Raw genomic sequence first — 285,107 nt, 5'->3', positions numbered from 1 at the left:
AATCACTTCCAGCGGGGGAAGTGGCCAGTCCCCCGTGTTCCGTCCAGATGGGCCAGCACACAAGCCAGCCCCGGGAAGTGGGCTGCATGGGTTTTGGTCTGGAACTGGCACAGAAGACTGCCCGCGCACGTGTCACTTGGTTTGATCCTCACATGGACCCCAGGAGGGTGGCAGAGCCGGAGGGAATGATGGTCCTTGCTCTCCAGGTGAGAACACTGAGATTCAAGGTGATGAAAGCACGTGCGGAGTGCCCAGAAGGTAAAAGGTGCAGGGCGGAACCAGAACAACTTCTGCCGAATCAAGGCCACTCTTGCCTCCCACCACAGAACATGGCTGGGGCAAGGGGACTGACCCCCAAGCTTGGGCGCTCTCTCCTAGCCCTGCACCCATCTTGCTAAGTGACTTTAGACACACTCCTTTCCTTCTCCGCAACTCAGCCTCCTCTCTGTTAAAAGGGGGGGGGGGTGGGGGAGGAATCCTTGGCAGGTAATCTGCATCACCCACGGCCAACCCTGCCTCCTGTTCCCAGACCAAGCTCCCTCCACCCCTGCGGCCTCAATCTCCGCCCCGTCAGCCAGGCTTACCCAACCCAGTCCCATCTTTGACTTTTCTCTCCTATTTTCCTTTTGGACAGTTTCTCTCCCCTCCCTCCTGCCCCCACATTGGGAACTTCCGGAAGCATAAGCACTGGGAAGCCGACCTGTGCTCCGCTGGGTCTTCTCTCCCGAACCCTCCTGTCCTCAGCAGGTCTCTTGGTCTAGAACGTTCAAGGCTCTGGCCTTCAGTCTGGCTTTGGCCCGAGATGGAAACAAGATGGCTGTTCTCACTTCCACCCTCCCCTGGTGCCAGCCTCAGTCCTCTGTCTGGTACCACGGGGGAGAAGATTCTTGAATCTGGGGCCTCCCCCACTCCCTGCACCTCTGCCTCCGCCAGGCGCCACCCTGCCCCTGGGTCCTTACAGCCATCTCCTGGCCACACTGCAGCTCCAGGCTGATAGAGCTCTGATGTCTTCCCACCTGGGCCAAGTTATCTTCCTAGAACAGGGCTGAGGGTGACACGCCCTGCTCCCCACTGCCTAGCGGGGCCCACCCCTCAGACTAGCACAAAAACCCTTGCTTTCTACCAATAACCAAACCTGTCCCCTCCTCACCCACAGACCCCTCCCCGCAGGGCCTGGCCTCCTCCTAGAGTCCCAGGCACCTCCGATAAGCTTCCTCTCCCAGGAATTCCCATTCCTGCCGCTCCTGCCTGGCAATCTCCAGGGCCTCCTGTCTTGTCCCATCTGCATGTCCCCGTGCTTTGGGAAAACTTCCCAGGATCCTCTGGGAAGGACCACGTTTCCCCCACTGGTCCCAGGCCGGCACAGAGCAGGAGCTCAGCAGGCCGGATTGGTTATACAAACAAACCTGAGAAGACCGTGTAACTAATTTTTAATATGTTGAAGCACATTAACTGGGAAAGCTGGCTATTTAAAGAATTCCACCAGGAATCATTTTCTAAAAACGAGAACCTCTCCTTAATGGGTATAATCACTCCCGAATCCACACGGTGCCCGTGTCTGAACCTTCATGACGATACTGTGCGTCTCAATAAAAAGAACATCTTACAAGGACATTCTTTGTTGCCAGGAATTATATTCCCGGGGCAGCAGGAATGCCAATGAATGGTGAGGCCAGAAAATACAGTGAAATATTCACTAAAATTATGTCAACTGTCCGAGAAACTGTGAAGTCCATTCCCAGGCTGCCTTGTTGGAGGTAAGGGGTTAAGGCTGGGCCACGACTGACCAACCAGCGGCATAACTTGCAGGGCTCAATGCAAAGTGAAAAAGCAGGGCTCCCTGTTCCCAGACAATTACGAATTTCAAGGCAGTGACCCCAGAACATTACACCGAGCCCAGGGCCCTTCTGAGCACTGGACCCTGTGTGACTGCCCAGGTCACACACTTGTGAAGCTGGCCCTGGCCTGGGTGTTACAAGCCTTCCTCCAGGGCCCGCAGAGAGGAGTCCTGGCCTGGCTGTAAGTCCAGACTAGATTGTGGATAATGGTGGATGTCATTGGCCCTGAGAGGACAGAGGGGTCTGAGTGGACCAAGTACTTGCAGGAAGACTTTGTGATGAATTCTAAACGAGCCTCCAAAACCCAGCTTCACTGTCACCTCCCCTGGTATGAAGACGGCCACCCCTCCACAGTTCACCTTCAGAACCTCGCACACCTGTCTGACCACACTCACTCCCTCCCCTGTACCTGGTGGTCTGCCTACCTGTCTTGCTCACCATCCAGAGGGCTTCTGCAGAGGGCAGGGATGTGGGCCCAGTTCCGTTCTGGGGCCCTGGCCCTGGGCTTGGCACACCCGAGGGGCCCAGCAAGTGGTCCTCGAGTTCGCGGATGAATGAATAAATGAAGGAACGAACAGAGTGTGAGCTCAGGAGGCAGGATCGGAGCCGGGCAAGGAGGAGGCGGCGGCCATCTGTCTGGGCAGAGGAAGGCGGAAGGGCGTGTTTGGGGTGTGGGGTTCGTTCTCCTGCCAGTCTGACGCTGGTGAAGGGGGCCCACGAAGGCAGGGGAGAGTGGGCCTTTGCACAGTCTTCTCCCTGCCCCCTGCCCCTGCCCCCCTAACTGCTGCTGCTTCTATTTAATTTCTGGCTGAAGAGTGATTTAGGTGCAGAGAACAGAGCTCTGGAAAACCCAGCAGGTGCAGGAGCTGAGTCTACAACCGATTCCTCCTGTTAGAAGAGCTGTAAAGTCCTAACATCCCGGCAAGTGAGAGCAGCAAGTGGCCGGAAGGGGTGTCTTGTGGTGACAGAAGCTGTTGGAATGATACCCAGGCCAGCCTGCTCTTTCAGCCTGATAGCAATCTGTTCCCCTTCCAGGCACGTTCCTCTTCCTTGCTGCCCCCTGTGCGTGGGTCTCAGGCCTGCCTAGGTCTGGCCATCACCACCCCCCTCCCTGCCCCCATCCACCAAGCGCAGGCGTCCCCATCCCCTCACACAGCCTGCACACATGGGAAGAAAATGAGCCCCTCCCCCAACTTCTAAGAATCCTGAAGCTGTCCTCATCTCCCCGCAGAGGTGGGTATCTTCACCTGCAAAGCCAGTGGGGTGGGGACGAGACTGAGGTCCCTCTTACCTTCAGTATCCTTGAATGACACCTCACGGGGGGATGAAGGAAGCGTGAGCAGGCAGGCCTGGTTCACATCTTAGGTCAACTCTGACCAGCTGTGTGACCTTAAGTAATTTAACCTCCTGAGATATCCATCTTTAATCCCTCTATGGGGATAATAACTCCCGGCTCGCAGAGGTTTCTCGGGGAAGTTGAGAGAAATGATGTGAAGTGTCTAGTACCTCCCTGGTACTAACTAAACAGCAGCTGTAATTACAGTCATTATAAGAATTGTGAGTTATCTCAACTCCACAGTTAAAGGGAGGTATTTTTAAAGTTCAAAGCCATTTAAGGTAAATCAGGTACGAGTCCCACTGCCACTGTTTTCCACAGTGAATTACTTGCCCTGAAAGGGGTGATCAATAGAAATTATTAACTTGCAGAGGGAAAAAGTTTCAAAGAACAGCAAAAGCACATCTAGTCTTAATTAGGTGCCATTTTTCTCTGTTCACCTAGAAAGATCTATTTCCTGCATTGGCAGGGGCCAGGGTCAATTGATAGGGGCGGGGGGCTAGCTTAGAGGAGTCCTGCGATTTGGGACAAAGGAGAGACTACAAATGAGGAAAGACGTCATGAGAAAATACTGCTCTCCTCCATGGGCCGAGGATTCTGGCTGTGCCAGCATCTTCCTCCCAAGTCACCTTTGTTCAGAGTCTCCGCCGTAGGACAGCAGCGTTTTCAGACCAATCAAAGGCTCCGTCTGTCAGTTCACAGCTTATAAGCCCTGTGTCACCCCCGGAGGAGACCGGCACTGTGCCTTAGCGTAGGCTGCAAAGTGAGGGCCCGAAGGGCAGTTGGTTTGCTCTGAGCACCAGCGGATGGAAACCACGTGTTCATCAATGACAGCCTTTCGTAGGGAGGGGGACGTGTCCCTTTCAGGGTCCCTGCTCTTCAGCTGTCATACAGGAACTCGGTGGGGGAGTGTCCTGGGAAAACGGATCTGGACTCAGGGACCCTTTTCTCTGTGTTCGAATCCTGCCTCCACCAGCCCCTGCTAGTATGTGACTTTGGGAAAGTCTCTCGACTTCTCTGCGACTCAGTTTCTTCATTTGTAAAATGGGCATGACAAACATTCTCGTATTTGTACCATCCACCTTCAGGAGGCTGTCAGGTAGGATAATAGATAACAGAAGTGCTGTATGCAGATATAATTAACCAGTATTGCTGTTTTCTACTTATGTCCCCCAAAAATGTACTGTGGAAAAGTTCCTGTGACGTCACGGAACGCAATTGAAGAGGATGTTTCAGCGTCACCGTGTCCTCTGTCACCCTTCCTCCTCTTCTGGCTCTCGGGTCCCCGCCTCCCTGCCCTCCTGCGTGGGCTCTGTTGCTGCCCCCATCCACGCCTGAGTGTTTCCTCTCTGTGGGGCTGGCCGGCCTACGACCACCTTGGCTTTAACACTCTCCGCCCTGAACTGTGCCTGAGCTCTGTGTGCAGCCATCAACACCTCCATTCCACATCTCCTCCTCTGGACGCCCCAGTGGGCATCTCAGGTTCACCTCACAGTCCAGCTCCCCTTTCCCCAAACTGCGCCTGCATGGTGCCCCTGTTTGTTTGGATGAGACCTGTTGGTTTGGGGCAAAGCCCTGACTCCTCTTCCATCCCCACATGCAGTTCCTCCCCTTTCTAGCAGGACCGCCTCCAGATCTCTGGGGGCCAGGCTCATTCCTCAAGCCTCCTCCAGGAGGACGCCCCAGCACCCAGGGCAAGCCAGCCTGTCTCCGCTCCCCAACATGCCTCACCCGCCGTCACTCCAGAGACACAGTGCCCGAGGTTGGCGGTTTATGTTTTGTTCACACCCTCGGAATGGAAGCTCGCCTGGGCTGGGACCCTGCAAGGACCCAGCGCTTAGCACAGGGCCTGGAGTGCCGTAGCCTGGGGATAACTGTCTGTTGAATGAATGACTGGTGTGGAATCCCGTGTCCCTAAGACCTGCCCAGCTGTCATCTGTCCCCCTCCCAGGAGCGGCCCCCAAATCGAGATTGCTTGCTTCCTTGCCTACATCCATCCCACACTTTCTATCTCTAATACTCTTCATCTTTCTTTCCTGTGTAGTCAACTCAGGGCCATTCTTTGGGCACCAACGCCCACGTCCGTCTCCTCGGCCGCCTTCATGACCTCCCAGGGAGGGGCTCCCCCGTCCTTCTGGGCACTGGGGCATACTTCGTGCCCCTCTCGAGGGGCTTCTCTCACTGTCCTGTCACTGCGTGCTTGTAGGTCGGTCAGATGAACCAGACTGTGGGCCCCTGGAGCCCAGGGACGGTGCTCCTTGTCCTGTGTCTGCAGCCCCCTGGCCTGGAGACTCAGTATTATCCACAGACGGGCGGTCTCCCCAGGGGGTGGCGTTTACATTGAGATTTGAAATATGAGACGACAGGGAGAGAAGTTCTGAGCAAAAGGTCTGAAAAGGCCCCGAAGTGAAATTGAGATGGGAGATCAGCAACCAAAGGCAGTCGGGATGGTGGAAGCACGGGGTGGGGGAGAAAGGGACAGCCTGGGCCCCCCCGGCGGGTGGTGGACACCCACTGCAGGTGACAGACGCCCGCGTGTTTGGGGAGACGCGTGGGGAGCATCAGAGGACACTGGGAATGACAAATCTAGTTCCAGGTCTTGTAAGCACATAAGGTCCCGCTCAGGGGCTGGCTGTCAATCAGGCAAGTGACAGGACCGTCTCTGCCTTTCTAGCCCAGGCGTCCAGATTCTACAAGTTCCGATCACTACACACCTGGCGATGACCCACACTCCGTAGTAAGTGTTAGAAGAGCCTCTAGAGGCATTTCCTGGGTTGAAGGGGTGGGGGCTTCCGGAGCAAATCCCAGGAAACTGCAGAGCCTGTACCCCCACCTTTCTGCTCTGGTCCGGGGGGGCCTTGCCCACAGGGTTCGGAGAGCAAGCGACATCACACAAGTTTCCCTAGCCTGAAACTAAACCTCAGCACCCCTTGGGCTCCCCCTGCCACCCGAGATGTCTCCCTGTGATCGCAGTGGTCCAAAGAGCATTTCCTCTTTCCTTTCTCTCCCTGCCACCCTCTGCCACGTCAAACCGCAGACGCCGGAGTCCTTGAATTGACACCAGTGACTTTGCCATGTTTAAAAGAAAATGAAATTGGTTTTTAAATAACACAGTTATGGGTTTTATGAAACACACTGAAGTACAGAGCCCACATTAGTTCTCTCAGCTTCCAGGAAAATAAAAACACCCTAGGGGCCTCTGCCTCGCCAGGTCCCTGAGAGAGAGGGGCAAAGAGAGAGCAGAGGACAGGCGACGCACACTCAGCATAAAATGCAAGGAGGAGGCAGCTGCCTCCAACGTCTGGATGCCTCGGGGCAGGTGGGTGTGAGTGGCCTCTGGAACTCACACCTCGCTGGGGTCCATTTGAGCTGCTCAGGGGCTCAGGTTGAAAGGTTCTACAGGCCCCACGGGAGATGTTAGATGCCGCCCTACGCTGACCCCACCTGTGTGGGGCCCTGAGTCTGGCTTTCTGCTCCTCTCCAGGCCCCCGGCCCCCTAATTTGCTTCCCTGACTTTCCCCAGCTCCCCCTCCTCCCTAATTTGCCAGGTCTCTGCACCTTCTCACCAACATCCCACGGTGCTCATACCTCCTCCCTCCTCCCGCTTAGCAACCCATACCTGACACCTGTCCTTTAAGGACCAGGGCACCCCCACTTTCCTGTATCCACCCAGGCCCCGGGGAGCGAAGGAACGGTGGTAACCAGTCACTGCGCCCTGTTAATCCTCGTAGACCCGGAGAGAAGGGAGGTGACCTGGGCTGAGTGGTCACCGGGGCCAGGGAGGCAGGTGACAGAGCTGTCGGGCCCTGGGGGCCACCCGTGGCCAGGAGGGGCTCCCTGTGAACCGGGCACTCTGCCCAGTCTCCAAATGTGCAAAGCCATCACCCAGCCGAGAGCCTGCCTGGGTCAGTACATGTATTGACTTGCTCCCAGTAGCTGTGTGTGAAGGCACACACGGATTTCTGCACGTGAGCACCTGGGAGGGTTTGTGGGTGCACTCACACGCTGTGCAGGCAAACATTTCTCATCCAGCCCTGAGGTGTCCAACTGTACGTCCCCTGACCTTCACCCTGGCGGTCACCCGAAGCTTGTAACAATTTGAACACCTGGGTCTTCTTTGGCAGCTCCCAGCCTTTTGCGGATGCAGAGATGTCCATAAGGAGAGAAGGATTCCAGGCTCTTGGGGTCGCCTAGGATTCCACCTCAGGGCTGGCGGGTGCCTGGCCATAACTACCTGCTTGCTGCCACGGACAAGGTCTCACAGGGACTCATGGGACACACCAGCCATCCAGTGAGGAGGCCGGCCCAGCCTCTCGTCTCTGAGTGCCAAGTGCTGGTTAAGGATTATTCAAAACAACTGTGACAGCACCCGCCTTCTATAAAGATTCCCTCTGTCCCAGCAACACTATACAGATGTGACAATAATACCGATGACGATGAGGAAGCCAGGGGCCAGAAAGCTGCAGAACTACCCAAGGACACAGGGCCAAGGAGAGCAGCAACACCAGGGGTCAAATTTCCGTGTCTCATGTCTCGTGTCTCGGGGACGCTCCACCCCTCTGCTCTGCTGCCCTTCTCATCATTATTCAAGACATTCACTGGGAAGGGGAGGAGAGGAAAGAGAGAGAGAAGAGCAACAGAACTACATTGCTAGTTAAAACCACATGGGGGCGGGGGCGCCACGGAAGAAGAAGACAGCTCAGTTAGGAGACTTGTAAAACTGGAACTATCCCACAGACACATCTGGGCACGGACATAAAGCTAACAGAAACATAGCGGTCTCCTTATCTCCCAAAGAAATCATTCAGCAGGTGTTCTCCTGGGAAATTCAGACAAAGAAGTCAAAGAAAAAAATTAGGGAAGACAGAAGGTACTGAATTTATCATTGCATCATCCTGGGAGCCGAGGGAAATGCTATCTTTATGTGCCTGATTTATAAACTGTGGCTGTTAGTAACCAAAAGAAAAAGACACTGCGATCAGAAATGGTACCTATGAAACAATGCTTGCATACGGACCTCCAAAAATAATATAGGGAAATACTGAAACTCAAAGAACCTGACGAAATCAAACTCCGACTTAAAACATAAGGTCAGAAAAGTAAAGTCCTTTTTAAAGACCAAGATGTTTTTAATCAAGGTGCTTTTTCCACTGGAATTTTTAACAAAGGAGGTTCAGAAATGAATGAAGGAGACTGTAGCTGATGCTGAGGCAACAGACGGAAATTATAAAGGTCACGGCAAGGAAGTCCCCAGAATATAAAGGCGCCTTCTCACCCAGCCTGACTGCTGACAGCTGCAGGCTGTGAAGTTTGGGGTCTGTACAGCCCTGATAGGGGGTCCCAGGCAGCCACGACCTTGCAGCTGAGCCTGCACCCACCTCCTCAGCATCTGGGAGTGGCTTCTGCTCTTCCCGCGTCCAACACCGGCTCCTTGCGTCTTTGCTGTCCAGTGAGATGTGGCCGCCTCAGACCCAGCAGAGCAGGGCGCAGGCTGGGAGCCCGGGGGCTGGCCCCAACCCCGGCTCTGCCGGCATTCTGGGAGCCTTGGTGTCCCTGTCTGTCCTCTGCAGGCAATGACAGCCCTGGCCTCACAGGAGTGTGGCGAGGGTTAAAGGAGTTATTTCATATCCGGCACCTAAAATAGTGCCTCCATGACTCTTAGCTGCCGCAACCACCATCCGTTTACTGGCTTTTGGAATAGGTTTTGACACTGACCTTTTTCGAAAGCAGCAGAATAAACAGAGGCAGAGAATACAGTCTCCCCCCGCCCCGCCCCCGACACTGCCCAGTGTCCCCTCCTCCCACACAATAGGTAGGCCAGTTTCCTGGGTGTCCTCCCAGGATTAAAGGCACATCTGAGTACCAATTCTCCCTCGCATAAAATAATAACTGTTCTTGTATTAGTTTTCTATAGTTCTGTAACGAATCACCACAAAGTTTGCAGACATAACACACATTTGTTTATTATCTCCCGGCTCCTGTGGGTCAGGAGGTGCTGGCTCAGCTGGTCTTGTGCTCAAGTACAAGGGGCTGCTATCAAGGTGTCAGCAGGGCTGGGGTCTCACGATGGCCGGCGTCCTCTTCCAGGTTGTAGGACTGGGGTCCAGGTCTCCCGGCTGACTCAGCGGGGGCTGCTCCCCGCTCGCTCGTAGAGGCTTGCGATGCTTACCACATGTCCCCTACGGGCCCTCTCCCAGCTTGGAGCTTCCTCCTCAAAGCCAGTAAGGGTGGGTCTCTCGCTGTCGTCTGCTAAGATGGTCTTATATGAGGGGACGGAACCAAAGGAGTGACACCTGTCACCTTTGCCATAACCTGCTGGTGAGCAGCGAGGCACAGGTCTCACCTCACCCAAGCGGAGGGGACGACACAGGGTGAGACCCGCTGGGATCCCCTCGGGGGTGTCCATCTGGTGTCACACTATGTGCTCTGTTTTAGACCTTGATTTTTTTTCATCTACATTCTTTTGGCTGTTCCCCTCCAAAGAAAAAGGCGGTGCTTGCTGCAAAGATCGTTTGTACACGCTGAGTCTCTTTCACGGTCCCTTGAGCAAGAGTGGAGGCTGGTGTGTGTGTTTGTACGCGTGTGTGTGGTGTGTGTACGTGTGTGGCATGTGGTGTGTGTGCAAGTGTGGGGTGTGTGCATGTGTGTGCATGTGCCCATGCGTGTGTGTGGTGGGGGGAATCTCAGTGGCCCCCAAACTCCCAACTCGGAAATTCCCGGACTCCGAGTTGCTGGTTTGTGGTCTCTCCCCATTCGCAGAATTGTTTTTCACGCCAGGCTTTGTGTGCTAAAGATACTGGCGTATGTAAGTAAAAGGGTGCCTCACCGCACAGAAGACATCAGCATCCTCTGAATAGTGTGAGCTGCTGACAGGGCGAGGCCTGCACGGGCGTCTCGCCCTCTACCTGTCTCCCCATGACAATGTTAGTCCCTCGGCCACCTGGGCCTGCTGCCCCTCAAGGACTTGGGTGGGGGCCTGGATGCGTGGTGACTGCAAAGGAAGAGCCGGCCGGGCCCAACACCTTGGGCCCACATCTGAGGGGTCCCCTGCAACCACCAGCCTGTCTTGTGAAGTCAGCAGGGGGTTCCCTGTCAGGGGACACATTTATGGGGGAAATCCCTGGTGCTTTTCTTCTTTATCTTTTCAATACCGGTATCAGCATACAGTGAAATGCATCTCTTAAGAGTACAGTTATGACAGATCGACAGATGTACATAGCCTTGTAAGCCACACCTCAATCAAGATCCAGAACATTCCATCACCCCCGAAAGTTCCCTCATGCCTCTTCAATCACCCCATCCCACCGCCCCACAGAGACAACCACTGTTCTGATTGCTGAACCCACAATTAGTTTTGCCTGTTCTGAGACCTTCACATCAAGGGAATAATACAGCGCCTACTCTTTTGTGTCTGGTTTCTTTCACTTGACATAATTTCTGGGAGATTCGTCCACGTTGATGTGAATATATTTAAGTCTTTTGTTAATTGTGTTAAGACTTTATGATGCATTGTGTATAAAGTTCTATAATCTCATGCTTCTATGGCACCACCAGACGTGTATGGATCTAAGATTTGAAAGTACCTCGACACCACCAACCGTCAACAGAAAGTCTCAAACTGGAAAGCTCCACAGCCTTCAAAATCCAGTCCAGACTTAACTTACCCTCACCCAAAAATCCTGCCTCCAAGAATGGCGCTGCCACCGCCCCCCTGATTGTCCTGCCAGAGACCATGCAGGTAACCGGATTCCCTCTCCCTCGTCCACGTGCCCACCAAGCCCCTGGGGAGTAAGCATCCTAGTACCACTTTATAGATCTCATGTTGTCCCTCGGATCCATGCCTGTTTCCAGCCTCACCGGCCCTCCCCTGAGGTTGTCAGTGGCACCAGGCGGGGTGGCCCCTCCAGTCTGTCAGTCAGAAGCAAGATGAGATGGGGCTGGGTGTGGTGACACCGCCCACCTCGTCTGTAACATGGGAACAATGCTAAGTTCCCAATGACCTTGACAAAGAAAATGACGGTGAGGGGACATTTAATGGCACGAAAGGGCTTTTGCATGGCATCTGAAGGCATTGTTCACTGAACAAATGTCTGCTCAGCATTTGTAGGGGGCCAGGTCCTGTGCTAGACTCCCAAGGGTGTCGCGAAGACAGACCCTGATGGGGAGCTGGGACAGAGACAGAAATAAGGGGTGACCGTGGCCCAGAGGCGAGGCTGGGGACCCTTGCCTGGAGGGGAGGGTGGGGTAACCAGGGAGTTCTCCCGGCTTGGAGAGAGGTGGATGGGCAGAAGCAGATTCACAGGATGGCGGGTGTTGGTGGGCAAACAGGGAGGGGAATAAGGAGAGAGAGGAGCATGGAATGTGACACGGGGCTTTCCATTGGGGACTGTCGGGTCTAGTGGCATGAGGGATCAGAGGGACAGTCTTGGGCAGGGGAGTCGCTTGTTTGTGTGGGGCTGCAGCACTTTTCTGTCAATTGCATTGTGGAGACTACAGTTTTAGAAGGGAAAATTCTGGAAATCAAAACATAACGTCAGGCTCTCTCTCTTTTTCTCTCTCTCGTGCACGTACACACACACTCTGATCAGACTCAGCACCTTACTAGCAGAATTATCTTGGGCAATTTATTTCACGTCTCTGAGCTTCAGTGTTCGTATCAACAGAATGGAGACAAGAGCAGATCCGGAGACGACAGGGTTGCGTTAGACTAAATTAAGGGAACCCATGAAAGCACTGAGGGCCTGCCTGGCACACGCTGAGAGCTAAGCAAATACCAGCAGTCATCTGTGCTGATGCCCCATTCTAACTAGACACCGTCCTCCGTGTCGTGAGCCCACTCTGAGCCCACGCACGTCCACCACCAGCCGGCGCATTCCCTCCACTCCTCTCTGTCTGGTTAAGAGATGCGCTGTCTTCTTACCAGGCAGGGTCTGCCTCCTGTTGGACTATGCTGGCTACTCTAGGACTGGTTCTAAGGATTTATTATTGGCCATCAGGACCTCGGAAGGACCCTGGTAACTAAAAGTGAAAAACTGGGTTGGATAGAGCAGTGTTTGGGGCCCAGGCCCCACCTGCGGGGTTTTCTCCAGGAGGGAGGCTGAGCAGCAGGGTGTGGCTGGGGGGGTCCCAGCGGGTCCCAGGGCCCCCTCTGTATGTGGGGGTAACGAGCTCTGTCTGCCGTGCCAGGAGGAGCAGGCACCCGCTGACTCTACTTCCAACTCTGAGGTTGCTGGACTCTCTGAGTCATTTCATTACTTATCAATACCTTATTTTTTATAAAAATATAATCATATATTTTATTTAATCAAATATGCTCAAAATATTATTTTGACATGTGATCAATATTAAAATTACTAATGAGATATTTTATATCCTTTTTTTGCACTAATTCTTCAAAATCCAGTGTGCATTTTCCCCGTCACTCATCCCCCACTTTCCGTTCATCACGTAAGACAGAAGAGCCCGTGACCGGCGGGTGCTGTCAGGTTGACTGGTGGAAAGTCACGGACACCACTTTCCTCTTCATAGAATTTCACACCCACCCTGGACGGCAGCCTGGGCAGGAGCTCTCTCCTCTTTATAAAGGACAGACCGAGGCTGATGGATGTCAGTGGCACGGTGTACGTGTACAGTGGATGTGCCACGTCACCACTACCACGGTGGGAGGGAGGGGCCGTGCCCAGCAGAAGTGACTGGGCTTTGAGCCACAGAGACCCATCAGGGGTCTGTTTGTCTGCGGACAACGAACAAAAATCACGAGCAACATTCATTTCCAGGGAAGCCGAGCCTCTGGCTGCAGATCAGCTGTTGCTTCTTCATTCCACTCACAGACTGAGTTACGCTGGGCCAATGTTTTGTTTTTTCCTTGGAAAGTTTGGGAGGTGGGTGGTGACATTTTCAGCTGCTATTTTCATGCATCATTCTTAGTCACTGTGGGCAGCTTGGAAGCCAGCAAGAGCCTTCCCACTGCCTGGTGCTTATTCCGACCCGAGAGCTAGGACTCCATACCTGCTGGGGACAGTGGCCAGCATGTGTCCCCGCCTCCAGGGCCCCAGGAGGACAGGGGCAGGAACAGCTCCTCCAATTTAAAGACAGACAAACCCAGGCGCATGACGAGGCCAACGCCACAGGGAGATCCATTATCAGTCCCCTCCCTATCCGGAACATTCTCTAGAACTGGAAAAAGCAAACACAGCTTCCTGAACATTCAAAATAGATGTCCAGAACCCAAACCCTGAGGTCCGTGCATATAATATGAGAGAGCCCCTGGGGCTCTTACTCTAAGCATTTATTTTGGACCTAATTTAACACGTACGGCAGATTCAAAGAACAAATTCCGAATGTGCTGCCACGATCGCCTGCTGCGGAAGAGGTTAAATCACGGAGTGGGCAGTTATATTAGATGCATCTTGAGGTTCCTTCCAACCCCAGCGTTCTGCATTTCCATAATCCTCAGCGTAGCTCATTACGAAAGAAATGGACATAATGGACACTGTTTTGCAATTCATTTCTCAACACCAAGCAAACCAAACATTCCCACAAATGTTATCAAGGGTGACAAGCTTTCTTCTAAATGCCCACTCTACCCCGACCCCTGACTCTACTCTGTCACCATTGCCACATTAATGAACGGTTCCTGGTGGAGGTGCTAAGCAGAGTGACCCACTGCCACGCGGGGTGCCTGGGGGGCAGGGCAGGCTGACAAGCAGGGGGTGCCGGGTAGGTTCCACTATGCACAGGGCCAGGACATGGGGTCCCTGTCCCACGCCCTACCCCTGGCCTCAGTCCTGTGCCCAGGCTGGGGTCCCCCTGTACCTGAACTTCTAGGAGGGAACCCTGGCCACTAAACAGAGGGAGGAGGGAGCCAGCAGAGGGGCAGGACCCCAAAGGCCTCAGGGTCCCGTGACTGCCCCCCACTCACCACCCCTCTTGGAAGCTTCCCTTCCGGCAGGTCACAAACCACCCCTCCCTCCCTGTCTGCCCATCTCCCTGGCTGTGCCCTCGAGTCCCCCTCCTCTCTGCAGCTTCTCAAGCCAGGGCCCGCTAAACCCCCCTGGTGGCCCCCCTCTGCTTCAGCCCCGCCCCCTCCCCTCCTCAGGCTTTGCGAACATCTCCCCTCCACACCCCTGGGTGCAAAATTAAGGCTGTGGTGGCTCTCAGGTGCCCCCCCAGTCCCAAACCTGGCCCATGGCACACTTTCCCTCGCCCACTCCCTCATCCAGGGCTCTCCCCACAGGCCCTGGCCCCCACTGCCCACACTCTCTGCTCATCGGTCCATCTTGCCAAAAGCCAAAGCGACCATGTCCCCACCACGTCCCTTACAACCTGTCAGTGTCTTTCCATGACGTGTTGGGAGGGGCCCCGCCCTTACCTGCCTGGTTTCCCCCCTGCCCCCACCAGGGCCTCCTCTCCTCCCTGCAGAATCCGTCCTTGTCCTTGGATCTCTGGCCCTGTCATCTGGTCCACGTCCTCTCTGCAGGTCTTTTATCTTCTCTGCAGTGAATCTCCAGTCCTGCCGGCCCCCAGCTAGGCTGCGCTCCCTGCTGAGGGCTCTCCTAGTCTGTGCCCTCCTCTGTTTGTAGTTTTGCATCACTGTTTCATTCTGGTCTCTCTCTTCCCCAGACTGTCAGCTCCTTGGGGACAGGGCCCATCCTGGCGTCGCTGCCACTGGGTCCCTGGTACCTGGCTTTGCGCCTGCCACGTTAGCGCTCACTAGATGTTCACAGAGCAGGCCTGTGAGGCAGCAAGCGGTGGCCGTGGTGATGTAGAGATGGGAGAAGGGAAAGACAGGGAGGGGAGGACCTGGGGAGGAAGAGACAGCAGAAGGGAGTAGAAAAGAAAGAAAGGGTGGAAGCAAAGGGGAGGAGGAGAGAGAGTGAGAGGGGACAGAGGGGAACAGGCACAAACCTTCCCAAAGACTCCCCACCATGGCTCCAGAAGCCGCCCCTCCTGCCGGCTGGGGATGAGCACAGCTGGGGCCGGGGACCTCGCACCTTGCTCTCCAGCCCCTGAGGCTGCCCGGCCCTCCACCCTCGCCCTGGGGAAGGCCCCCTTTGGTGGGATTTGTGGGGACAGGTGGCAGTGGCAGCTGTGAGAGGTTTTTCTTGGCTGCATCTCACAGCTTGGGCTCTTCAGTGCCCTTGACGTGGCCGAAAGGAGAGAGAAAACTGAAAACCGCCCCTGGGTCAGGGGGTTGTGGGTTCTGTGGGGACTGGGGTGGGCTTCATGGTTGCAAAGTGCCAGCTGTACAACCTGTGATGTGCCCCAGGGAAGGAAGCCTCTGCTGTAGGAGTTCAGTCTTTCTGGAGCATTCCACAACCCCAGGGGATCGGTGCCCTCAACAAACAGGAGACTGTCCCAAACACGCAGCTCTCCCTCCCTCCCTCCCTCCCTCCCTTCCTCCAAGGGTTCACACCCTGTTTCTTCTTCTGGTCACATGGACGCAAAGTCTTACGTGGGTGCTCCTCTTCTTAACGCATGTCAGCCTTTTTTGAACAAGGGGTGGGGTCCTGCCTCCACTCCCCCCTGCCCCATACGTACTTTGTCGGGGCTGAGGACAAGTAGCCGAAGCCATGAAACCTGGCAACTGGAGCTTCTGCCTCCCATTGTCTTTTCATTCTTTTCCGAGTGCCTTGGCTCCTGCCCTAACCCACCTCTCACCTCTCGATGTTTGCCCCATCAGTGCTGCTTCACTTTGGCTCTTCTCACCTCCCTAAATGAAGTGCCACCCCCCCCCCCAGTTCCTCACCTCAGAATCAGCCATGACAAATCGCCTCCCTCCCCTCCAACTCCCCCAGTCCCTCCAGCTTCTCCTAAATGAGTCTGGAGTCTGCCTGCTTTCCGCCATCCCCAGGGCCACCGCTCCCCACGGTACACGACTTCATTTTGCCTCTATTTTGCCATGTCCAGATCCATCTAGCCCTGTCCACTGAAGCCAGAATAATCTTGTGACAGCCCCAGGAGCTCCTCATGGCCTGAGGCTAGGAGAGGGGATATTGGTGAACGCACGCCTTGCCGGGGTGGGAGGTGATTTGGCATCTAGAAAAAAGTCAGATGAGATATATTCATAGATGGATGTAAAGAAACATCCGGGTTGGTGAGAAAGAGAATGAGATACATAACCCACGGGCACATAAATTTAAAATGCCAGCTCACAAACAGCAATACCCATTTCAAAGACAGACACTCGAGCATGGCTGCCTGATGGTGGGGAAGGCACTAGAAGTGGGGGAGGAAGGAAATGAGTGAACGAGCAAATGAATAAATGACTGAAAGAGAAAAGCTGACACCCACTGTGGACGTGAGCTCACTGTCAAAGGTTTGATGTGACACATGAGGGGCTTCTGGAAGGGGGAGTGGGGGGTGTACCCCCCTGACCTTGGCTGGGGCCTGGGGAGGACTTGTAGGGCTGTCAGGGCCTGGGCACCAGAGGGCACCAGGAAGCAGAGGCTCCGGAAGGGTTGGACTGAGAGGATGGATCCAGCAGTTCTAGTCTCAGGGAACAAGGTTGGCAAAGACACAAAGAAAGGAAGCACAGATGTGCCCGGACTGAGGCCGACATTTCCGGGGCACTTCTGACGGCCGGAGCCCCTGGCAGGAGCATAAGCCCTGATGCGGATGGTCCTTCCCTCCTCACATGACCCTGCAAGGGAGGGTCCCCAATTTCCCCTTCACCCCAGAGACAAGGGAGAGAAGGGAGGCTTGGGAGCTGGGTAACCTGCCGAGCGGCAGCGTCCAAGCAGGCCTGACCCGTTCTAGAACCCACACCAGGCTGGCTGCTCCTGTATCAGCTCAACTGTCAAGCCGGATGACAGGAAACGAAGGACACTTGGGACCTGAGAACGGCTCATGGGGACTTTGAAGGCTGTTTCTCCACGTACACCAACCAGCAGATGTGGAATTGTCCCTGCGGGCCCGGTAATGCAAGAAAATGAGTCTGAGCTGGTGAGCCTGTGATCCGGGACCCCACTATGCTGGGAACCCCCAGGCTCACAGCTGAAATGACATCTGTGCCCAGCATAGCAAATCCCCCAAAAAGGGAGTTCATGTCCCGACATGGACCTTCGTAACTTGACTTCCTGCCTGATGTGTTTTACCTCTGCCCACCACAGAGCATGGGACAGGGAGATGGACTGTGGGACACTGGGGGAGGAAAATGTGGATCAAGTGACATTCTGTGGCCCAGACGAGGGACGCTAGCACACTGAGGGGGACAGGAGAATGGGCCACGGACCCTGCCAATAAAGAATGAGCTTGCAGCAGGGAGCAGGCTTCAGCAGGCCATGTAAGTGTCATCTCCTCACTTTGCTTTCCTGTGAGGTGGCACAAAGTCACGTGGGCTTGGAGCCCAGGACCTGGGATGGACAGACGGGGGTGCTGGAGCTCGGAGCCTGGAGCGCTTCTCCGTCAAGTCGCCGAGTCCAGCAGACCTCGCGGACAAGCTTCCGGGCCCTGGCCTCATGCCTGTCCCAGCACAGGACGCTCAGAACGGCCCCAGGTGAGCTTCCGGTCTGCTCCCCACACAGCCATCTGGAATCCGGCTCAGCTCCCACATGCACGAGAGCCCGACGGCGGCATCTGTTTCCCCTCACACGAGTGGGTATTAACCATCCTGTAAGTTCCTGCTGAGGAAAGAGTGTGATGAAGCTGCCAGGAGAAGCTGTGTCGCGGGCATCGAGGGGAGCTGAGAGGGGGCCCTCGTTCAGGGGAGCCCCCCTCCCCCTCCTCTACCCCTAAACTACAGTCCCCTGATCCTTAATTAGCTCCTGGGAGCCCCTCTCCAGCCTCCTGGATCTTGCCCATGTCAATTCGAGGCCGAAAGCATCAGCTGTGCACGGGGGACTTGGAGACGCAACAGCCCACCCCTGACCTCGAGGCCCACCCGCCTCTCCTGAGGGAGCAAAGAATGCAGAACTCACTGCATCCACCCGGGCAGGAGATAAAGGACAGGCTCCGAGAGGGTGGGCAGAGGGAAGTGTTCGGGCTTAGAGGCTCCAGCCCCTGCTCTGCCGGGGTTCAGCGTGGTAAATGTGGGCAAGTGAAGCGGTGCCTCCAAGCCTCAGTTTCCTCTTGTGTAAAACAGGAGCACCAGTCCAAAATGAGGCCGGGGATGGGGGCAGGACTGGAGACAGAAGGTACAGACAGAAGCCGGGCAGCGTGGAGACCGGGGGAAGACTGAGACAGAGGTGGCTGAAGCCCTGGCCAGAGAATGGCCCACAGAGGGCCACCCAGCAGGCGGCACCCTCATCACACCCCTGAATCTGGGGACCCCAGTCCCCGCCTCCTAGTTCTCCTTGGGCACAAAGGTGGGGATGGGTGCGGCTGGCAAGTGGGCTTAACAGGAGGCCTAGCCCAGGGACTGTGCTTCATGACCCCCTGGGTGCTGCGTCAACCGCTTACTCTAGGTAGGGCCCTTCCCAGAGCCACAGAGACAGAATCTCCCCAGGGTGACACTGGGTATCGGTCAGGTCGGGGCAGTGGGGCCTCAAGTATCATGTGAACAGTCCCCAACGAGGCTTCCAGCAAAGCGATTGTCCCCACACCACTGTCTCCCATTCAGACCACCACTGCCCCTCTCCACTTCTAAATGGTCTGCAGCACATATGTCCCCAAATCAGCTCCCAGGACCTCCGTTGTCACCCTGGAACTCTCACACACTGCCGGTGCAAGTGTAGGGTGGTTCAGCCACTTTGGAGAACCATTGGAAGTGGCACTGAAGCCAAGCACATGCCCACCTTGTACCCACCAAGGCACAATTCCACTCGTAGGCTTATACCCAAGAGAAGAGGGCGCATGTCCACAAAACACGACGCAGGTATGTTCAGAGCATAACAACTGAACTCACATGAGCTGAAATAGGAAACAACCTAAACGCTCATCAGCAGGCTGATGGATAACCAAGGCGTCGTGACTTTGCACAATGGGACACTGCACGGAAATGCAAAAGCATGAGCCACTGTTCCACGCACGTATCGGTGAATTTCAGACATGCTGAGTGAAAGAAACCAATGCACCAGAGCGCAGATGCCGACCGCATGATTTGCAGAAAGTACAAAATGGGTAAAACTCATCGACATGCCTGGTCTGACTGGTGCTCCTTTGGTGGTGGTGGTGGTGGGGTGGGGTGTGACTGGGAAGGGCCCTGAGCGATCTCTCTGGGCGCTGGAAACGGTCTCTGTCTAGAGCTGATGATTAGAAGGGTGTAATGTGTAAACATTCATCAAGCTGGAGAGATCGGTGCACTTTCGGGAATCCCAGGAGGTATGTTAGACCTCCACGTAGAAAACTGACACGCTCCCTTTGCCAACAGGGTCCAAACCCTGCACCTGGCCCTCCCAGCCCTGGCCCGGCTCTCCAATCTCACCTTCCACGCCCGTCCCTCCCGGCTCACGTCATGCCCCGGCCACACTGGCTCCACTGCACCTCTGCCCTGTCACACCCACCCACCTTTGCTCGTGCTGCTCCAGGCTTGGAATCCTTCCCCCATGCCCACCTGGAAACAATCTCCTCCCTCCTGCCCACCTCTCTGTCTCTCTCTCTCATCCACACGCACACAGACACAAACCAGGCGCTGTACTAGGCATCTCCCTAATCCTTACCTGACGTCACTCCCACAGCCACTCTGGCTTAGGCTTGTGCTTCTGGATGGATGATGGTGGTGCCATTGACCGTGACGGGAAAAGCGGGGACGAGGAAGGACCGGGAGGGAGCAGTGGGGAGGTAGGGGGGGAGCAGAGAGCGTGGCTGCTCTGCAGTCTTCCACTGGAAAACCTGTCCTCAGTGGACTTGCTGCCTCAAGGTCATTACTCAGGCCTCCGCTCACACGTCCTCCTCCCAGAGGCCTTCCCAGGCCGCTACCACCCCGGGGGCTCTAAGACCTGCCTTCCTTCCTTACAGCAGAGACCAGCATCTGCATTGAGCTTGTTCATCCAAGTGCTTGTCTTCTTCCCGCCCCCCTCCACCCCCCCACTCTCCCCTCCACCTCCACCACCCCCCCCTCCCCCGTCGGCCCCACAGGGACACGCCCTGCACTGAGAGCCCCTTGTCTCCGGGGCCTAAATCGGACGGGTCATGTGGCAGGTGCCCAGTCCTACCCGCTGACTCACTGACTTGATCTATTCTCAGCAAACAGATGCATCCTTTCAGCTGCCAGCGTGAGACAAAGTGCATTCAGTTGGGGAGTCGCATGGTCACAGGACCTGGCCTCGGGGTCAGACATGAGTTCCACTCCTGGCTCACCCCCTTCACCTGTGTGACTCTGGACACGTCCACAGCCTCTCTGAGCCTCAGAGTGAATAATAACGCCCATCTCACAGGGCTGCATAGGAGTAAATGACATCATGACATAAATGGACCCCCTGCCTGGCACAGTTAGAGCTCATAAAATGAGCTAAGAAAGTAGAGCTACCCAGAGCAATGCTGCAAAAGTTTTGAAATGATCTCTTTCTTGCTCGTTATTCCCTATGATTGTCACATCAAGACGTGAGAAAGTACCAGGCATGTTGGCATCAATTTCCGTTCCCAGCATCACTGGAGCACCCAGCGTGTGGGTGTGACAGGGCCGTGCGTGGTTTCCGGTTAAGAGGCAGAAGCCACGCTGTCTCCTGCCCCCCAGTGAAGGCACCTGTCACTTCTTCCCAGAAAGGATGCTCGTCTTTTATTCTGAGTTGACTCACGGGCCCCCTGGTATTTGCCTCTATAATTCTGCAAAGAAACAGACAGGGAGAAAGTGGCGGACCCCTCTTAGTTCCCTCTGTGGGGTGTCTGGCAGAAATGTCCCATTTCTGCACCCCTTCTGGCACCCACACCTTCTGCAATGGGACGCTGCTGCTCCCCCTTCGAGAGGTGCAATCCTTGGCCAGCCCCTCCATGGAATGTGGGCGGGACATGGGACGGCTCTGGCCAATAGAATGCATGCCTGTTCCAAGCCTGGGGGAGGCCCTGCCACCCCAGGGAAGAAGTCAGGGCTGCTGGCCTGCAGGGGAGCAAGGGCCCAGGCAGCAATCAGCCCCGTTGTCCAGTCTAGGCTCCGAGGGGGGAGAGAGACCAGCTAAGGTCGGCAAAGTGCGTGCTCAGCTGGGAGCTGCCCACCGACGCATGAAGGGTCCCCTCCAAGAACGAAAGAACCACGCAGTGGAGCCGTAGACTCGTGAGGAAAATGAAGGGCTGTTTTGAGCCACTGAGTTTGGGGTCATCTGTTAGCAATAGCTGACAGAGACACTCAGCTCCCCTAAGAACAGCCCAGGGCCCTGGTCCCCCCTCCCTGAGTTCAGGCAGGTATGGCCATGGGCAGGACAGGTAGAGGGGCCATCCTGGCGGGCTGCCTGGGCCCTGCACATGACAGTGGAGTTGTTGTTTTCCTGTAGATAAGGAGAATTTGCAGTCAAGAAAGTTCCTTCTAGAACATGGATTGATGGAGGGGTGGTGTAGTCAGGAGACCAGCCAGGAGCTGGTGAACTAGTCTAGGCAAGACTTGATGGGGACCTTACAGATGACAGGGTCCTTACAAATAATGGGGTCCTTACAGATGACAGGGTCCTTACAGATGAGGGACCTTACAGATGGTGGGGTCCTTACACTAAGGCACTGACAGTGGGAGGGACGGATGGGAGGTGAAGGATACAAGTTGTCACAGAGCTGGGGACAGACTAGCCATGGAGCAGGTCAGGGAGGGGTGTCGGGGGCCTTCAGGCCGGCACACCTGGGTGGCTGGTGGAGCAGCTCACCAAGATGAGAGACCTGGGAAGGGCCTGCCTTTGGGGAGGATGACGAGGGAGGACAACAAGCTGACACCAGCCGTCTGGTGCAGGATTCTGCCGTGGCTCTCCGGGCACTGGGGTCTGTTTGGTTCACTGGTGGGGTGTGTGGCCCCTCCCCACACACCTTAAAGACAGAGTCTGTCTTTAAGGAGATGCTGTTCATTTGACTGCAATGTATTAATTGGTACTAAAAAGCACTCACTATGTGCCAGGCATGTTCTAGCACTTTATTTATGTATATTTAGTCATTTTAAACCTCAAATGGGCCTCGTGAGGATGGTACTCTCATTATGCCCATCTTACAGATGAAGAGACTGAGGCCCAGAGAGGTTGTATAAAGGGCCCATCATTCTGAATCAGTGAGGGGCAGATAGTCGGCCCTCAGAGCAGGCGGTGTCCCCTCGGCACCACTGACATCTGAGGCCAGGTCACTCTCCGTGGTGGGACTGTCCTGTGCACTGTGGGACACTGAGCAGCATCCCGGGCCACACCCACTATGTGCCAGTACCCACCGCCCAATCGTGACAACCAGAAACGTCTCCAGACATCACTGATGTCCTCTGGGAGGCAGAACTGTCCCATTGAAAACCCTTGCTCCAGAGTCTCATCTGTTTTTCTTTCTTTCTTTAACCCCTTTCCTTGGTGATGGTGAAATGCTTCAGCCGTGACGAGGATTTGCAATTGAGAAAGTTCGTTCTAGAAGATGGATTGGAAGAGGGGCCCAAGAAACCAGCCCAAAATTCACACGATTCTAAAAACAAAGGTTTCTGAGACTGGAACTTCTTGAGTAAGATAATAAACTGGAATCAGGCTTTTTAGAGTTTGAAGGTGACGTGCCCAGGACCTAGCAACGACCTCTGAAGACGACTTTCCTGGAAATATCTGCAAGGACAGTTTATGATGCAGGAGATTATCTGCTTGGCTGCAGCTGCAAAAGGGCCCCGTTCTCCTTGTCAGGCTGAGGTTTCTTTCTGCAGCAGTTAGGAGTTCTTTTCAAAACGAAGTGCTGGAATTCTCTTAGCACCAGCATAGGAGGGCGGCACAAGGCTGAGAGGCTCCGAGCTTAGAATAAGGAAGGGAGATGAGTGGAGAGGACGGCTGATAAACGGAACGTCACACACGTAATGTTTTGCATGGACAGTGCCCGGTAAACATTAGCTGAGTGAACAAGACAGGAATTCAGGACCATGGGTTCACAGAGGTCCGAGTGGGGCCTGTAGCAGTCACTGCCCGTTCACCCAGCCACGCCGCCCAGCCACCCTCAAGGTCCACTCTGTTCAGTCTGGGGACGAGGGTGCCAGAGTCTGAGCTGGGGAGGGACTAAGTGACAGGGAGTGCCTTAGACACGAAGGCTGGGAGGTTAATTTCTAAAAGGACTTTCAGTGGAGGTACCTCAGAAAAACTGAAAACGGAACTACTGTTGTGCAGGGGATCCTGCCGACTACGCCAAGTGTCGTGCGGGGTGTCTGGCGGGGTCTCTGGTCCCACTCCCCACATAAGAACACAGGATATGGTGAGGCCAAAAAGGAACACCCACGGAGCCATAAGTAGGGGAGTCATACCACTATACTCTCACTGGCGGCTGGGTTGGAGAAACAGGAACCAGGAGCCACACAATTCTCAACCCTCACTGTGCCGCTTGCAGGCTCAGCCACCATCTCCTTGCTAGCCCCCATTTTTCTGCTAGCCTAGCCACGGCAGTTATATTCATGGCCAATGGCTCACCGGTTACAGCTGACGGCCAACTAGCCACAGCTGCTGGCCATTTGATCACAGTCGATGGCCATTTACTCCCTGAGCCAGCACCTTTCTATGTGAGGCCGAGAGCCTGGAAACTGTTTTTTGGGGCTCTGTCCCCACACTACCTTATGACCCAGCAATTCCACTCCTGGGTATCTACCCAAAGGAATCCAAAACACTAATTTGAAAAAAATATATGCACCCCTATGTTTATTGCAACACTATTCACAATAGCCAAGACATGGAAACAACCGAAATGCCCATCGGTATACAACTGGGTAAAGAAACTGTGGTACATTTATACAATGGAGTTTTACTCGGCCATAAAGAAGAATGAACTCTTACCATTTACAATGACATGGATGGACCTAGAGAATATTATCCTAAGTGAAATACGTCAGACGGAGAAACACAAATATCATGTGATCTCACTTACATGTGGAATCTAAAGAACAGAATAATCGAACAAATAAAACAGAAATAGACTCAGAGATATAGGGGGAAAAAACTGAGGGTTGCTAGGTGGGCGGGGTGTGGGGGTGGGGGAGAAGGTAAAGGGATAAAAAAAAAAAAAAAGACTTTCACTTCTGTCTTCCCTCTTCCAGCCAGTAACAGCTTATTCCTACATGTCTTTGTCACTTTCTGTCACTGCCATATTGCAGGACTTAGTAAGTATCACACAAAAAAGTAAACAAATCTCATTAATAATTTCCACGTGGATTACATGTTGAATGGGTAATATTTTGGATGTATTGGGTTAAATAAGATAAAGATTATAAATAAGATAAAGATAAGATAAAGACCCAATACATCCAAAATATTACCCATTCAACATGTAATCCACGTGGAAATTATTAATGAGATTTGTTTACTTTTTTGTGTGTGATAAAGATTCAAATTAATTTCACCTGATTTTTCTCCCCTTTTTTGATGTGGCTACTAGACAATTTAGATGCTTTACCAGGCCCATAGTACTCGTTTGAGGGGCCACGCAGGTATAGAGGATTGATCCCAGCCATACACAGCTTTCTTATCTGCTTTTGACTGAAATTTATTTACAGAAGACAAAAACCTTTCCCCCCACAATTAAGGCTAAAGGCCAAACCTGGCAGCAGACTGGGCTAATTGGCAAGTCTGATCATCAGAATTTTGTTTATATATCTTGTGTCAACTCAGATAATTTGTTTGCACTCTCCTCTCCTGGGTTCCTAAGACGCAGGGCTGCTGTGGTGCCGCTGTTTGCATTTCTGAACCTGAGAAGTTCTACCCCGGCTCTCAGGGACTTCTCTCTGTGGGTGTTTTCATAGGCTTGCCCTTGCAAACGAGGCAATCGTCTGCTAAATTAACACAAGCTTATCACTCACAATAAAAGTGGAAACAAAAGAAAACAACGATAACAAAAGTGGAAAGAGCCCTCCAGTGTGACTTTCCCACTGCTTCTCTCTACTTACTGATACAGTCGTCTCCTGAGTTCTAGTAGTCAGGCGCCTGCGTGCACACACACACACACCACCCCTCCCTAGAAGAAATGTGTGCAACTCATGCTTTGGATAATAATCTATAGCGGATTTTTTTCAGTTTGCATCAAAATGCATTGCCCTGCAAAACTTGGATCCCCATCAATAAAACTAAGTGTCCAGTTCCAAAGAAATCTATGGCTGCTGATGAAAATAACCTTATTTAAAACAAAACGTAAAGGGTTTATCTTTTGATTCTGCCAGTCATTGCTGATTCATTATTTCCTTTTAATTTACTCTAAAACTGTACCTTTCTGGTCACCAATGTCTTTGAGGAATGCTTTGAGTTATCTGGTTTCCTCACGCATGTGTGCACACGTATGCACACGAGCACCCTCACACGCAGAGGGTGGGCCCCCAGAGCTCAGGCAGGGAGATCTCAGGGGATTTGCTCCTGAGCACACCATGTGACACTTTCCCATGGGACATGCACAATGGGTGTGGAAGACACCATGTAGAGTTTGGGCCGGGCACAAGGTTTGAGTTAGCAAAAGCAAGTCTGAGGCGAGAAACGCCACACAGACAGACGGACGGGGAGACCGTGCTGTGTAGACAGGGCAGGGCCAGGCTCGGTCCTGCCTCCGCCTTAGTCTCTAACTCACTGGTCACCTTGACGGGTCCCTGACTGCGGATCTGCTTCCTTTTCCACTCAGCAGGAGAGCTGGTCTAGAGCATCCACTGGACCTTGCAAGCGCAGATGATGCATTCTTGCTTCCTCCTCATTCAGTCACCGAATGCCTGCCCACTGGGTACCAGGCACTGCCAGACACTGACGGCACGATGACATGTGGCTAACAGAACAGTAGCCGGGACAGGCCTATAACAGGGATTAAGATTTTATGAAGCTGAATAATGAGTACGGGAGCAAGAGACGGACTTGAAAACCCATCTGCTCTCCCTGCTAAATGCCAGAAATCAGAGCAAAGCCGATAGCCCAAGGTCCAGGGGCCCCACAGGCAACAGCGCTGACACCCCCCGCCTCACCCAAACAGCATCCTAGAGACAATCCGTGCTGTCTCCTTGGCTTGCCTCACAATCCTGTCCAGCCACATACAGAAAAGAACGTGTAGTAGCAGTCTTTAACTCCCGGCTTTGTGCAATGGCAAAAAGATTTTATTCACAGCAAACCACGAATAGTAGTTTTGCTAAAGACCCATCAAGAATCCTTCATTATTTGATCCAAAGAAAATGTCCATCTATTCTGTCCCAAGTCAATGCCCACAGTCAACGCCTCAGCTGTGATTTCTCTCTCCTCGTCCTTTCCTCTCCCTCTCCGGCCTCCAGTCCTTTTCGAGTTGGATCAGTGTTTACCGAGCCTGCTGAGTGCCAGACCCGGCACTGAGATGGACAATTCTAGTCGCAGGGAGGGCTTCCAGCATGAATGGTGGCCCCTCGGGTTCTGTTTGAGGCGCGTGAATCCATCAGCCCAGCTGAAGCGCGGCCAACCAGGCACAGGAGGTGAGGCCCAGGGGTGACCATGCAACGAGGCCACTATTGGGATGAGGCTGGCCGGGGCTCCACGCGGCACAACTCAAGACTCTGCCCATGAGAATCCAGTTCAGTGTTCATGAGTGTCAGCCTGTTAAAATGCGCTTCGTTCTCCCAAAGGACTGCCTGCCAGTGTCAGAGCAGCTCTCTTCCAGGGAGGGCTGGACTCAGAGTTGGGGGGCAGATACGTCAGGCCCTGTGAAGCCCAGGTGCGTGGCAGCACGTAGGCCAGCCCTCTGGTCACTCGCCTCCAGCAGCTACCAGGCTGGACCATACCTCAGCTGTCCCCTGGTAACAGAAAGAGCTGGAGACAGCGCTGGATGGGGAGCTGGATGGAGAGTCAGACAGAACCCAGTGCAGCCCTCCGAGAGACCCTGGACAGGTTGCTTCGTTCCTTGGTGCTCAGCGTCTGCATTTGTAACAATGAACCTGGAAGCATCTGTCCTGCGCGCCCCACTCTGAGAAGGTACCAAAGGGTTAAACATCACAGGTATTCCTGCCCCGGGCAAAATAAAGGATGCCCAGTTCGATTTTAATTTAGATAGACAACCATGTTTTTAAGTATAGGTATGTCCCAAATATCAGCTGGGATATACTTACTCTACAAAGTATTTGCTGTTTATTTGAAATTCGAAGTTAACCATCCTGTATTTTTATTGGCTAAATCTGGCAACCCCACCTCCTCCCCACACCTGCTAAAGCCCCTCCTGCTGTACATTGAACACCAACGCCATTCGTGAGCACCTAGTACATGGCTGACTGGGTGAATGAATGAATGAATGAATGAACGCCACCGCGAAGGCCTACAAGCGCCAGTTAACCAGCAAATGGGCCACTAGGACATTCGACAACATTTCCTTGTTCATTTAGGTCCTGAGTAAAATTGGACAGAAAGCGGGATCAAGTAGCCAGCAGGGTCCTTGCCGACAGAGCTGCCAGCTAGGGCGGGGATGGCAGGGAGGTGCCCACAGATTAGAATTACACAGGAAGACTGTAAAGTACTCGGACAGCTCACTTCCAAAAAGGTGACATTTCTGACGGCCTCAGGCGGCTATAATCTGAGAACGTGGAGGAAATCTACCCGGTTGTCTGTATGGCCGTGGTGAAGACAACTGGACTTCGCTGTAAACGGCCCCTGAACGCTCCCTCAGAGCCACCGACCCTCACAGCTCTTGTCAACTACCTGTATTGTCAGAGCCCAACCCTCAGAAGCACCAACGGAAAAGAATTTCATGGAGAAACTTCATGTAAAGATGTGGGCGGGGCTAAGAAGAACCAACAAGGGCTAGTGACACACTGGAGCTGGCTACAGTGGGAAGCCACTGCCACCAGCCTGACGTGAGTGGAGGGGGCAGGCATTTCCTCCACCAGGTTCACCATCCCTAAATCCACAGGGACGGACTCACAGGGTTGCCAGTTTCCGCAAATAAAAACACAAAATTTGAATTTCGGATGAATGAATCATTTTTTTATACAAGTATGTCCCAAATATTGCATGGGAGCTACTTATACTAAAATTAGTCATTGTTTGTCTAAAATTCAACATTAACTGGCACCCTGTGTCTTATCTGGCAACCTAGCAGGGAAGGAGCAGCCTTCTCTCTCCTCCCAGCGCCTCCCACTGGCCCAACCAAAGTGTTGCCAGAGAAGAAAGGGGCCCTGGTTTGATGCCACCTGCAGAGATCAGTGCCCAAAGGCACAGGGAAGGGGACGGGGCCGTGGGGCTGCAGGAGGGACACTCGCCCACACAACATACTATAAGGACAGAGGCTGCTCAAAGCCAGCTTGGGACAGTGACCCAAGTGGGCAGGGAGCGTGGTGAAGACACCCTGTGTCACGTGGGATGCCAGTCCCACAGCAACGCACCGTGTGAGCCTGGCAGGCCACTTAGCCGCTCTGACCTCAGTTCCCTTACCTATAGAAGGGGTAGTGCATTAGACAACTTTATTTCTAAGGTTCCAACTAATTTTAATATTCTTTTTTTTGGTTTTAATTTTAATGTACTTTGATTTGTAAATGACAACGAAAGACACAGGTACCCCGTGGTTGAAAAATCATTGTTAAAAAATCCTTGGGACTCATAACACACAGCAGCCCAGATCCTGATGCAGAAACTCCAACAAGCCTCACCCCCAGGAAGACTGGTGACCACGACTCCAGGGCAGTGACCAGAATTATCCAGCGGTGGGATACCACCCAGATCTCTGTTTAAGAAAGTGTGGGATGGGCCGGCCCGGTGGCACAGGCGGTTGGAGCTCCGTGCTCCTAACTCCGAAGGCTGCCGGTTCAATTCCCACATGGGCCAGTGGGCTCTCAACCACAAGGTTGCCAGTTCGACTCCCGCAAGGGAGGGTGGGCTGTGCCCCCTGCAACTAGCAACGGCAACTGGACCTGGAGCTGAGCTGCGCCCTCCACAACTAAGACTGAAAGGACAAAAACTTGAAGCTGAATGGCACCCTCCACAACTAAGATTGAAAGGACAACAATTGACTTGGAAGAAAAAGTCCTGGAAGTACACACTGTTCCCCAATAAAGTCCTGTTCCCGTTCCCCAATACAATCTTAAAAAAAAAAGAAAAAGAAATTGTGGGGATGTAAAATGGTGTAGCCACTACAACAACAGTATGGCAGCTCCTCAAGAAATTAACCACAGAATTACCAGCTGACCCAGCGGCAGCACTTCTGGGTGTACATGTAAAAGAAGTGAAAGAGGGACTTGAACAGACACCTGCACACCCACCTTCACAGCAGCACCGTTCACAAGAGCCGGGAGGCGAAAATCACGCAAATGTTCATCAAGAGATGAACGGATAAACCCAGTGTGGCCTATGCACACGATGGAGTGTGATTCGCCTTAAAAAGGAAGGACCTTCTGATATGAGACACAACATGGGTGAACCTTGAGAATATTATACTAGGGAAACAAGCCAGTCACAAAAAGACAAATGCTGTGTGATTCTACTTACGTGAGGTCCCTGGAGTAGACAGAGTCATAGAGACAGGAAGTAGGGTGATGGGTGCCCGGGATTGGCGGGGGTGGGGGTGGGGTGGGGTGGGGAATGAGGAGTTAGCGACTGGGGCAGAGTTTCAGGTGAGGAAGATGAAACAGTTCTAGAGCTGAACGGTCGTCATGGTTTTACAACAGTGTCAATGCACTGAACTGTACACTTAAAAATGGTTAAAACGGTACGTTTGGTGTTATGTGTATTTACCATAATATTTTTAAAAGAATGAAAGAAAGCATATCTTCTGCTTTAGAACAGTTTCCATCTTAAAAGTTAAAAATGGAAAAAGGGGTTTAGCCCGCAAGGGAGTATTCTTCAGTTATCTGAAAATTCATTTGTGGCAAAACCTGCTTTTCTCTCACGGTGTTGGATAGCAGTGTTACTATAACTAGATTAGTTTCATTAAAGATGTTTTGAAAAATTAATCATACAGATCAATTTGTATCCAGGGCACTACAGTGTCATCATCACAGGACTCTCCTGTGTTAATATAATCAATGCTTATTAGATTTTGCGACACTAAGAAGAACAAATAGCCCATATTTCCTTTCAAATCTTTACACATCTCTTGTCTTCTGGACACCTTATTCTCTTCCGAGGTCTTTCCTGGAAAGTGACGGTTTCACAGTGACTTTCGCTGATTCATGTTCTCACCTCAGTAAAAGAAAAGTATCTTCCTAATGTGTCTACTCAAAGCGGGGTCCATTCTCCGTGGAATGGACAAGATTTCTCAGAGGCTTAAAACTATGTCACTGAATTCCTACCAGGCTCCTGTGCTGGGCAGAACAGGACAAACACAGGTGAGAAAGAACCTGTTCCTACCTCTGAGAAATTTCTAATTGGGTGATGGAGAAGCCTCGTGTGTAAATAACAATTAAAGATCGATTTGTCCGTACCCGTTGTGGGGCTTTACGAAACAGAACAACTTCACGAGAGAACATACATGAATAAACACATGAAAAGATGCTAACATCACGTAGTCATCAAGGAAATGCACATTACAACCACAATGAGATACCTCTCCACACGCATCAGATTCATTTAAAAATAAAACCCAATACCAAGAGTTGGAGAGAATGTACCAGAACTGAATCACTCACAGACTGCTGGTGGGAGTGTAAGATGGTACGTCCACAGAGGAAAACTGACAGTTTCTCAGGAAGTTAAACATACACCTGCCCAGGAATTTCACATCTAGACACTAACCACAGAGAAATAAAAGCATTTGTCTATACACTGACTTGCTCATGGATATTTGTAGGAGCTTTATTCATAATAACCGCAGACAGAAAACAACCCAAATGTCCATCAATTGGCAAACGGATAACAAAATGATGGGACACCCATACACTGGAATAACACTCAGAATTAAAAGAAACTAATTACTGATACACATGTCGACTGAACAATAATATCGACTAGGAATTCTGACACCAAAAAGTATTTATTTGGGAGTTAAACAAGGAAAAAGGGCTGAAACCCAGCACGTGCAGCCCTGGTGAGGCCACGTGCTAAGATGGAGGGTGTTTAAGGCAAGGAGACGGGAAGTGAGGACCACAGAGTTACCCCAGGTGTTCTCCTGAAGATCCAGGAGCCCAGCTCCTCCCACAGACCTCCTGGCCTGGTCAGTTTCCTTACAGTCCCAGTTCATCGGTATCACACACGAGAACATGAAGCTCAAAATCACCGTGCTGAGAGAAGCCAGACGCAGAAGAGTTTATGCCATATTGAGTCCGCCTGGATGCAACTCCAGAAAATGCCAGTGAATGTCTGTGACAGAAGAAGTCTACAGAAGCAGGGGGCAGAGAGGAGAGGGAGGGAGGGACCAGACATTGGGGCGACGACTTCATTGCAGGAGCAGTTTCACAAGCACGCACATCTCTCAAAACCCCTCAGAGTGTTCCATTGAAACAGTGAGCTTATTGTACTTAAATTAAACCTCAATAGGTAATGGTAAAGCATTTATAAAGCCACAGAGCAAAAGGAGAAGCAGAAAAGCAAACGAAAGATGTCAACAGTTTTTTAAACAGCTTTGTTGAGGTATGATTAATATACCAAAAACTGTACATATTTACTATATATAATCTGATGAGCCAGGTATCAACACAATTTTAATAGATGGAGAAGGAGAAGGAGAAGGAGGGAGGGAAGGAGAAAGAGAGAGAGAGAGAGAGAGAGAGAGAGAGAGAGAGAGAGAGAGAGAGAGAGAAAGGAAGGAAAAGAAAGAGGGAGGTAGGGAGTTCATAGAGTGTGGGTGTCTGGCCTGACAAGTGGGCAGGCAGAGTGGGGAAGAGGCCATTCTAGCAGAGGAGGGGGCAGGAGAGTCTGTGGGGTGCCACAAGTGGGGGTGGTTCCATTAGGCAGGAAGATGGGAGGCAGGGAGCCCCAAGCCTAGAGAAGTGGGCAGGGGTGTAGAATGGGGGGGCCTTACCCCTGCCATGTGTGGCAGTATTCTGAAATGTTTGTGATCCCCCAAATTCCTATGTTGAAGCCCTAACTCCCAATATGACTGTATTTGGAGGTGGGACCTCTAAGGATGTAATTCAGGTTAGATGAGGTCACAACGCTGGGGCCCTGATCTGATAGGATCAGTGTCCTTATATAATAAGAGGCAGCGGCAGAGCGTTCCCTCTCTCTCTCATCCCCAACCCCACTGCCATGTGAGGACACAGAAAGAAGGCGGCTGTCGGCAACCCAGGAAGAGGGCCCTCGCCAGAACCGGCCCGCGCTGGTACCCTGATGCCCCACTGCCGGCCTCCAGAACCGTGAGAAACCAGGTCTTATTTACACCCCGCCCCCTTTGGCTGCGGTCCCTTGTCATGGTGGCCGAGCTTTGACCTTCACTCCCCTCTCCATGCTGCTCTCCTCTTCACCACTGTCCCCCATGAGATCCCTACAGATCTCTTTCCTCATCCCCCCCTTCTTCCTGCTTCTCACCCTCATGGCTCGTCCATGGGGAATATGTGCTTCTGGTGAGGCCACCTCACCCCCACGCGCCCCAGCTTTAGACCCTCTGAGGGTTTTTCAGCACATGCACGACGAAGCTCAGACTTCTCAGTTCTGCCCAACGGAGGCAGGGCCCCCTCCTGCAGCTTCCCCACCCGGGAACGTGTCCACCTGGCTTCCTGTCCTGTAGGGCCTGCCGTAAGGGCTCTGTAAGTGGAGGGAATGACCCGTCCAGCGGCCCTCCCTGCAGCTGCAGGCCCCCACCAGCCCCCACCAGCCCCCACCAGCACACACTTCCCACTGCCTGCGGAGAAAGTTCTTCACCCTTCCTTGTCATGCTAATTCCTGGCTGGCATTCAAGACTCAGCTCTGGGCTCACTTCTAGAAGAGTTCCTTAATTAAATGAGCTGCTTAATCAAACATTTGTTGCGCATCTAGCGAAGGCAGTACTGGGAGCTGTTTCAAAGGACTTGGAGCTGGACCTACCCAGTCTCACTAATTTGAATTAGTCCTGCTCAGGATATGGATCCCTGGGCAGCAGGTGTCTTTTGAGAAACTCCCTTCGAAGGACCCCTGCCACCTCTTGTTTGTGACTGGCTGGTGGAGACTAAGGACAGCTGATATGAAGCACTGGCGCCATGCCCAGGCGCTGGGCGGGGCGCCCCACTCATGGTGTCTCCCCCAGTGTCCTCCTCCTGTGCAATAATGGGCACTATTACTACTCCCACTTTATAAGATGGAAAAAACTGGGGCTTAAAAGGGTTCCCTGTCCAGGTCCCCCAGCTGCTAAGGGACAGAGCCTCTGACACCAAAAAGGATCTCAGGGACCGCCTAACCCAGGGGTCCTCCATCACACTGCATGAGAATCACCTGGGAGCTTTCAGAAGCACTGGAGGGATTGTGATTCAGGGAGCGGGGTCCTCCTGCACTGCCAGAATTCAGAACCACTCACTCATCCAACCCTTTGATTTTGCAGGTGGGGAAACTGAGGTCGGGGGAGCCCAGATGAAGTGTTTCAGGTCGCACGGAGTTCTTGGTGGAACGCGGATTAAAATGTTACGATTTTTCCGACCCGGATGGCTCTCATGTTCTTCCAACCATGCCAATGTTTTCCCAACACTGACTCCTTTAAGGAGAACTGTGTGGGTTTCTCCAACTAAAGACATGAGGAACCCCCAAACGTTGCCATGTTCAAGGCAATGTGACCACTGGTAGGGGACACTGGCAAGCATGCCGCCCTCCCCAGCCTGGCGTGAGGACTCGCTACCCAGACGAGAAAACAAAAGAGGGCTTTCTCCGGGAGAAAACCCGAACTACTCTCCAGCGCCATCTAGTGACGCGAGGAGGTGCGTTCCTGAGCTTTTCGAAGTCGAGAAGGATGAAACTCACTCAACTGAAGCCAGAAAGCCTCAGACAGGAGGCTCTGGGACGGAGATCGCCACAGAACAGTCACCAAGAGGTGCGACGTGAGGACAGCTAGGACTTTACATTAAAACAAAGCCTTTTACTGAGAAAGGAAAAACAAAAGTTAGATTCCTCAACACACTAAACCTGGGACAGCCAGTTAGCTCCATTGGTGAGAGCGCGGTGCTCTTAACAACAAGGTCGCTGGTTCGATCCCCACCTGGGCCACTGTGAGCTGCGCCCTCCACAACTAGGTGGAAACAAATACTTGACTTGGAGCTGATGGGTCCTGGAAAAACACATTTAAAATAAATAAAAGTTTGGGGAAAAAATTAAATCTAGGATTACCATATGACCCAGCAATCCCTCTTCTGGGTCCAAAAGCAGTGAAAGCAGGGACTCAAACAGATATTTGCACACCGACGTTCCCAGCAGCATTACTCACAAGAGCTGAAAGGTAGACACAACCCAAATGTCCATGACAAATGAATGGAAAGCAAAATGTGGTCTATACAGCTGTTGTCTGGCCAAAATAATTCTCCGGATAACCCACCAAAATAAAACGGTTCATTTTGGAAAAGAAAAAAAAAATGGACCCTCCAAGGACTGGAAACACACTCCCACCCAGAGGGCAGTCCTCCGTGGCAAGCAGGAAAAGACAAGGGGCGGACCCGACACCCCCCACCGCCCAGGTTACCATAGAGTTCAACAGGAAGGCAAGACTAGAGAGTCAGCAAGGGGCCCCGCTCCACCCAGAGTCCTCCCTTCTCTATGGTTAAGTGTCTTAAGATGTCAGTCTACTTTCAACACATGCAACGGGATATGATTCAGCCTAGAAAAGGAAGGAAATCCTGTAACATGTGACAACATGGATGAAGCTTGAGGACGTTATGCTCAGGGCGATAATCCAGTCACAAAAGGACAAATGCTGTAGGAGTCCACTTATAGAAAGTCCCTGGCATAGTTAAATTCATAGAGACAGAAAGTAGGAGAGGGGTCGCCAGGGCCTGGGGGGAGAGGGAATAACGGGGAGTTAGTGTTAAATGGACGGAGTTTCCATTTGGGAAGACGCGGAAGCTCTGTGGATGGCCGGTGGTGACGGTGGCACAGTGTGAATGTGCTGAACGTCCCTGAACTGGACATTAGAGAAAGGTGAAAATCAGAGTTTCATGTTATGTATATTTTACCACAATAAAAGAGAGAGAGTCAGGATGGACTGAGTCGCACGCCTGACATGGACAACAGCCAATGGACCTCAAGTGTACAGGCCCTGGAGGGGACCCTGTGCTGATGTGTGTGTGGGGTGTGGTGGGGGGGTGGGGAGCGGGGCAGAGGCGGCTGATTCGGGTCACACAGGCCTTGGTCGCCATTTCAAGGACTGTGGCTTTACCCACGAGTGAGATGGAGCCATGGGGACGGGGGAGCTCAGGAAGGGGAGGGTCTTAGCGTATATCAAGGTCACTGGGGCTAGTGGGAGAGAACAGACCAGAGGGGGACTCAGGTGGAGCGGAAAGACCAGTGGGCGGCTCCTGTAAAACTCCAGGCAGGAGATGATGAAGCTTGACGAGGCAGGCCTGCTCAACCAGTAACAGGAAAGACTGATAGAATATCACCATTTTTGCAGCTGCTAATGTAACTGGTGGACCTCAGTTAAAAAAAAAAAAAAAGGCAATGAGTCCTGCCAAAGGGAGGCAACCCAGGCTCCTGCCGCCAACGTGCAGCAAACAGAGCAGACAGAGGAGGCAATTAGAAAAATCCAGAAAGTGGGAAACTCTACAGGTCAAATAGCCCCAGTCTCAGCAGAGAAAACGTAAAGGAAAAACATTTTATTTAAAGCATGGAGGGGAAACATAGAATAAAAGAGCTGAAAAAAACATTAAAATTTGTAACCAGGCAGAAGTAAAGTGTAGTGTCCAGGAACACACGCTTGAGTGATACAATGATCAAGAAATGTGAGGCAGGGCTGGCCCGGTGGCTCAGGAGGTTGGAGCTCCATGCTCCTAACTCCGAAGGCTGCCATTCTATTCCCACATGGGCCAGTGGGCTCTCAACCACACGGTTGCCGGTTCAACTCCTTGAGTCCCGCAAGGGATGGTGGGCTGTGCCCCCTGCAACTAGCAACGGCAACTGGACCTGGAGCTGAGCTGCACCCTCCACAACTAAGACTGAAAGGACAACAACTTGACTTGGAAAAAAGGCCTGGAAGTACACACTGTTCCCCAATAAAGTCCTGTCCCCCTTCCCCAATAAAATCTTTTTTAAAAAAAAAGAAAGAAAGAAATGTGAGGCAATGATTACTGTAATAGTCACCGGCTAACGCCAACTCTAACCCTTGAGGGGGAAGGAGGAAACTGGGCTTTGCCAGGCACATGGTGGGGCTTCTGGAATAGCTGGCAGAGTTTTAGTTTTTGACCTAGGTGGGGGTTGAAAAGATATTATTGGTTTTTAATCGTTTATTAAGGTACACATTGTTTTGTGTTTCTTCCTGTATATCGCCCCCTAGGGGGCATTTTGGAAACATGAAAAAGTTCTTGAGATGAATGGTGGTCATGGTTGCAAAACGAGACTGCAGAGTACAAACTGTTAAAATGGCAAATTTCATGCTAAATCATAATAAAATTTCATAAATCATAATAAAAAAAGAAGGGGTGGTTACCCAGATAATTATCCAGACCTTCTTGGACTGAAGCTGTTGTTTTGCTCTGACTTCACCAGAACATTTTATTCTCTACTTTCATTTTTTTCTTTTCTGATTATAATAGACACAGTCTCCATTTTCTGCCTCAGAATCACCAACAGAGTTTAAAATGCAGATTCCCAGGCCCCGCCCAATGTTCACAATCACTCAGCAATAAGAAAGAATGAAATCTTGTCATTTGCGACAACGTGGATAAACTCAGAGGGTAATGTCTAAGTGAAATAAGGCAGACAGAGAAAGACAAGTGCCATATGGTTTCACTTATATGTGGAATCTAAAATAAACGGACAACCACAACAAAACAGAAACAGACTCATAGAAACAGATAAAACTGACGGTTGCCAGTGGGGAGAGGGCGGGGGAGGGATGAACAATGGGAAGGAGAATAGTCAGTGATATTGTGATAAAGTGACAGATAACCACTAGACTTAGGGTGGTGATCACACGGTAAGGTATAAAAATGTCGAATCACTATGCTATACACCTGAAACTAGTATAATATTATATGTCAACAATACTTAAAAAATAAAATTTTAAAAGAAGAAAACCAACAATTTTACATTGATCAATCTAATACTTCAAACAAAACAAAAACTCCTTGCCTAAAAAACTATACATAGAAAAGGATCCAGTGCTATTTACGAGCCCATTAAGTACAGATGTAGTTAAGGATTAAAGTTCCCGTAAAAGTGCACACCCGTTTTTATCATGCCGTCTTTCTGGAAGGAATGACTCCCCTTCTCACTTCCACCCACTCCTTCCCCCTCCCCCACTTCCCCCCTCCACGAGCTCTCAATGGACTATTTAGGCCTTAATAACTCCAGAGAGCTATGATGATCTATCAGGTGAAAAAATCATTTGCTTTACAAAGTGGTGTGTGTGATTTTCACCACTGACTGTAATAGCAACAGAGAATCATCTCAGTTGGCTGAGTGCATAATCTGTGTGTGCTAAACTTCTCTAAGCGTGGATTTACACAATGGAGGAAAATAGCCCCCTGGGACCCACTCCGCACCATGGAGTAAATAGTGTGTGTTTCGTAATGGGTTGAGTATGAGCCAGAACCATTACTCAGGGACTCACTGTGGTCGGTCTGGAAGACCATCGAACACTCACAAAGTGTCTTCACAAATCCTTCCATGGTAAGGCAGGGGGACCCCAGGGATCATGTACCCACCAGCAAGGACACGCCATATCCTGCTCATCTGCCACCAGCCAGCGACAGGGAACAAGCAGAGGAGCCAGCCCCAGGATGGAAGTGCCCCGTGCTTCTCCCCCCTCCGTCACAGGAATGAACTATGCCCGAAAGTCAAGAGCCATGGAGTCAGGCAGAACGTCACCTGGGCCCCGCTGCTTGTGGACGTGTGTATAGGACTGTGTCTGAAGAAGTGCTGGGGTTGGGATGTCTGAGTGTTTCGGGTCCTGCCTGGCTCCCGGCCCCGCCTCTCCCTCCCCCTGAGAGTGTCCCCTGGGTCCTCCAAGGTCGGCGCCACCCTGCCCCAGGGCTGGTCATCTGTCCTGAGGTCGGACACTCCAAAGAGCCCCAGGTCAGGGGCTCCATTCAGGATCATCAGAGACTTGAGGAACTTATGATTTTTAGGGGAAAAGGGCAGGTACCAAATTACGCATACGGCATAAGCTCACCCGGGCAAAAAGAAAGAAATCTGCCAATCTGGCAGCCGCAGCTACCTTTCAAAGTGAGTGTTTTCCTAGTTTTTTGCATTTTCTGAAATTTGCTATACTGAGCATGCAAGAAATAATCATTAATAATAATAATAAAGCAAGACTAAAAATCTCCAGTTCCCACTCTGATCTTGTGTCCAAGTTTTTGTAACAAAACTCATATCCAGGGAGCACCATGACCAGCTCACATCAGGCCGGGACAGCACAGCAGCGCTTTTCAAAGGGCAGAGAAAAGAACACGGGCTTAAGGACAGGGACTTAGCAAGTCTTGTCCTACCGGTGGGAGCTAAAAGAAATCACTTATTGACCTGGTATCTTGATATTCACATGTCTTACCTGCAGGCAAAAGCTGGCCTCCCCTCCTGCAGGGGACACCTGTTCTTTATTCCTGCTCAGAGTCCTTCTCTTGATTCACTCTGATATTCTGCTTGGATGTCCCAGCTTCTCCCAGATCCAGGTGGGCTCATGAGCCAGCTTGGCCAGACCGTAGCAATGGTACCTGATGGGGGAGGCAAAGGGCATGTCCGCTGGGCAGAGCTGCATCCTTGGAGAAAGAGAATTTCTGTCCTTTGGCAGCCTCGAGCCTGGAGTTGCTGATTTTATGGCTGCAGAGAGAAAGGCTGTTTTAGAAGGAAGCCAACGAATGATAGAACAGTGCTGAGAGACAGAGTGACCGCGTCCTGGGAATGTCACTTGAGCCCTGAGTTGAGCATGAGCAAATCCAGCCCCAGCACCTTGCAAGTTCTTTTTAACAAACCAATAACTTGCCTTCTGGAGATTTCCTGAGCAAATGAGGGTGGAATGCATACCCCCGTGCAATGGAAAGACTCCCGATGCCAGTACCTTACAGAGCTGTGGTGCCGTGACACTGCTTGGAAACACAGGTTCACCAACCAGGGGTAACCAATGCTGGCCTGCGTGCTAAAGGGCCCACCTGGTATAAAAAATGTGAGCCAATACTTTAAAATCTGGATTTCATCTACAACTCTAGATGTTCTGTTTCTCTGGGGGAAAAAAAGGCAGAAAAAAACAGAAAAATCTGGCGACACTGGGCTCACGTGCTACATAGCGACAATTAGCCGGGGCTGCCCCTCTAGTTGGGGTGTTCGTCCTCTAGTAGACCCCACGCTCATTTTCTTTCCAACATGGAGGCTGAATGTCAGTTGCCATTTGTAATTGGACCTGCATTACTTTGTTTTACTTTTTCTTGTAGAACAGAAACAGTTCTCTCTATCTACGTCTCTGTCACAAATAGTGTGGTGGACTCCAATACTGATATAGTCCCCAGTGAATCCCAGCTGGTGGGCTCCTGGCCCCTGTAGGGCCCCACCCAAGCTGACTTGGCCAGGTCATGTGATTTGCTTTAGCCAATGAGGCTTGAGCGTGTAACAAAAGCAGAGGCTTGATAAGCACTTGGCTTTGGAATCTGCCCTCTTTGAGGATGGGATGAGAAACCACAAGAGGAGAAAGGGGCCAGAGAGGGAGGAAGTGCTCATAGGATGTTAGGGACATGTCTAAAAGCATGGAGTCTGCCTTTGAAAAAACTACTGGCCAAATCCAGGATGATTTGCGCATAAAAATACACAATGGTACTAGCAATTAAAAGCCACTGCATATGACAGGAAATCATGAATCCATACAGATATAAATAAATGAATGACTATATAGAGACTTTGGTGATGAATGTAGATTCTTGCAGTTTCAAAGAATCTCCCCACAAAATAGCAGCAAACAGCAAAAAAGATTTACTCTATAAGGGAGGGGCCTGGCGGACACCACCTTCATGAAGTCGTCAAAATCAGCATCAGGAAGGTGATGAATTGAAATCTTGTGCCACTCGACGGGGTGCAGTGAGCAAAACAAGCAGCATTTCTGTGACAGTTTTGCCAAATCTTCTAGCTGCTTGACTAGGAGGAAGGGCAAAAACAAAGGGAATTATAAGGGGAGAAAAGGAAAATCACTTGTTAAAAATCAAAAACAAATGGAGACCAGCCTTGAAAACTCGAGCAGACGAAACCAGTTTTAATCACACAAGCAAAGCTTCAGTTAGCCTATCTGGTAAGACTAACTTCACCTGGGTCACTTCTTGCTGCCTCTGGAACTCATAAGCAAAGTGAACTGTTTCCCAAGGTTGATCTGAGGGAAGCACCGACATTTCCAATCCCTCCGTGGAGCGGGGTCACTGCCTTCTCATTACACACGCTGCTCATAACGACAGTCCCCGGGCCCCTTTCCATGTTTTGGTTTGTGTGCTCTCGTTTGGCAAACTGTCTTTTGGGTGCGTGCACAGTACACTTGAACCAATTACTACTTCGGTGATACATTGGTCTTACGTCTGTTATTTCTGAACCTTCGGCACTCTTACCAATTCAAAAGTATTAGCCTACCAGGGGAACCGAAAACGTGTCCACAGAAAAACCTGTGCACGAATGTTCATAACTGCATTATTGCTCATTAACGACCCCGAAGTGGAAACGACCCAAATGTGCAAATGCAGTATTTCCATACACTGGAAAGTTATCTGTCAATGAAAAGCTGTGAAGCATTGACACGCTATAACATGGGTGAACCTCCAAAACCCTGTGCTAAGGGGAAGGAGCCAGCCACAAGAGGCCACATGTGATATTATTCCAATGACATGAAATGTCCAGAAGAGGCACATCCATAGAGACAGAAAGTGGATCAGTGGTTTCCAGGTGGTGGGGGAGGGGAGAAGCGGGGAGTGACTGCCAATGGGGATGGCGTTTCTTCTGGGGGAGATGAAACCATTCTCAAGTTACAGTGGTGATGATTGTCCAACTCTGTAAATATGCTAAAATCCACTGAATTGTCTGCTTGAAAGGGTAAATTTTATGGTATGTGAGTTATATCACAATAAAGTTGTTATTTAAAATAATAAACTAAAACTAACTATACGAGGTATGACAAATTCACGAACTTGTTGCAATGATGTTGCTCACCTTTTTTGATATCAGAGGGATTATTCATTATGAATGTATACAAACTGGACAAACAGTTAATGAAGTTTACTATTTGGAAGTGCTGAAAAGGCTGCATGAAACAGTTAGACAACCTGAACATTTCATCAACAATCCATGGCTCTTGCATCACAACAATGCACCAGCTCACGTAGCACTGTCTGTGAGGGAGTTTTTAGCCAGTGAACAAATCACTGTATTGGAACACCCTCCCTACTCACCTGATCTGGCCCCCGATGACTTCTTTCTTTACCCGAAGATAAAGGAAATATTGAAAGGAAGACATTTTGATGACATTCAGGACATCAAGGGTAATATGACAACAGCTCTGATGGCCATTCCAGAAAAAGAGTTCCAAAATTGCTTTGAAGGGTGGATTAGGCACTGGCGTCAGTGCATAGCTTCCCAAGGGGGGGTACTTTGAGGGTGACTGTAGTGATATTCAGCAATGAGGTATGTAGCACTTTTTCTAGGATGAGTTCAAGAACTTAATTATCCAACCTCGTAGGTAGATTAAATAATTGAACACACACAAAATTGAACCAATAAAGTACCAGAAGGAAGACAAACAAACAAAAACTGTATCCTATTAGACTAAGCAGTTTGGACTTAGGGAATTGACATGTTCAGGTTTCTGTTTTGTACATTTATTTCAGGAGCAGTAGAGAGGGTGAGGAGAGCAAAAGGACCGGGAGGCAGGGAGGTAGGCCCACTGCAGTCACCCAGACAAGAAACGATGAATTTGAAGCAAGGCCATGGCAGTGGACATGGCGGAGGGGGAAATATGAGAGAGACTCAGGAGCTAGGACTGAGGCCCCGGTGTTCAGTGAACAGATGTGGGTGAAGGGAAAAGGACCCCCTCCTGCCCGTTTTCACGTCAGAGTGTGGATGTCACTTCCTCAGGAAGCCTTCCCTGACCCTCCAGCTGGATGACGTGCCCCCTGAAACCCCTGCGTGTTTCCCTATCTATACTTATCCTAGCACTAATCACGGTGATGTGCCACTTTCTATATCTCCCTCTAGGCACCTTGAGAGCAGAGACTGGGTCTTCTTGTTCACCATTTTTTTCTCGGCACCATCAGTATTCAGCACATTATAAATGTTCAACTAAGGTTTGTTGAGCGAATGAATGAATGAGTGAGTCTATGATATCTCACCAGTCTGGCTCCTCCCGTTTCCAACTTCTTCCCCTCTCTCCCTGGCTCACCAGGTTGCAGCCTCACTGACCTCCTTTCTTGTCATCAAACGTGCCAAGCGCTTTTCTACCTCGGGGCCTTGGCACTTGCTGTTCCACTGAGTTGCCAGCCCTGCCCATCGGCCCCACACAAACCAGCATATCGATCGTAGCACCACATTTAGTCCCTTTATAGCAACTAGTTGTCTGCAGTCACATCTACTCATGTACGTACTGCGTCTCTCCCAACCTGCATCAAATCGCCATGAGTTCAGGACCTGTTCTGTCTGTTCCCATTTCACCAGGGCCCAGGGTAGTGCCCGGCACACAGTCTGAGCTCAATCAGTATTTGTCCAGTGAATGAAAGAACCGAGAGCCGGTCATGTCTCACTACCTTTACAGCACTTACTGTCTGACATAAGCTTGTTCGTTTATTTATTTTCTTCTGGACTGTGGCTCTCCGGACTAGATTGTAAACCCTGAAGGATGGACCTCTCCATCTTGGCCCCTCCTGTACTCACAGCCCCCAGCGCAGTGCCAAGCACAGCACAGACCATTAATGAATGGTTGCTGGAGGACTGTTGATAAAATTTTATCAAATTCTTGAAAAAATATATATGTATGCATATATATATATATATATATATATTCTTTAAATAGGATACTGTTCAAAAATTGTCTCAACATTTAGTTCCACATCTCACACACACACACTTTCTCACTCACTCACTCACTCACTGCTCTCATTAACCTGCACTATGGATTTTGACAAATTATTTAGTCCTTCTGGGTCAAAGGCGTCATCTATATAATAAGATGATTACACTACCCAACTTCTAAGACTTCTAAGACTTCCTGCAGCTCAAATCTCCTAATACTCCACATATTCTGCTTAATGGTACAAAGCATCTAAGTCATACTCCGTCCCCAATATCCTGACTTCAGTTCCTGGGCATTCACTACCCTTGGTGGATGTGGGCATTCCCTGGGGTGACTGGGGGTACCCCTTGGTGCCAGGACCCACAGACATAGTCCCACCACGATATTGCTGAGAGCGCCACGGCTTCTCTCTGGAGACAGACTCAGCAGGTCACTGAGTGAGGACGATGGACGCCACCCTCAGCTCTGCTGCTACGGAAATCAATTGCCAGACCAATACCTGCTTAGTACCTTCACGGGTACAGGTGATGTCTTCCGGGTGACATACCTGCTGTGCCTGGGGTCTGGCGGGTTCCTCCTGCAGCCCATCGCCATGGAAGTCAGCAGATCAACTGTGCAGCAAACCCACCCGACCGTTGCACACGTTCAAAGTGCCAGAGGCTGGTAACCTTCAGTCTTTTTGTCTCAACCTGAGATCGAAAAGGCCCAACCCAACCCCTAAGTATCAATTAAGCACCAACAGCGTGATTGATGCCCAAAGCCTGGCCTTTGCTCTCCTGAACTCAATATCCACGCGGGGAACAAAACATGCAGGAAAAGCTGCATTAAAGTGCAACAGATTGTTTTAACTCAAGAGGGGAAAAAATAACAACACAGTGGCAAATAAGCAAAGAATTTGAATAAGCAGTCCGAAAGAAGAAACTCAAACAGGCGGGAACATAGAAAAGAGATGCTCAAAGGCACCGATAACCAAGGAGTTTGCAAAGATTTGACACCAATCAGAGTAAAAATCGGTAGGTCTGAATACACCAGAGAACGTGAGGAAACACAGTGCAGGCGCGTGCACGGGGCCGGGGCACTGCGGGGTCCCCAGCACAGCTGGGGGTCTGTGCACCCTGCCATCCGGCAGAGAGAAATGCACTCGTGTTCCCAAGGAGACATGAAAAGGACGTTCACCGCAGCACTGTTTCCACGTGTCCGTGAAGAAAGAGCTGACTCTGAGGTGTGGCCCTCTGTGCAGTGACTACAACATGGCAGTTTAAACGAATGAACCCCATCTGTACACATCAACCCCTAAGTCCTCCAAACAAACTGAGTGGGAGAGCGAGTGACAGGATGACGGATACAGCATAATACCGTTTCTGCACAATCAATGGCATGTATGGTTTATGGATACCTTCATGTGTAATAAAGATACCAAAACATGCCTGGACACGTATGGAGGGCAGAGAGGAAAGGGGCGAGGGTAGAACGTGAGCTGTATCAATAACATCCTGTGTCCTTAAAAGGCAGAGATTGGAACCAGGGCAAGGGCCCCACGCTGGGTGGTGAGTATTTGGGTGTATCTTCTGTTATTGTTGATGCTTTTCTATATATTTAACAAATTTTCATAAACACTTTTAAGATAAAAAGGTGAATAATTCCCTGAAAAATGTCAGAAAGATATTGCTCAATACAACAGTGAACCAATTAAATGAGACAGTGAGAATCTTTATTAAAGGTTCCTTATCAAATTCATCATATGATGGGTTAAATTGTGTGTCCCCCCAGTTGGACACTGTAAAGCCCAGTGCCCTTTGCAGATGTAACCAAGTTAAAATGAGGTCAGTCTGAATTAGGGTGGGCCTTAATCCAACATGACAGGTGTCCTTATAAGAGGAGAAGACACGCAGGGAGGAGGACGCTGCATGAGGATGGAGGCGGAGAAAGGAGACATGTATCTGTAAGCCTGACGGCTCATTCCTTTCAGCATTTAATAATATTCCATTGTCTGGATGGCCTACCGTTTATCCATTCATTGAAGAATATTCTGATTGCTTTCAAGTTTGGGTGACTATGAATAAAGCTGCTATAAACATTCATGTGCTGGTTTTTGTGTGAATGGAAGTTTCCAACTCATTTGGTTGAACACTGAGGAGCACGATTGCTGGATCGTCTGAGAAGAGTGTTAACTTTTGTAAGAAACCGCCAAACTGTCTGCCCAAGAGCCTGCACCATTTTGCATTCCCACCAACAACAGGCAAGGATGCCTATTGCTCCACGTCCTCACCAGCATTTGGTATTGTCGTCCCTCTTGTTATATCTCAAAAGAGCTCCAGGACGGGTTTCCTCCTTGCAGGGGACGCACAGCAGGTTTCTGCAGCTCAGGGCAAAGGAAACCCCAGCAAATCCCCTTCCTTCTTTGAGCTCTTGCTTAGTGCCAAGAGCCATGGAAGGAATCCTGGAAACTGTCCTTATAAATTCTGCAGAGCAAAACCCAGCTTTGGAATTTCACCTCAGTTGGATCTTGGTGTTGCCCTTGGAATTTCCATTTTAACGAACTGTCCCATGTAAATGAATCGCAGTTACTATCTTGCAGTGACATGACAGAAAAACCTGGGGCCCCGACGCCATGTTCTCCAGTCTCACCTCTGCAAAAGAGATGACGGCACTGACAGCCCAACTGAACAGCAGCCAAGAAATTCAAATGGGAGAGAATCACAGTGATAGGTTTCTGGCCCCTCGGGACAAAAAAGACACCATTCAACACACGAGTCCCCAGCTTTGTCTTCTTTATGCCACACACACTTCTCCTATAAACAACGTATGTGCTTTTTCTAGCATTTGTTCCCCTCATGGCAAAAGAATTCTGGTTCTTTTAGTCTGTTCATGAGAAGTGCCTCTTTCTATTCGAGGGCAGGACCCGTTCACGGAGACACTCAATAGTCAATACTCAATAGTCCACTCTGTCTTGTGTATCTTGTCTTAGTTTAGCATCCCTGAGCAGCACACCGTACAACAACGTTTGGAGTGTTCAGTTTTAGGGGAGCTATATTCGTGTCTTAGGGTTTCCATAACAAGTGACCACAAACTGGGTGTCTTACAACAGACATTTATTCTCTCACAGTTCTGGAGGCTAGATCAAGTTGCGGGGCCACGCTCTCTCTGAGTGCTCTGGAAAGAATGTCTTCCATGCCTTTCTCTCAGCTCCTAGCGGTTGCTAGCATTCCTCGGCTTACATCTGCCTCTGCCTCCATCCTCACACAGCATCCTCCTCTCTGCGTCTCTTCTCCTCTTCCTATAAGGACACCTGTCATTGCATTAGGGCCCGTCCTAATTCAGTCTGACCTCATTTTAACTTGGTTACCTGTGCAAAGACCCTATTTCCTAATATGGTCATATGCACGGGCACTGCGCTTTACAACGTCTAATTGGGGGGGGGGACACACAATTCAACCCATCGTAGGAGAGGGTCCCAGGGAACACCTGGCAGTTGGGAGTGGGCGGGGGATGTGAAGCAGGGAAGGGAATAACCAACAGTGTTACCCGTGGGCACCCAGAGCTCCACCCACTGGGGAGGCCAGAGGCAGCACAACACCCCCCACTCCCAGAGTTAATCCACTGGGGGGGCACAGGAGCTAGGCTTTTCCACCTGCCCTCCTCTCACACAAACGGAGAGCTGCTCCTGGGCATGGACTCTCCTGGCTTCCAGCTTGGCTTGCCCCATGCCCAGGCCCCGTGGGGTCTGAGAGCCAGAAAACAAAGGCCTCAAGACAAGCATTTCAGGTCGCCTGTGGTAAGCAGCTTTCAGTGTGCAGAGATGAGGGCAGGGGAGGGCTGGATGCCAATTGCGTCAGCCAGGCACCTCAACAAACAGCCTCATTCTCTTTCGTGAGAATTGGAACAAAAATATGAGAAATCTCAGTCACTTAGGTTCCACCCAAGGTCTTAATCCTTAACTATCAACTTGTAACATTAAATGAGGCCACGTGTGTGGAATGAGGTACAAAGATGCTGACGCTAGGGGGTCCTGGCACAGAAGCTGGCGGACCCTGTACCAAAGATGGAGCCTTCCCAGTGTTTGTTTGGCACACAGGCTGATTCTACCACCTCGCCCTCTTCCTTTGAGTCAGGAGTGGGGAAGTACGTACCCATCCTGCCACCTGCCCTGCTGTGCCCACGTGCCAGTGTGCAGTTAGCATCTCCCTTCCTGACATACGAGGAAGGAAATGGGCCAGACCTTGGCGTATGTCATTTCCAAGACTGCCAACTACCCTGCTACCAGAATCCAATCCTACTCTTAGCTCTTCCCCGGGTGCTAGAATTACAATGTAACTTGCTTTCTTCAAAAGTGATTAGAGCAAACTTACTCACTAGGGGAAGGCAACCAAGGAGGAGAAAAATAGTCTAAATATCTTGGGCACTCCCCTGGAGACATGATTAGTGTATCTTGGCAATCACTCATTTTCAGCTCTGTTGTAATTTTCAGCAGCAGGTTAAGCTGCTGAGTATGAAATCACAGCTATTAATTAGTACGTAGCTTCATCAAGTAACGATGAAAAATAGAAAGAAATTGGTTTGGGGGATGGAAAGTAAAACTCATTCCGTCCATCCGTTCCCAGCATGATGGTACCCATCTGGCTGTGGAGCTTACTGGAGCTCAGCCCGCTGTGCTCTCTGACCGATGGCCTGGGCGGCCGTGAGAGCCCGGCCTGCTGGTGACAGGAAAATAGGAAGCCGTCTCCTGGGTGAAGCCTTCCCAAACCGGCTCAGCAGAGTCACGTCCCCAGTCTCTGAATTCTGAGGCCTGTCATTTATAACTTCATCACATCCTGTCCTGTGACACAGCTCGTGCTGTGCCTTCTATCACTGGTAGACTCGTGCTGCCACTTAACTTCTACCGGCATCTAAAAAATCTTCCCAATGAGAACATAAATTTGAAGGTATTCCCCACGTGTCCAGCGCTGAACCCTGATTTCAATAAAGTTACTTAGGAAATTGTTACTACTTTGAGAGATGTAATACCTTACTGCAAAAAGCAAGCAAGCAAGCAAGCAAGCAAGCAAGCTTTATCAGCCCTTCGAGTGGGAACTTGTGTATCATGAGTCTTCATAGCTGAGGCGATGGAACAACCACATCCCCAGTAAGAGATGGAGGCGAGAAGGAGGTGGGACCCTAGAAACAATCTCAGGGTCACTGAGACGCTGGGACTCACTGAGAGTGACAGTTGTGGTGGACACGGGGCTAGCTGTTCCTTGTTTGAATTCAATGTTTTCTTTCAAATGTTCATACAACCTCACTAGTCTCAGTTGGATTCTACTGAAGTAACTGCTTTGTCTTCATGTTTTGTCTTCATGTCTTCCTTTTTGATACAATTGAAGTTCAATGGAGAAGTCCTGATGGATCCTCATTGGGGCCATGGAGACAAGCTTGGGTGTGTGTACATGGGTCTCTTCCATCAGGCAGTGTCTCAGGGAGAGGACCGTTCATTCATTCCTCCATCAACTACCGTGTTTCCCTAAAAATAAGACCGGGTCTTATATTTTTGCTCCAAAAGATGCATTAGGGCTTATGTTCAGGGGAAGTCATCCTGCAAAATCATGCTAGGGCTTGTTTTCCGGTTAGGTCTTATTTTTGGGGAAACACAGTATGTACCTTACCTTACAACAAACAGTCAGGGTATGTGTGGGGACAGAGCCCCAAAAAGCAGTTTCCAGGCTCTCAGCCTCACATAGAAAGGTGCTGGCTCAGGTAGTAAATGGCCATCGACTGTGATCAAATGGCCATCAGCTGTGGCTAGTTGGCTGTCAGCTGTAACCAGTGAGCCATTGGGCACTAATATAACTGCCGTGGCTACGCTAGCAGCAAATGGGGGCTAGCAAGAAGATGGTGGCTGAGCCTGCAAGCGGCACAGTGAGGGTCTAGAATTGTATGGCTCCTGGTTCCTGTGTCTCCAACCCAGCTGCCAGTGACAGTATAGTAGTATAACTCCCCTACCTATGGCTCCGTGGGTGTTCCTTTTTGGCCTCACCATGTCCTGCGTTCTTGTGTGGGGAGTGGGACCAGAGACCCCGCCGGACACCCCACATGACACTTGGCGTAGTCCGCAGGATCCCCTGCACGACAGTATGGCGACAACAAACAGTCAGGGTATGGCGACAACAAACACTCAGGGTATGGCGACAACAAACAGTCAGGGTATGGCAACAACAAACAGTCAGGGTATGGCGACAGCCACTGTCTGGGGAAGGGTGGGGACTAGTGGGTGGAAAGGAGGATGGACAGACAGATGAATCAAAGATCAAGCCTGCCTTCAGATCCTTAGAGGATGGGGTGGGAGGAGGTGAAACTCGCACATAAATAACTGCAATTCAACAGGGAGTGATGAGGGGCTTGAGACATTCAGGGAAAGTTTTGGAAGCACCAACAAAGTACCAGAGTAACTAAAATACAAATACATTGTGTCAACTCCCTCTCAGAATTTCTGCCAGGAAAGTGTAGAAACTAGAGAATCCTCTGGAACCAGTAAGTGTCCACTTAGGGTCCCTTGGTCATTGTATTCGATTTAAATACATTGTTGCCTATGTACTTGGATACATTGTATTTATTTACATTTGGATACATCCCGTTTGATTCAAATACATCGCTTTTTATTGATTTAAGGGTCATGGGGAGTAGATGCTGTGGACTGATCACGTAAAAATTGCTGTACCGGTGACAAAGACAATTACTTTAAGTGGTTGCAAATGTGCCGATGCTTACATGGCCAGGTGAGGGAGACTGACATGTAAGGACTGGCTCAGGCATCCACTAAAGAAAGATGGAGTGTAGGGTGGGGACGGGCCGGAGAACTTACTGTGGCCAGAGGGCAGGCTCTGGAGGCTGCTGCGGCTCAGACACGGCCTCGGCTCCTCACCAGCTTTGTGACCCGGAAGACCTGCTCAGCCCCTTGTGTCGTGATGTCCTTATACTTTCAGGGTGTTGCGAAGGATGAAACAGCTAACACGGGTACAGGCAGAGAAGGCTACACGGGTGTTAGCTAGCTAGTATTGTTGTCACGACCACCATCATCATCAGGACGAGGGGACAGATGCTATCCTGCCACCTCCTAGCAGGAAGAATTGCAGGCAGGTAAAGAGGGAAAAGTCCAGAAGCAGCCAATCTGACTTGCTGTTGAGTCCAAGTGGATTTTAGAATGAGGATGGATTGGGATGTAATTTCCTAAAATCCCGAACAAGAGGTATGTGAAACGGTTCTTACCTTTATCTGGAAGAGAGCAAAGTCAGGAGACGGCTGTCTTCAAGCTTCAGATGGAGGGGTGGGGTGGGGAGAAGGAAGCTCAGGGACAGACGAGGCAGGGCCCTTCCTGAGGGATTCTGGGAGCCTGCAGTGAAGGACTTCCGTTCCCAGGCCTCTCGCCCTCCTGCAGCCGGTAGCTCATCCAGCACCACTGCATAGCTGACTGGGTCTGGCTTCAAAGGACTAAGGGTTAATTGGATTGTTCTAGCAGAAAGTGTGAGCTCTGTTTGGCTTTAGATTAGAAAGCAGTACCATGTTTCCCCGAAAACAAGACCGGGTCTTATATTAAGTTGTGCTCCAAAAGGCGCATTAGAGGATGTTCAGAGGATGTCATCCTGAAATATCTCCTAGGGTTTATTTTCCGGGTGGGTCTTATTTTCGGGGAAATACGATAGAGAAAGAAAAAAGGGGTGAATCTGGTGGTGGTGTAAATGGGAAAAACATTTCAAAATAAAATCTAAACCCTTGTTGTGGTCACAAAGAAAAGAAAAACAGCTAATAAAAGGAATATACATTTATTTTCATATTGAAGATGTTGCCATGTCTTTAATTTGCAATGATTGTTAAAGAAACAAAATATTCAATGACACTTGTTAAAGATGGTAAGGCAGACTTTACTGGGGCCACAGGACAAGTATAGGGGCCACTGCGAAGGGTCCCTGGAAAAGAGGGCCTGGGCTCAACTCAGAATACAGGAATACCGCAAGTGGGGATTTACAGCCAAGGAACAGGGTTGGGGTCAGTGGATGGAAAAATTACCAAGAGGAAACATCAGGGTTGTGGGGGAGGGGGATTCTGGCTAAACAGGCCTAACAAGATTCTTTGCTGAAAGCGGGTGAGCATGATCAGACATCGCCTGGGGGGTGGTGGGGGGTGAGGAACCTGAGGAGATTTCCACGTGATCAGACATCCAGGGTGGGGGTTCTGGTTAAACCAACTTAGCAGGATGCTTTCCAAAACTGGATTTTACAAGGAAGTGCACAGAGAGGCCTAGGAGAAGATTCAGGAGACTGACTAAAGTTTGGTCAAGCAGAGACTTTCTGTCATAATCAAATGTCTTTTTAAAAAATGTAATATTAAGAGACCCTATGAGACAAACTACATTTTATAACTAAGTAACCCACAAAAAAGACTAACTAGATAAAAAAAATATATAAACTATAAAGAAAAGTTAAACTAGGGGTAGCTCCGTTGGTTAGAGCATGGTGCTGATAACACCAAGGTTGCTGATTCGGTTCCCACACGGGCAGCTGTGAGCTGCGCCCTCCTTAAAAAAAAAAGATAAACTGGTTTCAAAAACATCAATGTAAATTTGTCCAATATTAAACTGTGTGTTCGTTAAATAATTTTTATAAATTTTAACTTTCAAATGAAACTCTTCAAGGATGAAAAAATATTAAAGAATGCAGAGACATAAACCAGACACAAAAGGACAAATACTGTATGATTCCACTTATACAGGTACCTATAAGGGACAAATTCATAGAGACAGAAAGTTTAATAGTGGCCCCCCGGGGGCCAGGAGAAGGGGATGGGGGGTGAGTGTTTAATGAGTGGAGTTTCTGTCCGGGCTGATAAAAACGTTCTGGAAATGGGAAATGGTGATGGTTGCACACTATTGTGAATGTACTTTATTCCACTGCATTATGCACTTAAAAAAGGTTAAATGATCCATTTTCTGTGGTATATATTGTCACAATAAAAACATCAATTAAAAAAATGCACGTGTGCAATTGCAGCTACAAGGTTGTTGAATCCTACTGCACAGGCTTGGACTTATAAGAGTTTCAATAAAATAACACAGTTGAATGATCTTTGGAGAAGCTCAGAGTCCTGCACAGGTAGGTATTATTTTAAAAGAAAGTATATGATAGTTTAGCTCTGCAGCTCCTTTTCTAAAGCCTGTTTCTTTGGAGGGTCTGACGTAGAAGGAGGCTGTAAATACAAGAAGCTAAAAGCTCGCACCAGCTGATTTCATGAGGTTCTTCCGCGCTCATGGTTCTTTATTTTCCTCCACTCTCTCTGCTGCCATCAAATCGCCCCCCGTAAATATTGAATAAATATTCAAGCTGTCTTGGGTGTGGCCTTCATGACTTACCGGGGAGCATGGACAGACAGACTCTGCCTCCAAAGGGAGATTTTTTGGACCAACCACAACCACCAGTGGTTACTGAGATAATTACTTGGGGAACATCCTATTTACATGGCAATCCGAACTATACTTTGGGCTACACTCTGAGGCAAAAAAAAGACAACCAACAAACTTACTTGCTCAGGACACAGTACGGGGCTTAACAGGGAAAATCTCAGGTTACAAGAACTAGACTTTTGGTGTATATTAATGAGAAAGTATTCTGAGATGCCAGTGTATAAATAAATACAGTAAAATCATGAATTCTTCTCGACAGTTGTCACTCCGTGACCACAGACTTCCCGTCCTCTGGGTGGCTGATACGACTTAGTTTGGACGTAATAAACCCAGGGGTCTGTTTCTGAAAATATCTATCTCCTGGGATTCAAGGGCCCTGAAAACGTTGACTACTTGGGAGACAGATGTGGAAAGAAATGTGTCAAATGGTTTGCAATACAGTGGTCTTCTGGGAGCCCTCGGGAGTCTCAGGAACTGTGTGAGAATGTTTCCAGGGGCAGGAAGGGATTGCTGTCAAATGAGGAACGGTCCAGGGGGCACCAGCGTGTGCCCCACAAGCATCTGTCACTCTCATTCAGGCTTCCGTCACCTTCCAGCTAGATGGAACACCGGCTTCTTACCTTGTCTGTCGTCCTTCTAACCTTGCTGTTCAGAGATGGCCTTTTCGCTGGTACATGGGGCAAAAGTGAAATGTTCTCCCCAGGAACCCGGAGATCAGAGAAATGAGGTTGCTCTATAACTCTTGCAAAATGAGAACATGAGTGATTTGTAGGAGTGACCGGGGAAGTTCTGTAAATGTGAGGTCCAAGTGTTTGAAATAGCCTGCAAGCTCCAATGGTGAAAGGAGCCTGGGCAGGGGTGTGCTGGTAAATGTTTAACAGCAGCTCTCTAGGGAAGAAGTTCTGCTCTGTAGTGTCTGCCGCTTTCCATGGTGTAAGTATTCCCACCACGGCCCATTCAAGCTCCCAACCTGACATCACGGGATGCAGAGCCGGGAAGCGTCGTGCAGTCAGTTCTCAGCCAGGACGAGCCAGCTCCCACACACCTGTCTTACAGAAAAAAACTGGAACGTGTGTGTAATTAGTAAGCAGGAACCAAATTAATCATATTTTACTCTGTGCAAACTAAAGGAATGGTGAGCACAGAAAAGCAAGAAAAGGGAAGACCAAAAAGCCAAGCTAACACTGCCGTCTGGGCACTGTCCAGGGCACGTGCCCTGCTCCATCCAGGGTGCCAGCCACCCCCTCACAAAGGGGGGCCCTCATGCCAGGCTGGCTGCCTCGGACTGGAGACATGCACCTCTACCTTCACCATCTGAGTCCATGCTCATCGAGAACTGTCTGATCGGAACTTAATTTCCCACAAAGGGTACTGTCTGTCCAGAGAGGAGAATGTCTGTTCAGTATTTGACGGTGCTGGCCACTTTTATTTCTCATCCACTGTTCATTACATGATGTGCTGGAATTCTCAAGCATGTACTCAGTCATCGTGTCCTGCTCCTTCGGGAGGAGGAGTGAGCCAGTGTTCGTCTGCTTGGCACCTGGAGACTGCCACTGGCTACGGGCAGCACCTCGGCTCTGCCTCTGGGCTCCACGCCACCCATTAGCAATGTCCGGATGGGACAGGCAGGGGCCACACCCTGGCTGCTGGCCAGTGCCTTCCAGCGGGTATTCTGGCCATCTCATTTAGCTCTCTCTGCTTGCCACCGGCCAGCAGTGGAACCCCCTTTTCCATATTTGAGGAGCTTTACTTCTATTTCAAGATCTAGTTCAAATGAAACCACCTCTTTTTTCAACCCAGGAAGAACAGCTTCCTCAGAAGCTGCCTACAATATCCACTCCCTTCCATTGTCCAAGGAAGTGAAGGAAAGCTGCGGGGCGTGCTAAGACTTCTTCCCGCGGTGGGACTTTTCTCTCAGCCTCTGTGGGAGAAGAAGAGAGGATGAGGAACTTAGCAACGAGACCTGCCTTCAAAGTCAAGGTCCAAAAACGGGGTGGCCTCTGCTCTGCTGACATTTAGCTGCTCGAAATGCCAAGGGACACTGCGCTTCCTGACAGACGTGGGCACGGTAATTAGGACAGCAAGTGCCACACATTGAAAAGGCAGCTCCAGGGTGCTTTGAACATGCAGACACTCGGAGGGAGCGAAAGACACGACAACGATGGACAAGAGGCAGCTAAGGAGCAGCTTTACTCCTTTTGATGTTGTTGGTGACCTATTTTTTAAACTTTTTAAATCATTAGTTTCAGGTGTACAAAACAACATGATGATTAGACATTTATACCCCCACAAAGTGAGCACCCCAACAAGTCCACTACCCATCGGACACCGTGCAGTTATTACAGTACCGCTGACTGCATTCCCTATGCTGTACTTTACATCGCGTGACTATACATAGATATGTATATATTTTTTATTACCGTTGACATTCAGTGTGGTATTAGTTTCAGGTGTACAGCGCAGTGGTCGGGCATTTATATAACCTGTGAAGTGACCCCCCCAGGGGCAGCACTTCCTAAAGGAGCGGCTTATGGAAGATCCCCAGTTGGACAGCGGGAATGTAACCTACCCACTGCCTGACCTCTGGTCCCTCGGATGCCAGTTCCTGTGAGGACTGCTGTGCTTGCCAGAAGGTCTACGTGGCCCTAGATTTTCAGAAATAACACAAAGATGAGTCAACATCGTAACTGCTTGGCATTTTTTTAAAACTCAAAACACAGGACCCATTTTTTTTCAATCTTAACATGGCTGACAACTGGGCACCCCTTTTGTAGGATCCTGGGTCCTGACAAAGCCAATGAGGAAGTGTGAAGGGTTCCAGACGACGGGGTTCACTTCACCCACTCTGGGCACGGTCTGTACGATTCTACACGTCCTCACTCTGTGGCTCTTCCACTGTCCTTTGGAGGTTTGTGAGGATGGTTTGCAAAGCCCTGGAGACATTTCCCTCATCTCCAGTTCTAATTCCCTAAATAGCTCTGTGGCCTGTTGCTCAGGGGAGCCCCTGGGTTCCCCCATCGTCTTCGGGGTGTTCCATGCACAGCACAAGGAAGGCAGGCATGAGAGAAACACTCCTTTGAGCATCCATGACATGAGCATCCATGCTTTGGGTGGAAGGAATGAACTTTCCAGAAGGATGATGCACAAAAGCGCCCAAGGCCGCAGGGCTTCTATTCCGGGAACATGCACTTATCACTTAAAGAAACGGGGAGGTAACTAACTACTCCTGGAAATAACCAGGAGTGATGAGTAGCTGTTCTCCGAGGATAACGGAACCTGTCACCACTCCGTCGTCCTCCGGCTGCACTGGACTTGACCACAATCACTTTCCTGCCTGGCGGGTCGCCTGACAGGGTTCCCAGCCCATTCTGGCTGACAGGCAGCAGGCTAACGGTACCATGTCAGAGGCCGAGAAACATGGCTTTATCTACCCCTTTGGGGGGCGAGTGTTGCATGGCGGTTAAATATACAAATTATGAGAAGGCCATTGTTGTGACCAGCAGGATAATGTCCGAGTTTCCCCTGAATTACCTTGTGCTGGTTGAATCCACATACAGCTGTGCAATTCCAAAAGTATCCCACTTTAAGAAAATTTCCTTATCATATGTGAAACTGTCGTCAACCAAAGCCTGTCCTTCCATATACAAAGAGAGTCCATAAAGGGTGTCTTTAAATAGCCAGCTCAGCTCCCCAATCCCTCGAGAGCACAGTAAACACCCGTTCATCATACAGCTCTGTGGGAACAAGCGACAGTCTGTGACAAAGCACAGTTGTTACTAAACAAAGCATCCTAAGCAAGGTCCCACTCCGGAAGTGCCGATATTCTAAGTGGCAAAGGGAGAACCAAACAGCTTTCTTTCCCTCCGCTTCCTCAGTACGTAAATTGTGTGGAAGGGAATAGTGTTGGTAGGAGCAAGGGGTGTGGTTATAAAAGATAGTTGATTATGAAGAAAGAGAATAATTTCTTCATAATTATTATGTGTCCCCTTGCGGCAAAGAGAACAGAGGGGCCTTACGAGGGGTTTCTGGTCCAGCAAAACAGTGGTCAGTTGGTCCTGACACTCCCCCACTAACAATGCGTAAGAGTCTAAATTAAATAGAAAAAGTATACTCTTAAATGTATGACTGGGCTTGTGAGAAAGAAAAGAAATTCTCAAAAGTCAGAAACAAAGCGGGAGCAGTAATGACGGCAGGAAAGCCAGCCGAGGCCTGGGACCAGCAGCCATTAGTCACCTTCACTAGTTAATTTGGGAAGTTACACAACAGGAAAATAGAACAATTCTAAATTTGTGTACATCTAATAACAGCTTCTAAGTAGATGAGGTCCAACAATTAAGTTCACAAACTTATTGCAACGATGTTTTTGATAACAGAGGGATTATTCATTATGAATTTATACCAACTGGACAAACGGAAAACCAAGTTTACTATTTGGAAGTGCTGAAAAGGTTATGTGAAAAAGTTAGATGACCGAACTTTTTGTCAATAATTCATGGCTCTTGCATCACAACACTGCACGGCACTGTCTGTGAGGGAGTTTTCAGCCAGTAAACAAATAACTGTATTGGAACAGCCTCTCTACTCACTTGATCTGGCCCCCAATGACTTCTTTCTTTACCCAAAGACAAAGGAAATATTGAAAAGAAGACATTTTGATGACATTCTGGACATCAAGGGTAATATGACAGCTCTAATGACAATTCCAGAAAGAGTTCCAAAATTGCTTTGAAGGGTGGACCAGGCCGATGGCATCAGTGCACAGCTTCCCAAGGGGAGTACTTTGAAGGTGACTGTAGTGATATTCAGCAATGAGGTACGTAGCACTTTTTCTAGGATGACTTCCTGGACTTAATTGTCTGACCTCGTATAGAGCAAACTCAAAAGAATTACAAGAATAAATTCACAAATTGACCATCACTTTTGGGAGATTCTAACATACCTTTTCCCATGATTGAATAAGGAAAGGAAAACTCCAGTAAACAGATTATACAGTGAAAAACAAATGAACCAACCTGAGGTACAAGACATACTCAGAACCTTATACTCCAGAATGTGCTTTCACGTACACAAGCATGAAACTGCTTCTGGGAAGAGTTGATGTTACAGTTGATGTTGAAGTCCGAAGGCGGGTTGCAGATAGAATCCCTCTTCCTTGGGACGAAGTCAGTCTTTTCTCTTAAAGCCTTTAACTGATTTTGCGAGGCCCACCCATACCATGAAGTATAATCTGCTTTCCTCAAAGTCTGCTGATTTAAATGTTAATCTCATCTCATCTAAAAGTATGTTCATAGAAACATCTAGAGTAGTGTTTGACCAAATATCTGGGTTCCACTAACCAAAGTGACATAAAATTAACATCACCTGGTCAGATTGTGGACATGCATAATTTGGACAGCCAATGGGATGCATCGGCCCATTATATGTGGGGTCTGAGGGAAGGAGAGGATTTGTCCCAAGCACCTGGAGTATGGAGGTATCATTCACTGAGATGGGACACCACAGGGGCAGCAGACAAGGGAGGCAGAGTCAAAGGTGGTGATCAGGCTTTGGGGTTCAGGCTTTGAAATGTGAGACATTGGTTAGACATACAAATATAGACATTGTGTAGACAACTGGGTTCAGGGGACAGACTCAGGCTGGAAATTTAAATCTCATATCATCTTCCCCGTGAGCCTTTTGTAAGATTTCCCACACAGACTTCCTCAATTCAAACAAATCCTTTGTGGCCCAGTTTGGGTTACAGAAAATAACTATAATGAAAAACCAAGAAGGACTAAAATGCAGGAAGACCAGCTCTGCAGTGGAGGCAGAGGGCTAACAGGCTGGATTGGAAGGCTTGAGCCGGAGCGTGCCAGCTAAAGGGAGGCCGGAAGGAAAGTTAATGAACTGCCTGCGGTGAAAGAAGGAGAATGACACTAACTCAGCACTGCCCTGGAAATTGGGGACGCGCGGCAATTGGACCAGTCGTTTTTCTGAGACATGGCGTATGTGATGTTTTCACGAAGAGCACAGCCTGCAGAAGGATTTTTCTGGGTTCTCATTCCAATGCCACATTTTCGTTGAACCTAGGACAAGTAACTCAATTTCTCCGCAACTCTGTCCCTTCATCTGTTAAAATAGAAGCACACGGCTGCCCAATTCCGGGGCCTGTAGTGAGAACCAATAGCTATAGTGCCGGGCGCAGTTCACCTTCCACCAGAGCTGGCTCTGATCGCGGTTGTCAGCTGTCTCCCAATGGATGCCAACCCCACGACAGCCTCAGATCCATCCTCACTCCTCTCACCAGCTCACAGCATAGCGTCGGGCAGTCGGGAATCAGCAATTGTCTTTTGAGTTGGATTGAACAGAAAAGTGGCACCTCCCATGGCATTAAGGAAGCGAGTGTTAGTACTCAGACTCGCCCGCACTGCAAGCAGCCTTTCCTCCTTCCCTCCTGCTCTCCTGGGTGAAGCCTCTCCCTTGGGCCCTGGGTCCCAGCCCCTCCCTCCTTCTCAAGAACTCTATTTTATTATCCCTCTCTCTCCTGTATCTTCTTCCTCTCCTTTGATCCTTCCCCTCCGCATTTTAACATGCTAAGGGCTCTCCTACTTTTAAAAACAACAAAATAAGCCCCTTACACCCCACCGCCCCCCTCCAGCTATTTCCCAAGCTCTGAACTTCTGTTCCCAGCCCAACCTCTGTCAAGTTCTCTGCTCATTTCTCAATCCATTGCAAAGGGCTGCTACTCAACCCTCCCTCTTCCAAGGTCACCGACGACCAACTGTTTCGCTAGATCCAGGAGATATTGTATAACCTTCATGTTAACCTCTCAGCACATTCAAGGCCCCCGACCAATCCCTCTTTCTTGAAACACTAGATGTCTTCTCCTAGTGTTCTTCCTACATCTCGAGCTCTCTGTCCTGGGTCTCGGGCTGCTTTTAATGCCAATGGGATTCCTCAAGAACACGGAATCTCGCCGCGAGGCAATTTCATCCACGCCCACGGCTTCCTCTGCACCTTGAACACCTCTAACTTCCAGCTCAAACCTCCCCTTTGCACTTCAGATGCACATGGTGCATCAAAGCAGCGCAGACCAATATATTCAAAGCTGAACTCGCTGTCTCTGTCCTTTCCCAGACCTACACCCCCTCCACTATTCCCCCTCTCATAAGCAGAAAACCGGGGTTCATCCTTGACTTTCCTGTCCTGTGGCCCCAATAATTCAATAATCTTCGAATGTTGTCCAGTCTACCTCCTCAAATCAGATTGGGTATCTATGAAATGTTCCCCCTTCTGTCCATCGTCATTATTGGGGGAATGAAGCACTGTCCCCACTGTCCCTGGAGAGCTCCACACCTGGTCTCTCCTGGCTGGACTCTGCCTCTGTGCCTATGACCTTTGCTGATTTTAAATTGTATCTTTTCATGATAATAAACTGTAACCATGACTGTAACAGCTTTTCTGAGTTCTGTGAATCCTAGAAATTTTGCACCTGAGAGTGGTCTTGGGGACCTCCAGCATAACAACGAATAATCAAATGCTAAGAATCATGATTACAGTCTTGGATGTGACAGACGTGGGAGAAATCTTTCCAGTTTCTTGTAAGACCAGATGCATATCCCAAACCCTTGACTAAGCTGACAGCTGTCTGGGCTGGGGCAGGGCAGGGATGCAAGGAGTAATTGGTGATTAGAAGCTATTGGAAAGTGATATTCGCACGTCGAATATGTGAGTTTTAGAGCTAAAAGTCACCTTGGAGAGAGCATCTAGTTCAAGGTTCCTCACTTGTCAGAGAAAGTGATGGAACAAAGCCCAGGGATGTAAAATGAGTTGATCCAGGTAACAAGGCTGGGTCAAATAAATTGAACGGTCATGGAATATCAGGCCAGATGCTGGGGAAATTCATTCCCGGGGTTCAAATAATGTAACAAAAGAGGCTTGGGTGGGGCAAGGTGTGGAGGACGCTGAAGTCAGTGGCCACTGCAGCAGGAGCTGAGTGAGTGAAAGCCACCCTCACACAGCGGTTCTCAAACCTTTGCTGTCGCCAGCCTGCCACGTCCAGGAACCATGCAAAGCAGGAGAGGAAGCAGCCCCCCTCTCCCATGGGCCCTGAGATGGCAGGGGGACAGTGAGGGGAGGCAGGGAAGGGACTTCAGGAGACAGACATCTACAGTGCGTCGGGGAGCTGCCTCTGGGGCCAGGCCTCCCTTCCCAGACCCTAAATCCAAATAAGGTCCCACTCTGAGTTACTGGGGGTTAGGAGTTCAACATACGAACTTTGAGGAGACATTCACCCTCTAAGTTCCCTGTTAGAGAGGGCTTGATATCTCCCATGCACCCACTCAGACCTCCTCCTCCCAGGCCCCGAGGGGTGACTTCTGCTCTATCCCCCAGGAGCAAGGCACTGAACACTGCCCACCCCCAACCCTACGACTCACTGTTCCCTCCTCTAATTGGCGGGACCAGCAGGAGCCAGAGGACACGGCCTCCCTCGTTTACCTGCTCCCGCAGACCACTGTGCTCCCTGTGAGCCAATCAGGCCAGCCTGCTGGGGCGCTGCCTCCCTGCCTGTGATGGGGAAGCGAGTGAGTTCGAATTATGGCGGGAGGTGGGTCCCTGCGCTTCCAGTCCAGCAGCACACGGTAACCCTGCTCTCTGGAGGTTACTGGGCACTTGTGTGGCCCATAAAATACCTGCTACGGTCCTCACTGCTCCTTGTGAATTGAACCTGACACACTCAATGCGTACTGATGAATGAATGAATTGAACCTTGCTTTGACTACAAATGCATGTCTACATGTGTGAGAGAGCGAGCAGGGGAAAGGGACACAGGGAGGAAGGCGGAGAAGGAGAGAGGGAAACACAAAGTATCTCCCCCACCTGGAGTCCCCAGCAACCTGCTGGGCCCGAGAAATCACCTGCCTTATCGCTTGAGACACAGACTTGAAAATGTGATTGTAACACCCACATCTTGGCCGACCTCCCGGGGCCTGCGAGTTTCTGCGTCTCACTCAACATCCACTGTGGCTTTTCCAAGCCAGCTTTCATGGCCGGCCTTGAGAGGGGCCTAGTGCCTTCCCGTTTCTCCCCTCCCCCCATGTCAGTGAGCTTCCATAGCCAGTGGACCGCTGCTTTTCAGCGTCTCCTCTTTCATGATGGATTCAATCCACACACACACACACTCCCCCCTCAGAATTAGAAAATAATGTGCCCTGAAGGAATGTGAAAGCACTTTGTAACTTTATAAATCACATATCTTTTAGAGGGAGCCTCACATACTTTTTGAGAAGGTGGGCTATAAAATAATTCAAGCAGAACGGCTTTCCCCCAACTTTTCTGAGCAAAGAACAAAGTTAGTGTTGGTGAAGAGCGTATGAAATGCCCAGGAATATGCTAGGACCTTGTGTCTCAATGAAATGTGATTTCCCCAGCAACCCTTGGAGGCACACAGTGGTGTCCTCATTTAATAGACGAAAAAAATAATAATAAGGGAGGGACTCAGGAAGATTAAGTAATTGCACTGCTAAGTAATAACGTTGGAATTTGAGCTTTGCTCTGACTTTTTCAAGTGCATTGGGCTTTTTCTACTCTAGGAAAATTTCCTGGACTTCAACTTCCAGGTAGACAGACTCTGGTTAATAAATGCTGTCACAAAAGCAAGGATTTCATTATATCAGCTCCACCTTCTCCGCCCACGGCTTCACGAAGCAGATGGTTTGATATGAGCTGAATGTTTTTGTCTAGACTTACTCTACACAAATGCAGGAAAAGCAAGGAGAGTCCTTCACGTACCTGGTCTAATACAGTCCTCCATTTCTCCTGCCCCCTCCAGCCTACCATTCTCACTGAGGGAGGAACAAGGCCAATGACTCTTGTCCACCATGAGTTTAGCGTCAGAGGTAGAGGAGGAATTAGATGAGGCTCATGCTCCCACCGCACTTATAACAACAGGACCAAGCCCAGGCTGCTGAAACAGAGACGCTACAATACGGTGGCTTAAAGGAAAGTTTCTCCATCACGAACAGTCCCCAGATCCAGGATGTGACCAAGTCCCTTTCCGTGTTGTTGCTGTGCTGGCCCCTCAAGCGCTGCCTTCCTCCCAGGGCCAAAGCTGGATGGCGGGCACGTCCAGCTTCCATCTCGCAAGCCAGATGCAGCGCCATTCCGTGGCTCGGGCTCACCGTGTCGGGGATGAGCCACGCGGCCGTTGCACCATTGTCTCTGCACACATCCTTGCACTTGGCCACACCAGCTACAAAGGAAATGGGAAGTGTCACCTCTCGCCGAGCCCAATGGCACGTCTATGCCTGTGTTAGACGGGGAGAGATTGTGGTGGCCAACTAGCAAGTTCTGCCCCAGTAACAATCATAGCTTGCAGCTGTACTTTGCTTTGCAGTTAACAAATGCTTTCATAGCCACCACGTCATTTAATCTAGCACAAATCTTTGAGTAGGTAACATCGCTCTCATTTATGCACAAGAAAATGGGGTCGAAGGAGTTTAGGGACTGGGGTAAGGCATAATCAGAGTTTTAAATGCGGTGAGGAGGAAGCCTATGGTGCTAATACTGGTAGAGTCAGAAAGAAAAGCCTGTTCAATTTGTTCCCGCCACATCAAGCAGTTAGTAAGAACAGAGGGACCACAGGGCGGGTCCTTCCCCTCAAAGGCTTCATGGCAGTTGGGAGAGTGCAGCAGTGGGGGCGGCGTGCGAGCAGAAGGGCTGCAGGATAGAAAGATGGGTGCAGGGACAGCATTGGACACGGAAGGCTCATTAGGACAGAGGAGACACTGGTGAGTGCTGGAGAGTAACACAAACGAAGTGATTTTTCCTACCGCGAGTGGAAAACAAACAGTAGCTCTCAAATTCTCTAGTAGGAAATGAAGTAGAGCGCTCACTGAGGAAAAACTCAAGTACTTAGGAGGAACTAGGCGTCTCGTATGCCGTCTAATGCTCTCTCATCCCACCTTTCACTCCAGCCGGTGTGTGGCGACCCCATCCTGCGGTATACCCGGAGGCACCTGGCACTGCAGCTGGGACACCTGGAGGACCGTGCCCGGCATTCACGCAGCCACACCTGGGCAGTGACCTAACATCCCATAGGACAGTCCTGGCCTGGGGACATGGCACCAGTGGACACCGGCTTCCTCTGTCTCGGGCGGCACCATCTCAGGCACGTTCTACACACGCTAGGAGGTCCCGGGGGATTGAGTCTGAGGGTTAATTTCATGTGTCAACTTGGAGGGTGTTTGGGGATGAGACTAACATGAAAACGGTGAACTCTGGTAAAGCAGAGCGCCCTCCATCGATGGCTGGCCTCGTCCAATCAGTAGGAGACCGGAAGAGAACAAGGGCTGATCTCCCCGAGCAAGTTCTCCACCAGACGGCCTTCAGACTGCCCGGGAAGCACGGCTCCCCCGGGTCGCGAGCCTGCTGGCCCACGCTGCACACGTGGACTTCTCAGGCCCGGTAATGCAGGGGCCGATCCCTTTTAATAAACCTCTCGGTTCTGCTTCTACAGAGAACCGAGTACACAGAGCCCAGTGACCAACGTGAGAATGCACCTCATATTGGCTTTCCTCCCTTCCGGTAACCCTCTCCCAGTCTCGGGAATCACTGGCTTCTGGAAATAAACTAGGTGCAGGCACACCCTTCTCTCAGACTTGCTTCTCGGGGGCTCCCCAGCCAGGATAGGGGTTTGCATCTGTACTACTGAGGGCAATCAATATATGAGCACCTTCGTGGCTCAGGGAGAGCCTTCCATGTTTTCTATGTGCAGAGACCTAGAACACAGGCCAGGATGCTGCCGTGTAACGGATACGTGCTGCCGCTACAGCCCACCTCCCTGACAGGACTGTGCACGTCTCCATCAAAGAACAAGATCCTTTTGTGTCCCCCGTGTAGCTCAGAATATGGGAACTTGGCAAAACGACGCCTGCTGAGCTGGCCTGAATCCTGCCTGTGAGGATGTGCTTGTGTGTTGTCATGATGCAGACACACTGTGGACTTGGCTGGTGTCCAAATGGTAGGTTACTTGGTGAGTCCAAACACAAGGGTCTGCTAACAGCAGCTCTAGTGCCACGTGGACCTACACTCGAGCCTCAGCTCCTCCGCTAACGGGCCGTGGTGCCGTAATCTCTCTACAAAGGGGTGTGGTTCGATTTTTCTGCTGAGAGAAAATAAACTGTCCACCTAGAATTTCCTTCCCAGCTAAATGTCAATATAACAGTGAGGGAGAGGGTTTTTTCCTTAAGAGACTGAATATTTTCACAAAGATTTTTCACTGAAAGAAATACTACAGGGCTTATTTCAGAAAGAAAACATTTTTGGAAGAGAGAAATATATATATTCCCTCACCTCACTATTAAGTTCTCTAAATTCTCAGTACATGGCTTTACGTATCATACTTAGATTTTAGCTTCTTAACTGCTCATTTCTCCAGTACTCTTTTTACCGTAGTTTTTTTTTTTTTTTTTTACCCTCAAAGGTGAAATGCTAAATCAGAATTTCATTAGTCTCCATAATGTGGAACTATACCCAGTAGCTTAGCCACCTTTAGTCTCTGTGTTTATAACATCCGGAAATTTTTTTTCATGTGAAGTTTATCTAATTGTAAATATTAAAATTTATTTTGCATTTGGCAGTCTATGCCAAATGTGTTTTGCTGGCAAAAAAAAATGAGACTAAACTGCAAAACAATTACGGAAATAACTGAGCTAAATCCTAGATTGGGGGGCTTACTGCTATTATGGATATCTGAAATGCAACATGTTCTCCGGGAGAAGATTCCAATTACAGTGAATACGGCATGCTTGCCTAATGCAGCTCAGTGCAAATCTGCTGCCCATGTAATTATGCAGATACAGAATCCCAGTTCATGGCTGTCAATATTCTACACCTTTTTATTGAAAATATTCTCTTTATTCAAATGGAATTATTTGTCTCCAGTTCCTGTCTAGAAAGAGACTGGCGTTCCTATCAACCCTCTAGGACTTTTTCTCCCAAGTCGACTGAAGGCCTGATGGACCACATGCTACGGACCGAACTGGGCCCCAGCCCCAGCCCCAGCTCCGCACATTGAAGCCCTAACGTGCAGTGACTGAATATGGAAATAGGGCCGATAAGGAAGTCATTCCGGTTAGGAATTAAGGTTTAATGAGATCCAAAGGGTGGGGCCCTGATCTGATAGGATTAGTGTCCTATCAGAAGAGACCCCAGAGAGACGTCTTTTCCTGTTTCTCCTGCTCTCTCTCTCAGGGCACATCGCACACCAAGGAGGGGATTTAGCGAGATGGTGGCCGAGATCCATCTACTTGGATGGAGGCCTGGAAGGGACCTGTCACCAGGAGCCGACCCGGCTACAGCTTGGTCTTGGGCTCCCAGCCCGTGGGACTGAGCCAGGCAGTGTCCGTTGTTGAAGCCGCCCACCAGCCCCCGGTGCTGGCAGCCCGAGCAGGCTACTGCCCCACGCTCGACTTTAGAGGAACAGGAATCAGACAGAGCCCTGCGCTTCGCAGCACTCGGTCTGGGAAGACGAGCCGTCTCCTGAACACAATGTGGTGAGTGCTTCTAACTCCGCCTGGGGGCTCGGAAACGCTCCACTGAGCACACATCTGAACAGGTTTCCAGAGGCCCAACAGAAGAGATGGCAATCCAGGAGAGACGACCCTGCCTGCAAGGACCGAGCGACCTACAACGGCAGATGTATGTGGTGAGCACTGAGAGGCTAGAGCATGGAGGACATGGCAGGGAGCTCTAAAGGGGAGGCTGCGAAGGCGGACGGGGGGCAATGGGAGGGTCCCCGACTGCCAACACCAAGGGACCTACATTTCAGTGTGAGAAATCCTGATTCAACAATGTACTGTTACGAGGGCTGCCACAACATACCGCACACTGGATAGCTTAAACAACACAAATCTATTTTCTCACACTTCTGCATGATAGAAATCGGAAATCAAGGTGTCGGCAGGGTTGCTTTCTCCTGAGGCCTCTCTTTGGCTTGTAGACGGCTGTCTTCACACAACTTCCCCTGTGCATGTGCACCTGTGTCCAGATTGCCTCTTATAAAGGTATCGTTCATACAGGACTGGGGCCCCCTCGATGAACTCCTCTGAATTTAATTATGTCTTTACAGGCCCTATTTCCAAATGTGACCACTTGCTTGCTGAGTTGTGGGGTTAGGACTTCAACATACGCGAACTTTGGGAGCTCAGACCACAACAAACAACTAGCACATGTACAGAGAAGCTTAAGACACTGCCCACTAGGGAAGTGGGTCCTTTTTTGCTATTTAGGCACTTTCCCCAATGGACTCCCAGGTTGTAAAAGATTTCATCTGCCAAACTACACTTATAAATTCATAAATTCCTCATTGTTAAAAATCAAAGACAATATGTAAGTCAAACCTGACCAGCATGCAACAGAGAATTAATACACTAAGTTGATAAAATCTCAACCAAGAGAAAAATATACCTTTTAATTAAACTCTGAGGACTCGTCAGGTGTGTGACTATGGATACATCTTGTGAAGTACGACATTTGCTGGAGCGTGCGCTCCTCCACACACACCCTGAGCATGTCTACTGGCACCTAGCACACGTGACTGCATCCCCGTCTGGAGTCTGAATCCTCTAAATAGGAAGCATGTCTTGTTCATTCTGCATCCTTTGTAATGTCCCTAATTGTGTTAAACTGTACTAAACCTATTATCACATTTTTAAGACCCCCAGAAAGCAGAGAACCCTAACACTGAAACCCCCCCGGCCCCCCGCACCCGGGAACTCCAGGCGGTCCTGGAATCGAACCGGCAGCGTTGGGAGTTAGGAGCACGGAGCTCTAACCCGCTAAGCCACCGGGTCAGCCCCCGGGTAGCCTTTAAAAATAACCACGTGGAGCTGAGCCATTGGAAAGTTAGTGACCTCCGCCCAACCACCTTCTACGTACTAAGCACCTGCGACCCTGCTCTCTATCTCCTGCTCGCTAGTGAGCTGAGAGGGCGGGCTGCCCTTCCCCGGGCTCACTGCACCCCCACCCCCATGTATGGCATCTAGAGTAATAAATCTGTGACTCTACTTGTCCTGTGTGGCTGTACTGAAACTATGCCTTCAATCAGAAGCAGCCCAGGTTTTTCACTTCCGCAAAGCGGGAGCTCAGATGCTAAGGGAGCTTGTGCCCCTCATTCTAATCTGCATATGAGCGTAATACACCAGCTGCAGGCCCCCCAACTCAACAGAGAAGTACCATCTTGCTCCAGGTCACAAAGCTAGGAAGTGAAATGCAGGCAGCTTGCCTCCAGAGCCCTGTATTCCCAATTTCTCTCTCTGTGCTGCCTCTCCTCGTGCCTACTCCAAGTGTGGTCTCAACTGGTCACAGCAGGAAGAGACCGCCTCCCTGGCTCTAAATATTATTAATACAACCTAAGATCAGATGGCAGTCACATCACATCATCACGGGCATCTGCACTTTGCTAAATGTGTACCCACCTCCTACTTCCCTCCTTTTCCTTGCCAAAAGGGTCCATTAAAGCTACGACCCTGGAGACAAAAGTATGTGGCAGGAGGTCCTGAGGTGGCCGGAAAGGAGTGGACAGGCAGAGAGAAGGCTAAGAATAAGAGCGGGCCAGACACAGAAGGAAGCCAACGAAGGGCCAGAGGGTAAAGCAGCAAGCAGGTCACCATGGAGAAGTGATGCCAGAGGCCGGCGCAGGAAGACTGTGGGCTGGTTTAGGGCCAATCTCACAAATACCAAGTTCCCATCGCATTAATCCCGAGCCCTTAAAGGAACACCAGTCACTATACTCAACAGTATCTAAAAAGCACGGGCACTCCGCAGCCCTCGGAAACTGCGACACACTTGTAGGTAGGAGCAACCAAGGAGACAAGCGCCACGCTCCAAAGGCTTTAGACATTGAGGGGAGCGGCAGGATGAACAAGCTGGATCTCTTCACGGACGTGGTAAACCTGCTTTCTTTCATGTGGTCTCTACACCTTCTTCTCCAAGACCCAGACACCTTAATTACTTCCTACCTCTATGTCCTCTGTTCACACGTCCCATCGCTCCCTCCCACCCTTCCTCTCCATTTACACAAAAGCCATTCATCCTTGGCGGTCTTTTAGCCCCAATGCTGTGAATACTTACTTCTTGATCACCTCTGTTTGTGGTTAAGTTCTTCCTCCTTGGAACTGACAGTATTTGCCCATGATGTCTCGACAGTTTTATCTATTATTTCATTCTTACCAGTTAATTTTGTTCCCAGAAAAAAGATATAATGTGCTACTTTATATAATTTATAGTATCTTGAACAGTTTTTTAAAAACATATTACGTATTACCTTTTTAGTGGCTGTAAACCCTGGAAGGAAAATAAATGAACAGCTCTAGAAAATGTATCCATTAGTTTTAATCCTTTTGCACTGAAGCCTGACATACGAAAACTATTATACAAGTTGTGAAATATTCTGAGTGACCAACAGATTGGAGTCTCTAGGACAAAATCAGTCATTGTTCAAAGTCTCGAGAGAATACAGCTGAATTCCAGTTTAATAATTAATTTTTTGTTATGAAGCCAAATGCGATGCGATTGAGAAAGATCTAATCTAGAATCTATGATGAAGAACAGGGGAGTCCCTGGCCTCTGGCGACATTTTAAAAAGCCGACTGGAAATCACAACTGTAACTCATGATAAAACTGCTCCAGCTATAACATCACGGATTCTTGCTCCTGGCGAGACTTGTAAGAACTCAATACAATTACTGGAGCTGGTTATAGAGTAAAAACCTCTGAATGTCAGTTACGTTTTTAATTAGTAAAGGGCAACTGAACTATAATTTCATAAATAAAGCTTTTAAAACAAATAAAATCTTTAAAAGAATCCTGTTAGGGAAAAACTAATTAAAAATTTTTCGTAGTGTTGGGGGGGTTGGAGCTCCAAGGAACTTGAAAACAGCGATTGTCTTAATCACGTGGGCATTTACTGTGTGCTTTACATCCATGTTCTCACTTAATCCTCAGCTTACAGATGAGGAAACTGAGCTCAAAGAGTTGAACAGCTTGTCCAAGGCCCATCTGGTAAGCGGCCAATCAAGAACCAAACGCAGGGCAATGAACTCGAAAGCTCACGGTCCTAATCACTGCATTACCCTAGCTTATTCCGCTCCCTTCCCTCACGCAGTTTGGATAAGCTTTGGCTCCCCAACAACCAGAGGAGGAAGATTTTCTTCTAGGTTCGAGCTTAGGCAAGAAGAATCCTGGGAGGAAACAAGGCTCTCGGTGGGCGCCTGTGGTACGTGCATCATTGCGGGACTTCCATCTCTCAGACCAGGTCTGGGGAAATGTGAATCTTCCAAGAACTCTTGAATTTCTGTGGCACAACTCTCGAAGAAATCCATGGAATTCTGGTAATAATGATCCCAAATTCTTCATTCCATTGCCTTAGTATGTAACTTCTCTTGACTGTGGAGGTCATTTGATCAGTATTCAAAGCCAAATTCATGGAGAACTGAAGACTGGGAAGAGAAAAGTGGTAACACATGACATTCTTTTCAGCACTGCATGCTATCTGCCCATTTGTCCTGACCTTTTTTCCTTTTTTTTAGGTAAAAGATACTCTAGGATAGGGCACAGATATTGGTCAATAAATCATTTCCGATTCAAAGAGGTCACTCCAGACACAAAAGAGGTGCCAAGCTCTATTAGCTGGGAACGTCAGCAGTGCCACTCCAGGCCTGCAGCCCCTGCGCTGGGCTGATGACAGAACACTTCCTGTTTCAATTCCTTAAATTAGGAGCATAGTGTGGTCCTGTAGGTTTCCTATTGTTGGATGTTTTCTGCTAAGTCCAAGTAGAGAATGATTCCAATCTCAAGATTCAAGCTTCAGCCAGAACTCAGCTAGAATCCAACAATTTTTATCTTGCAATTTTCTTTACTAGGGTAAACCAGGCTTGAATTATCTGAGACATTTATGACTTGATCACAGTGGCAAAGATGACACTGGTTTCTGCCATAGAACTCCAGTGGCAGAAAGGAATGCAAGGTTACATGGCCACGAACTTGTCTTGAACTAGATAAAGTAGGTAAACCAGTATGTCTGGATATCTATTCACTGAACATAAAGATGAAACTGACCCAGGCTGGCAAACATAAAAATCCTCGGGGGTTAAGCAAATTGAAAGGGAGTTCTGGAGGTAGATTTCAGAAAAAAACGGCTATTATCTTTGGGGAACTATTTCATATAATCTGGGACAAAGGGCCTCACCAAATGGCAGTAGTCAAATTCAATGGAGGTCGAGGTCTGCATGCAAACTGCCTTCATTCATCTGAGTTAGAGCCTGTTTAAAAGCTGTCACTTTAGGAAGCACTGAAATCCACCAGGTCACGTGCAAGGCAGCTAAAGTGGTACTATGTGCATAAATCTTTTTTATTTGCATCAGAAAGGCATCAATTACCTCATGCTACAATATGTAATTAAGAAGTAAATGTGTTGTTTTGCTTAGCTTTACAAGATATTGTTACTGCAAGAATAAAAGTTGTGATTTTAACTGGCCACATTTCTACATAAGAAACGTGAATAGAACAAAGTCTATCACTACCTAAGCTGTGTCCCTTATATGGAAACATCCTACATATTGTCGAGGAAACGTCCAAACCTGTAGAGAATTTTTGTGAGTTTATTTGAGCCAAACTGAGGACAATTGCTGGGAAGCAGAATCTCAACGGATTGGAAAAATGCTCCATTGGAGAATGGCAGTTCTGCAGCTTATTTTATTAATTAGAATAAAAGGAGACTCAAAGGTTACATGAAATCCATTGATGGTAGATTAAGGGGGCGGGAGAAAGCAAAGGGAGGGGTGGGATTTCTGGGATTGGATAAAAAGCCAAAATAGAAAACCCAGACTTCTTTTACACTGGCGGGTGCAGGATAGTTAATAATTAACATTACAGCACATAGACGTGGTATTTGGAGAATGGAGAACAAGAAAACAGTTTGGGATGAACGAGCTTCACACAGACAGAACCAAATACAAAGATTCACAAACTATTAGTCAGAGGAGAACTCAGAAACGTCTGGGATAATGTTTCTCTCTCTTGAAGAAAAGAAGGGTTCGTTCATTTGGTAGTTGAGTACCTATTATGTACTAAGGATGGTGATGCTGGGGGTTGGGAGGCCGAATGGGGTTGAAAGATGGCTAGAAAGGTTTAAGTGGTAAGGATGTAGAGTAGTCACTGGTGGAGTATGGAAAGGCTGACCCAACACAGCTGGAAGGGACAAAGGGCCACTTGCAGCTCAGCACCAAAAATCTGTGGAGTCCCCAGCTGTGGGCATTCAATGTTGAAAGGGTAAATGGAAAGAGGTGCTGGGCTGGATTGAGACCCGGCCTCAGCTCTGCCACTAACCAGTGGGATAGCTCTGGCCAGCTACGTAGCATTCCGAAGGGTCTGTGTTCTAAGTTCTCTTTTTGCTGATGAAAACAAAAACACTGACAAGCATGCCACTAAAGACCTCTGTTTTTGCAATACACCATTAGTCAATATTCTCTGACTAGTTACACGAACGGTTCACAATATTCCATCCAATCACCAACGGTGTGAAAGACACACAGCACCCAATACAGTTCCCTGGCGGGGTATTTCTTTTCACATCCGTCTCAGAAAAAGAAACACCTGGCAACATCTATATTTTGGATTTCTTGTCTTAGGGGAATTAAACATATGGCAGGGAATAAATCTGACTTTATCTTAAATGTCCAGAGCGGGGGGCCACCCTTTTCTAAACCCTTACACATTCAATCTAGTCTGTAGATAGGGAATCCTTAGCACGGGGGTCCCTGGATAGCATTTTAGGGGGGGTTCATAAACACCCTGAAATTATATGCAAACTGGTTTCCTATAGGCATGTATGCGCAAACTTTCTTTGCGTTTTCAAGTACATCCATAAACACCCTTCTGCCAAATGTTAAGAAGCAGTGCTCTACGAATTAAGAATGTTCCTTTTCTTTAGCAACTTTTCTATTGGTTAATAAATGGGTCTCATTCCCATAGTGTCTACTGGTTAATATTCTCAACCGTTAGGCAAGAAGACTCGGACAAAACGGAGTTGCTGGATACAGCGTAACCTACTGTGCGAAATGCTCCATTGTAAGATACAAAACAAAAGCACAAGAACACAAATCCTGACGCTGGACACACGTAGTAGTTCCACAGTTTAAAAACGTGTCTGCAGACTTCGCCTTCGCCGACCCTACACAGTGGCGCCATTTCGGGCAAGTTATTTCGCCTCTAAGGTGTCACCGCGGAGAACAGACGCGAGCTGGAAGGCGGATGGGTCCGTTTGTTCTCCTCCTCCCCCGAGGCCATCCCTCCGGGCTCCGCAGTCCCGGGCCTTCCGACCGCTCCGCAGCCAGGTATGCGGCGGGCGCTCGGGGCAGGGCTGCCGAGGACACGATGGCGGCACCGCGCTCCCGACGTGACGCTGTCCCCGTGTCACTCACGTTTTCCGGGCCGCGGCCTGTCCCTGCTCGGCCCTGCAGCACCCCCACGGAACACCGCGAGCCTCGGCCAAGCTCGCTGACTGACCTCACCCTCCTGAGCGCCCCGCAAAGCCCCGCGCGTCCGCCCCGCAGCGGCCAACCGCGCGCGAGCGCCTCAAACGCGCACGGCAGCCGGCACGTGACCAACGCGCGTAAACTGCGGCCGGCGCGCGCAGGCGTGAGACGGGGCCGCTCCTCCCAGCGACGGTTTCCCAGTAGCGAGGCGCATGCGCCGCGCGGCGCCCCTCCCCCCCGCCTGAGGAAGATGGTGCGCGGCCTGAGGCCCCGGCGCGCCTGCGCAGTAGGCGGACGCGGGCGTTTCTTTCCTCCCTTTTTTTCGAATTGGGTTTGAGGGTTAGGTTAGAGTTACAAAATGGCGGCCTGGAGTGTGTGCGGCGCTGTTCCCCCGGCAGGCTCCGGCTGAGCGGACAAGTCTCCTCCTCGCTGCCGAACACAGAGACCAGGCCCCCAGGGGACATGCTGTTTGGGACTCTGCGCTTACTGATCCCCGAGTCCTTCGAGAATCTCGGCGCTCCGGAAGCGGCCAGGCGCGCTCAGCCGGCGACCCGCAGCCGCTTGAGACTCGAGCGACGCGGCCTCGTCCTCGCACCTGCTCATCGCCGCGCACCCACGCTTCGCCGCGCCCACCACCCAGCGAGTACTGCGGCGGCCGCCCCGGAGGTGAGACGCGGATGGGCAACATGGGAGGGGATGGGGCCGAGCGCCCGAGCCCGGGTGTCGGGACGACCGGGCGGCAGCCGGGTGTAGGGCCCGGGCCTGGGGGGGAGGAACCGGGGTCCGGGTCCGGGACCCGGCCTGGAAAGGGGGTCATGGGAAGGGGGAGCTGGGGCGTGGGGCTCGGGCCTGGGGAGGGGGCGCCGGGGTCTGGGTACGGGACTCGGGCCTGGAATGGGGACCCTGTGAAAGAGGACCTGGGGTGCGGAGTCCCGGCCAGGGGAGGAGGAGGCCGATCAGGGTACGGGACCCGGGCCTGGAAAGAGGAGTCTGGGAAGGAAGAGCCAGAATGAAGAGCCCGGGCCTGGGGAGCGGGCGCCGGGCGGGGTACGCGGGACGGTTGGGGGATCCCGGGAGGGTGGGGCGGGATGACAGCCGCCACGCAGTCGGGGCTGTTTATGAAGCCCGGCTCGGGGCTGACCTGTCTGGGCTGCGGACTGGCTCACGCTCGCCGGGGTGCCGGGCCTCTGCGGCCCGGGTGGAGGCGGGAGGCCGGAGCGAATACCCGAGGCCATCTGGTTTACTTCCTAGCGGTTCCTCTCGGTACTTCCTTCCCCTTGGCCGTCTCACCGCTCTTCTCCTCCCCCCCCACTGCTTTGGCCTGGCTTCACTTTCTTACCGCAATCCCAGGCCATCGATCACCCCATTACTCTGTTCCTTTAAGAAGCGATTTCTTTTCCCCTGGCGTTTCAGTCTCGGGGTCCGCCCCCTTGTTCTCTTTTTCCCCGGGACACTACACTATCAAGTACGGTCAAATCTGTTTTCATCTTAGGATAAACTAATGTCTACTGAAGTTCAACCCCTGGAGCTGGGCAGCACCAAGTGGTAGAGACCACAAAACTACTTGGGGTGCCAGAAAAATGTATCCAATTGGGCACTTTGGTCAGCGTTGCTCAAGCAGTAGTTTTCCGTAATCAGAAGTGTCTGGACACTGATGGTAACCACTTTGAGCACCTACTGTCATTGCAGAAGTCAAACGTGACTTGTATTCAGTTTTTGTTATTAGTATATATCAAGTATTACAATTTTAATACAGTTTTCCTTTCTTAAAATGTGTGTACATTTTTTTGGCACCCTCTGTGTAATAGGCACAAATAATAAAAGTTTTTCCAATTACCAGAAGTTTCAATTTGCTGTCACAAGGAATCATTTAATAACTCGGTACCTTTTAAACCACAAGCCCAAACTTTTTAAGTACCTTATAATAATAGCTGTCACATAAGACTGTCTAGGTGCCAGGGCTTATTCCAAGTACTTACAGCGATTTTTTTCCCTCTTCTTTCATAAAAAGAAAATTTATTGTCTGAAGTGTCATGCTTTGAAGTAAAATACGGAGTTGTTAAAATATTTTAAAGCCCGACTCATAATTTAAGTAAATTCTCTTTTTCCACACTATAACTTTTATGTTTTGGAGAAAATAGAGTATTTTATAGCCTCTCCTTCTAACAACAATTGTTTCTTTAATATTTATTAAGCCCTTTTTCTGTTTCAGGCACTATTCTAAACTAAGTTTTTTGTTTATCTCATTTAACTTTCACACCTCCCCGTTCTACAGATGAAGAAACTGAGGCACAAAAATTAACTTGCCCAAGGTTTCCAGCAATAAAATGGGAAAACTGGGATGCCAAACGGTATTTTCTTAAATATGTAGTGTCCCAGATCACTGAGTGGACAACAGCTAGAACTTGCCCGGAGAAGGGCAGGTTTGGGCATTTGGAGTCCGCATCAGTAAACAAAACAGATCACTGCCCTCTGGTTAGTTACTGATGAATATGGTCGAATCTGGGAGCAAGCTACATTAATGTAGGATGTTTTGCTATGCCAATTATCTCTTCAGTTGTGGGTATGAGCTAGAGGTTAAAGTTTTACTTTATTACAGGTTTTGCCCTTTTAGCTCCACCCCTTTTTGCCAGTTAATAACTTAAGTTATTAAGTTACCAGTTAATAGTTAACCTTAATAGCAAAAATGACTGTTTCAACTTCTCTCCTCTTCTGCCCTCTGGTGGAAGTGTTAGTTACTGAACAGGAAAATGGCCAAAAGAAAGCATCTGGCCTCTGAACAGTAAAAGTTCAGTAAGGAATAATGTCTAAAAGTACATTGTTTTTGTTTGGATTACAAAGAGTAATAGCAAAGCTTGACCCGATGTTTGGGGAGAGACATTATAAAAGAGGATTCAAAGATTATTAGGATATCATTAAAAGCTGAAAAACTCCTATGTAATTACAGGGGGTTAGATTTTGGAGGGCTTTGGAAGTCAGCATTTGAATTTTGTAGATACTAAAAAGTAGTAGGTGAAATATAAGTTTGTATCTTAATGACTGTGAAGTTTCAGAAACTTTTCTGGTGGGTTGTGGTGTAGAAGGAAAGGGGGACAGAGCAAGTATCAGAAAGGCGTCTAGGCAGGTTTCAGGAGCCCTGAACTAAGGGGTAAATTCCTGGGCAAGGTGGGTGGCAGAGGAATTAGAGGGTTTTTGTCCATGTAACTGGTCAGTTAGGGAGGAAGTCGGCCCAGCACTCACAGTGGCGCACGCTCGCCATTGATTGTTTTTATGTTTTTTATAGCAAAAGGCTATGATGTTAGGATAAGAAAGCAAACTACAAATTTTAAGGGACAGATGCAAGCACCCTCTTTGGATAGGTACTTATATTACTGCAGAGATAATACTGTCAGCCCGCCCCCCGCCCCCCTTTCCCTGTAACGTAGTGGTGTTCGAGGAGTTGAGCTCATGGGTTATTTTTGAAGGGTTATAGATTCTCGGAATGTTAACATATCAATATTAATTACATTTGAATTTTTAAATTATGTCCTACCTTAGCAATATACAATTTGGGGTAATTAACTGTTCAGTCTTCGGAAATGTATTTCTATCAACTGTCTGTAGCCTAAAGAAGGGTGTTCACGCTATGAAAGTATTACCAATGCCTTATTAAAATTCTTTCCTAAGAATGAACTTCTTTGTTGGATCATCTTTAAGATAATTTTAATTACTAAAAATGTTTTGTCTGTAGCAAGATTGTAAGTGTCATTTGCATAGAATAAGTTAAGCACGTGATCCTGTAAGCAGTACTGACGATTTCAGATTTTAAACAAATCGATTGAGGTGTCCTTAATTTTGTCCAAATAAAGTTGGTTTAGTGTTGTTCGGAAAGTGCCAGTGTTCCCTAGAAGACCTCGCTGCCTCCTTTGTTGGATTCGAAACACAGGGAGCCTAACTACACAGTTCCCGTTCAAGCCCTTCCCACTGGTGTCAGGAATGTTGTTGTTTCGTTTCATGTTCGAGTGAGTGTAAGAGTGATGTCTTGGGCTAGAAAAGCAAACTTTTTACGTCTAACCTTTTTACTTTTAGGTTCGAAAAAATGGCCAAAAGAATTGCCGAGAAGGAATTGACAGATAGGAACTGGGATCAGGAAGACGAAGCAGAAGAGGTAAAAAGGGGGTTCCCTGGGAGTGATTTCCTAGTGCCTCTAAATTTAAGTTCGCTTTGGGGTTCCTCATGAAGACTTTGTGGTAAAATTCAAAGGTCTTTTTCTTTAAGACCATCCTGGATGGGAAATGCTGTGGTGTCTTAGGACCTGTACTCACTATAGGAACGTGTTGAGTCCGTTTGGATGTGCCTTTCCGCCAGCGCCCGTTCCCTGAATGTTCTCCTTCCTCCTGAATTTCGTGTATTTGCAGCATTCTAAATCCATGGTTTCAGTCCAGACTGAGGAGTGAGTGAGTGATCGTGAAGTTAGCACAGGGCCACTCAGACTTGAAAAGTGGTACGCTGTCTTGGGCTGCCGTAGCCATGACAAAATTTCAGATTGAGGTCACCGCCCTTACCCTCCTGCTTCATAGGCCAGCTTTATTGTATATTCTCAGAGCTCTGGGACTCCCCTTCTGCCCCCCCTAGTAACGGCATTAACAGGAATGGAATTTAGATTGGCCCAGTTGCTTTCGTAACAAAGTAAAAATGGTCTTCCCTGAGGAAATCTTTACATTTTTCTCTTACAAAGAGTCGAATCCAGCTGCATTTCTATTGCCTCATAAACAGTTGGGTACTCCCAGGCTAGTGCACCAAGGAAATCTAGAATCAAGTTAGCCTTTCAAGTTATTAGAATAGTGTCAAATAAAAAAATAATCTGCGAAAGTGTTTCCAGGCTTATCTGAGCTTTCTGAGCTGTTTCCTAGGACTGATATTTTTTCCTTCGCACATATATGGACTAAAATGTTTAGGGAAATCAAAATCAGAAGCATGTTAGTGTTTTGACAGGGCTTGTAATGTAACATTTCTGACTGACTTTGTGCTTTGTAACCCAGTCTTTAGTAACTGTTTTCTGGGTCTTAACACACATTCTGGCCTAGTAAGACTTAGACACAAGGATTTGCTTTGACTTTAAAGTATCTCAGGCATGAAAGAACTCCCATTTGGAGAGATTCTAATGCATGAGTATGGAGGGACATTAAATCTCATTTGGGCAAGTGTGACTATAGATGTAGAGATCTCTTGAAGGTTTTCTGAAATAACTATAGGTGAGAACTTTCTGCAGAACATATTTTATGCCAGTCCCACAGGGTAAAAGAAGGGTTGGAGGCAAGCCAAAGGGCGTTCGCAAATTCCCGATTGTGGACATGGTGGTTGAAGATGCTGAGCGGGGCAGCAGCTCTCCAGCAGCCCCTGGAGTCCCGAGCGCCTCAGGGGCTTGTGGGTGATGGGCAAATGGGCGGGGCTCGCCTTAAAAATTGTGTGTGCGCGCACGCGCGTGTGTGTGGTTTATACATTTTATTTTTCAAAACGACAGTAGTAAGATACTAGATTTGGGCATCTGGGTTCCAGAACTGGCTCCACTCCCAAGTATCCATGATCTTTAAGGCGCCTTCCGGCTTTGGGAGAATAGATTTTGCTGCTTAAAGAAAACTGAATTTTTATTCTGTTTTATTAATATCTCTGAATATATTTGAAGACTTTGTGCTGAGTAGTTTTGCACCAAAGTTTTGATGGTCTTAGTCTTGTCCAAACACTCGTGCACGCGCGCTGGGTTACGATTCAGATCTGGGGTATGTAGGTTCTAGAAGATTCGTGATTCATCTTAGCAGCATTGGATTTCTCAAGATAGGTAATGGACATAAACTTTATTTTAATGTGCCCTCTCTGTAATTGCATTCCGACTATTAATAGTACTTTAAAACCAGCAGGTTTTTAGATAAGTTTACCTGGTCTAGCTTTTGCGTTCAGCATTTTATCTCCGTTTTGGCCTTATCTTACTGCTGTTTAATTTGTATACCCCTGCAGGTGGGAACATTCTCAGTGGCCAGTGAGGAAGTCTTGAAGAATAGAGCCATAAAGAAAGCAAAGCGTAGAAATGTTGGATTTGAAGTGAGTGTTTTCATACAGCTTCTGGTATAAACACTAATTTGATTTCTGAGTTGCAGAGCTTTTCTACCCCTGGGAGCAGTCAAATCAATAAATGCTTATTGAAGTGCTTTCTCCACTTGTGAAAATCCTTGGTGTAGACCATGGGAGATAGAAAAAACTAATAAATATGAGATCTCTGTCTTACCCAGGGAGCTTACCCAGGTGCAGAAATGAGACAGAGACAAAGGGAGTGGGGTGACAGTGTGAAGAGGAGAAACGAGGATAGCAATACAAAGGGCAGGAGAAGTGCGTGGCAGATAGGAGTACGAGAGGAAGATGGAAGGAATTCCCAGTCTGGTCTCGTCGCTGGGATCGGGGTGTGGGTGGGGGAAGGCCTTTAACTAGAATAGAAGCATTTCTCACATAGATAGTTAATACGTTCAAATGCTTCGTTCCTGGGTTTGGGAGGATGAGAGGTGAGGTGTAACTCGTGAAGGCATGTGGTCAGAATTCAGCGATCGCTCCGCACTTCACAACTCTTTCCCAGTCCATCCTCAGCCCTCAAGGACCTTCCAGGCACCAGTGCTGTCCTGGTGACCTGGACTCTTGTCAGGCAGGAGAAGCCGGTTTCTCCTGGTGGCAGCCTGGGAACAATCCCACCGCACACTGCGGGGGCTCTGCTCAGTGTTTTTTTTATTGTTCCAGTTCTTCTCTGGTCTAATTTCATTCTTAAGACTGGTGGTTAGTTGGACATAGGTGTTGAGTCAGGCGTTGTTTGATGGCTCTTGTGTGGAGAAGGTGGCGGGGGAGAGGGGACAACTTAATCAGGGAGGAAATGATCGCTTTGGGTTTGGAAATGAATGTACTAAGGGCCTGTGGTGTGGAGTTCTGTCCAGAACGCTAAGTAGTCAGGTTGGCTGCTCAGAACAGGAGCTGGGGTGAGAGGTGGGGGCAGCTCTGCGAGTTCTGGCACAGGACCCCAGTCATACAGGAGGTTGAAGTCATGGGTGGGGGAGCAGAGGCACGAGTGGGAGCTCGTGATGAGAATACGAAGTCGGGGGGTATGTCAAGGAGGGATGGTCCAGCTGTTGGGTGAATGGAGGTGAAGAAGCAGAGACGGTGGAGACCCCAATCCAAACTTGGCCCAAAGGAAGGGGGCAGGCGAGGCCTTGGGCTACTGAAAGAAATGAAATGTGCATGGATATTTGAAATCCACATGTAATTTTAGCTATAACTTTCAGCATCAGGTTTCTGTCAGAACTTGTGTGTTAGAGAAATGTATCATCCACTTAAATGATGAAATGTAGCTTTTCCTGTAGTTTGTTGTGTCGAGGATGTGTTTTTAGTAGATTTGTTTGTTCATTTATTCAACAGATCTGCTAGGCACTGGGGACTCATGGTGGGTAAAAAAGGCCAGACTATCCCTGCCTCATGGAACTTCCATCCTTGTGACGGAAGAGTCACACATGTGTAGTATTTACTTTTCTCGTGAGTGCCATGGAAAAAAATAAATGAGGGACATTGGAGGATGGACGTGGGGACGTTTCCGTTTCTGTGGAGCCCAAATGGATAGCTTCTCATTCGACTTGTAACTTAGTTTTCTGAATGTCTCATTCCTTTTTTTTTTTTAATTTTTAAACCAGTGCTTCTTGAATTTTTGTCATGATGATGGTTCTAGAACTGATTTACTCTCAGTAATTTCCAAAATAGCAATAAGTACCATGTGGCTTTTAAATCTCGTGCAAAATAAAAGGCTCTGAAGAGCCACATTCAGTTTTGCTGTTTGTCCACGAATCATATTATATATAAAAACTATTAGTTTGGTGTGTTTTGGATTTTGAATCTTCAGAAATCCAACTTAGAGCATCAGAACCTAAGCTATATTTATTCCATGTATTAAAACTCATGCAAGTTAAGATTTTGCATTTGCCTAATTTTGTTGCTGTCAGTTTATCTATGGTCAGTAACCATCTGAAATTCTGTAGACGTGATTGAAACTTTTGTGTTTCTTGAAAACTGTGTAGTAATAGGCTAATTGGCCCATGTAGAAAATGAAGCACTTCCAGCTTAAGTAGTTTTTGTGTGAGATCATGATTCTTACTCATTTATGTGGAGACTTAAGGTTTGTGCACTCTCTTGGCTGTTCTGAAGATTGTTCTCTGTTATGTATTTTCGAGAATATTTCCTAGAGCTTGCCTCGGATCTTTGGTCTGAAAAGCAGATACACCTGTGGTGTAATCACTACTTTGAATGAAAAAAAGATCTTAGAGAAATTGTCGTGACTTGAGCAAAGCACTGTAAACTCCACAAGTTCCCAGGGACAGAGGACAGCTTTAGAATTTCCTAAGGAATGGCAAATATTTCCAAAGCATCTCGGGTTAGAGATGAGAAAGACAGCAACTGCAGGGAACGGTCTGCTAGAGAGACCTTGCTAAAGAAAGCAGCGAGAAGAGAGAATAAAATGTTGCCTCTGGGTTTCTCAACTAATGGAAAATCTCGATTTGAGACTCAAGTCAGCTTCCAAAGTTGTATAGGCTGAAAGCAGGTTGAAAGCTACAGAATTTTTTAGGAAATTATAGGTAACTGGGTAAAATACTTTCATTTTAACCTAACTTGATGTTTCTACGACCTCCTTACGCAAATTGACTTTGAGTAGTACCTGAAAAATATATTATTTGGGGTTTAGTTGTGTTGAGAATGTTTTTAGTTATTATCCTGAGGTGGGGTGGTAGGTACGTGAATTTATTGCCTTAGTCTTTTTTCCTTTTTCTGTCTTTTTAAAAATATTTATCCAATGTATTTTTTAAAATATACTTCACTGTAAGTTGGGACCATCCTTCTCGGCTGTTTCAGGAAGGCAGCTATGGTTTGCAAAGCTGTCATGAATAAAACCTGCCTCGTTTCCCGTTTCTGCTTGTGCTGGCCGTTTTCCATTAATGCTGCTGGCATAAGGAGTCTCCGTGCTAGTTGGCCAGATAATAAATACTGTCACTCACTGGCTTACCTGGTGCTGCCAGGTAGTTACTTAATGTGCGCTCTTCCTTTATGTTTCAGTCTGACAATACTGGAGGGGCTTTTAAGGGCTTTAAAGGTTTGGTGGCACCTTCTGGAGGGTTTTCTGGATTTGGTGCTGGTGCTGGAGTGAGGCCTTTGGAAGGACTGCCGAATGGAAACAGCATCACGAGTGCCCCTGCCTTTTCCAGTGCAGGGATCGCAACCGAGACCAAGGCCACCTTTGGTAAGTAGGTCCCCTTCCTCCACTCACGTCTGTGTAAAGATAATCTATGAAAAATAACTTTGCAAAGATGTTTCTGTTGTGCTTACCCTGGGACCCGGGACTATAGGAGCAAAAGCAGTAATAATGAAAGCGATGGCAGTTAGGGAGACGTTGGCTGTTTACAGAGTAAGTGAGGAGAGGATAAGCTTCTGAGCCAAAATAGACCCAGGTTCTGTTCTCAGCTCTGCCCGTTTCCAGCTCTGTGACCTTGGTATAGTCCCTTCACCTCTGAGCCTCCAAATCTTTAACTAGGAAATGAGACTGGGCCTGCGGGTCAAAGGACGAGGGGAAGCTTCTGACGGGCCCTCTGGACAGGCGGGCTTCCCCATCCTCGTTCCTTCATGTGTGTACCCAGGACTTACGGGGTGACGACACCTTCCGGAAAGCGGGGCGTCCACCCATCTAGACTTACTGTGCCCGGGATGTGTTGATTACCTGATCTTGTTTTGAGGGAATTAGTCAGGAACTGTGGGGATTGGCGACAGAGAATGGGGTCAGAGGTTAAAACCTTGGGTGCTGGGAAGTGATCCTGACCAGTCCAGTTGTACTTAGCTTGTTATTCTGAAAGTGTACACCATTTCATTTTAATGAGGCAGAATGCTTATGTGATGAAAACCAGTCCTTTCTGTTAACATTTTAACCACATTAATGCATATTCATTCCTACAACTTTGGAGATTAACTTTTATACTAACAATATTTTGACAGTTCTGGGTAAAGTGGGCATCCTTTTGAAGGAAAAGGTTATTTTAAAATTCTTAGTGCAAGCATGGACTAGATACGGTCCTTGTATAAAGTTTGATTGGATTTGTGTGATAACCAGTTCCTAAATATTAGATATGCATACATTTCTTGAACTGTCACAAAAATGGGATACAGTAAGAGCAGAAAATACGAAGAGTGGTATAAAAATCCAGACGGTTTAGCCAAATCCACTTCTAAATAGATCTTCAAACTTGAATTTCCTGTAGCATCCATTGCTGCCAATGGCCCTACTTCCTTGGTCGATAAAAAGAATGCAAATCCCCAAACTAACGGGGACAGCCAGCCGCCCTCGTCCTCTGGCCTGACCTCCAGGGCACCCCCCCGCCGGAACGCCTACCACAAGCAGCTGGCGGCCTTGAACTGCTCTGTCCGGGACTGGATAGTGAAGCACGTGAATGCCAACCCGCTCTGTGACCTGACACCTGTCTTTAAAGACTACGAGAAGTACTTGGCAGGTATTGAGGAGGAAGGCGGCACTGGTGCCAGCGGCCCTGAGAGCGAGCCCAGCAAAGCGCCAGCTGCAGCTCAGCCTCCCTCCCTGTTCGGTTCAGTGAAGTTACAGCAAGAGTCAACATTTTTGTTTCACGGTAACAAACCCGAGGGGACCTCTGAAAAGATGGAGGCTGGACCTGACAAGAAAGTGGACGCCTCCCCAGGAACAGCAAGTGCCTCGTTCAATTTCGGCAAGAAAATTGATAGTTCTGTTTTGGCTGCCTTGAACTCGGGCCCCGTGACTGGGTTTTCATTTCCTTCAGGCAACTCCAGTTTATTTGGCAAAGATGGTCCTCAGAGTAAACCGGTTTCTTCACCGTTTTCCACTAAAACATTGGAGAGCCAAGCAGGTGGCGGCAGTAATGACTGCAAAGGTAAATATACAGGTCATCCTCGCGCGTCTGTTTCAGGTTGGTGTGAGCTTTGGGTTTGGTGGGAAAAGCTTAGGCTTGTGCTTCAGGCGGGTCTGGAGGCGCATCGGGACGCCGTCATCTCCGAGACGTGTGATCCTGGACAAAGGTGATGAGTCTTGGAGTCTCACTGTCCTTCTTCGTAAAATGGAGTAAGGCCTATTTTGTCGGGTTATTATAAGGATTGGGAGTATAGAAATAAAACTTACAAATATGAAATCATCTGGCACAGTGACTTTGAAACACATGGCCTTGCATATAAAAAACTTAAGTGAATTAACGTAGTTTGCACAATTGTTTTATTGAAAAAGTTTATCATGAATATCCACTGAATTATTTATATTTAAGAGATTTTGGTTATAAATAAAGTCACATGGCAAAGCAGTCCTATAAATAAAAAAAGGTAGACTTTTCACAGCCATGAGGAACAAGCAGTGTCTTCACAAGACATGTCTGGATGGCAGCCCCCTTTCCAGAAATGTCCGCCGTGCAGTGTCAGTGCCCTAAGGCAGGCAGAGCGCCTGGGCCTCAGTCCCAGCCCCTCCACTCCCTCGTTGTTACGTCATAACCCCTCTTCATCACGTGGTTATGAACAAAGGACGTCTGCGAAGATCCCTGTCAGACTTAGGCGGTTTTAACATGTCGATCCTTGAGAAAGAAAACAGCAGTTGCCAGGTTGCCGCTGAATGTGTTTTGCTACCTGGAGCCAAACTTCCATTGCTATTCTATCTTGCCCTACCTTCCACTATATCCTCAGGCAAGGGCCCTCCAGGGCAAAGCATGGATGAAGGTGCCCCTCTTCTTGTGGGACAGTCTGTCTGGTCCTGGGGAAGTCACATGGGAACAAGGAGGCTGCATCTGTGCAGTTGGGATTGTCTGTCTACGTCCCTCAATAAAGCACCTACTACTTTCCTTGTGCTTGTCACACTGTGTGCATCAGAGAGAAAGATGGGAGAGCTTGTGAAAATCAGCCTTAAATTTAAATGCCTGGGCCCACCCTGGAGAACCTAACTCAGGAGTCCCGAGATCTTTATTAAAAAAATACGCAAAACATTCCTGAGATTCCGCGGCACCCCAGTTTGAAAACCACAGAGTACCTTCTGCAAATGTAAAGCCTGTGACTTGAATTGGACACCAGAATTGTTTTCCGTAGAGTTGCTTTTTAATTTAGGAGTTTTGTGCGCCTCCTTTCTCTTTAAGAGGATGGGTATTTGCGTCTGCTGCAGTGTCTTAGCTCTGCCCTGGGGTTGGGGAGCCAGCTCCATCCGGCACCAGAGCTGGGAGGGTGGCATTCAGACAGCTGAAAGGAGTCCTGCTTGGCTGCGGAGTGATGTCGCCAAGACTTGCCCTGTAACACATTCTGCTTATTTTCCCCATCGGATTGATAGTGAGTGTCCTTGGTGTGGCGCAGGCATGGTCATTTGGGGATGAAGGCTTTAGAAGCCCAGCTGAGATTTTCATCTTCCAGTGGTAGTCTGAGTACACACGAGTGTCACCGGGCCGAAGTCCGCGTGGCCAAAACTCAAAACGTCAGAGTTTGGAGTAGGAAAAGGTGGATTGATCGAGAAGGCATCAACCAAGATGGGAGACCTAATCCTCAAATCCAGCTTAAGAATAGAGTCCAGGCCTCTTTTACGTGGAGGAGAAGGGGATGGGAGGACGACAGGTGACTGACGCCTGCAGACTCGTGGGCGCCGGCAGGGGCCCGGGAGGTGCCCTTAGTCTGGTGACCTGAGTTGACGTGAGTCTGGCCATGAGGTTCTCGCTAACCTTTGGGAAACGATACATCCTTCCCTTATCTCCTGGGAGAGGCGCTTTGTGGTAAGGGGCTGTTTCTGGAAAACGTAAGCCCCAAGCAGAATTCCTGTCATGATAAGTGTGTCTACACAACACCAAGCACAGCTACTAGCCTGAAGGCCCCGGGAACAGAGCAGGCTGGGCCAGGATGGAGTCAGAGGACGAGCATTTCCCTCTGTTGCATGCTGACTGATTTTCTTCCTGTGAAACTGAGCTCGTACACTGAATCTTAAGCCAAGGACATTTTTCTTTCTAAGGCTTTCTACAAATTAACATGTGTTTTAGAAGAGAAGTATGTTCCCATTAAAAATTGTTCTTATTCTTCACAAAGGAACTAAAGTTCAGTGGGTGCCCCCCCCCCCCACACACACACACTTCAGTGTGTGCTTGCCGTTTCTAAATCCGCTTACGTGGAGTTTTTAGGTTGAGGTAGGGGGTACATAACAAACTTCTTTTATCACATTTTCAAGCTCTTGATTGGAATCTTACTGAGTTAGTGTTGCTTTTATAAAAGGTGGAGATGAAGAAGAAAATGAGGAGCCGCCCAAAGTGGTAGTTACTGAGGTCAAAGAAGAAGATGCTTTCTACTCCAAAAAGTAAGTAAGTGGCCCGGGAATGCACTTGGTGAAGGTGTTTTCAGAGATGGGGGAGGAGGCCTCTGGCTGGAGAGTGGGGGGGCGACATTGTCCCGCAGAATTTACTGAGCATCCCGTCCTGGGGCCGGGCCGTGCCTGCTCTGTGAACTACAACGAGGAAGAATTCTTGGCCTGTTTATTAAAAAAAAAAAAAAAAAATTCTAGAAAGTGCTTTAGAGAGGGACTTTTCTTTGATCTTCCTGCCCCATCTCATCCCTTCCCTCCCTTTTTCGCCTTCCTTCTCCCCCTTAGTCACCTCGTCACTGATTTCAGGTTTGGTTTTTACTTGTGCTCTGAATCGGGGTGTGTCTTCCTGGAGACCTGGTTGGCCTTCATGGATTTTCTCACAGCCACATGACTGCATGGCCACCATCCCTTTCCATGAAGGGTGTGTAAACACTTTATCTCACCCCGGTAATGAGAGCTCTTTTGTTTTTGTTTTTAAATGAGAACTGCTTTTAGAAGAAAGCAGAAGAGAAATTTTGAATTAATCTCATTTTAACACAATGAAATTGGTACTTCCTAACAGTTATTTACTGAAAAACATTTTGGTCATTTTAGAAGCTTCCCTAAATGTGTTTTCCTAATAGAAAAATTTCAGACTAATGAGTCAACAGGTTTCATAACACAAACCCCCACATCCTGTGGCAGCTCCAAATATTAGTTACTGCTGAGAACTTTTAAAAGAGGCCAGCAGTTCCTTTGCCTGCTTCTAAAATTGAATTACACAGGCGACATAAAGGAATGGCCCTGACTTAATCTTTTTTTCTAATCAAAATAAATCAAAGGAGCAGGCAGTGGTTTTGATTTATTAAAAACCTAAGGAGATATGTGACACGGGAGGCTGGGAAAGGCACCTGGTGTTGTTTTAAGTTAGGCAGGGCCCATGTCCAATAATTTGAAACAATGTGGGGGTAGAGGTTCTAGAATATCTAACCAGAGTTATTCTGGTTTGTGCCCAGACCCAATCTGGGTCAATAAAAGATTTATCCGAAAGCTTCCTCTGCTCTCATTTCGTACAGACTTTTCCACACAAGTATGAACAGTGGTTGTTAGGAGACTGTGATTTGATTTGTCATCAAGTGTTCGGCTGTACTTATTATTTTTCTCCATAGGTGTAAACTGTTTTACAAGAAAGACAACGAATTTAAAGAGAAGGGTGTAGGCACTCTGCATTTAAAACCCACGGTGAATCAGAAGACACAGCTCTTAGTGCGGGCAGACACCAGTTTAGGTGGGTACGAGACAATCATGATCACATGACCTACGAGGCCTACACCCCTCCCTTGCTGACTTCAGCCTTTGAGATTTCCAAGGACATTGATGTGGTTTTTGGAACAGAAGAGATTGTTGAGGTCAAATTCATCCTATACTTACCGATTATTTATAGGTGTAGTTGAGTCCTAGGGTGGTAGCGTGTAAGCAAACGTGGATTGTTCAAAGCTATAGCCAAGAAGTAACCAGAATAGTTTTCATGTTCCTTTGTGTTAGAAATGTGACTGAGAAGTTGTAGGTAAATTGGATGGTTTAATAATAAACACACAAGGGGAATTAACCATTTAAAGGAGTCGTTTTTGTATAGCAAGTAATCATTAACACCTGCACACCCCCGCAGCGTTACCCTTAAAAGAGTGCACTGAAAGGAGGGGGCGTTCCTGGAGGCGGGTGGGCAGGTCTGAGAGGGAAGTGGTGGGCGCCACACCAGGCTGGGTTGCAGAAGGAAACTTCTGTGAGGCTTCCTCCTCCTGACTAATTTATGGTCATCTCTTGGTAACACCACTGTGACCCAGGGAGCCATGCCGGCCTCGGGGGCAGGTGTGTCTTTGCTGACGGCGCTTCCTTTGTTGGAGTGACTTAGTGAAGACTCCAGCTCGTGCCATCGTGCTCTTCCTTTAGTGCAGGAATGGACAGTGGTCAGCAGGGCTGACCATCGTGAAGGAGGCCGCTACCCACTGGGGTGCTGGGGCGGCGGCAGGGAGGGCAGAGGCCGCTCCCCCACGGGAAGGGTGAGAGGCCTCGCGGTCCCCTCAGGGACATCGTGCTGGCATCTGTGTCGGCAAGCCATTGCCCATTCCTGTGACATGGCTGTGCCTCCTGGTTTTGCCCCATAAGTGTCTGTTGCTTCAGTATTGAGTTTAGCACATGCCAGCTGTACCCTGAGGAAGCCGTAGTTTGGGTGACTTTGATGTATTTTTCGTTTAAATGCAGGCAACATACTGCTGAATGTGCTGATCACACCCAACATGCCGTGTAGCCGCACAGGGAAAAACAACGTGCTCGTTGTGTGCGTTCCAAACCCGCCCGTGGACGAGAAGAACGCCACCGTCCCGGTCACCATGCTCATTCGGGTGAAAACCAGCGAGGACGCAGACGAGTTGCACAGAGTGTTGCTGGAGAAGAAGGACGCCTGAACGCGCCTCCACACGCGCCGTTGCTGCTTCCCCACCTTGAACTTAGTTCTCTTCTGACTTGGACATTCTAAGAACTTTTAGGGAACTGAAAACTTTTGCAAGGAAGATGAATATGGCCAATAAAACCTTTCATGTTTAAGTGTCAAGAAACCCTCTTCTCCCCCTTCCTGAGAAGTGTCTAATGTGTAAAATACATTTGAAAGAAATTTTTAGAAAGATTTTTAATGTCCGTTTATTAAACTGACCACAAGTGATTTCTTAATGGACTGAAATCAGGGTATCGATTAGATTTCCCAAAGGCTCCTCCCACCCTGGGGTTTGGCGAGGCCCCGCTGGCACCGGCCGGCCCACGGAAACGTGCCAGTGGCGTCTGTCCGGTGACCTGAGGACCGCTCTTTCCGAGTGTGCCACGTGGCCGCCGCCGTGCCAGATGCTTCCTTGCTCGCTTGTATCTGGTGTCACCTACAGCTGCGCAGTGAGTACGGACTGCACCTTCGGCGCGCGAGCCCTCACATGCGGACGGGGGCCTGGCGCCCGGGAGCTGCTGTACTGGAATTCGGGGATGCTTTTCATTTTAAAAGGAAACAAGTAGCTGGTTCTTTGGTTTCGTAGTTTTATTCATGAGGTGCTGTCACTTCTGTGTCCCCCTCATGACATGGGACCGGGGTGGGGATTGCCGGAAATGAGGTTTAAAAGCACAAATTCGGTAGCTTAGTTTGTAAACTGTGGACAGTAAACCCCATGAACCAGAAAGTTAAGTCAGAGTTAAACTAGCACAGAAGGAGCGAATGTGCTTTGCGCCGTGGTGAGCCTGCGGATCTAAAAACTACTTACTGCTTAAGTAAGTAACTGGTGTTTCTCACCCCTGAGCCATGTGCGTGAGCCAGGAAACATGCGCTCAGGTAGCAGAAGAGAAAAGGGGTTGCACGTGTTGTCCTTAACGTAGGCAGCAGAAAATTCTGTTGCGATCTGCAATTTCCATTTGCTTTTTTAAGAGATTGTTCAGTATGTCCATTTGGAAGGGAGCCATGGCTTGCCCAGGACTACCCGTGTCACTTCTCCACAGCTGGTAGCTAACACCAGCATTCGAAGACTGGGCACGTGCACAGATGGCGATTTTCATGTTTAAACATCCGTTTTTCATCCTTCATGAATCACCGTGCTGGTACTGGATGACCTTGTTTAAAGGTTCACGGTCGGTGCCTGGGGGCTCATGCTTGCATCTTCTGTCTTCTGACTTAGGAGAGGCTTTGAAATAATTGTAGGTAGTGTAGTTGATATTTAAAAAAAAAACGACAATTTTTAGATGTAAAGCAGGTGGGGAGACTATTACGATCAAGTATGTTAATTACTTGAGGCCAGTGTTTATCATGAGACTCTTGTATTGCTCTGTTTTGATACCAGTGGAAGAATTTGGCCTAGTGTGTGATTTCAGATAAGCACAGGCAAAGAGAGGTGTGCTTGCACTGCTAAGGGACATGGTCAAATGCAGCTTGTCGTGAGACTTAGGGAGAGATGGCAGTTACTTTTGCATTTTTTTAAAATTGAGATTATTCATGAACTTCTGTTATAGATGGTTTATAATAAGCAAGTGATTGATTTGGTTAGAGTAATACAGCCCTGCCTTGTCCATGTTAGGTTTATCCAGCTGTAAGAAGGATGAGGAAATACAGGGGAACAAATTGCAATGTGACAGCCTAGCCACGTGCTCCCATGGTCCCAGCGGAATAGAAATCTCACAGGCATCTCGGGACACTGTCAGTGGCTTCTTCATTTTTCATTGGCTTTTGCATGTGCAGTGGGACATTCAGGGAAAGTGGCACGCAAAGATCATGATTTAATTACCTTTAACACCCCTGTAAAAATAAGTTTACATCTTTTTAAATTAGTGGGTATGTGTGGCTCTCTGTTTTCCTAACATTCCCAGCAAATCCTTGCTGCTAAAACTGTCACGTTAAAGTGAAAATTACAGGGAAAAATGTGATGTGTATATACCATAACTCAAAATGTGATTATTTTCGTAAAATCATTCTTACTTTTAGGAACTTGTTGTCTCCAATTATGTATTAGTATAAAAGAGCCTAAGTATACGTGGGTTTTACTGTAAACTCTCAATCCTTGGATGTTACTTGGGGGCAGGGGCCCCCTTGGCTCCTGGAGGGCTTACCTTCTCTTCCCCAGTATAGCAATAGCTAAACCCTACTACCCCATGGGTTTAGTTTATTTTTATCAAATTAGTAGAAATTAGGGTTTAAAATGTGTCATGTGGACTTAAATTTTCATTTTTAGTTTATGAATCTATAAAGTGTATCACACGTGGCCTGTCATGAGGTGTGTACAGCTTTCATTCTCTATCAGGTAGTGGTGCATCTGGACAAACACTGAGTGTCCCTGTGGCCTTTTTTCAAACCGGCGGGTCGTGCCATCCTTTTGAGCGTTCCCAGTGGGCAAAAAAAAAAGCCTGTAGCGCCGTCTTCATTATTAGAATTACAGACTGGAAATGTGTCCAGTTTTTAAAGAAGTTTAGTTTGTGTTTCCCATGGAAGGCCAAGGCTGCTTATGGACTGATTTTCTTTAAATTGTTTGACCATTTCGATTCTAACTCATATTTTTGATATGCCGCATGCCAAAAATACCTACCTAATGCTCGAGTTCAGAAAAGCTTTCACTGAGAACGCCATTTTGGTTTCGTTTGAAAGGTAAATGAGGTGTTTTATTTTTGAGCATTTGTCAGTTGCTCCAGTTCAGAAGAGTCCCGTGTAAGTAAGTACACTGCACTTGGAGGCTTTGTCAGCCAAAGGGTGTGTCCCACCCCCAAGGACCCATCCTCATTCCGGAAGTGAGACCGCAGGAGAGGCGGTAGGTGACGGGCGCCCCGAAACTGGCCGTCTGTCCAGCACTTGGTTGTGTGAACTTGGCCAGTGGCGGTCATGGGAAAGACTGAGGACTCCTTTGGATGCAGCAGAGATGTAAAACTTCTTAGCAATCAAGTGGATACATTGTTTGCTTTCTATTTTAAATAGGAAATTGCTTTTAAAACTTAAATACTTGAATTGTCAGACAATGTAATCTCAGTTTGTATTCGTTTTTGAATGATCCCATTGAGGAAATGTAACAATCCACGAAATGTGAATAAATGGAAAGTAAACAAAATCAGTGCCTGCCGCTTTCTTGTTCCTCTGTGATGTACCTGGGCGTTAACAAGTCAAGCAGACCTGAGGGAGAAGAATCCCGCCCACAGCAGCAGTGCCCAGAACCCGGCCCTGCCTGGAGGGGAGGGGAGACCCGTTTACCATCAGACCCCGTGTGCACAGGGTGAGGCCACCTCCAAACCAGTTGTTCAGGAGTTTCTGTTGGATTCGTGGATTTACGAGTGGGAGTACTGGGTCCCTCCCTGACTGCTGTGCGAAGCGTGCTAGGCACTTCCCGTGGGTCGTCTGGTTTCATCCTCACAGCAGATCCCACCCCCAGCCCCACGGGCGCCGCAGTGGGTTTTCCAAAGAAGCGAGATTAGGTAGATTAAGTTTCTTATGGATAAGTGGACTCGGGATCTCAGTCAAAAATCTGAGTCCTCGTAAGGACATTTTAAAACTAAGGATCAAAATAATCAAGGAAAAACTACATTGAGTTTATGTAACTGAATTTTCGGTGATTTAGAAAAATCACTATGAAGGCATTAATAGATTGAATTGTAAAATAATTCCAGTACTTGGAGTCAGGTCCACATTTTCAAGTTTCCCGAGTTACTCAGCACTTCGCTGGTTTGTAAAAGGTTTCATCTGGTAAAGAAAACATTGCAAAGACTAACTTATCCATCAGAGTATTTTTCCTGAACTGATCTCGTCTACTGGAAACTCAGTGACACTAAGAGGGTACTAGCTAAAGAGGAAGCTTGTACCCCGAATGCATCAGTCCTATTTGAGGTACTCAAACTGAGCAGCCGGGCTAGAACAGCGGTTCTCAGGTGTGGGCCTGGGGACGCGGCCGCAGCAGCACCAAGGGACTTGTCAGAAAGGCACATGCCCCACCCCCTAGGCCCCCCAGACCTGCTGAGTCACCACCTACCGTGGGTTGGGGCCCTGCATGTTGTGTTTTTTATTGAGAGATAATTCACATACTATAAAACTCACCCTTTTAAAGTGAACAATTCGGTCGTTTTTGGTACATTCAGAGTTGCACAACCATTACTAATTCCAGAATATTTTCTGGGTTTTAACAAGTGACTGATACACACTCAAACTTGAGAACCGTTGGGCTACGTCTGCCCCCCCCCTTAGGACCTTTGTTTAAAGATAACCTATGAAATACCTTTCCGCACATTTCGGGGTGGGGGGCAGCAGTCGCCAGGAACTAGGCTTGGTGCTGTACACGTTTCACGTCAACCTCACGCACCTGGGAAGGCACCGTAGGTAGTGATTCTACTTTATGTTTGAGAAGGCCCAGCGTGGGTTTAGATAACAACTGACAGGTGTACACGCAGCCTGTGGAGGGGGCCAGGTGCACGCGAGCCGCTTGAAGGTGCCCGTTAAAGGACTCGGCGTCAGTGGTGTCTGGAATTGGCTCAAGTCTTTTGAACAAAAACTGTTTATTCAAAATATAATCATTAAAGTTCACTAACAACCATGGTTATTTCAAACTGAGCGATCTAATTGTTTTATTAAATCAGATTCCAAGATGAAAGACCCTTAATCCACATAATTGGGAAGAAATGTCTTGTTAAACCTGTTGGCTTGTGGAGAGGCCACGTCAGGAGGGAATTCAATATGAAGCTGTAAGCAAAAGAAAAGACATCTTCTATCATCCCCCCAAATGTTTTCCCTTCCTCATACAGATTTTGCAGCTGTTCTGTCATTTTCACAATCAAGCACAAAGCACAGCATGTTTACACATTCAACATGTATATATACAGTGAACTGTGTGAACGTATGGATTAAGCCATTTTACATTTCCCCCTCTCCCATATAAAATTCCCGAAGGTTTTCCCTTCCGGTCATTTTCTTCTAAGCTGAGGCATGACAGCAGTTCCTAAGAGTTCACATAGGTCAGAGTTAAAGGAGCTGAAACAAATAGAAGCCTTCGAGAGTAGGCGAGAGAGAGGAACGGGGTTATAGGTCGCTTCCAGGGAGAGCTTTCTCCCCGATACCAGGTATTTTTCAAGTGACTATGTTAAAAGGGCTTCCTAATTATTTAACCAGGAGGGAGATTGATCTGGATGGCAAGGGAGTCGTCCTTTTAACCTACTGAACTGCCTCCTTCATAACCACCGTCTCCTGCAGTCTGCCCTTGGTGTTGCCAGTTCAGAAAATTCTGGCTCAGATGTTTAAAGCAATGTTTTCAAGAGGTGTCATTTGATTGACGTCCCTGACTTCCTAGATTTGTGTATGTGTTCCTCTTAGACCCCCTGTCATGCAGGGTGTCATGCGGGGTCTCAGCTCCCGCTCCCCGCACGAGAACGCAGGACATGGTGAGACCAAAAAGGAACATCCACGGAGCCGTAAGTAGGGGAGTCACACCACTATGTTCTCGCTGGCGGCTGGGTTGGAGACACAGGCAGCAGGAGCCACAGGATCCGCAACCTGCCGTCCGCTTCTCTGCCAACCAACCCTCACTTGCTAACTGCAGTCCGCGCTTGCTAGCGTAGCCGTGGCAGTTATATTAGTGGCTAATGGCTAACTGGTTACAGCTGATGGCCAACTAGTCACAGCTGATGGCCATCTACTACCCGAGCCAGCACCTTTCCACGTGAGGTCGACACTCTGGAAACCGCTCTCTGGGACTCTGTCCCCACAACCCCCTTTTCTCTATCACTCATTTCTATTCTGTAGCTTTCTACAGTGTCTTAGGCCTTACTTCTACCCCTCACTTTGTAATGTAGACTTCATTTGACCATGAAAAGGAAAAAGCCCATAGTGTGAGGTGTGACCGCGTCTGCTTCCATCCATGAGGAAGCTGATAGGCTTAGAGTCAGCCCGAAAATGTGGAAAAGTGCTCACCGTCAACTTGAACTCTAGAGCTGCCAGGTTAGAGCCCAAGGTCCAGAACCCATTTTCCAGAAGACCAGGTAGCTTGTTGGGAGCCCGCCAACCTGTTTGTTATTCTAGTCGTCTTTCTACTTCTGAGGGCTCTTTAAGAGCTTCCCCAGGAAAAGCTTGGGAAGGTTTACAGCAGAACTGAAAGGCTATGGACTAATTAATGGGGGCTGAGAGCTAAAGCTGAAACGCATCTCATGATTTTGCAAACGTACCATCTGACCAAACCACAGTCACGGCCCACCGACCCCCTCGCTGACCCAGGACTGCCAGGGCCCGGGGCGCTTTCTGTTGCTCTCCAACCACAGTTCAAAAAAGTACTTGTGTGAGAGCTCCAAACAAGTTTTAAGAAATCTTTGGGGGCAAAATAAGTTTCAATCACTAAGTTATCACATTGCTGTAATATCTGTATTTAATCTGAAATACCCTATTAGAAAAAAACAACCCCGAGTACAGTCAGGAAAACACGGAGGACACAGAAATGTAATTGTCAACATGCAAATCAGCTTTCCATAGAAATGCAAAATCATGAAGCACAGCTGACAGCCAACCACGAATACCGCTTAGAAATGGTTTCTACTGGATATGGGAGGTGGTTACTGCAGAAGCTGCCGTAAAGGGTCAGGGAAATCCTAACACAGTCAACGTCTGCCATCGTGCTGCTGCTGCCAAAACAGATTTTGGAGAAGTCACTTTAGGTATGTCTCAAAGGAGTGAAAAATCTCAACAGGTTTTCTTGGCAGCTGTAGGTATTCTCACACAGAATTTGCTTGGAAACCATAAAAGATTACACCTAAATCGCCTGACCTGTGAAGTGGGGACCCAAAGGACAACAACGCTGAGAAAGACTGGGTGCCTCCAGGTGCTGCCTTTGATCTGAGCCCAGGGACTGGAACCGCAACCAGGAAAACGCCTGCTTGCTTTGGGAGGAATAGAAAACGTAAACACAAACTCTTCGGGCGTCCGTCTTCCTCCACCTCTGAGGTTCCAGCTGCTCTGGAACGCTGAACCCAGCCCCTAGGCCACGCGGTGTTCAAGTGATTTGGCTTCTGTGTGTGGTGACCCGGGAGCTCCGGGGCTCAGAGAGGGCGGGAGGACTTTCGTCCAGTGAAGATCTTGCACCAAGTCAGGCGGTGAAAAGGGAAAAAGCAGCCCCAGTGATCACCCATCACCTTGACTCCCACGGGGCGCCTCCCGAGAGGGTCGGGGAACTCTGGCCCATAGAGCAGCGCTTCCTGGAAGTCCAGCTGCTGACACCTCGAAAGGCTGCTTCGTTCAAGCTCAAGGGCCAGATATCAGCCAGCACTTGCATTTTCATATCTCAGAGTCTGTCCTACTAGGGCGGTTTTTAAAAGAGACGTAATTCTGTTTTCTGGTACAAAGATGAGAGGAAGCCTGAAGAGGAAGAATCAACGTAATGCCAACAAATACTTGCTTTCTGAAACCGAATATAAAACTAAATTCCAACTAAACTGGAAAACTGAACGGAATAAATGTATGAGTGAAACCTACTAAGGCTCCTTGAAAAGTTGGCAGATTTGTAAGATACAAGCTTTAAAGAAGTTTGGCCAGTGATTCAAAACCATCATATTATGACAACATCACATATAATTTTCAAACGCTAGTCATCAGACTGTACCAACTGCATAGGGATTGCCTCCTGGAATGTCGTTTAATGGGAAAACAAAACTTTATTTCATTCTTCGAAGATCTACTAACTGTGCCTTAAAAAGCAAACACAGATCCTGGTTGCTAGCCGGATTCTTTGGGGGAAAAATCACATTAAGAACATGCCTTTATATCCTTCCTCTCTTTACTCCCCATAGAAACCGGATTTCTGAGGATCCGGTCAGTTCTGAAAAGTCCGAATGTCAGCGTCGATTTGACCCATCAGAAAACCCACCCTGTCTCCAAGTGGACTGGGCTAGACGATATTTTTGCCTCATTTTCTTCTCTTTGACTACTTCTCTGATACTTATGTTTTAAATAATATTCTGCTTTTGAAATAAGGAGCCGTGGCTGCTCATACGGGCAACTGGAAGCTGCAGCATGACACCGGAGCGCAGACTAAATGCGCCTTCACTTTCAGGGGCTGGAGGAAGATGTAGACAGAGGCGCGACGTTACCTACCAGACTCCAGGACTATGGCATTTCTTTAAAAGGAACAACAACAAAAAAGATCATTTTCTTATTAATGTCTTAAAAAGTGACACCTGGGATTCTTCACAGGCAAACTGGAACTCCAATTCCGATTTCAGAAATGTATGGAGCTTTGCTCATACAAGAGACAGGCATGACCCCCAAATTAAAGATGTCCTTACAAAAAGTCAAAGTATATTATCAGCAGAACCCACCAGGACGTTGGGGCGCTGGGTCTGGTCCTGTCACTTTCTACTCTATTACTTTGTTACTGATGTCATTTGTCACTTAGGGAAAAAAAACCTCAGAGTACCAGCTTACTGCCCAGTTACCAAGCATCTCTGAGCATGTTTTAAATTCAGTACCAGAAGTGCCCTTTGGAGGATCAAAAGACAGACAGGCCAGGCGGCACTGTCAAGGCTCAGTGTCCACTGGGGCCGGACGCCTGGGTGGGCCTCCTGCCTCGCTGCTTGCTGTGCAGTCTCAAGCAGTTCACTAACCTCTCTGGCTGTTTCCTCATCTATAAGATGGGGATGACGGCACCTAAATGTTTAGCGGGCACCTGCTTATGCTGGTGGGTGCTACCTAAGTGTTGGATACAGAGCAGTCAAACCACGGTGTGCACCTGTCCACATGCTTCACCAATGAGGTGTCAGCTTGAAAATTCCATGTGCGATGCATTTTCACATGTTACTGCAACTGGCCCACAGACACCCCACAAGGCAGACAGAGCGCAGGCTTGCAGTTTACAGAGGAGCCTGACTTGCCCAGGGCCCCCCCAGGAGTCAGGGCCGAGCCTCGGAGCCAGGCCGGTTTCTGGCTCCAGTAGGAACCTTCTCGAGCTCTTCACCACTACACCTCTTTCTACGAGTGAACTACCTCACCCTTTCATGAAAGCCACATCAGGACAGTATTTCTTCCAAGAACCGAGTTCAGAGTCTTCAGCCCAGGGAAGAAAACATTCCTGAAAAAATGGCTGTCTGTTAGCCACCTTGGACACAAACTCAGGGGCTGAGCTCAGCTCCCCTGGAAAACACTCCAGTGGCCTCCTGGAACACTGGGCCACACTCACTGCTCCCTGAGGCCCGACTCCTGCACTCAGGGGCGAGGCCTCACTCTGCTGCCTTAGGACGCTGCTTTGGAACTGCCAAGCACGAGCTGGGCGCTGTCAGAGAATTCGAGAATGTTCACACGTCTTCTTGGACTGGATGGTTAGAAGGGCAGGGGAGGGGGAGGTGGTGATACCTGACAGGAGCGATGCAGAATAGCGGCGCCCTGACCCAGCCGTGTACTGGAACCCTGGAGACTTCAGTGAGGTAGGTGGTATCAGCCCCATTTTACAGGTGGGCAAACTGAGGCAGAATGAAATGCAATAGCTCGCTTTTAATAACAGCATACAAAATCTAGAGAAAGCCCCAAGTAGTCCATCCTGTTCCGGAGCCCAGCGCAAACCCTTGGAGCACAGAATTAAAACAGAGAGCAAGCCCCTCTGACTCCTTGTCTCCCCCCAGAGGATTTCTAAGCGCACAGCAGGAACCCCTCAAATATTCCTGGGGACTTCAAACAGAGCATCATAGCAACAGAGACCCAGCAGACAGTTAATTCCCAGTGGGAGAGGAAAAACGTTTCTGCTCTTCACAAGGCTCGTGGTTCTGAGAACACGTGTCATCACAGGTGGCAATCCTTCAGGCTGGAACGAGGCCACAGGCAAGCCCGGGGCTGGACGGCCACTCACACACAGCCCAGACCAGCCAAGTGGAAGCCAATCCCTCTTTGCCCCAGTGAACTGGTCTGAGAAATGGGACCAGCACTCAGGCAAAGGAAGGAAGCTCTAGGAAAGTGGAGACGAAACAGCCTGTCTCCCGCCTTGGCCCCCCGAGGACGGCGATCCCACTCTTCTGTCTGACTCCCAAGCCCTCCCACCTGCCCTCAGTCCACAGGTCACGCCAGCCGAGGCACAGAGCGGGCTGCCCCCACATTGGAGGTGTGTGTGTTGGTGGTGCTCTTTGGCTGGAAGCAAAGGCCATTCCGGCGGGATCAGGGCCTGTCTGCTCAGCTCCAGGCCTTTCCAGAACTGGGTGTGGGGTGAGGTGTTCGCAGCCCAGGGCGAAACCATCAAACAGCTGTGTTCCCCACCTCCCCCTGTAACCCATTTCGAACCAAGTGTAAGCTGTGGAGGACGCGCGTGTCGGGACAGACCGGGCGCTGAAGCTCACCAGCACAGCACGACAAAATCTGAACCCGTTTTCCTCGAGGAGGATGGACAGGACAGCATGACACGCTGAGGGCCCCAGCAGGGTGGGCTCCGCCTGCTGTCGGGACGTGCGCGTTGGATCGCTGGGTCTGGACACTGGGTGCCAGCTGCTCCTCTTGTCTCATGGCCTCTGGGCGCCTCGGGTCCTCTCCGGGTGCAGCGGGCTCTCCGGAGATGGGCCGATGGGGTGGTGGGCGCAGGGCCGGAGCAGAGCCAGTCGGAGAGGAGGAAGAGGCACTTCAGTTTGGGCTGGTGTTCCTGGAGTCGGCCCTGGCCCTGGGGGCGAGTGGCCCCGCCGGGCTTCGGCTCCAGCGCTGGGTTGTCACAGAAGACCCCGGTGGCGGTGGACAGGTAGGCACTTGGCAGCACTCCCAGGGCCAGGCAGGGCTGGGGGCTCCGTGCGGGCTCCGCACACGGCTAGGTCATCAGGATGGGCTTCTGCCGTACTTCCAGGATGTCTAAGGTGGGAGGCAGGAACGGACAAGGAATTTCCTGTGACAGCAGCTCCGCTCATGCAGGAAGCCCACGCTGCCTAATTCACATCCCTCACAGCTGTTGCAGTGCTCTCATCCTCTCCACCTTACAGCCCGGGAAACGGGCCTGAAGCAGCTGCATAGCCGGGCGACTCGGGAGCCACGGCCTGGCACTGCCGCTGCAGGCGGGCTCAGTGACAGACGCCTGAGCTTCACCTCACCCATAGGCCTGCAGACACTCCAGAGGGGACAGGAAGGCCAGCAGAGTGCTACACAAAGGGGCACTTCGGGGCTGCAGCTTTCCCAGAGGCCCCATGTGAAGTGTGAACGGGGAGGCCAAGAACCCCCCACGGAAGCCACGGACAGGCTCCTGACTTAAAATGCTGGGACTCCCACGAACTGGCCTCGGGAATCCAGGCCCAGGAGTCAGGCTGGCTACAAAGAAGTGACACTGGTTCCCACATCAACCAACAGTACCTGTTAAGATCCGATGCAGCGGCAAAGTGACGTAGGTTAAGTGTGCATAGAGAAGGAAATTTCCATCTGCTCGGTTCAGCTTCAGCCAGGACCCCACCAGAGAGCGCCCCGTGCCAGACAGGGACCGAGACCGCAGGTTGGTGGCATTGCGCAGATCGGCTGGAGGGGAGACGGCCGGGTCAGGGCCGAGGCCGCGGGGCCCCCGGGAGAACACCTCCCACTCTAGGAGGCTCCTTCACGGTCCAGCTCCACCTCTGCCTGGTGCTGATCACCCTGGCCTGCGACACCCTGTACCCACTTCCGGCCCCACCCCATCCCTCAGCGCCCCGTCCACCCGAGCTTCCCCTGAGCCCTCTTCCTCGGGGTCTGGCATGTCAGCCCCGTATTACTTCTCTGCTGCCATGTGGACACGGGCCGAGGCTGGGATGACTTATCATCACCGTCTCATGGGTCACCCTTGGGAGGCAGGCGGGGCAGTGAGCAGCACTTTCCTACGGATCTGGAAACGAGCTGGGCTGGGCAAGGCAGCTGCCCGAGCTCACGCAAGAGCAAGTCAAAGCCAGGGCACAGCAGGCCCTCTGCCTCTGGGTCCTGGCGGGCAGGACCATTCAAAGCCACAGACCCAGGTCCCCGTCCGGGGCCATCCATGCTGTCAGCAAATCCTTTCCCCGTCATCTGTTCAGCAAACACGCATGAAGTTCCCGCTGTGCCAGGCGCCCAGCTCGGTCCAAAGGACGATGGTGCCTGAGGCAGCACGGAACTGACCAGAACCCCCCACCTCTATCAGCCAGCCCTGCCCTCCGTTCTCTGCATGGACCGCTGAGTGGGCATTTGAACTTTCAAATCTGATTTGTCAATCCCTGGCTTAAAACCCTCCACTGGCTTCCCAGTGCTCCTAAGACGAGCATGACTCCCCCTGCAGTGCTCAAGCTCACTGACGGTGGGGACGACACCACGATACCACGCAGAGAGCCGCGAGAAGGCGCGGGTTTGCTGGGAGAGACTGCAGACAGGCCTGGGCTCGGGGAAGCTGGACAGCAGGCGAGCCCTCGGGAGACCCTGAGGGACACCCCCTGCCCCGGAAGGTTCTAGAGCGAGGGCGAGCTGGCCAAAGACAGCAGTGAGGAGTAGAACTGGCAGAGCCTGAAGTCACAAAACGCACGACTGACCCGGAGCCCATCCCCCTCAGCCAGTGCTTTCTCGCACCCCCTGTATGGCAGTCAGACCACCGACATCGGGAGGCCCATGCACAGACCACAGGAGGGGAAGGCCCTGAGGCAGGGGTCCGTCTGCTCACAGCTCCGTCCCCAACCTTGGAGGGGATGGCACCCACTCCCTAAATGTGAGTGGCTGAACGAATGAATGAATGACCCAAGAGGAGACCGGAGGGCCGAGCGGGGGCCCTCCAGACTCTGAGGGGCCAGGGTCACCTCCACCATCGTCCTCCCGGAAGAACTCCTCGCTGTCGTTCGCTGAATGAGACTTCTTCATCTCGGCGATCCGGTTCCGGGGCACCTTCCTCTTGAGGGACGGGGAGAAGAAGGTGGGCCGGTTGTTCCTCTCTGGGGTTGGGGGAGTGCTGAAGGAGGTCACCTGGAACAAAGAGCCGTAGTGACCAGAGCAGCCCGCCTATCGCCGGGGGTCCCAGAGCCCACGTGTCTCCTGCACTGCAATTACACCTGACACAGGGCTCCAGGAGGGAGCACCTGGCTGGAGGGGGCTCGGGCTGTGCTCACCGACCCGCCCCCCCGCCGCCTTCCTTCTGTGGCCCGGCCATCCTGGGGCGACGCGGGCACTGGCAGGGGGTTTCAGCTCAGAGACCAGCAGAACGGCCCGGCTGCCAGCCCTGCCCTCTTGTGGGCCTCACACACTCGTTAGGGGATTATTTAAGTGCAAAGGAAGACTGGCTGCTGACACTGCTCAAGCACCTACCACAGCACATGAACCCACGGAAACTTCCTGACCAATCCACCAGCCGGGAGCCAGTACCAGCCCCATGGGACCAACGAGGCAATGAAGGCGGGCAGGGACCTTGACTTGTCCAAGGTGCCCAGCAGGATGCTGGCGAAACTGAGACTGCAACCGACGTCTCCCACCTGAAGCTGTGCTCTTCACCCGCATTTCCTCTCTTGGCTACCATGTCCCCGGGCCTCTCCCGCCCAGCATTCTTTCACAGACAAGCTATGGTTAAGTAGTCTGTTTCCCTCCCCTCCTCTCCTCTCTTCTAACAATACTGTTCAGTTCACCAAACATTCTCCACACCCACGCAGGGCCAGGCGGGCACAGCACTGAGGACAGACAGGCACATGACACTGGTCCCTGCCCTCAAGGAGCTCACAGTCTGCTGGGGGCGACACACTCGGAAAGTGACAACCACAGATGGCATGTTGTTGCTGAGACAGAAGAGGGGAAGCACAGGATACAGGGAGCACAGAGGCAAAAGGGACTGACAGCCTGGGAAATCAGGGAAGGCTTCCTGGAGGAGATGCCGCTCAAGCTGGGTCTTGAAGGACGAGTAGGAGTTCGCCAGGTGAAGAAGGGGGGGAAGGGCGTTCCAGGCAGAGGGAACTTGGCCCATCTCCTCCCTCCTCCCCATGCAAACAAGAATCTGAGGAACAAGATGAGCTGGGACCAAGACTTCGGGAGCCCATCAGCCTCCTCGTCACGGCTCCGACATCCACCAAAGTCCCGGCGGCCGCTGGCTCCAGATGGTCCTCCCACAAGTCAGGGAAGATTTTTAAAAGATAAAAAACAAACACCAGAAACCACAATACACACAGAATCTGCATTTGTCATGCACTGGTTATAAATGACCTCTTGGAAAAGGGGGACAAGTGACAGTGAGCACAGAGGTGGCAGGGGCCTGAGCAGTTTCCATGTCAGGCCCTGCCACTGACAGCTGCACGGCCCTGACAAGTCCCTCCCCTTGACTCTAGGGCCTCCCTGCTGCTATGGCCCAGGGGCTTTCACAGGCACCGGCTCCTTTACTCGCCACAGCCACCTGGGAGAGGGAGACTGTCACTCCCATTTGATAGATGGGAAAATCAAGGCTCACGTAAGCCTAGTAATGAATCTGTAATCATTCAGCAAACAACTGGCTGGAATGGGCACCTAGGTTTGTCTAGCCCAGAGACGGCGGGCCTGTATCTGCACGAGGATTTCTCATATACACTTTGTCAGAGTCTCAGTGGGCAATTTAGGATCAGAGAGAAGAGTTAGGCCCCTTATCTCAGACATGAGCTCAGAAATATAAACAACCTCCATTTCAATGATAAGAGGGACCCCTACTTGGAATTCTCACCCATCTTTGCAAAAAATAGCATTTCTTGTTTTTGTTCTGCTTATAAAACATATTCATTTCAGAAGATACACAACAACAACAACAACAAAAGGTATAAAGAAGAGAAAGAAAACCGCCTCTGGCTACGTGGAGACGTGCACGGTTAACACCATTTTACAGAATTCAAAGCATGGTAAATACTCTTCCTCATCCCCTCCGATACCACTAAGGCATCATTTACATTCTGAAGTCACTTCCCAAGTAGGTCACCGGCAAACAGTCTCTACAGCGCTGCTCCTCGGGCAACACTCCTGAGGGCCAAGCCCCATGCTGGGGCCTGAGATGCAGCGGCTCCTTTGAGCCTCCCAGCACTGAAGGGAGCAGGTGTTTTCACCCCATTTCTGGATGAGCAAACTGAGGCTCAGAGAGGAAAAGAGACGTGTCCCAGGTCATGTAAGCAGCAGTGCCTGGTTCCGGCCCACGGTGTCTCGCCCTGAACCCTTCTCCTGCACATGCACTGAGCAAGCCTGCCTCCCCATTGCAGTGCGCTAACTTACCTGTCCTCTTCCAAGACCCCCGGCTCTGAGCAGCCCCCTCTAGAAGACCCAAGCAGGGCAAAGCAGCCAGTGGGCTGGAGACTTTCTCCTGCCTGGGCCCCACTGGAAGCTCTGGGAATAAAGGGGCCGCTGACCTCTGACCTTGGTTCCCACCCCTAGGGAAGGATGGTGGCCTAGAAAGAGCAGGGCTCCAAGGCTCAGTGCTGTCACAGGAGACAGGTTCCCAGGAATGCTCACACCCACCCACGAGCCGCTGGGGGCACTCCCAACAGCGCAGACGCACACCACACACCACCTGGTAACCATGTGGGCAGGGCAAAGAGCGAGCTGGGGCTGATCCTCACAGGGCAGGCGGGGAGGCCAGGTCACCATCGACCCATGTCACTCACCAGGGGAGGCCTGTCACGGCCCACGAGAGCCCAGCGGGTCCTAAGGCAGGCCACCAGGACACAGTAGGCTCAACCTGGCTGCAGTGGCAGCTCAGGGAAGCAGAAAGAGCTCTGGCCAGGCACTAACCTGCTGTGTGACCCTGGGCAAGTGATCTGCCCTCTCTGAACTTCAGCCTCCCCACCTGAGAGATGGGCTGACGACACCTACCTCACTGGGGGCTGTAAGGACCAGGGAGATGGAGGGAAGCAGACGGGGGACAGGAGGCCCCTCCCGAGCTGTGCAGCCCTTACCTGCTCCTGTGTGGGCGACGCGGGGCTGGAGTCCTCTTCGGTCCCACAGGGGGACGTGTCACCAGTGGACACACGGCTGACCGCCATCTCGGCATGGCCCTTGCCCTGCGGCCCCTTCATGCGCACAAACTCCATGTTGTTGAACTTGTAGAAGCCGAACGACATCTTCTGTGCCATGCGGGCGGCCACGCTCACCTGCGGGAAGTTGGGAGATGGCCTGAGCCAGGCTGGTGGGGATGACCTCTCCATGGGGCCACGAGCAGCCAGAATGACCACCCCTCAAACCGCAGGCCCTGAGGGCTGCCCACTCCCTCGCCCAGCAGGCAGGGCAGCGCTGGAACGCTTGGGGTCCCCGGCTGACGTTCCCCTCACTACGCTATGACCCATGCCCACGGCAGGCCCAGGGCCAGGCTGGGAAAGAGGCCCCACCCCACGGGCCCCGAGACCACCTCCCATTCCTCCTGTCCCAGGTTCTGAGGGAGGCGAGCCCGGGATGGCGCCTGGCTCAGAAGAGCGGCTGTCCACCTGTTCCTGTTCCTCTCCCCCCAGGTCAGTCAGTTGGGGCCCCGGGAGTGTTCTCATGAGGGGGGCTGGGGGGGGCCTGAGTGGGCTGAGCCGAGCCATGAACCACGCAACACTAAGCAGCCCCCAAACCACGTCCGGGGCTGGCCCGCGGTGCTGAGAAGGCAGCTACAGCACAGCGCTGGGCAGGGACAGACAAGACGGGGGCAGTGGGGGGCCCTCCCTTGTACGCACTCGGTTGTCATACACCTTCTTGAGCGCCTCGTAGCGGATGGAGCCCTGAAAGATGACCCCTTGGAACGTGTTGGTTTTGTCACTGGCCACCAGCTCCACACAGACCATCTCTCCTTCCCCCACGGTCATGTCGCCGAACACCTGGATGAGCACAGGTGGAGAGTGGGACGTCAACTGTGGGCTGCCCACCACCCAACCACAGCCCGGCCCAGCCCACATCCATCCCACCCCCACGTGCCCAGGGCTGCCCGGGAGGGCTGCTCGGAAAACACCCATTTCACAGGTGACAACACTGAGCCCGAGATGTAAGATATCTGCCCAAGGCCCCCCAACTCTTCCACCCTCCGCTGAGCCCAGCACAGGAACAGTCTAACTCCGGGGCAGAGGTGGTGTCTAATGGGGCGTTGATGACAGAGCCTGTGGGACCGGAAGAGGATGTACCCCCGGCTGGCCATTAGGAGGGTTGCCCCTCACACTTCCTCATGCTAAGGAGTTAGGCAGTTTTCAAGGACCATCCGGCCCACATTCTAAGGTCTCCTGCACGCTGGCTGTGGGCGCCCAGCCCTGCCCACCCCACCCCTACCCTGAGCTTCACGGCTTGTGTGCAGGTGCAGGCCCAGGGGTGCTGACAGAGTGACCACCTGCCCGAGTCACTGCTCCCAGGGGCTGGCGTACAGACCCAGCTTCGTGGTCACATAGGTTGTCTCTGCTCTGCCATGAACAAGCCTGGAGAGGGCACTAGCCCCCTGAGCCTAAGGTGCTTCGAGATACCATCAAATCCAGGAGACCCTGGAAACCACGCTCCCTTCCTCGCGAGATCCCCAGGCCTGACCCCTCTGGACGAGTGCCGGCACCACCACCGGGGCCTAACAGAGGGGAGTGGGACAAGCCGGCTTCTTCCCAGCACCCGGTGTTTCCTGAGGTGAGTCACCTTTGCCTCGGGTCCATTTTCCCAACCTTGAAACAAAGGCGTGGCCCAGGTAACTTGCAAGCCCCACCCCTCTGGCGTGCCAGGAACCTTCGCTGGCGCATCATGGAGGCGCTTATGAGAGTTTAATGGCAATAATGATGACTCCTCCTGGCCGGGCAGCACTTTTTGTAGGTGTTTACGATGCATTCTCCATTCCCGTGCCTGTCTGATCCCCGACCCTGACAGGTAAGTAGGACAGATGGTCACGCCGCTCATTTTACAGATGAGAAAACTGAGGCTCAGAGCTAGGGGAGCACGCTTGCTCCACGTTCAACAGCAGAAAGAGTGGGAGCCACGGTGGTGGGGGTCCAGACCAACCCCGCTGCCTATCTGCAAGGGTGTGAGGCCTGAGGGAGAGAAGCTTCTGGCTTTCCCTGAGGAGAGCACCCGAAGGGGACGCGCTCACCTCCTCAAAGCTGTCAATCATGAAGAAGATGTTGGGGTAGCTGATCTTGGACTCCTCCCCTTTGCTGTCCATGGGGTGTTTACTGGGGGACGCAAACACTTGCTGAAAGAGAGGAGATTTAAGGACGGAGTGAGGCCCCAACCCTGCACCCAGTCCCAGAGACACTCAGCTGAGTGGAACGTGTTGTCCAAGGAGCAGGTCACAGTGCTCACGCTGCTCAGAGTCAGGCCAAAACCAGAAGAAACCGCTAGAATGAGCTGCTTGGGGATGACCTGGTTCTGTGCTCTGTGCACGGGACACAGGACACTGGGAGCTGAATGCATTTCCAGAGTCAGACCCTCCCCTCGGGGGCAGGGAGGTGAGCGGGGCACTTGTTTCCTCAAGACAAACACTGTGCAGCCAGAGGGCGGCCATTTCTGGGCCGGGCTGGCCGCCGGGAGGCCTGGGGGCTCTGAGTCCCATGGCTCACCTGGGATTTCTTCTTATGGATGTGGATGTCCCCCCCATCAGCACGTGTGCACACGGCACATGTCACCATGTAGTCCAGCTGGAAGAGAGCACAGGACAGGGTGTCCCTCGGGGCCTCCCGTCAGCCCTCCCCTGGAGCCCTGCCCCCACCGCCCCCCCCCCCCCCCCCCCCCCCCCGTACCTTCTGCAGGATGAGATTCAGGCAGACGCTCTCCTCCCAGTCAATGTCAGGGTCTCCGAGGCCCGGCAGCTTCTTGGAGTCCCGCCGGTACACCTCCACCTCCACCTGGGGCTCAGACTCAGGCAGCTGCCAGGCACAGGGCAGGGGTGAGCCGGCCCCACTGTGGCATCTGGCACCCTTCTCCCTGACCACTGCACTGGGCAGCTGTTAACACAGACGTGATTCCAGCCTTGTCCCTCAATCTCCAGCTAGTCACACAGAGTAAATCCAGAGCTGAGCCCCAGGTTGTCCCTGGGGCCCTGCAGCAGGGAGGTGGGATGCCAGCATCCTGTCCCACCCACACTGCTGCTTCCCACCCCATCAACAGGAGGCCAGTCTAGTCATCCACCCTCCCCCGCAGCCCCCGCCAGCTAGCGCAGGAAGCTGGCGGGTTGCTATGGCGACTGGGTACCAGCTTGGCTGGCTGCAGGAGGGGAAGGGGGCGGGAAGCAGCCTGACTTGCCGCAGAGGACCCGCAGTGCGCAGGCGCCGCAGAGGGGCCGCGGTGCGCAGGCGCAGGCGCTGCAGAGGGCCCACACTGCGCCTGCCAAGGGCTTTCCTTTCTTTCTGTTCTTTTGAATCGTGGGGGGCAGGAAGCTGCCTGGGAAGCTGCCATTGGGTTTCCCCACTTCCCTCTGGGCCCGCCCCGCACCCCCAAGGCCCATGGGGTCTCCTGGAATCACGGCCCAGCCCCTGTCCTCCAAGCACTGCAGACAGACAGCACACGGCCCACCCTGGCAGGCACTGTCAGGTGTGTGCCTGGCACCGCCTCCTGCTCCACACGTGCTGGTCCCTCCACACACAATGTCGTCATACCACTGTTGGCCCCTCTCTGTCTGACAGCACTCCAGCCACATGTCACCTCCTCCTCTTTGTGGGCCCCCACCTGCCCCCATTCTTCCCACCATCACAGCACCGAGTTGTGTGTCACTAGCTATGCTTGTGTCTGACCTACCAGCCTGGGGCTCCCCGAGGACAGGGCCAGGTCAAGGTCATTTCTGTGCTCCCAGTGCTGGGAGAGGGGCATCTGCACGGAGCTAGCTCACTGTGGGAGTTCAGTGGAACATTCTAGCACATCAATAGCTGGATTGCCACATGCTCCCACGGACTCATTTCCCCTCACTGACCTCAACAGCTCCCTGTTCTCAGGAGAGTTTGCACACGGCCCCACACCCTCCTGCTCCAAATTCCTCAGTCCTGGACCCAAGGGACCTCTCTTGCCCCAGGTAAGAGCGGTATCTGCCCGTTCCTTTCACCTCCCCACCTGGCCTCTCGGGGGAGACGCAGACCTGACCTCTCCTGTGTCCCGTCTGCCCTCCTGGAGAATTCTAGGCCAGGCTGGGCTAAGAAAACCCTTCCTGACCAGAGCTGGGGCCTCTCCTGGGCCTGAATCCCAGGCGCAGCTGAGAGCGTCTCAGATACACCCCGTTATTATTGGAGCCTCTGCTCACACAGACCGCCTTTGGGAAAAGACTGAGATACTGCAAACAAAACTTGTCTACAATTGAAACTCTTGCAAGCCAGAGGGGTGAGCCTCTGCCTCCAACCCCGCGGCCAGTCGCTCATGGTCTCCCACTGCGCCTTCCAGTGTCAGCCCAGCTCAGGGCCCCGTCTTAGGCCCCTTCTACTGTCATTCCTCCGCTTCCCACGCGCTCCGGGGGCTCCAGGGTCCCCGTGCTAAGGGTCCCAAATCTCCACCTCTGCCCCTGACCTCTGCTGACCTTTCAACAGGCAATCCACTGCCTGGAAGACATCGCTATCTGGATGTCTCCCAGGCAACCCATCCAACACTCATCTCCGCTCCTCTGGGTCCCCTGCTACGACGGGCACCATGGTGACCCTGGGCCCAACTTGGAGACCTGGCTGTCAGGCCGAGTCCTCCCTCTGCCCCCCCCACCCCCCACCCCCGCTCCGTCGCCCAAAGCCCTGCTGGGTAAGCCCCTTTCCTTGGTGCTACCTGCCCTCTCCCCAGTCCCCTGCCCCTCCCGGGTCCCCTGCCCTCTCCTCGGTCCAAGCCACCAGCAGCAGCCTCCTGGCTTCGCCCTAACCCGCCCCAGCCCCCCCACCCACAGCACGGGAACTTGCTAAATGGAACTCTGACCATGTCCCTTCCTCAGTTTACCGGGTCCAGCGGTTTCCCAGGGCTTTGGAGACAACACCCAAACCCTGGGCGTGACTTTGGCGCCCACCCTGATCTGGTGCCACCCACTTTGCTTCCTGTGTCCTCACCTTTCTCTACAGCAGCCACGCAGAACCATAAGCGACCACCTGAATGCGTGGGAACTCTACACACATCCGGCCCACCGTGGGCCGTCATGCCCCCTGCTGGGGAGCAGTTTCCCCTTCCTTTCAGACTCTTCTCACCCACGTGGCTCTGCTGACCACGCCCACTCCTCTGCTCATATATTTATCGCAGTGTCAGCTCACGGTGATGGCCCACTGATCCCATCAGTCACACAGCTGGCTGCTGCAGACACCAGATGACCACGGGAGACCCAGGCACATCCCTGGGTCTTCCTCATGTCACGCAGCCCAGCCAGATCAGCTGTATGGTCACCGGCACGCAGGAGGCCAGCATGGCAGGGAAGTCACGTGTCTCCTTCGCAGCAGGCTTGTCCATTTGCAGAAAACCTATTCTGCACGTGTCAGGCTCAGAGAGCCGCCACACGGCAGGGAAAGCTCAGGCGCCTGACATATCCCCACAGCCAAGAAGCTGCACCCCAGGGATCCGGGCATGGGACTCGGAGCCAGGCAGATTGCACGTTTCAGAGCTGCCTCTGTGGCCCTCCCATTGTTTGTGTTAAAAGGAAAACCATGCATTCCCATGTTTGGCACACAGGTCGCTTAAACACTCTATAAACTACTCAAGCTTCTGGAAAACAGAGGAGACATGCAAAGTTTGTCTCATGAATTCTTCTGCACGCTTAAATTTAGTGGATGACACCTTCGAGGAGCCACTCCACCTCTGAGCGCTCAGCTTCCTCATCTATAAAAAGGGGATAATTCCATCTGCCCTGTTGAGTTGCGGGGAAGACACGGCGAGATCGAGAAGTAGAGAGCTCAGCGCCCCGTCTGGTCTGTGGTCTGGGGTCAGTGACTGGGCCGATCACCAAGCCAAGTCGCCCTGCCCACGGCGGGCCCTGGACTCGGGCTCAAAGCTTTGCCCTGCCACTTATTTACTAAGTATGAGATGCCGGCCCAATCACCTGGCCTTCAGTTTCCTCAAAGGTACAATAGCGACAGCAGTCACTGCCTTTCAGGGTCATGGTGAAGGTTAACGACAATGTACACACACGGCCACGCACCCCACCATCGGCTAGCACGTGTAACATCTGCTAGTAGGTGCTTAATAAACCTCATTTCCCCCTTCTGACACGCATGGGGACGCAAGGCAGGCCACCTCGCCCGCCAAGAGCAGACACCATAGGGATGCTTGGCTGGGCCAGGGCCGTCACTCACCTTCCTCCCGTCAGCGCTGCTCTCACTGCCCGCGAACGCCAGCTTCCGGCGCACGTAGAAAAGCATGTCATCCTGCCGCGGCGCCCATTTCTCCATGAAGTAGGTGGAGAACATCCAGGTCCAGAAGACGATGCGGTCATCCTTGAAGCAGCCTGCAGAGGGAGGCCAGAGAGGAGTGAGAAAGGACGGGTCAACCTGGCCCACGCCATGTGACCCTGGCCAAGCCTTGTCCCCCTCCACGCCCATCCCATGTCCAGCCTGCATTTCTGGTCAGAAATATGCCGGGCTCTGTGCTGCTCAGAGCCCTCTTCTCCCTCACGGCCCCCACCATGGGGCAGAGAGAGGATCAAGGGCCCCTCCCAGGAGGCCCAGCTCCCCACCCAGCGGAAGCCTGCGAGTCCCAGCGCCCAGCCCCGCAGCCCAGCCGACTACAGCTGAGGATGAATCAGCAGCTTTGGTGAAAGGGAAAGACCTAATGAGAGGGAACGTCACAGGGCTGTGTGGGCTGCAGCGGGCAGGGCTTTCTTTGCAGGGGGGATCGCCAGGCAGGCACCACCCGCAGCCAACACTCCCCACCTCCACCCTAGGCTGCGGCAATCCGCAATCCTCACGGAGAATCCCACTTAAAGGAACAGCCGTCCCTTTGCCAACCAGTCTCCGCTGCAGGTAGAAAGCAAGGAAGACACGCACAGCCCCCCTCACCCCTGTGCTGCAGGGCCTCTCAGCCCCCCTCACCCCTGCATCGTGGGGCCTCTCAGCCCCTCACCCCTGGGCTGCGGGCCTCTCAGCCCCCCTCACCCCTGGGCTGCGAGCCCTCTCAGCACGCCAGTTTTACTGTTGCTTGATATTCGTGGGAGCTTTGCTCTTTACAACAAATCGTATTTCTTTATGATAAATAAGTCTTCATCATGTTTCCCACACAAGGAGAAAAAGCCCCCAGACTCTGGGGGCAAAGACCTGGGTTTCTGCTTCAGCTTGGCCACCTGCTCGGTGACAGGGCAGCAGCCCGGCCTCTCTGATCCCCGGGTTCCTTGTGGTGAACGTGGACTGACGGAGACCACGGGCTCGCAGACCCCTTGTCTGGCACAGCAGGATCAAAGGGCTGGTTTCCTCCTGTTCTAGACAGAGCCGAGGGGATTTCACGACACACTACAGAGCCACTTCTTATAAACTCTGAATATTAAATGGTTACTGGTTTCTTTCTCTCTCCCCCAGAAGAAACTTTACCTCTGTGACTAAGTGTTCGCACTTCGGTGCAGGAAGGACCCGACCAAAATTCCTACAGTTAGAGACAGGAAACCAAGGGCCAGCAGCTGCCGGACCCTCCCTCATCCTCACAGGCAGTTCCGTGGCCTGACAAGGACTGACCAGGCCCCCGGACCCCCAGTCCCAGCCCCCTCCCCCTGGGGTCAGCAGCCACCAGGCTCTGGAAGACAGAGTCATGTGCCACACCACTGACCAAAGAACCAGGGCTCCACATCAGCTCCTGACCTCTGCCCTCTGCCCTCTGCCGGGCTGCAGGGTGACCTGTGGCCCACCCACTCCCACACATGCGTTCTAACTCACGGCACAGGCCCTACCGTGAGCGGGGAACAGGCATTTAAGACAGAGATCTGCCAGAACACTGCTGCAAGGGGCCGTGGGTGTCACACCAAGAGACACTGACGGGACGGATGACAGAGACCATCTCCACACCCAGGACACTCAAAGTTTAAAAGCAAGAAGAGACATCACAAAGGTCAAGAGCTGCTCTCCTGAAAATTCAGAGCCCCACTCGTGCCCAAGAGAAGCATAACTGAAAAGGAACACAAAACCAGGGGAGGGACATCACAACAAAATCTGTAACAGAGTTCACATCATAGCAAGTTATGAAAAAAATGCGTAAGACCCCACTAGACAAACGGATACAAATACCAAAACAGGTAACAGATTAAAAGGGAAACATAACCCGTGAGCCAAAATGTGGGAAAAGACTGATTTCCCAGGTAATCAAAATTTCTTATTAAAAGAACAAGTTGTCATTTTAAGAGGGAAAATTTTTGTATTTAAGAAAATGCCACTTAGGAAAACTGGCAGATTCTTATAAGTTAAACATATATTTTTTTTTACCAACAATTCAGCCACTCCTCAGAGAAGGTACTTACCCAAGAGAAATGAAGCACGTGTCTACACAAACACTCAGGCAAAAATGTTCACTGAAGCTTTATTCATATTAGCTCCAAATTGGAAACCAGAAGAATGAACACACGAAACGTGATAACAGCCATTCAATGGGCTACTACTGGCAATAAAAACAAACCACTGATCCACACAGCATTATGGGTAAATCTCAAAATCGTCATGCTGAGCGAGAGAGGTCAGACATAAGCCTATGTACTGTATGAGCATGTTCAAATGACGTTTCAGAAAAGGCAAAACTATGGTGACAAAAGGCAGACTGGTGGCTGCCCCAAAACATTGTTTCTTGATTGTGGTAGTGGTTTTATGGGTGCATACAGCCATCAAAACTCATCAGATTGTTCACTTTACATGGGTGCAGTTTATTTTCCATGAATTATACTCCAAGAAAGTTGATAAAAAGTTATGAAGCTGGCAAGGTGCACTGAGCTGGGAACTCTTGTATATTGCTAGAGAACACAAATCATTATATTCTTTGTGAAAAACCAATGAGCATTTTCCCATTTCTATGATTCTGCCTTACGGAAGAGAAATAAAAATAGACATAAAGCCTATGCACAAAGATGTGTTCCTATGTTATTAATGACAGCAAATAATACAGCAATAAACACAATAAGGTAGGAGAAAAATAACATTCTGTAATTACTGACATTTAATTGAGGTACGTTATGCTACATGTATAAACCAAATCATCAATCTTTTCAGGGAATGCCTATGAAGAGAAGGAGCTACATGGAAATGTGTGTAATATAATGTTCCGTGAACCAGGACCTCAAGCTGGGGACACAGAGTCCAAGTACGTCAAGTACTTGGAAACACTCAAAATAAATACACCAGAACGACAGGAGTTGCTAAACCTAACAGGGAATATTTTTTCTTTCTTCTGTATTCACTTTTAGCTATTTTTAATAGTAAGATTATACTACCTTTTCCCACGAATGTATGACTTTTGATGAATGTCATCAGGCTCATCAAAGACAGAGAAAGTGGGGAGACGTGTGGGGAGAAGGGAATCCCTGTCTTCACAGGGAGGCTAGGAGGGAGGGAGACCCCAAAGTCCAAGTCCAAAAGCTAGGAAGGATCAAGACCGAGTGGATTCTGACTCCTGGAGGCACAGCAGTGTTAGGATTTGCAGTGAAACACACCTGAGGACAGGGCCTGACTCTACTCCTCCCTAGCCAGCCAGGTGGCCAATTCAGTGAGCCTCTCTGAATCTCAGTGAGCCCACCTGTCAGATGGGTCTAACCGACCGCCTTTCACCATCAGTGATGAGGACCGGGGCAGAGAGTCCAGCCAACAGGAAAAACCTTTGTAAGCTGTAAAGTCCCTTCCACCTGTGGGTTCATTGGGCCCCTCTGCACAGCTGCTTTGCATGTCTTTGTCATCAATGTGGCTTGATCTGATGAGTTCACTGGATCCCAAACCTTCCAGTGTCCCTGGACCACGTGGTACCGTAACTGCGTGTGAATAAACACACGAGGGGTAACAGGACCTTTGGGGAATCTCCCACAGGTGACCCCCTCCTCCTGGCATCCATTCCCAAGGCCTGCCCAGCAAGAAATCCCCTGGGTGATAAGCCCTGGGAGCTGCCACTCCAACAGATAGTCCCCTAACCACCAGAACTCTCTCAGTCCCTGTCTGCCTGACATCTGGCTTCCAGGGGTGCAGGTTTACCCGCCCCCTGAACCCAGTGCATACATTCGGGGAGAGATGCAGTCCCCTGACGCCGAGCGAGCACATGGGTAGCACCACGGACAGCGCCGTGCCTGAGGGCGGGCTTTCCCCGCTGGGCAGGGGTCCAGCGGCAGCAGGAGTGATTCCCCACCTTCTTTCTCATTCCTCCTAGTTCTGTTCTGTAAAGTAGCCACAGACACCAAAGTAATTAGCAAATCCCAAACCAGTGCTCCTAGGGGAAATACAAGGTAAGGTTCCTTCAAGCCTCTGGCCACAGGATTTTTGTCTACCAATCAATACATAACCTTGTTTTGTATGTGTTTCTGTTTAAAGACACCTTAATATATCGTTGACTCGTTAACAATGAACTGCAGGCCAACAGCACTGCACCTCGTGCTTGAATGAAGCTCATCCAACGCCTATTTTCTCCATAAGGCCCATCACCTGCCTGGGCCTAGACAGCCCCTCAGCACGACGCAAAGCGGGGCCATTTGAAACAGCAAAGTCACTGACACAAAGCACAGAAATGCAAAACACCTGGCACTAAGCAGACATGAAAGACACTCGTTACAGACACTTGGAACATGGAAGCAGAGTGCACCCTTGTGCCACCTCAGCTGGAAACCTGCACATTGGGTGACTCAGATTTTTCACCCATCTGCATGTCTGCAATTAACCACTAAAAGTGCCGCAAGGACTGATTTGGGGGTTACAAGTAAATTTGAGCAAGTACGTGAATTTGCCAATACAGAATCCATGAATAATGAGGATGGATTGTATTGAAAACCTGACATGTGCCAGCTCCAATGAGGCTGCGGGGATCCTGCTGCCACCCCTGCCTCAGGGAAGTGACCTGCTTCTGGAAGCCACTGTCCTCAAACTTCAGACCTGGAAGACCCGTTAGACTAGTGGCTGCGGGGCTGCACAGAGGGCTCAGAGCTCTATGAGGACGGGGAGCTAGGCCTCCCTCCCCCCAGTTCAGGCTCTGGGACGCTGTTGCCACACATTCTGTCTCCTTCTGCATGACACTGAGTGGGTGACACAGCAGTGCCAACGGCTTAACAGCACAGGCATACCTGGGAGATACCGAGGGTTTGGTTCCAAACTACTGCAAGAAAGCGAGTCCTACTCTGTTTTTGCGGGTGGGGGGTCTTGCCTTCAATTTATAAAAAAGAAATGCAACATCTGTGAAGCGCAGTGAAGCGAGGCCCCACGACACGCGCTGTGCCTGTACTGGTTACAGAGCGCCGAGCAGTGATGACAGCTCCCGGCAGCCCTGCACTCAGCGTTTACAAAGCCCTTCCACATGTTACCTCTTCAGATCCTCATGGTAACTGGTGAGCGGGGATACTCACAGTTTAACTTCAAACCTCAGTTTCGGTTTAAAGATAAGGCAACTGACGCTCGGGGATCCAGTGGCTCGCTGGCATCTGGGGCTCAAACCCAGCCCCACGTCCTTTCCAAGGCCCCACACGTGGGCACATGCAGGACCGGAGTCCTCTGGCCACTTAGACACGAGGCTGACGGGACCCTCAGGCTTCCTGGGGGGCAGCTGGGAAATGAACTCAGGCTTCTTCCAAACCTTCCCACTGCGCGCCTGAGCCCTAGGAACAGCCCTGTCCATGCCCTGAAACCCCGACCTCGCTCCACAGCGGGGTGCCCAGTGGCCATTCCGAGCTCTGATGTAGCCTCAGGTCTTTCTACAATCCCCGGAAGGACATCCATCGGACGAGGCACTCAGCGGCGGGCGCTGTGGGCGCCACTGCCCAGCAGAGCGGCAATTTAACAAAATGAAATTATGTCCCACAGAGGTGATTCTTGAAATGAATACTGAACAGGAAGGGAACTTTCTATCTTCTAAGGCTTTCCGTAATAATGCAATCCCGATCTGGGGCTGGCACAAGCCTGTGACACTGTAGTTTAAGGGCAGATTTGATTCCCGTTCCTGAATGTTGCCCACTTGAGTAAGTTACTTTAACCTCTCAGACTTTGTTTTGTCTCTTTATCAATAAAATCGGGAGATCAGCAACTCCCTCCCGCAGTTGCCATGGAGACCGAATGAGATCCTACAAGGTGCTCAGTACAGCACCTGACACTTACTAAGACTCAGTGACGGAAGACCGCTACTGACTATGAATAATGGAACCATTTTCCATTAACCAGCCCTTTGGAGTAATCACGAATTGGACTTTAGGAGGCATGTCTTGAAACTCACCCCAATCCTCTTCCAGACCATCAAACCACATAGGGTAAACAAGCTATGGTAACATCCTAATGAAAACAGTGTGCAGCCATTAAAAAGGACGGGCCTGTATTACAACAAGGAACACTGTCCAGGATCTACTGCCAGAAAAGTACTTTTGGAGCAGGAGGCGAGATGCTTCTGAGCCGACAACTCTATCAAATCTTCAAGAAATACAGTGTTACACGCACATTTTTAGAGCCTAAGAAACTTGCCAATTCTTTTTAACAAGGAGGTATGACATCGACACCAAAAACAGCATACGCACACACACAGAAAACTACAGGCAAAGGTCACTCCTGGATATGAACATAAAAATCTTAAATATAGTATTAAAAAGAATCCAGCAATCCATTAAAAGGATACACCATGGCCAAGCAGGATTTAATTCAGGAATATAAGAATGGTCCAATATTAGGAAATCTATTCATATATGCAGCATACATGTATAGTTCGAATGAGAAATAACACATGATCATCCCACAGATACTGGAACATTCAGTAAAATTCAAAACCCATTCTTGATTTTTTAAAAATTCGCCATAAAAGACAAATAAATGGATACTTCCACAAAATATATATCAACCAGGAAAAGTTAGAAACCAAGTATTATCACAATCCACGGTTCTTAACGTTGTTCTGAAGGTATTAAACATTGCAATTACACACTACATAACATACATAACAACACTACACTACATAACAACATAAACTATGTATATAAAGTAAACTTAACATTACTTATAGATGATATTATACCTGATCTGGAAAATGCAAAAAAAAATAAAATCTATTAAAAGATTATTCAAACTTCAAAACAGAAGTCATAGGGTATCTGGGTACAAAATCACCAGTACATCCAGAAACAACACCTCTGATATAAACCAGCATTCCCAGTTAGAAGATACAATGTGTATTGAGAATTTTTTAAAGAGTTGAACAACTGAAAAGGTTGACCAAGCTCTCAGCTAAAAATATTCAAATCATAGAGGGTGCAATTCTACCGAATTTGATCTACCAATTTAATATGACCCAATAAAAAATGCCAAGAGAACGTTTTAACATAAGAACAGCCAGGAAAATTCAGAGTGACGTGGGGACATGACGCCTATCGGATATTAAAACATACTAGAAAGTTAACCGTCATGTCACCGTCAGCTTGCAGGAGAAAGTAATGGTCAGAGAGAAGCCGGGGATGGAGCTGGAAAGACGGGGCCATGCGAATCGCTGCACTTGTGCTCCTGTCCTTCTGGAGGTCTGGGCTGTCAACCCTTCCACACACACTGTTAGCCAACAAACTCCTCTTCCTGTCTGGGCTCCCGCGGACTGCTTTCTTCACTTATAACCAAAAGAATCCTAACAAACGCCATACTCAAGACTCCCCCACCTTTAAGATCAGACCAAAAGCCTCGCTTGACCCCATGCCGCCCTCCAGCTACCGACTCATCAGAAGCTGACTCCAAAAGGAACTTTTCAGTCCTCGTTTTCTTGAACAGATTTGTTAATTTACAGATTTGTTCCTTTCTACCATCTTTTTCTTTTCCCCCTGCAGAACTCTCTGACTTTATCCCTGTACCATTTCATCGATTTTACCTTCAAGCAAAGCCGGAGCCCACCCACTTCTCACAAACCACTCTTCCACCTGGGCCAAGTGCCGTCCTCTCCTGACTGTCGTATTGCGCCAGCTTCCTAACTGGTCCTGGGGTTAAATCAGTTCTTGCCACTTGCTCAAAATTCTCTGAGAGGCTTACTTCCTTAGCTCCCTGTGCTCTCTATACAAACATCTACCTTCCCACCTTCCCAACCACCCTACTTAAGATTGCAAACCCCACCCCAGCATTTCCTATCCTACTTCCTGCTTTATTTTTCCCCATCGCAGCTGTCACTATATGCCATAGTAAACATTTGACTCATTTATTGTTTGCTTTCAGTCTTTTCCTAGTATAGGAGCCAGCACACGTTTTCTGTAAAATTCCAAATAGAAAAATACTTTAGGCTCCGCAGATTATATGTCCTTCTCAACACAACAAAACCAGCTACACGAAGTAGTCCATAAAGAACTGGGCAAGACTATGTTCTAATAAAAGTTTATTTAATGTAACACAGGCAGCAGGCCGGAGTGGGCATGGAGCCACAGGTCGCCAACACCTGCCCCGCTAGAACCGAGCTGCATTTTAACAGAGAATGTGAGCTCCAGGAAGGTCTGAATATTTTTCCTCTTTGATCGTTCTGCTCACAGCAGTATACTTAGTTCCTAGAACAGTGTTTGACCTACAGGAAACAATAAATATTGGCTGATTGAATGAATAAATGAAATGAACTGAATGATTAATGAAAGCAGGATGGTTCTGGTGCATCACTAGACAGGAAACAGAGTAAAGAGAAGGAAAACACATGGTAATTTAGTTTATGTAAAGATGGCACTTCAAATCGGTAGGATGAAGATGCTTCTTTGACAATTGTTCTTGGGATAACTGGCTAGCTGAGGAAAAAGAATATGGTTGGGTCCCTGCTCAGGCCAAAATAAATTTCAAAAAAAATCAAAACTTTTAAATGTTACAAGTAAAATCATAAAAAATGAAATAAACCATGAGTGAATTTTTTTATTCTCAGAGAGAGAAAAACCTTTCTAAGTAGAACACAAAAGCTATCAAAGAAAATGATGAACTACATGAAGAAATTTCTAGAGGGAAAAAAACCCACACATACAACACACCGGAAAAATTATTGGAACTCTTAAATGACACTTGTGGGGACAGAGCCCCAGAGAAAAGTTTCCAGGCTCTCGGCCTCACGTGGAAAGGTGCTGGCTCGGGTAGTACACGGTCATCAGCTATGACTAGTTGGCCATCGGCTGTTACCAGTTAACCATTAGCCACTGATGTAACTGCCGTGGCTACGCTGGCAAGCGCGGAGTGTGGATTGTGGATTGCAGAGGCGGAGTGCAGTTAGCAAGTGAGGTGGGTTCAGAGAAGGGGACGGCAGGTTGCAGATCATGTGGCTCCTGCTCCCTGTGTCTCCAACCCAGCCGCCAGCGAGACTATAGTGGTCTGACTCCCCTATCTATGGCTCCGTGCGTGTTCCTTTGTGGCCTCACCATATCCTGCATTCTTGTGCGGGGAGCGGGACTAGAGACCCCGCATGCGACCCTGCATGACAACAGTTGACTTCCTTAACAAAGAATAAGTTTCATACAATACCTAAGAAAATGAAATAGAATGGAAAACTAAGGGGGATACAAAGGGCTTCTAAAACAGGAAAATAGGCTCAACTGCACACAATTAGAGAAATGGAAATGAAAACTACAAAATCCTATTTCTCACCTATCAGATTTGCAAATATCAAAACACCTGATGACACTCCAGGTAGAACAGGGTGTGGAGAAACAGGGACTTCACATCTGGCAGTAGAAGGTCAACTGATAAAATCACTATGGAGCGACGCGGGGCAACAAAAAGCACAAATGCTTCTCTACACCTTTGACCCAGCAGTTCCACTCCTGAGGCCTTCCCCCAACCTCACTCCCACGTGTGTAAAATTATGTAATTGTTATAGCACTGGCTGCAAAGTACTGAAACGATCCCTTCAATAGGTAAGTAAATTAACTAGAAATCCTTCATAGTCGAATGGGATACTGCACAGGTATTTACAAGAATTGAAGCTGCGTATCTGTAGCCACATGGAAAGATCTCTAGGATAAATGAAGTGAGGGAAAAAGTGAGGAGTAGAACAATAAGAGAGGTTTTTAATAGTAAAGTGAACCATTCAGAATGACCCGGAAGCTTGTGGGGTGGGAGGCTGCAAAGCACACAGCTGGCCTTGGGACCAGCAAATAATCCCAAACCCGGTGTCTGTTTCCCAACTTGTAAACCGGCGCTGGCTGTGGAATCGAGCTCTTGGGTCTGTTGGGAGTTTTCATTAGTGGATACGCAGGGCGCCGAGCAGGCACCCGGGCTGGCAAGTGCTGTTCACGTCATCGCCGGTGTCACCATGGCCCCTGGAGAGAGGCTACAGGGCAGAAAGGACAGTGGTTTTTTTTTCAGTGTGACGCTTCTCATTCCCTTTGAATTTGGTGCCCTGGCCATATTTACCTATTTGAAAAGTAACAAAAATATTTTTTAATAACAATTCAGTTACTTGGAAAAATGCTTATGATAGAAAGTTTTTTAAAATGGACAGAAAAGTGTGAATACATACTTGAATGAAGAAAATAGCTTTCAAAACAATGCCTGGCAAGACTGAAAACAAACCAAAACGGCCGTAGTCGTTAGTGATGAGAGGGGCGGAATGACCACTTTTTCCTGCTTTTCAAATATTCTGTAGTGAGTTTATAAATACACTGTGCATGTAAGTAACACTTGGGCTTCCTGCGCGCCAGGCGCTGTGCTAAACACGCACCTGCTTGACCTCTCTGTTCCACGAAAGCAGGTTGTATTTCCCCAAGAGGACACTAGCTGCCCCAGGTCGCACAGCTGGCTGGAGCTGGCACTTGACTGAACCCACTCACCCACACGTCCCTTAACCAGGAACAAACATTTGCCGAGCACCAGGGCTGGGACTGGGAGAGGACTCTAGCCCGCTCCCTGCGCCCTGGAGCGTGGGGGGCGGGGCGGCAGGCTGTACACGCAGCAAGGCCGGGAGGGGGCCAGGAGGGCAGCGTGTGTACCGAGAGCCCGCATGACAGATGCGGGACTGTCTGGGGTGAGTCCAAGGCAGCCCCTGGCCCGTGGCCACCCCCCACCCGGGCAGCCAGAGCTGAATGAACGGGCCTCTGTGGGCCTTCAATGGGCCTTTTGAGCACCTCGTGCCTCTCCGTGGCCCCCACTGGCAGCAGAGCCTCCCTGGGGCACACAAGACAAAGAGGCCCAGGGCTGCCCTGAGAAGGCACTTGGACGGAGAAGAGCTGGTCAGATGGGTCCCCACGTGAGCAATCCCACAGGCCTGGCCGGCCCTCTGCGCTCACCTAAGGGAAGCATGGGGTTTTAGTGATGCCGCGGCCGGGTCAGGACAGCCCAGGCCCGGCCTGGTTCCCGGCCTTCTTCAGGAAGAGTTTCAGCTCCTTTGCTGGATGAGCCGGGCCCTCCAGACACCCCTGAAGTCCGAGGGATGCCCACCCCCTCCCTGAGCAGACACCCTGTCCGTCCTCACCAACCCCTCTGCTTGAGGCACTGAGGGCCTGAGGCCACACCAGCTGGCCTCTGGGGGTAGCACATCTGTTACCTCCCCAGGGTCCATCCACAGCACCGCACCCCCAAACCGGGCCTTCCCAGACCCACTGCTACCTGTACTTAAGCACCCGTCTGCTTCCATTTCTGGGTGTCCCTCTGAGCTACTTTACCTCCTTTGATCTTCACCAAGACCCTGTGAATTCAATTACTACCTTCATTTAACTGAGGAGGAAACAGGTTTGAGGCTTGAATCACCTGCTGTCACGCTGATGTCACGCTGCTAGTACATGGCAGAGCCAGACCACAGCCCAGATCTGCCCCCGAGCTCGGAACTCTATGCCGTGGCCTTGTCACACTGGTTCCTAACCACCGGAGTGTCCCTTCCCACCCTGTCCCACCCGCCGACAGGGTGACGTGGAACCCAGCAAGGCAGGGCCCACATCAGGGAGTCGGTGGATGTTAAACAAATAGGTGACTGTGACAAACCTCCAGTTTTCAGGTCATTCACAGCAGCTTTGAAACTCAGCCCACGCTGCCACCGGCAGTGACTTGTGATCCCTTCTTACACACGTACGATGTTGGGAAATACAAGTGCTTTTACAGCCCTCAGATCACATCTGGGCTCTCCTAATTACCCACTTCCCAGCTAAGGAAACCAGAAGCCCTTGATCCAGGTGACTCAGATGCGAGCTGGGTCTGGAATCCAGGTGGGGTTCAGCCGGCCACTGCGTGAGGCCTGCGCTTCAGTGAGGAAGGAACCCTGGCCCTGACCTTGGGGCTGCTTTCACAAGGTGGGGCTTCTGCCAGAGCGGCCCGACCCGCAGATCCCAAAAGCAACCCCGGACTCTCCAAAACAGCAATGCCTGCAAAGCCCTGCAGCCAGCGGCCACTGTCACACGATGTCACACCTGGCTCCCCACCAACTGTTCCCTCCCAGCTTCGATCCTGCCTAAACCAGTCACCAGGCAGAACAGTCGCTCCCCGTTCAAATCCCTCCCACGAGCCTCATCGCTGCGGCCCTGCTCAAGCTCCTGACTCACTGCTTGGCTCTGACACATACAGGGGCCTCCAAGACGAGCTGCCACGCTCCTGAGTGGTCTCAGGCTTCCTCGGACACCCACACAAGGTGCCCCATCCCAGACAGGAGCCGTGACCCAACCACCCCACCTCCCACCTCCCCCACCCTCCCCACTGCCTGGGTCACTGACCAGTCAACATTCCAGCTCTTCCCGCCTCCACCCCAAAGTGCTACATGGCATGAGGCCTGTTGCAGGACCCCAGAAGCCGAGCCTGGGCCTGCGAGAGATGCTCACAGCCCAGCTGCTCCAACCAGCTCACTGATCAGTAGAAACACTAAAACCTAGAGGGACTCATTTCTTCACGCCTCACTCACGGCGCCAGACTCGGAGCTGGGAACCAGGCACCCACTGGCCCAACCCACCCAACGGTGAGTCCCGGCAAAAGCGGCCGTCTTGCTCACTGCCGTGCCCCAGCACCTCGCTCCTGCCAGCTCTCGGGTTCAGCCCGACCTTCACCACACACGTTAGATGTGCCAAGATGCAAAGCTGACGACACACACAAACCGCAGATTCTGGCACCTCCAGGCGCTGGACAGACACGAGCGTACACGTGGCCCCTCAGTCGCTCCACGTCCAATGTCATTTGCATATTCTTCCTGGAAACTAAACCCCCACACACATGCCAGGAGGCCCTTGTCCCATTTCCCCACGCCTGGGGGCCACAGCTCCCTTGTTCAGCCCCAGCCGCCTGCCATGCAGCGTCCTCCTCTGCCACGGCCCCTTCACTCTTCTTCTAAGACTGCCTTCACTGGGAGAAGCAGAGGGCGGCTTTTTCCTCACACACTAGACCCGGGTGAAGCCACAGAAAGAAAAGGCACCAAGCGCCTCGCCTGGGAGACACGGACAGGCCGCAGCCGCGCCTGCAGGGGACCTGGGTCCCAAACACAGGCTTCCTGCGCTGGGAACCCAAACCAGTGCCTTAACCTCTCTGAGTCTCATTGCCTTCATGTGCCAATGGGGCACACCCCTTCGTCACAGGGTGGCTATAGGAGGACGCAATACCGGGCACACAACAAGAGGAGGAGGTGTCAACTGTCCTCGGCAGAGAAGGATCTTGCTGGACTCAGGGCAGCTGAAGGCGACTTCGGCCTGCATCCTGCGGCGGCAGGTAGCTGGGCTCAGGCTGGCTCTTCGGGATTTGCCGCGGACAGGACAGCGGGACTCCCAGAACCAAAGAGCTGCAGGGGGTGGGGTTGGGGGGGAGCTCCCCTCCTCCTGGGTCAGGTTCAGTCTCAGGACCACGGGTGGCACCAGCCACTGCAGACAAATTGTGGATTCACCGAGCAGCCCTGCAGACAGAGCTGGGGGGCTGGGCAGGACTGAAACCTGCAGCCCCAAATGTGAGCCTGCAGCTCTGAGTGGAGGATGACACGGCTAGTTCTGTGTTTGTGGGGAGGGGAGATGATTCTTCCTATTTCTGCCCCTTCCTGTTTCATTTCCCTTGTCCCTGAACCAAAGCAAGTGGCACTGAGCTCCCTGAGGCGCGTACGGTGTAACGGTCCTGCTTTCCACATGGTTTTAGGCTTGGTTTTAGGTGATAAAGAGTGCGGACGAGTGAACACGTGTCCCAGAAGCACGGGCTGAGAACAGTGCTCCAGGTCAAGCTTCGGCTCCCATTTTGTGTAAGAGGACGCTGAGCGGAGTGGGCAGGGCCCTGGACTCACCCAGCGCTGTCACCGGTCACCGGTCACCGGCAGCCTCTGTGACGCTCGCTGATGCTCCAGGGCTGGGGGCCGACCTCTGCCCCAGGTGGAGGCAGAGCAGTAACCAGTCCTATTCTGCCAGGAGAGTGGAGGCCCAGAGAGCTGCAGTCGTTGCCCCAAAGCGGCACAGCATTTGGGGAAAATGCATTTCTGAGCCTTCCCTGCCCTCTTCCCCACTGTCTCTGCCCAGGGGGGCCCTCTGTGAGGAACGCCCCACTCCAAGGCCACCTCTCCCTCTTCACTGGACAGATACTTGTCCACCGATCCATCACCCACACTACCCTCCCCTCCCAGCCCCTTCCCTGGGCAGCACTCATGGGGCCACCTACTGAGTCGGCACAGGGGACGCAGGGCCAGTACCGACAGCCCTGGAGGGCAGCTGGGTGATAAGGGAAAGGAAGTCACACACAGGAGGCTACACGGTGTCACAGGACTGGTGGCACAAATCGGTGCAGGAGCTAAGAACAAAGGGAGGGGATGGCAAATTCTATCAAGGGGTCAGGAAAGGGCCACAGGGGGGCCTGGAGGTGATGCTCCCCCAACAGACAAGGCAAGGGGGGCAAATCCAGGCAGAGGGAGTGGCAAAATGTGGAGGACCCCCCCAAAAATAGAATTACATGGCCAGGGCTTATTAGCTTGTCAGCAGGGCCAGGTGACAAAGGATCGTGACCTCTGACTTTCAGGCCTCAAGCTATCTTTAAAGGTGCAGGCAGCAGAGTATGACACAGTCGGGAGTGGCAGCTGTGGGGGCACAGAGCACCAGGCCTGGCGACTGGCAGAGGCGGCACAGGTGGGCATGAGGGATGGCTCAGAGACAGGACAGAACTCGGCCACGGCTGGAGGAGGGGCGTGAGCGCCTGCGGGTTAACCACCTGGGAGCTGGAGAGAAGGCTGTGCAGCCGCAAGTGTGGGGCCGGACTGAGCCGCCAGCACCTGTGACATTCCAGGGGACACGGAGGTCCGAGGGCAGTCAGCAACCGGGCCCTGGGGACCCGGGGAGGGGCAGGGCTGGTCCGTGATGGCTGTGGGCCACCGCCCGCTGACCTGCCTCAGCTCCTGGGAGGCAGGCCCAGGCCCAGGTCAGCTCTGCACCCCCAGGGCTCAGTAACTGACCAGCACGGAGGCAATGGTGACCACACACCGACACACGGACACCTGGCGGGGGCAGACGGGCAGAGAAGGGGCGCATTAGCAGCAGGGTCTTGTGCTGCTGCAAAAGCGCCTGTGCAGAGTGCCTGTCTTAGAGAGCGAGAAGGCAGACGCCAGGAGCGCCGCACTCGAGGTCCGCCTGTCACTCTGACCCCTGGGGGCTCTCTGAACAGGGGGGGACCCGCCCAGCATCCCGCTCCGCACAGCTGTGAGGACCCAGGCAGACGTGGCAGGGTGAGCGCTTGGTGAAAATCGGGCTTTTCTCTAACTACCCAGGTAATACATGCTTTTCAGAAAGAGTGGTTTGTATTCTGCTTTTCTCACTTTTTCTGTCATAGAACTGTCCCAACTATAAATAGTGTTTTTCAAGATTAAAATCACATCCAAAAACCAAAATTTTTACATTAAACAGTAACAGAACCTCCATCTGCAAGACAAGAAATTAAAAATTAAGCCCCCCCCCCTTACTTCGCCAACAGACATTTCTTAAGCTTTCACCAGTTATTCAAGGGCGGCAAAAAAAACATATTCTTTTAAAAACTCAGGCTAGCTGGCTGTTTGTCTTGTATCCTGCCAGACACACGATTCCCTTTCTAAAAGGATGGGATCCCTCCCAAACCGGGCTGATGCTTCTCTTGCCAGCCTGGACTGTGCCAAGGGTCCCGCCCTGAGCCGGGCGGCTCCACCCCAGGAGCCCCGACCCCTGGTCCACAGGTCGGCCAGCAACACCCCAGCTTCCATCTGCGGCCAGCTGGGCCCTGGAACGGCCATCCTGGGACTGCTCTCCTCTCCACACCCCCAGCCCTGTTCCTGCGCTCAGAAAATAAGGAAACCCAGCCCTGCCACTAACGGGCCTCCATGTCCTCACCTGTCTGTACAGGTGGGCTACAGGTGGGAGGGCCCCCTCCCTTGTGATCTGTCCGTCAGGGTCCTGTCTGAGCTTCCCCTACCTGTCTGTCCAGGGTTAGGTTGGCAGAATTCGGGATCCTTCTTGTACATCCCAGCTCCCCCAGGACAGGCTGTGACCCAGAGGACATTGCGGTGCCCGAGCCAAAGCCAGGAGGCCGGGGACAAACCAGTTCACCGCAGACCCTGCGAGGAGGAGCTGCTCAGGCAGAAGCCGCCTCTGAGTCAGGTCTGCTCCTGCCCAGGAGAACCTGACCGTGCCCAGAGCTTTCTCCTCCTGCACACGAGCCCCTGCTGCGAAGGGCCGGGACCGGCTTCCCGCTGCACCCAGCGGGCCTTGGCACAGGCAGCCCATGCAGACCTGGGCCCAAGGCTGTTGTCTCCGAGGGTGAGAAGTGAAATGGGCAAAGAAGAATGGAAGGGAGGGGAAGCAGCTGCCGGCTGCAGGGGGGACTGTGGGTGCAGACGGAGAGCCGGCCTGGCCTATGTCACTCAGCTCCAGGCCCCCGTCCCGGCCTGTGGGACACAGGGGCCCCTGCTTCCTTCAGCTCATCACCACCTCCTGCTGCTCACCTTTCTTCCTGTTCTGTACCAACTGCTTCAACAGTTCTCCTTGAGTCTGGTAAACATCTGTCTGTCCCCCGCCATGTCCACCTATGGTCCCAGCCCTGCCCTTGGGGGTCAGACAACAGCCTCTAAGAGACAGCCTCCCAGGTTCCTAGTCTAAAGAAATCATCCAAACCCAGAAACCTTTGCACAAATAAAGAGGTTTGTTGTGAGCTATTTATAACAGTGCAAAACTGGATGCAAGCTAAGCTTCCCACAAGACGAGACCAATTCAGGAAATTACAGCACATCCACCGAACTATCGTGTAGTCATTTAAATAATGTTGAGAGTTGGAACACCATGAAAAATGTTTTAAGAATTTTAAGTAAGAAAGCGTGATTAAGAAACTTTATGTATAGAACATCAAGTATTCTTTAAAAAGGCTTTAAAAAGATTGGAAACCAAGACTTTGCAAAGTTGTGTGTCTCTGGGTGATTGGAACTATGAGTAATTTTTTTCCATTTCTTCTATTCTCCAGTTTCTATAATTGTGCGTGTAACATTTTTTAATTGGAAAACAACTGGGGCTTTTGAGGCTGTTTTGTAACAAGTGGCTCATGGCTTAGCTGGTGCTCACGAGCCTGCCCGGCTCAGTGAAGGAGGTCCGTATAAGCAAGGGCGGTCAACGCTGACAGCACCTGGGGGGACGTGACTTGTCCGAGGCCACAGAACAGGCACTCTGGGCCAGGCTGGGGGAGGGGCGGGGAGGGGGGCGGTGCCAACACAGCTGATTACCCTCCGGCCTTGCAGAGCCCTTGGTCCCTGCAGCTGTGACCCTCGGTCTTTTTAAAGTGAGTCCAACATCCTCAGGTTTCTCTGAAAGGACGCAGAGTCCCCGAGTCCCCGCCTCGGAGTGGAGCTGCCCACTGGCAGTCTCCTGGCTGCTCCGGCCCCAGAGACGGATGAAGGCCGGAACCCACAGGCCTTAAAAATAGGCCCAGGAACCGAAAGAGACTCCGCTACCTCTCCAAACGGTCACACTTCCTCCCCACCCCACTGGCCCAGAACTGGGTCTGCCTGCCTTAGGGCAGGAGGGCCTGGGGCCCCAGAAACTGTCCCTAGTGACTGCAGAGCAGTCTGAGCTCAAAGCACGATTCCACCCGTAACCACACGTGCAGGCACTGGGCCACAGGTTGTGTCCTTTGTAGCAGCAGCTGCACGTAGGGTCAACCCTATGCCAGGGCCGCACTGGGCCTGTATCTGCCGCGTCTCATTTACTCCACGCTGCTCCCTGAGGCGGTGCCTGTCACTTCCTATGTGATCCCATGACCCTACAGATTTTGTTGTCACAGCTTTACAGCTGAGGACACAGAGGCCCCGAAGGGTGGTGTGTTTAGGCCCCACTCTCCTTTCCAGCACACCTCCCACTGAAACCCGCCAACCCTCCACTTACACCCAGCTACACGGCGCCTGGCAGAACAAGGGCCAGGCCGAGGCTGCACGGCCCTTTTTCCAAATCACAGGGTGGGATGAGGTGCCTGGCACACGCAGTTTGGCACAGGGCAGACGCTCCCGGGAAAGCTGTTTCCCTCTTCATTGCTCGGGCTCATTCCTGAACCCTGCAAAATGGCTTCTTGCATCCAACAGGCCTCAGCTGGAACCCCACGACCCCCGATTCTGCCACCTCCCAGGGACCGTGGATGAGGCACTTTCCTCTCTGAAGCTTGGTTCTCTCATCTGCAACCCAGGTGATAACAGAGGCTACCTACAGGAGGCACGGCTGCGGGGACCGCGCGGCTGGCACACAGCAGGTGTGCAGTGACCGCTGTGCTATGGCCCCTCTGGCACAGGCCATCCCACAAGTCAAACTCCTGTAAAGCTCCTTAAGGTCCGGCCAAGGAAGTGCCCAATTCTCAGCCGGGCATTGGGGCCCCCAACCACTGGGATGGCCTCAGCGCCCACAGCTGCCCCTGCAAGCCCCATTAGCTCTGCCCTCCCCCCTCCAGGCAAGTCCTGCCCAGTTTCAGCCCCTCACAAAGGCCACGCACACCCCTCCCCACCAGCCTCAGTGGCTCCTTTCTCTGTGCCTCTAAAGGACACACACTCTCTCTCTCACATCGACTTGACGCTTCCCCGGTCTACCTTGTGCCAGACAGCTGTGCACACCTGTTACAGCTGGGCTACCAGCTGAGGACAGGTGTGGGTGGGCTTCACCTCTGCTAAGAGCTTGGGCTCAGCTTCTGGCACTGACTACCCACGCGACAGGGCGCATGTTCCTTTTCCTCCATACCAGCGTTTCCTCGTCAGGACAAAGAGTATAATAATGCCTACCTGATAGGGTTATTTTGAGGATCAAAGGAAATAGGAGCATAAAACACTCCTTTTGCCACACAGCATTCCAGACAGATAGAGAATTCCCTAGGCCACCTAAACGGGGGTGGCAGCCCAGGTATAAACAGCTCTAAAAATGCTCACCCTCGCCATGGCCCAAAGACAACCAGCCTGACGTCTGCCCCTCCCCTCCCAGCGTCTATCCACGACTCATCCCAGGTTGGGGGCCAGGTCACATCCAGGTGGCTTGACCCAATGTCATGTCAGTACGTGCTGCCCTGTTGAGAGGGAGCTGCCCGCACAGAACGCCCGGGCTGACATCCAGGGCCCAGGAGAAGGCCCACACCCCAGGAGAAGTGTCAGACTGTGTTATCCACCTTCGGTCCAGATGTCGGCATCACACATCTGGGCATCGCACCATCTGGTTCTTCCCAGCTCAGATTCTGGGGCCCCATAGAAGCTATCTCAGCCAGCCAGCTTGGTTCATCTTCTACCTGGAATCACAAGCAGTTTCCTGTGCTCAAAACACCAAAATTCTGCTCAGGGCGGCCACAGCCCCGGCTGTTTCCGGCAGGGTTTTACTCCGGCTAAGTCACCTGTGCACCTGGCGGCTCTCCACGGCTCAGCTGTGCCCTCCCACCAGGCAGGGATCAGGGCCAGTCTCCCCGCCTGGCACGGAGCAAGTGCTCAAAGAATGCTTCTGCTGTAGAGGCCGGAGTACACAAGACTCCAGTCAGGTTTGAATCTCCAAGGTGCCTTTCATCATGACAGCCAAGCGACGCTCCCTGCGTGAGGGGGCCAGTCGCTTTCTCCCATCTTAGACATACACTGTGACTCAGAAATGACAACAGCTTGTCCAGGATCAAGCGCCTCCACCAGAACCTCCTTTACACCTTCAAAACAACCTCAGAGGACATGGCAGTTCTGAGTAACCCCAGCTTTCGTTAAACAACAACAAAGTCTGCAAGATTTCAGTGAATTCCTAAATGTAACAGGTTGTCACAGCTGTAACGTGGAGATGAGAGCGTCTCCTGACTCACTGGATGTAGACGAGCTTTGGGGCCGCGTTCTGGCTTCGTGTCTGGGAACCCAGGCCAACCACCGGCTTCAAACCACTATTAAGCCTGCTCCTTGCTGAACACCCCATTGACCTCCCCTGACAAATAAGAGATGCAGCGCAAGGTCCTCCGAAGAGGTTAGGATTCCATTCTCCTTGGCCATCCACGCCCTTCATTTCCCCGTCCAGAAATTAATTCTCTCATCTGTGTGCTAAGTTTCCTGGGTGCCCGCTGTGCATGGGCTCGTGCTGAGACTGGGCAACGCCCTGGAGGGGTCCCTTGCTACCTGGGGAGACAGCCACACAGACCACTCCGAGGCCACGGGCAGCACGACAGGGACTGGAGGAAGGGTCCTCAGGCGGAAGCCCTGGGGCTGAGGCTTCAGGGGAGCCCTGTAGGTGTCTGCAAGGTGGGTGAGTAGGGGGTGGCTTTCCAGGGGGAGAAAACCGCAGGCCCAAACGTGCAGGGCACCAGAGCCCCATAGGGATGAAGTTCAGGGATGTATGGGGCAAGGGGACGGTCGGACAGGGAGACCTGTGGCCCGGAGAGGAGACACAGTAATGCGTGACCACCAGGCTCTGCCCTCAGCCTCCTACAGGGCACTTCTCTCCAGATGCAGTGCAGTAGATACAGCAAGGTGTAGCTGGGCACATTCAGGGGGGAGGGGAAGGACGGGGCAGGCTCTGGGGTCAGACCGACCAAGGGTCAATCCCAGCTGTGCCACAGCCTCACTGGCTGTCCCTGGGCCGGTCGCTCGCCTCTCTGAATCTCAGGGGCCTCGTCAGTGAAATGGAGATAATATTCCACTATCAAAGTGACAGACCACACATAAGGCGCCTGGCACATAGTAAGTGCTCAGTAAATGCCAGCTGCTAGAACTAATTATTATTGTTCTTGGGGATGGCCCTGCAGGTTCCTTGGAGCAGGGACTGTCTCACAGGGGGGAGAGATACTCAGAGGGCAGAAGGAGGAGTGTGTTGACGGGAGTGGGGAGGGGTTGCCTGGAGCTGCTGAGCAAAGGGCGGAAGGGCCTGGAGCAGATGGTCCCTTAGAACCCTCCCATTTCAGACATTCTGTGCCAGGTGACAGGCTGGCCTGCCAGGCTGGCAATGCAGCCTGGCACACAGTAGGTGCTCAACGAATGCTTGCTGAATGAATTAATGCGGGTCCTTCTGCTCAAAACTAAGTCGTGACCCTTTTCAGAAAACAAACCAAAGAAACCTATGTCCTCTTCCATCCCCACTTTGTAGGCACCCCCACCCGACGCTCACCCCCACCCAGCACAGAAGAAAAGCTTCACTCCCAGGGCAGACTGGGCTGGTACCTGCTCCCTGAAGGGAAGTGTCTCATGCTAAGCCTGCCTCCTACACAAAGGAGGACTGGAATTTATTTTCTCTCCTCATCCATCCTCTAGGGCGTGGCCTGCTGAGGGGCCTGGACCACGGGGGTTGGGGGGGGTGCCCTGTTCCTGATGCCTTGTGACTTTATGGGGATCTGTGGGCTCTTTGGGACTCAGTTTCCCCAGTGGTGAATGAAGGAGGGACTGGTAGATTCTCCAGACTGACACTCCCTTCTCCACAATGCAGTGGTCTCAGAAATCCCAGCCCTGCCTGGGGATGAGGGTGGGGTGGGGGTGGCAGACAACGTGCTATGAAGTCATTCCCATATGAGGAAGGGAGGGGTCTTTGCATGGAGAAAATGGCAAACCAGACACTACAGGGGAGGGGGCTCCCCCTGCTCCAGTCCAGGCACGATCCATCAGTAGTGATTACCTCACACCCAGCCAAGCGGGAGACCCCACCCACACCTGCAGCCCCAGGCTCCTTCAAACAATAAGAGCCACCCCACCCCATCCCACCTCACAGGGCAGACCTATGAATTAGGGCCTCCTGAGAGCAGAATCACCCACGGAGGCAGCAGGCCCTGCTCCCTCTGGCAAGCGCATGGGTTCAGGGGACCACCGCCCAACAGGTCCCCAGTTACAGCTAAGGGTCCAGCAGAAGCAGCGGGTGCTGACAGGTGTGGGAAGACAAAGGCTTCAGGAATCGGAAGACGGGGCCCTGGCTCTGCAGTGATAGGCTAAGAGTCTCCCCAAATCCAGCGCCCACACTCGCTGCAGCAGCACTGAGGCCCCAAGGCCCGGGAGACGGCTTCCTGGAACGGAAGGGGCCTGGCAGAACCACAGAGAGGAAGGAGAAAGACGGAAAGAGGGAGACACGGAGTGACCCGGGAAAGAGAAAGAGACACAGGGACACGAGCGTGGGGGCCGCTCTTGGGACCAAAATCAGAGACGAGAGAGACACAGGAGCACAGGAAAAACCCAGACGTGGGGACCAGAGGGCTCATGGAGAAAAACACAACACGCAGGGAGCCCCAGAGACACGCACAGAGGCAGACACGCAGAGACACAGACGCAGAGGCACACGGAGAGACGGAGACACGCAGAGACACGCGCAGAGAGACACACACACAGAGACACACGTAGAGACACGCGCAGACAAGGAGACACGCAGACACGCAGAGGTGCGCACCCCCGGCGCCGCGCCAGCCCCGCCGCCCCGGCGTCGCCCCGGGTCCCACTCACCGAGGCCGCAGACCTCGCGGCGCAGGCTGAGGCGGCCGCGCTCCTCCGCTATGGCGCGCAGCATGTGCTGCAGCGAGCGCTCCTCGTCCTCGGCGCCGCCCGCAGGCTCGGGGGCGGCGGCGGCGGCGGCGGCGGCGGCGGCGGCGGCGGCGGCGGCGGCGGGCGGCCCAGTCCGGAGCCCCGCGGGCGCGGGCGCCGAGGCGGAGGCGCAGGCCCGGCCCGGCGGCCGCGCGGAGGCCATGCCGGGCCCCGGCTCATCGCCCGCGCCGCGCCCGCGGGGGCCCCCGGCGCGCCCCGCCGCCCCCGCCCCGGCGCCGCCCGCAGCGAGCACCAGTGAAGCCACAATCCGCCTTTGTGCGCGTCGCCGCCGCCACCCGCCGAGCCCAAGGGAAGCGAGCGCTCCTCCGCGCCGCCGTCGCCGCCCGCGCGCCTCCGGGCCGCTGTCGGCCCCGCCCGGCCCGTCGTCGGCCCCGCCCGGCCCGTCAGGCCCCGCCCCCGGCCCGTCAGGCCCGGTCCCGACCACCTCTCCACTCACCTCCAGCTGCTCTGACCCGCCCCCAGTTCTCCAGGCCCCGCCCCCGGCCGCCTCCCGCCCCGCCCCCTACCTAGCAGGCTCCCCCCGCCCCCGCCTCCTCTGCCCAGAGTGCGCGCGGGCCCGTCCGGTAACTTCCCCCACCCCTACCCAACCCCCAGCCCGCGCTGGCCCCCCCTCGCTCCCCAAGAGGCCCGCCTTCGCCGACCTCCGGCGCCAACCACTCTGTTCCTCAAGTGGTTTTCGGGATCCCTCCTCGACCCCCAGCCCACCGTCTCCTGGCGCTCCCTGGCCCCTCTTCGCCTGTGGTCACTTTCTCCAGGCCCTAGCCCCATGGCCCTCTCTCCGCCCCGAACCTTCTCGGGCATATGGGCCCCTCCCACCGCCTCCTCCCGGCCCGTCCCCCTACCCCCCAACCGCCTACAGCCGCTCCGCACAAGGTTGCTTTGTCCCACACCCCCTCGCTGTCACCCTCCTCTCCTCCATCAAGGTGCGATGGCCGGTTTTTGCTGGGAACTTAGAAGAACCCAGAAAGAGGTTATTCCCTCCCCAGTATAGCGGTCTCATGGGGGACACGACGGCAAAGCCCTTGCCGCCCCCAGACTCCTTCGCCTGGCACAGTGCAGGTGTTGAGAAGGGCTCTGAGCCTGTTTCCTCAGCCTCCATTAGGGGTGTCTCCACGAGTGCAGACGTAAGTAGGAGGGGGTTGCGGGGTGGGGAGGTACAAGGTCAGCTGGGCCTGTGACCCTGACGAAGGCCGAGGTTGGCCCGTCATCCATGCGTGTGCTGGCCTCTGCTGACAGAGGAAGACCCAGAGAGCAACAGCCAGAGGCCTTCCCCAGACCTCACCCTGGTGGCCCACTTCCAAGGACAGGGTGAGATGGAGCTGGAGAGACAGTGCTGGGGTCCCAACGAGTAGCTAAATCTCTAACCTCATCCCCCTGCAGTCACACTAGCCCCCGTTCCTGGGGCCCATCAAGGAAGGTCCACCTGCCTCCAGGCGCCACCCCCTTCCCTGCTTCCCCCATCCTTATAACACTTGCTTCCTCGTTTCCTTTGGATGCCAGTGTCACGTCTTCCAAGACCTTCCATGACCGCTTTACCTAACATGCCGCCTTCGCTCCCTGTCTGGCCCCTTACCCTGCTGTGTGTTTCTTCACAGCACAGCACTTAGTACCTCCTCTCACATCACACTGGGATCGCTCTGTGTGGTTTGTTGCCTGGCTCCCCATGGAGGAAGGGGTGGTGTACTTTTCCTAATGCAGTCTGCTGTGTGCAATAACTGTCGTCTGCGCAGCTGTGTTCCCGGTGCCTGACACATGGTGGATGCCCAATAAATAACTAAATGTGAGATGAATGAATGAAGAATGAATGAGAGACCTCATAGGGAAGCAAGAAAGTCTTCGTGGAAGGGGCAGTAAGGAGGCCTGGGAGTGGGAAATGGGAACAGCCCTGAAGAAGGAAATGGGTGGTCTGGATCCTGCTTCAGGTCTCACCTCTAGTTTTGTGCCCATGTCTGACTCCTCTGTGTCCCCAGTACCAGGCTTGGGCTGGGAAGTAGGGGCTCTGTAAAAAAGTGTGGAATGAGGTGGGAATTAGCGAAGCAAATGATTGCTTTGGATATATGTCTCTTCTCTGGGCCTGCATCCCTGAGGGTTAAGGCCTCCAGTCTGGACAGCTGAGATTGGAGCTGGGAGAAATGGGAAATGAAAATGGCGGCACAAGGGCTCAGAGGCTGGCAAGTCCAATGGTCATATCCCACTCATTTCCCAAAACTCACAACAAGCCTTGCCCGTTCCCACTGCCATCCGTTTGCTCACGCTGTCCCCCTTGCCTGAAATCCTTTCTTCTCCACTACTGTGCTCACCGTCCAGGCCCACTTGCCCTGGGAAGCCTTCTGGTTAGGCTTCGCCAATGCGTTTGTGTTCTTACCTTGCTTCACAAACTCCCTTCCTGCACCCGACCTCACACCCACAGTGGCCTCCATAGATTCTGTGCCATGGAACTAGCATGGAATCAACACAGCCCGTATTTCCTTGCATCCAGCCCAGACAGGTGCCAGAAAATATTTGTTGAACAAATCAATGAACATTGCTGGGACGCTCTCCCTTTTATTTCAATAACACTCCAGATATCGTCCACATAGGGAATGTTTTAATGTCCACAAGTGTTGTTATATTTTGGACTTGAAGAGGGCGTGAGCATGGCTTCTGGGGCTGCAGGTCACGTTCCGTTTCTTGATCCGGGTGCTGATTACATGGGGGTGGTCAGTTTATAAAAATTAATCAAGATGTAACTTGATTAACAAGATGTGATGTATGCACTTTTTCTATATATATTATAAATATTCAGAATAAAAAATAGAATAAAAATACAATGATTTAAAATCCTTGAAAAAAATTCTGGTTGAGCCATATTTCCCATGATTATGACAATGTTCTTTTCTGCAAAGAAGTAAAATGCACTTTGAAAGACCAGTGAGAAACTAAGCGTAGGTCAGCAGACTAATGGCCCCCCACAGCTGTCCGCACCTAAAGATGTCCACACCCTCATCCGTGTGAATATACTATGTCACCTTACACGGCAAAATGGATTTTGCTGAAGTGATTGGGATATAGACCTTGAGATGGAGAAATTATCCTGGATTATCCACGTGGGCCCAATCTAACCACATAAATTCCTAAACTTGCAGGTGATTTCCTGGTTGTGGTCAGAAAGTGATGTGATGACAGAAGAAGGGTCATAGAGATGCAGTGTCGCTGGCCTCAAAGATTGAGGATGGGACCACAAGTCGGCTTCTAGAAGCAGGAGAAGGCAAGGAAACAGATGCTTCCTCCATCCTCCAGGAGGAACCAGCCCTGACCACACCCTTTTTTAGCTCAGTGAGACCCCAGTCGTGCTTCTACCCTATAGAACTGTAATATACTACATTTGTGTTGTTTCAAGACACTTATTTGGTTAGTTATTACGGCAGCGGGAGAAAACCAATACAAGGAGCAGCCCTGAGATGTAGGGAATCACTGAATTTCTCTCTACTCAAGCACTTCTTTCCCCAAGGTTTGTTTTGCAAACAATACTAGAGCAATAATAAAGCAAAGTTTAGCAAAAAGCAAGATCGACCACAAGCCAACTGCTGTAAGAGGCCAGTTGCTTCATTTTCGGTATGATATGCCCTAAATACGAATCTCCTGTCAATGACTGTGACAGTGGTGTTGATGGGTCACGTTTTTATCTGGAAATGTTTGGGACCGATCTTATTCTAAGAGCCAGTCAGTGTTAAGAACAAATGCCCCCAGAGAACTCTTCTCCTGTTTTTTAAGTGGCTGAAAGGCCCAGGGACTTGGTAGAGAAGGGCTTGTTCAGCTGAGAGCCCCTGGCAGCCAACCTTCTCTTATCCGGGCCTCCCTTTACTGTGGCACATTGGCAAGTGGGACTGGATGACCACTGAGGTCCCTCCTGGCCTTCGTTCAGTAGGTCTATAGTTGGATGCCACCTATTTATCTTTTCTCCCTGGTCCCCAAGAAGAAAAGGCAGTTTATTCCTCCAGCGTCAGCTCTAAAGTCAGCTATAAACAACCCCACCTTGGGGCCATAAGCATGGGTTCCCAGGGGCAGGTTCAAAGGCTCGTCCACTCACCCCTGATAATCCATTAATATACTTCTCCTTCCACGTCATGTTTTAACAGCTTCCCGCCTGACTTCTCCCTCCTTATGACTCATGGTTCTCCTTTGCTGGGAGCCCTTGCTCCTCTGCCCTGTTTTCATCTGGAAAATTAAATACAACCGCCCCCTGATCTAGATTGTAACAGCTCCTCGCATACTGTTTTTTTTCTCACCTGGTACCAAAGTGGGTGAACTACCTGCAAAGGTCTAACCACTTCCCTTCTCCCTTCTTTCAGCCCCTTTTCCACCATCCCACTTCCAGATATTTTCTCATCTTCAGCTGTTGTCTGAAGATAGAAATTCCCATCTCTAGCACTCCACTCTTTTTTAATAGATCCCTGCTAAACATTTCCCTGGAGGGGGTAACCTTCAAATTATGGTTAGGCACCGACACGTTGGTGAGAATAAAGGATTCAGAGGAGATTCTGAAAGAGGAAGTGCCTGATGAGGTTGGGGGTTGGGGAGATACTTACATTTCTTGAGGAACTGCCTTATGCCAGAAACGTCCCAAGTGTGGACAAGTGTAATCCTGAGCTCTGGGAGGCCAACACTGCTGTCTTCATGTGTAGGTAAGACAGCCCAGAGAGGCTGAGTAATGCTCAAAAATCACGCAGCAGGTAAGAACCCTCCTGTAGCCAGGAAGGAAGAGGTACCAACACACATGCCAACTGACATCAACTCATCTCTTTTCTGAGGGAAGAACCAGTGAACAATGGGCATGGGATGATAAGCTTTGAAAAGAGAAGACCCACTTCATGGAACTGCAAGGCAGTGGGTGAGTGCCAGGAAGTACCATTGCAGGGTACCCGAGGATGGCGAGGAGTGGGGGGCATGCTAAATGTGGGCAGGGAAGAAATAGGGGAAGACATTTGATCCTCAGGAAGCCTGGAACCAACACCCTTTGAACATGGGCAAGGCCCTTGTGCTCCAGAGCCCTGAGCCTCCCATCAGTCACTGAGGAGGCTGAACTAACTGTCCCCTTGGGCCTTTCCAACTGGGAAAGGGCAGGCAGGATGAGCCAGGGCAGGGCTAGAGAGCCTGCCCTCCTTTGCCCGGCTCCCCAGCCTCCTGCTCTGAGTGGTCCTGCCTGGAAGTCATTTCCCTGGTCCATGAACACACGGCCTTCACCGCCTCGAGGTGATGGAAATTGCATTAACATCCAACATGTGTACTCCTGCAAAACACGAAAATAAAAGAGCGAAATTAAAATGAATAGATGATTCATTAAATACCAACAAGACGTACCATCGTGTCACTTTTATTTTTGACTTCGCATTTATAAAAATTCTACTACGTTTGAGATGACTTTGTGGGTTATATTTTTTCATGTAGCAAGAATTTGGAGAATTCTGGGTAGTTGATAAGAAATCAGAAATTACAAGTTACTGGTATTTTATCTCCTGTAGCAAACACGTATGCAGAACTTACTACGTGCCGGGCACTGTTTTATGACTTGACAAATGCCGACATTGAACTCTGTGACTTCGGGACATCATTATCCCCCTTTTGCAGATAAGCCAGAGGCACACAGAGGTTAGGTATCTTCTCCAAGGTCATCGGAGGCAGAGTCAGGTAGCCAAGTGATGCAAGAACAAAATAATAAAAATCCGTTCTGAATTTTTTTGGGAAAACAATTACATTTAATAAGGGGACATTCATGTTTGAGATGACGTGGGCACAACCTCTCAAAGCAAGAATGACTCAGACCAGCGAACGCCTGGAGATGGCCCCGTCCTCTCAGCCCCCAGCCTGGGGCTGCATATAGAAGGCAAACATTGAATAAAAGAAAGAAAATTAACGACTCATTGTCCACTTGAGGGGTTGGGGGAATGAAGACAGCAGTTCTTAAACACCCAACTGGGTGCCAAGGTCATTGTATCCAGCTTATTGAACTCTCACCTGAGCTTCAGCATTGTTCCATTATTATCCCTATTTTACAGATGCCAAAACTGAGGCTCAGAGACGACAGTGTCTTACTCGAGGGCACACAGCCAGGGTGCAGTGTAGCTGGGATACGTGCCCATGAGCCTTGAGAAGAAGGCGGTGTTTGTGTTTGTATATTTTGGTGTCACTTCAGTCATATTGATATATTTATCTAGCACTTACTTTGTGACGGGTCATTGACAAAAGTTGAGGATGCAACAGCTGTTTACAGCCACCGCTGTACTTTTCTGATGGAGGTGTTGGGAGCAGTGGTGCATCCTGGGAGGGGCAGGTGAGGGGCTAGATTAGAGGAAAAATTTTGGCGTGTTTTGAGGCCCACCCCTATAGATACCCTCAACCCTTGAGAGTCACAGCTAGGGGATGCTTAGGTGCTTCATAAGCGAGACTGAGACGGGAGTGTAAGTTTCCTGTGCGTGCCATAACAAATGACCATAAACTGGGTGGCTTTCAATGACAGAAATGGTTCAGAAATCAAAGTGTCTGCAGGGCTGAGCTCCCTCCAAGGCTCTAGGGGAAGGTCCCTGCTTGCCTCTTCTAGCTTCTTATGGATCCAGGCATCCTTGTGTTGCAAGCAGCTGGAAGGGCAGTCGCCGCATTTCAGTCTCTTCCTGAAAGACAAGGGACATTAACCCCTCGTCAGGGCCCTACAGTCCCTGTGTGGTACTCGTGACACTAGTGTGGAACAAAATCCTGGCACACAGGTTCAGACAGAGTAACACAGCTTTATTTGGGAGCCAATGTTCCTCCAGAGGCCAGTGCTCTGGTAAGCACAGAGGTTATACAGAATAGAATCAAATTGAATAACGACCCAAGTCCCAGAGTCAATTGAGGTGGAAAAGGTTCCTGGTCTGGGAGAGGCTACTGGGCCCACGACGGGTCCGAGGAGAGCTCGTCTTGCAGGGAAGAACTTCGGAGAGTCCCGGAGTATCGTGGCTTGCACCTCGCAGAGGGTCTCAGCCAGCCCGCCCAGTCGGACCACTCACAGCACTGCTCTGGAGTTTAGCTTTTATCCTCTTTTCCTTGGACTGGTTTACCTCTCAGGTGATAACCAGAAGTTGTTTGCCAGGACTTGTTTACCTCTTAGGTGATAACCAGAAGTTGTTTTGGTGAATGTGTTTATCACTCAATTTTGTTATGCTCAGTTTCACACAAAAACATGTTTTTCACTTCACTCTTGTTAGTCTCACACACGTGTGGGCATATTCTTAGCTCACATCCCTACTAGTAAACAACTTGTTTTGCAAACCTCAACCCAATATATATATAGTGCATTTTATAAGCTCTACACACTTTGGCTTGGGGCTGCATCATTCTAGTCTCTGCTTCCATCGTCACATGGCCTTTAGTCCCTTTGGTGTCTCTGTGGCCCAAATCTCTCTCTTTTGCAAGTGAAGCATCCATTCCATCCTCTTCTTATTAGGAACCTGGGATTTTTCTCAGGGGCCTATCCATTTCAGTCCATGTGCAGTGAGCACTTGAGCCAGGCCTGGCCCATCTGAGCAAAGCCACAGTGATTGGCCCAGGGCTGGTCCAATCAGAGCCAATCCTGAGACTCTGGTAGTCTCTGCAGGGGGCTGCCATGAGGACAGCTGCTGGCAGCCACCTTAGTAGCAGGAGGGGCAGACTAGCCCAGAATAGAGCCCACACAGAGGAGAGCAGGGCCCAGAGATGGAAAGTGAAGCCGAGTCTTGGTTTCTGCCCAATTCCAGAAGCTACAACTCCCTTTCCTGCTGAAGCCAGCTGAGAGGGGATTGTGCCCCTTGCTGGTCAGTGGATCGTGATGGAAACAAAGGTCCATCGTGAGCCCTCACTTAACACTTAACCAAAGGTTGAATTTCTATGGCTCATTGACTATCAGGGCCCTCCTTACCAGAGATGAAAGTGAGACGCGGGCAGTAGAGTGTGAGCACTTGGCAGGAGGCCTCTGGTTCAGCGTGCTCATTGCACAGGTGGGGGACGGAGGCCCAGAGAGGTGAGACCTGCCCGAAGTCACACATGCAGTGTGACCCTCTGACCCTAGAATGCCCTCTGACCCTCAGACTCAGCTGAGACCCTCCACACTACTCTTCCTAACTGGGTGTCCCTGAACATTGTCTTTCTGCTGAAGCCCAATCTGTCCTCCCCCGTAGTGACCTCGTGGATTCTGCCTCCACTGCTCACTGATATTGTCGTCCTTCCTGGTAATGCTGTTCCTCTCACCAAGTGCATCGATTCATGCCTCGTCATGCGACAGAGCTCCAACCCCGCATCTTGGGACCTGTAGGTAACACTTAGGACGTCTGTGGGCTTGGGTGGGGAAAAGTCCTCAGCTTCCCCATTTCTAAGGGGGGGGGTAGGAATGATGCTTTCTAGGCCATAATACAAGGTGTGATCAAACAATATGGTGAATGTTTAAATAAAAACAAAATTTAATACAGTAAAGGACGCATTGCCATGAATCCCCCTCAAAATACTCCCTCTCGCTTCTAACACACTTATCCCATTATTCTTGCCACTTTCTGAAGCAGTTCTGGAAGTCCTCTTTCATGAGTGTCTTTAGTTGCGCTGTTGTGGCTGCCTCCATGTCCTGAATCATTTTGACTTTGAGGAAGAGCCAGAAGTCGCCCCGTGCCAGAGCCAATGAATAAGGTGGATGAGGACACACCGTAATGTTTTTATTTGACATAAATTGCCGTACCAGAAGTGATGTGTGACACAGAGCACTGTCATGATGGAGGATGAAGTAAAGATACTCAGAAAAGAGGACTTCGAGAACTGCTTCAGAAAGTGGCAAGAACGATGGGATAAGTGCGGTCAAAGTGAGAGGGAGTATTTTGAGGGGAGATTAATGGCAATGTGTCTTTTACTGTAATAATTTTTTTTTAATTTAAACATTCATCGAATCTTTTGATCACACCTAATAGTCCCGGATTCCTTGAGCATATACCTTCCCCTTTCCGCCTCTTCCTCCCCAGAGCTGCTAATGACCGAGACCAGTTAGGAAACATGAGTCCTTGAAGGCTCTGTAGCCACGTTCCTTCCTGTGACCCAGAAATGGCCCAGAGCTCTTTGCTGTTGTGGTTCAACCAAATCCACTCTGGGGGGAAGCTTGAGAGCCCAGAAATTTCAGAGAGACAAAGGAATCTTTTACCTCTGGCTCCTCACTGTTCTTGTGCCCTGAGCAAATAAAACAAATGGATTCTGTTTCCCTTTGGGTTTTGATCTCCAGGAAGGGCCAGAGGTGGGAGGACCTGGGGGAAGCTGATGGGGTGGCCAGGGAGAGAGAGGAGACCCAAAGTGGGGGGATGGAGAGGAAGGGACAGACGCCTGCTCCCCTGGCCACTGCACGGCTTCCCACCTGGGCTTCCTGCTTCCACGTCCCAGCCAGCCTGTCATCCACCCAGCAGCCGGTAAGAAGTGCCTTCTTACAGTGAGGCCTCCCTTCTCACACAGAGAAGGAACCCAAGTCTGCCCTGGGAATGCAAGGCCCTGCACCCCCACCTTCCGCCCCTGCCCCTTGCTGACCTCATTGCCTACCACTCTGCCCCCCTCATCTCTACAGACCCCGCGATGTTCCCTCTGCCTGGACCGCTCTTCCCACCTCCTCACACTTCCCTCCGTCCCTTCTACAAGTGTGGCTCCCTGGCCACCTGTGCAAAAGTACCCCGTCCGCCATTACTCTCCCCGGTCACCTGCCCCCGCCTCCTGCCTGGCATTCATGTCCGCTAACCCAAGAGGTCTTCCTTGGGCTCCTGACTGTGTCCCCACTAAAATGGGGCCTCTGTGGTCACAAGGCTTCTGTCCTGTCCACTGCCTTATCTTAGTGTCCAGTCTGGCACACAGGAGGTGCTCATTATTCTTTGTTGCATAATTTGAAAACAGAAGGGGCACCGTGTCTGCCTGGGGACAGGAGGGGAGTGGAGACTCCAGGACGGTGCTGAGCACCGGGCGCGGTGGCAGCCTCCACCGGCCATGCATTTGCTGTTCTTGACATCTCTCCTCCAAATCCCCCAATCCTCACACCCCCCATGTTGTCCCCATTTGACCTTGGAGGGCCTGGGTCCGAGAGGCGGGCCCAGATGAGACCGCAGTATGACTTTCCTGGGCTCTTGGCACTTTTGCCTTTGTGGGACCCTTCCTCCATAAATAAATTAATAATAATAATAATAAATTAAAACTATTTTGTAAAGACAAATATATCAGTATTCATGCCAAGACGTTTTGTTCTATGTAAAAGTCCATTCTCTTCTGATTCTAATAGAATTTGGGTAAGTCAGCCGTGGGGTGGGCGCGGTCCCACGTTCCCAGCACCGCCCCCACTCCGCCCCATCCCTGTCCTAAGCGACCGCAGGGACGCCACCAGGGGGCGCCTGACACCAGCGCGTCGCTCCAATGGGCAAAGGTTCTGAGCGCCAGGGAGACGCAGCGCTCCCCCGGGGCAGGGCCCTACCCTGGGGGCTCCGGCCCACCCCCTGCGGTCTCCGCAGCGCCAAAAACCTACTCTATGAACCTCCTGGCCTCTCTTCCGCCAACAAGTCCCATTGAGCTACCACGGCCTACGGGAAGCCTTCCTGGGCCTCAGGCTGGGCCAGGCATCTATCTTCCTTGGGCTCCCGCAGCTTCCTGGGGCCCTGTCACAATGTCAGTCCCTGTTTCCTTCTCCAGGACAGTGCACAGTGAGTCTGCGGGCTGGGATGGGCCTGGGTCACCCATGACCCCAGAATGGCCACTGGGGAAGTGGTTTTCAGGTGAATGAATCTGGAAGCTGGGAGCCCCACGCAACTTTCCTGGGTCATTGGTGGACGTCTTGTCCCCTCCACCCCCTTGCTTAGGGCCTGAGTGGCCACAAAGGCTCAGTAACCAGGCTCCCTGGCTCCCACCAGCATCCCGTCCCCATCATCTTTGCATTAATGTCTTTGTAATAACTTCTGAGGACGCTGCCCTGCCAGCCTGCGTGCTGACCTTGAGCTTTCCAGCCCTCTGTCCCCAGGTCTTTGCATTAGCTGGTCCTTCTGCCAGGAACACCCTTCCCACTGCCCCACCTCCTCCTGCTGCCTCCTGTCTAAGGGGAGTGTTCAGCTGGGGTGGGGTGGGGGTCATTTATGAGACGCACTGTCAATTTGTGAGCAATCATAAAGTACTCAGATGTTGGAAATTCCTTTCTTACAATTAATAAATTAGAGAAGGAACCCTGTTATCCTTGTAATGATGGGTTTCATGCATATGTTTGGACATTGCAGGAGGGGCTGGCCCTGCAGAGGTAGTGTGTCTGACAGGCAAGGTGGTTTGGGAAAGTCTGGATTTGAACATTCTAGAACACTCAGCCTCTCACTCCCCAGGGTCCACCGCTGGCCTCAGGCTCACACATGCACCACGTAGGTGTTCATGGCACAGACTGAAGCGGTTCTGCCGGGGTTCAAATCCCTACTCCAGCTCTGGCTGGTTGAGTGACCTTAGTTAGGTAAGCTACTGAACTTCTCTGTGCCTCAGTGTCTTCATTTGTAAAATGGAATGGTGATATCAGAGCTATCCCCTTCCCCCCGTTCTCAGGGAGATTAAGGAGCACAGAGGAAGTGCTCAGAGGATTAGTAATAACTGAGTCAGCCAGGTCCTTGACCTTGGACTGCCAGCCTCCAGAACTGTGAGAAAACAAATGCCTGTTGTTTAAGCCGCCCAGTCTATGGTATGTTGTTATGGCAGCCTGAGCTGGCTACGAGCACAGGGCAGTTAGAGGCAGAGCTGGGGCTGGACCACAGGGCCCCAAATGCCAGGCCAGGGTTTCCTTGCTCCATTTTCGTTGCTGTTTAGAATGATGGCTTTTGCCTCCTGCTCCATTTCCTCCTGCTGCGGCCTTGGGACTAGGAGAAAGGGCCCAAGCAATCTCCTTCACCCCTTCCAGATTTGAAGCCCAGGTCCTGCTCTTGCTGGCCCCTCAGCTTTCCCGAGGGAAGTTCTCACCTATAAAAACAGGACAGTGGGACCCACTTCCCCAGGGGACCCAAGGGTCAGCCACCCACATCATCACTCTCCAAATCTCTGTGTGCCACTCTCGGCTCCTGGAACACCAAGACTGCCCTTGGGGAGATTACATCCTAGACGGGACATAGACATCAAGCTTCAGACAACCCCCCGACAGGATGGTCCTGGAAAGCTCTAGCCGAACCCGGCACACAGGAAGTCCTCGTCCTGCTGAGATGCCCTCCTTGGTCCTTTCTCTGGGGTGACTGTGGCTCTGAGATTTGGTGTTTCTGGCTTGATCAACTGCCTTTCCCCAGGGTTCAGCCAGTGGAGGACCTGGCTGGAAATTGGAGGGTGGAGGAGAGCTGTTTGCTTCCCTACTTCTTTGCTGGGTGCGCCTGGCTCTTCTGGAGGCCACCTGCAGGACTTGGATGTCTGGCTTCCTGCTGACTCTCTCCTTGCCCCACAGACCTGGGGTGAAAGTGAGGTGTAGCCATGCCTGCCAGGGGATGCCCTGCCTCCCACCCCACTGGTTTCCCAAGTCTGCAGCAGTGCCCAATGACCCCTTCTGATGTGCACCCATTTCTTGCCTGCACTACACCGCGTCCCTCAAAGCCCAGCTAAGTCGCCGCTTTCCTGGAGCACCTCTCCTGCCCACCTGGACGGAGTCCAAGCCCCCGCTCCACGCTCCCTGAGCCTCTTCTTAGCCTGTTGTGGTTTTATTTGGCATAGTTCTGTGAGCTTATTTGACGAACAGCCCCTCCTTTTCCTAATAATAAAGCACCCTGAGGGTAGAATAGTGGTATTCCCAGCACACAGGACACAGTAGTACGCATTTAATAAACACTGGTCAAATGCATATTCATTTGAAAGAAGGAATTAATGAGTTTTATTCCACGAGCAGCCATTCCCATAGTCTGTCCTGCTTTGTCCCGCCTCTTACCCCGGCCCCAGTTCTAACCAATATGTGGAATCCCGGCATGATCCCCCACAGACCGTCATCCTGACCTGTAGACCAGCACTGTCCGGTAGAACCTTCTGTAGAGATGGAATGTTCTAGTCAGTGCCGTGCCGTCCAGTATGGCAGCCGCTGGCTACTGAGCCCTTGAAAGGTGACAAGTGCCCTTGAAATGTGGACACTTGAGGAGCTGAATTTTTTTTTTTTTTAAGATTTTATTGGGGAAGGGGAACAGTGTGCATTTCCAGGACTTTATTGGGGAACAGTATGTTTTTCCCAGGACCCATCAGCTCCAAGTCCAGTCACCGTTTTCAATCTAGTTGCAGGGGGTGCAGCCCACCATCTCATATGGGAATCAAACCAGCAACCTTGTTGTTAAGAGCATGTGGTCTAACCAACTGAGCCGTCCGGCCGCCCGAGGAGCTGAACTTTTCATCGTATTTAGTAGCAATGAACTTTAAATAGCCACTTGTCTAGTGGCTATAACTGGACAGTGTGACTCCAGAGAGAGGCTCAGCTAACTCTGTGGGCTGACTTAAAGAGCAGCAAGAGATCAGCTTCTCCCTCAGAAGACCCTCCCCCTTCTCACTGGTGTTCTAAATCACCCAGTGGGGTTATTTGTCTAGAGTAAGATTCTGCCAAATGAGCAAATGCCCGTTCATTTACCAAGGATTCATTTATCAAGTGCTCAAGACGTGTGTCATTTCATTTAATTCTCACCATTGAGTCCTGTGATATACGTTAGCGTATTTGTTTTATCACTGAAGTATAATCGATAGTTTATATTAGTTTAAGATGTACAGCATATTGATTTGATATTTGTCCATATTGCAAAACGATCACCATAACAAGTCCAGTTAACGTCTGTCACCATATATAATTACAATTTGTGTTCTTGGGAGGAGAACTTTCAAGATCTACTCTTCTAGCCACTTTCAAATATGCAACACAGTATCATTCACTATAATTGCCAGGCTGTACATCACACCCCCGGAAGTTGGTCCCTGTTGACCCCTTTCATCCATTTCACACCCCTCATCCCTCATCACCACTTCAGGCCGCCACCCATCTGTTCTCTGTATCTATGAGCTAGTTTCTTTTGTTCGTTTGTTTTGGGGTTTTTTATTTTTGTTTTTAGTTTCCACATACAAATGAGATCATACAGTATTTATCTTTTTCTGTCTGATTTAGTTCACTTAGCATAATACCCTCGAGTTCCATCCATGTTGTCGCACATGGTAAAATTCCATTCTTTTCTATGGCCGAGGAATGTTCTATTGTATATATGTACCAGGTCTTCTTTATCCAGTCGTCTCTTGATGGGCACTTGGGTTGATTCCACATCTTGGCTACTGTGAATAATGCTGCAGTGAACATAGGGGTGCAGATATCTTTTCAAGTTAGCGTTTTCATTTTCTTCAGATAAATACCCAGAAGCAGAGTTGCTGGATCATACAGCGGTTCTAGTTTTAATTTTTTAAGGACCCTTCATACTGTTTACCATAGGGGCCGCACCAATTTACACTCCCTTCAATAGTGCACAAGGTCTCCTATTCTCCACATCCTCGCCAACACTTGTTATTTCTTGTCTTTTTGATGATAGCCATTCTATCAGGTATGAGGTGGTATCTCATTGTGGTTCTGATTTGAATTTCCCTGATAATTAGTGACGTTGAGGATCTTTTCATGTATCTGTTGGCCATCTGTATGTCCTCTTTGGAATATTGTCTATTCAGATCATCTATTCAGATACCGTACATTAGCTTATTTAATTCTTAGAGTAGATCCATGAGGAAGAGTCTATGATCATTTTCAAATGAGGACACCGTGCAGAGAGGTAAGTGACTTGCCCAAAGCCACAGCTTGTCTGGCTGACAGCAAGTTCTGGGTGTAAGCTGGGTGCCTCCTTGCCTCCCCAGGGACCTGTGTGGGAGGCCCAGGGTGTTCACAGAGCCATGCGAACTAGCTTGTCAGGCCTTTTAGGGTGGTGGCTGTCAGAAGGTTGAGTTCAGATGAGGACATGAAATAGAGAACTCATTTTAGAGCTGGGGTTATTGGCAGTGTGTTCGAAATGCAGGCAGTAACACTCAAAGGGCAGTGTCAGAAGAGAGCGAGTCAGAGCTGTTCTTTCTCTGTGCTGGGCAAGGCAGCAGAAGGGGCCCGGAGCCCACTCTTCCATCCAGGCCTCAGTCTCCCCAGCAGGCCATGTGAGAGCGGATCCAGGGGCACAGAGAGGCCCCTTCCGGCTGGCAGAAAAGCACCTGGAATGGATTGTGGGGGGGGAGCAGTCAAATCAGACCGAAGGCTGGAATCCAGGCTCGCAGTGTCCAGCCACTACCCACGGCGGGGGAGGCCCCACCTACCCCCTCTATTTACAACATCCACCGCCCCGATCCGCACCCCAAACCCCTGAAACCCACACTCAGTGGAGCAGAGCTTGCACAGAACTGTTGGCTGGGGACGCAGGTTCACGTTCTGGGGAAAGTCACTAGAGCTCATAACTCTGTTTTCTCCTCTGTAACGTAGGGGTGAGGCTGAGAGCCTCCCCAAGCTGCTGTGGGGATGAAGGGAGGTATGCAGCAGAGGTACTTGTGGGCTGAACCAGGGCCTGCTCTCATCCTCCCAGCTGTGACCCACCCAGGGCAGGCTGGGGTGAGGGGCCATCACAGGCCTTTCCGGGCTGGGAAGGAAAGGTCCCCCCTACCCCACCCCCCATGACAACAACCTCCAGATCACACAGACAAGGGGAGGTTAATATCTAATCCGGGCTTCATTCCAGAGACAGACAAACCAGTTTGCCACTGCTTAACTAAAGGTACCTCACCTTTCCCCAAGGCGAGGGGGCAGTGCCAGACCACCCCACCCTCCTCTGCCCTTTGGCCTGACACAGGCGCTCCATAGCTTCTCCAGAACCCAGGAATCTGATTGCCCTCCACCCCTGTGCCCAGCACAGGCCCGGACAGCTGGTAGCACTGGGGGACGTCTGTTAAATTCAGGTTGTAAATCGGCCTCTCCTACTACCCCTCAGGTGTCACTGGGTGGGAGAAGCTGCCGCTTGCTCCACAAACATGCAGAAGCCCAGGGACAGGTCTCCCTGGTGAGAGAACCAGCCTCACGGATACCACAGTGGCCAGTGTTGGGAGTGGGAAGCACCCTGGAGTCTGACCCCCGCTCCGAGCTCCGGGGGGGCCAGGCCTAGCCGGTTCCCCCTCTGTACTCCAGAGCCTCCGCTGTACAGAGCATGAGAAGGCCGAGAACCGACATCCTTGTTTCCTCTCCCCTCCGCACCCACTCTTCCCGCAGCCTTCCCCATCTCAGGTAAGGGCAACTCCATCCTTCCGGTTCCTCAGGCCAGAGCTCAGGGCCACCCTTGACACCCCACCCCCCAGCACCTGCACCCCACATCCAATCCATCAGTAAAGTTCTGGTGGCTCAGCCTTCAAAATACACCCATGGCACGAACTGCCTCCAGCGGTGCCAATCTGCCCCACGCCATGCTACAGCTCCTTCTAGAAGAGCGTCTGGTGTGAACCAAGATGAACCTCCTCTCTTCTGCTCATAGAGGTTAGGACATGGACCTTCAAAGAGACTCCTCTCTCCTACTCATAGGAATTTAAAAATTCTTTCACTCATGCATCCATCAAACACTGATGGGCACATGCCCTGTGCAGCACACGGAAGTCACTGTAATAAAGACGACCCGATCTTGGCCCAGGAGGGCCCTTCTGCTGGGGTTTGGGGGAGAAAGACACCCCACCGGCATGATGTCATCATGGCCACACAGGTCTTGGACTGGAAAGACATGGAAGGAAGACTTCCTGAGGAAGCGGGATTTCGCTGGGCCTTGGAGAACAGGGGGCTTGGATGGAGGGGTGCAGAGCACTGATGCCCCTGCAGTGGGCACCGCATGTGCAAAAAGGGCGTCAGAGCAGCAGTCAGGGGAGGGGGCTTGAGAAAGCGTCACTTGTTGATATCAAAGTGGGAGCACAGTGAAAACCCTCCTTCTTGGAGCCATGAAGGGCAAGAGAGAATGTGGTGAGCTCAGGACATGCCAGTATTCAGTGGGGCTGGTGCCAGGGGTGAGGGGAGAGAGGGAGGCAGAGAGGTTGGCAGGAGCTGACCCGCTGTGCAGGGCCTTAGGTGCGGGGGTAAGAAGCGTGGATTTCATTCAGAACACAGTTAGGGCCCCAAACAGTTCTACATGAGAGAAGTGACAACCAGATTTGTACTTTAGACACATGCCACTCTGGCTTCTGGGTGGAGATGCCTTGGAGGGGTGACCCATGGACGAGCCGACCAAGGAGAAGGCAGCTCTGCATAGAGGTTAGGGCATGGACAACAGGGTCCCGTGACCTGGGTTTAAAATCCACCTCCCTACTTCCTACCTGGTGGGTTGGGAGGAGCACAGGGCATGTCTCTCCATCCAGCATAACCGTGTCAGGCGCTGTGCTGAGTGCTGGGGTTAGAGACATGCTTCCTGCCTGGGCAGAGCTTACATTCTAGTGGGCAGTTACTTGACCTTTTAGAGCCTCCATTTTCTCATCTGTAAAATGGGGGTAATAATCATACCTGCCTCCCAGACTGAACGTAATGAGTGAGTTAATATACGTAAAAAAAACACAAAAAATGCTTAGTGTAGTCCCTGACACATGGGGCGATTGTCATTGTGTTATAAGTCCAGGCAAGAAGCCATGGAGAGAGCCCAGGATGTGTGTTATGGTTGAATTGTGTCCCCCCTGCCCCAAGTCTGTGTGTTGGAGTACTAACCTCTAGTACCTCAGAACGTGACTATATTTGGAGACGGGTCTTTAAAAGAGTGATTAAGGTAAAATGAGGTCACTAGGGTGGGCCCTGACCCAAGATGGCTGTCCGTCGTCCTTATAAGAAGAGGAGATTAGAACACAGATACCCAGAGAGGGACAGCCATGTGAGGACGCAGGGAGAGGACAGCTGTTGTCACTCAGGGTGTCATGCGGGGTCTCTGGTCCCACTCCTCAAATAAGAATGCAGGATATGGTGAGGCAAAAAAGGAACACCCACGGAGCCATAGGTAGGGGAGTCATACCACTATAGTCTTGCTGGCGGCTGGATTGGAGACGCAGGAAGCAGGAGCCACACTATCCGCAATCTGCCGTCCACTTCTCTGCCAACCAACCTCACTTGCTAAGTGCAATCCGTCCTGCTAACTGCAATCTGCGTTTCCTAGCTCAGCCACCATCTTCTCGCTAGCCCCCATTTTGCTGCTAGTGTAGCCACAGCAGTTATATTAGTGGCCCATGGCTCACTGGTTACAGCTGATGGCCATCCAATCACAGTTGATGGCCATTTACTACCCGAGTGAGCACCTTTCCACGTGAGGCCGAGAGCCTGGAAACTGCACTCCTGGCTCTGTCCCCACAGTTGTCTACCAAGCCAAGGAGAGAGGCCACAGAAGAAACTCACCCTGAGGACACCTGGATCTCTGACTTGCAGCCTCCAGAAGTGTGAGGAAAGCCACTTCTATTGTTTAAGCCCCAGTCTGCGGTGTTTGTTCCAGCAGCCTGAGCAGACTAGTACGGTTAGAAAGAGAGGCGCGAGGGAGACAAGGTGCTGGACAGCAGTGGCAGGACCAGACACAGAGATGGAGTCGAGTCACCTGGGAGACTAGGCTGCCCAGCACGGAGTAGGCACTGGATAAATATCTGCTGAGTAAGACTGGATTCTACCCTAAGAGGACGGAAGTGGGGCTGTGATGGTGGGAGAAGGCAGAACAAGCCTGAGAGGGCCGGGCAGTGGGTGAGGCCTCCGTGCCGTGGGAGAGAGATGTCTGAACCCCACACGGCCCAGCACCCCTGTCACGGAGCACGGTCACACCACAGCCGCACTTCATGCCTTCACTCTGCAAGGGGACACCTAGAATACCCCCCAGAGCCCGTGTAGGACCCTTGGATGGAGCCTGGGGGACAGGTGGGGCTGCTGAGAGACACTTAGAGCTGGGGGAAGATGGGTGGTCTCCCCAGGGCCAGGAGCTTGGCTTTCTTTGCTTGCATTTTGTTTTGTCTTGTTTAAAAGTGACTGAATCTCCATGTGCAGAAAAGTTTCACTTCCAGGACCTGTCATAGGTGGCGAAGGCAAAAGCAAGTATTTGCGGGAAGGGGGGCAGCGGTTATCCGCAACTTCTCTGACTTCTAAAGAAAAGGGTCATGGAAACTGGCCCAGGCCTCTCTGATCCTTGGAGAAATATTTCTGGGTCAAGAATTTCCGACCCATAAATACCCCGTGTTTCAAATTCAAAGGAGGCCTGTGTAGGGCTGGGCTTTGCGTAACCTTTCACATCACAGAACTTCCTGCTTTGCGGCCTTCCAACAAGCACGTCCTCTGGGCCAGGGTTCAGAAAGACCGGCTGATGGACTGAGGTATATAAACAGACCTAAGTCAGAGCAAAGCCCAGTGCCCTGGAATTCACTTGATCAGTAAAGAGAAAAAATATAGTTTTTTCTTTTGCCAACATTTTTGAGCATGTCCATTGGGGCACTGAGGCACGGTGGGGGGACATTGCAGGTGTCAGGGCCTCTTTTCACCCATGTCCCTCCATGCAGACCAGCGTGGGTGTCTCCCAACCGAATCTGCCACAGTGATTCATTTTTCCTGCACTTTTCCCCTCTTCAGAATATGCCAGACAAAAGTCAGCATCTGTGGAGACTTGTTTATAAATCCAAGACTTCCTTTTTTTGCAGAACGTTTTTGAGTCCTAGCAGATTATTATCTTAACTTTTCCCCCCAAATGTTCTCTCCATATTTGGGCAAGCCAAGAGAGCAGAGGACTTTTTATTTGTTTTTTCATTTGAAACTGCTGAGTTTTGGAGAAGACGTCGGCTTCCTGCGCCTTCTCCCTCTCATGGTAACTCTGGGCTGAGCTTGTGGGATCAACTCTGCCAGCCTCTGATCAACTCCAGGTTCACAAAGAATTGTGGACGAGAAATATCAGTCCATAAAAATTCTTGGAGGAAAACCTCACCCTTTACTCATGAGTTCCTTATCTCTGGGGCATCTTCTGTTCCCTGGAGATAAAGATCTGATTATCCACTCAGAGCTGAGAGGCCATCAAACTCCTCCCCCCCCCATTTTACGGAGGGGAAACTGAGGCCCAGAGGGAGGAACACTGTGTTTCTGGCTGAGCACAGAATCTCTCTCTTCTAACATTTTTACTTAAAACTTTTCAAATCTACAGAAACATTTCCAGAACAATACAATGACTACCTATATTTGCCAATTATAAATATTATGCTGCATTTGTTTTATCGCTTACTCTCTCTCTCACTCCATATACAAGCGTGTGTGTGTGTGTGTGTGTGTGTGTGTGTTAGTTTCACAGTGGGTGACACTTCCCCCACAAGACTCAGCACGTATCTTCTTCATAACCACAGTACAATGGTCACACTTAGGAAATTTAACATCTAATCAATATTGTTATTCAATATACATTCCATAATTCAAAACTTTCTCATTGCCATACTAACTGTATTAGTGTTTGTTATAGGTTATTTGTTTTTATCCAGGTGCAGCCTTGGTCTTGCACCTGTGAACTGAACAGGGTCACACCACCAGTCTCCACACAGCTCACAGGCTCAGGACTCCAAGGTTTCCAGGACAGCACTTGCACTGGTTAACTCGGTTCATCTTCTCAAGAGCCTAGTCAGTGCCTGGTACCTAGTAGGATCTCTATAAATAGTTACAGAAATTAGCGTCCCCGTTTTACAGTTTGGAGACTGAAGCTCACAGAGGGGTGGCTTGCCCCCAAGGTCTCACTTGGAGACGCGGAGAAAGCACCACCCAGGTCTCCACACGTAGTAGGCACTTTGTTAACGGCTTCCGCGCAGATTGATGTGTTTCCTGGGGTACACATCGGGGTGGGCTCGGGGGCTCGGGGCGGGGAGTATGCAAATAGCCCTCGAGAGGCCAGCGGATTGGCCGGCGCGGGCGGGGGCGGGGCGCGCCGAGGGCCCAGGGCTCGCAGGTGAGGCCACCGGAGAGGCGCGGTGCGCGCTGTCCCCTGGGACCTCCCACCGCACGCTGTCGCGGCTTGTCCCAGACGATGTCTCCGCTCTGGGCCTTGCTGGCCCTCGGCTGCCTGCGGCTCTGCTCAGGTAAGCGGATGATGAGAGGAGGGCTCTTTGCCCAGGGCGGGCGGGCAGTTGTGTCCTGCATCCTGAGCCTCCCGAGGAGTCCTGGTAAGAGCCTGCATGGGAAGGGGCGTGAGGGATGGGACCTTCATTTGTTCACTCCAGGAAGCCTGCTCTGTGCCAGGCCCTGTGCAGGCTCTGGGGGCCCAGATATTAATAACCAGCTCTGATTAATAAGCTTCCTCTGGTGCGGATTCCAGGTCTCCTGGATGACAGAGCCCTGTGATGGATGCTACAAAAGACAGACACACGGTGGGCTGTGGGAGAGCAGGAAAGCATTGAGCTAGACTCAGGGTGATTCCTGGACTAGAGGAGGTGGAGGAACTTTTCAGGTGAAGCAGCAGCAGGGGCAGGTCCAGGGAGGAGGGAGGTGGCCTGATCTATCCCGGGAACTTCCTGTGCATTGTCCACCCAGGTGGCTGGAGCTTGGGGTGCAGAGAGGTGAGGCTGGAGACCCAATAAAGCAACGCCCATAACTTCAGGACCTTACTGTCCCTTCAGAGAGACCAGACTGCATTGGAGGACGGGGGGGGGGGGGGGGGAGCCACAAAAGGGGCCTAGCAGGAGAGTGACACGGTCAGAGTTTCATGTTAGAGAGCAGAGGATTGGGGGAGGGCTTGTTCCTAGGGTCCAGGTGAAGAGGGTGGGACTCCAAGACGGGTGGAGAGACGCCTAGGAGGGGCAGTGCGGTGCTTGAACCCCAACAGGGTGATTGAAAGTCTGCAGGGGGGGAGAGAGGGCAGCCGTTCAGCTGGACTGCCCAATTCCTGGCCAGGATGACTGGGTGGGGGCAGGAGTGCTGCCCATGTCTAAGACACGTTCCTGAGAGGACCCGTGGGAAGTGTGACGTCCAGTGCCTGGCACAGAGCAGGTACTCAGTAAGTGTATGCAAACGTGTGTGTGTGTGTGTGTGTGTGTGTGTGTGTGTCAGGGGAGGACAGACGATGCCCATGAGTGTGGACAGTTCTGCCAGGGGTCAACTCCTGTCATTGCATCCACCAGGTGTGAACCTCCAGCCTCAACTGGCCAGTGTGACCTTTGCCACCAACAACCCCACCCTCAGCACCGTGGCCTTGGAAAAACCTCTCTGCATGTTCGACAGCACAGCAGCCCTCAGTGGCCCCTATGAGATTTACCTCTACGTCTTGGTGGACTCGGGTGAGGCACCTGCTTCCTTCGGGCTATGCTGAAAGGGGCTTTGGCCTGTCCACAGGGCAGAGGGAAGGAGGCAGATAGGGGGGTGCTCCCTCCCTGGAACTCATCTGCCCCATGCAGCTTACCAACCTGCACTGGTGTCCGCTCAGTGCCAGCCCTGGGCTGGGTGCTGCAGTCACAGACACGTCCTTGCCCTGAAGGGACATCCAGTCTAGTGGTGGGAATCATAACAGCACCAGTCACTGAGTGCCTACGTCATGCCAGGTGCTCTGCTCACCTTCGAGCTGATGTTTATAGCCAGCCTGCAAGGTAACTACAGTTGACCCTCGAACAACACGGGTTTGAAATGCCTGGGCCCACTTATATATACATGGATTATTTTCAATGAATACTCTAAATGTATTTTCCTTTGCTTATGATTTTCTTAATAACATTGTCTTTTCTCTAGCTTACTTTATTGTAAGAATACAGTTTCTGGGGGTCCAAAGTTATATCTGGGCTTTCATCTGTGCCCCTAACCCCCACATTACTCACGGGTCAGCTGTATTATGATGTCCATCACAGAGCAAAAATCAAGGCTCAGAGAGGCGGAGCCCCCCGAACTGGAGAACAAATCCAGACTCTCTGGTCCTCACGCCCCAGTCCTGCCTGAGTTGGCTCAGCTGTGTGTTTTCGAAGGCACCCACGTGTTTGGGCCTGCTGGCCCTGGCCCAGTCTCCCTCCCCCATGTACTAGCAGTAATCCTGGGCTTCCAGACAGAAGGAATCCAATGGCAACCTCTTACCTTTCTATAATAGAAACCGGCCACTTGTAACAGCTTATTTAGGGTTATTGTATTCTTCCAGCAAACATTTATTGACCTCCTACCTACCTGTGCCCAACCTGTGGGCACTGCAGGGTATCTTTCTCCCATTTCACAGGCCAGGGACCCGAGAAGTAAAGTGAGGTGTCCAAAATCCCTCCGCTAGTAAGGAAGAGGCCTCGGGCCCACCATAGGTCTGCCTGCCTCCACGCTGTTTCCCCTGTACCACATGGCCCTCTGTTCCCGTTTCACAGAAGAGAGTCCAGTGAGGACACGACAATAGCCTGTTGGGGTGGGAGGACTGCAGGCCTGTGACAAGATGAGTTGGGTGAGAGCTGCACAGAGCGGCGGAAGCAGGAGAGGTGCCCTTGAGGGCAGGGACTGAGCCTGCCCTGTGCCTGTGCCCAGAGCACAGTGCTGGCTCATGGAGGGTGCTCAGGGCCGTTCGATGAATGACTGAGTGAGCGACTGAGCTGGGGTGGTCAGGAAGTTCATGCCAGCACTGTCTCTCCAGCCAGCTCCAGGAATGCGTCTGTGCAGGACAACACCAAGGCCCCGCTGAGCTCCACGTTCCGGCAAACAGAGGGGGGGAGGACAGGCCCGTACAAGGCCTCGGCCTTTGACCTGACCCCCTGCAGCGACCTGCCCAGCCTGGATGCTGTAGGCGATGTGTCCCGGGCTTCTGAGATCCTGAATGCCTACCTGGTCAGGGTGGGCGACAATGGGACCTGCCTGTCTGACCCCAACTTCCAGGGCCTCTGCAACCCGCCCCTGTCAGCAGCCACGGAATACAGGTGGGTGTGGGCAGCTGCGGGAGAGTGGCAGGTGTGCTCCGCCCGGACTCGGGAAGACCTAGAGCTGGTGAAGTGTGTGAGGCCACATGTCTTGAGAACCTACTATGTGCCAGGACCATCCTGGTCCCATAAAGGGCTTCCTGGTCATGTGACCAAGCATAGAATCACATACTCAGAAGGGACCCTGCTTGGCTTAATGCTCTGACATCTTGAAATTGTTAATTTTTCAACACAGGGTCTGCATTTTCATTTGCACTGGGCCCCACAAATCATACACCTGGTCCTTCCCCATCACCCAGGGGGCACTTACCACTGTGCCCCTCATTTGACAGGAAAGGAAGCTGGTCCAGAGAGGGAAGGGGGTCACCTGGTGAAAAGCTGGGACCTGGTGTGAACTTGAGTCCCACCCAAGGCCTTTCCGGCTACCACTTGAGCCTCTGCTTTCGCCCGCCTCTCTCAGTGCACATTTTCGTGGCGGCCCCATGTTCATTTCCACAGGTGTTTCCTGAGCATCTTCTCTGTGCAGATCTCAGGCCTCAGCCCTGTCCCATGGCTAGAGGGTCTTCCTCTTACCTGGTGTCAAAGCCACTGCTGTTACCATGGAGATGCGTAGGTTGGGGTCTCTGTACCTTCTAGGCTGCCCTTGGGGGCCAGGCCGTCACTCACCTCCATCCTGTCAGATGGCTTGCCCGGCCTTTGTCCTCAGCCCTGGATCGCCTCTGGCCCATCCTCAACCCTCCCCTCTGACCTTGTTCCTAACCTCTCCCTCCTTCTTGATCGCAAAGTCCACCCCACCCTGGGGACACAGGCGCAGATCCCAGCCTCCGAAACTCTCATCTTCAGACCTAGAGAGGTGGGGGAATTTTAGGCAAAATACTGATTTTTTTTTTTAAATGCTAACGTGTTTTATTAATTTATTTTTTAATTTTTTATTGAGGCACAGTATGTTTCTCCAGGGCCCATCAGCTCTAAGTTGTTGTCCTTCAATCTAGTTGTGGAGGGCGCAGCTCAAGTCCAGTTGCCGTTTTTTCAATCTTTAGTTGTAGGGGGTGCAGCCCACCCTCCCATGCGGGAGTTGAACCAGCAACCTTGTTATTGAGAGGTCGCGCTCTAACCAACTGAGCCATCCAGCCACCCCATAGGCAAAACACTGATTTTAAAGGTCTTAATTTTTTTCTGTGTAAAACTAGAGGCTGCCAATTTCTTCTTCTTTTTTTTTTTTTTAAATTCATTAATTTATTTTTTACTTTTGTTGAGGAGGGCAAAGTTTGAAGGGACAGAATGTTGGTGGTAGGAGCTTAGAATATAAGGTAAAAACAATTGGGCTGTCCGAGGAAGGAGTGCGGCTCCAGAGTGGTGGGGAAACACAGCAGAAGGCTGAAGGAGAGGAGAAAAAGAACAGTGGGTGGGTTCGAGGAGACCTGGAGCAAGATAAAAAAATAGGGAACGCTACATGAATTTGGGTGTCACCCTTGTGCAGGCACCAGGCTAACCTTCTCTGTATCGTTCCAGTTTTAGTATATGTGCTGCCGAAGCAAGCACGAGACTGTCAATTTCTTCGTTCTCAAAACATCCATTATTTTAAACGGGTCTTAACGTGGCTATCTATGGGTATTTTGGATTGTATGGCCTGGCCTTCCTTTATGATTCGTAACGCTTGATTGAGATTTTCTGCATGTAAAATGTAGCCCTTATCCCAGAGCAGCGGGAATGGATATGATTATTTTTTAACTCTTTTTTTTGTGATATCAAGGACCAAGCTGGAAATAGTGGAAGGCAAAATTGCGAGGACAAATGGGTCAAAACTGAGCAAATATGCTACGTTTGTGTGTATACAAACACACACACACACACACACACACAGAGGGTGCCAAGAAAATGTAGACACATTTTAAGAAAGGAAAAAAACTGTATTAAAATTATGCTGATGGTCACCACTTTGAGCACCTCTTGTAATTGCAGAAGTCAAACATGACTTGCATTCTTTTCTTATCGATACATATTAAGTATTACAATTTTAATAGTTTTTTTTTCTTTCTTAAAATGTGTATGCATGTGTTTGGCACCCTCTGTGTGTATATAAAGTAGAGAAACAGCTGGGTCTCATAGGGACAGCCAAGAGGAGGACCATGGGTGCTGAAGTCTCCCTGGAGAAGGTGGCATCTGCCCTGGGGAAGGGCCTGGGGCAGTGATATGTGGCAAAGGGGCCAATACGAAGTCCAGCACCATCCTGTTGTCCAGGGCCCACCTGTGGCCGCGCAGATTTCCATCTCCTAGAAGTCCTTACTCTGTCCCCCACCCCGGCCGTCCTAATCCCTCTCACCTCCCTGTGGCTGGAGCTCACCTCCCTGTGGATGGAAGTCATCTTCACTCCGTCTCCTTCCAGATTCAAGTACGTCCTCGTCAACATGTCCACGGGCTTGGTACAGGACCAGACCCTGTGGTCTGACCCCATCCGCACCAACAGGCGTAAGTGGTAGGGGAGGGCTGGGGGCGGTCCTCAAGGGAATCTGGGAAAGCAGACTCAGGCTGTCACTCTGGAAAGTTTCCCCAGTCACAGGCAAGCCACGGGTCTATGAGGAAAATGCATCTTAAAATAATTTCACCCGAAACCTCATCCTTCCCTCCTTCCTTCCTTCCTTCCTTGAGGGCCAGGTGCTGTAACAAAGGAAGGTGGAGGATTGCTGGTGTTTGGGCCTGGCTGGATGCGTGGGCTGGAGTCAAAGTCAGGGGCATTTCCCAGCCCTTATGGTGTATTTGCCTCCAAGGAGTGTGCCGTTTAGCAGCTCTGAAAGGTTGCCAGAGGTCACGCAGCTAGTGGGGGGTAGTCAGGCCTGTGTGTGGCCAGTGCAGCTCCTGAGACACCATTACCCTGGGACCGAGAGTCCTGAGAACAAGCCCAGCCTCTGAGCCCTGCTGCTTTGTGAGCCCTGCAGGACCTCAGTTTCCGTATCTGAGAAGTGAGAAAAAGAATCCTTGCTCGGCCTCCCCAGCAGGGCTCCTTTGGGTAATCCAGACAAGAGGGCTAGGCCCAGCTCTCTTAGGGCAGGACCTGAAGTCAGTCTGTGGGAAGAGCATGCCCTTTGGGACCAGACAGACCTATCGGCTCGAGTCTGGCGTCCGAGTGGCCTTGAAGTCAGTCTCCCTAAGCTGCAGTGAGCGAACTACGTTTTGTTCACTTCATTCCAAAAAGGGTGACCCTGGCCAGAGCAGAGGGCGAGCCACGGGCCAGCTGGCTCTCTTTGTTTCCCCTTTAATAGTTTATAATCTATATCCCTATCATCTCACCAGAAGATTGGAGTCAGTTTATATTTACAATTATGTACAGAGACATTTACAAGAGGAGGAGCCCAGACATACACAGGAGAAAGCTGGGAAGTCGGACGGGGGGTCAAGCAAGATCATTGAACCTCAACACTGGGGGGAGACAGTCATGGAACTGGGTCCCCGCTTCATCCCGGGGAGAAGGCTGAGGGTGCAGTGTCTTGGGAGTAATGGACCTGTGCCCCGTTAGTCACCCCGTACTTGGCAATCGACACGTGGCCGGGCCGGCGAAGTGGCGGCATGATCGTCATCACCTCCATCCTGGGCTCCCTGCCCTTCTTCCTGCTCCTGGGCTTTGTCGGTGCCATTGTCCTCAGCCTCGTGTGAGTACCCACCAGCTGGAGGGCGGGACTTGGGGACACACTAGACCCCGTCGCTGAGGCAGGGGAGGGCCCTGCAGTCAAAGGAGCTGCCTTTCACCCTGGGTGTGGTGGGTTGGGGACGGGAGAACTGAGTCCTGGGGCATCCAAGGTCAAGGTCAGCTGGGTGGGGAGTGGCTTTGTGGGCAGATCCCAGGTCTGACACTTACAGCTGCACAACCTTGGGCAAGTATGTTATCCTCCTATGCCTCAGGTTCCTCTTCTGGAAAATGGAGCTACCAATAAATATTATCCACCCTTCGGAGTTGTGAAGGTTGAGTGACATAATCCCTAGAGAGTCCTCAGGGCGTGCCCAGGCACTAAACAAGTATCAGCTTTTGTTGTCGTTATAATTCACCCACTTGGAGTACAGATGGGGAGATTGAGGTCTGAGGGGAGGATGGCCCAAGGTCAACAGCCAGTTGTTATAAAACAGCTGGGACCCGAGCCCCAGTCTCCTGACTCCACTAACAGCTCTGATTTGTGTCTGTTTGGATTAGGACTCCCCGTCTTCGTGAGGTGTCTGGGGCAGCTAACAGGGCTGCCTGGTGCAAGACAGGCGTCACACAGCCCATTGTTTCTGGGAGGGTTGAGCAGGGCATGGACTAAGGTGCCCGCGGTGCCCTGGGAATCGAGAAGGGACCGGGCAGATCTAGGCTGGAGCATCAGGGTGGGGTTCCTGGAGGAAGGGACAGCAGGAGCGAACTCTCCTTGGGACAGGGATGGATGGAAGTCACAAGCAGTGTGCTTCTCAGCGAGGGAGGGAGCCCAGGGGACTTTGAAGATCAAGAGGGGTGCCTGTCCCAGTGGGAGTGAGGAAACAGGTGGAAAAGCTGCTTGGAATCAGTGAGATTAAGTGGACACGTAGAAATTAGCCAGGCAGGAAAAGACATGGGTGGGTCGGGGATGAGAAGGGGGCAGTGAACTTGGAAATCATGCTGAACCTCTGTCATTTACATGAATGAAAACACCAATAATAGATGAGATTAGCCATGCAGAGACTGGTCTGTCTGACCAGACCTGGGAGCAGTCAGGACATGGTTTTGTCCTTCCGTCCCTTTAGGCAGCACCCTAATCTGGCGCCAAAGGTCTTATTAGCTGACTGAGCCTGGCTCTTCCATCTACCCCTCCTGCCATCCCCTGCCCAGCTCCAGCGGCACCAGACTTCCCACTGTTGCCCCAGATACTCCCCAGCCACTCTTATGAAATGCTTGGAATGCCTTTCTTTGCCCCCATTCTTCTCCTTTCGGGCCAGATTAACTGCCCCCTCCTCCAGGAAGCCCTCCTGGGGCTCCCACCTGGATTTGTCCATTCTGTCTGGTCATTGTCTGCTGTGGTCTGTCTCTCCATACAATCTTAGCTCTTTAGGAACATGGGACAATGGACTCCAAGTACCCAGCTTATGGGAAGACCTGTAAATTGTTTGCTCACATAGTTCCAAAAGGGTGACACTTTCCTTATCCCAGGGCCTGGCACACAGTAAGTACTCTGGAAAGATTGGTTTAGTGAATGAACGCCTAAAAGGACACCTGTGAAAGCCATGTCTAAATAGAAAGGTCCCTGACCAGCTGAAGGGGTTTGGGCCTGCTTTGCACCCCTAACCCTGGTTTTCTCTTCATCCTCTTGGTTAGAGACATGGGCGGTTCTGATGGGGAAACCACGCATGACTCCCAGATCACACAGGAGGCCGTCCCCAAGTCCCTGGGCACCTCGGAACCTTCGTACACATCTGTGAACCGAGGGCCGGCCCTGGACAGGGCGGAGGTATTTGCCAGCAAGCTCCAGGACTGAACCGGGCACCTCTCCTGGGGGGCAGCGTTCTCCCCTGACCCCACCCAAGGTGAAATACCTGTTGGTCCACCTGCACGAAAACTTTTAATAAAATCTCCCCAAGAATTTGAGTTCAGTGCAGACTTACAGAGTGAATGAGTGAGATGAAGAGTGAATGAACGTGGTATTGAGGCCTTAGATTGTTTCTCTAGGGGGCGGGGGCTGGGGACTCATTTTCAGGAAAGCAAAGGTGGTGGAGGCTGAGAGACTGAGGCTGTCTAACACCTGGTCGTCTGACCGCCTCGTGTGAAACGGGGAAATAAGCACCTTTCATGGTCACCTCATGGGAGTGCTGGGGTCCCGTGAGACTGGCTGTACATGCCGTCATTGGGCGGTGTTTGGAGTTTGCTGGCCATGAGGTACTGAAAACTGAACTGTGCTCTGGTATCTCGTCTTGAACCCCGCCCCTGTCATCTCTTCCTGGGGTTCAGCTTCCTTATCTGTGAAATGGGCTGATGTAAACGGTTAATTTCAAGGCCACGAAGGCCTGCGTTCCTTCACAGATTCCCCGTCCCAGTGGGAGGACAGAAAAAGTGACAGGACACAGAGGAGGGCACCCAGTCCTGGGTCTCCACTCAGATGACTCAGTTCTGTCTTCTGAGCCAGGTAGCAAGACCGCTTCCCTTTCGCAGATGTGCAAAACCAGTCACAGTCCCACTTGCCATCCCTGAAAGGAGGAGAAGTTTGTTTGGGTTTGGTTAAAGCAGGAGCGCTCGCCCCCAGCGGCCGGGAAGACAGCCCCAGCAGGGCACGCATGCTGACACGCGCACAGCTTCACAAGAGGGATCCAAAGCTGAGAAGGCAGGCGGCAGGGGCCGTGAGAAGAAACTTAAAAGCAGAGAGGGATCAGGAGAAGCCAAAGCCAGGGTGGCTGGAGCTGCAGAAGCTGAAAGGAGCCAATCCCTGGGCAGTGGGGACAGGAGGAGGGAGTGGTGGGTGCTGCTTCTGAGGGCACCCAGCCTGGGTGTGCCGGACCACCTCTGGGATCCTCGAGACTGTCTTCTAGGCCCCTGAGACTGGCCTGGGGAGCCCTGGAACTCCCCCATTGCTGTGCGTCCCCACCAGAGCCCCCCCCCCCCCCCCCCCCCCCCCGCCTTTGGGGCGGTCCTGCCAGCTCTCCTCCCTGACTCCCCAGCCGCCCGGGTGGTGCTGTGGGAAGCTTCCTTGAAGCAAGTTTGCCTTCTCTTTCAGAGCATGCCTGTATTTATTTTATTTTAGGGTTTAAATTGAGGTGAGATTCACATCACATAAAATTAACCATTTTAAAGTGAACAATTCAGGGGCATTTAGTACATCCTCAACGTTGTGCAACCACCACCCTCTAGTTCCAAAACGGTTTCCTCACCGGAAGTGGAAACCCTGCACCTATGAAGCAGTTACTCCCCATTGCCCCTCCCTTACCCCAAATCCCCGACAATCACCGATCTGCTTTCTGTCTCTGTGGATTCATCTACTCTGGACATTTCGTCTCAGTGGCCTGGTACAGTACGTGAGCTTTTGTGCCTGGCTTCTTTCACTGAGCATAATGTTTTTGAGGTTCACCTACATTGTAGCGCAGATCAGTACTTCATTCCTTTTCATGGGTGAGTAATATTTCATTTTCTGGATCTATTATTCATGGCTGATGGGCATTTGGGTTGTTTCCACCTTTGGCTATTGTGCCACTATTTGGCTTCTTAGAACAGTGCTGCTATGAACAGGCATGTTTGTTTGTCTGTACACCTGTTTTCAGTTCTCTTGGGTATATACCTACGAGGAGTGGCATTGCTGAGTCATATAGTCGTTCTACGTTTAAGTTTTTGAGGAACTGCCAAACTGTTTTCCACAGCAGCTGCACCGTTTTGTGTTCCCACCAGCCATGTAGCCTGTATTTATTTTCATATCAAAATATGCTGGAGCACAGTGGTTGCTGTGGAGAAGGTCCCCTTCTTATTCTATAGGTTTGGGTGTGGATCCATCCCTCCATTTGAAAACCAGGACCTCCAGGTAACCGGAGCCCTGTTCTGTTAGCAGCAGCCATCCCTCGTGGGAGTAGCTGGTTGGCGACTGTCTTTCAGTGCCAAGTCCAGCCCTCTTTCCACTGGCCTGGCTAATCGAGGTCCCATGAAATATGAACTTCCAGCTACCAAGAGACTTTCCCAACAGCTCGTGATGCCAAAGCTCACGGGACCAAACTTGAACACAGTTGGACAGCTGTTTCAGGGCTGTGAGGATGCGAGCAAACGAGCGATCGCTCCATCTATTTGCTCCAGCAGGACCAGCTCCCTTGAGGATGAGTCTCGTCTCCCCAGAGAGCATCAGTCCCCTGTTCTGGCCCCAGGAGGTGCCGTTGGGAGAGGCTGCTGGTCTCATTTGAAGCATGGCCTCTCTGAAATCAGACAGGTCCAACTTTCCTACCAGCTGAGACCTTCGGTCAGCCACGTCATCTCCTACAGCCTTGGTTTCCTCATTTGTGAAAAAGGGGCCATGAGTGGAACCCACGCACTGTGAGGGCATGAGGGTGGAATGGAACGGTACACGTCAGCCCTCTTTATAGCTCCTCCCTCCATCACAGCCTCTCCTTGCTCTCAGTTGTAATTGTTTAAAGCAGTGTCTAGACTGAGTTGGAGGGCAGGTTAAAGGTCGGATCCTTTTCTGTGAGACCCCTGTACTCCCGAACTCAGCATGTGACAAGGGGAGGAAGGAGTCTGGCAAAAGGGAGTCTTCCAGGTTTGGGGCCGGGGCCACTGAGTACTTGGTGGAGCCCTCAACCCAAATGGGGACAAACAGGCTGGGTTGGAGGAATCAGGACTTTGGGGAAAATGAAATGTAAGCTGCTTATGACGTAGCTGGTGGGGATGAGTTGTAGGTGGTGGGTACCCAGGTGTCATGCAGGGTGGCATGTGGGTTCTCTAGTCCCGCTCCCCACATAAGAACGCAGGATATGGTGAGGCCAAAAAGGAACACCCACGGAGCCATAGGTAGGGGAGTCATACCACTATAGTCTCACTGGCAGCTGGGTTGGAGAAACAGGAAGCAGGATCCACACGATCTGCAACCTGCCATCCACTTCTCTGCCAACCAACCTCACTTGCTAACTGCAATCTGCTCTTGCTAGCTCAGCCCCCATCTTCTGCTAGCCAAGCCACGGCAGTTATATTAGTGGCCAATGGCTCACTGGTTACAGCTGACGGCCAACTAGCCACAGCTGATGGCCATCCAATCACAGTTGATGGCTGTTTACTACCTGAGTCAGCACCTTTGCACGTGAGGGCGAGAGCCTGGAAATTGCACTCCTGGCTCTGTCCCCACACCAGGTGCGCAGCTCTGGGGGATGAAAGGCTACAGATATCAGGCTTGGTGGTATTAGAGTGGGACTGATGCACTGTTACCCCCAATTATTCACTGCCGCCCTGTCATGCAGGGTGTCATGCGGGGTCTCTGGTCCCGCTCCCCACATAAGAACACAGGACATGGTGAGGCCAAAAAGGAACACCCATGGAGCCATAGGTAGGGGAGTCATACCACTATATTCTCGCTGGCAGCTGGGCTGGAGACACAGGAAGCAGGAGCCACACAATTCTCAACCCTCACTGTGCCGCTTGCAGGCTCAGCCCCACCTTCTTGCTAGCCCCCATTTTCTGCTAGCCTAGCCACGGCAGTTATATTAGTGCCCAATGGCTCACTGGTTACAGCTGACGGCTAACTAGCCACAGCTGATGGCCATTTACTACCTGAGCCAGCCCCTTTCTATGTGAGGCCGAGAGCCTGGAAACTGCTTTTTGGGGCTCTGTCCCCACACCCCCACATTGAAAGGATTATACTTGCTCTGCCCTCTGTCATCAGGCCCCCGTCATGGGATGAGCTGGGGGCCACTTCTGAGCAGCTATACAAGAACCACTGGGTGGTTCCCCATCACTCTTCTCTCTCTAGCATGAGAATATACCCCATGGTGGAGTGGGGTGCTCTCTGTCTGCCTGGGGCCCTGAATGAAGGAGTCACGTGGAATAGCCACAGCTGACAAAGCAACCAGGAAATAACCCTTGTGTTGTAGCCCACTGAGATCTCAGGGTTGGTAGTCCCTGGAGGGGAGCAGCTCTGAGCCGGTGCCACCCTTGCGCATATCCTCGTCAGCCCCTTAGGCAAGTCTACCCACAGCTGCTCTGAGTCTTGGCTGAAAGCCCTGGACACGGGAGCTCAGGAGGTCTGCGAGCTGCTGCCACAGGCTGCGTGCCACCAGCCTTTTGCTTCTTCCTGCGAGGCTGCTGTGAGCTGGGTTCCCACCCCAGCTCTGAGAGCTTGGAGGCTTCCTGCCTCACCTCCTGGCTTGGGGTGCGGCTGCAGCTGCAGACTGCTTCTCGGCAGCCCCAGCACGGCGTCCACTACTTTGCGGCAGTCATCGGGCCCCTGTTTCCGCGTCAGCCTGTGGGGCGAGGAATGCAGGAAGCTGGCATCTTTGCTCCTCTTTCTGTTGCTGTCTGAGTTGAACAAGAGCTCTGTTTGTCTATCACCAGCCGAATCTGTCAGCCTGGCCTTGACAAGTCACATAGCAGCATAATCAAGCGAGGTTTTCTGATGTGCTGAGCAAAGACGGTGTTTACAGCCGTGGACTGGCTGAGATCTCTCTCAGCAAAGGACTCTTTCAGCTTTGGGGCCGGGAAGGAGGGACAACCAGAGAGGCAGGGGGTAGAGAACTCACTGGAAAGCCGAACCTTAGCCCTCAGGCCCTCTCTGTGACCCCGGTCTGTCTCTGGCACCTGCTCTCTTCCTCTGTCACCGAATCTTGCTGTCACTCAGACAGTGACAGTGCTATTCAACCCCCCACTTCTGCAGACAGAACAGCCCCTCCTCCTTCCATTGGTCCCTGTCCTATGTGGTTCCCACTCAGAGGCAGCTGCAGGGAGAGGGGTAAACTGTCATCTTTCAGAGGGTGAGTTTGGATTCTGGGGGTAGGGGCTGGGGGGGCAGGAGGGCAAGTCTTTGCCATCTTCCAACCAGCTCTATCCAATCTGTGCAGAATGAGCCAAACTGGTGGGCGGGGGTGGGTGGGAGACGCTGGGCTTGTGTGGGGACAGAGCCAGGAGAGCAATTTCCAGGCTCTCGGCCTCACGTGGAAAGGTGCTCACTCGGGTAGTAAATGGCCATCAGCTGTGATTGGATGGCCATCAGCTGTGGCTAGTTGGCCGTCAGCTGTAACCAGTGAGCCATTGGCCACTAATATAACTGCCAAGGCTACGGCAGCAGAAAATGGGGGCTAGCAAGGAGATGGTGGCTGAGCTAGCAAGAGCGGATTGCAGCTAGCATGGTGGATTGCAGCTAGCAAGTGAGGTTGGTTGGCAGAGAGAAGTAGACGGCAGGTTGTGGATAGTGTGGCTCCTGCTTCCTGTGTCTCCAACCCAGCCACCAGCGAGACTGTAGTGCTATGACTCCCCTATCTATGGCTCCGTGGGTGTTCCTTTTTGGCCTCACCATGTCCTGCGTTTTTATGTGGGGAGCGGGACCAGAGAACCCTCATGCCGGCCCTGCGTGACAGCTTGATTCATGGGCTCTAGCCCGGACACAGGCTTCACAGAAACTTCTAATTATAAATACCCACAGAAGCCATTTCTCTAGCTCACTTCTCAGATTCTGAAGGATCCCCCCCTCCCATGGCTGAGAAGGCAGGGCCTTCAGAGGTGAGCTTTCCACCTCTACACGAGGCTGCTTCACTTCCCTTCCACCCCAATCATGGTTCACCAGTTAGCCAATCACAGTAGACATGCTGTGCGCCGTGGGGCAAGGAAGTAACCTCTCTGGGCTCCCTCGACCTCATGTGTACAAAGAGGTCCAGAATGCTTGGGAAGCCTGCTCCAAAATAGGTGATTTTTCCTTGCGATCCCATCAATCACAAAGGGATGTTATTTAGTTCAATCCAATGGAACCCTGAGCCCCAGGCTTAGGACACCTTGGAGCTACCTGTCAGGTTGGAAGAACAGGAATGCACAGAGGAAGTCAGTGCAGAGTCTCGCGCAGAGCATGGTCTGGCTTTCAACACACGGGTCAGGCTAGAGGTGCTGTGGGAATCCAGAGGTAGGATTTCCTCCCCACCCAGCCAGGGCTGGGATAGTCCGGAGGGTTTCCTGGAGGAGGTGGTGCTTTTCAGTTCCCTACCATCTGTAACCCAGAGCTCCTGAGGCCGGAGGTCATGCCTCATCGCCCTGTCACTGGTAGACAGATGCTCAATAAGTAGGAACAAGTTCCTGGGGTGTCCGGAATATCATTCTTAGAACTCCTTTTTAAATTGTGAATTCTAACCTTGACAACCACGCATGTATACAGTCTGCTTAACAAGAACGAAGAGGCGGCCTCAGTCCTGTGCTGTGTCGTTCCTCAGGAGGACCACGGTTATGGGTCCCATGCGTCTCCTTCCAGCCTCCTCCGCAGAGCCCTCCACTTGGCAGGAGAGGCACCCACTGTCACTGTTCTCTCTCCTTCTTGGGTCATGTGACAATCCAGGGATGGACACGGAAATGGCCAAGAAGCTGGGGCTGGTGCTCTAGGCATCCTGGTGCCTTGTTTGCCCGGCTCTTTCCCAATGCCACCTTTGGGGGACCTGGGGACACCTCTGCCCCTGGGAGCTCAGGAACACCCAACCACCGGGCTGGGCACAGCACCCCTCAGGGAGCCCCTGCTCTCCCTCCATCTCCCCACTGGGGCCCCGGTTCATCCTCCAAAGCTCACCCTCTCCTTCCAGCCCCAGTGAACCCCATCATTGCAAGACAACCCCAGGCTTCAGAACACAAAAGGGCATTGACCTTCCAGGGGCACCCACTCCTCACCACACTCTCTCCCCTCATCCACCTTCGTTTTTCCACTTTATTGAAGTATAGTTGACATACAATAAGCTGCACCTATTTAAAGCATCTGTTGGATGAGTTCTGACAAACGACAATGCCCGTGAAGCCACCACCGCAAGGGAGATGACAGCCATCTTTATGTTCCTTTCCCTGGAAGTCTCCCTCCCATCTCCCCCAACCCCCACTGATCTGCTCTCTGACAATAGAGATGAATTTGCATTTTGTAGAATGTCATATAAATGGAAGCACACGGTATGTCCTTTTTGGCTTCTCTCTACTCAGCTTATTTATTTTGAGATTCAGCATGGTGCCTCTGTCAGTATTTTGTCCCTTTTGATTGCAGAGGCGTATTCCATTGGATGAATGTTTACCAATTTGTCGCGCCGTCATTCAGCTGTGGAACATGTGGGGCGTTTCCATTTTGGGGTGATCACAAACAGAGCTCCCACGAACAGTCGTGTCCCCATGTGGGCACTGCTTTCACTTCTCTTGGGTAAACACCTAGGAATGGAATGACTGGATCGTATGGTAGGAATGTGATTAATTTTTGAAGAAACTGCCAAATTGTTTTTCAAAGTGATGGTACCTTAAAAATTATTTTTTACTTTGAAATAATTATAGATTCATAGCAAGTTTCAAAAACATGTGCAGCGAGGTTCCATGCAGGCTTCACCTTTGACTCCCCAATGTTGCCATCTTATATAACTATAGCTTAATTATATCAAAACCAGAAATTACTATTGGGAAAATCCACCGAGCTTCTTCCTGTTTTTCCAGTTTCACAAGCACTGTGTGTGTGTGTGTTTCTGTGCAATTTTATCACAGGTACAGATTTATGTCACCACCATCACCATCAGGTACAGAACTGGCCCATCACCAGAAGCCTGCCTCCATTACCCCGTTACAGCCACACGTACCCTTCCCTCAACCCCTAACCCTGAGCAATCACTGACCCGCTCTCCATCTCTACAATTGTGTTATTTCAAAAACGTTATTGCCTGATCACTGCGCTGTACACCTGAAGCCGAAAAATATTGAATGTCAACTATAGTTTAATATATATATAATCACAGGATGTGGGGTACAGCATAGGGAATAGAGTCAATGGAATTGTGACAGCATATACGATGTCAGAGGGGTAATAGATTAAGGGAGGGGAGTTATCACTTTGTGAGGGGTGTAAGTGTCTAACCGTTACATTGTTTTGTGCACTTGACACTTAAAAAAAAAGTTATATAAATGAGATCATACAGTAGGTAACCTTTTGAGATTTTTTTTGTATGTGTGATGCAGCATAATTTCCTTGAGGTCCATCCCAGTAGTTGCAAATATCAATAGTCCTCTCCTTTTTAATGGCTGAGTAGAATTCCATGCTATAAATGTCCCACACTTGCTGTAACCATTCCCCACTGAGGGGCATTTGTTTCCAGTGTGGGGCTATTATGAATACAGTTGCTGTGAACACTTGCGTCAGATTTTTACATGAACATAGTTTTCATTCTTCTGGGATAAATACCCAAGAATGCCTTTGCTGAGTTACATAGTACGTGCACATTTACCTGGAAAATAAACTGCCAAACTGCTTTTTCAGAATGGCTGGAAAAACCATTTTACATTCCTACCAGCACCCATCCAGTTTTTCTGCATGCCCACCAGCCTTTGGTGTTAGCACTACTTTTTATTTCAGCCGAGCTGATAGGTGTGTCCTGTTTGTACCACTTATGTTCCCACCAGCAGGGAACGAGTTCCAGTTCCTCCCCATCCTTACAGCACTTGGGACAGCCAGTCGCTTTTATTATGGCCATTCTAGTGGTGTGAAGTTGTTGTCCCATCGTGGTTTTGATTTGCATTTCCCCAATGAATAATAATGTTGAACATCTTTTCAGGTCTTTATTTGCCATCCATATGTCTTCTTTGATGAAGCATGCATTCAAATCTTTTGCCCAGTTTTTAAAAAATTGGGTTGTCTTCCTATTATCGAGTTATAAGAGTTCTTTTATATTCTAGATTGGTTCCTCGATATATGATTTGCAAATTTCTTCCAGTCTGGGTCTTGTACTTTTATTTTTGTAGGTGTCTGTCCCTCACCCAACTTTCTTTTTCTTTTAGCCTCTTCATGCCCTGACGCTTGTTCACTGTCGGTTCCCCCATCTACACTGTCAGCTCCACGAGGGCACGGGCTGGTTTTCCTGTGTGATCTCAGCTGCTAGCACAGCTGCTCATCTCCCTGGCCGTATCATGGCTGTGGGGGTGTGGGGGTGTGGGACGGACATGGATTGGTGAGTGGAGACCTCAGAGCTACCTGTTGCAAACTTCTAGGCCAGCAGCCAGGAGGCCTGAGCTGGAGCATGAGTGGGGCTGAGTGGGGCTGGGTGGGGTGGCGTGCGGGCGACGCCGTGTTGGAGAAGGTGGGCCAGAGAGACCTTTCTGAGGTGCACTGCCAGGCTGTCCTCCTCCCTCTCCCGCAGGCAAAGCCATCCCGCTAGCAACACACACACCACCTGCTGCACAGTGCCAGCGTCACAGCCCTTCCCGCCAGCCTGCCCAGAGGCGGGAGCAGCGGGAATGACTGCAGGAAATTGATGTGGGGTGTGTGTGTGTGTGTGTGTGTGTGTGTGTAGGATCCAAACTCTGAATTAACTCCTTTTTCATTAGAGTGTCTGCAGCATGTATGTGCAGGGGATGTGCGAACAGTGTGAGGGTGTGTGGTGTGTTATGTATGGAGGGTGGAGTCCAGGGGTATATGATATGCAGATGTCTGGCCTTCACACCAGTGCAGGACAGCTGTGTGTTATGATGTGGGTCTCCCCATGCAATAAAGCAACAACTTCCTCTCCGGGATGGAAGGATTGTCAGCTGGTCCGTGACGTCTTTTCTGTTCACTCTTTGGAGCTCCCCTCCTGGGGCACTGCCTGTGTGGCTCGTCCCTTCTCTGTTTTCTGACAGTGCAAAGCCCCTTCTGTAGCCACACAGCCCCCTGGCAGCAATTCCAAGCAGATGCCCACTTTCCAGTTTGGTCTAGTGACTGTAGACCTGTCTGTTTTTCAGTCTGTTCAAAGGGAATGATAATACCTGTTGCACAGTACGACTGTGAGGATAAAGTCAGACATGTGGATGAAGAGTCTGGCATAGAGCCTGGGGCATAGTAGGTGCTCAATAAGCAGTAGTATGCACACGCACACAAATGCATGTCCATTCCACACACACTAATGCCTCCCTGGGCAGCCTTGCCGTTTCACACACACACACACACACACACACACACACACACACACACACTTCTTTGTTTAGCACACACTGAGTAAGACGTGCTCATGCTGGCTGGGTGGAGGCTAGGACACAGTTACACTCTGTGATATTCAGCAACGTGCAACACACACACCTGCACATGAGCACCATGCTGGCCCCTTGCCAACCTGCCCTGTCAGCCCTTATCTAGTCTGAGAATGCTCAAGGTGGCCAGGTGGCAATGACTCTCAGTAATTTTCCACAATTTAGGAGAAGCTGCGTGTCTCTTGGATATGGGAGGAGGAAGGGGACGCAGTGTCCCTAAGGTGTCCCTTCTGCTGTCCTTGTTCTCCTAAAGCTGCTGTGCTGAGCTCTTGGGAGGAGGGCCTGAGACCTCCCGTCTGTGCCTCGGTTGGAGCTAAGCTGATTACTACCCCATCCTCCTGGACACCCTGTCCAGGGACCTGGCCTCTGACAGCACCTCCCCATAGGATCCCGTTTATCAAGATCCGTGCTGGGGCCTGGGAGCTCCTTGAGGGCAGGGCCATGTGTCCTCAGGTCTGGGTGTCCATCACTCAGCACGGGAATAAGGTGCTGATGAACGGACTTGCATTGCATTTCAATCCTGTATCCAGGGGATGGGGAGCTGTAGGCAGTGGTGGTTAAATGTGTGGGCTGGGCATGGGGCTGCCTGGGTAACCTGCAGGGCTTCAGCTTCCTCCTGTCAAGTTGGAATAATAATGATCCTTCCTCATAGGGGTGTTCGGAGGACGGAATGAAGGAACACATGCAAAGAGCTCAGGCAAGAGCCTGGCACCACATAGGAAACCCTCTTTCCCTTGTTCACTCCCAAGGCACGAGCCACCATAATGTTCTGGGCTCCACCTTCATCCCCCACCCCCTCTCCCCCCACAGTTCACAGGCTGCTGAAACTCACAAACTCAGCTTCCTCACAAATGGGAAGCTTCCCTGTGGGTTGCGGGGCATTAACAGCCATTTTATAAACCAGGCAGACATAAAAATGTGCTAAGGATAGAGGAAATAAGCCTTAATTCTGTCGGGCTTGGGCAGGGCCGGAGGGCAGATCCAGAAAGGCTGGGCAGAGGAAGTGGCTTTTGATCCAATTGGATCTTGTTCAGGAAAGGGAAAGACTTCCAGTGGCAGAGGAAGAGAGGAGTCCACCCGCAAATAAGATCAATAGGGAACCCTCACCCAGCTGCGTGCCCCTGTGCCAAGCTCACCTACGGTACGCACCATCTCATTTAGTCCTCTCAACCACCCCAGGAGGCGGGCACGTTTTACAGATGTGGAGCCTGGGCACAGATGGGCGAGAGGTCACAGGGTCTCACGGATCCGAACCCAAGCGCATCCCCCGTTAGTGGCCTCGGAGGGAGAGTATTTCTCGATGAGGGAAGCGCACGAGGACACTCACACATTCACAAATACTCGGGCACCGATCGTGTTCCCAGCCCCGTTCTAGCTTTTGGGGATGGATTCAGGAGTGGACTTCACCGACTCTTACGGGAAGGGAGACCGAAAATAACAAGAGTATGTCATTCAGAGAGTAAGACGAACTCTGAAAGACACGAACTCGGGGAGGCGGGGGAGGGGACTGGCAACGTCAGTTGGTAGGGGTCTCTGGCCAGCTGGGCGTGTTTGGGGACCTGAGACCAGCCCGGGTCTGGGCACCGCTGGGGTTGGAGTGAAGCTGTGTATGAGTGTGGCGCAGGGGTGCTGCAGAGGGGCGCTTCCGATTGCACGCTCGCCCCCACTTTGCAGATGAGCCACCCAAGGACGCGCGGCGAGAGCGGGGCAGATGGAGCGCGGACGCAGGTTCAGAAGCGCGAGCCGCCTTCGCTCACCCCACCCCAACCGCGCAGGAGATCCCGAGTGGGCGGGGCCTTCCGGGAGGGCGGGGCCGGAGCCTCGGGGCGGTTCTCGAGTCCCAGCTCCGCCCTCCTCCCAACGGCTTCCGCGAAGCCGTTGGTTTCGGGGCGGAACCTTCGCGCGCCTGGCGCGGGCGCGCGGGGGAAGGCATTGCGGCGGCGCCGCGGCCCGCTACCGTGGGAGTCGCGGCCGAGGGCGGCGTGGCGTCCGCTCCGGCTCCCGCCGGGTTGCGCGCGCAGCCCCCTCCCCGCCGCCCGCCCCCCGCCCGGCCCCGCCCAGCGCGAGCGGCGCGCGGCCGCCGGAGCCGTCGGAGACTTGGTGGGCCGCTGGGCAGGAGGAGGCTCCGGGTGCGCGAGCTCCGACCATCATCTCCGCTGCGCCGCAGGTGAGAGGCCGGTCCACGAGGCCCGGGGGTCCCGGGTGTAGAGCCCCTCAGACCCCGAGACCCTTAGGGTCCGCCCCGGCCGCTTCAGGACCCGTGGTCCCTGACACGCTCGGGATCCCCGGCAGACCTCGGTTACCAAGACCCCCCCTCACCCTTCCCTCGGGAACCCCCGTCCCCGAGATCCCTTCGGGGTTCGCCCCGGCCCCCCGGCCCTGTCGAGGTTCACGGCCACCGCTGGCCCCTGCCGCTTTCAGGACTCTAACCCGACAGCCTTCAGGCTTTTCCCTCCCCTCGGAGATTCCCAAAGGACCGCCACCCCTTCAGGGCCCTTGGTCCCACAACCCCCCTCAAGATGCCTTCCGGGCCCCCGAGACCGTCCCCGATTTTCCGAGCCCCCCCTTATCCCCTTGGCCCCCATCTCTCCGCGGCGTCCCGGATGCCTGGGCCGCCATCCGCACCGCATCCTGGGCTTCTCCCCGCCGCTCTGCCACCTGCGCGCAGGTTCCGTCCCTGTTTGGCTCCCTCTCCACGCTGGTCTCACGCCTGGTTTCTCACCCCTGAGGTCCGGGAACCCGTGAGGTGTCTGTGCAAGTATTCCCGGGGTTTGGATTCTTGATGATAATATAAAAGGAGGACAGGCATATACCAGGTCACCTGCTGATCCTGTGTAACTAAGCAGGGGGTGTGATCTCAGCGCCGCCCCATTTGCATTTGTGTTTACTGTTGCATTGAGGCCAAAGCAGGGACAGTGTTTAACTTTTAATGCTTTTTGGTGAGACTCCTACGGCCGACAGAAGAGTCTAGAGAGCATAACTGATGTGGAGGGAGGTACAACTAAGTAAGGGAGGGACTTAGGGCAAATCAGGATGCTGTGAGGTTGTCTCCTGGCCTTAATCTTTTCACTCGTGGAGCTCACGTTGTTTTGAATGCCTGGTAGTTTGCAGGAATTGGCACTGGAGCTAGAGACGACGCAGTTCTGACTCTCCTGCCTCTTTGGAGGGGGGCAGGTAAGCAAGTAGGTCGTTTTTATAAGGCGTTTAGTGTAGTGACTTTGAACTCAGCTGGGGTGGGGGTCTGATTCTCAGGAAGGGGTGTTAAGGAGGGCTTCTTGGAGGGGAGGAAAAGTGCCAGGTAGCAGGTGAGCCGATTCTTGAAGGTTGAGGTTGAAGAGAAGTTTGCCAGGGTCGTGCCGGGCACAGAGGACAGATGTGAAGCGGCAGAGGCGGGCCTCACAGCACACCAGATTGTGGAAACCAGCAAGCGTGGCTAGAGCATAGGTTCATCCTGGGGATGGTTGGAGCCCTACTGGCTCCCGTAATGGGAAAGGTTCTCAGGGTGGTGTCAGAGGGACTCATAAGTGGGGAGAACCCCGCTGTGTTCCCGAGGCCCACCAGGCCCGTGGCCCTTTCTTGACCTACTGCTTCTGCCCACCGTTGCCCTGAGTTAGTGATGCCCCAGCTCAGCTGAAGGGAGAGAGGAGCTGGTCAGTGGAGAGGCCAGAATGGTAGAAACTGGGAAGTTTGGCGGAGTGCAGGGTTTGAGATGTGGACTGGCGGGAAGGGGCTGGCGAGGGGGGTCAGGACCAAAGCAGGAAGAACTTCTGAAGCCCTGTAGAGGATTTGGCACTCATGGGGGCCATGGAAGGATTTACGGAGGGGAGTGAAGTAGTTTCTGTGTTTTTGCACAATCACTGACTGTGGTGCAGAGAATTATTGGAGGAAGCAAGACCACGTGAGAGATGGCAGTGACCTGGACCAAAGTGGTGGCAGTGGGGGCTTGACTTCCTTAGGCATGGCTAAGCTTCTTAAAGTCTAGACCCAAAAGACGTGCTGCAGCACTTTCCGGTCAAGCCTACCGTTTTCTGCCTGGGGACTGACATTAGGAACCTTTTAGTCCCTGTAGGTGAGGGTTTGTCCGTTAGCCCATAGCCAGGTGGTCCCCTGCGACTTCATCAGGGTCACTGTATGTCTGTGTGTCAACGTCCAGCACTGGGGCAGGATGAAGGGAGGCAGATGCTCGGAAGTGGAACAAGATCTTGGGAGCTTTGGAAGCTGGGCGTGGGGGTCCCCAGATAATGGAAAGCCCTGGAGGGAGAGACAAGTTCAGCTATGTCTGTCCGAAATGTCACTCTGGAGACAGCGTGGGGTTATAGAAGGGCTGAAACTGGAAGCAGGGTGGCTCTCGGCAGTCAGACAACTTGTGAGGACTCTAAGGCAGCGGAGAGCGTGTGGATTAGAGAGCGACGTAGGAGGAAAACGCCACAGGCCTTTTGCTGAGGTCTGGACATGGGTGCGGGAGAGGGAGACTCCAGGATAGCCCTGACAGCAGAGCTTCCGGTGAGGACGAAACGTCCTGTGCTGTGCTCTCCGGTACACGCTCCACACACGGCCATCGAACGTTGAAAATGTGACTAGTGTGACTGAGGAACTGAATTTTGGAATTACATACTCACGTACAAAGGGTTTAGTGGGAAGCACGCCATTCTAGGCTTTGTTCTTTATTTTTTTTAAGTCATTGTCCTTCAATCTAGTTGAGGAGGGTGCAGCTCAGCTTCAAGTCCAGTCGCTGTGTTCAATCTTCAGTTGCAGGGGGGTGTAGCCCACCATCCCCTGCGGGAATTGAACTGGCAACCTTGTGGTTGTTAGCTCATGCTCTAACCCACTGAGCCATCCGGCCGCCCCTCTGGGAGCTCAGAGGCAACTCATTGTCTTCAGTCTAGTTGCAGGGGGCGCAGCTCACTGGCCCGTGTGGGAATCGAACCAGCAACCCTGTTCAGAGGTCGCGCTCTAACCACCTGAGCCATCCGGCCAACCCTAGACTTTGTTCTTTTGATCATCATCCCTTTCAATGTTTGCAACAACCCTATGAGGTGTAAGATATGGTTCCTTTTCTACAGGTAAAGGAAACAGAGGCTCAGAGAGGGTAACTTGTCCCCATATGAAGTAGTACAACAAGTACCCAGTTGTTTAGCTGCTACAGCTGAACTCTGTCCACTAGATCCTACTTCCTTCCCCCAAGGAGCCTGAGGCGTCTCCAGGACAGAAGCTTGAAGTCCTTGAGTGGTGGCTTTGTTCCCTGTGTGATAAACCGGCAAAGACCAAAGGGAAAACTGTCCTGAGCTGGTTGTTTTGCCCCAGGCTTCTTCCCGCTGCCTCTTAGTCTTCCTAATGGTGGCTATTCTCTTAGGATTTTTGGAAAAGAAATGTTGTGAGAAGGCAGGTGAAGCTGCAGATCAGCCAAACTGTGTGGCTTGTTATTTGTAAAGATTAAGTTTTACCAGAACGGTGGTTAAAGATTTGGTGGTAAAAGAGGTAGAAATGAGTGCCTTAGATGAAGTTTCGGAGTCACAGAGGACCAGGTAGTGTCCAGGATGAGGGCAGGGTGAGGAGACGGGAACCCCCCTAACTCCTTGGGGGACCTCGACCAAGTCACTGCCTCCCAGGGTCCCAATTTTCACTTCTGTAAAATTAGGGTATTTGGTATCACCATAACCTGTAAGATCTCTCCAGCTCCTAAAATTCTATAATTTTAAGTTTAATTGGAGGTTTACTTTCCAGAACATCTCTTATTGCCCTTGGGGTGGATACATGCTGGGGGTTCAATATGCCTTTAGTGTGTTTTACCATCATTGGCTTATTGTTAAATAACACATCTATATGACTTATGCAACGTTGTCGCAGCTGGTGGACAAACTGTAAAGCAGTTAACGCGTTAGCTGTTGGCAGGGCTCCTAGTAAAATGTCAAGTATATTTGTTTGCCATTCTGAGCTGCACTAATGTTAGGAGAAAATGTGAAAGACTGTATTTACCATGGCAGTTGGCCTCATAAAAAGGGTTTAATGTCATCCTCGGCCAGGTGAGTGGTAATAATAACAATAGTAGCCACTTCACAGGGTTATTGAGAGGATTAAATGAGATAATGCATGTAATCTGACTGTCTTTTGACTCTGATAAGGGTACAAAAAGGGTCAGTAATTAATGTTTTTTAACTAAACCGTGACCTTTTACATTTTTTATTCATGGTGGGTTTTGTTCTTTTCTTGCTTTGAATATTTATTATGCCCACGCAACTCTGTTTGGAGGCACTAGTTTTAAGAAGCAAACGAACACATTTTGATCATGACAAAATAAGCATTTTTCCCATCATAATTCATATGGACTGAATAAAAGTGATCTGTTAAGTAACGTGGTCAAATGAAGGTTTTGTGTTTTCTGTGAATGGAAGCAAACAATTCATTCCAAGGATCCCTCACTGGTGATGAGTGGGATTAAGTTTTACGAGACCTGTGGTTAAATTAATTGGCGGTCTTGGTGGCTGCCCTGGAAAACAGTGTCGAATTGGAAGCCTCTTGCTGGGGGAGAGAAGCCGGCTGCTGGGGTGGTTTATAGTAACAGGTAAACTTTTACAGTTGATGAAGTACCTTCAGATATTCTGTTCACTCGAGTCTTCCCAGTAATCCAGCGGCGTGGGTGGTAGAATTCCCATTTGATAGATTTGGAAACTGAGGTTCAGAGAGACCTCATGGCTGGAGCAGTGGTGGTGTTTGCTGTGTTTTCTCCACGGTAGCCCCCATGCTGCTTGCGCTTTGGATGGAGTTGTTGTGGTTTCAGGTAAGCCTCTCGCAGTTCTGGAAGCTTTTTGTCCATTTGTGTTTTGTGTCCAGCTCAGTCATGCCAATCAAACTCGCTGGAAATATAACAACCAGATCGCAGGTGATTCATTTGTAGTCAGAAGGATGATTGTCAGATGTACTTGAAAAGTTACTCTTATTGCCCGACGATTACTGTTTCCGTGGCCCCCTCCCAAGTCTTCCCGGGGAACGGGACTGCTGTGAAAAGGGCAGTTTGTGGGAATCAGTGACGGAGGGGGTGGTGTCAGCGACCTGCGTGTGTCTGTCAGTGAGCTTTAATAGCCTCACGCTGTCCTTCACCAGGTGCTGAGGGGCGATGCTGCTGGCAGGTGCCCACTCTGGCTCCCAGGCGTCCAGACCGGCCTGGTGTAGGCGGAAGACCCTTGATGGGTGTGGGCCTCCTTTAGGGACGTTTTTGTCACCACACTGGTTACATGAGTGGCACATGTCTCCTGTCTCCTGAGCAGCACATTTATACACCAGTTCTTAGTGTGGGTTGCCTGGGTAACAAGCACAGTGGCACTGGTACCACTGGTAGTAACAGCCTGCCGAGTCGCCCGCCTTCACGCGAAGCGTCCTTCGTCCTCACAGGGACCTGTGGCTTTTTCCACACATTCTGGGCGCGTCTTACCTCATCACTCTGTGGCTCACCGAAAGGGGAGTTAAAAGCCAGCCTGTGGAGCTTTGGTATCTGTGACACCGCCGCAGCCTGCGTGCGAGGGGGTACTCTGAGCGTGTGTCCTGCATGCCCTGTTCATGGGGGTGCTCGCCTGCCTCCCTGCTCTTGCACGCGCGCGAAACCCCGGTGATGGTTTATAGAAAGAAATCAGGAGGTTTCTTAGATGTTTCCGAGGATCCCATAGACTTGCAACTTCTAGTTCACGGTTTGTGGTTGTACAGTGAAAGTGTAGTTTGTACTAGAAAGTGGTTTTAGGTTTTTTTGTTACGTTAATTTAATAATTACTGTTCTTGACATTTTCTCCCTCCCCCTCAAAACGTGATGAACTCTCACTCGTTGACCCATTTTTTCCCTCGTGACACGTTGGTCGTCTTTCCCGGCCCTCTGACCTTCGTGTAGAGCAGTGGTGCTCAGGAGGGTTTCCGATGACCGAGCGCCACTTCGGTAGCTCCGCGCCTGGTGCGGCAGGGCTTGCCAGCCTCGCTGGGGCCGCTCACGCAGCGTGGTCAGCTGGCGGCTCGGCTGGCCCTGAGTAGTCAGTCCCCGGGAGCCTGTCGTGGGGACGATGCTGGTTGTCCGCTCGTGGGCCTCGGCTCTCCACTGTGGCTGTCACCCTCCCAGGGGGCTAGACCCACCGGGCTTTACACCGCAGAGTAATAAGAGGGCCGGCTCCAGTGTCCACGCGCTTACCAAACTCTTGCTTGCTTCTTGGTTTCTCATTGGCCAAAGAAGTCACATGACCAAGCCTGCCGCCAGTGGGTGAGGGGATGGTATGGGGTGTGGTTACCAGGAGGCGGGGTGCTGGCGGGAGGGCATTCACAGCCCAGGCCAGTGGGGTGAGGGAGTCAGGGGGGCTTTGTTTTGCCAGCTGTGAATGACACGTTCGGTGTTTGTAGTTGATTCTCTTGCAAGGGGCTCAGTTTGATGAGCATTTATTTAGTGCTGGATGTTGGGGATTCAAAGGATTCTGGCCACTCTGAAGCTAGACCGTTAAATACTCACGATCTGAAATTGTAAGCAGAAAACATTCTCTTAAGACTTTTATTCATGGCTTTAGATAAACAAGGACAGGAACTGCTCATACAACTCTGTGTTGGGGCCTGATTTTGCTTTCAGAAAATGCTGATAGGTCCTTGGAAAAAAATGGGTTGTTACGATGACTTGGCTTTGGGCCTGCAGACTGTGGTGACGACATGCTCACCAAGGAAACCAAAAGATGCAGCTTCTAAAAGGGCTCTGAAGGCTTTTCTTACTGTTGTCTGGAATCTGATTGGCTTAGAAGAATGGAGTTGGGGATGGGAGCCTAGCACTGGAATAAGGAGAGATTTGGGTACTTTTCTAGGTTCGTGTGGGATTGGGCTCTGCTGGGTGGGCTGCTGAAGGAACAGGGAATGAGGTTGTATCTTTAAACATGTAGTGTTGTAATGCGCTATAAATGACCAAACATGGGCAGCTGTGCAGCTCGTCGTTCCAGACTTACGGTGTTGAGTGTTCATGTAACTGGGTGCTTCCCATGTTGGCTGCTTGGAGCCTTAAAGGAACACGGCAGGGTTACAGTGCAGCGGCACGTTTGCCTGTGGAGGCTGGAGCCCGTGTGATTCCTCGTGAAATGCTGAGGAGCCGGCTCCAGACCTGCGTCAAGCTGTGGCCCGAAGGAGGTCTGAGCTCGGCACACCGCAGGGCAGGCTCTCAGCCGTCACGTGTGTGCAGTGCTTAGAGAGACAACCTGTGCTCCTGGAGAACTCTGAACTCAATTACCAGTAGGTCCAGCCCATAAAAGTTTACATTGCTCATACTTTTTTGCAAATGTGTAAATGGAATAATTGGGTTTTCAATTTGTAACAATAACCATGCATATTGGAGATTCAAAAGCAGTTGAACAGTAATTGAAAGAGCTAGAGATGAATTTTTAAAGTTCTTTACCATGGAAACAATTTGGGGCATTTCTTAAGTCTTTGGTTCTAAAATGCTTTTGTGTAGAGAAGGCTGAGATAAAAGACTCCTTTCTGTAGGTGGGAAGGAGTAACTGTTTCAAAGTGATGTGAATTATTTTGCGGGGTAGGGGTGGGGGGCAATTGGATTAGTCCACTGAAAAGCATCTCACATTAACTTTTCAAATCAAGCACACAATAGAGTATACAGATAGCATATTATGAAGTTGTACACCTGAAATTTGTATATATATATAATGTTACTAACCAATGTTACCCCAATACGTTTAATTTTAAAAAGATAACTTTTCAAATAGAATTAAATAGGAATGACTCTTCGAGTTCCTGAGGGGTTAAGAAGGGAAGTGTGGGTGGGGTGGGGGCTGTCATTGACAGGTCAGAGCCTGAGCTGTATGACGCAGCCATTTGAACTGCCAGAGCATCTGTAATATTCTCCAGCTTTCAAAACTTGGTCAGTTCGCAAGAATTCTTATTTTATGGTTGTTAAAACTGAAGATTGGTGCATAGTTAGGTTAGTCATTGAAATCTCAGGGCTGGGCCCAGGGTTGCTTATATAATGGAAAACCACAGTATTTGTTACTTTCTTTAGAAAATATCTTGCAGGTTAAAAAAAAAAACAAAAACGAAAAGATTTGACCTTTGATTGCTGTGACTCCTTGGTGGGAAGGAGGATGGGTCTGGGGCAAGCGTTGGCCCCTGGGCACCACTAGCCCTTGGGCAGGCGACAGGCATCTGTGAGCAGCAGTTTCTTAACACTTGGGGGAGGGCACAGACACGTTTGGGAGTTTGAGGGAAGCTCTGAGCCCTTTCCCTGGGGTGGGGGTGAGGGACATACCTAGGCACCCACACAAAACTGAATAAACATTTTCAGGGGATATTCTGAGGATTCCTTTAGTGTTAAAATCTAACGATGCTTAGAAACTGATTAAGCCTTGTTTCCTTACCCCGGAAAATTATGTTTGGTGACCTGATTCTAATTGAGGGGAAAAAAAGATTACATATCTGAAAAGTGCTGGTTAGAATATGGCAAAGCAGGCACTTATTTATTCTGCTGACCACTTCTCTGGAAAGCAGTTTGGCAGTATGTGCCGAAATATTTTACAGTGTTCATATTCTTTAACTCAGCAATTCTGCCTCTCACAAACCTCTCCTAAACAAGTAATTTCAAAATATGTAAAAAACTTGGTGTACAAAAATGGCTGTCCGAGTGTTACAGTGACGTCCTACATTGGGGATCTAGGTAAATGAACGATGTATGTCAGTGAGGTAGAATTCCCTGTATGTAGTTATTGTACTTAGATTTACAAGTCGTTTTCAATACCATATGGGACATGGTTTTATTCTAACGCATGAAAAAAGTAGGATATAAACAATGGTCCCAACTGATTGAAAAATTTAAAGTCAAATGCCTAGAAGGAAATCTATAAATGTTAATAACAGTTATTGCTCATAGGTAGTAGGATTGTGGGCCTTTTAAAGTTCATTTTTCTGTATATTTGCCTGTTTGTAGTCAATAGTTCTAGAATTAGGGGGAAATGTGATTTTGGAAAAAATTGTAGACCATGGCGATAATTCGGCAATAGAGACCTAGCTGGTTACGACTCCTGTTTTCTGTAAGTGAAGAAATGACATTTCACTTTGATTATTTCTTTGGACTCGATTTCAGGACGTCCAAGGGGAGGCCTGGCACCTCGGGAGACTTACTGAGAAGTGTCACGTGCCGCCCGCAATACAGTACTCGGTGCCGGAGAGAACACACTACCTCCCCTGAAAACCTGGGTTCTGCCTTTCCTTTGTTGTGCGTTGGTCGCTTTCTTCCTTTGTGGTGAGTTCTTTGTGTTCACGTCCACTGGATGCGCCCCTGGAATAGTCATAAAGGGGACAGCATGAAAACCCCCGCGTGCAGCCACTGCCCCTTCCCCGCCTTCCGTCCCGTCCTCGGTGCACGCTGGTATCCCTTCATTTCCCATCCAGTGCAGAGCTACGGAGATTCTGAATCTGAGCCAGCCTGGCCGGCAAGTCACCCAGAATTAGGACGTGGCTTAGGGGACAGTTTGGATATAGGTGTTTTGTAGGTGACGTGTCTCAGGTGTTCCAATTTAAGTAGAGCTCAAGGACCTTTGACTTCAATGCCAGCCTCAGCTCTCTTTCAGGATCTGATAAAATAACGTTTATCTGGGAAATAGAAGTCGCTTCTGACTAGTTTTTCTCTTTAGGATTCACAGATGGATTCAGTGGAAAAGACACCAAATAGAAGTGAACAAAAATCAAGGTAAATAAAGTGAACTGCACCTTCGTGAGGTTGATGGCACCTGTCACGAGTGTCCTTGTACTGAGCACCTATAGAGGCGAAGGTGAAGTGAGAACGTGGGGTCAGGAGGGAATCTCGGGCTGTGGAAACACCTTCGCTTCAACCTAAGAAACCTTCCAGAAGGCAGTCCCTTTTCTGCCCAAGGAGTGACCATAGCCTGGCCTCCAAACCGAGCACCCCGTGATCAGAGGGTCAGGTCGGAGACGAGGAATGCCGTGCTCCGAGGAAAGGTTCTCTGACTGTGGACTGCAGGCTGGTTACAAAGTGATGGAAGATACGGGGCACTCACCCTGGAATGCACTGGGGCTGATAAGTGGCCGAAAAGCAGTTTTTTGCCAGGAATTTTATCTGTCACGGCAAGCAGGCATCTGTTTGTCATCACGGAGGTTTACAAGCTCTTGGCAGTCTCATAGGAATTAAAATTGCTTTTTGTTCAGTAATATATGCCACTTAAATGTGCGCTGAACACCCTGGGGGACTCAAGAGGAATAAAACACCACTGTCCCCAAGTCCTTTATGGACTAAGGATAGAATATGTCAGATAATCATACAACGAAGAATAACACAGAGGCTCATCTTCCAGCAGCGTGGAGTTGGGGGAAGTGTGTGTGAGTGTGTGTGTGTGTGTGTCCGTGTCCGTGTGTCTGTCCAGCACAGGTTGGACTCGACCAGACCCTTCCCAGGTCACCCCGGCCTGCACTGTGTTTCTTGTGAAGTTGCTATTCTTCCAAGTTGACTTTTCACTCTGTCCCTCCCTTGTTTTTCAGTAGAAAGTTTTTAAAAAGCCTCATCCGGAAGCAGCCGCAGGAGCTGCTGCTGGTCATTGGAACTGGCGTCAGTGCGGCGGTGGCCCCGGGCATCCCTGCCCTCTGCTCGTGGAGGAGCTGCATCGAGGCTGTGCTGGAGGCCGCCGAGCAGCTGGAGGTGCTCCACCCTGGGGACGTGGCCGAGTTCCGCAGGAAAGTGACGAAGGACCGGGACCTGTTGGTCGTGGCCCACGACCTGATCCGGAAGATGTCTCCTGTAAGTCTTTCTCAGACAAGTCCTGCAGGTTTTGCTCGTGACTTGGTTCTGGGCCGGGCTGGGCCTCCATGACGCTGATATTTACGTGTCTGCGAGCCTGACGAGCCAGAAATCTTTTTTTCTAAACTTTAAAGATTTTATTTAAGTGTGTTTTTCCAGGACCCATCAGCTCCAAGTTAAGTAGTTGTTTCAATCTAGTTGTGGAGGGCGCAGCTCACAGTGGCCCCTGTGGGGATCTAACCGGCAACCTTGTTGTTAAGAGCACCAGGCTCTAACCAACTGAGCTAACCGGCCGTCCCAGCCAGAAATCTTGAAGTCCGTCAGGATTCATCCCTTTAAACAGTGATGCCAGGGACAGAGTGGGGCTCCTAAAATAGCTCCCGTCAAATGGAGCCCGAGGCTGTGATTGTGTCAGGGGTGTGATGACGCTGCTTTGGGGTCCAGACTTATGATTTCGTGAAGGGTCACCTTTAGGCGTGTTTAGGGTCCGAGCTGGCCAGCCGTCTCTTTTCAGATGACAGGTGGTTCCTAAGGACATGTTCAGGTGGGAGAAGTTACAGCTTCTCTGTCTGCAGGTGGAAATGACCTAGTAGACAGGAAAAGAGACCGCGAGTGGGGTTGGCCCCGCATCGGCGCGTGGCCAGGCCAGCGTGGCACAGGTCGGCGCAGCGTACAGGTGCCAGCACTGGGAAACCAGACGTTTCTTCTCGTTACTCTTGTACTCATTGAAGAAGCACAGCCTCGTCTGAGGGACAGGTGGGGACGACATGTTGGGGGGATTAACACAGGAGGACGCATGAAAACATACAGAGTCATCAGGGAGGCGAGAGCCTGGTCTGCTGTAGAGACTCAGCACCTTTGGCTCCACGTGATCACATTTCTGCTCCTCACGTAATAAATCTGGGTAGGCAGCCCCCAGATTTAGGTGGCTGGACTGTGTTGGGGACCCGGCTCCTGTTCTGCTGCCCTGCCATGTCACCAGGCAGCTTCCAGCTCATGTTCTAGTTGGTGCCCAACTCCAGACGCCAAAACTCCTTCGAACCCTTTGACTCTCGGCAGTGTGTGGCACTGTCTTTTACCTGCTGTGGGTGCCGTTAAGACACCCCATTTCCTAGACCAGCAACGGGGGGAAAACCTGCACTTAGCAGCTTTCAGAGGGAAAGCTGAAGCCTTTACCTCGGTGTTCAAGGCCCCGCGTGATCTGGTTACGGGTCCCGTCTCTGATTTCACCTGACGGCCCCTCCCGCTCCTGCCACCGAGACCCCTCGCTCACCCTTGGGCCCACCTGTGCTGTTACCTCAGTGCCCTTCTTGCACTGGCTCTTCCCTTTGCTTGGGTCTCTCACTCCCTCAGCTCTCTGCTCAAACACCCCTCCCCAGAGAGGCCCCTTCCCTCTGCCCTCTGACCCATCCACCCTTTGTCCCCAGCAGGACCTGCCCCCTTGCTCTGCTTTCCTTTTCCCAAAGCATTTGTCTCTGTTGATGTATCACTCACGGATCTGTACATTATCTGTGTTTCTCCTTAGAGCTTCAACTGCGAGGTCAGGGGTTCCCTCCTTCTCTCCTCCCTCCGTCCCTCCCTCATTCCCTCCCTCCCCCTCTCTAGCACCCAGAATACTACGTGGCTAGGTGCTCAGTACTTGTTGACAGACGATGTTTTGGTAACTCCCGGCCCACCTTTCCATAGCGGACAGGCGACACCAAGCCCAACTTCTTCCAGGACTGCCTGATGGAGATTTTCGACAACCTGGAGCTGCACATCCAGAACCCGCTGGTGCTGCAGTCCATCCTGAGCCTGATGGAAAGGGGCACGATGGTCCTGACCACCAACTACGACAACCTGCTGGAGCTCTTTGGGCAGCAACAGAACAAGCCCATGGAGTCCCTGGATTTGAAGGACAAGACTAAGGTGGGCGTGGGGTCTGTGCGAGTACGTGCGGGGGAGGGAGGAAAGGCAGGGGTGCTCGCCCCTCCCCCGGCCCTCCATGGGTGTGGGAGGAGCTTGGTCATGAGGGTGCTGTCAGTCCTGTGGGGCGGGGGGCCGGGGAGAGAGACCCTCCAGCCTGAGACCCCACAGGACCTGGGGGGCCTTGGTGGGCCTCCTCTGCTTCGGGGTTGGCGGGGAGGACGCCCTGCACTTCCCACGACCCCTGCCTGCCTGCTCCTGTCCTCGTGTGCGTCCTGTCCTGCTGACCTGCAAGTGTTTCCCACCTGATGTAGTCATGGTAGGAAATGTGGGTAATAAAGAAAATAGCGAGGAAGGCGAAATCACCCACAGTCCTGTTCTGTGAATACTGGCTATTTCTTTATTTTTAACCCTTGGGATTGCAGTACATGTAACGTTATTACCCTGATAGTTTTCCTTAATATTTTACTGTGAGTGTTTTCCTATCATTAAGCTGTTTTTAAAAGGCAATATAATTGTAAGTCTAAAGTGTAATTGTTAGCCTCTGCTCTTATTATTAGCATGTTTTCATTATTACAAATCAGGCAACAATGAAAATCCTTACACTGCTGTATGTGTGTTTATTTCTTTAGGATAAATTCCTAGAGGAGTTTCAGGGTCAAAGGGTATGAATATTTTAAAGGCAGATGATGTAAATTACCAAATTGTTCTCCAGGAGGATTCCCAGTTTGTACCCCCACTAGCCACTAACCCTGTTTGGGGGTACAGGCACACCTCGCTTTATGGTGCTTCACAGGTCTTGCGTTTTTTATTAGGTTGGTGCAAAAGTAATTGTGGTTTAAAAGGTGAAAAACAATTGCAAAAACCGCAATTACTTTTGCACCAACCTAATACAAATTGAAGGCAAGACCCTCACAGCAAAAAGGTTAACGACTCCCTTTCTTGCCGTCCTCACTTCATTCCGTTCCCCTGGAACCAAACCCGCAGTAGCTCCGAGGGGTGCCTGCGTCTGTTTCTGATGTCGTGCCAACACGCAATGTTACTAAAAAGCAAAACAAGATACAGTTCACCCTTAGGATAGGTGATATTTTACATTTTTATTTCTCTTATTACTAAGGTTGAACAGTTTCATTTCACTGACCGTATTTCTTGTATGACGTGTCTGTGTCGCTTGTAATTTGCTTCAAGGTTTGCTATTACTGCTAACTAATCCTGCTGCCTGCGTTGTCTGCTTCACGTCCTGAGGGCAGGTCCTAGCCCCGCTCTACACACAACCTGAAGCCTGTCGAGGTGACGTCTCGCTCAGGACCTGATGGGGACAGGGCTTGGCTTGCACCCCAAGAATTTCCCTTTGACAGCCTTTCTCCAGAGCTCGGCAAAGAAAGCACGGCGGGCGGCCATGTGCCCATGGGCCGCCGGGCACAGGCCGTCTGCCCTGCGCAGAGTGGCGCTAGGGCTGTGCTAGCACGGTCCCTGTGCTGGAGTCACACCGTGTCTGGGTAGAACCTGTGCGCCATGTCCGAGCAGTGTGGTCCCATTTGTGAGGCTCGTTCACGATGTAAATAGTGTCTCTGGAAATTCGGCAGATGGCACGTGGCAGAAGTGCCAGCTGCTCATCGGCCTGTTTTGTGCGGGTAGAGCTGCTGGTGTTGGTCTGTCTGATGATGCCAGGACTGCCCCCCGAGGAGAGAGCCGCTGGCACGAGGATGAAATGGAACAGACGCAAAGAGTGTCTTCTGAAGGACCTTTGTTCTGGAGCGTGAACTGAAATCAGTTCAGGGTTATTTGACCAATTATTTTTTCCATGTATTTTTTTCTGTGTGTAGAAACACTGTATACGTAGCAGTAATGAATGACAATATGACATGTGACTTGAAGTGAAGGGCCTCATAGTTGCTTCTGGAACCTCATGTTAGAGGTATTTTCTGTAGACTGTGTCTGTCTTCAAAGAAGTCCTTTTTCATGAGCTCTGACAGGAGTTGCTAGCGCCAACCGCTGACTTACTCTCAGGTTTTCAAGGTATAATTGTAAATGGTAAATCTCTCGTAGTCTTTCCAAGGTAGGTAGGGAAACCATGAATCCAGTTTAGACATTTTCCCTTCCGTCTGTTTTCCGTAACACCAGGTGTCTTTCTTGTCTGGGCTTGGTTTCGACAGGTCCTTCAGTGGGCACGAGGCCACATGAGATACGGCGTCCTTCATATTCACGGCTTGTACACAGACCCCTGTGGGCTGGTGTTGGACCCATCGGGATATAAAGATGTCACTCAGGACGCAGAAGTAATGGTACGGCCATGTCACTAGTCATACGTGGACCCCTTGGGACTGTGTGGTGGCCACGAGCACTTGGCAGCAGCCTCCCTGCGTCCCTGCCCCGGGGGCCACACAGCTGCCGGCGCTGGGCTGTGCCCCTATCTCCACTGTGTGTCCATGGCCTGGCACTGGGTCTGGCACGTCACACAGACGCTCAGTAGACGTTGTCGCAGGGTCCTGTTAAAGCCGTCCCACCTGACTGTCCACGCCACCAGCCGCTCAGTGGCTCTTGCTCAGGGTTACAGCTGAATTTCGTCAGCATGGCTGGCAGGCCCGCAAAGGTCTGTGGTGGTTTCTCTGGCCCCTCCGCTCTCCTCCTCGCCTTTTCTGTGTTCACTCAAGCGCTTTCCTGTCTGAAACTCCTTTCTCTACTTAGCACGCTCTTTAGCTTTCAAAATCTCATTCTCTGTGAGGCTTTCTCGGGGTCCTAGACAGACGGCAGCTGTAAACTCCTTTCTGTGGCACAGGGTCTTCCCCGAGTCCCTGGCAAGCTCAGGGCCGCCCCGGGGCCTGTGGGGCACGGCCGGGGGGGCGGGGGGAGGCCCGAGGATGACTGGGGAAGCTGCGTGGCTGCACCAGGAAGTGGCCTGGCTTGTGAGAAACGCCTGCGCTGGCACTGACCCTCTGAGATATGTCGGAATTGCTGGTTCTCCCCGGCTTGCCTGAGTGACCTCATATAATCTTTGCCCCCCTCCCTCCCGTCTGTGCCCTATCCCTCGGGTCACTGTCACTGGTTCCTCTTCAGCCCTGCTGCCCTGTCTCGCCAAAACCCTGTTCTCCTTACACCAGCCCCCCCCAACCCCCACCCCCTAGAAGTTCCCATCTATGATCCATTGAGACCAATGGTAATTCTAGGACATGGCATGTGCTGTTCTGAACTGAACAATTTCATGTCCTTATTTAATGTTTAAAATTGCACACATTCTAGGAGAGTTGAGTGACCGACAGGACTAGTGGGTGGGGGCAGTGGGCCCCCTTCTTTGGTTCATTGACACTGGACATTGGCGCGGGGCCTGGGCCGGTCCCCTGGCTTGGGCAGGAAGAGGCCCCGTGGCGCCGAGGCGCCGTCAGCTGAGCTCGGGCCTTTGCACCGCGCTTCCTAGATGGGCCTGAGCACCTGGCGCGGGCGCCACCTTCCCGACTGTCCCTCGCGCGCGGTGGTTCCCGGGATAGGCCTGTCAGGCAGTGGCGATGTGAACCACAGATGTGTCGCTTTGTGGTTTGTCACGGAGCTGGCGGTCTGACGTGGAGCACTCTGACGAGCGTCCCTGTTGGTTGGTTTTCTCACAGGAAGCTCTCCAGAACCTGTACCGCACCAAGTCCTTTCTGTTCGTGGGCTGTGGAGAGACGCTCCGTGATCAGATCTTCCAGGCCCTGTTCCTCTACTCGGTGCCCAACAAGGTGGACTTGGAGCATTACATGGTTGTGCTCAAGGAGAGCGAGGACCATTTCTTCAAGCAGCAGGCGGACATGCTGCTGCACGGCATCAAGGTCGTGTCCTACGGGGACTGTTTCGACGACTTTCCGGGATACGTGCAAGACCTTGCCAGTCAGATCTGCAAACAGCGGAGCCCAGGTACACATAGATGTCGTCTTCCCTCTTCAGTCTATAGAACCGCACGCTGCTTCCCTCTTGAGATGTAATGTATGGACCACAACATAGAATTGAGGTCTTACTTATATACCGTTAAATTCCCCAGTCTTCCAGCTATTGTCTAAAAACGTCTCTGTGTACTTTAAAAATAGAAGACTGGGGTAGCTGGTGTGATAGTAACAGTCTGGAAATAGGACTTGGGAGCTGAGCCGTGTGTGTAGCTGTGCACACTTACTCCTGTTTCGGATGACGGCCGCGCTTCAAGTTACCTGAACCAAGAAAGAAAACTCAGCCGCTTCCTCAGCAGTGACGCTGAGCACCTGGGAAATGCAGATATTTCATACCTTTATCCCGGCACTGCATTTTAAAAGTTAAAACTGCAGAGGCACAAAAATGGTCTGAGGAAGACTTCTTTTTCCAAACCACATCTTTTCTCTGTTCTGTGAGTGCAGCCCCCCTTTTAAGTAATTCTCCTAGGCCCTTCCCCAGGGGAAGTGTTCATCTGCTAGGAAAGACCAAGATATCTGAGCAGTTCTTAAATGGGTAGTCTTGACCTGAGTGAAGGTCACGGGTTTGAGTTTGGTGTCATAAAACATGGATGACGGCGAGCTTGGAAAAGTCTGTATTGACTGTCATTCAGTTGTAACAGGAAACCAGACACCCACGCCATGGAATTGGGTTAGCCGCGCAGTCAGCTGGCTGGATGTGACCAGCTGTGAACTTGAAGCCTAGAGAATGCTAAGGTCGTGGGTAACCGAACGCAGAGATGGGCCAGCACCTTAGTTTTCCCCGCTAGTCCTTTTCCGAATTGCTAATCATTAGCAGAATGGACTGATTTAAGCTGCATTTCCATGCACAGAAGTGTAATAAGGGCAGTCGTCAGTTTCTTACTGAGAAGGCAACTGACGCGTCCTGTGTCTCACACACACTGCTCTGAGTATGACAGTCTTGCCGTTTCTCCGTTTGTAGTCACAGTACCCACTGCTGCTTTTGGAGCTGATGAGACAAGCTTGGCGAGGTGGCTCGCTTACCCAGTTAGCGCTGGGGCTGGGGCCTGGGCTGGCAGCAGAGTGCAGTGGAGCGTTGCGTCCCCACCAGGCCTTTGTGCAGCCCCTCTGCCCCTAACCATCCCCTCTCTTGCCTCCACACGCACAAGTACCCGGAGGACCAGGACCCCATGTAAACCCGCGTGAGCTCGGGCTCCTGGAGCGTGCCGCTGAGCGCCTTCCCAGCCCCGCCGAGGCCCCTTTTCCAGACCTTGGCAGCTGCCGGGGGCCTGAGAGATCTTTGGGACTTGTCATCAGTGAGTGTGTCCTTAAGGACATTTGTACTTACATTGGTGAGGCGCCTCTCCTGGCTGGAGAGGGTGGCATCTGGCGACGAAAGACCTAACAGTGACAGCGGGGACCACGCCGGGCTCCCTGTGTGCCAGGCCGGCTCGGGCTTGCCCGTGGCCCTGGACGTGGAGAGGAGGGCACTAACCAGCCCTCGCTTCCACAGTGCTGGCGCCGGCATTCCAGCGGGCAGTGGCCTCGCCACCGTCTCCGCCGCCGGCCAGAGGGGAGGGTGCGTGAAGTCGGGTGTCCTGACTGTTTTCCTTTCTTCCCCAGACGCGGATCAAGTGGACAGCACCACGTTGTTGGGTAAGGCAGACCTTGGTTTTTATCAGCCTGTTTCCTGCCCGCTCAACCCTTTCTCTTCCTGCCACTCCTTGTAAAATCCTAAACGCGTCCTCACAGTAAGTCCTTAGCCTGCATCAGAACAGCTCCCCCAGAGGTAGTCACTGCCACGGGGCGTGGCCTGGAAGTGCTCTCCGTGGAAGCTCGGTGTAGGGGGCCTGGGGATAAGTCCCCCTACAGCCAGGCGGCCCGGGAATCAGCACAGGTTTGTTTGTGTTACAGCATCTGGTTGGGACATGGTGACTGTGACCCATCCTTCAGAAAGTTGAATTGCAAAGGTTCTGAGTGTCCATATCCATTTCTGTTGATCACGTGTGTGAAATGTGAACATTCTCCCTGCTGGCCAGTTCTGCCTGTTTCTGAATTCACACGCTGTGCCTAAGCTCCGCAGCCACCGGTGTCCCCCCTGGGGTGACCTTGGCACCAGCTTTTTCCACGCGGTCAGCCCATTGGTCAGAGTCCGGTTCCCTATTGACTCCGTGGACCCAGTTTAGGAGTTACAAACTGTGGAGCTCAGCAACTTCCATTCTACCTCATTTCCACGGGAAAGGATACACTAACTATAGTTGCCTCCTCACTTAAATGTGACCTGAGCCCTGCTTTTCTTTTGAGAAAAGCTTCAGCTCTGTAGACGTCCTCTGTGGTGAGATCCGGTGTGTACACTGCTCCGTGGACGGTAGGTTCTAGAAGGGATGAGCCCTTACTAAGTCTTCATCTTTCAGGTAATGCCTGTCAGGACTGTGCAAAGAGGAAGCTAGAAGAGAATGGAATTGAAGTTGCGAAGAAGCTCAGACAATCAGGTACCGGTCTAGGGCTCTTCCTTCGTGGGGACTGCGGCAGGTCTGCCCGATTTGTGGGCGGGTCCGGTCATGGTGCTTTGTTTGCCTGCCTTGGCTCTTGGTGGAAGGTGTGGTTCGCACATCATGCAAACTGCCCAGAGGTACCCGCTTCTGGAACTTTCTGTGTAAGTTAATGTGTTATTGAAAAGAAATACACAAAGCACACAGGTTGTCGGGCGGCCAGTGAGTTTTCTCAGAGTGAAGACACCCTCGTGATCACATCCGGTTTAAGACACAGAACATTGTCGGGGACCCACCCCCACTTTTCAGTCACTCCCCTTATCCTGACTTATGTCACCTTAGTCTCCAGAGAAAACCACTTTAAATCATTTCTTGTGGCCTCTCTGACTGAATGAGACTTATTTAAACCATTTAGTTAGAATCTCTATGGACTCGAGGGTGAGCCCTGTCACTCACTGTCCCCTCCCTGCTCCTCCCTGGCTTGGACAGTGTAGTATTCCTAGTTCTTTAAACAGTGTACTTATTCCCATTACTCTGGCTTCCCAGTGCGAAGACTGGGCTGTGATGGGCCCCTGCCCACCTCCCTCCCCTTCCTCATCTTACGCCCCTGAGCCTGCCATCTTGCCACCGTCCCTGTTGATCTCCATGGTTACCGGACTGAAAGAAATTAGCCTCAATGTGTCTATAGGTTGACTGTAAAAGTGGGAGAACAAAATCATTTATTTGATTAAAACAATGTAAATATCTTTCCCGGTTAGCGTACTGTGTGTCGTGTTCATGGGCCCAGGGTCCTGGTTTCTGGGCCAGTTTCAGGTCATGTTTCACTGTCAAGGTCAAATGTGCTCTTTTCCTCACATTCCGCTAGTTATGCTGCCCTTTTGATTGTTGCATATTGGTGTTACTTGTGCTTTTATGTTTTGAGGAGTTTCTAGATTCTTCTTTGCCTGTTGTCCAAAACGTAGTTTCCCAGTATTTCACTGGGTGCATTCTCTCCGTCACACTGCCCCTCCTTTCCCGAGACATCTGCTGTTCTGCTGCCTGCTTGTCACCCTGGGACGGGTGCCCCTTCCTTGCTGTCCTACATCACTGCCAGGTCTCCCTTCTTCCCCCAGCACCCCAACCCCCGCCATTCTGCTGGGCCGTCCTCAGGCCGCTCCCACAGTCCAGCTCCCCGCGGACTGGTGTGTCTGCAGGTGTCTTTGCATGGTCCTCACACTCCACGGTGGTGATTCCTCCCAGAACGCCACTGGCTGAAGCATTCGGGTTTCCTGTCGAAGAGGGTCCAGTGTCAGCCGCGAGCTCGGCGGTGTATGGGTGACCCATTGCTTTCCTTTCTGGAAGCTTTTAGGGTCTTCCTTTTCCTTGATGTTTAGAAATCTCATGAGGATGTATTTAGGTGGATTCTTTTTATATACGTTGCTCCATTTTTCTTTTCCATCACTCCAGTTCTGGAATAATCTATGGTTTCCTCAATTATACCTGTCTTCACTGTTCCCTCTTCCTTGAATTCAGAGCAGTTGGGCTCTCCTGATTGATGTCTAGTCTCTACTGTTTTCTCTGATGTCTTAATTTTCATTTTGTCCTCATTTTTTCAAAAACTTCCTGGGAGATTTCCCACAATGATATTCAAGCCTTTGGGTGAAGTGCTTATTTTGACGGTGTCATCGTTAATTTCTAGGAGCTCCTGTTTTCTGAGTTACTCTTTCTCATGGCATCAGTTTTTTTATGACTGTGATATGTTTTCACATCCTGGAGAAACCAGAGGCCTTTCTGGGTACCTGACTCCATTCCTGAAAACACTGGTCTGGAGGAGTTTCAGATAGCAGTCTCCTTTTTATTACTTTATAAGAAAAGCTCAGTAAAATACTTTTCAACACTTATCTAAGAATCCACCAAGAATTTCGGAGCTCGGAAGCCTTTAACATGACAGTTACCTACTTATTTAACACGTAAATTCCCCAGTAGGTATGTTTGAGCAGAACTCTGATACATTTTCCTTCTACACCACAAGGAACGTGCACTGAATGCAAATAACCTTGATCAAATAAAATAAACAAGGCAATTTAAACAACAGCTGCTTGCAGCGTGAGTGGGGGCCTGAGTTAGGACTGGTGGCAGGAGGCAACAGAGGCGGCTGTGGCCTCGTGCTTCCATGTAGGGACCGTCCGCTGGGAGCCTCTTGGGAGGACGGCTCAGCTCCGAGGGCAGCGGACTCCGCATCCTCTCCCCCAGATGCTGCACAACTTCAGTGCACGTCCTCAGAGGGAGGTTTCCACGGTGATAGCGTTTTGGATAAAATTCTTTGAGGAGCAGATACGTGGATTGTGAATTCAGCCAGTAGGGACATCTGTAACTAAATAGGAACGAAACCAGACTGGTGTTCTTGGAGTGGTTTCCTCGGGCCACTAGCGTCTTCCCTGCCCCTTGGTGGGGACTTCTCGGTGCTGCAGCGGCTGTGAATAGAGAGCTTTTGTCCTCCGCTGGTGGCAGGGCTTATTGCCCAGTGGACTTGCTGTGGCACAATGGGCAAGCCGGCCCGGGGCTCTCTGGAGTCCCCTTCGATGCCAGCGCCCAACCAGCCCGCTTCTCCCCAGGCCGACAAAGCCCTCTGGTCTGTTTCTCACAGAAAGCTTGTCCTGTCCTGCGTGGGGGCGAGACCCGGGCTCATCTTGGTGCTGCCGGCCAGCCGGTCCTGCCCACTGGAGCTGGGGACTGTGGTGGGCTCCCCTGTGCACGCACCCCAACCATCGTCCTCGGCACGTCAGCAGGCTCCTGTTACATGTGCTGGAACTGCCCCCGCTACTCCACTGGGGGGGGGAGCACCCACATCTATGGGCTGAGATTTCTACAGATCTTCGCAGACCTAGTGTCATAATTGACCTGTCCCCTGATGGTATTTAGGACTCACAAAGCCATTTCTGGACCGTGGCTACTAGTTCCATTATGGAGACCTTTTCAGAGCCATTACGCGGAAGGAACTATAAAAGGTTCTGAAATAGGAATCCTGTCGCAGAGACTCCCTCAAGCCAAACCTTAACATTTTGGCATTCTCTTCTTTTTGTTTGAACAGAGGATGCTGGAGGGTCTTGAAATCTTTAAAACCAGCCTTCTGTAACCAGTGCCGCGCCCCAACGATGAGGAGTGTTCAGAGAACCCACTCGGACCTCTCACCTGTAAACCGCCGTGTACCCCAAGAGCCATGTGGGGGTGTGGCCCTCAGGCTGGGGGAGAGTCCACTGTGTGACTTTCGCCGCTCGGGAGTGAAGCGCACACACTGCAGCTAGCCTTCGTGAGCACTGGTGACAACTACCTCAGGGACCATATTGGTGGCGGGGACGCCCGGTGTCCCGGCTCCCATGTGACACACCCTCTGCCAGGGTGGTTTTTCCTAATAAAAGGGGGAGAGTGAAGACTGTCCAAGCAACAGTAGTTGCCAAAGAGAAAATAAGAAATTAGACTCCTAAATTTGTAATTTTTACGTGGAAGTACGTTACCATAGAAAACCTGTTCAAGTATGTTTGTTACGTTGGTAAATAGTAAAGGAGGCGTGGAACGCGAGGCGCTGACTGCTCGTGAGCGGTCCGTGTGTCAGAAGAGTGGCCGGATCGCAGGGCGCCTATGGAATCACACTTGGTATCTGCAGCTCCAGAGAACGGCAGGTCTAGCAGGGGAAGTCACGAGGAACCAGGGGCCTTTTCAGAACTGCCGTTCCGGGTGTGCAAGTCCGTCTCGGGGCTGGTGGCTGACAAATGACCGGTGGGCACAGACCAGTTTCTAAGCTTTAGTGAGGAGTGGAAGTTCCAACCTTCGCGAGTCTGTTTGAGGTGCAGGTCCACCCTCGGCCCTCCTCTCCTAACCCTCTCCCTGGCCTGTGACGGGACCTGCAGTGAGGCAGGTAGACCTCGGGAGGGCGGCGCCCGTCACGCTTTCCGGGGTACGCTCGGCCGTGCGGGGCTTGCTGTGACATGGCAGAGGCCCTGCCCCGGTTCCCTTGCGGAGGCTGCCTACTTTCACATGACCTTCCTTGCCAAGCGCTAGGACACTCCCCACTGAGGGCACTGGAGCTCCCACAAGGACAGAGTTCAGAACAGGGACAGGTTGGGGCGTGTAGGGAGAGGGATAAGCTGGGGGCCTGCTCAAGACCTTTTTCTTTTTGAAGCATGGGGAACAAATCTTCTGGTACTCTGGTCATCAATAAAATTTTAACTTCAGTTCTGTGTGCTCAGCTTTTCAGTTAATGACAAGGCGCGGTGTCATTTACTTAGTGACACTTTAGAGCTGCTCCTCAGTTGTGAAGTCAAGTAAGTGACTGCTTGAATGTTTAGTTTTGAAAAAGCAAATTATAAGTTGTTTTCTTAAGACACATTTAAAAAGTGCCCTTAGGGATGGATATGTGAATCTGAAAGTTGGCCCGAGGCGTGGAAAATGATACAGAACAGGATGTAGAACTGGAAAGCTCCAGACAAGCCCAGGGCCAGACTCCCGGAAGGAGGCCTCCTTTCTGTAGGGAAGGAATCTAGTCTGTTCTGGAATGTTTGTTTTCAAATGCACATTTACTCCAGTTTGACTAATTAGAAAGAAACGATTTGAACATGCCTTCTCTGCTAATGTGTGGCTTTGTCTGTGAGAAACACCAGGTGTGTGTGGGGGGCGGGGGACAAAGCCTGCTGTTACTGCCTCAGCTACAGTGTTTCTTACATTTTTAAGTGGTTACATTTTAAATAGGCAGGTGGCTACATACTAGCCTCCTGGCTGCCTCACCTTTAGAGAACTTGCCGACCTGTCTGTGCTGCCGGAAAGTGGTGGACTGCATGCCGCGGAGCAGAGCTGTGGAATGCGCCACGTGCATGCGCCAACCCTGCCCGGCCGAGGACTCCCCCTTCCATCACTTGCCCACTTCATCACCCCCAACGGCCACTTCACCAGCCGACCTCAGTGCTTTTGAGAGAACCGCGCCATACTTACCATGGTATTTGGGCATTTCTTAACCATTTAATGTGTGTAAACCAGCTATTATTTGATTAGGTTCCCGTGTGTTTTGGGGGTGCGGTGCCCCGGTCCTGCGGCTTCCAGGAATGAGTATATTGTCTTAAACTGATTGCGCCGAAGGCTCATAGTCTGGGTCAGGCTATAAGAAAATAGCCCAGATAGATGAGGGTCCACACTGAGCTCAGGTGGCACCACGGGGACACTTCAGTGTCAAGCTGATGTCTGTCAAGGCAGAGGATGTCGGTAATTTAAACGGTAATGGCGGTACTAAAGACGGACTGAAGGACAAATAGTGGCTTGTGCTACATACAGTTCATGGTGTGCGCTGGTGAGGCGGGCGCAGGCCGTGTGACTTGACCTGTTTTGTGGGCACAGCGTGCAGTTCAGAAGCGAGTCCGTTACTCGGAGGCCACTCCTTGGCTAGCACTTGGGCCATAAACAGAAGACGACCAGCACCTCACATGTTCTATGCCATTTTGAAACGGAGATGCAGTGCTGTTGAAAATTCTGCAACTTTTTCCCCACCTATAATAATGGATTTAAGTGGAGAAGTCAGTTGTTACCCGGGAAAGCCTGTGTTCTCCAGTATTTCCTTAACAGAAATTTAGGAAAATTTAGATTGCATTCAAACAGATAATTCAATTTCACCTAAAATTTTTACTTTGTTTATAAAATTGTAAATTGGAGACATTTGAAATTAGAATATTTTTTATTGATATTTTAATATTCACATCAGTGCCTGTGAAATAAATTCTCATAAAACCCAAGTGCAACACTCTCTAACTAGTATACTTAGAAACCAAGAGTATCCCTTAAAGATTAAACAGACAAGGTGAGACCAGTATGATGATGATGTAGAATTTAAATGTTTTTCTCACTGGCTTTCAAAATGGAAGTTAAAACTGTGGCACAAAATTGTACCTTTGGTTTCTTTTTAAAAGTCATCCAAAGCTAACTCACAGGAACTACGTGCGGGGGTGGGGCCAGAACACTAACTGAGCGAGCATCCTTGGCGGGTACTAAGCTTTCTCTGCGTGGCAGCCGGCTGTCTGCTCGCTCCAGGAATATGTTACTCAGGGCTCTTTGAACATCAGCGTGAGAACTAAACAATGACATGAGAACTAAACAATGACAACCCTGACTGCCCTGTTTGCCCTGGGCTGGCAGCTGCTCCAGGGCACACTAGGTCCCGACAGGACTCTCCCGCTGTCTCCTGCTGCTTTCTCGGCCATCAGTGTCTGGATACTGAGAAAGGTCGAGGGTCAACACCCGGCTGAACATGCAGTCGTCTTGCTGGAATGAGCAAACGGTGTTAGTAAATGTAAAGTGATTTGCATTTAAAAAGCAAACTCCTTATAGTCACCAGAGAAGCATTTACATCAGCTTTCTTTTTTGTATATCTGGGAAAAGGCACTAGAATATGCCTCCCCAATATGGCTCTTTGGCACATGGATTGTTTTGAGCGACTGACAACCTTAGATGCAGGAAAACGAACAGACTGGGCCTAAGCTTTCCTTCTGTAAAGGGCATTTACGTTTATGTAGAAGATGACACCCTCCGTGCTCTTACGGATTCACAAAGGAGAAGGCACCTACTTGAGTCTGCAGAGCAAACCTGACTCAACACCCCTTGTCTCCCATACTTTGCCCAGTCACCTCCCCGCCGTTACTTGCTCCCCCACCACCCGGAAGCCCCAAGCCCGTCCCTTTCCCTCGCTTCAGCCTAAGGTGGTGGAGCACGCCCGCGTGGGTTATTCCTGCTGCTATGCCCTGTGCACCTGCTCCAGGCACGTGTTCGTGACTCCTGTTTGCTTTCTCTCCTAACCCGTCTGCCAGGCGGACTGACAGGCTCCAGCCAGAGATCTAAGACAGGCAGAGAAAAAGGACTTTTTTCCCACCCCTTCCCATGAGAATTTTATTTCTTCCTGCAGCATATTTACAGTGGTCCCCTAACATTTTGTAAGCACCGCAAGAGAAATCCATTTTTATCTTAGCTTGAAAGAAAACTCAGGAAGGAAAAACCTAACTGTTCCCAAACGGAATGATTAGAATTAGCTGCTCTACTCCATTAGCTCAGGTAAGCATTTTGAACCACCTAAGAAAGGTGTGTTCAAAGTCTAAAAGTTACGATACAACTTGGAACTTCTGACCAACTTTTTTGTTTTCTTCTGGTACTTTTGAAAGATAAATGGTTCCTTGTTAGTTCTACCACGTTGCATTTGTTTTTGTCTAAAACATTCAAATATTACAGAAATTGAAATACAATGTCACCACTTTACTCTGTTACAAACAAAACTATCACATGCTACAATTTTTGATTTGCTTTTTCATTTAAAATATTCTAAATCTGTGTACTGCATTGAAAAACATCTGAGTAGTTCCTTTTAAATCTTATTTTAAGAAATCATTCAAACCTATATTTAGCAACTGCATCAAACAGTGCCTGCAGACCCCACGAGGGCCTGGGGGTGTTGCGGCCCTCCCTCCCCTTACCTCCGGGTAGACGCCTATCAGGGCATCGGCCTTGGAGTACAACTCCTCTTTCAGGGAAATGAGGATCATCTGAGTCTGTTCCCGAGTCTGCTCTCTGATGTAACTTGACACCTGGGAGGAAGAAACAGGTTTCACCCACGACCAAAGGCCTTGTTTCTGGGCTCTGGGGACAGTGATTCTGCATGTTTCAGTCTGCCCTTTTTAGGTGACAAGGCACTTGCCTTCCTGGTAATTCAGTAAATCTACCACAACCGCAGAAATGGAAGTAGCTCAGATTTGAAAATAAGAGGTTAGTAAAAAAATATAAGCCTCATTAAATCTATGATTTGAAACTTCAGAATACTTTTAAGAACGAAGCTCTCTCTACAATATCCTGTAAATACGCGGTTTTTCTAACACATGAAAACGACCACAGATGTTTTATGAGGGGTGAAGAAGGGCCGCTGTGTAAACCTCCAACTTCCCATTTTACCAGCCTAAAGCCTGAAGATGGGGAAAATACGGCCTGATGTACGTATTCATAATCCGTGACCCATGATTTGGTGAAAGGTGGACTCGGTGGTTCTCAGGAAGGTCAGTTCTAAGGAATGAGAGTGAGAACAAAATAGACTGGACAGAGATGGGTCCTGGTGACTGCTTGGAATGTGGGCAAGGTTGGGGGAATCGTACTGAAGCCGCAATCTAACAAGATGCCTGCCCTCGCCCTGCATCGCGGGCCTTGGGATGGCCTGCCTGTGCGCCGGTCCTGGCTGCACCCAGGGACTCAGGACACAGCTGTGGCAGCAAGAGCGGCAGCTTCAGGTGGGCAGTGAGGCGCCGGCTGAGCTGAATGAGGAGGAGGGCACCTGCTGTTGGTTAAGAGGCTGAGCCCACACGGGGACTCCAGCCAGAAGCAACGTAGTCACTGATGCAGGCCTGGAGTCGGCAAGTCGCAGCAGCAGGAGAGGAGACGCACGCGAGCTGTAAGGCGTGCACTTGGCTTGGAGCACGCCCTCTGGTAAATGCTGGGCGCCACGGCCACAACAGGGTCTGGAAGCTACTTCAGCGGATCATCCTACACAACTGCTAACTCAGTAAGCAGTGGGGTGCCAGGAACACAAAGCTCACAGCCAAACGGGACAGAGAGAGGTTTAAAGCACAGGATGGGTGGGAGCCCTATGACAGACGGGCCTTAACTGAGACCGAGTACCCGGAGATGCCACTATACAAACATCTGCATTGTGCTACAAGACACGACATCCTACATGCCACTGAGGAGAGGCCATCCACCGGGACAGACGCCTGCACCCCCAACACACAGAACACGGGCTACAAAGTGCCGAATCAACCCAAGAGGCGCTTTCTCCCACATGAGCCTGGCCTTGAGTCCAGCCAGCTGGTGCAGACTGGCTGGCATTCTAGAGACAAGTCAAATGTCCTTCTGTTCCCGTTCTTCCCCCAGTTACCCTAACGTCTGGCAGGTCACAGAATGTGGCTCCTGCCTGACCTCTCAGCGTTCAGGGGGCTGGGGACTGGTTTGTTTTCTGTACTATTCTTCGGCATACTGTGACAAGTCTAGAAAGCAGTCTCCTAGAGACTACAACTTGGGAGTGCTGGGAGGTGACACACATGCCATTAGAAGGGACCTCAGATTGCAGCTCCTACAAGTCCCCTGAGTCCCCGGCATTTCACGTGAAACTCAACAGAGTAAGAAATCAGGCAGGTCAGCGTTAGCGACTCCGAACCCGCTGGAGGCACCCCAAGAGTGACTACGGCTCTCAGAGGCAGACGCCCCCACCAAGCGCACACGAGACGAAGGTAAAACCAGAATGCCGACTCACTCGTTACCAGGGAGACATGCATGACGAGCGCAGCTTCTTTGGAAGCAGCTGTAAGTGCAAAGCCCAGTCCGTCCTGGGAGGTGGACTTGTCTGGAATCAGAACCCAGAGTCTCATCCATCTCCCAAACTGGATTTTCTCCGGCTGTGGGACCAGGCCCCGGGGAATCTGCAGGCCCGACCTACCGCTCCCCTGGGCACTGCTGGGCCCTGCAGTGTTTGTGGCTGATCCCATGTCAAAAATTCCCAGTCAAGACGTGTGGCCCGCCAGCCTCAGGTGGCTTTGGATGTCTAGGCACCGATCTTGAGGGCTGACTGTAAAGCGAACTCTCAAGGGTTCAACCTTCCATAGTTCCCTCATTGTCTCAAATACTGAAAACAGGTTTGCACACAAGTACAGGAACTGGATAAACTTGAATAAATGGAACGAGGGGGCAGGGTGCAGAATTCTGAACTTCATTCCTTTGGAATTTTATTTAGAGATGTTATTTTTGGACTTTATTAAACAACTCATTTGGTCCTGTGTGCTCCGGGGCCTGCGTTCAGTGACCCTGACGTCCCATATCCATCAGAGAGAAGCCAGTTCCTGGAGCAACGCTCTGGACCCAGTACCGTCATCCTCCACTGACTCCATGGATTGATTGCCCACAAACTCCGAGGGGCCCCTAACCCTTGAATGAAAATAACCCTGAATCATCTTGTTTGTAGACATTTCACTTAGATTTGATTTTTAATCGACAATCATGAAGCGAACTGCTTTGTTCAGGGTAAGCGGCCTTCTGACCAGAACATGAGCCCTGCACTGTAGACATTCCTGGAAACCAAAGCGGAGAGAAACTTACTTTGCCAATGTTCGTGTTGTCCAGGGCCGCATCTACTTCATCCAAAACGAAGAATGGAGCCGGCCGAAAACTAGAGGGAAAACGACCAGTGAGTGACAACTTTCTGTCCGTTTTACAAGATGGAGGAGAGGGTTAACAGTCCTCAGGATGGATCTACACATCCTTTTGGACACTTGTCTAGGTCGCCAGTGGGCTGTGTTGCTGAGCCCAGTGCTCACGGCTCGGTGCCACTGCATACACAGGAGCTCTGCAGGCGGGACCTGGGGCGCCCCACTGCTCCCAGGTATTAAGGATGCCGTGGACTCCCCCTGCCTTACCCACTGCCCCCTCCCAGTCCTATCTGCCAACTCCTAACTATTTAACACTGCAGTGCCTGGCAGGAGGGGGGCACTCCTCTGTCTGACGAGCCCCCTTGGTGAGTTCATCTGGTCTTACATACCACCACATGTGGGTGGCTCCCACACTTCCAGTGATAGTTCTGATTTCTCTCCTGAACTCTTGCCTCACACATCCAACAGCTTACTCAACAATTCACATCACGGGTGTCTAATAAATAGCCCAAACTCATCCAAAATCAAACTCCTCACCCACCCCTGCAAACCTACCCCCTCCCATGGTCTCCACCCCAGTTAACCGCAGCTCTTACCACTCTAGCTGGTTCGGCCAAAGTCATCCGACTCCTTCCTCACACCCCACGCTTGTCTGCTCCACCCTCTGCCCTCACCCTGGCCCAGCCCGTTGCTGTCTTTCACCTTGATGGCTACAGTAGTTTTCTAACCCCAGCCTGCCACTGTTGCACACCATCCATTCTCTGCAGGTGCCAGGCGCAGTCTGGCCTCAGGGCCTTTGCACTTGCCAATCTTCACTAACACTTCCCTCAGCTTCCACATCACTACTCCCCGAATTCCTTCCTATCTCTGCTCAATGTTCCCTTCTCAGTGAGGCCTCCCAATGGCTCGTTAATGCAGCCAACCCTCCCCTGCTACTATCTCCGTTCCCACTTCCATTTTCTTCTCTACAGCATTTGCTATTTCTCATAATCTCCACGTTGGAGAATTCGTTTGCTAATATACCTTATTTATCATCTGTCTTCCCCACCTAGAATGAACTATCGGGGGCAGGGATTTTTGGATCACTGCTGTCTCTCCAATGCCTACAATAGCACTTGACACACAGTAAATATTTAGTGAATATCCACTGAATAAATAAATGGAGGGGCTGACACTTAGAAATAGTCTTCTTCTGGTAAGATTTACTCAACACAGGCTCATGTTTAGATCCATGCTCCTGCTTTTCTCCAAATCCCTCTGCATTAAGGGGATTTTCTTTTTCTTTTCTGTAATGACATTCCTTTTCCTTCTTGAGACCAGTAAGAATCAGCTGTACAACTTTTATGTCAGTCTTCCTGATCATGAAAATAGAGGCAGTATACTCCACAGCGTAGGTCTTCATCTCTGCGCTGAATGTGAAAGTTAACTGCCTTAACTTTAGCTAACTTTTTCTTCATTTATTTTACAAACAGTGTCACCATTATCAGTAGAAATGAGGAGGTTAAACATTTTTTTCAGAATAAATGCTTAACATTGTTTACTAAATAGCATATCTCTGAATATGGACTAGGAAAATAATATACAAGCTGGGTGTTTTTGTTTTATTTGGGTTGGTTGTTATTGTTTTTTGGCAATTCTCATGTCACGTCTTGCCCTTCCAAATATTTTTTTTTCTTTTCTCTAAAGCTGAAGTATTAGTAGGTGCTGATAATAACAGAAATTGAATAAAAATCTGTCAAAGACTGAATTCTCTCTTAGATTTGCTCTCAATTGTTACAGATGTAAACATAGCCTGAACTGTCTGGCTGAAGAAAACTGTTCTGTATCACATACTAAAGCTAAATGCAGCTAAAGACGGGTGACTGACAGAACTCTGCAGGCGGCTCCCTGGGCTCTGCCCTGATGCACAGCCCAGGGCCCCGTGACCTACCTGTGCACCGCGAAGAGCAGAGCCAGTGCTGCCACACACTTTTCTCCCCCCGACAAGTTGTCCATCGGCATGAACCGTTTGCCTGGGGCCACACAGTTGTAGCTAATTCCCTCCAAGTAAGGCTCTTCTGGGTTCTCTGCACTAAGAAATGCCTGAAACACGTGTTATTTACTTAGCAATATCAGAAAAGCAATTACTGAATTTCAACTTGGATTTGCAAGAGTTTAACTGCAAACTATTCTATTGGTTAGGTTGTCTTCCATTTTGATGGGAAAATACCAATGCCTGTAAATAATGTGTTTAGCTCCACATGTAATCACGACAACAGAGTTGTCTGGGTGGGGTGGAGAGGAAAACACTGTAACATCCATACAGGATCAGGCCTTCCCACCAGACTGCCATTCAAGCCTCAGCAGTACCGTTTCCCTGAAAATAAGACCTAGCCAGACAATCAGCTCTAGTGTGTCTTTTTGCTCTAGCAAAATAATGTAAGACTCTGTGGGGACAGAGCCCCAAAAAGCAGTTTCCAGGCTCTCGGCCTCACATACAAAGGTGCTGTCTCAGGTAGTAAATGGCCACCGACTGTGATCAAATGGCCATCAGCTGTGGCTAGTTGGCTGTCAGCTGTAACCAGTGAGCCATTGGGCACTAATATAACTGCCGTGGCTAGGCTAGCAGAAAATGGGGGCTAGCAAGGAGATGGTGGCTGAGCCTGCAAGCGGCACAGTGAGGGTTGAGAATTGTGTGGCTCCTGGTTCCTATGTCTCCAACCCAGCCGCCAGCGAGAGTATAGTGGTGTGACTCCCCTACCTATGGCTCCGTGGGTGTTCCTTTTTGGCCTCACCATGTCCTGCGTTCTTATGTGGGGAGCGGGAGCTGAGACACCCCATGCCGCCCCGCACGACACATGGCGCTGTGAGCAGGGTCTCCCGCACACAAATGGCGCAGCGAGCAGGGTACGGTGTCGGCCAAAGCTCTCCGAAGGGCGGTGGAGCAGTTTGTGCCTATGAACACTCAATTGCAGGGAGACTAGGAGGAGCAGCTGCCTGAGAGCTGGACCCCCGTGGAGGGGTGGGAAGACATGGATGGTTCCCCAACCGGTATAGGCTGAAGAAAGCGAAGGTTGTTGTGGCCCTGTGGGCTGGGAAGTGCTTACTGACACAGCCCTGATGCGGGACTTGTCCCTGGAGGAAATGCTTGCTGAGTCCTCCGTGGGAGCTGAGGGTGAGCTTAAGGTCGTCCCTCACCCCCAGGACAGCCCTGGCGAATGACTATGGACTATGGGGAATTGCCTTCCATCCCTAATTTAATGGACCACTTGACTGTTTGGGAACATACCACCGTGTAGTGGAACTGGCGGATGTTTGCTTTTGTGTCTTAACCGGCCACCATTGAGAATATGTAAGCACCTTGACTGTGAGCCGCTGTTGTTCCAGCACGGTACCCTGAGAGGCCAGAGAGAGTGGCAGTGCCCTGAGAGCCCTGGCTGTGCCCGGGGAGCCTGGCTGTGTCCAGAGAGAGTGGCAGTGCCCTGAGAGGCCCTGGCTGTGTCCAGGAAGTCTGGCTGTGCCCAGAGAGAGTGGCAGTGCCCTGAGAGCCCTGGCTGAGTCCAGGAAGTCTGGCTGAGCCCAGAGAGAGTGGCAGTGCCCTGAGAGCCCTGGCTGTGTCCAGGAGGTCTGGCTGTGTCCAGAGAGAGTGGCAGTGCCCTGAGAGGCCCTGGCTGTACCCGGGGAGACTAGTGGTACCCTAAGAAGCCCAGGAAGTCTGGCTGTGCCCAGAAGTACTGGTGGTGCCCTGAGAAACCCTGGCTGTGACCAGAGAGCTTGGCTGTGTCCAGGAAATAGCATTCACCTCCAGGCTCCTCGCACAGGGCCCCTCGCGGAAGACGCTTGTCGCGTAGATTGTGAGGCGAGACCCTGTAGGGGTGGAGTGTGGGGACAGAGCCCCAAATAGCAGTTTCCAGGCTCTTGGCCTCACATACAAAGGTGATGTCTCAGGTAGTAAATGGCCATCGACTGTGATCAAATGGCCATCAGCTGTGGCTAGTTAGCCGTCAGCTGTAACCAGTGAGCCATTGGGCACTAATATAACTGCAGTGGCTAGGCTAGCAAAAAATGGGGGCTAGCAAGGAGATGGTGGCTGAGCCTGCAAGCGGCACAGTGAGGGTTGAGAATTGTGTGGCTCCTGGTTCCTATGTCTCCAACCCAGCCGCCAGCGAGAGTATAGTGGTGTGACTCCCCTACCTATGGCTCCGTGGGTATTCCTTTTTGGCCTCACCATGTCCTGCGTTTTTATGTGGGGAACGGGAGCTGAGACACCCCAGGCCGCCCTGCACGACACATGGCGCTGTGAGCAGGGTCTCCCGCACGACAGACCCGGTCTTATTTTACTATAATATAAGGCCCAGTCTTTATAATATAATATGATATATAAGATATGATATGATATAAGACCGGGTCTTATATTAATTTTTGCTCTAAAAGACGCGTTAGAGCTGATTGTCTGGCTAGGTCTTATTTTCAGGGAAACGCGGTACATGCTGCAGTCTTAAAAATTAGTCTTCGTTCAATTGTCATTGGTCCATTGGTTACTGAAACCTGTTATGGGCCATGTACTAAGATACAGTAATGTGTCCTGCCCTCAAGGAGTTAATGAGTCTTTCTTAGTCTTACTTTACTGAAAATACGTTATTTTTGGTTGAAATCCTAAATATCTGCTGTGGGATCACCTCTCAGTAACGAAAGAACACCATGAACAGAGTAAAAGCAGGTGTCTGAGACCTGACCTACATCTTAATCCCACACTCGGTTCCCCGGTACCTGCTATGGAGACTGAGGATGGACTGCGGTGTGTCCAGAGACCACACTGCAGTGGGCACATCTGGGGGTGAATCCTGCCTTTAGTTCTTTCCCTCTCCTTTGTTACTCAGGGCAGCCCCCCAGGCCCCAGACCAACCATTTCCCAAGAGCCTCTACTTTACCTTCCCTTCACTACAGACCATTGGCAGGTGTACAAAATCAAATTAGTACCAGACAACAGAACTCCAGAACTAAAAAGAACTAGGACACCCAATGATTTGACCCACTCGTTTCTCAGATGAAGAAATAGGACCAGAGAGACGTGGACTCGTCCAGCCTGGCCAGGGGGAGCGTGCATGGGCCTCAGACACAGGTCACGAGGATAATCAAGCTCACGAGCTGACTCTGCCCATGAGTGAGTCACTCCAATGATGTGGCGGGTATTTATTTCCCACCAGGAAAAACACCACCAATAATGCAAAGTTCCCACTAATATTTGGGGGTGAACGATACATACTTGGGCACTGTTGTTTCTGCAGAGCTTCTTGTAGATTTGATCAATTGAGACTGAGATGTGCTCAAAACACTGGCTGAAAAGATCATATCTCCTCTTTTTCACCTGTTCAAACTCTTGCCTACAAATTCTGGCTTCCTTTCTGCTGGCCTCAAAAGCTAAGAGAGAATCAATGTACTTTATTTTAGAAACCACTGAGGGGCTTCTCTTATTTCAACTTTAAAGCATAAAATATTTTTAAACTTGCATTTTGAGTTTGGTTGTCTTGAGAAAAATCTACATTTAAAATACCTTAATTATTATTAATTCCATGAACAGTTGTTGAGTCATTTTTCTGGTAGGGCTAATTTTTAAATAATGATGACAAGTTCTAATAGAGTATCTAACTCTATTAGATACTATTAGGCTGATAGGAAAAAATATAGTGTTCTAAAATAACCAATAAATCTGTTTTTAAATTAAAGCAGAACACTTTTCAAAAAGGAAGCAATCAGTGATTCAGTATGGAAAGTACACAGTAGTATAAGACAACAGAGAAAAAGATATATAATAAAAACAAAGGTACGATCCGGGGGGCTGCTGAGTAGTACGGAAATGGAAACCCAAGCGCCCGAATGTGGCCCTGCTAACACGTGAGCTCAGTCTCACCGTCTGTCGACTCCTGAAACTTGTCTCGGACGGTCTGCAGGTTCTCCAGGGCTCTCAGGTTGGGAGCCGCGGTCTTCATCAGGACTTCTTCTTGGGACGCCACTTGTTGCAGAAGGAGTCTAAGGTGGGCCTCGACTTCTTTATCGGATTGTAGAGCCTGTTATTGGACAGGACGGCAGTGATCAGCATGCCTTAAATCGAAGTGCTGAGGGGTCAGGCGCAGGCCCTGGACCTGCCCCCCCACGCCCTCCCTCATAGCCCCTCGGAGTCTGGGGCAGTCGGTGCTTCCCAGTCGGCTGCGCTCTGTGCTGGCTCTAGTGTTACAGACACAGCTCTCTTGGAATGCGCATCACCTCCCTATTAATCTGGCTAAAAACAAAAATTCATAAATCACTAAAAGGTATTGAGCCTCTACTACGTATCAGACACTGACGGTTCAGTATGAAACCGTCCTGTCCTTGCCCTTCGGGAGCTCACAGGGACATCAGACACACACACTGTGAAGACCCTCTAGCAGGCAGACGGGCAGGGGTGTGATGGGGCAGGGAGGGGACATCCAAGCCTTAAGGAGGGGTGACACTGAAGCTGAGACCTGAACGGTGACTGGCATTGCCTCGAGAGAGGAGGGAGGGAGGGCACAGCTGGGGCACAACTTTCCAGGAAAGTTTTCCTGACCTCCCAGAGGGGCTTAATTAATATATGACAAAGGTGACATTTTGACTCATTGGGAAAAGGATTATTTGAAAAATATTGAGTAAATTGGTTAACTTAGGTACCTTTTTAAAAAACAGGTTTTTACCTCATACCACACACTAAAATTTCAGATGAATTAAACAGGTAAATGAAAACAAAAGAAAACCATCAACAGGAAGAAAATATTTATAAATATTTACTCAGTAATAAGGGGGGAGGACTTTCTAAATACGAAAGCACTAAGTAGACTATAGAAAAGACAAAAGCTTCCAATTGCCTAAACATTCCACAAAGACAATCAAAGAGCCTAACAAATCTAACAACTACACTGAGAACATATGAAATGAAAAGATGTGGTGGGTCCTGCTACTTGGCATCCATTCCATTTCTTCCTTTCTAACAGCCCGTGTTTGGCCATGGGTCCCATGTGGGGGCGGGGGGGCGGCCTGCTTGGTCTAAGACTAAGTCCCCCCTACCCAACAGTGATTGGTCAGGAATGAACATGTGACCCAATTCAGGCCACTGCAATGAGGGGACAATTGCTGGAACCTTGTAGGAAAGGCCTTCCTCAGTCTTAAGAACAGCGCCACTACCAAAGGCCTCTGTCTTCTCTGAAGGCTGTGGTTGTGTGGCTGGAAAGCCGACAATGGCTCTAGTCATTTTCCCTCCAGGGAGCAGGAGCCTCAGGACAAAGCCCCAGGACACAGAGCGCATGCCTAGAGCCAGCCGGAGCTCTGAACTAAAGAGGCCATGACCCTGGATTCTAAGTCATTGCTCTGCAGCTGGGCAGGACGGTTCCCTGCTAGGGGACCACACTGGGACAATGACAGGGCACATGCAGGATGCCGGAGTATGTTGGCTACTTTTGTCTATTGCAGGACTTTTCAAAGACTTTACTGTTCATTGTGAATTTCCAAGAAGGGGATAGCCTTTCAAAAAACTGGCTGAGCATAGAAACTTCTCTGGAGAGACATTTCATGGTACCAGTGTTCTGCAAAACACACAGTGAGAAATGCTGACATAAACATTAAAAAAAACCCATCTATACTATTTCTACAAAAACCATTAGGAAATCTACTTTTCCCTCTGAACTTATGCTGTATGGTCTAAAAATTATTCTGCAGCATTTAAATATTCAATATTACCGGGAGTTAGTCAAAAACAACAGCAATCTTTCAATTACCTTCAAATCCTCTCTTAGAGAGCTGTAGTCTACCTCAATGGCTTCTTCTTTTTCATATATGTCAACTGTTGTCTGGGTACTTTCTGCTTCAGTTCCCAACTGGAAAACATATGAAACGCTTTCCTCATTATCCAAAATGCGATCTACTCATCCGTCTGCCCCAAGCCCACCAGCTGACTTCCACCTCGCTCAGATTAAAAATTGACCTGCAAGGCCATGGCAGTCTGGTCCCAGCCATCTGGCCCTGTCTCCCCTTTAACTTCATGCTGTGCCAGGCTGCGCTGCAGTCACTCTGCTCCAGCCACACTGGCTTCCTTGAACAGAGCGGACAAACATCCAGCCAGGCAGGGCCAGCACTGCCCTCTGCCTGGACAACCTGCCCCTGAAGGCCCGCATCACTCTCTCATGTCCTCGACTTACCGGCGACCTTCTCTCGGGCCACCCACGGCCTGGCCATCTGACACTGCAAACCCCCCACCAACACTCCACTCTCTCTCCTGCTTTAGTTTTTCTTTAGCCTGTTTCACCACCAAACACATGACATTTTATCTGTTTGCCATTGTGTTTGTGTGCCTGTGTCTCCCCCCGTACATGTGAAGGGAGGGGTTTCTGGCAGCTGCACGACTGTGATGTTCTCAGCACCTCGTGCAGCCCCTGGCCACATGTATTGTAGTTGTAACATGTGCTGCTCTGTGCACGAGGGAAGGACCAGAAAGGAGGGCATAGAAATAAATGAGACCTACGCAGCTGTCATGCAGGATGGCTGTCAGCGTAATGCGGAACCCAAACCAAGACTCACAAAGTAAGAGAGAAGAAAATCTTTGTCATTCACTCCTTTCTAGCTATTCTCTGACAAACAAACAAACTCAATGAAACAACTTTTGGAATTATGTCTACATGTCATGTAATAGATGTGTATGTTAAGACAGTTCAAATACAAGTTGAACTTGGATACAAAATGTAATCTGGATCCCCGAATCGCTCAAGCCCCGTCTCCTGATTCGCTATCATGTTTGCTATGACACTTCTGAGTCATCTGGGGCCTCACTACTCAGAGCGTGGTCAGCGGCCTGGCAACAGCGGAACTCCTCCGGGAGCCGTGAGAATGGCAGACTTGTGGCAACCAGAGTCTGGGAGGCTTCATGCTCACAGACTGATGTGGGGACCAGTGATCCAGTCTCTCCCACAACAGAAGAATCTTCTGTGAGAACCCTGGCAGGTGCAGGTAACTCACCCTCTGTCTGAACACCTCCAGTGGAAGGGCAATCTCAGGTTCTACCTCACAATTGTTGTAAGACAATCACTCCTATAACAACTGTTGTAAGATGATTAGTTCTACCTGGTGACCCTTGTTCAGCCCTCCAGAGAGGCCATTTATACCTTATGCCTTTATCGAGTACCTCATACAGCACCCTCATGGCTTGACCACACTAGATGTGCTGACAAAATCCCGGTCAGGGACGCACCATCGGAGGCCGTCCATTTTTCTAGTAGCAAGTGCTCCTGAGCAGAAAAATTCTGACTCTGTGGCCTCCACGCCCAACCCCAGGATCTCCTCAGGACCAGAAAAATCAAGTGTGATCCTTCTGCTGAGACAGGACCGCCTTCCACGGGAGGAGGAGAACCATATCCCCAAGCCTTCTCTTCCCAGCCGGACATGGTCTGGGCCTTTGCCCTCTCCTGGACTCTTTACTCTTAAAAGCATCATGCTTTAAAAGGTGTCTGCAATATTCCAGTGTGGCCTGACCAGCACAAAGTGGAATAAAACTCCCACTTTTTCCTTTTAGATAATAATTCAATATTAGTCCACCTGCCTTGAAACACCCCTCCAGGAATATGAGTCTTTCAAGCTAATAAAGAAGGAAATAATTTCACATTCCTGGTGGGCATGTTGAGAGTAACTCTGAAGGTTTGCCAGCTGATAGAGCGCTAGGACAACGACGTCCATTTAGATGTCAGTCAGGAAGACTGCTTCCGCCTCTCCTCTCATCTAACAAACCTCTTCTAAATTTACATCGCCTTTTAAACAGCCAGATGGATGAAAGATGGACGGCCTCTAGTGGTGAGTCCCTGACTGAGATTTCTCGTTCTTTCTGTAGTATACTGAGTATTGTTTTTCTGCTCTCACCTATGTCTGCTATTACCACACATCCCGTTCCCTCTCTCTGCACGTGTGAGAATGGACACATGACCCAGAATGAGCCAGAGTTCTTCCCCAGGATGTTTCTGAGAGAGGTCAGGAAATACTTCTTTTTCCCTTCTGGTCAAAGTTACTGATTTCTCGTCAGTATCTCTCTACAGGTAAGAAACTGTGGTCCATCCCGTGGGCTAAAAGGACTTGGATTAGCAAGAGAGAGGAGAGAATGGCCCGGAATGCCTGGCGCTCTGGAGTGATGATGGCTCGGGCCTTTTCCATCCTAGGAGGAGGAGATGTTTTCTCTGCCCCTAACAGGGCTTCAGAACAAGGGGAAGGACCTGCAGCGCTGGGATGCCACTAAGCAGCACAGGGCATTCCAGTAAGTTCCACACCACCACACTTATTGTAGAATCACTTGCTAGAATACCTCCACTTCAAGGATGTCATCCAGTGACCCCACCAAAAGAGTTATTTCAATATCTTGAACTTTGCAATCAAGCAGCATATTATGCTTCTCCAGCCGTTTCTGTTCCAGAGAAGACTGAATGATTACAACTTCTTTTTGCCATTTTTTCACTTCCCTGTAAATACACAGATACGAAAAAGCGATTATACTTTACCTATTAGGTAAAGTTGCATCAAAGAAGAAAAATACGTTATAAACTTACATGAAAAAAATTTTTTCCTATGTGTGCTGTAAGATCTAGAGCAGGGGTGTCCAAACTTTTTTCAACGTTTTTCACCAAGGGCCCTATGCGGTAAAATACACAAACAGCCGGGCCACTCACTCGAGGTGAAGTACATATTGCCTCACCTGGTTTATTTAAGTAAACTAAACATATTTTTGGAATTTGCTGCAGGCCAATTAACAATGGATTGTGGACTGCAGTTGGCCCGCGGGCCGGAGTTTTGACACCCCTGATCTAGAGTGATCTCACTGATGCTTGTCATTCAAACTTGAGAAGGGAGGTGAATCTGATTAGTTAATCTAAGGGAGAACTGAATATTTAACAATGAGTACTGTTACTTCAGTCAGGTTAACAGCAATACAGTGCTTTCCCTACTTTATTTTTAAATCTGTACAGTTTTTCAAGCTGCATTTCTCTCTCAATATATAAGTTCTACGTTTTAGGATCTCAAACCAAGAGTCTCAGTAAGAGAAAGGTCTAACTAAGTAAGTCATTACACAAAATAGTCCGAACTTTTTTTCCTATCACCCCTACTAATATGCCTTCTATCTGAAATGAGGGCTCGGGGGTTTTACCAGCTGAAACAATGTAGGATTTTAAAGAGGAACTAGAAACAGAACCAAAAAAATAAAATAAAATACATTAGAAATTATATGGTTTTCAAGAATATGATAGAGACGTCGTTCTGTTTAAGCTGTAAAAAAACAAAACAAAACAAAACAGTAAACAAACTTTCATTGCACCCAAAAATCTAAGACACAAAACGTTCTGACTGTATTTTGAAGCACTCGAGGTCTCTGAACAGTGAGGGAAATTGTGACATGCCAAGAGGCTGAGCACAAACAGTACATTTCACGTGCTCACTTTTGCTCTGCCAATCATCCAGGAAAGCAGACGTTATGTGGTGACATGAGCCAGTCGATTCTAAGTGGGATTGTCATCATTGAGGCGAATGCCCGTGCTTATCCTGTGCCAGCTACTGCTCTAAGTGCCACAGAAACAGTCACTCACTTAACCCTTCCCACTATCCTATGAGGCTGGCACTACCACACCCCTGTGTCACTACTGAGGAAATGCTGGCATGGTTCTTCAGTAGCAGAGCTGGGACGTGGAGCGATGTAGGCACAGCCCTCACCGCAAAGCCGACTAGAGGGAGACTGGACAACAGGAAGATGCCAGTGTCAAGAGGAGTTCAGGACAAGGGACCACATCTACACAGGTCCACGTTGTCACCCGCTAAAAAGAACTGTTCACTCTAAAGAACCAGCCACCTGTCTTGGTTTTCCTCCAAGTTAGAAGGCTCGAAAGGTGTGATATGGAACCAAAAGCAACAAAGGACACACATTCAAGTAATAAAACTTCCTGTAAGCAATGTGAAATTGAGCTAAACATCTGTAAAACTCTGTGTATGGTCTTTGAAACTGATAGAGTTCTCAATTACCTATCCACAGCCAAAAGCTTCTTCCGCTCTTCTTCAATCTGAGCTTGGACTTTCTCAGCATTGGCATTCTGAGCGAGAAATGTGTCCTGCAGTTGCTGCCTCTTCGCCATAAGCTCATCCACAACTTGCAGACAATCTTCTTCAGCCTGAGTGGAGATGATGTGCACTGTAGATTCACCATCTTTTACGTTAGTAAGGTCAATCACCCATCTTCTCAGTGAAGCCAAACCAGCCATTCTGAGATAAACCTGTACCCTGAGAGCGGCCTCCGCTCTCTCGTGGCCTTTGGCTACGCCCATTGCACTCCTCTCGGAAACTGGCCATCACTGCCTGCCTGTCCTTCACTTTGGATTCATTCCTCAGTTTACCTCCACCTGACTTCTGTTCTTGCTACTGTGACCTCTTAAGTAGCCCACTAAACAGACATCTTCCAGCCTGGACCTTTTTGATAGCTTTCACCACTTTCTCCCTCCTGAACCTCTGGGGGGATGTCACCCCCTCTGGCTCTCTTCATAACCGATATGAGCTCTCCTCCCAGAATTCCATTCTTGCTCCACTGCGCTTCACTGTCTACCTCTCTGCCCGAGATGCTCAACCATTCACATACGGTTTCCACCCACCCCCATGAACTGGCCTTGACTTCTCCGGGTCTGTGCACTCTTTAACCACCTGCTGGAAATTGCTATCTAGATGTCACATAGGCAACCAAAGCTGCACAGGTCCAGAATTTTCTCTCCTTAACCTGCTCTGCCCAAGTGAGCATGAGTCGTCTGTGGCATGCCCCTACCTCCTCTCCCGCTTCTACATCCAGCAATTCGTGTGGCTGTGCCGATTTTACTTCAAGCATTTCTCCACCCGCCCCCACCCGCTGCAGTAACACTTCAGGAGTACAACAAACGTTATTCAATGAACAAAGTCATCACTTCAATGGCGGGGCTTCAGAACTCCCTTATTAATTACCTTCTTTAGGTTATCAATGTCTTCTGTGCCTTTCTGGACAGTTTCTTTTACTGTTTTGATATTGCTTAGTTTCTTCTTTAATTGATTGCGACTGTACTCGAGTTGAATATTAAGCCGAGTTTTTTGTTTCTCAAATTCTAATCTAGTGTAATAAAGTCAAACATTACAACTGGTAAACATAGTCCTTCAATTCTTTCTTTTTCTGTTTATTATGGAAATTTTCAAACAAATACAAAAGTAGAAGGGATACTACAATGAATTACCACAGAGCTACCCCCTAACTTTAAGAACTACCAATTCAAGTCAATCTTGTTTTACCCATCACCCCACTCACTCACCATGCCTTCTCACCACTGGATTATCTGAAGCAAATTTCAGACATCATGTAATTTCATTTGTAAGTATTTTAGTATGTATCTCTGAAAGGGAAGGGACTTTTAATACATAACCATAAGCTATTATAGATAAAAAGGATAACTCCTTAAATATCAAATTGCTGTCACTGCCAAATTTCCTAAGTCTCAGTATTTTTTTCTAAACTGATTTGCTTGAACCAGGATCCATAGATTGCGTATGGGTATGTTCCTTACATCTTTTATAATCTATAGATTCCCACCCCTCTTCTTTTTAAGTCACAATTTATGTGTTTATTCTTATGTACTGAGTCAATCTTTTCAAACTGTGTTCATTCACAAACTCCAACCTGGGGTTTAAGAAGGCGTTCCTTCCTCATATACTTCCCACTCTGCCAGCTTCATAATCTCCTCTAAAGAAGTCATCCAGTATAACTGTAGCCCATCTTTTCCACCCTCTCTCCCTCACATATCCTGCTAACAGAATCATTCGTTCAACATTTTAAGCAGTGATGGTAGCTGATATTGTGCTAGGTACCATTAGATACCACTGGTTCAAACACAACAAAACAACAGTAACGATCGAAACAAAGAGAAGTTTCGTTTTACTCATGTCAGCTGAATGACTGAGGTACGTAATACTACTGTCCTATTTAACAGAGAATTAAGATCATGCCCAGGGCTACCCGCATAGAAGTGGTGGAGCCAGCGTGACACACTCCGCAAGGACAACAGAAGCCCTGCTCTTACCGCTGACCACACTCCCCGTAGGAGCGGTCAACAACAAACCCCTGAGGGATTCATTTCTGCTGTGGGAGGCAGACACACAGGAGCGTGCGGGTGAAACACTTCTTCACGTGGCTTCAGGACGTCACACTCCTCTGGCTTGCCTCTCCCTCACTCACTGCTCCTTCCATGGTTCCTTCTCATCTCCTCAACTTGTTAATCGCCTCGGATCCCTTTCCTGTCTACATTCATTCCCTTGGTAATCTTATCCAGTCACATGACTGTAAGTATCATCTGTATGCCAACAATCCCCAGATGTATTCTTCTAGCCCCGTCCTCTCCCACGAACGCCTCACTTGTATAGTCAGCTGCCCACTCTACATCTGCAATTCATGGCAGAGACATCCAAGGACACATAATAGAAAAGCTACCGAAAGTAACAGGGGGGTTTAGCAAAGTTATCAGATGTTAGACCAATCTAAAATTCAATAGTATTTTTCTACATTAGAAGACAACTAGAAAAATATAAAAATAGATAACTACTCATAAGAAAAAAAAAACTAAAATATCCAGGAATTAACTTAATAAAAACACACAGATCTCTATGGAAAAAAACTTTAAAATTCTAATAAAGAATAAGATAATTAGAATAAATGAAAAGACATTCTATCTTTTCATATAAGAGGACGTAGTATTTTGAAGATGTTCTCCCCAAATAAATCTATAAATCCAATACAATAGCAATCAGAATTCCAGGTGGATTTTATGAGAAGCTCAGTAAAAAGTGATTGGCAGGATTCTTTAGAAACAAAATCTACTGAAGTTCAAACAGACGTCAGAACAAGGGATAAAGAGGGGCATTTTATGGGGTGGCCGGATGGCTCAGTTGGTTAGAGCGCGAGCTCTCAACAACAAGGTTGCCGGTTCAATGCAAGTAAAGACTGAAAAATGGCGACTGGACTTGGAGCTGAGCTGCGCCCTCTACAACTAGGTTGAAGGACAACGACTTGGAGCTGATGGGCCCTGGAGAAACAATTGGCCCTGTTCCCCAATATTCCCCAATAAAATTTAAAAAAAAGAGGGGCATTTTATGATAAACGGGTTAATTCAGCAGAGATATAACAATCCCAAATATGTATCCCTTATCATGAGGCTTTAAGATACACTGACAGAGGCTTTAAGTAAAAACTGACAGAGGCTGGAAGGAGAAACTGACCGATCCGAAAGCATACCTGTAGCACTCCTCTCTGCGTGATCGCCGGAACAACCAGACAGAGAATCAGTAAGTACACAGAAGACCGCCGTAATACCGACCTAACTGCCACCCAGAGAACACCCCACCCAACAGCAGAATGTACATTCTTTGTAAGTGCACATGGAATAGTTCCTTTTAAGATAGAATGCACGCCGCACCCTCAAACAAGCCTCAATTTAAAATGACTGAAATAAAGTAGAATGCATTCCTTACCACAGTAGAATTAAAATAAAACTCAGTAACAGAAAAATATCTGAATCCCCCAACCCTCAATATCTGTTCAATTAAACAACATGCTTTCAAACACCCCATGGGTCATAGAAAGTCACGAGAGATATTAGAAAATATTTTGAATGGAATGATAATGAAAATACAACATGCCAGAAGTAATGGGATATAGCTTAAGCAGTACTGGACAGGGAAATATACACCTTGAAATGCTCATATTAGAAAAGTCTAAAATGCATAATATAAGCTTCTATCCTAAAAGCTAGAAAAAGAAGGGTAAATTAAACTCAAAGTAAGTAAAAGGAAGGAAATAATAAAATAATAAAAGTTAGGAGCAGAAATCAACAATATAGAAACAGACAAAACAGAAAATCAACAAAGCCAAGAACTGGCTTAGAAGGATCAATAAAGACACTTCTAGCTAGACATCAGGAAGAAGAGAGACAAATCACCAGTATCAGGAATGAAAGACTGGTATAGGACTGGTATATGTAGGACTGGTATAGGTCCTACAGACATTAAAAAGGATAAAAGGGAATATTATTAATAATTTTATGTTAAGTTTGACAACTGGATGAAATACATAAATTCCTTGAAAGACACAAACTACCAAAGCTCACTCACAAAAGATGATATCCTTAATAGCCCTACATCTACTAAGGAAACTAAATTTGTAATTAAAAACTTTTCCACAAAGAAAGGTGGGTGGCCTCAGTGGTTTCACTGTCAAATTTTACCCAACATTTAGGAAAGAAAGAATATAATTCTACAGAAATCCTTCATCAAGAAAAGAAAACCCAGAACAATTCTTAACTCATTTTATAGGTCTGGCATTGCCCTGATACAAAACTGTGACAAAGACATTGCAAGAAAAGAAAACTATAGATCAATACACTCATGAATATAGATGAAAAAAATCATTAATAAAATTTTAGCAAATCAAATCCAAAATATTTGAAAAGGATAATACACGACCAAGTAGGGCTCATCCCAGGTATGCAAAGTTGGTTTAACATTCTAAACTCAACCAATGTAATTTACCATATTAATAAACAACAACAAAAAAAACCCAACCATATAATCTTTCAATAGATGGCAGAAAAAGTACTGACAAAATTCAACACTCTGCTGATAAAAAATTTCAGCAGACTAAAAACAGAAGGGAACTTCTTTAACCTGCTAAAGGGTACACTAAAGTTAATATACTTAACTGTGAAAGACTGCATTGCTTTGCCCTAAGACTGAGACTAAGGAAGGATGTCTGTGCTCACCACTTTTATTTATTCAACATTGTACTGTAGGCCTTAGCTAGTGCAACAGGAAAGAAATAAAAGCCATACTAATTGGAAAGGAAGAAATAAAAAATTTTAATTCACTGACAATATGATCATTTAATGTAAAAAGTCCTAAGGAATTTACAAAAGAGCTAATAAGTTTAGCAAAGTTGCAGGATACAAGGTCAGTTTACCAAAACCAATTTTATTTCAATTTAGTACCAACAATCAATTTGAAGTTGTTAATTAAAAACAATTCCATTTACAATAGCATAAAGATATGAAGTACTTAGGAATAAACTGATTGTCACTTCTGATTTTCTTCAGGGTGTTTTGCAATACAAAATTTTTTTATTTCTATACATTCCATTTTATCAAGTTTTTCTTTCATGGCTTCTGGGGTTTATGTCCCACTGAAAGACCTTCCATAATCTGAGATTATTTTTTAAAATTCTCTTATGACTTATTCTAGTGTTTTGATGCCTTCCTTTTATTTACATTAAAATCTTTGATTTAGTTGGAATTAGTCTGAGTCTAAGGAATGACACAGAGGTCCCAGGACATTTTTTCTAGGTTGCTAACCCCAACATAACTTACTGAAAAGTGTGTATTTTCTCCACTGATAAGAAATGCCACCTTTCACTTAAGCCAAATTTCCCTTCTAGATCTGAGTATATTTCTGGACTCTATATGTGAGCCAGTACCTCAGGATTTTAATTAATGTAGCTTTATACTGTATTTTAAAATCTTGGATTTCTAGTTCTTTCTCATTACCTTTTTCAGATTTTTTTCTTGGCTAATTCTAGATGTGAACTCTAGAATCAGCTTATCTAGTTAAAAATAAATCTTGTCCATACATATACTGAGATATTTAAATTATAGATTAAATTCGGGAGAACCAACTTCTTTTTAATATTGAGTCTTCCTATGAAAAAACTAGTATGTCTTTCCTTTTTATTCAAGTTTCTGTTCAGTCTCAATTAAAGGTTTCTTTATATATTGCTTTCACATTTAGTAAGTTTATTTCTAAGTACTAAGTATTTTACTTTTTTCCCTCTCTAATGTAACTGGGATATTTTCTCCCAATATACTGTCTCCCTGGTAGACTCCCTTTGTATACAGAAAGGCTATACATTTTAAAAGTATTTTTATATTAATTTTTAATAAAAATTCACATTAATATTTGTATTCAGTTACATTATTGAATCCTTTTCTTGTTTCTAATAGTTTTTATTTGTTCTCTAGGAATTACTAGATATATATCATACAACCTGCAAATAGTGAAAAATTTACCTCCTCCCTTCGAAATTTTTATACCTTATTTACATGTTCTGTCTAAATATATTAACTAGTACCTTCAGAAGAATGTTAGAGAACAGTGGTGATACTGAACATACTTCTCATTTCCAATTTTACTAGGAACACTTCTAGTGTTACTCCATCAAAACACGATGCTCATTTAGAATGAGATATATTTGCTCAAATCACAGGTATCTAACTACTCACATTTTAACTTTTTAATAAAAAATGGATGCTGAATTTTGTCCAGAGTTTTTCATCAAGTATAGAGTTGATTTTTCTCCTTTATGGCAAATTACAGCAATAATTCCTGATCCCAAGCCATCCTTTGATTTCTCGTATGAAGGTCACTCGGCAACAGCATATTGTTTAGCTGTTGGTGTACTGCTTATTTCTAGTTCACCTTATTTTATTCGGTTATTTGTAGGTGGAACTGATTTATAATTTATTATATGTGTATGTATGTACCTTTCTGGATTTTGGCATCAATATTACGTTTATTTCATAAAAAAATGTGTTTCTTCCTCTTCTATACTGTGAAGCAGTTTAAATATTGAAGATTTGTTTAAATATTTAATGTTGAAGTTTCCTGCACCTTTAAAGTTTGCTGCGATGATTCATCTGTGAAACCATATGTGCCTGGTGAATTTGGGGATGAGAGTGGGCAGAAGCTTTTTTACTTTCTTTTACTATGGTAACTCAACTCCTTAGATTTTTCTATCTTGGTAATACATTATTTCTCGAAAATGGTCAATTTTATCTACTTACATAAATATTTACAGAGAACTAAGAAATCAGTGTCTTTTAATAATTACAATGTAATCATGTCCCCATTCTCTTATTTTGTATATTTCTGTTTTCTCTCTTCAAAAAATTATGAAATTGGACAATCAGGGCTCTTCCCCATCCAGTGATCTTTCTATGAGGCCACATCCAGAGATTCCGAGGTCCTACAGACATTTCCTCTTTGCAGCATGTACTACATGTCAGCCTCTGGGCCAGACAATGGCCTCCCAGACCTGTACAGGAGCACTGTTCTGTACAACATCTCCCGTTGTACTTGTTGCAGCATTTTGTATTGCTGGAAGCTTATGAGTGGGCAAGAACTTTCTATCCCTTCTGAGACCATGAGGGTATGCCAAAACCAGCCACATAAATTAAATTCTCTTAAATAAGACATGACTGCTTCAGTCACAGCCCATCTTCACAACCAATCAGCCTGACGGTCAACCCCTCCTGCTGATGTGCAAACAGCAACCAAGGTTCAACTATAACAGGAGGGCATACACAACCCACACAAGGGACACACCTAGAGCACCTGGCTCAGGTGACCAGAAAGACTGCACCACTGGGCCCTACAGCATACCTACTACATAAGACCACTCTACCAAGAGCGGGAAACATAGTGGCCCTATGTAGTACATAGAAACAAACACAGGGAGGCAGCCAAAATGGGGAGACAAAGAAACATGTCCCAAATAAGAGAACAAGGAATTGAAAACCTATTTGAAGAAATAATGATGGAAAAGTTCTCTAACCTGACGAAGGAAATAGACATACAAGCCTAGGAAGCACAGAGTCCCGAACAAGATGAACCCAAAGAGGCCCACACCAAGACACATCATAATTAAACTGCCAAAGGTTAAAGACAAAGAGAGAATCTTAAAAGCAGAAAGAAAAAAGCAGTTACCTACCTACGAGGGAGCTCCCATAAAACTGTCAGCTGGTTTCTCAACAGAAACTTTCCAGGCCAGAGGGAATTGGCATGAAATATTCTAAGTGATGAAAAGCAAGGGCCTACAACCAGGATTACTCTACCCAGTGAAGCCATCATTTAGAATCAAAGGACAGATAAAGAGCTGCCCAGACAAGGAAAAGCTAAAGGAGTTCATCACCACCAAACTAGTATCACAAAAAATGTTAAAGGGATTTCTTTAAGACAAAGAAGAAAAAAGATAAAAAATATGAATAATAAAATGGCAATAACTATATATTTATCAACAATTACTTTAAATGTAAATGGATTAAATGCTCCAATCAAAAGATAGGGTGGCTGAATGGATAAGAAAACAAGACCCTCACATAAGATGCCTACAAGAAAAGAGACTCATTTCAGATCAAAAGACATACACAGACAGAAAGTAAAGGGATGGAAAAAGATATTTCATGCAAATGGAAACAAGCAAACAAAAAATCTGGAGTAGCAGTACTTATACCAGACAAAATAGACTTTAAAACAAAATATAACGAGACAAAGAAGGACCCAGTAATTCCACTTCTGGGTACTCATCTGAAGAAACTCAAAATGCTACTTCGAGGGGACGTGTGCATCCATATGTTCATTGCAGCATTATTTACAATGGCCAAGATGTGGAGGCAGCCTGGGTGTCCATCAATGGATGACTGGATAAAGAGGTGGTACATATATACTACTGGAATATTACTCAGCCATGAAAAAGAATGAAATCTTGCCATCTGCAACAACATGGATGGAACTAGAGGGTACTGTGCTGAGTAGAGTAAGTCAGAGAAAGACAAATGCCATATGATTTCACTTCTATGTGGAATCTAAAAAACAACAAACAAAACAGAAACAAACTCATAGAAACAGAGAACATTTTGATGGTTACCAGATGGGAGGGGGTTGGGGGAATGGATGAAAAAGGTGAACAGATTAAGAAGTACAAATTGGTAATTACAAAATAGTCATGGGGATGTAAAGTATAGCATAAGGGATGTAGTCAATAATATATATATGTGGAATCTAGAGAAAAGGATAAACGATTGAGTAAACAAAACAGAAATAAGCTCATAGATACAGAGAACATTTTGACGGTTGCTGGATTGGAGGGGGATGGGTAAAGGGGGAAGGTGTAAATTCGTAGTTAAAAACAGTTATGCGGATGTGTAGTATAGCATGGGGAATATAGTCAGTAGTATTGTAATAACTATTTATGTCAGAACTGGTACTGGATATATCAGGGTAATCATTCTATAAGTTATGTATGTATGTGTCTAATCACTCGGGTGCTATACACCTGAAACTAATATAATATTGTATGTCAACTATAATTAAAAAATAAAAAATACTTTAAAGATTATGAAATAAAAGAATTAGGTCTCTATAAGAATATGAATGTCTACTTGCTATTTCATGATGAACTAAAATAAAGATCCTCAGGCATAATTCCCTTAAATTGTGAAATAATTGTTACATTTATATATGTGTAAATTGCTTACTGACATTTTTAATAAAAATACCTTTTTTGATCAATTTCTTGTTGTTGTTTAACATGTTTTTGCTCAAATTCACGAATATTTTCCACTCCAATTTCTTCACAGAAGTGTTGGAAAATGTCATCTTCAACCTTTTAAATTATTTCAAAATAATTGGTTTAATAATTAATTTTAAGAAAGTATATAAACAATGCTTAAATCTAAGTTTTTCCCAACAAGATTTTCCAGTATGAGGACCCTAACGAATCCCAACAAGCATAACTGAACTCTGAGGGGCCAGTGCTTTCTCATTAGCTCCACACACTATACTCATCTATCTTCAAATTTCTCATTCTAAAAATTAAATAAGCTCAGAATTGGTTTTATTAAGAGTTTTGGCTTTATGAAATGTTTAATACAAAATTGGAAGCATTTCAAACACATTAGCCACACCAATATATAATATTTTACATAAACAAATAAAATATTCTTTGTATGAGGAAACTACAGTGTCTTAGGCAGTATAAAGCCAAGAGGATTGGAGCAGAGAATTAAGACTCAAAAAGATTTTGAAAATCTAGAATGAGCCAAATCCAACAAAATAACATTTAACCTCAATATTTTTAAAGCCCTGAATTTATGTATAATTATGGAATAAACAGACCTATTTTTTTAAACAGTGGGATGTTAAAAACTTTCCAATTTAAGTTGAATATAGATTAAATACTCATGTGATATGACTGATGCAATAGTAAGCGATAATCTACGTAAGCAGATAATCCAAACCATAGCAAGTTCCTCGTGTGGAGTTCCATGGTACTCCGTACTGGTCAGACAGTATTTGACATCATGCTTTGTTCTGGGCTCTGACAAATAATGGAGCACCCAGAAGATGGTTATCAGGACTGTTCTTAACTCCATGGTAAATGTAAATGATTAAGGAATTAGGGGTACTTAAGGTGGAATAGAGATAATTAAGGAGCTACATAAATGTGGTTTCAAATCGTGTGATAAAAGGTAGAACTAAAAGCATGGGAGCAAGTTACTGAGTGATGGTGTGACAAACAACTTTCTAAGGAGTAAAGTAAGCAACAGTGGAATGAATTAAACCAGAAAGTTCCTGTCACTTTATAAGCAGAGGCTAGATGGCCAAATCTTTGCTGCCCCAGAGTCAAGCACTGTGCCTGGCAAATATAATAAATGTTCTAGAAATAATTACTGAGTGAATAACTAATCTCACAAGATAACCCAAATGACAAAGTTCTTTCTCTCCTGTTAAGGGAAGTGGGAGAAAGAGAGAGGCTGTAACGTTTACAAAGAGCAAGCAGAGGATGGAGAGCAGAAGAGAGTAATTACGCACTGGTCATTGTCTCTTGAGATGCAATAACTGGTTCTCAAAAGACACAAGAAAATTAATTTGGCAAACCCATAAAACTTAGCACTTATCCTACTTAGCTTTAGCACATACTCAGGAACCCTAAATGTGGCATCCAGTGTAGAACTGCATTTTATCTGTCATTTAATAACAAATACATCATTCATGACCTTATTTATCTTTTCTTGAAATCCTTCAATTCTTTTTTGCCGTTCTTGGATTCCTTCACTCAACATGGTACATTGAGACTCAATATTTAGTAGTTCACTTTGTAACTGAGATTGTTCCTAATTACAAAGAGAAAAAAATTTCTTTTTTAACATGGCTATTTTAGTTTTATATAATGAAGCTGAAAATTTGATAGGTATCTTTTAGAATAAAAAGGGAATCCATGAGATAAGGTAAGTTCAGGTACAATTGTATGATAAGATTAACAACCATAAAAATCAAGTAACTAAAGACTGTCATATAATCTCAATCATGGGGTAAAGTGTTAAATTACATGGCGCTATATAATATAATTCCGGAAATTCTAGGTTCTGGTTCTAATTTCCATAAAATTGTATGTAAGTCTGTATTACCCGATAGAGAGCAGCAAGGTGCTTCTTTTTAATCATCTCTAGTTCACTTTGTGTATATTTGAGTCGTGTCTGAGTTCCTTGTAGCAGAGTCTGTATTTGTTTCAAATCTGCTTCCTTGCGAAGCATCTTCATTAAATCCTAAAGAAGAAATAAAATAGAATATTTTACAATAGAACAGCACTTTCACTTTTCAAAGTGCTTTCATAAGTCGTAATAATTCGCCGATGCTTTACAGATAACCACCATTCACACTCCGTCTTCCCTTCTTCTGATCAATTAAGTACCTAAGCCATCCGGAATGACCAAGATGTCATACGGCATCCTCAAACACTGAACACACTTCCTGACAGGAAACAGGCAATGAAAACTGAGGACTGGGGCATGTTTCACCCATGGCACACATATGGGGTCGTAGGATAAATGCTGCCTCGCTTTTAGCACAGCCTTGTTTCTGCTTGCCTTGTCCATTCTCTTCTCTCTTCACCCATCCTATTGCTCAACCAAATCAACTCCTTAGTATATGTTCCTCTGTATTTTTACTCCAAGAGCTTACATGAACACATGTGTATATTCATCTATGTATGTTTTTTGTCTTTTACAAATTTAGAATCATACTGCACATGCTTTTCTGCCTCCAGTTTCTCATTCAGTTACTCACAAAAGTCAACTGATAAAGCTGTCAATTCATTTTTAATGGCTGCATATTATTCCAATGTGACTGTACCAAAACTATTCGACTATTCTCGAAATAATGGGCATTTACTTTGTTTCCAGGTTTTTGTCACCACAAACAATACTGCAACAACATACGTGTATGCATACCATGAAGTCCTGGAGTTTTTATTTCCATGCAATAGATTCCCCAGGGTGAGATCGATGGGTCAAAGGTATTGATGTGTTTAATAGCTGGTGCTGATAGCTCTCCCAAAGGCTGTAACAATTCACGTTTCTATAAATAATGTATGAGCACATGTTTCTTTACATCTCCACCAGCATATTTATTTTTTCCAAGTCTTATTGATAGGTATGAAGTAATCTTAATTTAATTAGTATTCCCCTGAGTACTATATTCTCTATTGAGCATTTCTGGATGTTTACTAGCTATATGGATTTCTTCTTTCTCTGAACTGCCTAATACTATCCTTTGCCCAGATGTTTCTATGTCTTTTCTTTCACGTCAATTTGTAAAAAACAGTTCTTTGACAGTATAGAACCTACAATCTTTACTTTAAATTAAAAAAAAATGTATACAATGGCTTTTATCCTCATTTAAAAATTTTTTTGAATTCAAGTTTTTAATCTCTCTGGAATTTATTTTTATATGTTATACAGGACACAAAATTACTTTCTCTAAATGTGACAATACCTTTATTGGGCAATATATCCTTTCCCCACCAAGCCAAAACATTGTGTTCTATACTAAATTGTCAAATATAATGGGTACTATTTCTGGAATTCCTAACCTGCTTCATTAACCTGTCCATTCCTATGCAAATACTATATCAACTTGACTACAGTGGCTTTTCATTCTATAAGCTGGCAAGAGAAGGCCTACCTCACTCTCTTTTGTCACATATTTTTTTTGACTAGTTTCAGGAAATTCTTCATTTGTAATGGCCAGAAGATCATTTATCAAATTAAAATTCCTTGGTAGTATTTTAATTAAAATTGTATTCAAGTTATATATTAATTGGAAGACTTCTAACCCAAGAATATAGTACATTTTTTCCTTTAAGTTGTTTTATGTCCTTCAGTAAGTTGTTTTCTAAAAATAGTACTGTACCTTTATATTTACATTTATTTCTATTGTGAGCAAAATATTTTTCCATTTTTACATGCTTTTTGACAGTATAGAGGAAAACTAGTTTTATTTATGCAGCCCTTCCATTATCTTATTAAATCTAGTAGTTTTAAACTACCATCTTATTATCAGCAAAAAGTGAGTTTTTCTCTTCTTTTCAACGATTTACACAAACTACTTCATTTTGTGCCTAATTGTACTTACTACAACTTTCAAGACCACGTTAAATAATAATGGTAATAGCAGATATCTCTACTTCCTGATTTCAACTAAAATGGTTTTAATGTTTAACCATTTAAGCAATTATGTGTCTGTTTGGGGTATGAGCTATTTATTTAAATGATTTCTACCAATTACTTTTACTTAGTACTTTAATTAGGACTAGCTGCTGAACTTTACCAAATGCCTTTCTACATAGGCTCATCAGAATTTTCTCCCACTGTTCATTTGTTCAAGTAACGGGTTATGTTGATTGGCCTCTTACTGAAACACTCATGTAGTCTTGGAATAAATCCTGTTCAGTCTGGTGTATTTTTATTTCGCCACATTGCTGAATTCTCTATACTGATATTTAATTTAGAAGTTACGCATTTCTATTCACAAGGGAAGACCAGTAGTATCTTTATATTTGATATTAAAGTTATACTGACTTTATAAAATAAACTTGCAAGTTTCCATCTTTCCCTCTGATCTAGAATAGCTTAAATAACATGAGAATTATATCAGATAGAACTCAGCTATAAGCCCATCTGGTCCCACAGTTGTTTTTTTTTTAATTGTGGCTAAAATACACATAAAATTTACCATTTTTAAGGGAAGAGTTCAACAGTGTGTAAGTACATTCCCAGTGTTGTGCAATCAATCTCCACAACTCTTCATCTTGCAAAACTGAAACTCTATACCCATTAACAGCTCCCCATTCTCCTATCCCCTGAAATCCTGGCTACCACCATTCTACTTTGTCTCTATGAATTTGATAACTCTGGGAACCTCATCTAGGTGGAATTATACAGTATTTGTCTTTTTGTGACTGGCTTATTTCATTTAGCATAATGTATTCAAGGTTCATCTATTTTGTAGCATGTGTTGGAATTTCCTTCCTTTTTAAGAGCAAAAAATATTCCACTGTACGTATAGACTACATTTTGTTTATCCATTCACCCGTTGATGGACACATGGTGTCATGCAGGGTCTCTCCCCGCACAAGAACACAGGATATGGTGAGGCCAAAAAGGAACACCCACGGAGCCATGGACAAGGGTGTCATACCACTATATTCTCACTGGCGGCAAGGTTGGAGACACAGGAAGCAGGAGCCAAACGATCCACAATCTGCTGTCCGCTTTTCTGCCAACCAACCAACCAACCATTAACTACCCCCTAGCGTAGCCAAGGCAGTTACATTAGTGGCTAACGGCTAACCGATAACAGCTGATGGCCACCCAGCCACAGCGGCTGGCCATCTGATTACAGCTGACGGCCATCTAATAACCGAGCCAGCACCTTTCCAAGTGAGGCCGAGAGCCTGGAAACTGCTCTCAGGGACTCTGTCCCCACACATAGGTTGCTTCTACTTTTTGGCTGTTGTGAATAATGCTGTCATGAACATGGGTGTACAAGTATCTCTTCCAGACCCGGCATTCAATTCCTTGGCGTATATACCCAGAAGCGGAATTGCTACATCATATGGTAATTCTATTTAAAATGTTTTGAGTAGCCACCATACTGTTTTCCATAACTGCTGTACTGTTTTAAGTGGTAGATCACTCAACTAACGGTGGCTTTAAAAATGTGGATGTATTTTTCTCTCACAAAAGCTGTCTAGGGTGCATCAACTTGCAGCTTCTTAGTACAATGATTTTTATCCTCATGTTTGCTGTCACTTGGTGCAAGATTGCAGCTTTCTCTCTAGGTTTCTTGACTAAGTTCCAGTCGGGAAGAAGAAAATGTAAAAGGGAACACCAACACTGCCATTTATAGCTTCAAAACTGTCACATGGCCACCACTAGCTAAAGCGCACTAGAAATTAAGCTGTTTAGTTTTTATGATTCTATAATAGAGACAAGCAAGGAAAACGTGTGGCTGTCTGCCACGGCCTAACTTTTCAAATATCCCACTTTCTGGTCAATCTTGGTAATTTACATTTTTCTGAAAATCATTTCTTCTAGACTTTCAATTTTTTTTTTTTTGCTATATAGTTATTTGCTTGTAAGATTCTCTTAAAATTATTTTAATTTTCTCATGCCTGCTCTGTGTGTTTACTGCTAACTTTTCTTCCCTCCATTAGAGTTGCAAAGAGTTTATCTGATTAGTCTTTTCAAAAGAACCAGCTTTTATATTCATCTTTTCTTCATTTTGCATTGTTTTCTATTTAATTTCAGCTTTATAAAGTTCCATTACAGTTTTTGTTGTTTATTTTGTGGTTGTTCTTCTAATTTGCTAAAGTAATAAATTCCCTTATAGTTCATCTTCTTTAATAACGAAGGTACCTTCAGAGTACTCTTACTTCCTCGCCTCATTACAGATGAAACCTCTGGAACACATTTATTTCTCTCTCCGTGTCCAATTCCTAGGTTTAGCTGACTTAGTTTAGCACTACTCACGATTATAATTAGGTCTGTCCTAATCCATCTGTTGCTCAGAGTACTTTCTCTAGTATTTTCGTCACAGGGAGTATGTAGAGGACATGCCCTCTGCATTTACTGATGTGCAGGTTCCTGAAAGGTAAGCCATGTCTTGGGTTATAGCCCTTTTCCTTAGTTGCCTGTAGCTATTACTCCAATCTCATCCAGTTTTATAGTCTGATAAAAGCTTGTTTGTTTGTTTATTTGTTTTAATCTATAAGGAATATTTCTTACAGCAAAGGAGTATTCTAGCATTGCTTCTATAACGTAGTTGTTCAGGAATTACACCAACATCTGTGTTATTTTGTGCCTTTTCTCATCAAACTTGCCTGGAACTGTGTGTGTCCTTTCAGTTGGTAAATTAAGGTGGATGCTCAGATTGGAGACATTTTTTTTTGTTGTTTAATTATTTCCTCTCCTCTGTGTTCCTCTTCCTTCTTCTGGAACACTTATTCTTATGTGAAGCCTCCTGAGTCTACCTACTAAGTCTCTAAATTTCTCATGATTTCTTTTCCTTTGTAATTTTGTTCCCCTCATTGGGGAACTAATTTGGTTCTCAACAATAACAATCCAGTCCTTCCATTCATCTATAGTGTTCTATAGTTAAGAAATATGTTTTAGTTCCGAAGTCTTTCTTTTTTGTAGGGGAGGAGGGAGGGTTGACGCTATATTGAATCTCCTTAATGCTTCTTTACTTTTTTGTTCAAGTTGTGTCTGGCTCCCGGAACACCTCAGATGCATTTATGTATTTCTTTGCCCACTGAGGATTGGGTCTGGGCATTGAAGTACCCTAAATGGCAACTGTCCCATAGGGATTCTCTACACCAAGGGCCAGCAATTACATGTAACAGAAGACTATCAGTGCCCCACTCTGAGACAAAGGAGACGATGCCTCTCTGGTCTCCCTGGACTTTTCCAAACTCAGAAAGAGACCAGAACTTACCAATATTTCACTTCGTGGAGTTCAAGAAGACCAGGCATAGTCACATGGGACAAATATCTAACTCACCCCCAGGATTTCCCTATGGCCTGATTCTTTCCCCAGTACTCTCCACAGATCAAAAGAGAGGAAGGCCTGCATTAGCCTTTCCTGGTGATCTCCCCCAGAACCCAAGACACCACTCACACCCAGCTGCCCACTAGGTCCAGGCAGGGCACACGGGGCAGTCACAATGGACACGCACAGGAAACCAGATTCATTTCAAGTTGCCACTTTCCTAGAACTTTCTCTGTGCCTAGGCCTGTTTGCAAAATCTTTAAAAGTTGAATATTTCTATACGTTAGACCAAAACATAAGATGCACTCTTATGTTTACAGAAAATGCTTAAAATTAGTTGGGTAACCTTGTCAGAATATTTCCTTGAACCATAAATTGGTCATTTGTATACATAAAAAAGAAAGCTAAATAGTAGGGAAAAAAAATCTAAAAGCAGCCTACTGACTTAGTATCTATTAAAAAGTTGACATTTCAAGGAGCATGTGTGGGTTATAATATTCAACCAATGATACTTGATAAAATGGCAAGTCAGCTGGCAAAAATAAAGCTCAATCCCCAGTCATCAACATAATATAAATGTTAAACACACAAAAGCACTAGAAGGAAACATTATTCAATTTCTTTTGTAATCTTTAAAAAGAATAAGGTCTTTCTGAGCATGACATTAGAACCCAGCAGTTTTAAAAGATTAATGAATTTAGCCACATAAAGAGTAAAAACACATGCATAACAAAAAATTCAAATGTCAAACCGATCCTGAGCAGTAACAAGGAATCAACTTTTGATACACATAACAACACGAATCTCAACAGCTTTAGGCTCAATGAATAAAGCATGACACAAAAGACGACTTACTGCATGATTTCACTTATATGAAATTCGAGAAGAGAAAAAACTGTAATGACAGAAAGTAGACTGGCTTGTCAGGGTCCACAGGGCCCAGAGGAAGGGACTGACTACAAGGGAATTTGGGGGGTGATGGAAATGTTCTGTATCTTCATTGTAGTGACGAAAAAAATTCAAACAGAATGTATTAATATTTACAACACATATGACTAAGGACTAATTTACTGATTATACAAATAATTCTTAAAGTATGTAATAATATAATAATTTCATAGAAAAGTGTGCACAGGAAATAAATAAGCAGTTCACAGAAGAAAATATTATAGAAAAGCAATACATAAATGAAGAAATGCTCGCCCTCAGTTATAATTTTGGAAATGTATATTCAAATAACTTGATTACAAAGATTAAAATATTTGCTAATATCTAGTGTCGAAATCTAGGGACACTTATACCCTACTATAGGTTTTCTTTTGATGAATTTAGTAATATCTATCAACATTTTAGCACACATATCTTTAGTCCCGGAAACTCCATATAGGAATTTATCTTAGAGATATATTTATACAAATAAGTATATAATAACAACAAACATTTATATAGTGCTTAAATATGCCAGGCATTGTTTTAAGTATTATATCTGGATTATCTGATTTTATCTTTTGAATTACCCTAAAAGGAAGGTATTTTTATTATCCTCCTTTTACAGATGGGGAAACTAAGGTACAAAGCAGTTAAGTACCTTGCCCAAGGTTATACTGCTGGTAAGTGGCAGAGCCAGGATTCAAACTCAGGCAATGTGACCACCAAATTTTCACTCTTAGGTACTATGTTATTCTCCCTCTCTAAAGAATGTTTAATACTGCATTATTTGTAATAGAAAAAAACAAAATGTCCATTATTGGAGCTTGGTTAAATAAACAACATCTATACAACAAAATGCCAGGCAGCATTCATTATAAATAAAGTGGTTCTCTATATGCTAAAATGAAAACATGTCCATATTACATTAATGAAAAAGCTTGTTGCAAACACTATTTACAGCGAAAGTCTTTTATAAAACAAATAGGAAAAATAATACATATACTTGCATATACAGAGAAAATTTCCGGAGGCTATGAATCAAATTGTTTTCGGAAGTACTACTGAGATGTAGCATGGGTCACGAAAAGATTTTTATTTTTTACTTTATTCCATTCTGCATTATTTGATTTTTTTTTAACTATAGGCATGGTACTTTTATTACCAAAACAATTTAGTTTAAAAATACAATTATTCTACTTAATACTCTACCACTTTTACAACATGGATTTACCTTTAATTCTTGCATTAGCTGGGTTCTTCTGTCTCTTAAATTCTTTAACTCTTTCTCATCCCAGCATCTAGCCTTGTATTTTAAGTCACTTGACCCTCCAGAGATCACCCCAGATTTTAAAAATAATGTTCCATCAAGAGCTACTGTCTGTAAAATATTTAAATATATTTTATCTTGGAGAAGTGTACATAAAGATAGATACAGGACATAATAAGGCAATTTTTATAGTTGAGAATTTGCAGGTGAGAAAAACCACCTAATAAAACACCTACCTTAAGAATACCAATCAATAAACCACAAATACAAAACCCTGTTTTGCTAAGGTCCAAAGCAATTCTAGGCAACAAATTAGAAATTAAAAAGGTTTAAAATAAATTGTATATTAATTCCAAATGTATTTAATATTGAGAAGAAAAAAACTAAGAATATTTGTAATTAATATCAAATAGTTTGCATTATATAATCCTGTATTTTGAAGAGTATGACATCACATGTCAATGGCATATGAAAACAGCCTTAGTAACTTTAGGATACCAAAAATATCACATTCTCCAAAATGGGTATGAAACTGGGACCAAGAAAAAAATAATTATTGTTTCTTTGGTTAAGGGCAATGGATGGAATAATCACATGTATTTAAAGAAAATCCAGATTTTAAAATTTTGTTACATAAATTTAAAGAATATTTTAAAATTGAGTTATCATAAGAATCTTGATGACCAAATTATAGCTAGCAGAATTGCTGTAATTTATATTATGTAGTTTATATATGCTGTATGTAGTTTATAAACTAAACTAAATGTCATTTTGTGATGTCACATGCAGTGTTTGAATAAAGAAAATTCTAAAACATGATATCAAGCTTATGGAAAGATAATGAAGTCCATGGAAAACCAAAAGCACAAATTAAAGACATCAGATGAAATCTGTGAAAATGTGACATTTAACCAAATGTTTTAAGCATCCTAAAGCATAAAGAAAATTCCTGGAATATACTTAAGATACAAATGACAAAGCTGATTGAAATTTTGAAATAAGGATAAGAACAAGATATAGCCTAGAGGGGTAAGGCATCGTATAGTAAACAGATATAAACTATCAATATTTGTTGAATGAAAGAAGGAATAAACAGCCTTAGCTTCATGTGACTTCTTTAAATTGACTGCACGAATCTTCAAAAATTAATTTTACGAAATCAATTTTACAAATGTGCAAAAGTAAATTTTAGCATAGTTAATTAGGTAGCAAAATAAGGAAGATATCTTAGGTAGTAGCTCGCTTATACCTGCTTAAATTTACTACATAGAAATCAATGACAGAGATTACTCCAGACTGTGATCGCATTACCATTCAGATTATTAGTGATAGAAGTACTGAAACATATAAGAAATTAATCTGTTAGATAGCCAATAAATTGAATGCTGAAAAATGACTACCACTTTTTAGTTACTTGCCAGGTACTGTAACAGCATTTAACATGTTATTACTTAATTTAATCTTTATAACACTATGAAATAGGTACTATTATATCCCCAATTTTAGATGAAAAAATTAAAATTAGAGGTTTAAACTTGCCTAAAGTCACATAATTAATTACTAAGTAGCATCATTGGTCTTACTTCACAGTGTATGCCCTTAGGTACGCTAACGCTTCATCACAAGTGTGGTTAAAAAATAAACAAGTGTCAGACAATCTGAGAAATTAAACAGTGCTTAACTAAATACAAACTCTATTCAACTGAGACTAAAACAATATTTATTTTTAAAACTAAGACTATTTCCTTGAATAATCAGATTAGTAACCTCTTTTCAATTGTGCTGTTTCTATAATTTCAAATGTGTTAAAACCCTGACTGTGTAAAAGGAGGTTTAATCCCCACTAAGCTATTGAAGGATTAACCCAGAAGGTACAATAAGCGCCTAGAATCTTTGCTGACATTCAGAAGCACAGGTTCTATATACACTATGTACATGCGGGAATATCGAGATTCAACAACAACATTTATTATATATAAAGTAAAAAATAAGTTAACTGCTTTAAGGTATTATTACAAGAAATCTAATTTCCAAAATATAATTGATATTGGGAAATGCGATGGAAATTGATTTTTTGAAAACTCAACTAAACATTATAAAAACTACTGAAGTCATAACCATCTATATTAGTTTTCCTTATTAAAAGTCATATGAAAACATATATAAATATGTGTGTGTGTAAATTAGCCTTATAAATATTGCTTCTAATTATCCAAAAGTGCAGTCTAAGTCTCTTACTTTCCGTCTTTCAGGTCCATTGAATGCAATGTGTCTTGCTTCTTCCACAGTCTCACAGACAAGGCCATTGCCACACACAAACTGAATTACTTTCTTCAGCTGAGGAAACTGAGTCTTTATGACATCAATCACCATTTTACAGCCTTTAATCTCCCGTAACCTTTCATTGATTGGCTTGATCTAAAAGGTTTAAAAAAATACTTACTATATTAGATACATTAAAATAGAAACCAAATACTCAGCACATTCTTTCTCAAAAAACATAATAAGCGTGACAGTAAGAGATTAATAGTATGCACTTATATCCAATGAAAGTTTGACAAGAACCTGATGAACTATATACCACCACTGGCTCATGTAGTATTTTTTAAAATACACTTCACTAAAAGCCAGGAGATAGAATTCCCAGGTTCAACTGTCACTAACTGGCTGGGACAAAGCAATGCACGAGAAGGACTCCATGCTCTCAAAAGCATCCTATCTAGTGGGGATAATACCTACACGTGTGTCCAAGGAGTGGCACACATTATGGAACTCAAAAAATCATTTTAGACTTAAATGATCAGGAAAGCCTCCACACATTCTTTGACATGACTTTTAAATTGGGTCTATATACAGAGTCAAAAAGTGTCTGCAACGTATTACTGAAAAATAGTAAGCATGAGCTCATTTTTGTAAAACAAGCAAAAACCCTATATACAACCAAAATGTGTACATACACATATACTTGGAATATGTATTTTTATAAATGTGTATGTATGGAAGCAATCTGAAGTAGTTAAAACTAAGGAGTTAGGCACTGAGGAGGAGGAGAATATTTCCTTTACATTTTATAATCTTCTGTATTAGATTTTTTAAAAAATGAATGTGCCCTGAAAAAATCTAAGTGTGAAATAAGTAGCTCAGGAGTTGAACAGGCAAATGAATTAAGCTAAGCTTTTTAATTCATGAATTAAGCAGAAGGCATAACAAAAGTGCGGAAGCACAACAGGAAGTCTGGACCCTCAGTGCCCAGCGGGCGCTTGCTGAGCCCCTCCTCAGTGACAGGCACTGTGCTAGGCGCTCTCCATGCAACGATTCTGTGTGACAATCTAACAGGGAAAGGACGACTTCCTCCACTTCACAGATGAAGAAACTGAAGCTCAGCAAAATTAAGAAGAGTTAGTGAGAACTAATTAAAAGCAGGTCTGGGATTCACACTCAGGACAGTCCGAGTCTAGGGCACGTGTGCTTAAGCACTACGCACGCTGTCTGTACTTCAGTAGAACATTTTCTTTAGTAGCCAAGAAAAACCTCACTGAAGGACACCAGTCATAATAAAGTACCCCAGCCTTAAAGATTCTGGATACTTTAAGGCCTTTCCATACAAACCTCAAGGCTTTAGCCTGTGCCACCAAGAGCTAACACGTTATTTACCACAGCACATATTTACAATTGTGGCTCTGGGTTGGCAAATCGCCAGAAGACCATATGTCTTATCCATCTCTTGCACTTTGCTATTGAGTAAAGTAAATTACTGGCTAGTGGGCTAGAGCAATGTCCTCAGAATCATCAAGGTAAAATTATGGCAAAACTAGACATGAAAGAAATTATACCAAGTCAAAAAAGAGCCCACCTGATGTTCTCGTTTGCCTGCTGATACATGAACACCAGCCACCGAGTGAATTCCAAGCTATGATGTTTTTCAATCACTACCATAGCTTTAGGCAATAAAGACATACTTTAAAAGACAGGAGTTTTTCACCACTAAGTACTAAACATAAATTTCTTACATCAAGGTAATCTAGAGCAAGGAATGTCTCAGGCTCAGCTCTTTCCTCCTTCAGAAATCGAATACAGTCTCTTGCTACCTTTTCAGAGGTTACAACAATGGCAACTATGTACCGGCCGAAAAGCTTCGTAACAGCCAGCCGGTATTTCTTATGAATCGGATGACACAGGTCAAGTAGTCTTCCAAACTTAGCAGGTTTCAAAAAGGAGAGAAAAACCGAGACATTCGTGAGGAACATGTAATTCATTGTTTTCTAATGTAACAAAGCAACATAGACCAAAAACTAATTTAAAAAAATTATAAATATCAGAATTTAACAGTCATTCAAATGACCTAAGCTTCTTGATGAAATATCCATTTAGGTGTGTCACACTTCACTTAAGAAGAGCAAAGCAGAGGGGCTAGCCTTACCAAGGTATTAAAATATTTCTATAGTAGTTAAATAGGATTTCTCCATCCCCTTGTTTACTAAATAAGAATTCATGAGGACCCCCCCACCCCCCATCACCACCACATGCAGGTACTGAGCTAGACTCTGGGGAAACATTACCGAACAAAACAGATACTCTCTGACCTCACAGAGCTTTCCATCTAGTAGAGACGACAGAGTGAAAAATCAGTAATTACACGCACATACAAAACAGAATTCTAACAGACACTGTGATAAAGCACAGAGCACTCTGAGAGTACGTAACAGGGACCTGGTTGACCTGAGAAGTCAGAGCAGGCTTCCCATGAAGATGTGTTATTTGAGATTGAAGCATGGTCAAGAGTGAATTAGACCGAAATTCAAAAAGTTGACTTAAAAATGTCAGAATGTCAACATCCTGTATCAATGCTCCCTAGAATATCTGAAGATTCAATGTTATAGCTTTAGATTCTTTCTTCATTTGCTAGTTTCCACTCCAGGCATGTCTTTCTGATAGATCATGACTGCCTTTAATATTTATTATCTTGGCCTTTGTTCCTCTCCATTCACCTGTGACTACAGTAGCCCCCCCTTATCTGCACTGTTGCTTTCCGTGGTTTCAGTTACTGTGGTCAACCACGGTCTGAAAATATGAAATGTAAAATTCCGGAAATAAACGATTCAATAAACAATTTATAAGTTTTAAACTGCGTGCTGTTCTTAGTGTGATGAACTCTCACGCCATCCCGTCAGGGACGAGAATCGTGCCTTTGTCCAGCATATCCGCACTACGCATATAGCAGACCTGTCCGTACGTCACTTAGTTGCTGCCTCAGTATCAGATCAAGTGGTGGGACCACAATGCTTGTGTTCAGTCACCTTTATTTTACTTCCTTTTGACCACAGCACAAGAGTAATGATGCTGGTGGTTCCGGTACGCCAAAGAGAAGCCATAGAGTGCTTCCTTAAGTGAAAAGGGGAAAGTTCTAGACTTAATAAGGAAAGAAAAAAAATCGTATGCTGAGGTTGCTCAGATCTATGGTAAGAATGAATCTTCTATCTGTGAAATTATGAAGGAAAAAAAATTCATGCTACTTTTGCTGTCGCACCTCAAACTACAAAAATTCCAGCCAGTATGTGATACGTGCTTAGTTAAGATAGAAAAAGGCATTAAATTTGTGGGTGGAAAATATGAACTGAAAAAAATATATGTATAGCCAATATATATGCATAAGGGTTTGGTACTGTCTGCAGAGTCAGGCCCACTGGCCATCTTGGAACGGACCTCCTGTGGAAAAGGGGGATGGCTGTAACTCGAGCCTTACTTCTAGGTCAGTACCTTGATTTTTCAGCTGTGTAATCCATTCCTTGCTACTTGCAATTTATTTATTAACTCAGTAATAATGTTCGTTCTTGCTTTTTTGGCTGTACATTTTACTTTTTATTTTATTCTGCTGTAGCTCATATTTGAATCTAGTTTTATAAATTCAAGCTCTTATTAAATTGTCCATAGCACGAAACACTTAGGGGAATTTTGTTCTGTAATTTTCCAGACTCGGCTCTTTGACTTCTAAATGCTTTTAAAATCATTTTTTCTCTTTATTATTATATGTACCTATAGCTGCCACATTGATTATTTTTATGTTATGTGTTATGTGGGCAGCTCTGTTCACATTTTTTATTTGCTGTGATAGACAGTTTTTTTGATTGCCTCACTTAGAACTGAGATGGTCCTCTCTGTGCACCAGCTAATGGATTAAGTATTTTCTCTGTTTTATCTTCTAAGTATTTTCTAATCTATTTCCTATCACCTCATGGGTTGGAGAACAGGGGCAAGTGAGAACTGAGCCAGGGCTGTGCATATGCTTTATTTGAATACCTGAATTTTGCCGTTTCCTCTGAGTTTTAATTAATATTCCATACTAAGGTTCCTCTACCTTGGGGGCAGAGGACAAGTCTCATTTTGGGGGGAGGGCTCTGAAATCGCTTCTCAATTTAATGAGGAGTCCTAGAGCCTTCACTTCCATCTAAGAGCATCAGAGTTCACGTTTTCTGACTCAGTTTTTTAATCAAAGGGAACAAATACAGATGAGTTTGCTTCTTGCTATATTAAGGGATACTAGGTGAGATTTCTTAGGAATTAATTTATTAGTTTGCCTTCTGCAGAGTTAAAAACAAGCAATGCTATACTTCAATCTTTTTTTAAATCCTGGACTATTACCATTTTCTGAAGTTTATGGCATTATATGTATGAGCCCTTTGCCTAGTTTGGTCGTTGAACTAGTTGTTACTGTTGTTTTTAACTAGTTTTTGTTTGGTACGAAGGGAAGGATTTTTGTGACCCACCCTTACTCCTCCATCATTATCTAAAAGTCAAGACCAACATTTTAGAGTCAGAAGGCGAAAAAGGACGCTGTAAAGAAGAAGATGCAGTGGCCGGAGAGAGAGGAGGGAAACCAGGAGAGTGGTGTCATGGCAGCCAACGGGCGGGTATTTCAAAACAGGGCAAGTGGTTAAGAGTCAAAGCTGAAAACAGGCCATCATACAATAAGGATTGCACAGTGCACACTGGTGTTAGTGACAAGAGAGTGAGAGGCAGGACCCCAATAGCAAAGGACATAATTTTGTGAAGTTGATGCCCTCAGCGACAGGTTACAGATTGCTGTATTTAGTCCAATGAAATACGCTAGCAATATTCAAATAAAACATGTACGGTCAGATCTAGAGAATAAAAATTCACTGTTACAAAAGTATATTAATGATATGTACTGAAAATATAATTTTAAAAAACTGAAACCATGAAGAATATGGTTTGCGGCTATGTGTTGGGGGGGGCAGACCACGTCATGGTATCCATGTCCTTTGGGGGTACTGGCCATAACTTGGACTTTCTGGGTAATGTGTTTATGTCAATGTTTCTCCCCAATAATCACTTATCTATAGATACTACTGGAAGTTATTTACATTTTACCCCAATGATGTACTATTATATTTTAAATATAAATAAATTATCAAACACAAAACTTAAAACTTTCTGAAATAATTTTGCTTCCAAATAATAACATTTCTAATCCCAAATAAAAAAGCTTAGCATTTTGTTTTAAATTAATTATTCATTCTAATTACCACGGAATCAGGGTAAAGTCTTTTCAGGTGTTCCAGAACCTCTGCTCTCTTCTGCTGGCGTTTTCCCTCATGGGTATCAATTCCAGCAGTCTGCAGTTCACTGCTGATAAGATTCATCTCTTCATTAACTTCAGAAATTCTTGATTTTGTTTTTTCAATTTCATCCATTAGGATTTCCTCTTGCTGTTTTTTCTCTTTCAAGCAATCCCTATATAATAATAACAACAATAAATGATATAGCCAAAAAGAAACACCAAAATTTAGGAGTCACAAGATACAATGTACTCAGTTCCGGCACTGCAGGGCAATGGACAGCGCTCTACCAATTTTAAATGATGAAAAAATGCAATCAAATAAACTGAGCATCAAACTTGGGCCAAAAAGATTTTGATCATTTGTTGATTCAAAAGATACATATTTCTGGCTACTGAAAAAGCCAGAACAAATCACTAGAATCACAGCAATCATCATGAGCTTAACAATAAGTAAATGCCAATTTAAAAAATTCTTGGTGGTAGAATACATAGGTTGTACTAGTTTTCATTAACATAACTTTTATTATAAGATATCAATACCAAAAGAGAGTTTTAAGTCTCACCACTGGTAAACATTTATATTTTAAAAACTTAAATATTTTATTTATGTGGGTAAGTATAATTATCTACAATGAAATTAAAACAATGGAAGAGTGAAAACATTATGATACAATGAAAGTATTTATTTGATGAATATACCACAGATATACCAGACCCCTGAAAATAAGAACGCTGCAAGGAATTTTTCTTACTATACCTACATGCATGTTTTTGTATACTCCTCCAACTTCTCTATTCGTTTTTTATAATCTTCTATTTGTTCTTTTGTTTGTTTTAGATTTTCCTAAAATAGGAAATGAAACCTAAAATCAATTAGAGCAACTCCAAACAAATAAAATTGATTATTTTTCACTATAGGCTTAGAACTTACTGTAATATCCTTAGTTGTTCTAAATTTGAAATATGTCAATTATAACCATAGGAAAATACTCATAAGAGCAAATTTTAATTTTGAAAAGGCAGGATGATATAGAGCTTTGAGGTTATAAGAATCAGGGTTCAAATCCTCGCTCCACCATTTACTAGATATCTGATCTCCAGGAAGTTGACTCTGATAATCTCAAACTCCAAGGGGATTATTTTCAAATACTCATATCTATACACAGTTCTTATCTGTCCCTCAAACTAATTCATTCAGTAAATATTTATTCACTGGCTACCATGTGCTAGGAACTAGAGATAGACTAAAGAAGGGGATCGAGTCCCCGCTCTCCTGGACGAAGGTCTGGTGGGAGAGACAACTAACTAAGTAATTCCAGTAGAGTGGCTTAGTATTAAAATAGTATAGGAACGGATGAGGCATCTATACGCTTGTGGGAGGAGGCTTCACAAAAGTCTTGCTCCATTCACATTATCACCACATCCAAGTACAGTGGTAGACTCCAATTTGTTTCATGTCTTTAACCTTTCCCCGTGTAATTCATCCTGTGCACTCTAGCAAGATTAATCTGTCTCACTCCATTACTAAGTAATCTAAAACCAGGAATGCACAAAAGTAAAAAAAAACACAATTCTTTTTCAATATACAACACCAGGAAAGAGAAGAAATACCAAAGTTTTCAAGAGGAAAGGAACAAAAATATTCCATGAAGATATATATTTCATATATCACACAAATTCACTGAACAAACATCTGTGCTAGGTGCCAGAGTTATAAAACTGAGCAAGACACAGTTCATTTTCTCTAGGAACTCACCCATTTTGAAGTTAGAGTCCCCATATTGAAATATTAATATCTCACTTAAGAATTCCATTCAGAGAGGGAAAAAACAAGATAAGTTGATGAGGAATACAAAGTTTACTTAACTGGAAACACCTGCCCCTGCCTTACTCTGGCCACTGCCAGGCTTGTGTTGCGCCACAATGGGCTCCTGTGTGGTCATTACCTCACATGACAGCTGAGTCTCCTAGCGATCACCACCTGTTATGGAAAGGCTCGGAACAAACTTCAGATATGGCTTAGGTTGAAGGATAGGCTCTAGAAAATGTGAAATGCCAGGGTCATCATCCCTCGGGGAGGTGTGTCAGGGCCTGGGTGCTCCACTGGACACATAGGGGGTAAAATCAGACTGCTTTGGTACCAGACATTCTGGATTTGCAATGCCAGCTGATAATGCTAGTTGTCTGGAAAAACCAACCACCCCTCACACCTAGCGACCTTGGCATCCGTGGGAAGTTACAGCCTCTCCTCTCCCGGCAGGGAGTCACCATCCTGTGGGAAACTGAGTATGAGCACAGACTCCTCCACCTCTCTCCACTGGACATGTTATTCCTTCCTCTATGGAGTTTCTGTATTCCCAAAACAACAGCAATTCCACCAACACTGTTGACATCTACAAGGTACGAGGTAGATGTGCAATGGACACTGTCAGGAATCTGGCCTTTAAGAAGCTTCCAGTCTAACAGGGCTGTAGCAATTAACTGTCCTCCAATCTGAGAAAAGCCCTTAGATACAGATGAAGAATAATGGGTGACTAGAGCAGGAAGAAATTATTTTCAGGGATTTTTGGTGGGGTGGAGAGAAAGGCAGGCTGGGGAAGGCTTTGTGGTGTGGGTAACTATAGAATTTAACACGTAAAGGTAAGTTTTCCCAAAATTAGCATGCACAAAGGCAGAAGTGTGCAGTAAGTATTTGCAGGAAAAAACCAGTGTATCATTTTATAATGCAATACAAATTATATAAGTGTTTTAAAATTAATTACTGCTATGTTACTATATTTGTGTTTCTTCTCCACAAAATGTCCTCTCTTCTACTCATATGATTATCATATACTACATCTCTCATATTTGTTCATATTTCATCTGCCAAATCACAGAGGCTACAATGCAAGGCAGTTAAGTGTAGAAGATTCATGGAGAAAAAGTGTTAAGAATCAAATCCCAGCTCTTCCACCTACTAGTCTGGTCAAGTTAACCATCTTGTGCCGTGATTCTTTCATCTGTAAAATTCATTAATTCAACAAATATTTATTATCTGCCCTCAATAATGGCCTATTCTAGGCATTTGGGATGCATCAATGAACAAAACAGATGAGTATCTCCGCTCTTGTGGAGTCTCCATTCTAGAGAGGGAAGGCAGACCAATACACTACGTAAATTAACTAGCATGTTAGGAGATAAATGGGAAAAAGAGCCAGGGAAGGGGAGCAGAAAGGCAGTGGGGACTACAACTGTATTTTGGGCAGGCCTCAACGAGAAGGCAACATCTTAGCAAAGACTTGCAGGAAGTGAGGGAATTAAAAATAAAGAAATATAGGGAGGTATGTTCCAGGCTAAGGAATCGCCAGTGCAAAGGCCATAAGGCAGAAACATGTCCAATATGTTCCTGGAGGCCGGTACAGGTAGATCACAGAGAACAAGAGGGAGAAAAGAAAAAGAGGAGGTTTGAGAGGTAAATTGGGTGGGAGGGGAGAACAGATCGGGTAGGTCCATGCAGGGCACTCAAGGATTTTGAGTTAAACTTTATGTGCAGTGGGAGTCCCTGGAGGACTACCAAAAGAGGAAGTTTCATGATCTGATTTAGTATGAAAAGCGTCACTTTAGCTGCCCTGCTGAGACTATTGTGAAGACAAGAGTGGAAGCAGAGAAAACTAGTAGGCAACTACATTGATCTAAACAAACAGAAACATGGTGACTTGGACCAGGGTGACAGCAGTGAAAGTAGAGAAAAGTGATCAGATTTTTGGTGTATGTACTCTGAAGGCGGAGACAACAGAATATCCTAAGAATCAGAGATGGACTCCAAGGTTTTTGGCCCGAGCAACCAGGAAGACTGAACTGTCATCACCTGAAATGGGAAAGACTCTGTGTGGTGGGCATTTGGGTGTGAAGGACTTAAGTTTGAGACGTCTATTCAACATCCAGAATGGAGATGCTGAGGAAAAAGCTGGATGTATGAGGTTGTGAGCTAGAAATACAAATGGAGGAGGCATCAGAGATGGTATTTAAAGCTATGAGAACACAGATCACCAAAGCAGAAAATGTAGAAAAGAGAAAAAATACAGGATGAGAACGTAGCAATATTTATATCTACCTCCTAAGTTTGAGGATTAAATAAATTGGGTTTACAGCAGTGCTAATAAACATAGTATGTACAAATAAACACTACATTATAATATTATGTTGTTATTCCTGGAAAACTTCAGACCTATTTCATTATGAAATCCCAACTCTCAGTTTCTTCATCTGCATCCTAGAGCAAATACCTTCCTGTACAGCACTGTTGAGACGTAAAGGAGCTAATGAACATAAAAGGCCTAGCAAAGTAATCAATAAACATTTTTTCCTCTAAATTACAAATATTCGTTTATAAATCAAATGTATATATAATTCAGAACCATTTCCTCATTACAATCCTGACTAGAAATGGTAGTCACATTTTTAGGATGGCCATAGACTTCATAATATATGGTGATTTGTTATTGTTGAATTGCCATTATAATAATTTTAGAGCCCAACTGTCAGTCTTTAGAAAAGAAAGTCAAGATAAGAGGAAAAGAGCAGGTGCTTGTATCAGCACCCTCACTTTCATCTTATTCAACCTGGCCATCACGATGAGGCAGACACGCCTATCCTCAGTGTACAAAGGGAGAAATCAAAGCCCAGAGAAGTTAAATAATTGAGCTATTTACTGAGATTACAAAGGTCAGTAACAAAGCAAGACCTCCGGAGCCAGGTCTGTCTTCCTCTAAGGCAGACCGTTACAGCGCTATCCTGACGGTCACTTCCCATGCAGAATATTCAGCTGCTCCTGGGCTGTGTCCTTCTCGTTGCCACGTAATTCCACATTCACCTCTGATACTTGCTTGTTTTTCCCTTTCGCTATCCTCCTCCTAACCTCACTGGACTGAGACACATGTAAGAACAGATGGGATTGTCTGCTCATGCCTGTCCCTACACATACGTGCAGAAAATACTTCCCGATGACATGAATGACATGTACTTTCCATACCTCACAGCAGGAAGGAGCACCTAAAGGATACTAAGCAGCATAACAGGGAATCCAGAATGTTTTAACTAGTTGCTATGTTTGATGTAAATCCACATATGTATTGAAAAGCTAATACAAAAAGGAAACAAAATTTCATTGAAAATAGTTCTTTATCATTACTGCACAAGCCAAGGTACCTGAACTTCTCCATGCTTCCTCTTTTCAAATCCCAATCTGTCTTTGTCAGTCTTCTGTTCCCACTGCAGTTTTTCCAGTTGTTGGGTCATTATAGCCACTTTCCTTCTTACTTGTCCCTTCAGTTCTTTATATTTTTCCAGCTGTATAATGAGATTTAAACACTGCTAACTCAAAGCAGCATGAGGGGAAATTCTTCAGATGGTATCTTTTACTGACAGATAATTAATCTTATCAAAAGCACATATTTACATAAAATAGATCATAAATTATTTAATTTACATAAATTAAACTGACCATCTTCTTCAGGTAAGATAATGTGAACATAAAATGAGTATCTTCTTTAAAACTCTTTAGCTAGGTTAGTAAGGTATTCAAAACCAACTCTATAAAGTCTCGATAAGAAATTCTTAAAAGAGAAGGGATTAAAAGGAGCTCAGAGAAAATTATGTATGTACTTTTTTCTATTTAGAGAGTCATAATTATTTCAGTATAGTTAGTGTAACATAAGATTATTATGAAGTTAATGAAAGAGATAAATGATAAAAATTTAATTGAAAGAATTTTTGAAAACTGAATTACGAATGTCTGGATATCTACTATCAATTTATTAAAATTAAATTTTATATACTAAATGGGATATTAATTCATCACTTTTTAATCACCTTATCTAATCAATTTCCCTCCTGTCAATTAAATGATGTCTTTTCAAAGCCATATGTATCTGACATTTAAGTTTTTATATTTATGAGAAAAAATGATTACCTTAAAAACATAATTACCTAATTTTTATTACAAAATGATACCATGTAACCTTATTGAAGTATTTTCTATGACATTAATGAACTAAAAAATGTTATAATGCCATTTAATCTAAGAAAGAAAAAATAGTCTAAAGATTAGATTCTGTATGCAGGCTGAAAAATTTAAATCCCCATAATTTAGATTCTGAGAATGACCTCTTAAAAATATCAGAAAGGGAGGTCATCCTTCAAATTTTTTCTTATTAAAAGAAGCTGACACAAGAAACAAATGGTTTCCCACATGTTGGCTTTTTCACCTGACTGGCTTCTAATTCAATGTCTCGCACTTCACGTGAGACTTCCTTCTCAATCTGCTTTTCAAAACTTTTCCATGCACCATCTAAATCAACCAGCTCTTTCTCTAGGGCTTTTATGTCATCTTCCTGTTTAGAACATTGTTTTTCACTGTCTTTTATTGATTTCTTAGCCACATCTAATTTCTTGAGATGGTGAGAAGTGTTTTCTTTGGCTTTAATGTACTGAGGCCTCTTCTGATTTAAAAGAGCTTCAAGAGATCTAAAAAGAAAAATAAAGTTTTCTTTCAAGGAAATTAAATTTCATAACATATAAAGGGAAGAAGTTCTTTCGATCAAATCATACATTTAAAAATAAATTCTAAAAACTGATTTTCAGAGACTGTAAGCAGGTCACTGGTTGCCAGAGCTTAGGGGAAGGATCGAAGAGGTGAACCCCAGGGAAGTTTTTAAGAGTGGTAAAACACTCTGTATGATACTGTAATGGTAGACATATACATCATGCATTTGTCAAAACCTACAGAACTGTACAGCACCAATAGTGTACCTTAATGTATGCAAATTAAAAACAATCACTTAGAAGGCCAAGGGATCCTAGATGGAATCTGGAATGTGACAAAAGAATCTAACTGTACCACATATGTATGAAACAACCTTACTGAAGGGAGTGGGGAGAAAAGGTGCCAACCTACGTAAGTTTAGAAAGGAGTGAAGTCTATAATACTTAAAGCAAAAGGTATTGTACATAAGCCACATACTCTAGTTGATAAAGCTGCTTCCCATGAGGGTATGGGTTCACAATTCTGATACTGCAATACGTAATTACTGGAATTGAACAATTAAGCAGATGAATGGCAGACTGCGGAAGCCAGGGTCCTCACCGTTGGAGTGGGAGGTCACAGATAAGCAAGAAAAGGTCAGCATCAACAGTGATGCCAGCTTGATGTTATGATTTATTAGATAGATGACATGTCATTTAACATCTATGATATGTTGACATCCCTGATATATTGTGATGAGAATGGCATTTTACCACTGTGGTCTTCCTCCCCCAAACCCTAATTATGAAAAACTATCAGACAAACCCCAATGGAGGGATTTTGCTACCAGAAAAAAACCTGACCAAAACTGTCAAGGTCATCAAAAACAAGGAAAGTCTGAGAAACTGTCACAGACCAGAGGAGCCTAAAGAAATGTGACAACTAAATGTCATATGGTATTTCTGGATCAGAAAAAGGACAATAGGTAAAAACTAAGAAAATAGTAATAAACTATGGACATCAGTTAATAGTAATATATCCACAATGGTTCATTAATTCTGACAAATATATCCAGTCAATAATGTATGATGATATAAGTAGGAGAAACGGAGTGTGGGGAATACGTGAACTCACTATAGCATCATTATAATTTTTCTGTATATTTAAAAGTATTCTAAAGTAAAAAGTTTACTTAAAAAATCAACTTTCAAAATGTCACTTGATCTATATAAAATCCAACTAATAACTATTTTTAAAAACTCACTTTAATTCTTTTTCTGTTTGTTGTAGTTGTCTAGTTAGCATTCCATGTTCCTTTTTCTTGGCTTTCACTACGTCTTCACAATGAGAAAGAGACTCTTTTGTGACACTCAACTCCCTATTCACACGCTCTAATTCAGTGTTCAGAAATTGAATTCTTTTCCCATTATGATATAGTCGGAAAAGCTGCAGTTCTATCTTGTTTATTTTCAGTTCTTCAAGGAGACTCTGGTAACGTTCTGCCTATAAAACGGTACAATTCACAGTTAAAAGGAAGCAGATTTAAGTCGACCTTTCATAAACTCAGCTATAGTGCCAACAAATGACCTCTAATTTTTAGTCCTGTCATTAAGAAACAGTATTTTTGCCACAAGGAGCATTATGTCGAGAAGATTCCTTGGTACGTTCACAGTACACGATGTTATATTCACGTACTCGGCGGTATGGCAGTGAGGACGATGAAGTGGTACCCGCTCACCTGCGTCCCTGTCCCATTTCTGTCTTGACCTCAGAGTGTGGCAAGTCCATTAACATTTCTGACCTCATTTGTCACCTTCCTCATTTGTCAACTTCCTGGTACTATGGCATTGCCCTGTTTTCTTTTACAGCATATGTTGTTATGTGACATTATCTTCTTTATTATTAATTTGCTGGTTTACTCTGACTCCTCTTCATCCCTTCCCCCCCACCCATTAGAATAGAAGTAAATTATATGACTTGTAAGGTCGCTAGTAACTTTAAATTCAATTATTCCAGGTAAAATTCCTGCTATAGAATGGAATTTTTCTACTAACAGAACTAACAGGACTATTAAAATTCTACATTGTAGGTGAAATGGAAGAATTTCCTTAGCATTTGTACTATTACTAAAGGAATAAAAGAATGGGCTGCCTTGAGAGAAAAGCTCCTCGTCACTGAGGAGGTAGACTGCCATCTGCCGGGATGTTGTACAAAACGATGAAGAAGTTGGACTATTCTAACTGTCCTTACAATGTTTAAAGTTCTGCAATTCTATGAGCTGTTTCAGTATATCATGAGTTCTATAGTCCTTCACCGATGCCACCCCTTTCCATTGGCAAAACAAAGGACATATACACACACGTCAAAATATGAAGAAACAGAAAAACATCACTAATAAGGAACACATTTATCTTTCATTTATTTCTTCAAATATTTTTTGATTGCTTACTGAGCTGGGCCATGTTCTTTGTGCTTGGAATACAGTGAAAAACAAGATAGAAACAGTCCCTGCTCTTGTAAGGTTATAAATATCTAGTTATTCTAATGGCGGGGGTGGGTGGGGTTAAGATGAGGGGCTGGGGGGAGTGGGGTGGGTGGGATGAAGAGGAGTCAGAGAGTAAATAAGCAAATTAATAATAAAGAAGATAATATCACAGAACATATGCTATGAAAGAAACAAAATAGGGCAATGCGATAGTACCAGGAAGGGGGTACTAATTTAGATTGGGGGCATGGACAACAAATGCCTGTCTGAGAAAACGGCTTTTTAATGAAAACTTGAATGAGAGAGTATCAGGCAGGCAAAAATGAGGTGTACTGCTATCTAGGCAGAGGAAATAGCAAAAGCTCCAGGCTAGAATGGAGTGTGGGATGTTCAATAAATACTAAAGGTCAATGTGGTAGGAGAGTAGAGGAAGTTGAGGCTTATGAGGTGAACAGGGGCCAAATCAGAAGGCTAGATCGGGAGATTCAATTCTCAGCGCAGTCGGAAACACTGCACTGGAAGAGGTTTTACGCCAGAGAAAGACAGAATCTGATTTGCATTAAAAACAAAGATCACTCTAAACAAATAATTATCAACTATACACAGGGCACTAACTAGGCATGGTGAAGGGTATCAAGAAAATACCACAGACCAGCATTTGCAAAGTGTGGCCATGGCCTCTTAGAAGTCCCCAACATCCTGTTAGGGAGCCCCTGAGGTCAAAACTATTTTTATAATAATACTAAGACTTTATTTGGCTTTTTCATTGTGTTGATATCTGCACTCGTGGTGTAAAAGCCAATGGTGAGTAAAGCTGCTAGGCCTTATCTCAAATAAGATTGAATAGAGAGGCACGTATGAGAATTCATCTGTCTTTTATTAAGCAAGATACTAAGGAGATTACAAAAATGTAAACCAATGATACCCTTCTAATTATTTAGTTTTTAAAAAAGTTTTTTCATAAAAATGTTATTTATGTTTACATGTAATGAGTTTATTATTGCTACTTTTACATTGATCATTAAAATATATTTTTAAATTTTCTTAGTTTTAATTTTAAATACAATAAATATTGATAGATATAACCCACATGAACAGAAACTCTTTGGGGCCCCCAATAATTTTTTTGAGTCTAAGAGGACAAGATCCTAAAGTTTGAGAGCCTCTGCCATACAAGATATAAACCCTTCAGTTTTATTTTTAATTGGTAAGAACATTTTTGTAGTTCAAGTTGTCCTGTCTACTTGGGGGTGGGGAACCCAAACAGTGAAAAACATATCAAAAAGTTCATCTTTAATGACTATTAGGCTTTGTCTAATATTATTAAAAGAATCTTATTAGTAACCCATGACAGTACCTAGCAATTTTGATGGTTTTTGTATCAAACACTTCACTGGTTACATCTTCGTGACACCTTACCTCTTCCTTTTCTAATTTTGCATGTTTGCGCTCTGCAGCTACATTTTTTTTCTTATGAAAATTAAACTGTGCATCTTCTTCGGCTTTCTGTAACTTTCTTTTCTTTTCCTCATATTCTCCTATAAGCTCTCTTGAAGTACTGATTTCTTCAAAAAACTGGGTTCTTTCTTTGGGTTTTTTCATTGAAATCAACTCTACAGTTCCCTTTAAAAACAGTAAAGCACACCAACATATAAAATATAGTGAGGTATTTTCAAAATCACAAATCAGATAAACTATTATAGCTACTTACCTGAAAAACTAGACAGTTTTGTGCTTTGACTATTATACCTATCTTTTCCAACTCTGCTATGTAAGCAGAACGACTCACACGATTATCATCAAAATGAAATTCAGAGCATCCCCCTAAAACAAGATAAAGGCTATTATAGGAAGGCTATTAAAGGCTATTATAAATATTAGACATATATCAACAACTACATAAAGTTTAATAAAATTATTTTTCTTATTGAAATGGCCAGTTATGCAATAATATACATGTTAATAAATGCATTTAATTAGTCAAGAAATATACTATATGCCAAGGAGTATTCTACAGCGATAAAACAAAACTGACAAAAGTCTGATCTCAAGGAGCTCATGTCCCAGTAATGGAGACAAACAAAAAATGAGATATGTTAAGTAAAATAAATGTCATGTGAGAAAGTGTGAAGTGCTAAGGAGTGAAACAGAGTTGGGAAGATAGTATGGAAGTTTCTGCATACTAGGAACAGACATTGCAGTTTTAAATAAGATGGTGCTCTGGTCTGACTACTTGTGTCCCCCCTAAATTCATATGTTGAAATCCTAACCCCCAAAGGTGCTGGCATTAGTAGGTGGGGCTTTTGGGAGGTGATTAGGTCATGATGGTGGAGCCCTAATGAATGATGTAAGTGCTCTAATCAAAGAGATTCCACAGAGCTCCGTTGTCCCTTTCACCACGTGAGAATACAGAAGAAGTTTGCAACCTGGAAGAGAGCCCTCATCTGACCATGTTAACACCCTGATCTTGGACTTCCAGCCTCCAGAACTGTGAAAAAATTTTTATTGTTTATAAGCTACCCAGTCTGTGGTACTTTGTTATACACAAGAATAAAGCTGGAGGCATCACACTTCCTGACTTGAAAATATATTACAAAGCTATAGTACTCAAAACAATATGGTACTGATATCAAAATAGATATACAGACCAATGGAATACAGAGTCCAGAAAGAAATCCATGCATCTATAGCCAACTGATCTTCGACAAGGAACCCAAGACACATATGGGGGAAAAGACACATATGGGAAAAATGGATATCCATATGCAAAAAATTGAAATTGGCCCCTTATCTCACGCCATGTACAAAAATTAACTCAAAATGGATTAAAGACTTAAATGTAAGACTGCTGGAAGAACTGTAAAACTGCTGGAAGAAAACACTGGAGGAAAGCTTTTGGTCATTGCTCTGGGCAATGATTTTTTGGATTAATATCAAAAGCAAAAGTAACAAAAGCAAAAATAGACAAGCAGGATTGCATCAAAATAAAAAGCTTCTGCACAGCAAAGGAAACAATAGTGTAAAAGGAAACCTGTAGAATGGGAGACAATATTTTCAAACCACATATCTGACAAAGGGGTAATATCTAAAATATATAAGGAACTCATACAATTCAATAGCAAAAAAAAAAAAAACCTTTAATACTGTAACTCAATTTAAAATGGGAAAAGGACCTGAATAGATATTTCTCAAAAGATGACACACATATAGCCAACAGGTGTATGAAAAGGTGCTGAACATCAAGAAACATCAGGCAAATACAAATCAAAACCACAACGAGTTATTACACCTGTTAGAATCAAAAAGATAAAAAGGCAAGTGTTGGTGAGGATATGAAGAAAAGGGGACCTTTATACATCGTTGGTGGGAATATAATCTGGTACAGCCATTATGGAAAACAGTATGAAGGTTCTTCAAAAGATTTAAAATAGCACTGCTTTATGATCCAGCAATCCCACTTCTGAGTACAGTCAAAGAAAATAAAATTAGTATCTTGAAGAGATATCTGCACTCCCATGTTCATTGAAGCATTATTCACAATAGGTAAGGAACAACTTAAATGTCGATTGATGGATAAATGAATAAAGAAAACATGGGAATATTATTCAATCTAAAAAAGAAGGAAATACTGCCATTTGCAACATCATGGATGAACCTGGAGGACATTATGCTAAGTGAAATAAGCCAGACACTGAAAGACAAATATTGAATGACCTCACTTATATGTAGAATCTAAAATAGTTAAAACTCACAGAAGCAGAGAGTAGCATGGTAGTTGCTAGAGGCCAGAAGGAGGGGAAAATGGGGAGATGGTCAAGGGGTACAAAGTTTCAGTTATGTAAAATAAGTTCTAGAGCTCTAATGTATAGCAATGTGACTATAGCTAACAATGCTGTATTATGCGCGTGTACTTCAAATTTGCTAAATTTGCTAAGAGGGAAGATCTTAAGTGTTCTCACCATACCCATACACACACACAAAGAAAATGGTAACCAGGTGAGGTGATACATACGTTAATTAGCTTGACTGTGTCGATTATTTCACAATGTATATTAAAACACCAAGTTGTACACCTTTAATATATACAATTTTTGTCAATTATATCTAATAACACTGGGAAAAATAAACTTATGATGGTTTATTAAATAAATAAAATAGGCTAAAGAATTCTTACTTGAGATGGAGACTTTTGAGTAAAAACCCCCCAAAAATGAGAAAACCAATAAAGATATCTAGGTAATCAAGTGGCAAAACACTTAAATTACACATTAAGGTACAAGTATATAATAAGCATTTCTAAAATTTTCTGTGATTTTATTTGGAGAAAGTTAATAAAACAGCATTTATTCATTAGAATATTAGAACCATGTTCTAGTGGGCCAGAATGAAAACATCAACAGCAAAATCAAGAAACACATATTTTACAGAGGCTCTGTAAACTCCTAGCATATATAAAATATATATATATACACACTAGTCCAATCTTGTTTACCCAGGAAACAAGGATTTCATGAAGAAATCACAAAATACAAACTCAAATATTTCACTCAAGTTGTTTTTTTGCTGGTAGAAAAAACTTTCCATACAAACCAAAAATATGCATATAATTAATTCACCACTAAGAAAACCAGGTAAACACATATAAAGAACCTCAGGAAGGACTTTTATAAGTTTATAAGTTCTGTCTGTAAGATAGACTCCTTTATTTTTACCTAATAACCAGGTAGAAAAATGCTATTTGACAGTAGAGGAATTTGAACAAATATGTCTGCTTAAAGAGGCCTAGTGAAGAATCAAACAGGTTCTATTACTTGCTTCTGAGAATTGCTACCCAAGAGAATAAAAAGAACCTCTAGTTCACTATTTCTCGTAATACTGGTAATCTGACTTAACTCTTGAAAAATCAAATGACTCACAAGCAAACATCTACAAAAATATACCTCGGATAATTCTTGCAAATGTTTTCTCTTTTCCACTTTCCTCCACATATATAATTTTTACACTTGCAGAAGAAGAAACAGGTTTTCCAGTATGAGCTCCATGAATAAGTTCTTGAATATTTTTCACTCTTAAATTAGTTGTTTTCTCTGCCATTACAAAACTAAGTGCATCCATAATGTTAGATTTTCCTGGGGGAGAGAGAGAGGTTATTCATTCTTAATGATAAAAAACCTTGCCCAGAGCCAAAGAAACCAGGCCACCAATGGAAATGGAATAAAGCCAATACCCAGGTCTAAATAGTACTGTCTTGTCCATATTCAAAATGCATGTGACTGAACAATTTTACACAGATCACTGGTTTCTTCCATGCAGCTATGGTAGAGAATTAAGTTATCTAAATTTAAGGATCTAAATATGTCGATCTAAACGCCAACTCTCTCCCATTTTTATTATACTATGGCAAATCATTTAATTTTTGTGAATTTGTTAACTCCATTTTATAAATATTAACCATCACACACATATATTTTTAATGGCTAACTATACCCAGGATTTTCCTAAGAGCTCAACTAGACTAAGGTTGTTAGAATATTTATGATTGATAGGAGTGGTGGTGCAGTAAGTGACATAGCAGGTCTGAGCCAGCTATACCTTGAGAAGCCTGCAGGCATCTGAGGATTTGGATTTGGATTTTGGTAGCATTTCCACCACTTTCTGATAATAACGTCTTACTGTGTCTAAACTATATAAACAATACAAAATCTACCTGAATGTTTCTGTAATTCTGCAAGATGGAAAAGAAAAGATCTACCAAGGAGTGCTCAAGTGAACATAAATGGAATGTCGCCTGTTAAATTAGTCATGGACGAGTACCATATTGAGTTTTGGCCTCCATATAGCAAAAAGAATGTGAACAGCTTAGGCAAAATTCAGTAGTAAGTAGACTAGAAATTTTTGTTGTGAAGAGATGGTAGTGAAGGCAATGATGAAATAATCCATGACTGGCTTTATGTGGTTCCAAACATAGCCTCCAGGTTAGTGATTTGAAAGAGGGGAGTTGCGATTCCAGAAGATACAGATCTAGGGATGGACAAGAATAATTTGTAAAGGCATTTTCACAGTAACCTTAAGATGTGCGGTTAGATCCCAATATGTATTTTTGAACAAAGAAAAGTAATAAGATTATTTTGAAAGTTAAGTTTGGCACTAGTTTAAAAAAGTTCAAAACACCACTTTACCAGGATCTTGAAGGGTAATGGGCACATACTTTAGGCTGACTGAAGTTCAAGACTGCAGGTCCTCATTCTAATCATCACACTGTTGGAATTACAAAGCAGAATTGAGCAACCGTTCACATCACCACCAGTTAAAAGGTGAAAATCAACTGTTGGTAGTGCCAGTAACCTCCTGATAAGTGAGTGGAGGTTAGGGTAAGAATGCAGAAGTGTATGCAGTAATTATCTTTTCAGTGTCTTTCTCGTATCAGAATAAAGTGTGAATGAGGAAATTTATTGCACATCAATTTTCCAATAAATCTTCAAATAATGGAAATCTTCAAGGAAATCTTCAAATAATGGATTTCTAAGCTCGGGTATTCTTTCCCGTATACTATTGCAACGGGTTCTCGATAACTACTCTCCAGATTGGTGTAGGAAAGCACACCTTTAACTGTCCTATTCTTACCATCAAACTAGTACTGAGGTAATCATAGGTGTCTTTCCATTCAAATATGGTTTCTGAACTAAGGAAGCAAACGGGGCTGCGGGAGCCAGAAGAAAGACCAGAGCTGGGAAAACTCGCACGCCAACCATCATTTTAGGCCCTGCCCACCTGCTCGGGTCGTCACCCCAAGTTTGCCGTCACAGTGCGGAGGGGAGTCTGGCCAGGCCTGGACTGAAGTCCAGGCTCCGCCACTTGCTGGGAAACCTTGGGACGTCATCGGGCCCCTCCCAACCTCAGTTTCCACAAATAAAATGGGGTAATACGCCTTTGTGGGGGTCAAACAAAAAGAGCGGTGCCAGGAATTCGGTAGCGCTCAGTGAACACCGTCATTATCACAATATTCCTGCGCACGTATCATGTGTAGAAGGTTCCTTGGATCCAAAGGGTAGTTGAGGCTCCTTGGAACCAATTACTTCCTCCAGATCTCGCTCCCGTTTCAACTTTGACTGAGAAAGGGAAGGGGATGGAGAGAAGTGACTAGGGCCGAGGACACAGGAAACCCACCGGCGGGAGGGACGAGAACAAAGGAGAGGCCCGGGCAGACCCCGGGGGAGGGGAGTGGGGGCGAGCGTCGCCCCTCCCCGGAGGGTTACGGGCGAGGGTTACGGGCGAGGGTCGGCTCCCCAGGCCCGCATTCGGCCCGGGGTGGAGGTCGAGGGTCGCCCGCCCCGCCCCCCGCACGGGCCGCTGTTCGGGGAGCCGGAGGTTGTCGCCCGAGGGTCAGGTCGGGGTGTTGCCTGAAGGTTAGGTCGGGGTGTTGTCCGAGGGTCAGGCCAGGGCAAACGGCGAGGGTCCGGCGGGAGGAGGCCGAGGCCCGCAGGCAGCAGGTGCCCGAGTCCGGGCCGTGTGGTCGCCCTGACGTCCCCTCACGGACGCCTGGGGCGGGCCGAGGTGTTCTGGGTCCCAGTTACCAGAGCCGTTGGGGCCGATGATGCACGTGAATCTCCTGAAGGGGCCAATGACCTGGCGGCCCCGCCACGACTTAAAGTTCTCCACGACCAGTAGCTCCAAGTGACCCATGGCTGCGCCCTCCTCGCCTCAGCCGCGTCCTCACACGAAGGCGGGAAAAGCGCGGGAAGGGCCTCATAGAATCTCGCGAGAGGAGAGCGAGCACACGGCGAGCGCAGCGCCGTTGCTTAGCAACCGGCTTGTTTACATTTCCCAGGAAACCGGGTCTTCGCAAGCTCGGTGCGGTTGGAGACGACCGGAGTGAAAGGCTGGGCAGCAGGCTCCTATCCCACCGGCCCACCCTACTAGGGAGCCAGCCTCGCTTGGGCTACAGCTTGTCTTATTTTTGTTGTCTTTCCTTTTTATCTCGCATGTTTTAAATCGTCCTGGAATTTCTTGGCGATTCCCAGTCATGGAGGTAGTGCAGCCCAAGGACCTGGGGCAGTACTCCGGCCTGGCCAAGAGGAGAGTTGGGGAGCTGTGCAGGCAGAAACGGATATTCAACGCCAGGAACAGGATCATCGGGGTGAGATCCTCGGCCCGTTAGGGAAAGGGGCCAGGAGGAAATGTGGAGGCGCGGGTGGGGGGCGAGACAGGGGGCGGCTGGAGAGAAAAGGAGATAAACCCTTCGAATGAAACGTTGGATCCAAGCACAGCTGCAAATGGTTCCAGGGTTTTCCGGGGAAAACTATTATAGTTAGATACACTGACTTTGCTGAGAATGAGAGAGACTTAACGAATAACAAATACTCTCTCTCACTTGCCAGGCAGGCAAATTGAGCCCTAAAGGGGGGGGGGGGGCGTTTGCCTGGAGTTAGTGGCCAAAGAGAAACTAGAATAGGGTTCTCTCTCTGAGCCAGATTTTCTACAATGCCAGGGGTTCCTTCCAGTCCATTCATTTGACAAAGGCCAGTGGAGTTCCTATTTTGTGGCAAGCCTGGACTGGGCCCAGGAGATGAGGATTAAGCAGTGCTTGACTTTGCAGTGAGGAGGCAGACATTAAAATTCCATGGTGGAATTGGTGCTGTAAGGGAGAAGAGCCCAGATTAGGGCTGGAAGAGGAAATCTGAGAGGGCTTCCCAGCGGAGGTGTTACCTATACAATGTTCTGATGATGAGTTAAGTTAGATAAGGGGAAGGGAAGATCTGAGGAAAGTTAAGAGGACAGGCTGAAGAACCAAGTATAAGCAAAGGCATTTAAGTGTGAAAAGACCTGATGTGTACCTAAGACAACTCGTTGACAGTGGGGCAAGGATAAAAAGATAAGTAGGATTGTTAATAACGGAATGAAATTATTTGGCTCTAACTCTTCTCCCCTTATTTTCCATTCCAGGGAGATACAGAAGCCTGGGATGTTCAGGTTTGTGACCAGAAGATAAAAGAAACAACTGAAAAAGCCAGAAATGAAACCTTTGGTGAGCGTTTCTTAAATCCCTATCTAGCAGTTTAAGGCTGTGTGCCAGGCCACATTTCTTCCTATAACGGGGTTGCCAAAAGCATGTTTACAAATGACTTGTATTCATCTTTTCTTATCGGTATATATTGAGTATTACAATTTTAATACAGTTTTTTTCCTTTCTTTAAATGTATATACATTTTTTTGGCACCCTCTGTATAAAAAACTTGTCCTTTTCACTCTCTTGCTTCTTTTAAAATGTCATAATTCCTTGTGCTCAATTAACTTAATGAGCCAATGCTTCCTCTTTTAAAAGCAGCTATTGAATTCAACGTGAGTTGTAAGAAATATATTTTAAGGATAAATGTATGTTTCCAAAAAGAAAAAAACCAAAAAACTGGATATGGAAAAACCTTATACATATACATTCTCTGTCAAAAATTTCAAGACCTTCTGTCACGAACTGCTCTGTACACTAGATGACACACACACTCCCAGTTCACACCCCTGAGCTGACTCAGAACTAGATATGGTTCAAATAATAGTGTTTAGCTCTGAGATAAAATTTTCAAATAGAATTCATTTTCCTACATGATGTGCACTAATTTCAGCTTATTTTTTTAAAGCACTATAAGGATTTTTAAAATAGTGAAAAGCAGGAGGCCCCACCTTATGGAACCCCCAGATGTACATACATACTAAATTTGGTTATTTTCTCCTGTTTAAAAAAAAAAATAGAGGGCTGGCCCGATGGCTCAGACAGTTAGAGTTCCATGCTCCTAACTCCTGAAGGCTGTGGGTTAGATTCCCACATGGGCCAGTGGGCTCTCAAACACAAGGTTGCAGGTTCAATTCCTCCAGTCCTGCAAGGGCTCCGCCCCCTGCAACTAACAACCGCAACTGAGCTGTGCCCTCCACAACTAAGACTGAAAGGACAACAACTTGACTTGGAAAAAGTCCTGGAAGTACACACTATTCCCCAATAAATTCCTGTTCCCCTCCCCCAATAAAATTTTTTAAAAAATAGAAAAAAGCAAGACACAAAATTGTATATATAATGGATTATCAATTAAGTTTAAAAATATATAAAAGATATGCTTAGAAAAAGACAGAAAGGAAATATGCCAAAATGTTAACACTGGTAATGTTGAAATGATGAAATTATGAGTGAAGTTTATTTTCTTCTTTATACCATTCTATATTTTCTAAATGTTTTACCTTTTTTATTTTTAGTTTAAAAATAATTCAAACTAACAAAAATGATGTGACAGACATATATGTCCCCACTAGATTAGATGTTAGCATTTTGCCAAATTGGCTTTTAGATATCATATATTAAGAATGCTTTTTGAGAATATATATGTATATACCCTACTTCATCATTTTCCTCTTCCTCCCTTCTCAGAGGTGTGTATCTTCCCATGCATGTTTTTTGTACTTGTACTGTTTATGTATGTATCCATGACAATCTAAAATTGTTTTTTGTGTGTTTTAAAATTTTACATAAATGGTGTCATAGTGAATGGATCCTTTTGCAACTTTTAAGCAATTTAATATTGTCGGTTTTTTAAAAATTAATCTATGATCTACATATAGAACATTCATTTTAATTGGTTTATGATATTTTGTTACATGAATTAACTACAATTTCTTTATCCATTAGATTAAACTTAGATTTTTCCAGTTTTCTTATAATTGCAAACAATGCTGCAGCGACTATCCATGCCGTATGTCCCTGTGCACATGAGTGAGAGATACCTAGAAGTCGAATTATTAGGCCATAAGATATACATGTTTTCAGTATTATGGGATATTGGCAAATTGTTTTCCAAAGTTACAAGTGTACCAAGTTACACTCCCACAAACAGTGAATGAGAAATTTCGTTTCCCCACATCCGAATACATGGTATTATTAGCATTTTAAATATTTTGCCAATTCATTGGATATTTCTAACCATCTTGTAAGGTTGATCATCTTTTGAAAAGTTTATTGATCATTTAGGTTTCTTTATAGTGATTTGCCTGTTCCTATCCTTTGCCTATTTGTTGGTTGTGTTGTTTGTTTTCTTTTTTTAATTGATTTATAGGTGCTCTTTGTATGTTCAGGATTCTAATAACTTTAATGGTTATGCTACCTTTTTGGAGTGTTGTACGTCTTCTAGAACCACTAAAATTATGTTTTAAAGTGGATTCAAATTTATTTTTCCCTCTGAATCTTAAGCTTATAAATACGCTATGTCTCTTCTAGCTGCTGAAATGAGGCAAAATGACAAAATCACATGCATATTAGAAGGTCGGGAAAGAAGAGACAGGAAAAATCTCTGCAAAGCTATTAATGACTTTCAACAGAGCTGTCAGAAGCCAGAAACTCGCCGAGAATTTGACCTTTCTGACCCGCTATCCCTTAAGAAAGACCTTCTAGCCTGGCAGTCAGATAAAGACGTTCAGAATACCGTGTCGGGAATGCAGAGATTCATGGGAGAGGATTTAAACTTCCATGAGAGGAAGAAATTCCAGGAAGAACAAAACAGAGAATGGTTTTTGCAACAGCAAAGGGAATGGAAGGATGCCAGAGCCGACCAAAAACGTGCAGGTAATGAAACAGAAAGACATATTGGTTCCAATACTTTCTTCAACAAATCAACTCCCGTTTTTGTTTTGTTTTCTTTCTTGAGTCCTACTAATGTTCTGCTTTGTCCCCATGGGGAGAGAGACATCAGAACCTGTGCTCCAGGATTTAACCCTCACACGTCAGTCATGCGGGAAACATTTTCTGCGCTTGCGCTCTGTCCGGGTTCCAGTGAGGGCTAGAGCCCTGAGTGACGCAGAATCTAATGTGCTTCGTCGGCTGGGAAGACGGGGGAAATACATGGGTCCAGCCTATGTCAATACGAGTCCAGTAAGATACTCTCATCATCGCCACACCTGACCTTCGTCCTCCGTCAATGGGAACTCCATTCTTCTAGTTGCCCAGCCCCCAACCTCAAGTCATCTCGACTCTTTCCGTTCTCTCAAATGCCACATCCGGTCCAGCAGCAGGTCATCTCAGATTTCAAGTAGCTTTCACCACCTCTGCTATTACCACTCTGGACTAAGCTGTCAACGTCCCTCAGCTGGGTTATTGCAGTAGCCTCTCTCTGGTCTCCCTGCTTCTGTCGCTGGCCCCCCTACAGTCTCTTCTCAACCCAGCAGCCAGAATGATCCTACTAAAGTTAAGCTCGAGCCTTTGCTCAGAACCTTCCAATAGCGTCTCATTTCACTCGGTAAAAACCAAATTTATGTCAAGGAGCAACAAGGCCTTCAGTCTGACCTTACCTCCGGCTATGCTGCCCGCCCTTCGCCCATCCCATCCTTGCCACATTGGCTTCCTCTTTATTCCCAGAGGAATAAAGTGTGTCACGCTCACTTCTGCCTCAGGGCCTTTGCACCTATGGGTTGTTCTGCCTGAAATCCCCAGCTACCTGCATGGCTTGCCCCTCAGCTTTTTCAGGCCTTTGCTAAGATATCATCTTACCAGTGAGGCCTCCCCTGACCAGTATTATAAATTGCCACCCTGTCCCCTCCCCCACACCCACATTCCCTATCTTTTTGCTTGCTTTGTTTTTCTCCCTAGCCCTGATCACTGACATACTATATGGTTATGTGTTTATCAGCCCTCTCCCCAGTATCATCTCCTAACCTCCACGAAGGCAGGAGATTTGTCTGTTTTAGTCACTGCTCTATCCTTAGTTCCTGGCACATAGATAAATATTTGTTGAAATAATCACTCACAGGCCTTTAAAAATCTCACGTATCTCTCAGGTGCTCCACTTTTCCATCTCTGGTTGAGAGCCTTTGTCTCCGCCTTGGATTTGGTCCTTGAACTGCCTCCTGGACATTTCACCAGATAATCCCACAACATCATGGAAATTAACCCTGCATTTCTCACCGGATCGGCTCCTCCCTCCGTCTTCCTCCCCTCAGTCAATGACACCTCCTGCTCTTAGTCAAGCCAGAAACTGGGGGGTCCTCCTCTACCCCCTCTCGTCTCCAGGGCACCCTCAACTCCTGTCTCTCTACCTCCTTTCTATGTTTTGGACTATCCACTTCTCCCATCCCTACCATCACCACTGCGGCGCAAGCCACAGCCTTTTTCACCTGGATGGATCACACCAAGGGATTTCTAATTGTCTTCCACTTTCTTTCTTGCCCCTCTCTGGTCCATTCTCAATTTAGCAGTCAGAGTGTTTTTTTAAAACAATGTCAAGTTGAACAATGTCACCCCCACTCTCTCCATCCCAGCCTTAAACCCTCTAATGGCTTCCCATTACCTATGGAATAAAGTGCAAAATCTGCCCATAGCCTACAAGGCCTGTACACTGGGGCCACGGCTCAACCCTCCAATATCACCTTACACCCCCACTGCCTCATTCACTGTGTTCCAGCCATTCCAGCTTTCTTTCACTCCTTGATCCTGACAAATTCTTCCCCACTTCAGAACCTTTGCACCTACTCTCCATCCAACTTCCTATGTCCTTCAGGATTGAGCTTCAATGTCACTTCCTCCTAGAGAAGCTCTTTCTTACTTACTCTCCACAGTCCGACTACCTAAAGTCAGGTGTTCCCAACATTTTCTCTCTTAGGAGCCTCCCCCTATATAGCATGGTCACAATTTGTAGTAATATGCCTACTTCAGAGTTCGTTTGTTTATTATCTATCTCATCTCCTGGACGGTAAGCTCCAGGAAGGCTGGAAAGCCCTTTGTTTTACTCATCACTACATACTAGTATGTTCCCAGCAGAGTGTGCAGCCCACATAAGGCTCTCGATAGCTCTATGTTAAATGAATGGACAAGCAAATGAAAGGTGAGAGGTAAAGCTGAAGGTGAGCCGAGGCCAGAAATTCACCAATGAAGTTTTGTCTTTATTTTGGGAGATATTGAAAAGACCCACAGGCACAAACATCATATGAAGAACCTTCTGATTAATGATTTTTTTAAAAAAACTAACAACCCTGCAAAGTAGGGTTGTCCTGCCTCAGGTGAGGGCTGGAGGCTCAGAAAGGTTGAGTAATAAGTAGCCCAGGTTAACAGAGCTAGGAAGTGTCTGGGCTGGGGTAGGAGCCACTCTGTCTGACTCCAAATCTTTATGTTTTTCTGTTTGGACGCTTCACTTTTGACCCCTTCTCTTCCTCTTCCTCGTTGGCAAAGTCCTTCTGCCACTGCATGAGTATCTATTTTCTGACACCCTCTCCTCTGGGGAGCCCCATCTGGTTCCCATGGCAGAGCTCCCCTTTTTCTGGGCTCCCACTATCCCTTGCCTGCTGTAAGGATATAACAGCCTCCTGATAACTTAGGAATGGTAAGGGGTCCTTTGCTCCCCTTCCCAGAACCACAGCAGACATTACCAATCCACACTAGTGATTGCTGACACTCAGTGCCCGGCAGTGGTCTGAGAGCTTTAGTACTTGAATTAACTCCCTGAAGTCTCCTAAGAGGCATCCCCATTCTGTGGACGAGGGCATGATAAGAAGCAGATGCCTGACTGGACATGCCTCAGGGCGCTCTACACGCCTGGGAGGGAGCTCTGAGTGGGCACACAAAGTTTGATTGTGTTTTGCTTCTATTCAGAGGACTTTTACATGAAAACAAGGATGCAATTTGATGAAACAGCCAAACATTTACAGAATCTGGAACGCGCCACCAGAAAGGCCGTCTGTGCAACTGTGAAAGAATTCAACAAGAGCCAGGTATGCAGGGCTCTGTCTGGAGTGGGGACAAGCACACAGCCACTTCCCCGGGGTGGCCCCAGCTCCCCCTGCCCCCAGCTCCGTCTCTGATGAGGTCCTGAAGGGGGGCTACCCAGGTTACAGAAACGGATGAGACCCAGCCCCTGCTCGTGAGCTCTGAATCTGGGTGTGAAACCCGACAAAATTAGCCATGCAACCTAGCGGGGGTGGGGGGGATTCTAAACCTCAGGTTCTTCTATAATACGAGGGCAGTGACGGCTACCTGGATGGATGTGAGCTAGCACTGCTTTGACGCCTGGTCGTGTTTCAATTCCTCTTCACCACCTCTCAGAGTTCCTCTTCCCCAACAACAGGTCCACAGGCACTCAGTGATGAGAGCAACTATTATGACAATGAGTCGTGCAAACTTTGGGGGTTGCCTGACAGCCCCCTTTTCCCTAAACTCTACCCAACTTCCTCACGAACACTCCCCTCCTCACTGAGCCCATGCTGAAGTCTAGATTCCCTTTCCAGGTTTTCTTTTTACATACGATTCTATTTTGGAGGGGAGGTGGGGAAGGGGGAGGCTTGGCCTGGATTCAATTGCTAGATTAGCTGGTTGACCAGGACTGTGGTTTGCAAAGCAGAGCACGTGAGATGGTCCACTGGAGAGCAGGAAGAAGATGTCAGAATTCTGCTCATGTGTCTTTTTAACCTCATTGTTTCTAATTCCTGTGCATGCGTGCGTGTGCACATATTATGAAGTACATGCTATTTTTATGGTCTAATAGTACCATATTGTGAACTAAATATATTGGAGACACAAGCTACATTGGGGGCTTCTGATCAGGGTATGTGGTCAGAAATCCTGGAGAGGCTGGACCAGAGACCAGAGAAAATGTTGCTTTTTAACTGTGTGTGGTGGGGGAAACAAGGAGGGCCATCTGCCCGAGATGGGGAGGGGGTAACCAAATGGCAGACCACGGAGGCACCTGGAGCCCAGGTCACCGACCAGCCAGCTGCAGGAGGTCCTTTTGCAGAGGAGGCCCAGACAGGGGAGGTCCTTTGCAAATTAATGGCAGAATGGGGCTCTTGATTCTTAGTCTACTATTGGCTGGTCATCCAGTCATTCATTGATTCCCCCGTTCATTACTCAATTCAGCAGATATTCACTGAGGCCTCCTGATGGGCACTGGGATGCTTTTTGCCAAATCAATTTAGTCATTCATTCATTCATTCAGTAGACTTTTTAGTGAGCACCTACAATGTGCTGGCACTTTCAGGTCCCGTAACTCTTCACGTGGATGTAGCACCTTCATAAATGTCCCCTGCACTGGGAAAAGCCAGCAGCTCTGTTCCTGACTAGAAATAAGCTGTGTTAGTTAGCCTGGGACATTAATACAAGGGTCTAGATAACTGTCCTCAAAAGAAAATTCCAAGCAGGTCAGTCCAGTTCAGCAGGGGAGACACATGTGAGAGCCCCCGGTTCTTGGCGAGGAGTGTGCGTTTCATTAGAGAGGCGTTGTCAAGAGGCATTGTGGTGCCAGGGTGCAGTGTGCAGGCGCTGGAGCTTAACTGCTCAGGTACAAGACCAGACTCTTAGAGAAGAGGTAGCCTTGGAAAAACCACTTAAGCACCTCAGTTTTCTCATCCAGAGAATGGGGATAATGATGACACCTACCTATGGCAGTTAGAATGAGAAACGCCTCCCAAATCTCAGTGGCTTAAAACCCAGAGTTGGTGTTTGTGATGTTCTGTGTCCATCTCGGTTGGCTGAGGGGCTCTGCTCCTCCTCACCCTCACTCTGGAGCCCTAGCCCTGGACGGAACAGCCTCCAGGGGGAGGACTGTAGCAACACAACAGAGAAGGCATGCGGCCCCTCCTCCCACCCATCACGTCTTCCCAGAAATGTCGCAGTCACTTCTGCTCATATTGCCTCGGCCAAACTCCAAGAGGGCAGGGACGGGCGATTCTGCCACCTGCCCAGAAAGAGCACTGTCCATGTTTAGTGACCAGCAGTAATGGCGATCACACTCGCTCCAGACGCTGTTGTGCGATTAGCCTAGGTAATGCATGTGACGTTTGGGAATGTTTGGCACATTCTCAGGACTCATCAACGAGAGCCGTTATTTTAATCCTAGCAACAATTGGCTGCTCTCATTAGTCACTGTGTTCAACAGCCCTTCCAGAGGGGGCATAATCAACCCAATTTCACTGATAAAGAAACAGGCTGGGGGGTGGGGGCGACTGACTTTCCCAGGGACACCCAAGTACTAATCTGATTTGCCTTGGCAAATTCAACCACTGGACTTCCAAATGCTGCAAGTCCAGTATTTGAACTCGTACCTGTCCAGCTGAAAAGTACATGCTTATTTGATGCAGTTGAGCTGGCCATTTTATGAGCCCGGCTGTGTGCCCAGCAATTTGCAGAGTGTCCTGTCTGTTCATGACTGAAGAGTACTGTTAACACTGGTGAATGTCTCTTAATCCACCTCCTGTGGATTAGACACAGAAATGACTGCAGCCCAGAGAGGGGAGGTGACTTGCTCCAGGTCACACAGCCAGGGCCGGTCCCTCCACTTATCACCCTCACTTGAGCAGGAATTTACTTGCCCCGGGGTGAGTGAGGCCAAGCCAGGGGGAGATGGCAGCCCCACCCAGGGAGGCAGCTCCTTACTTTGGCAAATGGGTCCTATGACCCATGGAACTCTGCACACAACCTCCAGGTGGCGATTCCCTCAGCCCCGCCCACACGCCCAGCATCGCCCAGGCAGCCGGACCCCAGGGCCGCCCGCATCCGTTCCTGGCAAGTCTACCACCGCCACCCCACTCGGTCCCAGGTGCCCTGTAGTGCACTCTTCCTTCAAGGGCCCCCGGTGAGATTTGCCGACCTGTGCCTCAGTCTTCCTGGGGTCACTCAGAGCACCTTCCCTAATGTCTTACCTTGCCTGCGTAGGTCACGGAGTCAGCGGAAAGGAGAAGTCTAGAGAAAAAACAAGAACAAGAGGACAACCTGGCCGAGATCTCCAACCTGCTGCGTGGCGACCTGCTCTCCGAGAACCCGCAGCAGGCAGCCAGCTCCTTCGGGCCCCACCGCGTGGTCCCCGACCGTTGGAAAGGCATGGCCCGGGCACAGCTGGAGCAGATCCGCCTGGTTCAGAAGCAGCAAGTCCAGGAGAAGCTGGTGCCTGCCCCTCCCGCTTGCTGCCCGCGTGAGCGGTGGCGCTCTGCGCTACCTGCCACCTCCCCCCCACTCTAGTTACAGCTGCTATTACACTCTGCCCTCAAGGGGCTTATGTTCTAGTGGGGGAGATGACGAGGGCCAATCCTGTATGTGTGTGACATAGTTCAGGTAGTGAGTGCTCAGGAGGAAAGTAAGGCTGGATAAAGGGGAGCAAGGGTTGCCAGGGGACTGAGAAGTGACCCTGGAACAAAGACCTGAAGAAGCGGAGGGAGCAAGCCATGCCAACGTCTGGGGAAAGGACGACCAGGCAGGGTGAACTGCAAGGGCAATGGTTTTGAGAGAGGGCCACCTTGACCTGTTCAGAGACCAGTGACGGACCGGCGGCGGCCCGAGGAGGTCCAGGGAGTGGAGGGTGGAGGTCCTGGCAGGCCACTGGGGAAGACTGGCTTTTTCTGTGACTGGGATGGGGGACATTGGATGGTTTGGAGCAGAGGAGTGATGTGATCTGACGTACGTTGAACAGGATCCCTCTCGCCACTGTGTTGTTGGTGACCTGGGGTGGGGGGTGAGGGGAAGAAGGGAGATCCTTGGTGGAGGTGGGGCTGTGGCCCTGGGCAACAGGAGACCTAACGCTTATTGGGTCCAAGGTGCTGGCAGTGGGGGTGCTGAGACGTGGTCTGGCTCTGGATCTATTTTGAAGGTAGAGCCAACAGGATTGGTTGAAGGGTTGCCACGGCATATGGGAGACAGGAAGTAAGGATTCCCCCAGACCTTCTGGCCTGAGTAACAAGAGGATGGAGCTGGTATTTACGGAGATGGAAGGAATAGGTTGGTCGAGGGAGTGGAAGTTGCAAGTGCGCTTGGGGTTCAGTGTGCAGTGTCCATCAGACAGCTCTGTCTACTAGGAGTCAGCTTTCCTGAACATGCCCCAAACCCGCAAATAACCAATAGCATGTTAAACAAATAGAACTTTATCCCTCACATGTAGACTAAATCGTTAGGAAAACAATCCAGGGCTCGTACAGCAGCTCCATGGTCCCGGAATGAAGTTGTACCATCCTCAGCACCTGGCTCCCACCTCTGAGTGCAAACGGGCTGTGTGAGCTCCAGTCATCGCATGCATATTCCAGCAAGCAGGAACAAGGAATGGGGAAGAACACTAGGGACACTTCCATTTACATTTATTGGAAAACAAAGTTGTCCCTAACTGTAAAGGAGGCTGGGAAGGTAATGTTTATTCTAGGCAGTGAAGTGCTGGTGGTTTCCTTTGTTAAGGGAGAAGGAAAAAAATGACTACTTGGGGACAAGTAATGTTTCCTATCCCAGCTTCCAAGTTAATTCCAGTATGCAGCTGGATGAATCATCTGGGTCTCAGAACAAGGTCTGGGCTAGAGATACAAACATGGAGTCAACGCCACACAGTATTTAAAGCAGTGAGCCTGGATGAGATTACACAGGGAGTGCGTGCAGACAGAGGAGGAAGGATCTGAGGACTGAGTCCTGGGACCCTCCTCCCTCTGTTTATAAAGAGCGAAGGGGACTAAGAGGGAGCAGCCAGAGGTGGAAGGGACGCAGTGGTGGTGACCTGGGGGTCACATGAGGGGAACGTTTGGGCAGGAGAGTGGGGTCCCCTGGATGAAACGCCGCTGCTGGGCTGCAGACTGGATGCTGATCCAGCACCATGACGGTCCCTGGGGACTCTGTCAGGAGCATCTCTGGGGGAGGGGTGGGGACGATGCCTGTTGAATGGGCTCCAGAGAGCGCTCAGGAGAACAGGAGGACGTGGAGACAGAAATGCAGACAACTCTTTCAAGGCGTTTTGCTATGAAGGGTGCAGAGAAACGGGGTGGTAGCTGGTGGGGGACATGGGGTCACAGGAACTGTTTGTTTTTCCGATTGTAGAAATAACACCTTACTGGTCATTGCACAAGAGTAACGCAGTAGAGGGAGGCGCTGATGCCACAGACTTTCTGGCGCCATGTCTGGGGAGGCCAGGGAACAAGGGGCTCAGAGCATGAGTCAAGTTGGTGTGGACAGGAGCTCAGACTGAGGATCCACGGCCACGGGGGTGGGGGGGGGGTGTCAGCGTGGCAGCTTGTGGGATCCTCTTGAAGGGGAGGCGAGGGAGGGCAGCGTTATTGGTAGGACTCCATGGTTCTTATAGAAGAGTCTGGAAGGCGGTGAGGACTGAGCTGAGATGCAGAAATCCACCCCCAAGATGGTGAACCCATTGTCCCTGGGTGGGACTGCAGCCTCTGTATGTTCTAGAAGCGACCAGGTGGTTCCTGTGTTCAGGCAGGAGGAGCCGCCTGCCCACTGGTCGTGTCCCAGTGCCTCCCAAGTGTGGGACGTAGCTGAGCCGCCTGGAATGATGGGGGGTGGTGTCTCCTGACTTCCTGCATGACGTTGCTCACCTACCTCCCCCTTCTCTGAGCCTCAGTTTCCCCATCTGTAAACCGAGAGGCCAGATCTCCTAGAGGACCCCCTGGGGCTCTTCTCTGGGGACAGGTGTTGGTGAGTCACCTCTCCTCTCTCCAGAGACTCCAGGAAGAAGAGTGCCAGCGAGACATGGACTGGGACCGGCGGAGGATTCAGGGCGCCCGTGCCACTCTGCTGTGTGAGCGGCAGCAGCAGCGCCAGCAGCGGGACCTGCGCAGAGCCCTGGACTGCAGCAACCTCAACCTGGCCAAGGAACAGCTTTTGCAGTGAGTGCTGCCGGGGATCTGGCCAGGGCAGAGGGGGCTGGGACAGGTTAGGGTCAAGGTGGGGGAGGTTAGGGTCCTGTGGGGGACTGCCACAGGGGAACAGGCTGGGAGGCAAGGGCGTGCTGACCGTGCAGGGCCCAGAGAGCAGGCACCACGCTTTCCTGGACCCCTGGCCCACCGTCCCCAAATCTTTCCCACACTCAAAGGGCCCAGGACCCTTGGTGCATATTTCACCAGAGGTGCCATAGCAGCAGTGTTTAGGCTATGGCACCACCTCCCGGTACAGAAAGGGGAGAAGGGACAAGAACTAAGAAGCCAGAAATTAGAGGCTTGGAAACCACTGGTCCTCACATGGACCAGTGACAGATTCCTTTGGGCCACTGTCCTGTAAACACCCCTCCCAGTGGCGCAGACACAGATACTGGTAAAGGAGTATACAGAGCCCAGGGGAGGGCGCTGGGAGCCCAGTGGAGGGTGCTAGTGGGCCTGGGAGGTGGAGGAGGACGGTGCCAGCTGACCCTGCAGGGAGGGCTCTCCGGGCAGAGGAAGGGGCGCCCGGGCTGCTGATAAGCCTGGAGCCTCTTCCTCGTTGCTACAGACAACGTCAAATGCAGATCAGTAGGTAAACTTTTCACTAAAATCCACGTTATTTATTTACTTATTTATCTATCTGTCCATCAAGCTCTTGGCTTGAACTCAGATGGGACCTACTGGTATTTTCTCCAGTGAGACATCAGGTTACCAGTGAGTCCTTTGTCGGTCGGTCACTTCTGTTGGGGGCTGACATGGAGCCTTAAGAGAAATCCAATGGGAAGAGCAAATACCCTCACAGTCACACCTGTGGAGGTGGACTTCTGAGATACCCCCAAGTTTCGCTCACTGCTCTTCAGTGATGAAATGACTCTTTCCTTCCCCCATTAGCTCACTGAGCCTGACTGTATCCTGTATCCTGGGATAACACACTGATAAAAAATTGCGTGGGCTCTTTACTCACACACACACACACACACACACACGTGCACACACACGTACACTATCTAGGGAGCCAGTTATTTTGCTGATTGTTTTTCTCCTTGTTTCATTACCAGGAAAAAACATATGAAGGAAGCCTGTACAAACCATGTCACTGAAGATTATTTCGCACAATTTAATACAAAAAGTCGATAAAGAAAAAGGCACTTTCTTCCTCTCAGAATCATTTATGTATACAATGTGATAACCTTGAAGAGTCACATTTATTAAAAAGGTACACTCCTTGCTCCAGAAGTACCCTTCAACTTTATTTTCCCACTGTGGACAAAAAAAACATTTTTTAAACTTGTCTCTTGTATTTCTACGAGGAATGTCGGTGTCTGTTCAGCGCAGCTCTGAGTGCTGTGGGTACGGGGATGGAGCAGACGTGGCCCTGCTGTTCTCAGTAACACGTTTCTATGCCTGGAACCATAGGGCCAACGCGGTTTAACTTTGAGTTTACATCATTACAACGTGCTTTAACTCTGAGTTTGCATCATTATAAAAAATATTCTCGGGACGGCTGGATGGCTCAGTTGGTTAGAACGCAAGCGCTGAGCAACAGGGTTGCCGGTTCGATTCCCACATAGGCCAGGGAGCTGTGCTCTCCACAACTAGATTGAAGACAGTTTGACTTGGAACTGATGGGTCCTGGGAAAAACACACTGTTCTCCACCCCCCAAAAAAAAGTCCTGGAAATACACACTGTTCCCCTTCCCCAATAACATCTTAAAAATAAAAAAATATTCCCAAAGGAAAGCCAGCCTTGAAAACCTTTGCTTGCTTTGAGTGCGCCATCTGCTGGTGACCAGGAGCACAACACACGCCCTGTGGTTCTCAGGCAGGAGAATGAACCCAGTAATGAAACTTATGGCGCCCCAAACGCAGTGCTGGACAGGTTCTTGCAACACCCATGACACTGCTGGATGTTGTGATCTCCATCCTGCTGAGAGAAGACAGGACAAGAGCTGAAGTGATTCACTCCTGCCTGGAAGGCAGAGTCAGGGTCCAGGTGTGAGGCCCTCTTCTTTACTCTCCTCTGACGGCCCATGACGCTTGTACACACACTCCAGAGGGCTTTGGTTTGCGTCACTTTCCCCCCAACATTATATTATGAAAAATTTCAAACATACAGTAAAACAGAAAGAACAGTACAGTATAAACCCATACGCCCACTACCTAGATTCTACAATTAATATTTTGCTGTGTTTGGTTCATTACCTATCTCTTCATAGACCGGCTCTTAAAAATTCCAGTTACATGTTGCTTACAAAAGACACATCTGAAACCAAATAGCCTAGAAAAGTGTGGTTGCTATTTATCCTCATTGCACAGCCGAAGCCGAAGCAGAGAAGTCACCAACCTGAGGAAGGTCAGTCAGCTAGGGATGGGGGAGCTGGTTTCCAACCCAGAGAATCTGAGCCCAAAGCCCTGGCTCTTCCCCACACCCCCTCTTCAGTGAGCCCCACCACCCTCGCCACAAGCCAGCCCTGTTGCACGGATCAAACACCATCAGAAACATTGTACCCGGCCCAAAAGACAGTACAATTCTATGTATGGGAAATGCTAGAATTGGCCAAACCATTCTCTCCGTGTTTGCCTGGGACGGGGTGGTGGGGATTGATGCCGAAGAGGCCCGAGGTACCTCTTATGGAGTGATGGAAATGTACAGAAAAACAAAGATGCTCCCACCGGCACCGCCGTCCAGACAGCAAAGGGAGGGCCCCAAGCACACCTCCCGTCAGACTGGGGATGAGCTCACTTGCTGCCTGCCTGTGCCCCTTCCCACCAGCAGGTGGCATTTCTGTGTCGCACGCGTCCAGCCTTGGCAGGACCCGAGGCCTGGCCATCCTGTTTGCGTGTGTGCCTCTGGTCTCTCTAGGCAGAGGAGGCTGGTGTGGAGGCTCTTGTAAGCCGCTGTGACAGCCACCTCAGAGTTCATGCAGTGAGGCGACTGCTCCCCATGCCTCTCTCGTGATCACGGGTGGGAACATGGGGAGGGGTGGGAGCCGGAGCCGGAGCCCCCTGAGTACATTTTCTAAAAGAAGCATCTTCTTGGCCGTGTGTACTCATAACGTTGACAGAGCGTACAAAAATGATTTGGAGGGTTCTGTTGACAGCAAGCCAAGGGTGGCGTGACTGTTCAGTCACTCATTCATTCAAGAAATTTTGAGTGGCTGCTCAAAGCGCCAGATACTATTCTGGGCACTGGAGTCAGCAAACAAAACAGAACGCACTCCTGCTCTGAGGAGGGGACAGACAACAGACAAGATGAACAAATCTGTGTGTGTCAAGGGTGCTGGGAGCTACTGAGCGGGAAAGGAAGGGGACACAGTGCGTGCTGGGGAGGTCACCCTACCACATTTAGGTAGAATGACAGGTGTCACTGTTTGAGTCCCCTGGGAGGCAGACTGACTCGGAGGTTAGTGGACAGGGTATTTATTAGGGAGTGCAGCGGGGATCCACACGTGTGGGCGGAGGGGAAGGAAGTGGGCTGCGCGGGGAGAAGACCTGTGATGCAGGCTCCACAATGGCCTCAGCCGCCCCACGGGGAGCTCTGGAGACCACGAGCCCTCGGACCTGTGTCAGAGCAGGCAGAGCAAGATGGAGGGGAAGAAGGACCCTGGGGAGGCCTCCACCTACAGGCCTCTGTAAGGACTTTGACTTTTATCAGGAGTCATATTGGTGCCCTTGGAGTGTTTTGAGCAAGGAACGATTTGGCTTGCATGTTGAAATGATTCCAGCTGTGGTTTCACGGGTGGTTTAACCAATCAGGTGACAGGGCTGCATGCATACCAGGGCCTCATGCAGGTGGGGAGCAGACAGACCCCACTGCCCTGCTGTAAGTTGGCAAGCTGCCTGCCAGGCCCAAGTGGGTGGGCAGGGAGCTGGCTGGGCACGGAAACTCCACTTGGGAGGAAAAGAGCGGCTTCCTTGACCTTAACTCAGACCTGCTGGCAAGCAAGCCCAGAAGAGGGACAGAATTGGGTCCCTCTCCATCCCTTTTGTGTGGCCGTGTGCACAAGCGGTGTGGGGGATGTGAAAGGACGGCATTGCTGTTTGGCTCTGGGCTTCCTTCACATGGAATTAGCTGCACCTGGTCAGACTCTTTTGCCGACTCTCAGGGTCCCCTGAGCCACGCTTGGCGCAGTCACGATTGCACCAAGGCCTGGGAGGGTCCTGGAAGTTCCCGGGGCTGAGGCTGTCAGGGCCTGATGGAGACCTGTTGTCTGTGGGAGCCTGTGTAGTCCTTGTGCAACGATGGGAGCCAAGGGGCTACAGAGGGAAGAGCATGAGCCCGGGGCCTATGGGAGGACACAGGGGCAAGCTGGCCTCCCTCAGACCCAGGTTCAGCTTCCACCACTTACCGTGACTTCAGACAGGTGGTTTATCTGTGAGGCTCAGTTTCCCCAGCTGTAAAATGGGATCATGCCACCAACCTATCTCTCAGGGTTACCGAGAGGAGTGAGGAGATGACAGTGTGTAAGGGCCCCACCCACCCACACCTGGCTGACCATGGGCGCTAGATGCACTCAGGGATGGGGGGACGTGGGCGTGGATGGCACATTCTCCCGCTCAGACACCCGTTCTGCCTCTCACTAGCTGTGGGCCCTTGGAAAAATGACCTACATTTCCCAAGGTAGCTTTCCCACATCTATAAATGTGGGATAATAAGCATATCATCACCCCAGAATTACTGCGAGAATTAAAGGAGATAATTTGTTAAAGTGCTTGGCATATAAGATGATCTTCATAAATGTTAGCTATTATGTACAAAATACATATTTGGGGATATCCGGGACGCATGCGTGGAGAATGCTATGCTATACCAGTAATGTTCTTAGAAAAGACCCCAAACCACTCATAGGAAATTTGACAGAGGGAAGGATAAAATTCTCCATCAAAGTTCAAAACATTAGTTCCATATAAATACTTATCATTTCTGTCTTATAGAAGCCACCTTTCCCTGTAATAAGCCCTTAGAACCTTTGGAAGGTAATGTCAAGTGAGAAAACCCAATGTTGCCTGACTCATGACATTCAGCTGCTTCTCTTTTTCAGTCAACAAGTCCTTAGCACTGCCTGTGTGCCTGGGTGTGTGTTGGGTCTGGGGACGACCAGGAAAACGTCCAGGTCTTTGTCCCTAAGGCCATAGGACCTTCTCCATTAAAAGTTCAGATGAAATCTACCAAGTGTCTGGCTCTCCTCCACCCAGAAACACACTGGAAAAGGGATCGCTAGAAGAGTTTATCCAACAGTCATTTCTTGGAATCGTAAATGTCTGAGGCCTGCTGCAATCCTTTAGACTATCTTGTTTTCTTTATCCAAGGAAGCCAAGATTTTAATGCTACATCTGTGTGAGTATTGCTGGATAATAAGAACCAAATGTTGTCAGTGGAAATGACTGGAAATTACACTCAGGATGAGAATGTGGGGTTTTAGATTTCCTCTTGGAAGGCAGTGCGAAGAAACAAACACACAAGACGTCCTGCCTATAAATCACGTCAGGATGTTGCAACACTTGGGTCCTCCGGCCTCTCCACTATCCACCATGATGACTGGGATTGAACGAACGTCCTGGGGGCAGGAGTCCCCCAGTTGGTAGTAAGTACCCCACAGCCCTAATTAGACCTCCAGCCCCCATCCTTCTCTGAGTTCCTTCTTTTTCTGTGAGTAGGAATCTCCACCTGGATGTCCCACAGGCATCTCAAACTCAACATGTCCCCACTGACGTCATCGTTTCCCCCAAACCTGCTCTTCTGTCTGCAAATTCCACATCGACGAAAGGCACCACGTGGTCCTGGCCGGAAATCGGGGAGTCATCCTCCACCTCCCTCCTCCACTCCGTCCATCAAGTGCTGGCCCTTCGCTCTCTGGTTCGGTCACCACTTGCCCATCCCCCTGCCCGTTTTGGTTTGGGAGTCCTCCTTCGGAGTCTGTCCCTTGTAGCAACCTTATCCTGCGCCTCCCTCCGACAGCCTGCTCCCCACCCGTCCAGCCAAAGAGATCTTTGGGAAAACCCAGATCCCACTTGGCGGTGGCCCGTTTTGAAAACTGAATTGGAACCCAAATCCATCAGTTTCTCCACCGAACTCCACCCTCCAAGAAAAATGTAAATAACAGCACTATAAACTCATATCGAGGATTTAGCACAAGAAGGGACCTTCCAGGAAGTGGCCTGAAATGTGGACGCTCTGGGTGAGACTGTGCCCCTCCTTGCTGTCCACCATGTCCCACTAATGACACTGATGGTCTGGTGGCAGGATTTTGGCACCTGTGCTGGGCAGGGCCTGAGACATGGAGATGACCCAGACGGAGTCCTTGCTGGAGGGACTCTGAGGACGGGTAGTTAGTTATGAAAGGAAAGTTTCCAGAAGGAGGAGCCAGAGAGGGGCAGGCTTGAGAAGGCCAAATGTTTGGGCTCGTGCCTGTGGGCTGGGGCTGTTGGCATAGCATGCGCAGGCCAGTAGGTGGGCAGAGCTGGGCATTGGGCCGATAAGGCAGGCCACAAGCTCTCCCACAGCCCCTTTCCAAAACTTAGGCCTTTCACTAAGGCTTTGCACTTGGGAATCCCGATGGGAGAAAGAGAGCTCCCTGGACCCACACCCCTCACCTGGGATCTGCTGCTTGGGCTGGGGGCCAGCGTCTCCACTGGGCTGGGAGGCCTGTCTGTGGCAGCCTTCAGGGGCTCTGATGAGTAACAGATTTGTATGCATTTGCTTCGCGTTGCTTTGTTCTTAGAAGGCAGGCCAGGAAATAAATATCTGCTGGGTGAATGCATACTTCCCATTTCCCTAAAACAGCTCCCCTACCAGTCTGCCCAAAGGGCAAAGCTAACGAGAGCTGGGTGCGGGTCTTGTCAGCCTGGCGAAATCTCTAGTAGAATCGTAATAGCCGGTGCTTGCTGAGTCCCTGCTGGGTCCTTCGCTTGGATCACTTCATGTCATCCCGACAACAACCTGTGAGCTACATGCTGCGTTACTCCCTTTTGTGGATGTGAACTTGAAGCCCTATTCAGTGAAACCCCTGGCCCAGCTTCACACGGTCGGTTAATGGTGGAGCCAGGCTGTCCCAATGCAGACAGCACACTGCAAAATGTCCCATGGCAGCTTGTCCCTCTGCTGCTGGGCACAGATGGGAGCCGGCCACCCTCACCCAACCTCAGCACAGAGACTGAGGGCGTCATGTTGCCCAGAGCCCAGAACAAAGTCAGGACAGCGCTGGCACTCATAATAATGTACACGGATGCATTGTTTCCTCAGATGCCAAGCAGCCACCAGCACCACCAGCTCCGCATCCCACTCCAGCAAACCCTGCCCTCCCCACACACCACCTCTTTTGGAGTTGGCACTAGGGCAGCTGTGAATTGCTGTCTTGGAGGGGAAGTCCTCACTCTCCATTCACTTAATAGAAATGGACCCACCCACCCTTTCCAAATGGTTGAGGCGATTGCTGCTCCCTACCGGCGATCAGCTCAGCTCCGTGGTCAACAATTTGTTGAACACCCACGAAAGCGCTCAAACGTTTCAGCGAACTCATGATAAATGATGTGTGGTTTTCCCTTGGGAAGGCCGGCGTGGGCTCCGGGCACAGGCGGATCACAGGACCGACAGTGGGGTGGCCCGCGCGGAGGCGGCCGTCCTGAAGCGCCAGGCCACATGGAGTCGCGGCCGCCTGTGCGGAGCGCGTAATTGGTTCTGCATGGTGTTGTTATGGTTTATGTCGAAATCAGAAGGAAAGAATTCGGTGGGAAGGCCGCTGTCAAAGACCACATGGCCGACTCCTTGTGGACGCCTCCGCTAACCTGTTCCCAATTAGGGACTTGGGGGGCTCAGGGCCCCCCGGTTCGTTTGCAAAGCGCTTTGACCACATTCTGCCTCTCCCTCTGTGGAGCCCTGCGCGCCTTTTCCTTTTTAAAATGCAGCCTACACAAAAGCCCCTTGGAGGTGAGACAACGCGAGATCTTGCAGTTGGGCCCCTATCTCGGAATTTATGGGAAGGACTGAACAATTGTTAAGCCTCCTTCTTCTGTACTGAACCGTGCCCAGCACCCCGGTTCGTGGGGCTGACACTCCCTCCGCTGGACGCTCCAGATGTGGCTGGCCACCTTGATTCAAGAACGAGCTAGATGGAAACTTGGAGAAGCTGTATTTTCTTCCTCGGCTCGGGCACGGATTTTACCATCTACAAAAATACACTGTACTATTTTTAGGCAGTGCTATTCACAGTTCTCTCCTTTTTATTCCTCCAGAATGTTCCTCAGGTTGTTTTTGTCATTTAATTTTTTTTTCCCTACCACCTGGGGAAATCATCAAGCACTCAACATTCCTGAATCAACTTTTCCTGCTGCTTGTTAATTAAAATAAACCTCTGGTCAAAGTACGACTTTCTCATATATCTGAGGTGTCTGTGGAAAATACTGGTGTGTATTTTGCCCACCTGGAAGGGAGACTGCATGACCGCCATTTCTGGGGCATTCGCTCTGTACCAGGCTTGGCGCTAGCGCCACCGGCACGTTTGTTCACTCCCGGCTCTTGCCTACTGCGTGTTGTGGGAGCTGTTACGTTATCATCACACTTCATTCCTGATGAGAAAACTGAGCCCTGGGGGATGGAGCCACCGGCCACAAGGGCTTGGGGCACTGAGATTGGAATCCAGGCGCATTTGACTAGTTCTTTGTTGAACACACACCCAGGTTAGAGCCAAGGAGACACATTTGGGTCATTCGCTTCCAAAGTTCTGCGGATTTTACTTTAACGTGGAATTCCAAAAGGCATCTGACTCCTCCAAGAAGTGTGCTCCATGGCAGGGGTCCCGCCTGACCTGGGGGCTCCCTCCTAATTTGCTCCTGCACCCCAACCAACACCACCCTGAGAACTCTGTTTAGCTTCAAACCTTCATCCACAAATGGAGGCGACAATGAGTCACCTTCACTACTTCCTGGAGGCCCCAGGACTTGAATTAAGAAAGTCCCCCTAGGGCCACATGGCAGGCCGGACAAGCTCAGTGACCACACAGGATGGTCTGATCATAAATTCCTAACTGGGCAGGCCACGGCAGTAGTCACATCCCAGGGCCATAGCTTCCTTAGCAAAGGTCAGTCTTTACCTTAAGTGAGGCTGTCTATTATTTTTACACATCTAGCATAACAGGCCTTTGAAATTTCGGAGTAATTTTCTCTTCTAAACTCCTCAAAGGCACAATTGCAGTCATCAGAACACGAGACCACCAGAGCAGGAGACCACAGAACCCCTCACTGCTATCGTGTTGCCCACATACCATCTCTATGCTGTAATTATAAATGTCAACTGTCCTGTGTCCACCAATGGCAAAGAAGGAAGTGTCTCTCTGTTTTACTTTTTATCCAATCCCAGAGATTTTCCTGCTGTGCTTTCTCCCACCCCTTTAACTTACCACCATGGATTTCATGTAACCCTCTTTACATCTCCTTTTATTCTAATGTATAAAATAAGCTGCAAAACTGCCATTCTCCGGAGCATTTTCTCAATCCGTTGAGATCTTGCTTCCGGACATGTCCTCAAATATTTGGCTCAAATAAACTCATAAAACTTTCAACAAAAAAAAAAAAGAAGAAAGAAAGGAAGGAAAGAAAAACTCCCCCTAACCCCCTTTCCCGATGCAGGGCTTGGCAAATTGAAAACAGGCGCCTGCTGTCCGGGTGGGTGTGGCCCCTTGTCCAGACACATGGCTTGGCCAGCCTACAGTGGGGGGCACCCAGGCCACCATTCACCCCTTGTCCTGGCATCTGTGTGCGGCAGCTTCACACTGTGTGGCCCTGACTCTTCCCAGCAGGGAGGCTACCAATCATAAATGCACCGGCCATGGTTTCCAGAACCTGCCATTTAGCCTCAGGGCCTGACGAGTGATAACAGTCACAGGACAATAAAATAAGTTGCATTGATGAAGCACTATGTGCCAGGAACTATTCTTAGGACTTCTAGTTGTACTAAATCATTACTCTGCGTCACAAGCCTATGAGGTAAGTTTTATTATTATCCCCATTTAACAGATGGGGAAACCGAGGTTGTCATTTGAGAATACAGGGATCATGGGGCCAAGCTTCTTTTAAAAACACAAACCTGATTCCATGACTCTGCTCCACCCTTGGGCATCCCTCCACATAACGTCAGAGCCGGTGGGTGTGGTCTCCAATGTGCTCTGTGGTCAGGCTCCGGCTTGCTGTTCTCCTCTAGGGCCCCATACCCATTCTGCTCCAGCTGCACCCATCATACCTGTGGACTTTTGCACAGGCTGTCTGTCCCCTTGGACTCTCCTTCCCCACCTGGTCGGCCTGGCAAGCACCTCTTCTTCATCTTTCCATACTTCCTTGAGCATCAGGGGTTCCTGCAATGTGTATGTGTCATGGGAATTCTTGCAGCTTCTCTAGATTCCCTGTCCACCTCCTGCAGTTGGCAGTGGGTCCTAGGAGACAGGCACGGGCTGCGGTGGGAGCCTTGTGTCTTTGACACCCTACTCAGGGTCTGGCAGGGAGTGTTTGCGAAGGGCCCTGTCCCCCTTCTTCCCCGCCTCCAACCGGCCTCATCGCACGGCTCTGGTCCCTCGTCTGCTTCCCATGATACTCTGCGTCAGGCTCCCACTGGTGACGTAAACCACGAACTTACTATTTGCTGAGACTATACTAGCATCATTCCACATCTGATGGTTGCAAGATTCTGGGTGATAAAACCTCACCTGTTCTTTTCTCACACCTGTTTGCTGATGTCCTGGGAAATGACCCTGTAAAGGCCTGGAGAGAAAGCACGCAGACGTGTAGATCTTATGGACACTTCATTCATTTCAAAAAACCTGGAGGCCATGTTCTTGGCCAAGCAGCTCAGGAAACGCCTGGGGAGGGATGGCTGGTGGGCAGCGTCCTCAGTCTCCCACTTCCTAAAGGAAGATGTGTTCTGGTTATGGACACAGCATTCTGTTAGTCCAGGGTCAGGTGGTCCTGAGTTGAGAGGAGCTGTGTCACGGACTTCTTACACTCCTACACACGTCACTCGGAAACGGCAGCATCATTGCCTTGTGTGGCTGCAAAAAATGTCAACTGGTCTGATACCCAAGTCTGTGATGCCAGTTCTCTCTACTACAGCACCACGACATCTTGGGACGCGGTCATGGGTTACGTAGTAATGTCTGGGCAGTACCCCTGTGGCCATGAAATGATCACCAGTGGTTGGCCCTGTGTGGTTGTGTTCGCCAAGGTTAGGTCCTGAGACACACTGAGCCTGGCAGTGGTGCCCATTGTGTGGTCAACCAGCCTTGGGGTCGGGTTGGGGGCTGTAGAAATGGAAAGAAATGAGTGGATTTAAGTGCTAGTTAGGAGGCTCGATTGCCCAGACGTGACCCTGGCTGACTGGGTGATAAGAGAGGGGACGTTCTGGCCTGGGCAGTTGGCTAGGTGGCGGTGTCTTTCACAGAGGCAGGAAACACAGGAGGCAGGGCAGGTGTGAGGTGAAAGCGTGTGTGTACGTTTGCCAGGGCTGTCATAACAAAGGACCACAGACTGGGAGGCTCAAACAACAGAAATTTGTTGTCTCACAGTTCTGGAAGCTAGAAGTCCAGGATCAAGGTGTGGGCAGGGTTGGTCCCTTCTGAGGCCTGTCTCCTGGGCTTGTACATGGCTGTTTTCTCCTCGTGTCCTACACGGTCATCCTTCTGTGCGTGTCTGTGTCCTAATCACCTCTTCTTACAAGGACGCCAGTCACATTGGATTAGGGCCCACCCTAATTTTAACTCAATTACGTTTTTAAAGACCACGTCCAAATACAGTGACATGCTGAAGTCCTGGGGTTAGGGCTTTGACATCTGAAGTTTGGGGGGATACTATTCCCCCATAACAGCATGTGTGCCATTTGACCATGTTGAGTCCTGAGAACCCCAGAAATATCCAAGAGGTGACGTTGGATGTGTGTGTCTTGGTTCAGAGGGAAGGGCTTGGCTGGAGCTGTGAATTTGGAAGTGGGTGGCAGAGAGATGGTAACTGCAGTCACAGGCAAGGAAGAATAGGTCCAAGAGAATGGAGGGAGAAGAGAAGAGATCCAGGACCAGGCATCCAGCAACCCAACATGGGAAGGGCAGGTGGAAGCTGTGTCCGGTGGGACAGGAGAAGATCCAGGGAAAGGTGGAGTCACAGAAGGGACGGCTTCGGGGAAGAGGGAGAGTCGCCATGTTGAGTGGCCTCCATGTAGGGGTGGGTGCCTCTTTTCTGTCTGTCACTCATCTTGTTTCGTGTCTTCCACAACGCAGCGGACGACTTGGGGCCGGGGATTAATTTTGCTTTTGTCCAAGTCCCCAGAACTCACCCCAGGGCCTGGTGCGGGAATGGAATAAAAATTGA

At 48.7% G+C, this 285,107-nt stretch overlaps 6 protein-coding genes, 1 long non-coding RNA gene and 1 other non-coding gene across 16 annotated transcripts; 4 read left to right on the top strand and 4 right to left on the bottom strand.

The window, feature by feature from the left end:
- The first annotated feature begins 73,509 nt into the window (after window positions 1-73,509).
- On the top strand, window positions 73,510-92,157 carry NUP50 (nucleoporin 50). 2 transcript variants are annotated; one of them, XM_033116395.1, is made up of 8 exons: window positions 73,511-73,833; window positions 77,236-77,314; window positions 79,162-79,245; window positions 82,279-82,462; window positions 83,472-84,131; window positions 86,479-86,560; window positions 87,715-87,833; window positions 88,808-92,157. In XM_033116395.1, the coding sequence occupies exons 2-8, from the start codon at window positions 77,246-77,248 to the stop codon at window positions 89,008-89,010; spliced, it is 1,401 nt and encodes a 466-aa protein (XP_032972286.1). In that variant the 5' UTR covers window positions 73,511-73,833; window positions 77,236-77,245; the 3' UTR covers window positions 89,011-92,157. The 2 variants fall into 2 exon arrangements, with proteins under 2 accessions (XP_032972287.1, XP_032972286.1); XM_033116396.1 differs by lacking the exon at window positions 79,162-79,245 and having other exon boundaries at window positions 73,510-73,833.
- Window positions 92,158-94,830: 2,673 nt separating this feature from the next.
- On the bottom strand, window positions 94,831-133,938 carry KIAA0930 (KIAA0930 ortholog). The gene is made up of 10 exons (XM_033118460.1): window positions 133,797-133,938; window positions 111,179-111,330; window positions 107,681-107,806; window positions 107,501-107,578; window positions 107,032-107,133; window positions 105,656-105,796; window positions 104,900-105,094; window positions 101,813-101,975; window positions 100,383-100,541; window positions 94,831-99,890 (listed from the first exon to the last, which is right to left on the bottom strand). The coding sequence occupies exons 1-10, from the start codon at window positions 133,858-133,860 to the stop codon at window positions 99,850-99,852; spliced, it is 1,221 nt and encodes a 406-aa protein (XP_032974351.1). The 5' UTR covers window positions 133,861-133,938; the 3' UTR covers window positions 94,831-99,849.
- LOC117029287 (uncharacterized) lies at window positions 120,998-123,565 on the bottom strand. Its single transcript, XR_004424199.1, has 3 exons — window positions 122,696-123,565; window positions 121,470-121,576; window positions 120,998-121,363 (listed from the first exon to the last, which is right to left on the bottom strand). It is a non-coding gene; the product is annotated as an uncharacterized LOC117029287 (long non-coding RNA).
- Window positions 133,939-154,809: 20,871 nt separating the features above from the next.
- Window positions 154,810-163,313, top strand: UPK3A (uroplakin 3A). Its single transcript, XM_033117606.1, has 6 exons — window positions 154,810-154,955; window positions 155,994-156,149; window positions 157,463-157,742; window positions 160,129-160,211; window positions 161,257-161,389; window positions 163,057-163,313. The coding sequence occupies exons 1-6, from the start codon at window positions 154,904-154,906 to the stop codon at window positions 163,214-163,216; spliced, it is 864 nt and encodes a 287-aa protein (XP_032973497.1). The 5' UTR covers window positions 154,810-154,903; the 3' UTR covers window positions 163,217-163,313.
- Window positions 159,178-159,284, bottom strand: LOC117029533 (U6 spliceosomal RNA). The gene has a single exon (XR_004424269.1). It is a non-coding gene; the product is annotated as a U6 spliceosomal RNA (small nuclear RNA).
- A 12,121-nt stretch (window positions 163,314-175,434) lies between the features above and the next one.
- Window positions 175,435-198,644, top strand: FAM118A (family with sequence similarity 118 member A). 7 transcript variants are annotated; one of them, XM_033118107.1, is made up of 12 exons: window positions 175,455-175,570; window positions 180,793-180,888; window positions 184,499-184,657; window positions 185,049-185,104; window positions 185,911-186,166; window positions 187,853-188,074; window positions 190,228-190,356; window positions 191,674-191,959; window positions 193,134-193,280; window positions 193,588-193,620; window positions 194,379-194,456; window positions 197,527-198,644. In XM_033118107.1, the coding sequence occupies exons 4-12, from the start codon at window positions 185,058-185,060 to the stop codon at window positions 197,544-197,546; spliced, it is 1,218 nt and encodes a 405-aa protein (XP_032973998.1). In that variant the 5' UTR covers window positions 175,455-175,570; window positions 180,793-180,888; window positions 184,499-184,657; window positions 185,049-185,057; the 3' UTR covers window positions 197,547-198,644. The 7 variants fall into 7 exon arrangements, with proteins under 7 accessions (XP_032973999.1, XP_032974000.1, XP_032973997.1 ...); XM_033118108.1 differs by lacking the exon at window positions 180,793-180,888 and having other exon boundaries at window positions 175,435-175,570; window positions 185,914-186,166; XM_033118109.1 differs by lacking the exon at window positions 180,793-180,888 and having other exon boundaries at window positions 175,435-175,570; window positions 187,886-188,074.
- Window positions 198,645-200,548: 1,904 nt separating this feature from the next.
- On the bottom strand, window positions 200,549-259,842 carry SMC1B (structural maintenance of chromosomes 1B). Of its 2 annotated transcripts, XM_033117543.1 has the most exons (25): window positions 259,706-259,842; window positions 257,072-257,260; window positions 253,843-253,955; window positions 253,551-253,754; window positions 250,911-251,149; window positions 249,390-249,648; window positions 248,332-248,472; window positions 243,906-243,988; window positions 243,110-243,317; window positions 239,576-239,761; window positions 237,804-237,983; window positions 235,530-235,676; window positions 227,947-228,084; window positions 227,536-227,652; window positions 226,036-226,142; window positions 217,640-217,781; window positions 216,680-216,825; window positions 214,977-215,130; window positions 212,413-212,511; window positions 210,537-210,693; window positions 209,892-210,046; window positions 206,577-206,728; window positions 204,597-204,666; window positions 201,938-202,048; window positions 200,549-200,738 (listed from the first exon to the last, which is right to left on the bottom strand). In XM_033117543.1, exons 1-25 carry the CDS (start codon window positions 259,812-259,814, stop codon window positions 200,628-200,630), a joined length of 3,717 nt encoding a protein of 1,238 aa, XP_032973434.1. In that variant the 5' UTR covers window positions 259,815-259,842; the 3' UTR covers window positions 200,549-200,627. The 2 variants fall into 2 exon arrangements, with proteins under 2 accessions (XP_032973434.1, XP_032973433.1); XM_033117542.1 differs by lacking the exons at window positions 204,597-204,666; window positions 206,577-206,728.
- A 127-nt stretch (window positions 259,843-259,969) lies between these two features.
- RIBC2 (RIB43A domain with coiled-coils 2) lies at window positions 259,970-273,902 on the top strand. Its single transcript, XM_033116151.1, has 7 exons — window positions 259,970-260,268; window positions 261,075-261,156; window positions 263,386-263,730; window positions 266,746-266,864; window positions 269,800-270,027; window positions 272,566-272,732; window positions 273,821-273,902. The coding sequence occupies exons 1-7, from the start codon at window positions 260,155-260,157 to the stop codon at window positions 273,897-273,899; spliced, it is 1,134 nt and encodes a 377-aa protein (XP_032972042.1). The 5' UTR covers window positions 259,970-260,154; the 3' UTR covers window positions 273,900-273,902.
- Window positions 273,903-285,107: the final 11,205 nt, after the last annotated feature.

Source organism: Rhinolophus ferrumequinum, chromosome 10, assembly GCF_004115265.2.
Source record: "Rhinolophus ferrumequinum isolate MPI-CBG mRhiFer1 chromosome 10, mRhiFer1_v1.p, whole genome shotgun sequence".
In the NCBI taxonomy this organism is placed as follows: Eukaryota; Metazoa; Chordata; class Mammalia; order Chiroptera; family Rhinolophidae; genus Rhinolophus; species Rhinolophus ferrumequinum.
The sequence above is the reverse complement of the archived record's forward strand: the minus strand, read 5'-3'. Positions and strand labels throughout refer to the sequence as shown.

What these genes read in the sequence shown, in the direction of transcription:
- KIAA0930 (XM_033118460.1), bottom strand. Translation starts at nt 133,860, where the DNA reads ATGCTGCGCGCCATAGCGGAGGAGCGCGGCCGCCTCAGCCTGCGCCGC. An exon ending in CCGCGAGGTCTGCGGCCTCG is followed by an intron (nt 111,331 to 133,796) that starts GTGAGTGGGACC and finishes CTCCCTCTGCAG; the next exon opens with GCTGCTTCAAGGATGACCGC. An exon ending in TCCATAAGAAGAAATCCCAG is followed by an intron (nt 107,134 to 107,500) that starts GTGAGCCATGGG and finishes CCTCTCTTTCAG; the next exon opens with CAAGTGTTTGCGTCCCCCAG.
- SMC1B (XM_033117543.1), bottom strand. Translation starts at nt 259,814, where the DNA reads ATGGGTCACTTGGAGCTACTGGTCGTGGAGAACTTTAAGTCGTGGCGG. An exon ending in CAAAATTAGAAAAGGAAGAG is followed by an intron (nt 251,150 to 253,550) that starts GTAAGGTGTCAC and finishes ACCGTTTTATAG; the next exon opens with GCAGAACGTTACCAGAGTCT. An exon ending in GGAAGCATGGAGAAGTTCAG is followed by an intron (nt 243,989 to 248,331) that starts GTACCTTGGCTT and finishes TTCCTATTTTAG; the next exon opens with GAAAATCTAAAACAAACAAA.
- UPK3A (XM_033117606.1), top strand. Translation starts at nt 154,904, where the DNA reads ATGTCTCCGCTCTGGGCCTTGCTGGCCCTCGGCTGCCTGCGGCTCTGC. An exon ending in CTGCCTGCGGCTCTGCTCAG is followed by an intron (nt 154,956 to 155,993) that starts GTAAGCGGATGA and finishes TGCATCCACCAG; the next exon opens with GTGTGAACCTCCAGCCTCAA. An exon ending in TCAGCAGCCACGGAATACAG is followed by an intron (nt 157,743 to 160,128) that starts GTGGGTGTGGGC and finishes GTCTCCTTCCAG; the next exon opens with ATTCAAGTACGTCCTCGTCA.
- FAM118A (XM_033118106.1), top strand. Translation starts at nt 185,058, where the DNA reads ATGGATTCAGTGGAAAAGACACCAAATAGAAGTGAACAAAAATCAAG. An exon ending in CTGCAAACAGCGGAGCCCAG is followed by an intron (nt 191,960 to 193,133) that starts GTACACATAGAT and finishes CACACGCACAAG; the next exon opens with TACCCGGAGGACCAGGACCC. An exon ending in GGACAGCACCACGTTGTTGG is followed by an intron (nt 193,621 to 194,378) that starts GTAAGGCAGACC and finishes TTCATCTTTCAG; the next exon opens with GTAATGCCTGTCAGGACTGT.
- RIBC2 (XM_033116151.1), top strand. Translation starts at nt 260,155, where the DNA reads ATGGAGGTAGTGCAGCCCAAGGACCTGGGGCAGTACTCCGGCCTGGCC. An exon ending in CCAGGAACAGGATCATCGGG is followed by an intron (nt 260,269 to 261,074) that starts GTGAGATCCTCG and finishes TTTCCATTCCAG; the next exon opens with GGAGATACAGAAGCCTGGGA. An exon ending in GCCAAGGAACAGCTTTTGCA is followed by an intron (nt 272,733 to 273,820) that starts GTGAGTGCTGCC and finishes TTTCATTACCAG; the next exon opens with GAAAAAACATATGAAGGAAG.
- NUP50 (XM_033116395.1), top strand. Translation starts at nt 77,246, where the DNA reads ATGGCCAAAAGAATTGCCGAGAAGGAATTGACAGATAGGAACTGGGAT. An exon ending in GTAGAAATGTTGGATTTGAA is followed by an intron (nt 79,246 to 82,278) that starts GTGAGTGTTTTC and finishes TTTATGTTTCAG; the next exon opens with TCTGACAATACTGGAGGGGC. An exon ending in CGAGACCAAGGCCACCTTTG is followed by an intron (nt 82,463 to 83,471) that starts GTAAGTAGGTCC and finishes AATTTCCTGTAG; the next exon opens with CATCCATTGCTGCCAATGGC.